Below are 273,104 nucleotides of genomic sequence, written 5' to 3'. Positions count from 1 at the left end.
CTTGCGACACACGTCCGTGGCTGTATAGCCTAATTCGAGATAGGATGCCTCGTCGACACACACGGCAGGTGTATGCTCCCCTACGAGTAGATGGGCGGAGGTTAGAGGCTTGCTCGTGACGCCTCATGCGTTTATTCAAAGAGGCGAACCAGGCATTGTCGTGCTTGGATTGACCTTCATGGGCAACACGACGCCACGTGGTTCGGTCTTCGGCCAGATCGACCACCGAATAATATATTTTTAGCACCTTGACCGCTCAGATATATGTGATGGCGGCGACAACACATGGTCTAAATCCAAGTGTCAGAGAGAATGTGAGAGTAAAGAAAAATTTAAAAGTGGTACCAAATATTTTGACTTGAGTCGAGGGGTGTGCGCTGAGTGCGGCGCCAGGTTCTTTTAGGCACTTGAACTTGGTTCGATGGATCTCAAATTGGACCTCACCTTTTTCCGGTAATATAAGGGATTCGGTCTTTTCCAAATCGCCCAGTAAAGAAGGCGCTGAAGAATTCTGTAACAGTACAAACATTACTGTACCGACTCGTACAACAATCAAGGTCTAACCTAAACCAGGATTTCTCAAAGTGTAAGTCGGTTTGTGGACCTCTTAGGGGTCGGTCCTTAGCATATTTCGCATTGGTCCGCAGTGGAAATTGAGGCTAGCATCCATTTATACCGAATCGAGCCTTCCATACATTTACTATGAGCGGTGAATTCGATTTGTATTTGACGCGTCGCCAATGGGCGCGGTTTCATAGTAAATGCAGAAGGTTATATAATGAGATTCAACTCAGCCTACAAGGCGACAGAAAGGACTACCGTTCTACAATCTAAGTAAGACTAAGTAAATTTACTTACTCTTGAGTGACTTGTTAGACTGGCACATTTTAAAGCAGCTTTCGTTCGATGAGGCTTAGTGTCCTAAAAACACAATTAGTTTGAAGGACCTTCTCTTATATAAAATAGTTATTTGTTTTACAAGGGGGCAAAGTAGTTGTTTAACCGCACGTGCTAATATTGATACCCGAGCAAGCGAAAGATTCCAATATTGAACCGCGAGCGTAGCGAGAATCTTGAGCGTTGCGAGGGTTGCAAGGCACGAAGGTTAAACAAACTTTGCTACCGAGTGAAACACAAACTTTTTCACCACACCAACACGAACAAAATACTGACTATAAAACAAGAAACTAAAACAAATCCATCAAATAATTCAATATTTATAATTACAAAAATTACAAATCATCATTTATAAGTAAAATCTACCAGCGCGCTTAAGACACGAAGTTAAAATTTGTATGAAATTCCATTGCACTCTTGTGTATAAAATGCAATTTTGCTATCTGTATTCGAATAGCAAAGAAAACCTTTACCAGTTGGTGTGGTGAAATAATATTTTCAGTACATATTTTGTGTTTTTTTAGCATTGATTCGCAAAGTAGTATATTTCATGTGAGGTTGAAACTTTTAAATGCCATAATTATGTACTGAAAAACGTCTTACGGTACACGTGCGAAAAGGGAATTCGTAACTCGAGTCGAATTTCCTCTTTCCCGCACTTGTTTCGTAATGAACCCACAGCTTAGAAAGCCTCTCGTTATTCTTTAAATCTAAAACTGCCATTATTCATAACATTTCGCGATCGCAACGTTGTAGTCAACTGTCGATTAACATTTTTTTTATACATTTTTGCTTATATTGGGAAGAAAATATAATAATATAAAACAATAATATATTACTAATATACATACGGGAAGGCTGGCTGGACTCTGTATGCCGGATTTGTCAGCACCGGTTTTACCCCTTGCAGTGTTTACCGGGTTAAAACCTTCAAAAAGAAATACACATACTTAAGTACCTATTACAAGATGTAATAATTCATGCATTTAAAACCCAATTTTCAGGATACATTGTGATTAGTTATTTTTAAAGTATTTTGTTACACTTAAAATTATTTGGCATATCCCCACACAAGTTCAAAAAACGTACCTATGCATAGAAGGTTCCTATTCAAACTTGATTCAAGATTGCTGGGTTATAACATCCATACTAATATTATAAATGGGAAAGTGTGTGTGTCTGTTTGTTTGTCCGTCTTTCACGGCCAAACGGAGCGACGAATTGACGTGATTTTTTAAGTGGAGATGTTTGAAGGGAAGGAGAGTGACATAGGCTACTTTTGTCTCTTTCTAACGCGTGCAAAGCCGCGGGAAAAGCTAGTAACTTATAAATATATTTAATACATATAAGAGCTCGGAAATAGACAGTAGAATAATACATATAGTTCGGGAAATACAATTCGAACGTTTACTAATATACAGTAAGGCACTGGTCCCACCGCGAGCTAGTAAGCTATGAGCGAACTATAAAAACGAACAAAAGATAAGCACCCCCGTGCAAATAAAAGAGACACGGCGATTTTGATAGCTCACCGCTGGGCGAGTAACTATAAACATCGCTGTGTCTCTTTTATTTACACGGGAGTGATTATCTTTTGTTCGTTTTTATAGCCGATAGCTCATAGCTTACTAGCTCGCGATGGGACCAGTGCCTAAACGTTCAAATTGTATTTCCCGAACTTTATCTAACTCGTCAACAAATCAAATCATTTTATTAAAATTTCTTTTTAACCCCCGACGCAAAAACGAAGGGGTGTTATAAGTTTGACGTGTCTGTCTGTCTGTCTGTCTGTCCGTCTGTCTGTCTGTCTGTCTGTCTGTCTGTTTGTCTGTCTGTGTGTGTGTCTGTCTGTGGCATCGTAGCTCCCGAACGGATGAACCGATTTTGATTTAGTTTTTTTTGTCTGAAAGCTGAGTTAGTCGGGAGTGTTCTTAGCCATGTTTCATGAAAATCGGTCCACTATGTCACGGTCGGGGGTTTTTTCAAAATTTTAATTTTGTGGTTAGGTTATGATTTGTTGATTTTCAAGTAGTCACACTGTACTACAATTATATAAATTATAAACTGATATAGATGTCATGCACGAAAGATTCCCGGCTCAGCCACAAGTAGGCTTTGTCGTTTTTTTTTTCGTGTATGATGATATAGATTTCAGAATCTTCCAGTCTTTCACTCTCTCCAATAGGATGTCTGTCTTTCTATCGCTTGAATTGAATATGCAGGGGGGATTTCGTGGAGAAGGCTCTGCAGGTGCTCAGTTGCTCGCCTAACACCACACCTCGGACAATAGCGGTCAAATACGAGTATATTATAAAGAGGCGCGTTCTTACGCACACACTCTAAGCTCATGTAGGTGAACGCATACCATGCGTGTGTGAGTGAGATATGACAGCTCGACTGGTCGCGTTTTTGACAGGCGATAACAGGCGGTAACCGAGAGCATGTGGTTGTGGGCCATTTTTTTCAAAGTTGTCCAACCTAAATTTTGAACAATAGTGTCCCAAGGCTTTTTCCCATTCCGTTACCATTTTTCATTCATTTTGTATGGCGGAAATGGAAGACGGAATGGATGACGGAATGGAAGGTTTGAGAAATGTATGGAAATCTTGGGACATTTTTTTTCTCCTATCAGGATCGAAAGACCTCGCGATTCTGAGTATGATAAGCGTAAAAAAAACCCATGTTACAAAAAAAGTGGGGTGGATAACTATGAAAAAAATGGCCCAGGTGGGCGGCACTTTCAGCGGGGAGCGGGAGTGGCCATACTGTAAGATAGCAGGCCCCGTAGCCGAATGGCATTTCTGCGGCGTTCAACGTTGCAATCTATCTCTATCGCTCTTGCGTATCGGCGCGACAGAGCCAGACTGCATTTCTGCGGCGTTAGGCGTCTGACGGGCCTGGTACCTACTCTTTATTATAGTGATCCAACACTATCAACCAACCTGGAAGCTGTGTTCGCCGGCCGCAATTTGCCGAAGATATCCTGGACACCGCATTGCACACAGATATTGTAGACGTCTGGGCCGGCGGAGTGATATCTCCGGAGCTTAGGCGGCTTAGTTCAAACGATACTGTAGGGATTACTTCTCCTGAAAATGTTTAGTAGTGGGTAGTTTACATCTGCATGCTATTACACGACTGCCACGAACTCTGAAGACATGTCAGATATGTAATACATACAGTCACGTCAGATATGTAATAATAGTACCTCTATATTAAAGTCCGTGAGTGTCACAGGCCGGGAAAATGAGGATTTCTGGCCAAGTGGGAATACGAGGCTGGGAAACCATTTTCACGCCGAGGCATGTATACTTAATGTTTTATTCAAACATGCAATGAAATAAAAAAAAGTTCCAAAGGAGAATGGTACCTATTTTCTAAACGTTTTGGATTTTTGTGTTCGTAGCCGAATGCACAAACGCTCACGATAATATCTCTTTCGTAGCTATCTATCTCTATCGCTCGAGCGTATTGGCGCGACAGAGCCAGACTACATTTCTTCGGCGTTTCGGTGGCGTTTTGCGTCGCAGAAATGCCATTTGGCTACGGGGCCTGGTATTAAGTATAAGTATACAATATTCATAACAATCATACCGTATCGAGTTAACTTCGTAACATCATAGAGATGCAGACTCTTTATTTTCAGTTCGTGTGTAACAGCCTTTGCTCCCGATATTTTAGCCTGACAACGTGACAACCAACCTTTAAAAACAAAACCTGCATGTCAAACCAGCCAGCTGTATAAATGACAATGTTGTCAAAAAAAAATAAAAAGTTACTTTGTACGGCATAAGCCTGAAAAGTAATATTATGATATCTATTTTCAGACCTCTCGAGTTGTTGCGCCCAAAAAGCGACACTTCCGAGTTCATTATAAGGAACGTAAAGACAATTTCATTGCATGTTTGAGATAAAGTTTTTGAACATAAAGAGAACAATATGGTCCTATCGGCCTAGCCGACGTTACAATTGTTGACGCTACGCGATGATCGAAACGCAGTTGGGCTCTGTCGCAAATTCCAAAAAGCGATAGGGATAGCTAGCTAGGTACGATACGCTTACGAAACGGTAAGGGATTGTGACGTTGGCTAAGTGCATTACATCTATGATCTACTACTGTTGATGTGGGCAATAGTTTTCAAATTAAATAAAAAACCGGAAAATGCCATCCATTTTCAAGTTGTATGTTTAATTATTACTGATTATTTTCTTGAAGAAGGTTAAAAGATTATGAGACAAAAAAGTGAAATAAGGTATCTGAAGTTTGGATATTAATGGTAGAAACTCGAATAATTATACCTTGAACGCGACTCGGTTTCATTTTTTCCTTTTTTTGTTTTTTATAATTATGGGGTTTTTCTAAAATACAATAATTTTTATTTTTAGAGTAAACTTTGTTTACTCTATCAAGATTGTCAAATAAATATATCTGTCATCTGTCAGTCAGATCAGGAGTAGTTTTTTTTATTTGAAGCAAAAAGGCCATAATTATAACAATCTTTTGGTCCTGGATAGGAACAAAGAGGATCCAGTATACAAGGTGTATTTCAATAGCGGATTAGTAAAGGCAAAGAGCATTGAATCACTACGTTAGTAAAGGCAGCTATCATCCCGTGCTGCCACTCAAAAATGGTCTTAGCAGGGTCTTAGACCTACCTTCGATTTTTAATTTACGAAAATTGGCGTTTACAGATTTTGGAAAAAACATACGTGGAAAAAACATAGGTGCGAGAAAAAAAATTTAATTTTCACCACATCAACTGATAAAGGCTTACTTTGCTATTCGAAAACAGATAGCAAAATTGCATTTTATCCACAAGAGTGCAAAGTAGTTTCATACAAATTTTAACTTGATATCTTGAGCTGGCTGGTAGAAATTACCTATAAATGTAGATTTTGAATTATAAATATTGAACAAATTGATAGATTTGATTTAGTTTGATTTTTTATAGTCAGTATTTTGTTCGTGTTGGTGTGGTGAATATTTTGTGTTTCACTCGGCGGCAAAGTTTGTTTAAATAACCTTCGTGCCTTGAAACTCTCGCAACGCTCAAGATTCCACTTTTTGGAATCTTTCGCTTTCTCGGGCTTCAATATTGGCACGTGCGGTTAAACAACAACTTTGCCCCCTTGTAAAACAAATAACTATTTTCACAAAATTTTTTTGTCGCCTATTGATCCCATTCCTATCAAGGATCAAAAGCTTGTATGGGACATCCACAAATCGAGAAAAACGTTTCCCATACAATTTCAGTAGGCACCCATAGGCATCCTACTTTACGTTATCCTTCACTGAAAACAACGATTTTTATTTGTTTCTTGCTACCACAAATATTTAATTAAAAAACGTATTTTAATCTTAAAAATAATTTATTTATTTAAAATATACACTTACATTAATTTTGACTCTACTTGTGGGACCATAATTTACAGTTTTAAACAACACGGACTCTACGTATTTACATTTTATGAAACGGACAAAAAGCGAAAACGACTGACTACACAGTTTTCAATTTTATAACTACACGAACGAAAATAAAATAATGTTATCGAAAAGGTCGCATTATGTCACTATGCTGCATCAAAACTGGGCTTGGTTTCTGTCTAATGTGTCTTAAATACGTGTCATGGAATCTGAGGCAGAATCTGAATCCAGAGTAGACAAGGTATCCTTATTACACAAATTCAAGCTTCTTTCAAGGTCTGCTGCATCCAGATCAGTCATATCAATATTGCACGCTTGTAAGGAATCTGAGGTTACGGTCCCGGTGTCTTTGGTGGGGTTACGATATCGCTGTTGCAGCAGTGTTAGATCCAGCGCAGGTGCAGTGTCCTTCTTGCACAGGTGTAAGGAGTCTGTGGTCAGGGTCTCGGCTTCCCTGAAGGGGTTTCTTGGGCGAGAGCCGGGGTTCGCGCTGGCCCAGGTCCGAAGGAGCTCGCGCTCGAGCTGCGCGCGCTTGCGGTCCTAAGAGACAAGGTGAAAGTAAATCAATTTGTTAGTACTGTGAATACTATGAATTCTACTGGTGAAAAATTAAAAACACTCCAGGGTACGTATCCGAAAGGCACAAAAAACGCTCACGAAACGAAACTCTTCTAGATATCTATCTCTATCGCTCTTGCGTATTGGCGCGACAGAGCCAGACTACCTTTCGCTGCGTTTCGTTTTCGTTTCGCGTCGCAGAAATGCCATTCGGCTACGGCACCTGGGCCCATAGACAATGGCCCAATGGCTCGTGCATTTCTGCCTCCTCGACACACGTGAGCGTACCCTCTGCGCACTCTAGAAGCTCCAAACGGGCTTCCTCACACGAAGCCCTTCCACCACAAGCGGACCAGGTGCTCGCGCTGATTAGACAGGTCCCAGCACTAGATACACTCGTCTCACCAGGGCCCCTCACCTGCTTGATGCGCACGAGGCTCTCGCGCTCCAGCTGCTGCGCCTGCGCGTGCACGACGCCCTCGAGCCGCAGCACGCGCTCGCGCTCGGTGCGCAGCGCGGACCACGTGCTGGCGCTGGTCAGATATGTCTTCGACATCAGATCTGACATCTGAAAACAGCAAAATAAACTTCTATAGAAATGAACAAAGTAACCTATTATAGTTACTAAAATTACATCAGGGTTTGAACGGGCGGTCTTCGGATTGAAAGCCTCATGCTCTTACCACTAAGCCACCTGTACACCAGGGTTTGCGCTTTCTAAAATAGGTATAAATTTCGTAAAAACTAGTGCCTACGCCAAATCTTGGGATTAGTTGTCAAAGCGGACCCCAGGCTCCCATGAGCCGTGGCACCAATGCCGGGATAACGCAAGGAGGATGATGATGAGTTAGTCTTATCAAATTACCTCGCTATCGCTATTACCCTCTCCGCAGGGCACCGAGGGGGTAGATTTAAAATTGTTGGCGGCGTCAGCGAGTTGCGCGGCGAGGTCGTGCTTGGCGCGCGTCACTCGCGCGAACAGCTCCGCGCAGCGCTCGTGACGCTCCAGCAGCAGAGCGCGCGTCATCGCTTCTGACGCCAGCGCCTCGCGCTCGCGCGTCAGACGCTCCACTTGCAGGCACAGATCGAAAACCTATCAAGTCATAGGTACTTAATAAGGACCAATAATAAGTACTTTCAGTCATCTCGGCCATCTCCAAACATCTCTATTTTTATTCTTATTTACCAAATACGTGTAGGCCACAGACACCATACGAATCATCAGGTGTCGTCGCCGAATGGCATTTCTGCGACGCGAAACGAAAACGAAACGCCGCGAAAGGTAGTCTGGCTCTGTCGCGCCAATACACACGAGCGATAGAGATAGATATCTACGAGCGTTTCGTTTCGTGAGCGTTTATGCCATTCGGCTAGTACCCTGGTCTAAGAAAGGCCGATCAAACTTACGAGTAATAAAAGCAACAAGCTCACATGGATTAAAACATTTAAAACAGTATCACATATGTACACTCAACGTTATTGACACTTTCAGCAGGATTGGACTATGGACTATAAGAATCATAAAAGGTAGCTCCAGTATGACACGGACACTAGGCGAATTTATTTCTAACAGTTACTGAAACATAACATGAACACGGTCGGTGTAAGTAGATACTGGTATAAAACTACTTACTTGACTTTCCATCACTGCATGAGGAATATCGACAGAGCAGGATTTGTAATCGTTAAAACTACGTAGCAGACATACTTCTGCCCGAAGAGTGGAGATCTGATTCTCATAATATGTCAAGTTTTCTTCCCTAGAATTACATAGCAGTATATTAATTTAGCGTTTAGGAAATGCAAATATAAAATTAAATTATTTATTTATAGGAAAATAATAACATTCTTTTCTTATTTCTCGTAAGTTCTTCTATTTTTTGATGCAAGTTTGCGATTGTTTGTTCTTCACTTTGCAACTTGTCAGCCACCCCTTTTTCAAGTCGATGGTGCTGAAATGACATGCGAGATGACACAGTATACTTAGGTAGTTGTATAGTTTACCTCGAAAATTGGTGAATATAATCAGCTATAAGGCATTTATAGATAGGTATATAGAGAAATAAGAACAATAAGGAATCGATCCACATAGCCCTACGAGGATTCCCGAAAAAAAAAATGGGTACTCGAATATACATTATAAACTCAAAACTCCAATCGAATATGAACCTCAAATCAGGATCTTATTTAAGTTGACATTCATATGTGAATGCCGAATGTGTGTGCCGAATGGCATATCTACAACGCGAAACGAAAACGAAACGCCGCGACAGGTAGTCTGGCTCTGTCGCGCCAATACGCAAGAGCGATAGAGATATAGCTACGAAAGAGATATTATCGTGAGCGTTTCGTGAGCGTTTGTGCCTTCGGCTACCCACACAGCTACCAATTAGGAAAAAAATATATGAAGGCATGGAAAGTCACATAAAAAGTTGTCGAAACTAATAATATAGATGGCGCTGCATTTGAATATCTTGACTGATAACTCTAATACTAAATTGAATATACTCTAAGGTAGAGCAGAGTCTAACTGGGGAAGTACCTACCTCCGCTTTACAAAAGACCGCGGTCAAATAGGACTAGACCTTACTCATTGTTGTGTTCCTGCCGGTGAGTAAGGCAGCCAGAACTCAACGAGGGTGCGGTATGCTGACGACGGGAGAACCTACGGAACTAATTAGGACAATAGATTGTCCTTTGAGTCGTCGGCACTCAGGCCCCTTCTAAGTACAGGTTTGTACAAGTTTCTAATGAGTCGAGTCGGCAACGCACATGTGCCACTCCTTGAGTGGCAGGCGTCCATAGGTTACAATGACCGCTTTCCATCAGGCGGTCCGTGTGCCTGTTTGCCACCTACGTGGTACAAGAAAAAAACTCTCGACGAATTCACCTTAAACATTAAAATCTATATCAAAATCGATTGATTCGTTCGGGAGCTACGATGCCACAGACAGACAGACATGTCAATAATACTCCGTCGTTTTTGCGTCGGTGGTTAAAAACAAGAAACCTCCTTTAAAACTATAATAAAACACAACTTTCTATGAAAATTGGTCAAGTGCGAGTCGGATTTCGACATTTCCATACAAAAAGGTCATGAGCGCCTGACGATATGTAATGGCAACGTACACTAAATTTGAGTTATAAGATTTTACGTATATTTTGAAAACTATAAGAGATAGAGCAGATAGACTTCAGATTTTAGTTGTCGGTGGCACAATTTTTTTGTTTTCGTATATATACACCTTTTTTTGGACCTATGTGGGCAATATTATGGTCAGTGAAGTTCTAAACGGTCTTAAGCGCCTCCTTTTTAGTACAAACTTAAGTCATTTTGCAAATGAAATTTTTTTTTAACAATTTCTAAAACAAAACGAAACAGAAATGAATTTCTTTATACCTGTCCAACGCGCTTACACAATTTAAGACGTTTAGTAACTACTTGCAGCGGCAGTGAGTGAAATTCGTAATTGGAGTTTTTTTCTCTTAAGTCCGACTTACGCTTGACTGTAGATTTCTAATAGGTTTTCCTGTAATCTACAGGTAGAGGGCTATCTCGTGTATTTTTTTGAAATTTTTTTTCTAAGTAGTTTCGGAGATAAGGGGGGGGAATTAATTTTTTGCTTATTTTCTTAAATTACTTCTAAATTACCAAAATAAAAAAATATAAAAAAAAATAAATTCCAGATGCTGATAAAATGCTCTTTCATTTGATATATAACACAATATAGTTTTAATAACTTTGATTTTTAATTTTCAATTTTACCCCCCAAAAGTGACCCCTGTGATTAAATTTCATTTAATTAAATTACATGTCCGTCTTTGGGCCACAGGTTTACATACGTGTGCCAAATTTCAAGTAAATCGGTGAAGTAGTTTCGGAGAAATCGGCTTTGACAGAGGGACAGACAGACACGCGAGTGATCCTATAAGGGTTCCGTTTTTCCTCTTTGAGGTACGGAACCCTAAAAAAAGAAACATTTTTCCTAGACAATAAAAATGGACTTTTCTTCCCTAGTAGCAGGGGAGAAAGTGGCATTTTCATTCCTCTTAGCGGTAAAGAAAAGCCTCCTTCCCGGATGGATGATGTCTAAATAATGATAATATACCATGACTTTCTTTCCCACGCGACTAAGCTCCAGGTTGATACTCATGCGGCCTAGTTCGTCCTTTGTTGCTTGCAGGTCATATAGGATGTCTAATTCGCCACATGAACATGGAACTATTGCAAAAAAAAACAAATTTAGTACCTAATAATTATTTTGACTAATAGAGTCGATATTCCTTTTTTTGTATGGTTAAAAAAGAAACAGAAAATGATAACCATTTTCAATGATCAATTTTTTTTAAGGGTCGATTCACGAAAGCTGGCACGAATGAAATGAACGAAACTTTGATTGTGTGAGTGACACCTGTATTGGTATACAGTCGTAACTGTCAAGAGCCACCATTTTATTGGTTAATCTGTCACACACATGCATATTTTCATTCATTCAAACATTCGTTCCATTCGTGCCAGCTATAATAACGGGCAGGCTATAGCTATACATACACCGGGCGTTCCTAAAACCAACGCCAAAACGAAGAGGGTGATTTAGAGAGGACGATTACTTAATTAGCTCGAAAACCAAGACATTAGCTTAATGTGATAGCTAATGAAATATCCTATCACCCCTTTTCGCTTTGGCGTTGGTTTTAGGGACATCGAATAAATCTCAAATTAATAATCAAGTAAACAATCACTTGTCTTTGAATATTCTATTGATTATAATCGAGTCAGGACACCTTTTCGAGGTAAGTATTCCAGACACTTCTTATGTTGTGCTTCAATTAAAGCCCGGGAACGTTCTTGCAATACATTATATTGGTCCTGTAGATCTTTCAAACGTTTCGCTGTCTCGTGGGCCTGCGTTTCAAATCCATCCTTTCTTTTTTCCTGTTAAAAAACGGATCGAGATGTTGTTAAGTCGCTCAAAATGTTATTTAATCGCACGATGCCAATATTGATACCCGAGCAATCGAAAGATTCGCACATTGAACCGAGAGCGTGGCGTAAAGTAAGTTTTTTTAAATTTCGCGTTTGTGTCACGCCCTCGCGAAGGATTTGTTACCTGATCCGCTAACTTCAACAGTAGAGTCGACAGCTGAGTTTCACGCTGCTCAGCTTCTTGCGTTAATACTGTGTTGCGTTCTTGAAGTTCTTTGACTCTGTAAATGTTTACTTAGTTTAACTTCCTAAAAGCAATTGAATGCACATCTCAACCACTATTAAAAAGCTCAGAGAACATTCAATCTAGAATTGGACAGGAAATTATAATTCATCAAAGAGGATCGAGTACATAGAGAGTTACTGTCAGATTCATCTCTCGATCAGCCCCTCTAGCAGCACAACTTGCCTTGTCGCGCGCGAGTCCATACTTGAAGTCGCGCTTGATGTATGGACTCGGGCGCGACAAGGCAAGTTGTGCAGTTTTGATAATTTAGCCCATATTAATAATTAGATAATTATGTCTTTATTACAAATATTCACATTAGCGCCATCTAGATGAGAGTCAACAACAGGTGTAGCACCATCTAGTCGACACACTTTTCAAAATGCATCTTGTGCTCGATAGTTCCATTAATATCCATTAAAATTTTAAAAAGTGTGAAAATCTCGAAAAGCAGGAGACTTTTACTAAACCTTAAAGTCGATTTTCTGGGCCAGTATAAGAGGCACGTTTTAATATGTATAAGATATATCATATTCTGCTTACTTGAACTGCAACGTATCGCGTTGCCGAGATAACACTTCAACAGTTACTTCATTTTTTAGCTCCGATTTGTTTAAATGAAGATCGTGGCTTGTCCCATGACAATTACTATGCTGTAAAAGAGAATTAAGGTACAGAGGGCCTATTTCGACTGGCGGGTAGGTACATAATTTCAACTAATCGAAATAATGTTCCATGTACTTGAGTGTCATATTTGTCCCCTGGACACGTGCCATGTGTGACCAGTGGACACTCAATTTAGTAATGTCAGCATTGTAAAACATGGAAATAAATTCAATTAGTCAAAATTTATTTTAAGTTAATTACCCACCAGTCAAAATTAAATCCAGTCAAGTTAAATTATTTTCATAGAAAATATTTTAACTTGTATTTTTAGTAGTAACACTACTATTATGTTATAAACATTAAATAAATGTCATATACAAAGAAAAAGTGACCAAGGCCTCCAGTGCGGAGTACGCTGGTTCGTTTCCAGCTCGGAACACTGGAGGCCTTGGTCACTTTTTCTTTGTATATGACATTTATTTAATGTTTACCTATACACTCATATAATTTCGTTAGATTATTCAAAATGAGTACACATAATGGATTTATAGTTCATCGCTCGGCGACAAACTATACATATAACTCGTTCGCGCTATCATGGCGTTTCTTTTATAGTTCATCGCTCGGCGACAAACTATACATATAACTCGTTCGCGCTATCATGGCGTGACGCCAAACGCCCCACGCAAGACACGAAAGTGCATTTTGTTCGTTTCTATGGTCGATAGCTCATCGTTTACTCGCCAATACCTGCAAGAGCCGTAGCGAATGGCATTTCTGCGACGCGAAACGAAAAAACGCCGCGAAAGGTATGGCTATAGCAAGAGCGATGAGCGTTTACCAGTTTGTGCCATTATTCGGCTACGAATGGCATTTCTACGACGCCAAACGCCGCAGAAATGCCTCAGGTCAAAATCGTGAGATAGCTTAATGAGCAGTATCACCCTCAGTTGAGTTTGAGTTAATGGCAGTATCACCGTTAGTTTAGGGGGAGTCGCCCACTTGGGGCGGCTCGTGGTGTTGCTGAGCTGCCGCTCGAGCTCGTTGCAGCGCGCGCGCGACGCCGACGCCCTCTCTTCCGTAACTAACAATATCTCTTTCAGTCTAGCGTTCGAAGCTCGCTCTCGGTGTAAATCCTCTAGGATTTTCTGCAGCAGAAATATACAATCTTAGAGAGACTTGTGAAATATGTGGGCTCCCATCCTCCCTTATTTACCCGACTACGGCAACGCAAAAGGAGGGTTATGATTCACCAATGTATGCAGATGTATGGTTCATCTGTTCCCTCATAATTTAATTTTAGCATCACCAATGGCAGATAAGGCAGATACACTTTAGGGCGATCTTCACTCCTCAACTAAGTAAATCGACGACTTGAAGAGACTGGTGGGAAGAAGAGCTGAGGATCGTGTAGGTACGGTGGCACGAAAAGCCTATTTTCAGCAGCGACTACTGGAGATGATGATGAAAAAATAATATTACGGAAACCAGGTCAAAATTATTTGATTTATTTATTTTAGGGACCAGTTGCATCAATCGAATTTGACAGACACATCATCGTCACGCAGCAGACGGTCCTATGAAACTTCCCATACAATAAAATTTAACAAACGCTTTAACGATGACAGACGGTTTGATGCAACCCTTACATTACCTTCTTTTCACCTGAGTCTTGCGTTAGCTTATTCCGCTTAAGTGTGGAAATCTCTCTTTGCAAGCGTTCTATTTTTTTTAACATGTTGTCGCGATCTGACCATGGCATTCTGAAGTATACAATTTAATTAGTTATTCATTGTCCACTAAACAGAATTCCGAAGCAACAAACTATTAAGTAGACGGAATACCAGAATATGCATGATACCTACTTAGCAACGTCTAAGCTATGAGTTAGTTTTGCTTCTAAAGTTTTAACCGTAGTTAAAACTAGCTCTCGTAACTTTGTTGTTTCTTCGTCCAATTCGGCGTTCTTAGTTTGCCACTCCACACACTGAAATATAAATCAATATAATGTAATAAACATTTTTGCCGCCACACTGAGGAGTCTAGCCAATTGCACATATCGAGGGTTTACTGGTGAAACCCGATAAATCGAGATGATTTTGTCCTTGAAATACATTTGAAATAACAACATTGTGGAAATTACATAGTTCGAATTTTAAAAACCAGTTTGCTCAACTTATCGAGTTTCACCAGTAAACCCTCGATATGTGCAAAGGTTTCCATATTCCCAAATAAGTAATACATAGATATACCTACTGTTATTAAATTATTATTTAACTTTCGATTGGTGTTTTCTATTGACGAATTCCATCTTGGCTAGTATCTGCTCGTAAAGGCTGTCTCTCTTAATTGTACGTATTAGTCAATAAGTATGAGGCAGAGATGTTAACTATTTGAAATAAAAGCATTTCAAATAGAAATACAAAATACTTATTTTGTATTTGGTATTTTAAATACTTTTATCGAAAACTATTTTGTATTTTATTTGAAATACTTTTTAGTACAAGTATTTTGCATTTTCTACCACTTCAAAATACAAAATGCTTTTTGTCACTTTTTGACGTAAGATAGATGGTACCGAGCGCGTATTATATTTTTTCTTTGTCTGCCTAAGTTATGTACTGACCGGGACAACACGTTCGGAAGCGCTTAATTTAATGTTTTACAAAAACACTTATTTTCAGTGCTGCCAACATAGTGGTTCCTATAATAATTAAGGTTCTTTCAATAAATAGTAAGCGATTTGTTGCAAGATCCCAAAGCACCCTGACCGTGAACATCGAAAAATCGGGGAAAATCCATACCGATTCGTATACCTAATGAATGACTGTAGGCATTTCTATTTAGTACAGCTGTAATGTATGCTTAATTAATATTACTATTATTTTTTTCATACGAGGGACGTTCAAAAAGTAATGACCATTCTCATGGTCATCATATGTTCCTGTATCTTGATTTAATTTTTCTTAACTTGTCCATGTAGCAGTTACTCATTAAAGTGAAATTGCATAATTCAAATTTTTACTACTTTCATTTGTTTTTCTTTGATATGTAAATAATTGACACAAGGTGGGGGATGAAAATTTTCAGTAAAATAAGAGCATGTTTTCATGAATATTTGACATGTCGTGAGTTCATTTCTGACATGAATATCAAAAATAATCATACTTTAAATTAAAGCTGGGTTTATCCTTTGTTAGTAACAGCAATAAAAAAAGTTCGTATAGATACATTTTCAAACGGTATGGTATCCAAAAAAAATCTAGGTGCTGTTTTGGGTCATGTTCACGATTTTACAGATTATCACGAAAATTGAGAATATAGATTGGAAACAAAATTACGTTAGTATAAAGAAGAACATACAATCATTTTAATATTAAAAAAAAAATATTAGTTACAATAAGAACATTTTAAACAAACAAATAATAATGTTTTTAACCTTCAAAATGACAGTCGACAGGGCCGAACCCTCAAATTGCCGAGGGTGCTGCTCAAGTTAGTGTATTTAAAGCTACTAGTGACATACCTAATATTGAAGGTAATATAAGGATCATTAATATTTTATACCCGACCTTTAAATAAAATTGTAATATAATCGCTACTCTGAAGTATAATGAAGTGAAGTGCTTACTGACATGGTATTTAGACTATCGTTAAGATTTTAATATTTAAAGGGGGCAAAAAATAATAATTGAAAAAAATAAATATGTAAATAAATAACAAAAGAGTTACTTTTAATAATAAAAATATAAGGATACTTACATTCTTATATTTTAATACTCATTATCATTACTTATTGAACGCCCCTCGTATTTCATACATATTGTAATATAACTCTTTCATTCGATTTTTGTAATATTAGGTAAAAGACATGGAGACAGTCCATTTTTGGCTTCACTTTTTAACGTGTTAATTTTATAGAGCCAGGTTTCTGGGCTCTCTGGTGATTCTGTGTTTTTATACACATCTATAAAATAAAAGTTTTACCTTATGTCAAAAGAGTATTTTATTTGAATAAAGGTATTTTGAAAATACCTATTTTGCATTTTGTATTTCAAATACCTTTTTGTAAAACTTTGAAATAGGTAAAAAACCAAAGTATTTGCATTTTGTGTTTAAATACATTGCACTACCTATTTTTTAACATCTCTGGTATGAGGATTGTAATTCGCCGTGAGAATTGACACTTTAAAATGTAGATTTTCAAGAGTACTTAAATGGATTTTCGGAGGAAAGAAACGACGTTGGAACCGGGGTTTCAATACCAGTCTGGTAAACCTTTAATACCTATAACAATGTTGAAAGGAATATGTGCAGAGCACTGACCAGAAATAGGTATATGACTTTTGTCAGAGGGCTGTTACTCTGATGTATGGTGACTGTTCTGAAATAGTTCTATAAATGAAATTCCGCAACATGGCGCGTAGCCATACCAGCCATATATTTCTGGTCAGGCTTTAATATGTAAGCCTCGAAGTTGTCTTTTTATTGTGCTTACTTCGCCTTCATATACAAGCGCCCTGTTCTCGTTACGCGGTACAGCACGTATAAATTTCAATAAGTCCATACGGCTCCTCATCAGCTCGGACCCCATGGCGAGGACGTCATCGCGTATGTCGCTGACCTGTGTAGACAGCTGCTGGAGTATCTTCGGCCCTGTTGAAGAGGGATGAAATTGGAACGAGCATTTAAGATTATTACCTACTACGCATATGTACCTAGCATATATTTATACACTGATGGAAATTCGATGGCGCTGCATCGAATGGCAGACCGCAGCATACTAAGCTTACCTAGAACTCCTTTAATGTCGTGGTGTTGCTTCGTGGTCGTAGTCGCGACACGCACTTCGCCGATGGGTCGCGCGTTCAGCAGGCCAGCTGGCGTAGCCCAATGGCAATCGTCGACGCCAGACACCGACAGAAATTCAGTCTACTAGCTCTGTCGCGCCAATATGCAAGAGGGATAAAGATAGCTGGCTACGAAACAGAATTATTATCGTGAGCGTTTGTGCATTTGGTTGCGTACCATACCTGTGGCGCGCTAACCTACGACGAACGGCAGACCGGCTTAGTGTACCAAGCTTACCTAGAACTCCCTTAATGTCGTGGTGCTGCTTCATCAGGTCGTGCGCCGGTCAGTATTTGTAACGGACACGACACGCACCTCGCCGCTGGGCTGCGCGTTCAGCATGCCAGCCAGACCCGTAGCGCGCAACCCTACATCGAACGGCAGACCGGCTTAGTTTACCAAGTTTACCTAGAACTCCTTTAAAGTCGCGGTGCTGTTTCGTGTTCGTGGTCGCGGTCTCATTCAGCATGCCAGACCTGTGTCGCTGTAGGTAACCTGCACCGGATGGCAGACCGGATTAGTGTACCAAGTTTACCTAGAACTCCCTTAATGTCGTGGTGCTGCTTCGTGTTCGTGGTCGCGGTCTCAGTCACGAACATCAGGTCGTGCGCCGGCCAGTCTGTGACAGACACGACGCGCACCTCGCCGACGGGCTGCGCGTCCGTCATGCCCGACCGTGTCGCCATCTCGCGCAGTTCGGCGTATCGATCAATGTATTCATTCTGTGGCAAAAATGTGATGTAACTTACATCACATTTTCATCATGTAAGGTGATGGACCCAATCATGGACAGTTTAAGGATTTGAGTTTTTTTGTCCATAATGGCATCAAAGCCACCATCACTATAGGGTACTTTATATTACTTAATTCAACTTGACGTATGATTTAACAAAAGTAAGTGACTTTTTTTTAATCCTTACGAACGTGGTCTAGTAGAAATATCTTTTTTAGTTGAAACCCCACACCATAAAGTAGTAGCGAAGCAAATATCATCCATATTTTTTACCTTATCTGTAAATTTTCACCAGATGATTATTGTACTTTTTTTACCACTTTGTCGATATGATTGACTTCTTGCATAGTTCTAGGACCGCACTTAATAATCACAGTGCAATGCTTTAATAGACAAACAGACATAAGAGTAGCTGACTGAAAATACCTGTTTTTGAATAAATTCCGTTCTAAATTTCATAAACTCTTGCCGTTTATCTTCAAGTCCCCCTTCTGATATGACAGGTTGAGGTAGTGCCGATGCTGTTTTTGAACCTATAACAAATTATAATGTGTATCAGTACAGTACAGTTGACTACAAAGAGATGTATCCATTTTTTCATCTTATTACAATGCAATGACGTGAAAAAGTTGATACATCTCTTTGTAGTCGACTGTACCATAACACGTATCATTGCTTAGAAGATATTTATGTAAGTAACTAAATTTTAGAAGGGTAAGTAAATATAATTAGAAAGTTAATTAAAAACAAATGATTATCTGAAATGTGGGTGAAACAACTTTTTGTTGTCTGTTATTGCCATAGTTACGGTCTCCTGAGTCACGCTGGTTTTATGCAAAAATATACTACCTAATAGAGGTGTGCGCCGACCGGCGTGGCGTACGCCGCCGGTCATTTTTGCCACGCCGACGCCGCCGATCATTTCACCGGCGTGAGATCGACGTGAAAATAATTCCTAACTTTTGGCTTGTTCTGTGTTATTAGACGTGTGTGCCGATTAAAAACTGATCAGCAACGGCGTTTGCCAAAAATCGGCGGGTGGCGGCGTGTTTCCGGCGCGAATTTGGCGTGACCTTGAATTGAACCTCGTAAGTCCCAGACCATTTTTTTCGATTTTGAATTTGGAACTTTCTTTCATATAAGAGTTCAAACTCGAATTTAATTTGTACCTACTTGTACAAGTACGCGGGGACTTAGGAGGTGTTTCTTATATAAAAATCATACGTATACTTTGATATAAACAGTGAGTTAAATAACACACGTAAATGAACACGGGATAGGAAAAAACACTGATTACCCTAATAATTATCCTTTGATAGCTCAAAATATTTTTTTATCATTGTTGGCTTTCATTAAATAATTTATTTTCTAAATTACCATGAATCTGCAAGGAAGATTCTTTATGAGGAGCTTTGGAATAAGCTGGTAAAGAGGCCTTAGAATCGGAGGAGCACTGCAACCCTATGAGGTACAAGACCTTACAGTCCAAAAAATCTGGAACTTCCTGGATTCAACGGGCATGAGTAAGGTTATTTAATCACAAAGAGCAGTCACAATAGATCACTGCTGGTCGGCGTGACGCGGAAAGGCCCACCATACCCCCCAATAATAATCGGAGGAACACACATCATCAGCACAACCACAGGGATTCCATTGTGCGCAGTCAATTGACGAGTGTCGAGAAAAAAAAAGAGGTTTACACACAACTATGGTGGAAACGAATGTCCGGCATATAGCTCTCGGCATACAAATTTGAGTTGGATCAGATAGTTAATCCAGAAAACTGATTTAGTTTTTTGCGTCGTGCAGCAATGTCAGCACCGGATCGGTAGTCCAAAGTAGCAACGAATGGTTACCGTGCTACCGCAGCCAGGCAGGGAAAGACCAAAAAAGAGATAAAAGATAAAAGGACGACCTCGATGCCTTTTCATAATGACTGGCGGGAGCGGACAGCTGTAATGAGTGGGGATGAAAAGGACAGGCCTTTGCCCAGCAGTGGGCCACATATAAACAAACTACATAAAAAACAAGATACCTACGATTAACTGAAGGTTGGCACTTGCCGATGGTTGTAACCACACAGAATTATAATGAAAAGCTTCAATTCCTGCAAAACCAGATCAGCAACGAAATTAAGATCACGCAAAGTGAAGCCAACCTGGGTAGTATACCTCTATGAGTAACTAGGACGGAAAAAACCATCGCGTCCCCTTCCAAACAATAGTTCTACACACAGATGGGCACATAGGTATTTTTCGAGGAGCCCTGAAATCTTGAATAATACGTGGTACTCAATGTAGTCATCCAGATGGAAAAATAGCTGAAGATGCAACAGGGAGAGTCTTGACTCTCCAGATCTGGTATTTTCGTAGGCGCTGTAACCATTTGGTTATAGTCAAGACGTAAGCCAAAGCAAAATCGCACACAGATCTCCCCGCATGCCCAGTTTTTTGCATGCCATTAAGAACTGAAGTCCCTCATCTGTCTTACTGCTGAATAACAAATATTTTATTCATAGTAAAGTTTATTGGGAAATTGTAACAAATATTGCATAAAAAAGTCCAAACATATATCCAAATAGTGCAAATACAAATACCAAGTTTGAGCAGTTTAGTAACCATCAAGGTCACGCCGTTTAATAATCGGCGGCGGCGGCGTGGCAAAAATGTCGGGATGGGGTTCATATCATTATCAAGTTAGTGACAAATTTCGAGTCAAAAACGAAATAATTTGCTATTAATATTGCTAAAATCTTCATTAGAACATGAAATTGTGTCACAGGACTCATGATAAAAAGTTTATTACATGTACTTTGTAACGCCGGTTATAGAAGTGCCGTTTTTTTAAATATTACATGTTTTTAATTATTACGCCGATCACGCCGATTACGCCGACGCCGCCGGTCATTTTTGGCCCGGACGCCGCCGCCGACGATTTAGCCACCGGCGCACACCTCTTACCTAAACTATGCAAACATGCATTTTTCTGGTGTTAACAAGCCCTTTATTTAATTTGCCACCGACAAAAATGGACTACATGCATGCTTGCATAATTTCAGTAGCATAATTTTGAATAAAACCAGCGTGACTCAGGGGACCGTAACCTTAGCAACAACAGACAAGAGAAAGTTGGTTTACCCATGTACACTTACCCAGCTTATTATTTTTTTTCAAGGTCTTAGTTTTCAAAATGCCAGAGGGTACAGTTTCTTTCGGGGCCATGATGTCTTCTGCTGAAGCCGAAGCAACCTATAAAATAAAATCAAGGTTTAATACCTGCCGAAATTGTTTAAGATTTGGTAGTCCATATTCAAGAACAATAGTCGTAGCAATAGTTGCGCAAATTTTACGTACACTCATATCAAGTAAAGTTTATCAGATCACTACTGTGTTGCCCTTGCCATTATGGCCCCGAAATAATCGCAAGGTTTTTATATTTGCAACGTGTAAATAAAGTGATAAGTCTAGTTTTATCATCAGGGCCGACCTTGACAAAACGTGGGGATATTATTATCTTAAACTTAATTAGCAAATATTTTTCCAGGCTTCTGTGTATGTTTTTTTGCCAAATTTTCCCGGCAGGACTTGGAGATCCGGGGATTTCTGGCACAAAACTAAATATATCTAAATTTTAACTAGTATCAACTATAGGTACAGTCACAATACTATTCGCTTAGCACCTTTCCATACAATGTTCTACGCAGGGGATCCACATTTTTCTGCAGCTGACATATGAGCTCTACATATGTCGACTTTATTATGTAGGTAGTAGCACAGGTAGTAAAACAAAACCAACGCACAGCTTGTACAGTGGAGCACGTGGGATCATCGTTATAAAACTTTCTTCTTGGCGCCGGCACGCTGTGGGAGCTAAACTTTTTCTTAACTTGTACCGCAACCGGAAGCCCTGTGTTATTTAACAGTATAGTATGGTATAACAGGCGAGACGACTAAAAAAAAGTAATTAGTCCGTCAGTTAGATTATCAAAGAATTTTGGACGCGTATTATTTCCTTGTAATCGTAAACGAAAAATCACGACGGTTGAAGATTCGCGTGACGTCACGCCTAGGTACAATTTTTACTTAGAAGTGACATCACAAGCCCCCACTCCGGAACTTTTATGGTTTATATCTTTGTATTTTTTAATTAATTAGAAAAAGCGAAAAATATGTGTTCAGTATTTTTGGACGATCTAATCTAACTGACGGACTAAACAGAATGCCATTTTTTATGTAGGTACCTAGTCGTCATCCCTATTATACTATGTATAGCTCTAGTTTCTTAGGATAACGGTGCCGTCGTATATAGCGCTCGTTTCTATACAAAATATTATGGATGCAGTATGGAGGTGGCCGCAGCGCTCAGAGCATAAAAATGATAGAAAAGGTGTTTGTGTGGTGAAAAATTTTGGTGGACATGCCGCCGGCGGACGTGTCGCAACTGTTACCTCATTGAGCAATTTGAGCATAAAGTCGCCGTCAATAGAACTTGTGAACAATGTAAACAAACCTTGTAGTCAAAATGTCTTTAATTTAAATTCGAACTCATCAGATACTGGCTAAATCCATGTGTTATTTAATCAATTTATATCACATTATGTTCCTCAACCTTTAAAGCAATAAAATTGTGCTAGAATATTGATATTTTATAGAATGGTTTGTTTACATTGTTGACAATTTCTATTGACGGCGATTTTACAGTTGTCGTTGTGACTCGTTGCCTCGCTGGTCGTTCGCATGTACGCAGACATACCGAGGGTTTACTGGTGAAACCCGATAAGACGAGATAATTTGCCCTTGAAATAACAACATTGTGAAAATGACACATAGTTTGAATTTCAAAAACCAGTTTGCTGGACTTGTCGGGTTTCACCATTAAACCCTCATTACTCGTAGAAATGATGCGCGTGTATTGCTCAATAGGAACGTCCATCTACAAGTGTGTGTATGCTTAGTACTGGGTTCAAGGACTAGCGACAGGCGTATTCAATACAAATCGCCCGGCAAGTCCGATCTCCTTCCTTCCTGTATCTGTGCCCCAGCGGCTATGTAACGACACTGCTATCCTAGGAAACCTGGCAGACAAGCATGGTCGCGCGATATATGATAAAATATCAGGCCGTCCCTATCGCACTTACGAATAGTCGCCTATTATACGCCTGAGCTTATTTAGTCCCTATCTAATTTAAAATGGTCTCGATTTAATTATCAATGTTCTTCAGTCTGGTCTAGCAAAATTAAAAGTAGGGAGGTAAAACATGTCACTATGACTTCCATTATACCTACACAGTAGGTACCTGTTGCTACCTAATACCTACTTCTTTTTTGGGGCCTTATGAGACTGTTCATATGTAAGTTAGTTTGCCACCGACGTGGTATAAAAAAATCCACCGTGGACCCTTTGTCTAAATCCGACCATTATTTCGAGGTCAAACTATGTTTACAGTACTTTCTGGTCATTTTAATTAATCAGTAATATAACAGCCAGCAACCGATCAGACGCCGCCTGACGGGAAGCAGTCATACCCGTAAAATTTGACGGTTTGCATAGGTATATTTTGACGACCTCCGTATCAACTAGTCTTCAAAATACGTCTAAACTACCTTTCAGGTTAAATATTACGTTCATTAGGTACTCACTACCTGTACTAATACTTCGTGGTGAAGGTTTCCGTTTGTCTGTCGTGCGCCACGGAGGTTGCTGGACATGATGGGGCGTACCTATCCTGCGTGTCGCAGGGATACTGATCGGGTTCTGGATGTGTTTCTCACAATGCGACATGATTACTCGTGTAATTTACAAAATTTTCATTATTTTATCACAAATTTACATTGTACTTAAACCTATGGTAGGTACTATGACAAATGACAATAGGTGACATTAGTTACGCTTATTATTTGGTGTAAATGAAAAAGGTGTTGTTAAGAAGGCAGAAACAGTCATGGAGCAGGCAAAATATTAACTTAATAAGAGTGAAACTAATAGCTAATTTAGCGGCAAGGTCTGTCTCCTCGTTACCCATTAGGCCAACATGTGAAGGTACCCACTGTATCACAACTTTTTTGTTAGCAGCTCGAATCTTACAGATGGTTTCCAGGATATGATAGGCTATCGGTAGACCTCGATTTCTCGAGGTTAACCGAGCCAGATGTAGCAATGCACTTTTAGAGTCAGATAAGATGACATAGTCACTGTAGTCTACTGATAAGATATACGCTAACGATTCGGAAATAGCAATTAGTTCGGTATGCATTATTGATATGCCGGCATTGATTTTGAATTTCGCGCTCATGTCTATCTGTGGGTCATAGAAAGCCGCACCAGAACCGGCTTCTTCCCTGGAACCATCTGTAAAAATCTTATAACAGGTGGTATACTTCTTGTTTATTAACATACTACATTTATTTTTCAGAGTGACAGCACATACCTGTTTTTTAGAAACATCAATCCCTTCAACATTCTGTCTTATATATTGCGAAAGATCGTAAAAGGTGATCCATTTACTCAAATAATACATAGGTAATTTACTCGCCGACTGGATAGGGTATAGTTCGTAAGATCTAAGTGCACTGGCCCCGTAGCCGAATGGCATTTCTCCGACGCCAAACGAAAGCGATACGCCGCTGGCTCTGTCGCGCCAATACGCAAGCGCGATAGAGATAGATATCTACTAGCGCTTCGTTTCGTGAGCGTTTCGTGAGCGATTGTGCCATTCGGCTAGCCACCCTGACCAGAAGTGGGATTTTCTTTGTGTTCCAGTACCTATGGTTGCACAAATTGTCCAAGTGAGGTCCAAGTCTTTGACAACCTCACTAGTTATTTATATTGTTTTCAAAGGATTGGGCTTTCAGCCAAAATTTTGCCGCTAAATATGCGCCAGTGCACAATGAAATTCTAAGAATAGCAAAACAACAATGCCATATACAGTGGAAAGAACACTACGATGAGCGGTCTTTAGCCAAAGGGATTTGGTATAAAACCTTTCAGCATGAACTTCCTCGCTACCCGTGGTTTGAAAACATGAAAATAAAACGTAATTACATTGTATCACTGCTTCGACTGCGTACTGGACACATACCTACTAATAAATTCAAACATCTTATGAAGTTGTCAGATTCACCTAATTGTACGGATTGCAACATGGTGTAAGATGTTGTACAATGTACTGACGGAATGTGTCCGGAGCGCTGCACAGCGGCGCGGGCGTCTTACGTGTAATGGCAGTAACGTGGGCTGGTGTAACAGTGCCTTGGCCTCACCGTCATCCGATGATGCCAAGGAACTGCTAAGTATTTATTTCTCCTCACTAAATAACGTTCCTGCGAGTGTCTAATTTAAGTGTTATTTACTTGTAACTTTTGTATTACGGGGGTGGCTTAGCAAATTGCTAAAACTCCCAGGTTAAATAAATGAAAAAAAAAAGAGTGAAACTCCTCAAAAAACTGTTTAAGGCACGATCACTAATATTTAAGTTACTCCAAAGAGTAAAGGGCAAGTATAATATGTATTATTTGTATATAAGGTAAATACACAGTGCGCTCCAGCAGCAGAAACTTTCAGTTAGAAGTGTTGGAACCTACATAAATTTGTTGGGCAACCATATTGTGGTCTCCTGTTGTACTTTTGGACTACTTGGTCAAAGACTCCGTTCTCCAGCTTCTCCAGAATTAGCGCCCTGGTGAGATTTCTTAAGCTCTTACTAGAGTCTGTTCGGAAAGTGAAGAGTCGAGAAATGTATGAGGTTCAATACATTCCACGTCTCTTCACTTTCCGAACAGACTCTAGATTGTTCTAAGAATGAGTGTACATACATGTACAGACATAGCTGGGCATTAACTCGTTAATCCGTTAATCGTTAATTAACGAAGTTAACATTTTGGTTAACGGATTAACTTTTAAGTTAACTTTAAAAAATGTTAACGGATTCGTTAACTTCCGTTAAATTTTTTCGAGTCCGTTAATCGTTAATCCAGTTCCGCGCGTGCCGTGTAAAACTTGCTGTGACCGCTACTGTAAAAGGCCGGAGTACTTACGGCGAAACCTAGGATTTTCCCGTAAATTCACAGTCTACAGAGTCCAGACCAATTGGTGCCTTTTGGATCACTTGTTGGAGACCTGCTAAAGTTTATTAGTCCTACTGCACCCATCACTAACTGGGAAATAGAATGTAAATCATCAAGGCGTACACAAATCGCGCAACCGACGCATCAAGCCAGGGTTCGGCGGGCCGCGCTATCTAACAAGTTACCGTGGATCACAACTTCGATTAGAGGTGTCTCAATCCGAGGAACCTACGCACCATGACTACGACCGCATGAATGACCCAATATCTACAGGTCACCAATTTAAAACCTAGGATTTACCGAACCAACGTCGGTGTAAGTCCATAGAGAACATTTATTTTATTAACATTTCGCTTTTACCAATTGGCAGCTGGGATCTTTTAAGAGATTTTGGCGAACTTCGGGCTTTTACAGTAACATATAAACTTACGCACACTACAGTAAAAATATTTTTTTATCACGATTAACGGATTATCGATTAACTTTAACTTCCGTTAAATTTGTTGAAATGTATCGCTTTAACGATTAACGAAGTTAACTTTTATAGTAACGGATTAGCGATTATCGAAGTTAACTATTTGATTAACGATGCCCAGCTATGTGTACAGGGTACCTAGTGGTAACTTGCCAACGTCGCAATCGCTAGCTAGCTCTCCCTATCGCTCCTTTGTATTGACGTGACAGAGCCACACTGCATTTTGATCTCCACATGCGTAGCATCAATATATTCTGTCAAACAAGTTTGTCAGTAAATAAGAACAAAGAAAACTATATGCATCCTTTTCTTTAGGGTGCTAGAGAAAAGGTTACCTATAGTTTTCTTAGTTCTTATTTACTGACAGACTTGGTTGACAGAGTAATATAATTGTTACTTCGGCTAGGCCGGGCCGGCGGGTTTTTATAGGGCTAACAACGCTTATATAACACCCCAGGGTACGTCGCCGAATGGCACAAACGCTCACGAAACGAAACGCTCGTAGATATCTATCGCTTTTGCGTATTGGCGCGACAGAGCGACTACCTTTCGCGGCGTTTCGTTTTCGTTTCGAGTCGCAGAAATGCCATTCGTTTTCGTTGGCTCTGTCGCGCCAATTAGAGATAGATATCGAATCGCAGAAATGCCATTCGGCTACGGCACCTGGAGTTTCTGGTGTCCTTAAGATAACGTATACATACATAATACACCTACATAGTCTAAAAGTACCTTACCTATTATAGATATACTTACCAAAGAAATTCAGGTCAAGACACAAGTAACTGATAATGTTAATACTTATATCTTGTTGTTAAAATACAAGTAACCTAATCAAAACATTTGTAAATACTATTCAAGGGCTCTTGTAACTGAATTGATAAAGAAGAATTAGGTGATTACACATTGTCTTCGCTGATAGTGATATTCATGTACCTATGTACCTGTTCGTCACCTTTATTTAGTAATTACTGTGTTCTATTTAGTTACATTGACTAAAGTAAAAGTACCGAAAACGAATAAACACACGTTACAATAAAGAATCGAGTTCAAATAATTTTTAAGAAAAAAAAACCGCCGCCTTTGGGGTTCTGGTGAAAGCTACTTGCGAATGTTGGATTAAGTATGTGTAGGTATTTTTTAAAACGGCTTAACTTTAATTTAATTATTTACTTTAATTATTTGATGGCAACACAAATGAATATACGTATACCGTTAAGGTTTGAGGAGTTTCCTCAATTCCTCATGAATCCGATTATAAGAAATCGAAGCTTGACAAAATTTGACTTGAAAACTCAATATTCTTAACAAACATAACTAAATAAATGTCACTGTTCTGAACTTAAATGCGTGCTATTCTTATAAAAATACCAAAGTTACTATAAGTGTGCCGTTTAGATTTAAGGAGTTCCGTTCTGTTCTTCATCAGCAGTTCCACTGCACCAAATCACTGTTCTGGACGTAAGTGCATGCTGTTCTTATAAAAATACCAAAGTCACTAAAAGTGTGCCGTTCAGATTTGAGGAGTTCGGTTCTGACCATCATCAGCAGTTCCACTGCACCAAATGTCACTGTTCTGGACGTAAGTGCATGCCGTTCTTATAAAAATATCAAAGTCACTAAACGTGTGCCGTTCATATTTGAGGAGTTCGGTTCTGGCCATCATCAGCAGTTCCACTGCACCAAATGTCACTCTTTTGGACGTAAGTGCATGCTGTTCTTATAAAAATACCAAAGTTACCATAAGCGTGCCGTTCAGATTTGATGAGTTCTGTTCTGACCATCATCAGCAGTTCCACTGCACCAAATGTCACTGTTCCGTACGTAAATGCATGCTGTTCCTTAAAAAACACAAAAATCACCATATGTGTGCCTTTCAGAATTGAGGAGTTCCCTCGATTTCTCCAGGATACCATCATCAGAACTGGGTTCTGAGAAAAATGGGACCAATCTGTATGCATATACATTCGATCAAAAAAAAATATTTCAAAATCCGTCCAGTAACGACGGAGATATCGTGGAACAAACATTTAAAAAAAAAAAAAAAAAATACAGACGAATTGAGAACCACCTTCCTTTGAGATATTTGAGGCGGCGGTGAAAAACATGAGACTTGGAAGCTCCTATTATAGTGAGTATTACATGCTTTGCTTGGAAGTCGGTTAATAACTGGATTCCATGGCTGTTCCATTTACCTGAAGCAGGTTTTTGAGCATACTTAAGTATTGTACTTTGTTGTAGATTTTCTGCTTCAAGCAACACAGCAGGAAAGCCTTGTCAGAAGCCGGTGTTTTTGGAATATCCTCTACGCATCCTCTATGATCCTCTACGTATGATTTGATCAATAGTTATTTGTTTTACAAGGGGGCAAAGTACCTAGTTGTTTAACCGCACGTGCCAATATTGATACCCGAGCAAGGGAAAGATTCCAATATTGAACTCCAGATTCCAATAGTGGAATCTTGAGCGTTGCGAGGGTTTCAAGGCACGAAGGTTAAACAAACGTTGCCACCGAGTGGAACGCAAAATTTTTCACCACACCAACACGACCAAAATACTAACTATAAAGCATCAAATTAAATCAAATACATCAATTTATTTAATATTTATGATTCAAAATCATCATTTATAGGTAAATTCTACCAGCCAGCTTAAGACATCAAGTTAAAATTTGTATGAAATTACTTTGCACTCTTGTGGATAAAATGCACTTTTGCTAACTGTTTTCGAATAGCAAAATAAGCCTTTAACAGTGGTGTGGTGAAAAGAGATTTTACACATATAATAAGTACCTAATTACTGTACTGAAAAGTTTGTAGCTGTCAAAGAGAAATGACCAAAGATATGCCAAAGATAATATTATGTATCTATGAAATAACTTGGTACGTTTGTCAGTTTGATGTAAATCCACTTGTAAATCATATTATAAAATTATGAATAAAATGTAGACAGACAGTAGGTACATTTACACTTTAATTCTCATAAAAATGTGCACAAAATTTTATAATAATCTTTGTATATAAAGTTGCTGAAACATCATACGGTACTTCAGTTCCATGGTCCCTAAACATGTAAGTAAGCAAGCTATGTAGACATTTGAATTTTCCCGTTTGCTAGGTAATTAATTTTCAAAATTAACTAGTTATTATTTGTAATTCATATTCCAACATACGTACAACATATGCACATGTTTTCGTGAGAGCCCGTTGTTGAGGCTAAACTCAACATGAGACTAGATTATAGTCTGTCACATCCTTGTTATTACACTACAATAGACTCGAGTAACAGCGCTGTGTAATATATTGCGTCAGAGTTCAGTAAATGGTCCCACTAAGTTTATTCTAGTTTATAAGAGCCAACATCGGTAGGCTTTTCTAAGGGTAGATGTCGCTATAAATAGGTCGAAGTTTTGGCTTGGTTGAAGTTTTAGCGGCCGTGATTTCGAGTCCCATCTAAGGCAGTAATTTTCCTTTGTAAGTGTTGTCACCATTTATAAGAATAGAATAGAATACTTATTAATCATAAACAAACAAAACAAATAAAACATAGTTAAGTGCCACAAAATGGTCTCATTTTAACATGTTGCTGGTGACTTCCAGCGCTGATCTAAGCAAGTTACCTATTTCTCGTACGTAATATTTACCGCGAAATTATTTTACTTCAGAATGATAAACTATTGATAGACAAACATAGGCTACAGTTATTTTTACTTTATTAATCGTTGAGAACTATTAATAGTTCTTTTTTATGAATTTATAAATACTTAAGGTAGTTTCGCATACATAAGTAGGACGACCGCGCATTGGCAGAATAGAAACTACCTATTGTATTTTATTTTTATCGTTTTTGCAAACAGCGAAATTACAATAAGATTGCTCTGTGGAAATGTTGTTGGAAATAGATTCGCTTTGCTCCACCGCGGTGTGGTGAATCAATGCAATTACACTTTCATGCAATCGTTAATACCGTAAAATGGTGGAGTTGGCTCTTTCGATAAAAGATATATTTTTACGGGAGGCACGTTAATGTTTTGTCCTTTTCTGTACTTATACTAATTATTTTTCGGTCGCATACATTATATGTAGTAAATTTAGGAGGTGACCATGAATATCGCAAATAAATTAAAACTTTATTTTTTAATAAATAAAAAATAAACTAACGCAAATTTCACAGATACCAGTACGAATGGATTAATTATACTCGTTTACCTACTGAATGTGCCGGATCCTGCTACGTCTCCTGAATCAACCTGTATCTTAGGTAGGTACTTGACTATGACTTAAATTGATGAATGATGATTAGATAGAAAGAAGGACATAAGAGGTACCTATCTACCTATATATTTACTTTAAATATAAACGAACAAGTAAGCTTAGAGTGCTTACACCATCGTCAACCGATAAGCAGATAATACATTGAACTATAGCTACTGACTAATATACAATAGATACCATTATGTATTTACAAGACAGCGAATAAATATTTAAATCTACTCAACGAACATATTAGAAGCGTACCTAAATTCTCTGGACTCTCAGAATATCCCAAGCATAAAACATGTTGTTCTCTTTATCACTTCGTCTGCCGGTTAGAATAGAATACAAGAGAAATGAGAGTGAGAGATATATTTCGGGACGCCACGGACATCGACCGACCGTGACCTCTTGCTCATTTCACTGCGAACTGCGCGCTAAATTCTAAACGTTACTTTATTTCTGCTCCCGATAAATAATAATGCCACCGAAGGTTAGTAAATAAGATATGTCAAACAATTGATCCTTTGTTAACAAGATCTTTATCTTTCAGATTCGGATGTGGGTGATTCTCAGGAAAATGGAACGTTTCAACCACTGTTTGTTACCCATTTCAACTCCGATAGCGGCCTGGGTGAGTTGAATGCCCGATGTTTTTGGAAGTTATATTTTAAGTTTAATGTTTCGATCTAAATTCCGATTAAAATTATTTCTTCATTATAGAATGAACATGCTTTGTGTCATAAACGAGCGTTTAAGAAGTTAAGAATGACCTAAGCCTCAATGGGTACGGCTTCGAGTGCCTCGTGAACATTGGCGGATTTCGCTAACACTGGCTGGACATCATGTTATCGGGTATCGTCGATAAGGCGACGGCGCGCGCGCACGCGACAGTGCCGCGGTACCCTCCGGCGCAAGAGCCGCCTCGCCAGCCAGTCTCCCTCACAAATATTATACATCTGATACCATTACCGGCGATTGTTTTGTAAACTGCGGTGTTGTGACAAGGATTGCTTTTACTTTGACTTGTGCGGTTGAACAGAAGCAAAGTACGCGTTGTTTATGTAAGTACCTAAATTATGTTTATATCAAATTTACAGGTGACTTACCTATGTCAGAAATCGTAATCTTATTTCCTTTAATAACAATAATAACGTACCTTTTTGTCAGTTACAATAATCATGAAAAGTGAATGCGTTCTTAAAATTCCCAAAACAAAGCATCAATTTACATTTCATACGACGATCGATGTTGTGTTAACTGAAAATAAACTTAGCTTTCTCTCAAGAAGGTTACAAATAGTTTAATTTGACGCCTAAATGTACGCAGTGTTTATTTTTGTTTGACAACATGAAATCGCAGCGTGACCTATCCATGCGGCGGCGCCGCCGCTGCGTGCACCCAGCCGAAGCAATCTCTGACTACATTTTCTCCTAACCTTTCTAATTTCTCTCACTCAATATATCATTATCTGCCACGAAAAGAAAATATAAAACACACCGTTGTTTACTTATACAATGCCATTGTGACATTGTTTATATTCCCGCTCGAACACTGTTGCAGTTGATTAATTCATATTAGCAAAACAGCTGTACAGTCTTCGTAAAATACCGTGACGGTCGATTCACCATCCTTTGTGACTTATGAGTAGAACAGCCATGCGAACCCTTACGCCCTTAAAAATAATTAATATATAAATTAATTAGATGCGTTTACTTAGAGGTGTTTACCTGAAGAAGAACGCATTTATTGGTTTTTAAAAGTGACGGCTAGGAATGTTACATTTTTATTAGTGAGCTGCAGAAGTGCTAGGCGAATTGATCTAGATCAAATATGTATATGTTCGCCTTGTCTTCCTTAATTCATTAATTCTTTGCTTGGTATTGAAATAACACCGACATCTGTCACCATAACAATCGAGTTTAAAAAATATTATAGGTAATAATCTAATAATATACGGTTTTTATTGCCCAATGGTCACGTAGCATTATCATAATGACAGGGCAATGTGATAAAAAATGGCGTCTAGACAATGATTAATCACTTTGCCCAATATGGCTAGGCATTATTCATAATGCCCGGGCATTATACATAATGCCCTTATTAATCACTTGGTCCATAACATATATACTTAAATACACAGGTACTTATTAGATTGCGTAGTAATTTTCTGATAAGCATTATTCGGACATTGACCTTTTATTTATGCAAGTTATCACTTACACTTTTTACCTGAAATTATTCTGCACTAAAACAAAAATGTTTTCTTTGTAAAGTTTTCATATAATTATGATATTGTTAATAATTCGTCATTCGTCAACATACCTACCTTCCTACCTTCACGGACACTGCTGTTAGCAAACACTCGGAGAGGCTGATTCCAACAAAAAAATTGATGTCATTTTATCATCACATCTCGTACTCGAACAGGGGGCCGATTTTTTGATCCGTGCCATTCGATTTCGTGAAATTCGTTCAATAATATCTCCACTGCTAGCGATTTAAATTCTACTAACTAACAAAATCGAAAACGAGTGGTCATTACCACTAGTTTCAAAATTACTAGTTTTTCAAAAATAGCATTACGTCGTTTTCCACAGACTTTCGAACGGCGAATTCGAGCGCTCGAAATTCAAAAATCGATCCCCAGGGGCCCGTTTCTCGAAAGGTACAAGCCTTGTATTACAAGTGTGTTTCCATGACAACCCATACGATTTGACAGTTCGCGCACTTGTAATACAAGGCTTGTACCTTTCGAGAAACGGGCCCCAGGTCGTTCGCGCCAAATCACAGTGCTACAAGTACGAGAGATATGCATGCGTGTGTATATCAAACTTACATATATATATTTTTTTTGTGTTACCTATTTCATAAACTTGGTTTTACTTATATATCCAAAGTTAAAATAAGTAGTAAAATACACATGTAGACTACGCACTCCAAAAACATTAAGTACCCTTCGTACTTCACTCTTCCTGCCCAAGTAGCCCGGGAATATAGAGCTCGCGACCTATTTGAGCTCAATATATAAATATCTAATACCTACTCAAAAACATTACCCTCCTTTTTTCGCTTGTCGGGTAAAAATAGATGCCAGCGAGAGCGAGAAGAGTTTAATACGACCTCTCTCGACTCTCTCGGGACTCATATCACGTCATTCAATTTCAGATGTAGAGACAGTCTTTATTTTTTTAATTTAACTCTACTTTTTTCATATTATCTCTGAATTTGACTTTAATTTTTTTCACGACTTAGTTTACAGACATAGAATAATGATTTAATTATATACACCGTGTTTTTACTGAATTCCGTTAACTTTAAAGGAAGGTTGTTTAGATCAAATGCAATTAATTTATCTAAGAAACTAGTGTCTTAACTCTTACGGTTATCGAGTTATTAAAAAATAAGATAATAATTACTGAACACGTGTGTGACAGCCTTTACCAATTTCTAATGTTATTTGTTTTGACATGTGCCGTCAATCACTTGACACTAACTTGAATGTTATTCTTAAGGGTCTCTCACACTAATAAATTCATTTATTATGTATGAAAATGTTGTTTTGGGAATTTAACTAAAAATGATATACAGGCCGGTTCCTGATAATAAACCTAATGACGTGTCGAATTTAACGGAAAACAAAAAACCGGCTAATAGCGTGTCGGGCCCTGCTCAGTGTAGGGTTCCATATTTTTCTCAAAAACTACTAAACCTATCAAGTTGAAAACAATTTTCCTAGAATTTCTTTATAAAGTTCTACTTTTGTGATTTTTTCATATTTTTTAAACATATGGTTCAAAAGTTAGAGGGGAGGGGACACACTTTTTTTCCTTTAGGAGCGATTATTTCCGAAAATATTAATATTATCAAAAAACGATTTTAGTAAACCCTTATTCATTTTTAAATACCTACCCAACAATATATCACACGTTGGGGTTGGAATGAAAAAAAAAATCAGTCCCCACTTTACATGTAGGGGGGGTACCCTAACAAAACATTTTTTTCACTTTTTATTTTACCACTTTGTCGGCGTGCTTGATATACATATTGGTACTAAATTTCAGCTTTCTAGTGCTAACGGTCACTGAGATTATCCGCGGACGGACGGACAGACAGACATGGCGAAACTATAAGGGTTCCTAGTTGACTACGGAACCCTAAAAACACGGTGTATAGGCTACGTACACTGGATTCACACTATCTCCATACCAATCGAATTCCATCTAACGGTGTAATTCATATTTAATATACTCGTATTAAGTTTAATAACTTCAGATAAAGTAAGTATGGAAAAAGCAGTGAAAACAAACATTTTTGTTTGAAGAAACTGCTGTAAATTGAATCAGCGGTTTAAACTTGGAGTGATCAGAAAGTTACTTTTGTAATAATTATATTCGTTCAAAATGAACGATTACCTAGATTTAAAATATACCTAATACTACTGAGAGTACTGAGTAACTTTTTATAAGACTTTAAGTCCAAAATTCGTGGGCTATTCTAAAAACTATTGTTAAACGTAAGTTGTTTTAATAACATAATTACTTTAGGTTTATGTTTATGTTGTATGCAGTTTAATTTTCTTGTATTACGTTACGTTATGTTGTTTTCTCATATATTCATTTAGTGAACTTTATTTGGTTTACAATTATGAACCTCCAGGTCTTTTGCTATTGTTTTTCTTTTTTTGCAGTACATTTTTGTATTGGCAATATGTAATGTGTTTATGTGACTGTTTGGTTTCTGAATAAACTAAAAAAAAAAAAAAAAAAAAGTTCACAGTTTCCATGACTCTGTCTGCTAATGCAAAACATCATCATCCTCCTTGCGTTATCCCGGCATTTGCCGCGGCTCATGGGAGCCTGGGGTCCGCTTTGACAACTAATCCCAAGATTTGGCGCAGGCACTAGTTTTACGAAAGCGATTGCCATCTGACCTTTCAACCCAAAGGGTAACCTACTAGGCCTTACTGGAATTAGTCCGGTTTCCTCACGATGTTTTCCTTCACCGAAAAGCGACTGGCAAATATCAAATGACATTTCGCACATAAGTTCCGAAAAACTCATTGGTACGAGCCGGGGTTCGAACTCGCGACCTCCGGATTGAAAGTCGCACGCTCTTACCGCTAGGCTACCAGCGCTTCTGCTAATGCAAAACATGACATTACAATAAATGGAGCATGACGATTCGTCCACCATTAGAGATTAAGGGTCGGTTGCACCACACCGTCTGTCACCGTTACAGCGGTGGCTAAATTTTATTGCAGAATAATAAAGCAATCATTACTCACAAGAGACAAGATCAAATTAAAATTACATATTTTTGTCATTAACGTAGGGCACTTTGAAACTAGAAAAAGAAGCGAAACAATTTACATTATAATGGGTTCTTGAGCCTAGAAGATGTTGACGAGCTACAACGTAGACGACATTTTGGGACTTTTGGGATTCTGGGACTTTGGTAGTCAGTCGAACACCCATAGTGAAAATAATTTTGCCGCTATGTGACACATATTGCTTTTCACGCCATCTATAAGGAAATTTGTGAAATTATCATATACTACTTTCTAAAAATATTAGTAGGCGGAAAGAAAAAACCGGCCAAGTGCGAGTTCTACTCGCGTTGTAAGGGTTCCGTACACTACAAGAAGGGCTTAAGCGCCTCCTTTTTAGTAGGAACTTAAGTCATTTTTGCGAATAATCAATATTTTGAACAAAACGAAACAGAAATGAGTTTATATGTAATATTCAAACGCGCTCACACAATTTCAAGAGATTTGGTAACTCCTTGCAGCGGCAGTGAGTGAATTTCGTAATTTGAGTTTTTTGTTTTAAGTCCGACTTACGCTTTACTGTAGATTTCTAATAGGTTTTCCTGTAATCTATACATAGATTGAAAACTATCTCGTGTATTTTTTTGACAATTTTACGCATAGTAGTTTCGGAGATAAGGGGGGAATGGTCATTCTTTGCCTATTTTCTTAAATAACTTGAAATTTACCTTACTAAAAGTTATTAAAAAAAATATTTTTGAAATACAGTGGAAACTGGATAAGTGGAACCTGGGTAAGTGGAAAACCTCTTTAAGTGGACCCAAATTCTCGGTCCCAGTCCCTCAGGACCGAATTACCTCTATAAGAGGAATTTTGGGACCTCTATAAGCGGAATCCATTTTTTCGTAAATTTCTTATTTTTACCTCTGCAACTGGAAGCAGTCGTCTCCGAAACCTCTATGAGTGGAAAAGCTTGGCGTTATAAAATTTGTATTTTTAATAAACCACCACAAGGAGGGTAGTTTATTTCGTTAACATTATGGTTTGTGTTTAAACTATATATTTTGTATGAGATTACACATCGTTCAGTTTAGTTTTATCTGCGGTGCGGTGCCGTGCTGTTAGATAAGCAATGCCTAAGCACACAATCAAGTATTTATCTCTTCGGGATAAATTAAAAAAAATCGGATTTTTTCATTAAAGTACAATCGGTATACAGGGTGTAACAAAAATGGTGGTGATCCGTTTAAGGGCGTATTCAGTATCGTATTCTCATCAGGAAAAAGTAGGATAAACATTATTTTTCGCAAAAATTTTTTTTATCTTTGTATGGAGATTCGACCGATTCGCGCGGATAAGAATACGATACTGAGTCGCCCTTAAACGGATCACCACCATTTTTGTTACACTCTGTATTGATTTATTTAACCATACTGGTTTCGTTTGCATAAATATTGGGTTGGTAAGAAAGTAATGAGCGATCGATTGAATTCCACATAAAATTTTTGAGAGAGTTCTAGAATCTTCTATGATCGAAAGTATATAAAGGGCGAGTCGCACAGTTTCTCGTCAGTCATTCACTAGCTGTCGCCGAGCTAATATAAGGAAGAAAATGGACGAATTAAAAGTGCATGTAAGGCATTGCTTACTATATGAATTTCAGTCTGGCCATTCAGCCGCCGAAGCAGTGCGTAATATATGTCAGCGTGTTGCTCCTGAAGTTGTGTCTGAGGCCACGGCGAAACGATGGTTCCAGCGGTTTCGTAGTGGCGACTTTTCATTATCAGATCAACCTAAGTCTGGTCGACCGGTGAAGATTGATGTAGCCAAATTAAAAACCTTAATTGAAGGAGATCCGAGGCTAACGAGTCGTACTCTTGCTACCGAGTTAGGCTGCTCTCATGTCACCATAGAAACACATTTACACGAGTTGGGAAAAAACTACAAATACAGTGTTCGGATACCGCACGAACTTGATGATCAACTAAACCGCCGTGCCGATATCTGCATACAACTTCTGTCTTTTCGCCGCACATTCAACTGGTTGAACCATCTTATCACTGGAGATGAAAAATGGGTCTTATATATAAATCACACACGCAAACGTCAGTGGCTAGCTCCAAACGAAAAAGGAATAGAGGCACCAAAAACAGAGCCTCACCCGAAAAAAGTTATGCTGTCCGTTTGGTGGGATATTCATGGTATTATTCACTAGGAACTCCTACCAAGTGGAATGACTGTTACCGCATCAGTATACTGTAATCAGCTTGAAAATTTAAACCAAAAAATCTGTCAGAATCGTCCACAGCATGCTAAAGTTTTTCTCTTACACGACAATGCTCGCCCACACATTGCAAAAGTGACTCGGCTAAAGCTATTGGAGCTAGGTTGGAAAGTGATACCTCATCCACCGTACTCTCCAGACTTGGCACCTACGGATTACGCATTGTTCAGATCGCTAAGCAATGCCTTGAATGAAAAAAAGTTCGATGATCAAGCCCATCTACGACAGTACATAGCTGAGTTTTTTGAATCTAAACCTAAGAACTTCTTCGCCGATGCTATTCATTCTTTACCAGAACGATGGAGATAAGTAGTAGATAACGAAGGCCGTTATATTTTTGATAAATGATTAAAATAATAAATTAAATAAAAATTACAATATTGGTTATGATTCGCTCATTACTTTCTTACCAACCCAATAAATATTAGGAGTGATTTTGTGTATAAGTTACTTCAAAACAGGAAAAATATTGTTTTGTATAACAGTATTGTAGGTTATTTACAGTATTGCTTTTTGAAGTCAGGGTCACAAACCTATGTTTTGTTTATTTATATCTACATGCATATTAAATAAAATATACATATTCATTTGACCTCTATAAGCGACATTACTAGCACCGACAACCTCTATAAGCGAGAGCCTCTATAAGTGAGAAAACGTTTTATTTGAACCTGGTTAAGTGGAAAACTGGATAAATGGAAAACCTGGATAAGCGAAACTAAACAGCCGGTCCCTTGCGATTCCACTTATCCAGTTTCCACTGTACTTATAAAAACCTCTTCCATTTGATATGTGACACAATATAGTTCTAGAAACTTTGATTTTTAATTTTCACTTTTACCCCCAAAAGTGGCCCCTATAATTAAATTTTCTTAATTTAGATTACATGTCCGTCTTTGGGTCACAGGTTTGCATATGCGTGCCAAGTTTCAAGTTAATCGGTTCAGTAGTTCCGGAGAAAATTGGCTGTAACGACGGACAGACAGACGCACGAGTGATCCTATAAGGGTTCCGTTTTTCCTTTTTGAGGTACGGAACCCTAAAAATGTGCTCTACAAAAGAAAAGTACCAATTGATATCTCCTATCGGGAAAGTGAATGCCCTTTTCTGAATAGGTGATGAGAAAAAATATTTCATTCATAAAATGCATCAAAATAAAACAATCTTAATGAATGGACGTATTGGACGTGCGTTTTATTTGTGATGTTCCAATCGCTATCCAACCGTAAGCTGTTCAAGCGAACCAATTAGTGGCGATTATGCCCGAACTAGCAAAACAACTATCAAGTGTTAACAAGCAAGCATACAAAACCAGATTATTTCCAGGCTAGTAAGCTAGACTAGCTCGTAGCAATAGCATGGGTCCAAGCGATAAAAGTAAGAGGTTCTAGCTTTAGCAAGGTATCTAGCGTGCTATCCTGCCTTGAAAAACTCTCTTCTTCTTCCTATCCCCTTATCCTTATCCCTTTTACACCTAATCTCATAGCTGGGCATTAACTCGTTAATCCGTTAATCGTTAATTAACGAAGTTAACATTTCGGTTAACGGATTAACTTTTAAGTTAACTTTAAAAAATGTTAACGGATTCGTTAACTTCCGTTAAATTTCATCGAGTCCGTTAATCGTTAATCCAGCACCCCAAGCGGCTCGCTGCGTCGCGAATACCACGGTACAGAGCAGCAGATATATCCGTCGGTTATAAACAGTCTAAAGACCAATTGGCGACTTTGGATCACTTATTCGAGATCTTCTAAATCTATTAGACGTGCTAGATCGATCACTAACCTGGGAATAGAGTGCAATCATTAGGCATGACAGACAAATCGCGCAACCGACGCATCGAGTCCGGCGGGCCTAAGATTACTCTACCAAGTTATCGTGGCCCACAGCATCGAATTGTCGTCTCAAATCTCAATCTGAAGAACCGACGCACTACGATCGCGACCGCATGAATGACCCAATAATTACCAATCCGAAGTAAAACCAAGGATTTAGCCAACCAATGGCGGTAAAAGCCCGAAGAGACCGTAATTATTACATTTCGGTTTTTTACCGATTGGCGTCACAGGTTTTAATGGTTTTTGGTGGATACTAAGTAAATACAAATACATAATACCTACAGTGCAGTCCTATTTTTATGACGTGTTAACGAATTATCGATTAACTTTAACTTCCGTTAAATCTACCGACATGTATCGCTTTAACGATTAACGAAGTTAACTTTTTAAGTAACGGATTAACGATTAACGAAGTTAACTATTTGATTAACGGTGCCCAGCTATGCCTAATCTAATATTCCGTTATCCCACTTTATGTGGGGGCGGTACAATTTGTCTTCCTTTTCGATTCTCCTTTTTCTTTCGTCATCTCCACACGCATTTCTTTGTTTCTCAAATCCTCTTTCGCGCAATACATTCATTTTTGTATGGGTTTATAAAAAACAAAAACTATCCATGTGTATTTCGGATTCCGGAGTCATGGAGCCATGGTAACAGTACACTTGCTTACTGAGCGTTTGACTCGCCTCCCCTGAACAAGCGATAGGAACACACGGTCAGAGGTCGAGCACAATTGCCGGAGGCAGCCCATTATTTAATCTCACCGTCTTCCTTGGGTTTTAATAAAAAATATATGACATGTAGTTATTGATTGATTATTTCGTTAGACTATATCAAGTACCATTAGACAGTACCAATAAACTTCACAATTCACAACTAACCGATTAGACCCAATTGGAATCCCTTATCTGAGAGCGCCTTACCTTAGCTAACATTATTGCCGTACTGCAGCATTCGAGAAATGCTTCTAAGATTTGAGTTGAGTAAGATACCACTGCGATATGATGCCGTGACAGTTTACAGTGTTATCACTTTTTGACACTGACATATCCGATTCATATATTAGCGAGATCTAATATTTAACGTATTAGACAGATTTAATATATTACAGTTCGAATCAGGCCGTCATTGGGATTCTGGATTATAATTATTTTGCAGTGCTGACGAAGCGCGAAGAAAACATCCAAAGTCCAAATTATATTGATTTTTCTCGAATTCAATTTAGAGCGTGTTGATTTCACGATGATGACTCGGCGCGGCGAGGCAAAATAATAATTAAGTATGTAATAAAATATAGAATAACACAAATAAGCCCATAATTTAATACTTAACAAGTTTTATGGTTTATTTTGGAGACGGGCAAATAACATCTAATCTAATGTAATGTATTCAAAATTTGTTTGTCATTTGTTAAATAGGATCTAATGACGCATGTTGTTGCCCTTCTTCCTACTATGGTTAGTTGTCTACTGTCTAGTCATTTTGTTTACAGGATTAGAATCCGGTTCAATGCTTACATTGCTTCATTTCTTTCTGATTAACTACCTATATGTAGGTGTGTCTATTCTTCTCCCTTCGGTCGTCTTTTCATTTATCGCCACTCGTTTCGAATTTCCTATTTTCCGCACAACTTAAATTTGACGTTTCTTAAAGTTCGAATCGAGCCCTAAGTCAGGCCATACCATGTTACTGATGTTACAGCAGTGAGTCTCATTGATAGGAAGATAGCATAGAGTATAAAATGTTATCATAAACGCCAAATTTATATAAAATTTGCCTAAGAAATCATGAGTAGGTACTATCACTTCGGTATGGCTCACACTCCCTGTACTATCAAATATGAAGTTAGCTTAGCCTGGCTATTTTACTGATCCAGTCTCACCGTCGGCGCCGCCTCTCCCGCTTTTTATGGCAAATAACCGTTAGCAGTGCCATAACCAGACCAACTTTCGTTGATAACTGGAACAGCGTGCACTACCGATAGATTTGACTTATAAGCACTCTACTTTTAACCGGTTTCGATGTCGCTTTGACCCACAATTTCAATAGAACATTTAACGTTGTCAAGTTCAATACATGCTGTATTTGCACTTTCCCATGCTCTTGTGTGTTTCTATCTTCATTTGGAGTTTTGTCAGAACTTAATAAATTAACTTCTTGATATAAATAATATCGGAACTTTAAGACAATAATTGGTATTACTTATTGATGAAATATTGTAAACCTAGCTTTTGCCCGCGGCTGTGCTCGCGATAAATTCGAAAATTGTGGAATGCTTCATATAAAAATTTACCCCCCCCCCCCCCATTTTTAGGGAAGTGTGAGGTTGGTTAAAAAGAGACAAAAAGTAGCCTGTGTCACTCTCCATCCCTTCAACTTTCTCCACTTAAAATATCACGTCAATTCGTCGCTCCGTTTTGCCGACGGACAAACAAACAGACACACACACTTTAACATTTATAATATTAGTATGGATGGGTCTTTTTATAAAATAAATATTACTCACTTGAGCTTGTGTCATAAGACTCATAAGATTTCTATTTATTTCCATTTTTACGATTTACTATTTCAAACATTCATAAAAGACGCTTGCCTCCATTTTATGACATTTATGTAATTAATCTATTAGGTATAAAGCAAAAGTATCTAATTCTGTACGTGTTGTATGATATAATGATCATTTGATGATGTTTGAGGTCTTGAAGAGGCCATTTGATATATTTTATGAATCATTTTCCACCATCGTGACATCTTGAGGAGAATACGAACAGAATTTAAGTACTTAAGTAGTATGATCATAACATAATATGGGTACTCGTAGTTTGATAGTCACCGATATTACTAAGTCAAATTTTAATATACTTACTTACAATATAACGAAACTATGCAGAGACTTAACGATTATTCTCTTTCACAGAAAATTAACAACTTCACTTCAGTACAATGGCGATGAAAGAATGGCTACAACGGCTACCGCCGCCACGGTCGCTGCTCGCGCTGTTGCTGGCCACGGCCGGCTTCAGCGGGCGGCTGTTCGCCTCGCACGTGACCAACTCGCCCACGCTGGTGGTCGACACCTGCCACGCGCTGTGCCGCCTCGTGGGGCTCATCACCACGCTCATCGCCTACAAGGTACGTTTCTGTAGGGTTGCGCCTCGCACGTGACCAACTCGCCCACGCTGGTGGTCGACACCTGCCACGCGCTGTGCCGCCTCGTGGGGCTCATCACCACGCTCATCGCCTACAAGGTACGTGTCTGTAGGGTTGCGCCTCGCACGTGACCAACTCGCCCACGCTAGTGGTCGACACCTGCCACGCGCTGTGCCACCTCGTGGGCGTCATCACCACGCTCATCGCCTACAAGGTACGTGTATGTAGGGTTGCGCCTCGCACGTGACCAACTCGCCCACGCTAGTGGTCGACACCTGCCACGCGCTGTGCCACCTCGTGGGCGTCATCACCACGCTCATCGCCTACAAGGTACGTGTCTGTAGGGTTGCGCCTCGCACGTGACCAACTCGCCCACGCTGGTGGTCGACACCTGCCACGCGCTGTGCCGCCTCGTGGGGCTCATCACCACGCTCATCGCCTACAAGGTACGTGTCTGTAGGGTTGCGCCTCGCACGTGACCAACTCGCCCACGCTGGTGGTCGACACCTGCCACGCGCTGTGCCGCCTCGTGGGGCTCATCACCACGCTCATCGCCTACAAGGTACGTGTCTGTAGGGTTGCGCCTCGCACGTGACCAACTCGCCCACGCTAGTGGTCGACACCTGCCACGCGCTGTGCCACCTCGTGGGCGTCATCACCACGCTCATCGCCTACAAGGTACGTGTCTGTAGGGTTGCGCCTCGCACGTGACCAACTCGCCCACACTGGTGGTCGACACCTGCCACGCGCTGTGCCGCCTCGTGGGGCTCATCACCACGCTCATCGCCTACAAGGTACGTGTCTGTAGGGTTGCGCCTCGCACGTGACCAACTCGCCCACGCTAGTGGTCGACACCTGCCACGCGCTGTGCCACCTCGTGGGCGTCATCACCACGCTCATCGCCTACAAGGTACGTGTATGTAGGGTTGCGCCTCGCACGTGACCAACTCGCGCCACGCGCTACGCTATCGCCTGGTACGTGTCTGTAGGGTTGCGCCTCCACGTGACCACTCGCCCACGCTGGTGGTCGACACCTGCCACGCGCTGTGCCGCCTCGTGGGGCTCATCACCACGCTCATCGCCTACAAGGTACGTGTCTGTAGGGTTGCGCCTCGCACGTGACCAACTCGCCCACGCTGGTGGTCGACACCTGCCACGCGCTGTGCCGCCTCGTGGGCTCATCACCACGCTCATCGCCTACAAGGTACGTGTCTGTAGGGTTGCGCCTCGCACGTGACCAACTCGCCCACGCTGGTGGTCGACACCTGCCACGCGCTGTGCCGCCTCGTGGGGCTCATCACCACGCTCATCGCCTACAAGGTACGTGTCTGTAGGGTTGCGCCTCGCACGTGACCAACTCGCCCACGCTGGTGGTCGACACCTGCCACGCGCTGTGCCGCCTCGTGGGGCTCATCACCACGCTCATCGCCTACAAGGTAGGTGTCTGTAGGGTTGCGCCTCGCACGTGACCAACTCGCCCACGCTAGTGGTCGACACCTGCCACGCGCTGTGCCACCTCGTGGGCGTCATCACCACGCTCATCGCCTACAAGGTACGTGTCTGTAGGGTTGCGCCTCGCACGTGACCAACTCGCCCACGCTGGTGGTCGACACCTGCCACGCGCTGTGCCGCCTCGTGGGGCTCATCACCTACAAGGTACGTATTTGCCGATCCAGCGGACGGCTGTCCACAACTCACCCACGTCGGTCATCAAGTTCTTATAAGATTCGTCTGTTGACTCTTCTGAACCATTATGTTTTAAATAGTATGCAAAAAATGGAATTAAGTACCTATTACAAAACTGCATTAGCATTTAACATTTTATTGCCATAATTACATTCCCTAATGCCGTTTTCAATACCTACTTATCTACTTCTCTATCGCAGATGCAAACAAAATACCTTGAGGCATTCAAGCGAAAGAGACATACAAGATAACAAACATTTATAGCGATTACTCGATTAGATTTAAATTAAATTAAAAAGTGAATGCATACAAAGCTTGTCTAACGCCTATCGCTATAAATTACTGTACCTAATATGTTTAAATGTTTGACATTTACAATTCTATTTCACGCGCAATTTTATAATACTTACTCGTGCTGATAACTCAGGTACTTTAGAATTCTTCATATTTAGGTACTTTTTTATCGTTAGCCAAGTTAAGAACGCACTTAACTCCCGTGTAATAAGTTAATGAGTATTCGTTATATGGTTTAAAATATCCACAATAATCAAAAATGGCATAACGGTGTGACATAATTGTTCATATTAAGTAACAAAGCAGAAAGTATTGAATAAGCCATTGTTTCAATCCAAGCGCCCGATTGGCCCTGGTCAGTGCGTTGAAGGTACGCAGTTGGGACAACATACGTAGGTACTAGGTAGACACGGAACTTCTATGCGCAAGTTTGTAAATCTTGCAAAATATTTGGCCGAATTTTCCGACAAGCGCATTTTCCGTTATTAAATGAAAACAATTTACTTTATATTTACATCAAAAAATATTAACCGACCCCAGTCCGTACATGCCTGTTATCGCTATGTACGGGCAGTAGGCAGCAATTTGCCAAGACAAGAGCACGCACCATAGCGGCGCGCAAGTTGGTGTGGAAACAAAACATTCCCGACAAAAATAACGCGTTATTATACTGGACGCGGAAGCATTGTACGCCTTCTGCGTCCGCCCACAGGCCGCACGTGTACAGCGAAGTACGCTTTAAAAAGCGTTATTCTCTCTGATCTTAAACATAGTGTGCCGTATCGCTGGATAGGCCTTTTAAAACACATAGAAGTTTTCAACAACAAAAATAGCTTTGAAAAAAATTCCCCCTCCCCTCTACCGAAGAGAATCTTCCTTCTGTAACGTTAGAGCCATAGGCACAAAAACATGAAACAAATCGTGATGACAACGCTTTATTCAATAGGTAAATAAATTAAATAATACTGTCAAGGAAACATGACTAAGTATGATTGTTTTAGCCGTTCATGAAAAAATCTATTTTAAGACGGATGGGTATTACGGAACCCTGCACTAAACATAACTGTGCTCTTGAACGGTTCTGAATACCCTTCATCAGCTGTGTATGTATGGTGAAACTTTTTGTGGTAGCGGAGTGCCCAGGCCCCAATTTCATATAGGTGACAGGTGCGACAATTGTCACAAAATATTACATATGTAGAATTATTGGTTTCACCACGCTGACAGGTGCGACAATTGTAGAATACAATTGTCACGACTAACCATAGGGATAAATGTATCAAATTTTTAATAGTAGTTGACTCAAATGGCAATAAGTAAATTTATTTAATGGATATTTTTATGTTTATTGGCTGACTATAAATATAAATGCCTTTGTTAACTTCGATAAAACTTATTAAAACTATTCATTACCTAAATCCTCTCCCACCATTATATAATTTTCTTCGGTAACATTATTTATGTGTATCAAATAGGCATTGGTTATGTGTTAGTATTTTGTTTCAAAAACAATATTGCAGTATGGATATAAAAAGAAAGATGACTATCTTAAAATTGATTTCCGACCGCAAATTCGTGTTATTTGATAAATTTGATAACAAACTAACATCCGCAATGAAAGTTAATACTTAAATATAAAGGAATAGCTCAGCGTTTGATTGAAACGGGTGTATGGCAAAGAAATAGAAATATCTAAGACATATACCTAACTTAGCACTATACTAAGTATTTAATAAGTTTGAATTATTAATTGTTAAGATATATAAAATTTATTTCTTATAAACGTGAATAAAAGAAGAAAAAGTAAAAACATTGACCATTACTACAATAAAAATATACAAATAACAAGTAAAACAAATTAAAACTATTCTAAACTAATAGTTAAAATGCTTAACTAAACTAAAAATATTTGAATTTGGAATTCGGTGTACCTAAATACGAAGGTAACTTGTTCATTTAAAAACGCTCAAATTAATTTGAGGGTATTTGTTCAAAATAATATTAATGATAGCTATTTAGGTACATAGGTATGTAGTATTTTTTATGATACATAAGATTAAAAACACAATTTAGTATAATAATACATATAACGCAGAGAAATCTCAAAAATATACCTAAGTACTAATAATGTTACGAAGGGGCCAATAGCGTTTACTAACAGCAACACTCTTAACTAATCATCGGTAGGCTTTATGCCCTTGTAATAAGGTACTAACATTGCTGCCGATGGTACAATGATAAAAATAAATTGAGATATCCGTAGTTTGCTACAAATTTAATTTCATATTTACATAGCATTATTGAAACTTATATCGACGGCGAAGTAACAGGAACTCCTAACTAAGTACGAAAACCTAAGTAGGTAGGAATTACTGTCACTATCATTCACTAATAGTGTCACTATACTACTCGCATGGGCAGCCATTTTGAACAACGCGTATGTCAACCACAAATTACTACAATTGTCACACAATTCGACACATCTTAATCCTCCTGTCGAGATTCACCGACAATTCTACAAATATGTCGCCTAGAAATAATAATTATTGTTTCACAACATAATTGTAATACATACAATTGTAGCAAAATGCCTGTCATGTTTGTAAGCAATTCTATAGAAAATATTTTATAAAATTGTAATTTGTCACCTGTCATCGACAATTGTCGCTGGACATATGTCACTGACAATTGTAGCCTTTTTGAAACAGGGGCCTGGTCTCGCGAGTCAAGACCTCGCTAAGGATACGGGTGAGCCTTGCTCATTTGCATTATTTATTGATTAAGAACAAGAAATACACCAAAACTTAGTTTGCCACGGTTCGAGATGGGGTGGTATTATGTATTATTTTCTGCCACCACACAGCTGACACAGCACGGTGTAGTGAAACTAACGTTGACTTCTTTGCCAGTTCTCCCGCGCGGACGAGAACGCCGGGCGCGAGGGTAAGCTGCGCAACACATTCGGCTGGGCGCGCATCGAGGTGGTGGGCCGGCTGTCCGTGCACGTGCTGTTCGCGTCTTTTGCGTTCGCGCTCGTCGTCAACGCGCTGCAGCTCGGCGTGCACTCCTCGCACGTGCAGCCCCCGAGGTACGTTCACGAATTGCTTATCGTGTAGGTCGTTGACCGAACGGAAAATCCGACAGATCGTAAAGTTCCTGTGTAAGTTTTTGACGATAGTCACATCAAAGTCATCAAACCAATAGATAGGCACTTTGGTTAGTGCAGTATAGATTCGTTATTTTCAAGTTGCTTCAAATACCCCAAGGGCAATGAAGCCATTGGGGCCCCGCGATGCGTGTCACCATTACATATACATATTAGCCAACGCGAATACCATGATTTTGGCATTAAACGATATGCATATGAAATTCACGATCTGCCGGGCCTTCATGAAATCGGGATCGGCATCAAATGTCTTATTATTTATTATGATTTTATATAGTTAAATTAATGTGAGACCGTCCGTCCGTTGTTCACTAGAACGACATTTTTGTTGCATGCACTTTCTCGTGGGCTACTGACATAAGATAAAAACATTAGTATGATGTTTTATTTACAAAATAATGTATTTTACATAGGTTTCCGCGTGTCATCGTTGCAACTGCTGTTATAGGGCTGCTACTACATGCACTGAACTACATGCTACTTGCCGGTGAGTTTTCCAGCATTACTTTTCACGTTAACCCAACCCAAAGTACCGGTTGATCTCGGATTACTGTTTTGATAACTACCTATGGCATGGCAAAGAGAATCCGTGGGAGAATCTGCATGTCCGAAAAGAATTTCAAAGATGTTTTAAATTCCCCAATCTGTTTTGCATCAACGTGGGGTCTACAGTATAAGTACCTAATATTTTAATATTGGTAAGTCCGTCTGTACCTATAGAGTAACGAGCAATATTAAGGTCATATGGACTAATAATATTGGATAATATTGACGGTTATCGGAGTAATACCAACACCGACGGATTATTGACTTACGCTGGAGATAAGTCTGATGCCGATATCTTGTCACTTGCCAACAATGATAAGCGTTGTCTCGAGAGCAGCTCAAATGTTTGTTCATTGTACAACTATTACTACCTATAAGTGGTAGTTGAAGAGTAAAGAGATGGCTATTATGGCTAATGGTTTAGTCAAAGATCATCCATACATATATATAATCACGCCTGTATCCCATAAAGGGGTAGGCAGAGCACATGAACTACTCGAGTTTCAGTGCCACTGATAGCTAGCGGGGTTGTGGATTGTAATTACTAACGTACAATAATGAAAACACGTAATAAAAGCACTAATTTTAATTATTGATATTGGTAAACAAACATAAGCTTATTTATACTTTCGTGACAGAAGGCAGACTGAAGACAAATCAATCATATTTCATAACATGAGAACAGTTTTTGAAAGTGACATAATTTTAAACTATTAAAGAGGTCGCGCACCAGCTAGTCGCCAACAGCCACTCTTGGCAAAAAGGGCTTGAAAGAAATCGAAATTGTGACATTGCAGTGACAGGTTGCTAGCTTCTCACCTACCCATAGGTATCCTACAGACCTCACAGTCGACTTGTACGACTCCCACGGAAAGAAAGGGGGTGGTGAAATTCTTAACCCGTCACCACACGGTTAAACCAAACCAAAGACCATCCCAAAGACCAATGATCATTCGTCGAATATATATAGGCTAGACTAACACTGCTATCAAAATACCTAATACAAGTAGGTATATTGAAAAACATTAGTATATTGTGCAACAAGGGAAGTAAGGGGAATTTTGTCAACGAGTGTTAAAACTCGCGACAGCCGCAGGCTGGAGAGAGTTATAGACACGAGTTTACAAAATCCTTACCTCCTGAGTTACACACAATGTTTTTCATCACTTTTGAGAGGAAAACACAGAGAAAAAATCCTTGGCTGATTGAAACATCCTTTGCCTGAAATTTTGTACGGATTGTATTAATTTTTAAAACTAAATCCATTACTCCCTTGGGAATAAAATAGTACATTATTCTTCAGTACACGTAGACGCAATGAGACCTTTAAACAGCAAATGTGATGAAATAGTATTTTATACAATCGTGATATAATACAAAGCTTTTCAGTCGCGTACCATGTTTAGGCCACGAAGCTTGCTGAATGGCCTAATAGTACGGTACGAGAGTGAAAAGCTTAATTATATACAATACCTACTTTTTCTATGAGTCATCATTTTCATCATCAATGGACGAAAAATGTCATCATTCAAGTTAAAATTAATGTTAATAGCGTCGTTCACCGCTGTATCAACATCGAATTACCTAGCAACCAATTGTTTATAATAACCGTGTCTGATTGGTCGATAACGCAATAGATTAAAAAAAAAATGTGTTTCAGATGCAGGATAATTTGCCAGGTATCGCAAATTAGTATAGAAATTGTATGAAGTTCTATTTTTGAAATTATTACAGTTAACTAAAGTCAACTATAATGAGATATTATAGTTGAGTCGGAACTGCCATAGAGTATCCAACACTGAAAAGTTAACACATAGTTTAGCCTGTGGTGTCCTAATTGACAGATTAAAGTCGACGAGTAGAAAAAAGTAATTAGGTACCTATCTGCTGTGTTGGACATTAGGTAAACCTTCGCACGTCATTAATTTGATATTTACTTAATATATTGGCCTTGGCCCATAGGTATCAAAACAAATTTTAGACTTTGATCGCGTTATTATTTTTGTGCCTAATTAGCCTATTAATAGGTAGGTATATGTCCAACAAATATATTTTTAGATTAATGGAACTGGTTTGGTTATTTATACCTACTGAGGTATGGTGTGACGTATGTATGTATATATTGTCCCGAGAAATCTTCCATAAAAACAAATAAGTATTATAGATACGGAAACGGTAGCAATACGGAAATTTACCCGACTCATCACACACAGAGAGTGAAATTCGAGCCTACTTTTTTTTTTAATTTCCCACCTTTTTCTAGTGACAAGACTGCTGTGCACATAAGATAACCAACCCCAAAAAAGGGGGAGGTTATCGATTCGACCTTAAACCCTTTACAGGTTACTGGTTCCAAATGAGACCACCCGTAATCTTTTTATCTTTTTGTATTTTTTTCTTGCACATATAATTTTTAGGACTACAGGATGGCGATGAGGCTGGAATTCACGATTTTTTTGAGTCTTGTCCGTTAAAGGGTTAATTTTTTTGCATATTACCTCGGAGGTCATAACTGCGTCATAACTCCGAAGAGATTAACTGACATGAGCTATTGTCGTCGGAGATGAGAATTTGAATAAAGTACGTTTGGCCCAGGTCGCGAGTTGAGCTACAGCCGGCGCCTGAGCATGACGGAGAGCGGCGGCGTGGTGCTGAAGCAGGGCGTCGGTGAGCCGGTCCTCGCGCATGCGCCCACTGACATCGCTAGTAAGTACCGATACTTTTGATATTAATAATTGTATTCAATTTGTGACATACATCAAAGTCGGTCATACATTTGCCATTTATACCTACATTTAAAGTCAGCAATACTATTGGCTAATAAGAGCTTTGCAAACATTATACACCCTGTTTTTATTGAATTCCGTTAACTTTAAGGGAAGGTTCTTTAGTTCAAATACTATTAATTTCTCTAAGAAACAAGCGTCTTAACCTTACCTCGGTGGTGATCAGAAACATCTGGCGACTGTACTAATGTACCTACTTTTTCGTTAGATAAGTACTATCAGCTGCAAAAGTGCATGGAGAAATTATGAATGAATTCATTGATTAATTCGCCATGCACTTTTGCAGCTGATAGTACATAAATTAGCGTCAGCGAGACGAATGCCTGCCTCACAACACCTAGTCTTCCCATCTAATCATGTAATTTTGCAGGCAGTTTGTTCGTGATGAGCGCAGGGCTCACGCTGGAGTGGGAGGGTCATGCGGCCGGCATCGTTGACCCCGCACTCTCTGCTATCGCCGCCATCGTGCTTGTTTGCTTCAACTATCCTTTCAGTAAGACATAAGTGGTTGTACCTATATACTATTCGCTAGATGCGCGACTGGTGCTTGCTACCCTCGTTTTGTAGACATCTCTGTTTTAAAGTTTATTGAGACAATTTATTCCAATGGCCGCCGTTACTTTGACATTCCATAAGATTAAGTGTACTTAATAAGCATGCCAATCAATGTCGCACCTTATAGAATAGAAAACGTTTATTTGGTGAAAATATACAAGTAAAAAACCCTTCACGCACGTTGCCAATAATCTAGGCGTCTAAGTACCTAATCTACGTAATTTATAGTAATTAGGTATTATAGTGTTTTACACACGATCGTATCCATCCCATTACTCACACAGTTTTAGCAGATTTATTGAGATAAATTTGTTTTCATCAGTTTTGCAATGACGAATACCTTCTAAAATCGGGACTTAATTAATCGCGCATAGCTAAATTAAAGGAGGTAGTTAGTTTTAAAGTTATTATGATGTGCAACAATCGTGACAGTTTGAACCAGTGCAAAATGTTCCTTGTTATTTTAGTGCGTTCAGCGGGCATGATCCTGTTGCAAACCGTGCCCGAGGGTCTGGGCGCGTGCGAGCTGAAGGCGGCGGCGCTGCGCGTCCCAGGCGTGCTCGCCATCCACGAGCTGCACGTGTGGCAGCTGCACCGCGACCACGTGGTGGCCACCGCGCACGTCGCCTACTCCTCCACGGAGGTATGGTACATCTACCTCTTTAGGTATCGTCACAGAATATAAAAAACCGGCCAAGAGCGTGTCGGGCCACGCTCAGTGTAGGGTTCCGAATTTTTCCATATTTTTCTCAAAAACTACTGAACCTATCAAGTTCAAAATAATTTTCCTAGAAAGTCTTTACAAAGTTCTACTTTTGTGATTTTTTTCATATTTTTTAAACTTATGGTTCAAAAGTTAGAGGGGGGGACGCACTTTTTTTTCCTTTAGGAGCGATTATTTCCGGAAATATTAATATTATCAAAAAACAATTTTGGTAAACCCTCGTTGGGGTTGGAATGAAAAAAAATTATCAGTCCCCACTTTACATGGGTCCGTATCATTTTTACCATATCGCTAAACGACAATGTAGCTGAAACGTCTGGATTGTATTATGTCGTTGTGACCACATAGACATGAATGCTAAATGCCTATTTAGCAAAACGTCTGGAACTCATAATGTTACAATTTAAAATGAGCTAGCAGCAAAACCTCTTTATCTTCGAATATCTTTATGGCTTAATTGACATTAACGCTAAATGGTCTGGTAGCAAAACATTTGCAACGCAAAATACCCATGAAGCAAAACGTCTGGATTGTGTGACGTCTTCATAATTAAATATGACAAACAAATTCTAATTCACACGTATACTAATTATTTTACTTCAGACATTTCATGACGTTATGCTACTAACTCGTTCTGTGTTCATGTCAATCAACTTGTATCACTTTCGGCTTATTGGATATTCTAATCATAAGGGCTATTTATATTTCCAGACGTTTAACTACTTGTCCATTCTAATTCTTAGTCATTCAGCTAAATTGACGCTTTGCTGAGTGTGTATTATACTTTTATGTCGTCGCGGTTGAATTGACTCTATGCTGACCGTATATTTAACTTTTATGTCATCTAACTGAAATGGTCGTTTAGCGATAAGGTACATTCGATAGTGACCCCTTTACATGTAGGGGGGGTACCCTAATAAAATATTTTTTTCCATTTTTAGGGTTCCGTACCAAAAAGGTACAACAGGAACCCTTATGGTGCGACTCTGTCCGTCTGTCTGTCCGTCTGTCACATTCCTAAATATCTCGAGAACTACTAATGCTATCAACTTGAAATTTGGAATAGTTGTGAACATTGTAAACCTCTACAAATAGAAAGTATAATTTTTTTAAATATATTAATTTTAATTGTAGAAAATGGCCAAAATGAAAGGGGGGCAAACTGTAAATTTCAAGTTACTAGGTCAAGTTGAATTGTTGTTGGTTGAGTTGTTGGTTGGTAGGTTGAATCTTGAATCAAGTGGGGTATCGTTGGAAAGAGCTCAAATTTAACGTAAATAAACTATTTTTTATAATTTTTTTGTTGTGGAAAAAAAAAGAATTTTGAAGGAAAATGTAAAAAAAAATACCGTTCCCCCCCCCCCTTATCTCCGAAGTTTACCAACGAAAAATTATGAAAATTTTAGTAAACATTGGTTTTATGCTATATATTACAGGAAAAATATAATCGTGTTTGAATTTTGAATACTTTTTTTTTAATTCACAAAAAACTTTTCAGATTTTTACTTTCAATTTACCCACCCTTGCGGATGTATATCGTACTTAAAATTAATACGAGATGTTACGTAAACCATCTTCTGTCCAATAAAGTAAAAACTGTTTAAATCGGTTAACATTATAAAGAATTATCCCTAAAAACCAGGTCGCGCAAATTAGCAAATTGACCGGGAGATGGCGCTATACACTATAATACTCATTAGTGCCTATACTTTTGTCTTCTAGTCAAACCCTAAAAGGACAAGTCAGAAGGCTCACTCGCAACAACCTGTCAACGGACTGCACGCGACATTGAGTTCTATTCTATTGTCAAACTTTATGGGCCGCGAACTCGTGGCCGTCGAAATGTACGGAAAAAACGCGGAGTGAGCCGCCCCTGGTATCGTTACATTCGAATGCAAGAGCGCTTTACGATAAATCGCAGTGTTGGTAATGAGGCCTCTAATCTAATTCGAACGGAATATGCTGCAAATTGATTTTCAACGCTTTTCTTAAATAGCTCAGGTCTACAGAATAACGCGTTATTTATGCCTTCACGGGTGTAGAAATTACTTTGCTCAATCTCAATATTTTGCGGTGAAAATCAATTTTCATACCTGCTTCCAATACTTGATACATTGATATGAAATAAGTAGGTATAATTTTCTCTCGTGTCTTCTCGACATTAAGCCGTACCAAATTTGTAATAATGTCGCGTATACAATTATTTGAGCCCCCTCAGCCTTCAACACTTCAATAGCGTAAAAAATTGTAATGCAAAACAAAAATTCTTTAGTGTCCAAAATTAAGCGTGCAAAGATCTCATTATTTCACGTGTATTACGGATAATTGAACAGAGTTGTGAATTGACTCGCCTCAAACCGAAACGAATGCAATTTTTACGCCTTATGAAGACCACCAACCTGGCAAAATTTCTCATTATCGTTATTAAACAGTGTTTAGGTCTATTATTGCTTGAGAACATTCATATTAATAATACAACCCTCAATCTCCGCTATTGGTGGTGTTTCCAGTAAATTACAGGTAACACCTACACATGTAGGTACTTAAATAGGTACAAAATTAAAATATTATTAAATATTATAGGACATTCTTACACAGATTGACTCCGAGTCCCACGGTAAGCTCATGAAGGCTTCTGTTGCAGGTACTCAGACAACGATATATATAATATACAAATACTTATATACATAGAAAACATCCATGACTCAGGAACAAATATCTGTGGGAATCAGGAATAATGCCCTTACCGGGATTTGAACCCGGTACCGCGGCGTAGCAGGCAGGGTCACTACGCGCTAGGCCAGACCGGTCGTCAAATTACGCAGACAATTCCATAAATGTAGGCATTTTAAAGACAGTAGATAATTATGTTTGGTTTGTTTTGTTTTCAGGACTATCTGAAGACGTCAGCACTCGTGTGCGACGTGTTCAAACGCCACGGCATCGGTCTGGTCACGCTACAGCCAGAGTTCATGCTGACCCAACTTGTCGGTAAGTCATACGTCATACAACATTATTTTTAATTGAATGGAGATTACTTGTAAGGTACGAGTATAAGAGAAAGGGTATAACTTTCATGCTGCAAGATAACGAGTAAGCTTGTATTTCCATGAAATTATTTATTATTATACATTTTCAGGCACAGACGAGGAGAAGAAAGCACTAATACAGTTGGCGAATGAGTCGTGCGCCAACCCCTGCGCGAAGGAGTGCATCGGGCCTCGGTGCTGCGAACCGCCCCCCAAGCCTAAAGTTGCGCGGGTGTGAGCTACAGATATCGCAGCTATATGATTCTTGCCATAGGTTCACGCCGAGGATCAAGGCACTAGTGTGTAATTTCCCCTTTTAGTTGAAAGGTCAGAGAGCAACATTTGTTGCCATAGACACGAATTTAATATTGAAAAGGGATTGCAGAAATAAGTTTATTTTACTAATTTACTTTAAATCTGTTATTTTCCATTTTACGCTTACTCCCCCTCTTACCCTGGGTCTGTTTCTACTCCCAATCATTGCGAAATTCACTGATGTCTTGATTCTTGGTGTAGAATAGGTAGATTATTTTACTAGATTAAGTTATTTTGCTATAAATTGTACATAGTAATTAAATTAAGTATAAGTATCGTATTAGTAGATAAGTAAACTATAACTTCAGTCAAAAGTGTTTATAATCTAAACGATTTGAAAACACGACATAGGCATAACCAAAGAAAGTCCATTGAACTGCCGTTGAAAACGAAGTTTCTACACTGGGCCTGCATTCTGCCAGTAGTACCAGTGCGGGTGAAAGTGAGTGATGAATGAAATGAAAACATAGTTTGCGCCGGGGCATTATATCTTTACGGTTTACTGCGCACGCGCTACGGCACAAATGACAGCCGGGTTGGCAATTAGGTTTATGGCGTCAGCATGATTATTCCGTGTTCATTTTTATAAAGACAGTTTAAAGTTAGCGAGTTGCTAGTCATTTAGGTAATTAGCGTCAACTCTTTGCAAGCTTCTAAATAAATATTCAAACCTTACTAAAGACAACTCCCAAATCAAACTGAGACTACTTTACGAACAATGAAAGTTTAGCGGGGCCGATTTTTGAAAATCGGCCATTCGATTTCGTGAAATTTGTTCAATAATATCTCCACTACTAGCGATTTAAATTCTGCTAACAGAATCGAAAACGAGTGGTCATTACCACTAGTTTTAAAATTACTAGCCGTCCTTTTCCAAAAATAGCATTACTTCGTTTTCCACAGACTTTCGAACGGCGAATTCATGCGTTCGAAATTCAAAAATCAACCATGTCGGGGTAATTCCGATTCCGATCATAGTAACAGAGCGCACAATTACCTACGTTCAGTGGCAAAAACTTTTTGCTTCCCAGTCTTCGCACCAAAAAGTCGGTCACGGTGGAAGCGCTTCTGAACCAAAATAAAAGACCCGATAAGAGAGATTTAGTGTCATCATTTTACAATATTGCTTAGGTACTTGCTCATCACTACATAGTATAAAACAAAGTCGCTTTCTCTGTCCCTATGTCCCTATGTATGCTTAAATCTTTGAAACTACGCAACGGATTTTGATGCGGTTTTTTTAATAGATAGAGTGATTTTAGAGGAAGGTTTACATGTAGGTATAATACCCGTGCGAAGCCGGAGCGGGTCGCTAGTAAATTTATAAATTGAAGGAATAAACATATATAATTATTAATTAATACCGTTCAAGCAAAGCTATGTAAAACATTCAATGATAACAATTAAATCTACCTATATGCGTGTTTGTCTGTTTGTCATGCACCGACGTGCAGTATTTAAAAAATGTATGTAAGTACGTTTAATTATTCATTCAGACAACTGTATGTTTTGAATGCCTATTATGATAGACACCTGTGAAAGAAGCACTTTGTTCACTGTCAAGACAGTTGGTAGGTACTGTCTTAATGTAGCCCGCACAATTTATCACAGATAAGTAAGTAGGTACCTGGGATACTTTCAAAAATGTAATTAGGCTAATTACCAATATTAGGTAAGGTTTCTGCACTCAACTCGTCAATTTATATTTTCAAACAAGTAATGAATTTGTCAAAATACGTAACTAAAAAAATACCTCAAAGTCACATTGCAAAATGGTAGAATATTATTAACCAAGGGAATAGTCAAACATTTTCATTCATCAATTATCAATTTATACTTCAAATGAAATGTATAAAGGTATACAAATATGCCTACCAACTGTAATATATAGAAATTTTCTAGGGCCAAAACGTATTTGTCACTTTCAACCCGTTGCATAAATAATCATAATGATCCATTTTAAGCACGCTTAAAATGCGCGCATGAATAAATAAGAAATAGATAAAACAAATGAGCCGCGGGAGATTTACAAAATAAGCTGTGATGTTCCTCGACATTATTAGGACAAGTAATTAGTAAAGAAGGTAAGTGACTTACCCGGCTACGAGGCTAGGGTAATTAGAGTAACTACCGGACGTAAGTAAGCTAGTTTGTAAGGATTTTGTGTACAAAGTTTGTTGACAAATTGTTATATAAATACATTTAAGTGAGTTTTAATGATGCTGTTTATTATTTATGTTCCTACTCTATTCGAGAGGCAAAAATGGCCAGTAACCTGAAAAGTTTAGATAAGGTACAGAGGGACAATTTCGACTGGTACAATTTCCCATATTTTACTATTTTTGCAGTATGCAATAGTGGGCCATTTTTTTCAAAGTTGTCCACCCCACTTTTTTTGGATTTGGAATTTTTTATGTGGTTTCCACTCAGATTCACGAGCTCTTTCAATCCTAATAGGAGAAAAAAAAGTGTCCCAAGGTTTTTTTCCCATTCCGTTACCATGATTTCATACATTTTGTATGGCGGTAACGGAATGGAAGGTTTGAAAAATGTATGGAAATCTTGAGACATTTTTTTCTCCTATCAGGATCGAAAGACCTCGCGTTACTGAGTATGAGTCGCGTAAAAATACCCTTGTTACAAAAAAGTGGGGTGAACAACTTTGACAAAAAATGGCCCTTGTGTCCACTGGTCACATATATGGCACGCGTGTTCAGTGGATAGAATACATATGGAACTCAAGTTAATAGTGTGAAACATGGGAAAAAATCGATCAGCTGAAATTGCCGTCTTATTTGCCCCCTTGTACCTTAAGTAGGAACTTACGGAAGATAGTCGCCTGTCGTACGCGATGAAGCATGAACTATTGTATATGTCAGAAACACCATTCTTCCTACTTCTATGAAAAGTGTAGAAGAAATGGAATATCACTGTTCTCTATGGCTGACAGTAAATCTGGTAAACTGGGTTACTTCCATCCAAATCTAATCATTACTCGATAATCAATTGAGCGGAAAGACTGAAAAATCTTCAACTTAAACCTGATTGCCAATACCTACCCATTATCTTCTAACCTAAAAACTAGCTACAGGAAATAAATACAAAAATCTGTTTTCAGTTGAATTTAATGCAGTAAGTTATAACATATTTTTGATATTTATTGTGCCTATTGATTCTATATAAACCAATAGGCACAATTACATGGTTTTACTATTTTTTGGTTTGTGACAGATAGTTCTTTTTTTTTGTTTTTCTATTTGCTTATGACTTTCAATAACAGGTATCTGTAAGTAATAGTAACGTAGTTGTAGTTAATATTTAGATATCTGTTTGATAAAGAAACATTATGCTAGCTTAATGAATATTATCCGTAATAAGTAGATCAGACGTCAGATTTATCCATTATTATCGGCCAGGTCGCTTGATACTTACAAGTGAACCTTTTCTTAGAATTGGAGGGGGACTCCGCTTGTGGTTGTAGGTGTGGTACTTCGACCTTTTGCGGCACTGGTTCAACTTGCAAGGGCGACTCTTCACTAAGCTGGGGCACGGTTTGCCGGAGCCAGAGGCGGCCATCTGAAATGTAGAATAGACTAGCATTTAGTGTAAATATTACTTGGCCTGCGCATTGCCGTGTGCTTTGATTACCTACCCTGTCTATTAACATTATTAAAAGCTTGGTTGGTTTCAATATAATTTTTCGACCCTTTTAAGATTAAGACGCAACGGAGCCACGCTGTTACGTCGTCACCCAAATCCATAATGTTTAATTTGTTTTTTTTTTGCATTATTTATCGTTTGTGTCTTGTTTTGTATTTTGTAGTTTCACAGTGCCTTAGAGTAAACTGTAATTCTTTGTTACTTATTGATTAAATAAATAAATAAAATTAGTGCGTTTTCACATTATCTGATCCAATATCCGATGTCCGAAGGATTTCAAAAAATCAAAGATGGCGTCCATAGGATATCAGTCCTACATCCGACATCGGATCGAATAATGTAAAAACGCATTTACACCTGCGACTGGAACTCAGACATCTGCGTATCGTTCGCCAGGGAGCACTATCAATTGTCTTGTAACGGGTATTTACTCAGCTGCGGTTAGAACTCGCTGCAGCTGTGAGGACTGACCTGCACCAGCCTATAGTTGAGCTTGAGCGCGTGCTCGCAGTCTCCGAAGCAACTGCTCCAGCCCAGCCAAGCGCCCACCTCACAATTCACGTCCTCTAGTGACAAATGGAAGTTAATTAAATGGAAATTGGAACCAGTTTCTTTCAAATGCGCTTACTCCGTCTACGTGCTTTTATCCAAACTACTTACACGTTTAATAATTTCTTCAACAAACCAGCGATTGTTTTTAGTTTCTGCAATCAAAGGCACACGAGATTTTTCACCTACAGTTGAAAATAAAAGAAATATACGCCCTTGGCATAGTCTCTATGATGATAATTAGCCACATTGAAGAATCCACAATCGGATTCAAAACTTTTCATTTATGTAGCTGGGTTTGAAACATGTAGGTAAATATAACAATGGATCGCCAGAAAAGAAAAACCATTAGATTACTAATAATCCGAAACTACCTTGAAGAGGCGCATCGTTTTGAATCACCTCGTTGTCCGCGCTCGATTGAGTCGGTTTCTTCACGCTCGAGTCAGTGGTAGTAGCCGGTGTGGCTGTAACTGAACAATAAGTTTTTGAGTAATTTTATCTTATACCTACACATAGGACTTAAGTACCTACATAAATATATAAGTAGTACTCAAACAAGGATATCAAAAAATAAACTTTGTATAAAACCAAAGTTTGACTGCGCAAAGACGTCAAATTGTATAAACCCTAACAACTGCTGGTGCTCAGCAAAACGGTAGGTCTAAGCGTCTTTCTTCTATTTTTGGAACCGGAAAAGTCTCAAGTATAAAATTAATCCCTTAATTTTGCATAAGTACTAAACTAAACATGAGTGCCACGCGGCTTTCAACGACTTAACATTTGTAATGGTTGTACAATAAACAAACGCCACTCACCATCGGTAGCGTTTCCGCAGCGTTTGATGCATTCGTCGTGCGTGGGGAAGTTGTTTGCGTTGCCGCCGCAGCCGGAGTACCCGAACGGCTCGCAGCGCCCGCTGGCCGCGTCGAAGAACCAGCACTCCTTGTAGCTGCGGCAGTGCCCCACCGACGACGGCAGCGTGCACGTTTCGAAGAACCAGCGCAGCGTTTGATGCATTCCTTTGTAGCTGCGGCAGTGCCCCACCGACGACGGCAGCGTGCAAGTTTCTGCGTAGCAAAATGAGTTAGCAACATTTACGGGTTCTATAAGATAGACGGCGCCAGTAAATAAGCATGATGGCATGATTATTGTATTTTAATATTTGTGAGGTCCCCAAATCCAAATTTTCCCAACAAGGTAGAAAAGTTGTTAAGCGCTCCAAAGCTGTGCTAATTTGGAAGTACACTCTTTTCTTCAAGGTCATATTGGTCCAGAAATACAGCAGGCAACAGATTCATTCACAGTTCTTTTTATTAGCTGTAACAACTAAGTACTTAACTAAATGTTCAAATATAGAAACGGAAGAAATAATAACCTTTGGTAATAGAGTCGAGACAGCCGGTGTCTTCACCATCGCACAGCGCTTCTTGTTGCGACATGGTGAACTGACAGCGGTCCATCTGCTCCTGGACCTCCTTCTCCAGCTCAGGGTCATCTAGCGTCGTGTTCTCCATTGGGATATCCTGTTCACCAGAAAAATAAGGTGTAATGATATAACCTAACCACAAAATTAAAATTTTGAAAAAACCCCTGACCGCGACATAGTAGACCGATTTTCATAAAACATGGCTAAGAACACTCCCGACTACCTCAGCTTTCAGACAAAAAAAACTAAATCTAAATCGGTTCATCCGTTCGGGAGCTAAGATGCCACAGACAGACACACACACAGACAGACAAACAGACAGACAGACAGACACGACGTCAAACTTATAACACCCCGTCGTTTTTGCGTCGGGGGTTAAAAATTAAACATGATCTAAGAAGGAAGGTGTCATCCATGCTTCACATCAGATTTGGAGTTATTAGACCCGTAACCAGATGATTAGCTACGCGAAACACTGGTTCCAGTAAGCGAACATCGACCGAACAGCGACCGTCGCGAAATTTCGCGCTGCACACGGCTGTCGCGCGCCAGTTACAAACAGCAACACTTAACTAACCATCGGTAGACTTTATGTCCTTGTAATAAGGATTACAAATGTACAGCTAACAGTAAGAGTTTTGAATGATTCACGGTTACTTTCATTACACTCATATTGACCGGGATATAGACCGTGATTACCTTTTTGATTTTAGTCGAGCTCCCGATCAATATAAGTCAAAATATCAATATATCCCGGTCAATATAAGTCTACAGCTAACAGAGTTGCCGATGGTACAGACGAATACGAGAAACAGCGAACGGGCTATGACTTACCAGGTTCTGCAGCTCAGCAAAGCGCTGATTCCATGAAGCGAGCAGGCGGCGCGAGATCTCGCGCTGCACGCGGCTGTCACGAGCCAGGTACAGACGAGCCCGCAGCCGCCGCCCGCGCCCGCAGCGCGCGGAGCACGGTGACCAGTCGCCCCACGCAGTCACTTTGCACGCCTCCGTGCCCACGTCCTGCACACAACCCGAAAAGCATGCTCAAGAATTCAAAATAGAAATACTATCAATAGTCAATTTTTGTGATGCACTTAGCAGAAAGTAAAATATACAAATCTTATCAAAAATGTTGTACCTTCGTTAGCAAAATCAAAATATCATAACATATAACAGAAATTACATAGGTACATATTGTTAAATTAAAACAAATTGTTTCATACCATAAAGAACCAGTCGTAATTCGAGATTGTTGATGAATTAGAACCATCCTTTGTAGGAGGTCTGTAACAAAAAGCAAATTGTTAGTCAACTGTGGGATATGGGTTCCATTGTGGTATGGGCGATGGGCTGGCAAAATTTTAGCCCTATAGTTGCCATGAATGACTGAAACTTGAGCAGTAGCAGCAGCAGACCGAGGCCTACCCCGTTTGGGAATACCGCATGATTTTAGGGGATGGATGGATGGAGGGAATACCGTAGTCCTGTATGTATGATTATCAAAATTTTAAACCTGTGACAAGGGCCAAAATCGTAGGACAGCGCCTGGCTGAGTATGGTGCGCGCCTTGAACCAGACGTGGCAACGCTTGTGCGCGCGCGGCGCGACGTAGTGGCGCGTGCGAGCTCGCACCCCGCAGCCCTCGCACCTACAATATCACAATCCCATGACTCCACTTCGTTAGTACAAACCTGTTACAAGGTCCAGCATCACACGGCAGCGCCTGGCTAAGTATGGTGCGCGCCTTGAACCCGACGTGGCAGCGCTTGAGCGCGCGCGGCGCGACGTAGTGGCGCGTGCGAGCTCGCACCCCGCAGCCCTCGCACGGGGACCACTCCGACCACTGCGTCACCGCGCACGGCCCGGACGACTCCGCTGGGTCCGGCTCGTAGTCGCTTATTGCCCTACAATATTTTTACAGCACATTTAAATATTCGACATGGACATTACTCGAAATTAAAGTTTTTATAGTCATAGCCTATGAATGGCAATCAAATATATGAAAGAGGCGCGTTCCTATCACACAGTCTAAGCTCGTGTAGGTGAACTCGTACTATGCTTGTATGACTGAAATATGACAGGTCGACTGTTAGCGTTTTTGACAGGCGGTAACTGTGAGGTAACCGAGAGGGGGTGGGTGGCTCTTTCAGCGGGGAGCGGGAGTGGCCATACTGTACGATAGTACTCTTTATTATAAGTATACTGTGCTTAAGGAGTATATTTCCCAACCTACTATGAACTTTATCTATCGTTGACAGGTTTCAAAATTGACAAAAAAAATTACACTCTCATGCCCAATTAAGGGTTAACACATGCAGTGCTAGCGCGGGCCACATGCTACGAACCCGATATCGGTTTTTTAAGTCACACTGAATGTATCAAAGGTCGAATTAAGACTTAGTACGCCAGGCAAGTATAATCTCCTAGGTATTTACCTCGCTGCTTTTTAGTATGGGCAAGGACGATTATAAAGGACCAGCAGAGTCCATACTAAATACCGTACCCCGTTGGCAGCCGTAAATCTATGTCACTAGATGTCACTAAGAGTGTCATTTGAATAAAAATGTCGTTTTTTTTTTAAAATACGTACGCGGTAGTTCAACGGCATTACAAGTGATACAGTGAAAAGTATATAGATGACGCTAGGGGCCCGTGTCATGTTTCAGTCCCTGTTTACAACGCAAACCATCGTTCTTATTTTGAATTATGACAATCATGCAAAAGAGTACCATACTGTCAAATTTTCTATCTCTTTCATTTTGAGCGTGACGTCAATGATTAGTAATATTACTTTCAATATATTTAAAATTTAGATTTTAATGAGGCCATTTCGAACGGTGTTTATGATAGATATCATGTTGACAATCAATCTCCTGACCGTCTCGCTCATACCAATCCTATCCTATATTTGAACGAGTGCGACCGAAACAGTTGAGTATTATTGAAGATTTTTGAATGTCTAAAATCTTATTGGTACTTAGTTGTCGAAAACCCGCTTTTTCCATAAAGTGTTGGCGCGACGTCAAGTGGGTGATAGGCGTACGAGCAAGTACGCGTTGGATGGTCGACTACTATGCGCAGCGGTTTTTACGCGTACTTACGGTGACACACAATCGAAAAAGGTCGTCGAGCCATAAGTACGCATACCTGCTCGTATCGTACGTTTATCACCCACTTCAGACTGCGTTTCGATCGGCGTTTAGCGTCAATGATTATCAGCTCGGCTTCATGGCTTTACGAACCTTAGCTCGGACCATCGAATATGAAACTTATAAACTTCTTTATACACAAGGGTATAAAGAAGTTTATAACCAGGTGCTCCATGACACCATTGCACCAATCTGTCGCCAGCACCGCTACACTTCAACGGCCAAGTCACACAACATCCATACTAATATTATAAATGGGAAAGTGTGTGTGTCTGTTTGTTTGTCCATCTTTCACGGCAAAACGGAGCGACGTATTGACGTTATTTTTTAAGTGGAGATAGTTGACTGGATGGAAAGTGACATAGGCTACTTTTTGTCTCTTTTTATATCCCCCCAATTCCTTAGAATGGAGGATGGAAGTTTGTGGAGAGATTTTCGAATTTAACGCGAGCGAAGCCGCGGGCAAAGGCTAGTTAACTATAATAATAAAGAAATCGCAGTAAGGAACTTTATGTAGATTTCATTACTTTTTAGAGATAAACAAGCAGCTCCATCGAGACGGCTATTTTTTACAGAATGTTTTTGGTGGGATATACATAGGCATAGGTATATAACACTAACAAGGTATCTATTGTCTTAGTCCGTTTTCACATTATCCGATCCGATATCGGATGTCGGAAGGATTTAAATGGAAAAAATCCAAGATAGCGCCTGTAATGTAATGGGGTATCAGTCCTACATCCGATATCGGATCGGATAATGTGAAAACGCATTTAGTCTCATTAATTATTACTTATATCAGAGTTTCACTAATTATTTCCTTTTATTCATTTATTATCTCAGTTTAGGTTTATACGAGTACCAAACGAGTATAGTATACGAGTAGAAAATATATTACCAAAACAATACAAACTATCATTAATTTATTATAAAAACGTAATCCAAAGTGCCACACCTGGCGGCCTAACTATCGGCGTTGTGTCCAAGACGAAGCCTGACCGACGAAGCTAGCAAGTCTCTTTACATGTTAGCTGAAATACTGTCAAACCATTCACTGTGATTACTCAGATTATTATAAGCAAAATGATCTTCGAATGAACTTTCTGGACAATTGAGATGCATGGGCGCAGTCGAAACCAGCTCGCCCCTTCAGCCGTGTCCCGTTGAAAATCGGAAAGATTCTTTTCCTTAGCACATTCAATTTAATGTTTACAAATTGGATTCGCTTTCTGTCACCTAAACTGGTAATTTTATGTATGAGGTCATTGGTCATACAATAATTAATTTATACAGTTATTAATTCTGTATCTCTACTCGCATTGCTGCTGCGATTCTAAAATATTTAATATCCATATATTATGAATATTCAATAAATCATACAATGACATTTGTGATGTGACATGGATGTCAGATGTCACTGGATGTCACATCTGTTGGCACAATGATTGCGTTTTGTTGAACGTATTTGAGCTCAACATATAGGTTTATTATCACTAAGTATATTATATTAATGAACAACGAAACGGATGTGACATTTTCCTAGTCCACCAACGTCATCTAGTCATTTTATTTGGCAATAGTTAGACAACATGCGAACAAACTTAGCCAGCGAAGCGATCACAACTACGTCGAGGCCGACCAAAAAATATAATTTGTAAAATTATGTTTTGAGCCAATATTTTGACATTAAAATAAAGTTTTTTGATAGTTATTCATAGTATAATATAAAAACAAGTAAACATATGTGTGAAAATATGTTTTTTTCCACTCCCGGGTTACGAAACAACGCCATCTAGTTTTAAAGCAAAAACTAAGCTTTTTTCAGGGGTACGCTTTTTTGTATGGGCTATATCAGTCTAGTATTAAATGGTCCTTGGTATGGGCATCCAATTAAACTAAGATGAGTTTACGAAATATTCATAGGCAATCTAAGATCATTCACTGTACTCGTAACAAATGAGTCCAATCCAATTACGTTTAGCCACCAAGAGAACACAGAACAATACAATAAAAGACATCAACGACTGATAGAATGCAGAGATAGCATAGTTCGCGGAGTTAAAGTACCTACGTTCCTCAGAAAAGCCGCAGGCAATACTAATGTCATGTACAAATACAATCCGAAACACAATTTACATACTTAATAACAAATGACTTCGACTACACCGGATAAAAAAAAAGCAAATATTTGCGAACCGAGTTATTGATTTGTCATTCCGTAAATGTTCATCCGAACTTCTGAAGAAACCAAATATTTGAAGAAGAGGTGCTATGATCATAGATTTAGAAATTATAAAAGATGTGTAAATCCTAAGAATTTTTATAACCTCGCCATTTTCACTGTCAAATTTAACACCAGATTTTTTTATTCACAGGTGGACTATTGGATTGGTAGTCCTGGTGGACAATTTCGGCCTTCGAACATTAATAAGACTATTACTAATTTAATGTTACCACCACAGAATAAGTCAGTATATGATCGTACAAGTACAAAGATATAGGCAACTTGCCTCTTAGTCAAATCAGCTTCTTTTTAAGAACTGTCAAAACGAATTTGAACGACTTGCTAATCTTATACTATTAAACGAGCAATTCTTGTATATTTATTTATTTATTTATTTATTTATTTATATATACCGACGATCTCGGAAACCGCTCTAACGATTTCGCTGAAATTTGTTTTGTGGGGGTTTTCGGGGGTGAAAAATCGATCTAGCGTAGCCTTAGATCCCGGAAAACGCGAATTTTCGAGTTTTCTTGAGTTTTTCTTTCGCATTTGTAAACGTAAAATATGGTCCTTAATTTCGCCGCGCGCGCATCGATTCCGCGTAGCTCAGTCGCACGAGGTCGGTCTAATGTACGCAGATAGATCGTAGGTGTCAGGGTTTCGAATCCCGGCCAGAAATTAAGTTTTTGTTTTTTGTCTTTTTTTTTGTTTTTGTATTTATAAGAGTTTTTTTTTTTTATCTAAAGACGTGATATATTAAAATAGAACCGAGCGAAGCTCGGTCGCCCAGATATTATGGAATTTATATGAAATCGAATTGAGTGATGACGTCACGGTCAACTCAGTTATATATTTATATATTTCTACCTGACTTATTAAATAGAAACTGGATTTAAAAATAACTTCTGTCCATGTTTTTCTTATAATTATCCGATGCTTTATTTCGTGCATGGTATACAATATTTTATTTTAACTACAGTCAAGTTCCCTATTGCTTCACCGTGGCTGTACGTGCTAGTGCTAGACCATCTTCTCCAAATGTCAAACTCGGTAGTAGGTACAATGTTTTCTGAGATAGGTTTACCGTCTCATACTTGTCTCATAGAATAAACTATTCTTTGACTAGAAAAAGGATGCCTATCGTGTAAAAGGTAAATTACCACTTGGTGTTAATATACTTACTTATAAGTACATAAAAAATAACCTGACTAACAAACCAAGACAAGCCATTTTCAGCTTTATTTCTGCCAAAATAAAATTACGTTTTCGATGGAATATCGCATCTTGACCTTTCCGTAGATTCTCCCAATTGGAATAAGCTCGGTATAAATATGGCTTGTTGGATGGAATTAGTCAACAGTGCTGAATTAAACACAATGGCGATGGCTCGAGTTGCAGTTATTTGCATGATTCTCATGCTGGTCTGTTTGGTGGCAGTCAATTCAGGTTAGTACAAAATATAATTAGGTACCTATAATATATATCAGCATAAACAGCCGTACCGTACAACTCCCCAACTATACATAGTCCAAAGCTCCAAACTATGGTGCAAAATTAACCGCAAATATTTCCTTCAGACGTGCCTTTTATTATATTTTTGTAGTTCTAAGGCTGACTTATTATATAAATGGATGAAAATACTCGGACTAAACCAAAAACACCTTTGGTAATAATACGTACCTACATACCTACTTAAATTATTTTGGAATTTGTGAACCATTCTAGTTGCAGTAGGTATTGGACTATAGTTGGGAAGTTGTACGGTACCCAATTTAAACGCGACAGATAGAGTCTTGGCAGACAGACAGATAGACAACAAAGTGTGTACTTATAAGGTGAGAAGTACTTATAAGTAGGTACTAAGTTATCGTTGTTTCCTAAATATAACACGTTTACATTCCCAGCTCCGCAGCGAGGAGGGGCATTCAGCCAAGCGTCGGCTAAAGCCGGCTCCTTCGGGTCCAGGGGTCCCGCGAACGGTCCCCGCGGCTTCGGGCCCGGTCGCGGATCCAACAGAGGAGGTGGCATCAACATCAGCGTAGCCAAGAGTGTTAGCATCAGCAGAGGGGGCGCCGGTGGGGCACAGTCGAGCGCACAGGCGGGCGCGCGTGGATAATGTATAATGATTGAGAAGAGAACGATTAAAAGAGTTGGCATTCTGGTAGCATGTGAAAATAAAGTGAAAAGAAAACCCGTGATGAAAGAGGGTTTCATTGACTACAATTGGACCCACTTTAGCCCGTCTCCATAGCAGTTAGTTTGATCATAGCATACTCGAATGGAGACAAGTATTAGACGCGATTGCATTGACATTACGCTGTCCCTAGCACACAATGTTATATAACATTTATAACAACCAGTGTGGGGAGCACCATTAGATTTTGCATAAAAAAAATAAAAACATTAAAAACTCAAGAAGATTCGCATCCATCAAACGTATCAACACACTAAGCCACGGCCAGGTTCAAACCAGGGCTCACGGTCGCGTCAGGTGTTCTTGTACCAGGCGCCGGGACCTCTTTCCCATGTTACAAATTACTAATCCGGGTTTGTGGTTTGTTCAACACAGGTAATTAATTAGGGTCCGAGTAATTAAGGAAGTTTTAAAGAAAAATATTTCGTAGCTGTACGCAGATCCACATCACTACACGGGCACTTGGACCGTTGGACGTGTTCGTGTAGTTCAGGCGCTTAGAACCGCATAGTCGTTTGGAACTGATATCGGAAGCCCTAATTCAAACCCTGAACTTTTCTTTTCGCACTTCAAAAGTTTAGCTATCAAGTACCTGCAGTGCATCCTCGGTCCACGGCACTTGCGATGGTCGGTGAGTTGCGCGCGGCACGCGTCCTTGCGCGCGCGCGCCGGCCACAGGTAGTAGCGCTGGCGCGACGCGCGGCCCTCGCCGCACGTCACGCTGCACGGCGACCACGGGCCCCAAGTGTGTGTCGTGCACGCGCCTGACGCGCCCAGGTCCGATTTGTGCTCCGGACTCGGTACACCTGATACACCACGTTATGATTACACGTTATTAAATAAAAGCGCGTTCAAGAATAGCAACTCGGCTCCAAATTGCACGCTTGATGCTGAGGCATGCGCAGCGTATTGCATTCCTGTAGGTACTTAGCAAATGTAGGATCTGAAATAAAATGGGTGACAACAAAGTTCAGCTGAAAATTGGTGCATTAAACTAGATCCAATAAATAATTAAATATTGGGGACACCTTACACAGATCAACTTAGCCCCAAACTAAGCAAAGCTTGTACTATGGATATGGGTACTAACTGCTAAGCGACGATATACATACTTAAATAGATAAATACATACTTATATACATAGAAAACATCCATGACTCAGGAATCAATATCTGTGCTCATCACACAAATATGTAAATGCCCTTACCGGGATTCGAACCCAGGACCGCGGCTTAGCAGGCAGGGTCACTACCGACTGAGCCAGACCGGTCGTCAAATGACCTATAACCACACTGATTTATAATTTTATACTAACCAGTACCATCGCAGTTCTTCTCATAGAGCCGAAGTCGGTTGAGCCGCAGACGCGCGTAGGGCCGCATCTCTCCCGAGGCGCTAAAGAACGGCGAGCGGACATCGCGAGGCCAATCCGGCCGCAACGCTCGCACCGGCGCCGCTGGCACTGATGGCTGCCGACGGGACTAACGAACACATTTTATTTTTAACACGATTATTCTCAATTCGACTGAATGTTTTTTTTTGTATGTATGTTACTCGATATCTCCGAGAATCGTGGACCGATTTTCAAAATTTTTACTAAAATATAAACTCCAATATAAGGTCCAAAGTTCCACAAAGAACGCAATTGATAGGATCGATCACAATGACCTGTATCAATGTTTAACTGCACGAAAGAACAACTTTTCCTGTTTTATTGAAAGCGGATCTACTTCCGTCTGTGGAATTTGGTTGCAACTTGACGTACGAGTATATGTGCAATTGGTGTTTCATCCATGGTCACACCAAATTTCAGGGATATTCACGCTTTTTTGTATCCCTTTCAGGGATTGTCAATAGTATGACCCCCCCCTTACACTGTGACGTAATATATGGATGACGCCAATATGACAAAGTTACATCCAGTAGAATCTCACCGTATATGCAATGCCACTGTCAGTCCCAGCGTCATACGGGTAAAGCGGCAACGTAGCAGACGTGCTCCAAGTACAGTTCGCATTACAGAGTTCCAGAGCTGATACGCCAACTATCCAGTCCGGGGACGGCGCGAGTTTCGCGGCCAGAGACACCAGGTGGTGCTTCGCGTCCACGCGGAACACGGCGAAGGTGCTAGGCGCTCCTGTGCCGGCCACCTGCTGCCACGATATGCCGCGGGCTTTGATTATTGTGCGGATGTGGTCGCTCTGCCAACAATAAGAAAAAGGACATCAGCGGAAATGTTGTTAAAGTTGCGTTCCATGGATACATCTTGCTATTGCCATTCGGTACTCAGACTGAAAGAGACTATTTATGATGATGATGTTATCAACGCCTTCAGCACTTTGTCCAAAGCCGTAGTGGGCCGCTGTGTGGTGACGGGTTAAGAATTTCACCACCCCCTTTCTTCCCGTGGGTGTCGTAAAAGGCGACTATGGGATATGGGTTAAATTGTGGCGTAGGCGAGAGGCTGGCAACCTGTCACTGCAATGTCACAGTTTCGTTTTCTTTCAACCCCTTATTTGCCAAAAGTGGCACTGAAGCTTTAGTAGTTTCATGTGTTCTGCCTACCCCTTTATGGGATACAGGCGTTATTGTATGTATGTATGGGACACTTTCCTCGGGTAAAAGAGACCAAGATGACATGAACACCGGGCACCGTTCGCAGTCTTCGGAGTTCGGTCAGATGCCTGAACCCACTCTGGCTACACTTCTCTCCTGCTTCATGCCGATTAACGATAAGAGAAACTACGATGATAGGTATGTATTTCTCACCTCAGCTTTCAGTTCCTTCTCCAATGCCGTAGTGGCTCCATCTTCTGCCAGCCGCCTGAACCCCGCGCTGGCCACACGGCCCTCCTGCCACACGCGATATTGCGTGGTGTGAGAGGCACCGATGACGTCACTGAAGTGCGCGCGCGCGCTCTCGGTGGAAACTCGCGCGGGTGCGTGTTGCGGGACCAAAGCCCTTCAAAGGTTACCTAGGAGAAAAAAAACATGCCAGAGCATCATGAAGAAATTATATTAGTAAATAGCTATAAAATACGAAAACTTCAAAAAGCAAAGAACCACAAGATACCTTTGCATTCAATTAGTAGCCTAGCCTCGTCATCGCCGCTTTATTAGTTACTTGGTTTTAAGTAGCGAAGTAACCATTAGCCACAAATTACAAAGGTTTTACTTACAAGGCCAAAATCATGTTTTAGAATTTTGTGTAACCCTAAGATGTAATTACAGACTTCAAACAAGACAGTTCACTTTTAGACGAGCATCCATGCTGACACAAGCAAGTGGTCTTTTCATGAAAATGTCGATTTGAATTCAATTTCAATAATGTCGTGTCGTGGTATAATATGTGTATAATATGGTGGTGGTTTTGATCAAGTTCAGATCTCTAGTAATACCGGGCATACCGGGCATAACGTCAAAGGTGTACCTCGTATTTAGCCTCATCGCAGGCACAGCACGGCTCCAGTATCGGCGGCTGGCGCGTGAAGCTGGCGGGCGCCGCGTACGCCGCGCAGATCTTGCGCGTGAGCACCGACCACTCGCCCTTGTCGTTCGCCGGCTCGATGCGCGCGCACAACCGCAGGCACAGATCCACGGCGCGCAACGGGGCGCTCCAGATTACCTGCCATTGAAGACATGGCAATGAAGCGATGAAAAAAATACACACTATGTTGCATCCTGCAAAAAGCGTATGCAATGGTCCGTCGATAGGACGTAAAACCAGCTCCACACTGACACAGTTCACACCTTTGGTCCTACAAACACCAAACATCACGGAACAGGGTCATTTCATTTCATTTCATTTCATTTATTTCATGCGAAACCATGGTTACAAGAGGTGTTACATAGCATAAATTAGGTACATGGTCACCCTGCAAGGGCGTAGCACTGTCTTATAGAAAACTAGCTTAAAACTAAAAACTTTACATGTACAATAAATAAAAGAATATTATCAAGCTGTGAAAGTATTACATTACGCGTACATTGTTATTTTCCGTCAATAATTTATAATATTAGTTTACAATTTTCCACTTTCAGATTAAAATTATGACTATAAAAAAACAATAATAGAAATAAGTTAAAAATAAGTTAAATGTCAATATTTATATAAAAAAAAAAGTCAATTAATTAGTGCTAGAGCGAGGAAGTTAGATTGTCATCAAAGAACTCAGTAATTGTATAATAGCATTTTGAAATAAGTAATTCTTTTAAGAGCCTTATGAAAGTAGAGTCTAGTTCTTCATTTCTAAGATCGTCTGGAAGTTTGTTAAAATTTTTTATTGCCATAACATATGTACTTTTTGAATGTATTTTTAATTTTGATGATGGCAGCATAAGCATATTTCTAAGTCTTACTGAGTGGGCCCTAGATAAAACTTCTTCCCGTTTTTTAAACATGCCAATATTTTTCCTGATGAATTTACATATTTCTAGAATGTACAATCCCGATAGAGTAAGTAAATTATGTTTTTGGAAATGTGGTTTGCATGTCTCTGGTTCATAAATATTTGCTAGTATACGAACGAGCTTTTTTTGTAGTATGAAGAGATCTGGTGCATCCGTACTATTTCCCCACAGGATGATGCCGTAGCTTAGCCATGCATAGGCGTAAGCGTAATACATCATAAGTGCGGTTTGTAAATCTGTGGTTCGTTTGATTTCTCCAAGCGCATACACAAAACTTGACATTTTTCCTCTGATTTTGTTTATGTGCGCTTTCCAATTTAAATTCGTGTCTAAAACTATACCTAGCAATGAAAATTCCTGTACTGACTCTATCTGTATGTCGTTATATCGGAAATCAATTTCTAAAGGTTGCTTTTGGTGTGGTTGGAAAGTCATGATTTTTGTTTTACTAAGATTAAGTTCTAAATTGTGATCGTTCATCCAGTTCGTGATATTATCAAATGCATATTTAATTTGTTCATTTATATTTGTAGTAGAGTCACATGTTATTAAAAGGGATATGTCGTCTGCAAATAAAGTACAAGGTATGTCCATAATTTTTGGCAGGTCATTAATATAAATTATAAATAGGAGACACCCTATGACGCTTCCTTGTGGAATTGACGCGTAAATGTTTTTTTTGGTTGATCTAATGTTGCAGATTTCGTTAGTATTTGGGTCAATATACTCTATTGCTACGTATTGCTCTCGGTTTTCTAGGTACGATGAAAACCATTTATGGGCTTGTCCGCGTATTCCAATGCTGTATAACTTATCGAGTAGTATTTTGTAGTTGACTTTGTCGTACGCCTTAGTCATGTCTAATAAAATCCCGATCGCATGTTTCTTTGAATTTATTGCGTTTAAGGCTTCCTGGACAAATTTGTAAACGGCGAGAGTGGTAGATTTGTTTTTCCTAAAACCGTTTTGACTATCATCAAAAATTTTATATTTTTCACAAAAATTGTACACACGGTCGCACATTGCTTTTTCGAACAATTTAGATGCAGTGGGGAGAAGAGCTATGGGTCGGTAGTTGCTTGGGTCCGTTTTTGAGTTTTTTTTATGTACAGGTTTAATAATAGCTTTTTTTAGTAAGTCTGGAAATGACCCCTCATGGAATGATTGGTTTATTAAACTACAGAAAGGCGGTGTAAGTTCGTTCGCACATTGTCTTATTAATGCAGGAGGTATTTCATCGATACCGCAGCTAAATTTGTCCTTAAGATTTTTTATAAGTTTGAAAACTTCACGATAATCGGTGGGCTTTAGGAACATTGTGTTTTCTAAGAAGTTTTTCACGGGTCTGGTTTGTTTATTTTGTCTCGATTCGCCAATTGATGCAAAAAAATTGTTAAATTCATTTGCTATTATATTGGGATCTGAAATTAAGCTGTTATCTATTTGTAGCTGTATGTTATTTTTACCAGTTTTCCTGGTTTTATTGTTTCGTTCATTTATAACGTTCCACATTGCTTTCACTTTATTTGTAGACTTTTTTATTTTGTCTCTATAGTGTAATTTTTTTGCAGTAGCTACGGCTTTTTTAAGTGTTTTTACGTATTTCCCGTAGTATTGCGTTAAAACTGGGCTTTTTGCTTGGGTTGTAAGTATTTTCAGCATACGCTTATTTTTACACGCTTGCTTTATTCCTACCGTTAGCCATGTCTTCCTACTCGTGTCTTTAATTTTGATATTCTGTTTCGGAATAGTCTCATTTAATATATTTAATAGGGTGATATGGAACGCTTCATAGTTCTCGTTTACAGTTCTGTTTGGCAATAGAATATCGCTCCAATTTATGGTTTCAAGTTTCATTTTAAAATTTGTGATGTTCGCTTCATTGTAGAGTCGCTTTTTTATATGCCACGAGTTAGTCTTTCTATGATCAGTTTGAAGTAATTTTAATGTTATTGAGGTACCTGCGTGATCTGAAAAACCAAGTTCATCGACTGATGTGGACATATCTTTATCATAAAAATTTGTGAATATGAGGTCTAGGCATGTTGATACGGTTGGGGTGGTACGAGTTGGTTTTTTTATGTATTGTATAAAGTTATGCTCTAACATGCATCCCAAGAGCTTGCTTGTTTTTTTGTTTAAATTGAGTATGTTAACGTTGAAATCCCCGCCAATTATTACCTTATAATTATAATATTTATTTTTAATGTAAAATAAAATTGTGTCTAGCTGTTTATAAAAATATTCTTCATCTCTTCTGTTCCAGTACATAACTACAAGCAGAATATTATATTGCGGTAATATAATTGCACACGTTTCCAAAACGTAATCTATTGACATTTTTGTGATATCAGATTCATCAATGAACTCTATGTCATTTCGTAATAGGATACATACTCCTCCGCCGCTCCGGGTTTGACGACAATATGAAGAAGCAATTTTATATCCACTGATTGACACGACATCGATCTTATCCTGTGTTAGCCATGATTCCGAGACGCATATAGCTTGATAGTCTTTATTTTCTTCTACGAATGCTTCCAGTATATGTTGCTTATTGAATATACTTTGAAAATTTTGAAATAATGCAGAAAATAGGAAACATTTAGGAACGAAAAAGATCACGTTTTTCTGGTTTGTTCTGTTCCTCTTTTTCTTGTGGTGATTTTAAGTCTGGTTGTTTACTGTAGCCGTCTATGTTGTCCTCTAATTCGGTGTGTTGGTCGAGAGCTGTATGTTTCTGTGGTGTAGGCGGTGCTTGCAGTATCGGAGATTGTTTCTTTCCGTCTATGTATAAAATATTATTTCTGATGACTGCGTGCTTGCCTTGCTTTCGCGCGCTACGTAGGCATTCTCTAAGCTGCTGTCTATTTTTTAGTCCCTCGTTGTCCAAAACTTCAGAAACCGCGTATCCTGTGCCGTTGAAGCAGTGTGCGTGCTGTAGCACATATTTTTTCATTCGCATACTAAGGAGCTGAATTATAAGTGGGCGACGATTTCCTTTTTTTCCTACTCTCTTCACTGCTTCAATAAATCCGTTTATATGGATATTTAAAATGTCATAGAACATATGGTTTATGCGTGGGTACAGGTCATATTCGGTTTCGCCGTAATATTCATCCAGTCCATATAGAATAAAGGTTTTTTGGTTTTCGTTGTCGCTGTTTGTACACTGTTTTGTATTATTTAAGCCTGATTTCAAAGCAAGAATTTCGTTGTTTAGTTTCCGGTTTTCATTTTCTAAATCTTCAATTTTTTTGTTCGTATGTTGTATTTGTAATGAGATTTGTTTTTGTTCTGTAATAATTTCCTCATTTTTGTGTGTGAACTCTAGCTGAATTTTTTTTATAGCTGTATCAATTTCTTGTTGAATCAAACTTCTCATGTCTGCTAAGATAATAGTGTTGTTGCGCTTTAGTTTTGTCTCCAATATGTTAGCAATTAGGTCTATAGTCAAGGTTTGTTCGCATTTATTTTGTACTTGGGAATTTAAAGTATTTCCCAGGATGCTGAGGTTTGAGTCACTGTTTGTCGGGCTAGTCGGACTGCCCAATAGGTCGTCAACCGACATACAGGTTTCGTTGAGCATGGGGCCCTCAAATGCTTTCCTTACAGGGGTATTGTCGTTTTTTCGACGCGTTGTTACGTTTGCACATGATGGGCAACGCCAGGTCTTCTGTAGTTCCAAAATATTTTCAATATAATACGCTGTGGGCATACCTAGACACTTATAATGGTAGGTGTCTGCGCATCCGGTGCATTTTAATAAGTGAAGACTGCTTTCAATTGGATTTGGGCACGCACTGCAGTTCATTTTGGGATATTATGTAAAAATAATCCAATTTCAAGTTTTACGCCCTCTCGCGGTAAGTAGGGTAAATTATTAGTTCACGCCTGTATTGATCTTCGACCGAGCAAGTGTATCCGTTTCACGTGGTTCGCGCGTGCGTCGGCAGATGGCGCTGTTTTCAATTATGATTTTGTTTTCTTTTATTTTAAATTGCTTGAAAAAAGAAAAAGTCTCTTGTTTTGTTAACATGTACCTTAGAATTAACTCAGTTTGTCATTTGCATGCACGTGCTTAAAAATAAAAATACAAAAAGTTTCACAGTTCATGAGAATCGAACCCGGTCACGAAGATTGATAGTAGCGTCTTTGCACGCAGAGCCACTCATCCATAGAGACCTCTGGCGAATTTACGGATCGCAAGGTGTGTGTGTATTGGTTTAATGTAGATAAGAATGCGAGCTCTGGCGGGTGCAACTGAGATCGAAGGTCAAAGCAGTTTTAAACATCCGTAACGGTCACTTTTTTTGTTTATAATGTTGTTATTGTTCACTTTCACTGGGTTCACTTCACCGTTCTTGATTATTTCACAGTATTGGGTATTTTTATAAGTTCTGGTTGTTTATTTACACTTTGAAATTGTCATTTGAGAGACTACGGATATTTATTTAAATTTATATCACTTATTGTTCGTCTCACACTTGGATAACATTTTCACAGTTCACAGGATCATTTATTTACATATTGAGCACATTTTTTCTACATATTCGCGATATTTACTATTTTTAAGATTCAAAAAATCGTCAGAGCACTTCTTTGCGTGACAGCTAGCGCCTAATCTACCTGGGTCACGGTATCCTCACCTTTGATGAACATGCCAGTTACGTAGTAGTCAAACATTTTTAATTTGTGAAAAAAACCGACGCCGATGTCGATGACTGATAAACACCAGACAGATCAGGCAAACACCTCTCCATTGCCCACCTTTGTATTTGTTATTTGTGTTCGCTGTTTACCATGGTTTGTCAGATCAGAAGTGTACCTTTAGGGTTTATAGACCAATTTGCTGACAAAAACCATACTGCTAGGTACTAACTTGTATCTCTGTCTTCGGGTGCGCAGTAGCGTTATCCACCGCGGGGTAGCACAATTCATGCTGTTTTGTCTGGGCATCGTACGCCTGGAAGGATCCTAACGACTGTAAGAAAGAAAAAATATGAGATTTGGATCGAAGAGCTGACAGGGTAAAGCCAAGCTATGTTGGCACCTTCTCGAAAGTATGCAGCCAACTGCATTGTGAGTTCTTCTTGGCTATGTATGAGCTGTTAATTACGTCAATAATAACTGATCAAGTCATCAAATACTGACGGAGCGGTTGGTGGCCGCCAGCGCCGGCGACGCCGTGCCGTCGGAGCCCTTGTCAGTGTCCAGCTCTACCCACATCGTGAACCCGATGAACGGCGATAGCCCCGTACCGCTATCCACGCCTAGCAGAGATACTGTAACCAACCCATGCATGCATTTATCTATATGAATCTTAGGGAAATATAACCATTTCGTTAGAATCAATTTATTTTCTGAAACTCTGAAAATAACTGTAGGTACATGGAGCATACAGTCTCAGAGGCGCCCTATAATGTAAAAGCGCGCAAACGATCATCGCGCCATTGAGTTTCTAAGACCAACAACCTATTGAGTTTCAATGACGAAAACAAAATAAACCCGTTCTCCAGCAAGAATATGACAAATAGGTTACTTACCGGTGTATAGTTCTCCAGGCAAGAACAAATCCGGTTCACCAGCGACGCGCAGCGCGTATCTCGCGTCCTGCGGCTGCGCGTCAGGCGGCGCGCGCGGGCACGTCACGGTCACCGCCGTCGTGCCCGGCGTGCCCGTCGTGCCCGACGTGCGCGTCGTGCCCGCCACGTGTATCGCGCTCAGCACGCCGTGCGCAACCCAGCCCACCAACATAGCACACATCACCAGCGCTGAGCGGCTCATTTTTACTTCGATCAATATCGATAACACGGGTTTGAAACTAAGACGTTTTATGACGGCGAAATCCATAAGTCTGCAAGTTTTTCAGTGACAAATATATAGTTTGGCAACAGTAGATTGATAACCAAGGAACGAAAGGCTCTTATTTCTATCGATGTGGCTTAGCGCTCAATCTCTGTGTGACCACCAGACGTCCAAGACTGAAGAGGCACCACTTCAGTCTTGGACGTTCACTCGAGTTGAACACTATTTTTCACTACAGAATACAAAGTAAATACATGTGTATTTACAAAAAAAACATAACTGAGTAAACTTTGTAACTTAAGGAACCATTTGATAAGTAACAATGCTAGTTAAAGTATCGTTATTTATGAAAAGTAGGATAAATATCTGAATGGAGTTAATTTATAGTTGCTCAATACCTATACTGTGGGTGGGGTAAATAAATAGGTCATTCTAGGTATGACCTATTTATTCACCTCATACGTTTTTTTTGGTCATGCGTAGATTTTTGCAGGTGACTTAATAAGCACTATGTATTGTGTTGATAACAATTTCTATTCTTAGGATCGACATCTTTCGAATTTTGATTAGGTTAATTAATCTTTATTTGAATTAGGCGCGAAAAACCGTTTTCAGACATTTTTTTTAATGTTTCAAACATAGATCGATGCATAGCTATTGATCGATGTACGTCTAATAGTTACAAACATCAGCAATATTGTTAATACAGGGGGGAAATGAGGCCAACGTTCATATGAAAAGGAGATTTTGCCCCTTCTAGTTTTAATGAATTCTCGGCCGAAGTTATCAAAGTCGCGGAAATTAGTTCCAACTAACGCGGCCGGGCCGAGGTAATTGCTTTAAAGTGCAAAAGCTTACTTTGCTGTTAGGCTCCTGCCTCGGATAATTGAATAGAATGCACCGATGCTGAAAACAGAGTCGGGAACTAAAACATTAATGCACGGGAATTGACTGAGAGCAGTGAGAGCTCTGGTACGGTTACATTTAAAATATCTTGCTGGTAAAATGTGTCTAACAATATTATAGGGTAACTCTTGTTTAAGAACTCACATACGGCGAAACAGTTTGTGATAAATATTTTATCCACAACGGCTAGTAAGAGCTCTCTTTGTTACGTTAAAAAGGATGAGAAATACTATCATCTAGTACTTAATATATGTACACCGTGTAACACGAAGATAACAACAGTTGAGAAAAGTACGCGGAAGAAGAAGGAATAGGTATAAGAAAATTTAGTTAAATTGAAAAGTAATTTGATGCAAATTCCTTTTTATGTTGTCTGTGAGTATTAACTTTTAAAAGATGATTTTTAATGACAAATATTTAATAGCGTTAATTTAAAGCACAAAGGGAACGCATAAATCCGAAACATTTTTAAAAGTTTTAAAATAAGTACATCGGACTATCCGCCAATTCAATAACCCCCCCCCTCCGGCTTACATCCGTCCGCCCGGCCCCTGTCCACCCGAGATAAACAAAGGAAAATCATTAACATACAAACATTCAATTAATAACAACTGGACAGTTAACCAGAGTCGATAGATCCTGTTTTGTTTTAGTTATATACCTACGTGGATAAATGATAATGTTTATGTAAACTAATTGAATAAACAAACGTTTGAACGTGCGATAGGGCCTGGCGCGTCCGCCCGCCCTGCCACGTAGCGGGTACTGACGCGCCGGAAAGCTGTGTTTTCGGAACCAAGTACCCAAGTACATTTGCGCACACAGGGGTATCACACGTACCTACTACAGCCTAGCAGGGATTCCCAAACTTTTTCAGTTCGCGGCATACTTGTAAGTTTAACACAGCGTTATACGGGCGATAAAATTATACCAGACATAGAATTCATTAGTGATATCATTACATGTTTTTTGAGTGAGTGTTAATTTACACCCCATAATTAAATCCTGTCAATTTTCTCTGAAGTAATGTACTGTATAAACATGGTTGCATATTAGCTTTGACACACTGTATGGACAGTGCTCAAATCAAATGCTGCTCAAATATAGTGAATAAGATTGCATCACGGCACCCTTCTTGCTGTCTACAGCAGCACAGTTTGGGAACCCATGGCTATCGCATTTGCATCAGTTATCTACGTAACTCGTCAGAAACATTTGAACATGAGGGGGGCGTGGTATTTTCTGGCAAAATTTTACATCATAGTTTAACATTTTTAAAATGTCCATTGTATTTCATTTAGGCTTCCGTATTCAACTGAGAAGGAAATGAAATGAAATGAATTTTTTTATTCGTAACATATAGTTATAAGTCAGGAAATGTGTTTAATTATTTTATATTTGTTGTGTTGAATTTGCTAATCTTGTACTTTTAAACGAGCAATTCTTGTATATTTATTTATTTATTTATTTATTTATTTATATATATATTTATTTACACTGACGATCTCGGAAACCGCTCTAACGATTTCGCAGAAATTTGTTAAGGTTTTTGGGGGTGAAAAATCGGTCTAACTTATCCTTAGGTCCCGGAAAACGCGAATTTTCGAGTTTTCATGCGTTTTTCTTCGCGCGCCATCTCGTGTGCAGTAGTTGTACTGTTAAGACAGAATTCTTTCGGTTGATGTTACTATTTATTGCAAATACTAGATGGCGACACAGGTCAAGGCTAAAACGAATAGAAAAATACACTATTTGAGTTTTTGTGGCGAAATGCGCGCCATCTCGTGTGGAGTAGTTGTGTTGTTAAGGCTGAGAATTCTTTCGCTCGATGTAGGTACTATTCATTTTTGAACGAAGGATACTCGAAGCTCGGTTGCCCAGCACATTAGCGGTAAATTGAAAAAATCTTGATAATTATAAAAAATATTTTCTTCGAGCCACGACTCTAGCCTATTTTTAAAAATTTGGGCGGATGCCGCATTTCTCACTGTGCCTGGCAATCGATTGTACACGGAAGGCCTTATGTAATATATTGATCTTTCCGTCTTCCGAAGGTAGTTTCGCCACACAAAAAAAATACGAATTTGGCGCCCCTTGGTTTTCACGAAGTTCTAATCTGCACGGGAAGCATGGTCGCGCGATAAATGATAAAACATTTGGCCGTCCCTATCGCACTTACTAATAGTGCGATAGGGACGGCCTGATATTTTATCGTCTATCGCGCGACCATGCTTCCCGTGCTAGTGTCCATGCCCCGGGCATCAGGCCTCCCCCGGCTTTGAGCGCATCGATACAACCGGAGCATATAATTAACTTTTTAACAAAAAATAAAACCGCCTTCAAAAAAAAAGCGTGTTACAAAACACGGAGAAACTAAAAAGCCAAAAATAATAAACCTTCGAATTCAGATTTCTTATCGGATTGCAATAATCTAAACATCCAAATTATAAACAAATCAATTATTTTTGTAGTCGGTACCAGACCTGTTCGTCGCCTTGCTATTTCCTGTTTGCCCTACCCAACCATACGCAGGCTGGTCCCGACTCCAAAAATAATTGATTTGTTTATAATTTGGATGTTTAGATTATTGCAATCCGATAAGAAATCTGAATTCGAAGGTTTATTATTTTTGGCTTTTAAGTTTCTCCGTGTTTTGTAACACGCTTTTTTTTGAAGGCGGTTTTATTTTTTGTTAAAAAGTTAATTTATTTGTTGATATTTAGTGGTTCCTAGTGATATTATATCTATCAGTCCGAATATATGTACAGTAGTGAAAGAATTGTCCTTTAACTCCTAACCATTGAGGAGTTGACCTTCCATCATCAGCTCAGCCACATAAAATTATTACCATCAGGCGCAAATACTGGTGCACCTTTGAAAAATACACAAAAAACATTACATGTGCCTATAACATTTGAAGAGTTCCCTCGATTTCTCCAAGATCCCATCATCAGACCACGACTTGGTGCCAATGGGACCATCTCGGGGTTATACCCGTTCGATCAAAAAAAAAATTTTGAAAATCGGTCTACGATTCTCGGAGATATCGAGTAACATACATACAAAAAAAAAAAACATTCAGTCGAATTGAGAACCTCCTCCTTTTTTGAAGTCGGTTAACAACTTATGGAGTGGCTCTTTTCATTAGTCAGAAAACTAGGGATATGTGTTGGCATGGATGTGTTGGTGTGTTTTAAAACACTATATTTTTTCTAGTTTTTTATTTCTTAAGACCATTGTCCATTACAGAATGTAAAATATAAATAATTTACACATAAATTGTAAATTTGTTATAAATCGGTGTATACATTTAGTCATAGTGATATCGTTCACTTAGGTACACGCAAATTTATGAGAACCACGATTACCCTTTTGTTAATTTGTTGTTTATATTTTATTCGTGTATATAGGGAGTACCCACATGAATTTTGCTTACATCTATAACTACTGAAATAGCTATACTATATGCAAATGGAATGATAATATGACACTCAATGTAAACTACATATACTATATTATTTATGTAGATGTATAAAAAAACAGCGTATGTACTTTAAAATATCCAAAATATTCAACGAAGACAATGATTTAGGGCTTGTGAAATAAAATTTGTAAATGTTACAAAACTTATACATAACTTCATTTATATTTTAAATATTTATGACTAGGCATTTAAAAGTATTACTTACACACTCTAATCATTAGGAAGTAAATTAGGAAGTTACCACACCACTCCACTAGATGTCGTACTTACGAAGTCATATGAGCTATTTTTGAAAGGAGTATGTTTTTAACTTTGGTTGAATTTTTACCATTACCAAGAATTATTTATATAGGATTTACAATCTTCATACTTACTAAGAATCGTGCCTCGATTTTTTAGCGTCACCTATCATGATATTAAAATAAAGAAATTGTCATTTGTTTAAAAAAAAACACGCAAAAATATTTGGGGAAAATATTATTTTGGCCACTTCCAGGCTGCGAAACAGCGCCATCTAGTATTAAGCCTAAAAGGCCCGTGCATTTCAGGGGTACGGTTTTTGTATGGGCTTTGTCAGTTCCGTATTAAATAGTTATTGCCATTACGAATGCCGCAGTGAAGCACGGGCACGGAAAGACAGCGAAGTTCGATGCGGGCCACACCTCGGACGACGGCGCTCAAATGTTATAAAAGAGGCGCGTTCATACGCACACAGTCTAAGCTCGTGTAGGTAAACGCGTACCATGCTTATACAAGCATGGTACGCGTTCACCTACACGAGCCTACACTCATACGAGTGAGATATGACAGGTCGACTGGTCGCGTTTTTGACAGGCGGTAACTGTGAGCGGGTGGGCGGCAGTTTCAGCGGGGAGGGACCGCACGGTCAGCCGGATCACGTCACAATGGGTTGATTTTGCCAAGTAGAATATGCATTCCTTACGATAGTTACGATACCGTGTCGTCAACTGTAAGCTAGAATAGTAGGTATGGTGTAATATCTACCAATTTACAATTAAGATCTAATCTATAGTCTGTTCTTTTAAGTACGTAGGAGAATTTAAACAATCAAAACTACTGAACTATATATTATGAATATGTATGTTATTTGTTTATATTTGATTAAACTCTCTTAATTTCCTTAAAGCAACAGACTATTACACTACACAATACTTTGGATTGTACAAAAATAGTGCATGATAAAGATACTTACGTGCAAGAAACTTTGCCACTTGCGAATAATTATTTCGAATATTTGGTTCCCTATACGTCTCAATTTACAAGACCTATAATTAATACAAACCTTATATGGCGTGTAAACATTTTCATTTGATAAGCTACGGAACAAGAACGTAGGGAGCAACCTATAATATTGGCACAAATTTGTAATGCTAATAGTTATTAATGTTAAAACATGAATTAGATACGTTATTAATTTATTTTAGAATCGTAAATGCACATTAATATTATGCTTCTTGAGAATTTTAATCTTATTTTTTCTACTCCCGAACTGTTATTTACAGGGTCGTGCATAGATCTTTAAAACCCTACATAAAAGTCTATTCCCCAAAGCCAGCCCCCGCTGACTTCCCGCGCACGCACGCAGTAACGAAAAAATTGAAAACGCATTGTTTGGCTCTGTAACCATGGCAACGCATTGTAAAGTAACTGCGCGGCGTGCGCGGGAAATCGGCGGGGGATGGCCTTGGGCAGCTGGCGCAAGCGCTGGCAGAGCAAAGCTCTGCGTCAAAATACAGGAAACAGTGTAAATTTCACGAAAGTTATTCTATAAAACTATTAAAAACAAAGTGCATAGTCGTAGAAAAATATTGTATGCAACGGTGTTTAACTGAGTAAAATAATACTCGTGAAGTCTTCGTTAACAATTCTCGGCTTTGCCTCAAATTGTTACCCACGCCACTCGCCTTTTTTGACCTCCTTTAAACGCCGGTTGCATAAAATACTACTTCCTAATATTTAATGATACTGAAGTAATTTTTCACTAAACAGTTAGGTAATATCCGAGGATAATATGGTTAGGTAAAACATGCAGTGTAGTAGGTAATCTTTTGGCAGTAAAACAGCGTCTAACTCATTTTACCACAAATGGCCGATACCTACGTGTTACTTTGGCATTAAGCAAATAACCATATTAACCTCGAAAACCTTGAAGTCTTCATAAAGACACGATTTTCTTATTATCTACTTTCTTATGTCTATTTTTACTATTCATAATGCAAAAAAAAACTATTTTTTACGTTATACGCGTGATGAAATGTATCAACCACCTAAACTGGTATTTTAGTTGGCATGGGCAACAACCATTTTGGAACTTGTGGTTTTACTAAGAGCCGGTTGCATCAAACCGCCCGTCACAGTTAAAGCGTATTAAATATTGGGGACACCTTACACAGATCAACTTAGCCCCAAACTAAGCAAAGCTTGTACTATGGGTGCTAAGCGACGATATACATACTTAAATAGATAAATACATAATTATATACATAGAAAACATCCATGACTCAGGAACAAATATCTGTGCTCATCACACAAATAAATGCCCTTACCGGGATTCGAACCCAGGACCGCGGCTTAGCAGGCAGGGTCACTACCGACTGAGCCAGTTGTATGTGAAGTTACGTCTGCTGCGTGCCGATGATGTGTCTGTCAAATTTGGTTGATGCAACTGGCCCTAAGCTAGTGTTTTGAGTAGCTGTAGGTAATTCAAGTAAAGGCCGTGAAACATAATGGAAATTTTTAGCGTACCAATGATGAGATAGTCGAGTGTAACGATCCATTTGGTCGGAATTCCGCGGCACCAGCACAGCGCACTAGTCTTTGACTGATATTAATTTAAATGAATAAATAACCAAAGTTGGACGTCCAAGTTGGTATTCCCGATGAACTACAGTATGGGGTTCTTCAAAAAAGGAGTGTAGACGTTCCTAATGGGTCGGCAACGCGCATGTGACACCCCTTGCGTTGCAGGCGTCCATAGGTTGCGGTGACCGCTTTCTATCAGGCGGGCCGTATACCAGTTTGCCACCAACGTGGTATTAAAAAAAAAGGTGCATTCTGCAGCAGAGTTGTTAAAGTATCCTAGTCACGGCACCAAAATGTAACAGATACCCATGCTTACTAGTACATATTTAGCAAAACGAGACTTAATGGCGTATAATTTATTCTTAAATTTACTTCCGTCGGTTCAAGGACGACGTTGTCCCGTTTGTCTCGGAGTGTTTTCTGATTAAGCCCTATTTTGCTAAATAATAATGAGTGATAATCATGAAGGTTTAGATCCCTTACTTAATTTCTTAATACACACAGGTGTCTGAATCCGGACTGCAGTCGATCTAGGACTGCGGACGGTTGGGCGGGTCCCGCAGTTCCAGCACGTGTTGGACCGGCTCGGGGCGGCCGTCGGCGCCGACTCGCGCCGGCACCACGACGCCCTCTGACACCATCTTGTCGAACAAGTTCACCAGCTTCATCGCTTCGTACTCTTTCTGCAAGAACAGATTAGGTTATGGATACTGTAACTAAAAACGCTTGGAATGCTATTCAAATGGCCTGTGGAATTGTTAAAAATCTAAGTTTTATGACATTATGAAACACACACATTATGATGTATTATGTTCACAGCCTGCTGTCAAAATCGCAACTGATATAGCTTGATCTGATTTAATAACGTTAGTTTTAGTATTTTTCTCAGTTATTTACGTCTTATATTACTGAGGCTCGTTAATGTCAGCCTGCGGTTAGAGCAACCGCACTTATCCAGATTGAATTGCGCTCGTATTTATAGCTTTATGCGTTTATCTTTACAACATTTAATGAGAATTTAGAATGATAATTATATCAGACACCGAACACGATATAGATTTTTGTTATACGTTGTACAGGTAGATCACTTACTTACACCGAGACTAATTCCGTTGAGATATTACCTACGTAGAGTGATGTCACATTATCACGTGTATTATACCTCATACCTATTCATCGGTCAACCCCTCGGCGATGACCGTCGCGGCAGCGCGATAATAGAGTATGCAATCTCGCGCTAAGTTTGGCAAATCCATATCTCGCGCAAAAAATACGATAGTTCTCGGCCTGTCGGTATTTGGGGCTCTCGCAGAGTATGTAGAGAATAGTTATACATATACGGTTACACTACCTGCTCATCGGTCATCCCCTCGAACGGGTTAGGTCGCGGCGGTCTCGTGCAGCCGACCACGGGGTCGATGGCGGGCGCGGCGGCGCGGTACTCCTCGGTATCGCTGTCGTCGCTGGAGGACGAGTAGCGGCCCGAGGCGCCGCGAGCTCCAAGAAGCCCCTTTTGCGCCAGGTGCCCCGCGGCGTTGCCGAAACCGGTGTACTTCACCATGCGGCCCACTGTACGGAAAACGACAAGTCAATTTAGATGTTGATCTCGCTATTCGGGAAATATAGCAATGGATTCTTGACCCTACAGTGACAGTAATAGTCAAGTAGAACGTGAATACAGACACATGCTTCGCCTTATGGATATGTAGTTCCCTGCCCCTCTCGGGAGGGCGGGACATTTCGCAGTTCGCAAGTAACCCTTACCTTTCTCCTTGCACATGATGAAGATGAACTCAGCCACCAAGTCTCTTATAGTGCCGACGGGTGTCGTAAGCAGCCTGCACAGTTGGTTACGAAGTTCGCTGCCCCTCTCGGGAGGCCGGGACACGTCCCGCAGCGGGGGCAGCACTCGCGCCCGGAGCCACTTGCGCGCCGCGCGCGTCCTCACCGCTTTGTTCATCACGGTTAGTATTGGGGATAGATTCTCGCATTGGCTCTTTGTGTTCTGAAATGAGTTCAGGATTTAACATATTTAAAACCTGACTACCCTGGTCACCAATTAATTTCTTAAGAAATCTGGTGTTTTATGTCTATTCCAGATGGCAGCACAACAAATAAGTCCGCATTGAATAGGCCGGCGATCCGCACTCGGTCCGCCATTTAGCGACCCCTGACTTAACGGTTGAAGTAGAAATAGAGTTGGTTGCACCACCCCGTCTGTCACCGAATTTAGCTTTTGCAATTTTTTTTGTATTAGAATTTCCATAGACTTCTGCTGAGTAACGTTGATGTTCATGTGTCTGTTAACTGCTCGGAGGAAATATAGACTGGAGTAGCCTTTCAGTTACTTACCCCTCTGCCAAAAAACTTGAACAAATGTTCATAAAGTCACGTAAATACAATTTCACAATCGATTCATGCTCATTCACAGAATCGCCACGACACATATCACTGGTAATTAAAAATGCCCGCGTGTGCTGTGAACACTTGTAATAAGCGCTCAAATACCTCAAGTTTGCAAAAAGATGGCATAATATTCCATTTGTAAGTAATTTTAATATTGTTGTATTACTGTTTTTATTATCTAAATGATAATATTTTTGTCATACGTCATCGAATATCGATTTATGTGATCGAATGCAATCGATTTGAAATTTGTTGGTGGGTAGAAATTACGTCACGAACACTCCCCACGAGACTTCGATTTTTTGCTGTTTAAGAAGTTACCTAATGTGGTTTAAAATAGGGTCGATATTTATATATCAATTTATTCATAAAAAGACGCACTCCCCACGAGACTTCATTTATATATTTTGTAAGAATTAACCTCATTGCAATTAGAATAGAGCATATAATAATATTGACAAGGATAATTGAAAATTAGAAAAATCATTTGACCGAGACTTGTCTTAGAGATGTGGGCATGGTCGATAAAATATCAAATATCGATAAAAAAGTATGATTTGCAAACCTTGATCACACAATTCATTTGAAATATATTTGCAATTTTCCGAAAGAGAATGATTTGAGTTTTATTACATGTACTTAATAAACTTTTCACTTTGAACCAGTATTGATAACAGTTAATGAAGACTAAACCATTTCTAGTTTATTTATTTAACCAAGTTTGTTTATAATGATTTAGTACCACCAACCGCAGTAAACGTTGTTGATTAGTTAGTCTGGAAAAATAAATTAATGTTTTGTCAAAATGTCAAATATTTCTTTACCTACTAATCGTATTATCCATCGCTAGTCCACCCGCGTGATACCTACTACCCAGGGTTGTCATTAGTGAATCTTAATATGATTATAATAGTGCCAAACATTAAACAGATCTAGAAAAAACAACGACATCATTAAAATTATAATTTGCTTGATTAATTATTATCGACTTCTGTTATCGATGCCTGCCTCATCCCTATAGTTTGAGACACACACGTGCGCATTTAGTGTCCGTACACACTGTGTTTCTACGAAGTATTTCCATGTGTGATATGTCTGTGTGCATCATAATGAGCATGTGTTATTTTTTTATCATAATGTGCGTGTGTATTGACAATAATATTTTTTGCATTTGTGAGTACTCCTTTACATGTGTTATTTCCTCACCTCCCGCGAATCTTGGCAGAATTATTTGTACGTAGACGCAACATGAAGGCTACTCCAGTCTATATTTCCTCCGAGGTTAACTGTGGTTGATGCAACTGGCCCTAAGTACCCCAAATAACCCAAAATCAGCATGAACTTACCGTGGTGTTGGACAGCCTGTACTGTAAGAGCTGCACAAGGGCCTGCAAGGCGTCCATGTTTTTGCCCTCAAATGTGCATTCTGCAGTCTCCCCCGCGTTCAGTTCTGGGGTCAGATATGCGTAATATGGAGGTGGCACGCTGAAAAAGTTTTAGATATTAAAAATAATTTTGCAGGGAATCTTAAATAAACAGTTTTTTTTTTCCCTATCATGATTCATGGCTTTTACTCCTTGCTATTTTGAGCCAGGTGGATTCTGCCAATGTCGTGGTGACTTTTGACTTTATTTTTTTTAACGAAAGTGTTTGCAAATGTTTATTTGCAAACTGTTTAGTTATTGTAGCTTGTATTATTGCATTTGTTTTTACAATTACAAAAAAAAAGAGAATGTAAAAATTACAAAAAAAAAACAGTGTTTATTTCTAAAAAACATACATGCATGTATATAACTTAACTGCTAATTTTAAATTAAAAAGATTTAAAAGCCTAGTCCTATAATTTATTTATGTTAAACAAACACTATACCCACTGTTTATTTATAAGGTCCTTTAAACTTAAAATGATGATTCATTCCATGACATAACTTTCATAATAAACTGACCTGACCTGACTTGGTCATGAATCACTTGATTCAGGTAGTGAGTAGTGAGCCAAAGACTTCTTCTTGTATTTAGGCAATTTGTTCACTATAAGTTATTATTATATTTCATTTCATTTCATTTATTAACCATAATGTAATATGATCATTACATGGTAAGTCAGCATTTTACAATATTTTATAACATTTTACTATGTAAGTAAGTAAGCTTAGTATTAATCATAATCTTATACTTTTAAACGAGCAATTCTTGTATATTTATTTATTTATTTATTTATTTATTTATATATATATTTATTTACACTGACGATCTCGGAAACCGCTCTAACGATTTCGCAGAAATTTGTTATGTGGGGGTTTTTGGGGGTGAAAAATCGGTCTAACTTATCCTTAGGTCCCGGAAAACGCGAATTTTCGAGTTTTCATGCGTTTTTCTTCGCGCGCCATCTCGTGTGCAGTAGTTGTACTGTTAAGACAGAATTCTTTCGGTCGATGTAAGTACTATTTATTGCAAACACTAGATGGCGACACAGGTCAAGGCTAAAACGAATAGAAAATACACTATTTGAGTTTTTGTGGCGAAATGCGCGCCATCTCGTGTGCAGTAGTTGTGTTGTTAAGGCTGAGAATTCTTTCGCTCGATGTAGGTACTATTAATTTTTGAACTAGATGGCGACACATGTCAAGGATACGAAACAGAACCGAGCGAAGCTCGGTTGCCCAGATATTAAATAATAATCTATTTACAAATTTCGTCAATTACATTATTATTCAATGATAAGTATTCATTTATCGAATAGAAGGCATGGTTTTGGAAAAAAATTTTTACTGTGTTTTTAAATAAATTAAAAGGTAAATCTGTGACATTTGTGGGCAATTTATTAAAAAGCTTTATTTTTATGAAAATTCCCTGTTTTTGGCATTTTTTCAATTTAAGAAAGGGAAGTATTAGCTTGCTATTGTTCCTCGTATTATAATTGTGACAATCCGAACGCTTAAGTAAGGTATTTGATTTGTTATGAATTTCTAACACAGAGTTGTATATGTACAGTGATACGACCGTCATTATTTTAAGCTTCAAAAAGTAAGACCTCGCCGACATGCGCCAATTTACCCCACATATTATTCTGATTGAGCGTTTTTGTAGGATCAGTACCCGATTTATATCTACAGCATTTCCCCATATTGTAATTGCATAAGCAAGTAGACTTTGTACATGAGCATAGTAAACAGTTTTTAAGGTTCTTAAGTTAACTAGGGGCTTTAGTTTCAACAATGCGTAATTGGCTGATGCTAGTTTATTACAGACTTTATCAATATGTATGCTATGTGTTAGTTTGCTGTCAATTTCATATCCTAAGAAACATGTATTGTGAGTATACTCAAAAGTGGTTGTTATATTCGTATTTCTTGAAATCGTTTTGTAGTTTACAAATGTGCTTTTATTTTCATTTAGTACAATGCCATTACATTCAAACCATTTGTGTAAAATGTCGGTAATGCATCGTAGGTGTCTTTCCATTGATGATTGGTCTTTGTGTCTGACCCCAATATGCGTATCATCTGCAAAGAGAGTGATCTGCGCCCAATCCGGCATATTCGAAGGCAAGTCGTTGACATAAATCAAGAATAGTACTGGGCCAAAATGGAACCTTGGGGTACGCCAATTTCATTCAGTTCGGGGGATGACATATTTTTTCGAACTTCAACCACTTGCGTTCGATTTCGCATGTAACTGGTCATCATTTTTAATGCTATGTCGTCAAAACCATAGTGGTGCAGTTTACAAAGAAGAATATCATGCCGTATACAGTCAAATGCCTTAGATAGGTCGCAAAACATGCTAGCGCATTTCTGCGACCCATCCATAGACTCTAGTGCAAAATCCACGACTCTTCTTATAACCATGGCTGTCGACCTGCCTTTTCTGAAGTACTTAACCAAATAAACTGAATCATAGCTTGTCATTTTATACTAAATCAATTTACCTTGTCAACAAATTAGCAACATTGCTTCTCAACTCCATCAGTTTCTCTTCGTTAGTAGTCTGAGTGTACAGCAGGGAGGTCAGAACGGGCATCAGCTTTAGGTACATGGCCTCATCCGCCTCCGAGTCACCATCCTCTCCGCCCGGCCGAATGATTAGGTTGAACATTGACTTGAGGATCTCACAGGCTATGGCTTGCTGGTTGTCCTGTTTCAAATAGTAGTTATGTTAGTGATCAATGGCTAATTTCTGTTTCAAATTTTAATCTGACATTGACAAATTCCCCATTGTACAAAACCCAATGATTTTGTGATCCAATGAGTTTCGTAACAGTTATAACTATACTCTTGTCCTATCAAACATCAGGTTTTTAGAAAGAGTTAAAAGAAAGAAAAAAGAGTTGATGCTGAATCAAGAACTCACACTAAAGAAAAGGTGTTGATCCTGATCCATAGCCTCCGTAGCAGGAGAGGCTTCCTTGAGCAGCTCATTGAGACAGCACACCAAATAATCCAGCCCATGCAGCTCATCTCTTATCTTAGTCTTTATATCCGACCTCAGTGCAGTCAAGATAAACAGCAACTTAATGTCAAACAGCATTATTTCATCTTTAAAGGGAATGTCTTTATAAATCCTGAGTCTAGCCACTAAACTTTGTGCTATGCTAGTATGTGCACAGAGCGCACGAGCGACCTCACTGTTATAAGCAATGTTGCACAGACACTTCAAAGACTCAATGGCAATATCCTTCTGTGGCAACTCCAAAGGCGCCATGTTTTCTTCGTTGATACCGATGAAATTGTACAGACCTCCATGCTCTATTAAGGTTGTTATCCATTTTTCACAAATCAAATTTTCAATTTCTGATTTGTCTCTGCTACAAAGTTATGAAGAACTGTTAAATATTCATAGTAAATAAACAAGAATAAAATAAGAATGCACATTAGTGTTATTGTAAGATTTTTAGTCATTTAAGTAAAAAGAACAGGAAAAATACATTAGCAACTTAAGAGGTTTTAATATTTTCTTTATTCACTATGATAGAGTTACCCAATTAATAAAAGTAGTAAGATTATGAACATTATTTAATTGTAAAGGGCTTGAAATGATTGTATCAATATTATAATATATTTCTGTTCTTTTACTTCATGAGAAAAATAAAATAACAAGTAGAAGTAGATGTTTGTTCAAACCTCAGCACTCTAATGGCAGCTAAACAGAGAGTATGAATCGGTGCAGATGCCTTATTTTGAAGATGTTGGAACAATGCAGCCCACAATATCACTCGTTTGTTATTTTCAGCTAGATTTGGAAATAGAAATGTACTCTCGTTCTGAAAACATAATTTCATTTTAGTAACTGAAGCACTAATAAATAATATAATGGATAAGAACAGTAATAAAAAATATTTACGTTTTTGATGAATTTCTGTAAGACTCGTGCTACCTCTTGCAAATTATCACCGCTGCTAATTAGTTCAATCTCATCATCTTCCATGTTATTGTTTGTTTATATCACTTTGGCTCAATACCAATCAGAATTACGGCAGGTATCCGTATAGGTAGTTCGTATTCCAAAGTCACTGTAACGCTCTTGTTCGCAGCTAATTATTCATTATATGTATATATTATGGCACACCTAATAAATTTCCTAGAACTTACACATACAAATTAAATACAAGGCCCGTCGTCAATATAGCTAGATGGCCTAGATTATCTTGCTTTAGCTAGGCTGGAGGAGGTCAGGAGCTCAGTAGGTGGGGGGTTGGGTTTTGTTTTTGACAATTCTGCTGTCACTCTGTCAGCTGTCAACATTAGGGAAGTGGTAAAATGGTAAAATATCGATGTTGTAGCAAATTGCAAATGATGATAAATTATTCAAAAAAATTGGTTGTCTGTAAAGTCGGTTTACGGACGGTAGTTAAACCGTAGTTTAACGTGATAACGTCAAACATTACAGTAGTATAGACAGGGGCGGTCAGAGTATAGCAAAAGGGGCCCGATTCTGGGACTTTTTTCACGTTTATTTATTTATTTATTAAAAATACACAAAAGTTAACAGTATTTCACCAAAGCACTTATGTGGTAATATAATTATGTACATGTTAAATTGACATAAATAAAAGCAAACACACTTAAAAGTTAAACTATGGTTATTACATTAATCACCTAAGGAGTGTAGAGTCTATGAACCTTAAGAGTTTTCTGTAAAACACACCAACACTATCAGCAAATATGTCAATATCGTCTGTCTCCAACATGATGCGGTTAAGAGCAGCTCGGGCTCGAGCGGTGCGCCGGCCGCCGCGAACAGGCGCCGCCGCCGCCGCGCCGGCACCGCGCCCGGCATGCCAACCACCACATTCGCTCTTGGCACTTGCAGCCCCATTCTCTCAAGCACGGATGCGTCATCTACTCTATGGTGAAACAGTTGGCGGTAATGCATAATATGCAGCAGTTTCCGTCTGGTTTCTAGAGTTTGAAGACCAACCATTCCTGTTACGAATAGAGATGGATACATATATGGGTAATATCCGTACAGTCGTTTGTAAATGTGCCTACAGAACTTCCTCTGCACTCTTTCTAGCATAGTGTTTTGTTCTTATTAGAAAGAATGCATTAAAATAAGCATCTTTTATAAATTAAAGTTTTTTTTTAAACCTACTAATTTAGGAGTTAGAGTGGTGCAAAGTTGCAAAATTTTCCCGTAGCATTACTAAGGCGCCAGAGACAGAAAGCGATATCGACGGAGCCCCGCTTATTACAGAAACTGCACAGAATAGGAGCCTTCGGCCGTTTGAAGATACCTAACGAACCTAACCTATACCTATATAAAAGTCGTCATTTTGTATCCTAGACCGTTTGCGAGACACGCGTTAATTTTATTAAAGTGCTAGTGCCATTTACTAATCTTAGAACCCTAATATCTCAGTAAATATTAATGGAGAAGAAAAAGTTTATATAACAAAACATCCTTATTTAAACGTGTTCTATATGTAATTATTTTTTAAAACCGGGACTTAATCGCGTATAACTACATATTAAACTGACCTCCAACGTTTCAAGGACGGCGTTGTCCCCGTGGTCTCGGAGAAGACCACGACCACCACGACCACGGGGACAACGCCGTCCTTGAAACGTTGGAGGTCAGTTTAATATGTAGTTATACGCGATTAAGTCCCGGTTTTTAAAAATAATTATGTGTAATAATCGTGAAAGTTTAAATCAGTGTTCTATATGATTTATCAATATTAACATACGTTATATTGGTAAAAAAAATCATCGTAAATTTATTAAGTCTCTGGCGCCTTAGTAAATACTATGGGAAAATTCGCAACTTCGTACTGCTCTAACTCCTAAATAAGTAGGTTTTTCAAACAACTTCATTCTATAAAAGATGCTTATTTTAATGCAATCTTTCATGATTTTAAATTACAAACACTCAAAAATAATAAACACGGGCGCGCCATCTGTCGCAGCTGTGGTGCTTTACTCACACAGAGAACCTCCTATAGAGTGGCAGTCTTGTATATTTGGTTCGCGATACGAGTCACCAGTGTTTGGGGTGCGAGGAGCGGGCGGGGAATGTGTTAAGCGCGCTGTGATTGGCCGTTTCAAGGACGGCGGGCAGTCGCGCCAGATGAAAAGGGACAGAAGTATGACTGTCCCTCTACTGACGCGTAAGTGGCCAATGTAAGTTGACCTATGCCGGCTCTGAATAAATTATAAATATGACTTATTTGTGGAATGTAATGCCGTCTGTTTTTAAATTTGAGCTTCTTGTTACCTTTCCACACCATTTCACACTACAGGTGGACATCTTTAAGGCATCAAAATACCCTTTTCCAATTTTTTTGTACGAAAAACACGCGCTGCTTTCGGGTCTGTTACTTGGTCGATACTGATCGGGCACGGCGAGTGCCCGCGCTTATATCAGTGCAAATACTAGGAAGGCTGGCCACCGCGAGTCGTCTTGTAATAGATGTCTATAGGGGTCTATACCGAGCGCATCGATCAGCCGCTTAGTTCCAACGCGCGCCAATAGATGGCGCTTAAGCTATATTGGAAAACGGGACAATGACGTCATCTTTTTCGTGCATGCTGCCCGTAGTAACGAGTTATTAGACGTTATCACGTCAAAAACGTAGTGTTCGCCGATGACATTGTTCTTGTTGGGGAAAATGCACTTGAGATCCAGAGCAGACTGGGAAAATGGCAAGAAAGACTGGAAAGTGTGGGACTGAAAATCAGTAGAACCAGGGCCGGATTAAGGGTAGAGCGAGTGGAGCGGCCGCTCTAGGCGCCAAATGGTAAGGGGGCGCCAAAATCGAGACTGGAAAAATCCATACAAAAAATTATACGTTGCGTGGGCGCGCACATATCACAAAATGGCGAGAGGAGTCGGAAATGAATCCACCTATTGAAAATGTAGATTTGTAATCAGATTAAGTGAAAAGTTGCACCACATTTCAATTTATAATTCGTATACGAGGTGCGGTCCAAAAGTTTCCGGCCTAACAAAGAAAGGGCTCACAATCTTTACAATTTTATTTTTATTTTTTAATATAGTCTTCCTCTGTCACAACGCACTTTTCAAATCTCTTTATAAGCTTCTCCATCACCTAATAAAAATAATAAAGATTTTTGTCCTCAAAATCGCCTTAAACCGCTCGGGTCACTTCGTCAAACGAAGATTTTTTTTTTTCTACTTCAGTCTACCTTAAGTTTTTAGAACAAATAATAATCACTTGGGGTCACGTCTCGAATATAAGGTAGGTGCCGAATATTTTTGAAAACACATTTCGTCATAGCAACCTTGTAAAATGAAGCAGCGTGAACGGGGAAATTGTCGCGGAGATGCCCTTGTGCCTCTGCTAAGTTTTTAAAGACTATTCTGCATAATCTGCTATCGTAATTGGACAAAAAATATTGCGTAGCATCTGCTATTTACCGTAGTCTACCCTTCTTTTATGTAAATCGTTAGAATTTCGTGACAACCCTAGAATACCGTAGCCTTTATCTTTTTTCGTGCATTTTGTGACAGAGGTTGTTCTAGGCGCCTTTTCACCATGACGTTGTCACTCCATTAATTTTCTTTTGTACAGAGTATCGTCTTACATAACCATGGTTTCATCTACAGTAGCAATTGCATTCAAAAAACTCGCTACGCGGTGTCTATGCTGGTCTCAAGTTTCATGAACTCACGGTTTTTCACTCATCTCGCTGTAAGCACGATAAAAGTTTGGGCACTAACCTAGCACTAAACACCGTAAAAAAACCTATAGCCAACAGACATCTAAAGAAACTATACACCAAAAAAGTGGAATAAATGACGAACACAATGAATTCCATACTTTTTTTAAACTCTTCCGCCATATTTGTCGGGCCGGAGACATTTGGACCGCACCTCCTACATATAGTAGTGTGACTGCTTGAAAAAAGAACAAATCAAAAATATTCAATAAAATAATTTGATTTGTTCCCTAGTTGTACCCCAAAATATATCAAGGACCGCAGCTCTGCACACGATAAAAGGGAATAATTAATTGAGTCAATAGGAAAAAAAATCGCGCTCGCTTCACTCGCGCTTACTATTTATAATTATCTTCTCTTTTACTTAAATTCCGAATCTGCTTTCCTGACTTGGCCACTATAGTGCACCATTTTGCTTGTTATTTCACACGTAACTATACTAGGGTGCGACTACGAAAGTTCAACCATTTGTCCCTTTCGCACTCTGTATGATGAAATCCATAAATTCTGTATTGCGTTAATCTTCAGAATACAAGTTTTTTTTAAGATTATGAATTTTTAAGACTGTCTGTGGGAAGCCTTAATCTTCAAATTACGGCATTACTATGAAAAAATTTTCGCGCTCGCTGCGCTCGCGATTTTTTTTCCTGCGTAGTGAAACTTCTTTCCAAGGGCGCCGAAACTCAAACTCGCTCTACCCTGATCGAGTGCACGGGCCGGCGCTGTACAAGACGATTGTGAGGCCTGTTGTATTGTATGGATCTGAATGCTGGGCGACAAAGGTGGAGGATGAAAGGAGAGTGCACGTAGCGGAAATGAAAATGTTGAGATGGATGTGTGGAGTGACCAGAATGGATCGGATCAGGAATGAGTATATTAGGGGAAGTCTGAAAGTTGCGCCTATAACGGAAAAGATGAGGAGTGGCAGGTTGGCGTGGTTCGGTCATGTAATGAGGAGGGATGAATGTCATATAGGCAAAAGAATGTTGGAGATGAAGGTTGATGGATGGAGAGGGAGGGGTAAACCCAAACAACGCTGGATGGATTGTGTGAAAGAGGATATGAGGAAGAAAGATGTGAGTGTTGAAATGACGAAAGATAGAGGAGAATGGAAGAGGAAGACGTGTTGTACCGACCCCACATAACGTGGGATAAGGGTAGGAGGAAGAAGAAGAGCAATAGTGCAGCAAATCAAAAGTATCAAAACCAAACATCATCCATCGATACTTCTACTTAGTGATTATATTCTCTTTGCTTCTAGCGATTAAAAATTAACCTCGAACGATTTTACAACAGCTGTCATTGAGGTTGACATTTGAAGAGAGGGGCTGCTTTTTATGAAAATCGACGAAATTAGTATTTAATTAACAAATTTTGGCCTTAAAATGGCTTCTGTAGCTTTAACAGGCCACTTTGCAAATAAACTCATACGTAAGTTGATTTCATATATTTTAAAACCATCAAAACAAGCTACTGAACTCTTACATAATTCCTGCTTTTTGATGGATGTAATCAATGGGAACATACAATAAACAAGTAATATTTGCTAGCTTTGTTTACTGACTGTCGATGTTAATTTAACATTTTCAGCCAAAAGCGGGTCCCTGAGTGTTGTTTACATCAAGGCATCGGCGTACAGTACGGACGGGAGGCCTAACCTTGCGGCGTACAAGCGCGGCACAGGCGGCCGCAGCAGCTTCAATGGCATCGTCGCTACCGTCTTCGGCTGCACGGGTTTTGTGGGTCGCTATGTCGTCAATAAATTAGGAAAAATTGGCACACAGGTACTCTTAAAACTAAAGAATCACAAATCATTAAAAACATTAGTTAATGTTATTGCTTAATCAGAGGCATGATTCTCTTAAATTATATTAAAAAGATGGATATGATTTCTGGACAAGAAGTGGACACTAATTATTGTATATTACAGTAATTAATTCAAATTATTCATTTTCTGCTTCTGGATCCTCAATTTTTATGTTTCATTTTCATACATAAAAATTTTTGGCATGGGTGTGTATGGTCTGTGGACTATAATATGTACTGTCTCTTTAAGACTAAAGACTATTTCTACGAGTGAAAGCATGAAGCTAAAAATTAAAAAAAAAAGTAATAACCTAACCACAAAATTCAAATTAAAAAAAAACCCCCGACCGCAACATAGTAGTAGACATTTTCATGAAACATGGCTAAGAACACTCCCAAGTAACTCAGCTTTCAGACAAAAAAAAAACGAAATCTAAATCGGTTCATCCATTTGGGAGCTATGATGCCACAGACAGACACACACACAGACAGACACGTCAAACTTATAATACCACGTCGTTTTTGCGTCGGGGGTTAAAAAGAAGCATTTGTGTTTTCACAACCTCAAATACATTTTAAGAAAATTTCAATGTAAATTTGCACAAAATTAAATCAAAAAAATCACATACAGGATGTAACATTAATGCTGGTGATCCATTTAAGAGCATAACTGGTATCGAATAGCGGTTACGAATACCACTTCCTTTTTTTAAAATAAACACCATGAAAATTAAAGGTACTATAGAAGGTAATGTATAAGCCGTAGGATTTATCTTCGGCAATTATGTTACATAGTGTATATGTATGTAATAATTGATTCTAGCTCAGTCTTAATTTTTGTAATTTCAGATGATCCTACCCTATCGCAGCGATTTCTATGATGCTCAACGTCTCAAAGTTGCTGGTGACCTGGGACAAGTGCTGTTCACCCCCTTTGACATTCGCGATGAAGAGTCCATTGCTAAGGCAGTGCGTCATTCCAATGTTGTTATCAACTTAGTGGGCCGAGACTATGAAACTAAAAACTTCAAATTTAAGGATGTGCATGTAGATGGTGTTCGCCGTTTGGCAAGGTAAGCTTGACACTTTTTATTTAATTACCTTGTGTGTTCATAAGTTTTGAGATGAGAAAAAAACTGACACTATAAAAACTGAAACAATTTATTGTAATATGTCAAACATTAAGGACTATCGATATACAATAAATAATTAATAAATACGTCAATAGCGGCATGCACCTTTCCTATGGGGATTCGTTTCGATTCTCTCACTAGAGTGCGTTTTAGGGACTGAAGGTTCGGATGTGTTTTTCGGCATGCTCTTAGCTCCAACTCTGTCCACAAAGCATAATCCAACGGGTTTAAATCGGGGCTTGACAAAGGCCATTCGTCAGTCCTAATAAAGCTGGGTAAATTGTAGGCTTGTGCCGTTTCGTTCGTTGATCGGAGCGCTCCGATCTCGTTCAGTCGCTCCCACGAACTAGTTCGCTCTTTTAGGTCTTTTGCTCATTTAGTTCAGCCAGACCAGCGACCGTTGCGGTCGGAAAGATCAGAACGAATGGGACCGAGTAGTGTCAAAATGATACGAATAGTCTACAGATAGTAACATTCCGGGCCGAAAGGTTGTAAGTAACCGAAGTTTAATATGAAAACTTGACTTTTTTTGTTGCTCTGCTCTCACTCTCGGTCGGCGCAGTCACACATTCGTTCTCGATCCAAACCGCTCGTGTTCGCCGATCCTGTACTGAACTAAATGAGCAAAGACCGATTCTCAGAGCACGGAAAGATTCAGTTCATTTCGGTCATTGATGGGATTTTATTCCTAACAGTTCATAGTTCGTGAACGACACAAGCCTAGTAAATTGTCTTTTAGCCACTTCTGGGTAGATTTCGCTTTATGAAACGGGGCATAATCTTGTTGGAAAATCCAGTCTTTTCCAGTGAATAAGGTGGTAGATAAGGGTTTTACAACTTTCTCTAGTATGTCATTCAGATAATTTTGTGCCTTGACTTTGACCCCCTGTTGACAGAAATGTAGTGGAGTAACACCTTCATACGAAACGCCCCACCACACCATGACGCTAGCAGGGTGATGGGCACGTTGGACGTTTCGCACGTTAGCCGGGATGTCCTTCGAGCTTTTTGCATAGATTTTGTTATTTTGTCTGTTAAATTTTTCTTCAACTGTAAATAAATAAAAATAGGCCACTCTACAACCATGTTAAAATGACAAGCAGTAAGAGATTTCTTACAATCTGATTTATAACATCACTACGACAGTTTTACAGTGGCCTAGGGTTCCAATTGGTTGACTGTACCTACGTACCGTTCTCCTAGTGTAGCTGGAGACGACTAAATAATATTAATCGACATTGCCCCTTACGATTACGACTGACGTTAGATTTCTATTTGTAGGTTCATTACAATATTACCTATCTAATGCTTTTATGACTTATGACGATAGTAAACGACCGCCTCGAAACCGCATTTCCATACAAATTAAATCTCTTTTCGCCTCTATGTGACATATACAAAGAGGTCGAAGTAAAATGTGTAATCACAGTGCATAGACTGCCATCTCTTGACACAGGCTTAAAACTTTTGAACCTCAGTTTTGACAATTTGGCCCATATTCTTAGCTTGATATGTGTTAAAATATCAAATATTAATATTAGCAGTTAGCACCATCTAGCTGAGTGTACCCCAAAGGTGTAATGCCATCTAGGTATGCCAGTATGGTACTGAGGTACGTTTTTTTCTTAGACTTTATCTGTCTATACGGACTTATATATGTCTTTGCTTATATACATCCACAGCCAATGGATCACAATCGGATCGTTTTTAGAATTGGCTCTGTAAGTATTCGTAGCCTTTATAAAAAGCTATACCTACTGAGCGATGGCAAGCGTAATACTCAGGGTAACGCACCCATGAGATGGCCGGATGCTGTAAGAGGGTGGCTGGAGGCGGCATGTAGCGCGCACCACACATGGCGCATGTCCACACGCTGTGGAAAAGCGACCATGTGCGATCCTCAGCAATGAGGCTCCGAGGAAGAAGTGTAAGGCCGGAGTCATATTGGAGCGTTTTTTATTTCGCCATTTTTATGAAATGACTGTGATATTTTTGAAAAAAAAATGCTATTTCTACTCAGATTCACTAGCTTTTTCAATCATAGTAGTTAGAAATGATCCCATACGATTTTTTCTTGTTTTGTTACCATTTTCCGTACATGTTGTATGGGGTAACAAAAGAGGAAAGTAACAAAAATGTATGGAAATCTGGGACACTTTTTGTCTCCCGGTGAGATTGAAAGTACTCGTGATTCTGACGACAATTGGCCTAAAATTCCCTAAAAAAATCAAAATAAAAAAAATGGCAAAAAAATAAGAAATGCTGATTGGGCTTACAGCGGGGCGGGGCGTGCGGCGTGCATGTCAAACAATTGAAGCTCATACAAGTGTCCTGAGTTGACGCTGCATAGAATGGATGCCTCGTTCTGCCGAACCGAACGCTCCGAGCGCCCACTCAGGCCTTACACGAAGACTGCGATAAAATCTTATTCCAAAAATACAATTTTTATATTCCAGAATCTGCCGCGAGACAGGCGTGGAGCGCTTCATCCACCTGTCGTACCTGAACGCGGCGGAGAACCCGAAGCCGCTGGTGCTCCGCAAGCCGTCCATGTACAAGGTCACCAAGTTCCTGGGCGAGTGCGCCGTGCGCGAGGAGTTCCCCACCGCCACCATCCTCCGCGCCTCCGACATCTACGGCTCCGAGGATAGGTTCATTAGGTAACTTATTTTCACATACTCCGTTTATTTATTTTTTCTACTCCCGAACTGTTATTCGTCATTTACAGGGTCGTGTATAGATTTTTAAAACCCTACATAAAAGTCTATTCCCAGAGCCAGCGCCAGCCGGCTTCCCGCGCAAAATTGAGAACGCATTTTTGGCTCTGTAACCGTGTCAACGCATTGTTACTGCGCGCGTGCGTCGTAAGCCGGTGGGAGATGGCTTTGGGAAGCTGCGCTGGCAGTGCAGAATACAGAAATCAGTGTGAATTTCACGAAAAATTAAACGCCTGTTACATAAAATACTATATCGTAAGATTCATAAGGCTTACATTTCTACTTAGGGTCGGTTGCACCAAACCGTCTGTCTCCGTTAAAGCGTTCGTTAAATTTTATTGTATGGGAAGTTTCATAGACATCTGCTGCATGACGATGATGTGTCTGACAATTAATGTGGTTGATGCGACTGGCCCTTAAATATTTAAAATGGCGGACTTACATTCAATGATGCTTCTAGTGCAATAAACTTCAATTCTTACAGAAATTATGATAAAATCGTACTTAGGAATACAATTTTCTTTCTTGTTTAACGTAAGTCGGTCGCAGGTACTTCGCGGGCCCATGGCGCATCCACGGCACCTTCCTGACACTGTACCGCGCGGGAACGGAGACAGTGAAGGCGCCAGTGTTCGTGTCGGACGTGGCGCAGGGCATCGTCAACGCGGCGCGCGATCCCGACACGCGCTGTCAGGTCTACCAGGCCGTCGGGTGAGCGACTGACTCCTGTTATAGATGGCTTGTTCCTGGCGCTGTACCTCGCTGGTCCACAGCCGGTGAAGGCGCTAGTAATATATACCAGTGGGCAAACCACGAATACTCGTGTCGGACATTGATACGCGTTGCCAGAACTACCAGGCCGTCGGGTGAGCGACTGACTCCTGTCCTACATGGCTTGTTCCTGACGCTATACCGCGCTGGTCCACAGCAGGTGAAGGCGCCAGTAATACCAGTGGCGCAACCCACGAATACTCGTGTCGGACCTTGACACACGTTGCCAGAACTACCAGGCCGTCGGGTGAGCGACTGACTCCTGTCCTACATGGCTTGTTCCTGGCGCTGTACCGCGCTGGTCCACAGCCGGTGAAGGCGCCAGTAATACCAGTGGCGCAACCCACGAATACTTGAGTCGGATCTTGACACGCGTTGCCAGAACTACCAGGCGGTCGGATGAGTGAAATGATTTTTTCCATTGATGCGAATCTATAAATGTTAATCTTTATTAGGACACTAAGTCCTGAGTCGACGCTGCATTGAGTCTACACACGCTCGCCCGCCGAACGATCCGTTTCCACTCAGGCCTCAAACTAACAGCTGTGATAGAGGTGGAAGTTACCACCTTATTACAACGTTTATTTTTCTTAGGCAGATTTTTTGAAAGTGTTGAATGACTACGACATTTCAGTTGAAGAATTGTGTAAATCAGGAATATGCCATATTCCTATAAATAATTTAAGCCAAACAAGCTGAAAGGAATATGAAAGATAGTTTCTTATAATATGACATGATGCGATAACTTTTTAAAAGCATCGATTACATTTTTTAAACTGTTTCAGACCAAAACGCTACCGGCTATCGGACCTCGTGGACTGGTTCTACGGGCTGATGCGTAAAGACGAGAAGTGGGGCTACCGCCGCCTCGACATGAAGTTCGACCCCGTGCTCGGCGTCAAGGTGGCGCTCATCAACCTGCTGTCGCCCGGGTACCCCTTCGGCAACGTCACCTGGGAGGCGATTGAGAAGGTGAGCGAATAAACCATGTTCTAGAACAAACGCACCTACTACTAGGTACTGGGATCATCCACATATTACGTCACACTAAATTTCAGGTTTTTGGACCCCCCCCCCCCCCCCCCCTATGTCACGCTTTTTTGTATCCCTTTAACAGGGATTGTCACATTTAGTATGACCCCCTCCCCCCCCTTACACTGTGACGTAATATATGGATGACGCCCATTACTATAGCGGTAAGTCACAAAAACAACAACGCATCGCGCGCGAGGCATGCCACGACTCTTGCCGCTGTTTGAAATCGCGCGCGGGTTTTACGGGCCTACCCGCGGGAGCGGCGCGCAAACTGTAGCGGGCACCGCCACGACATCACAGCGGCGCGACCGGCCTAGGCGGCTAGGTGGCTCTAGCGATTCCGCGTGAAACAAAAATTTTGTATTTATTATGAGCGTCTTGAAACCGAAACGTTTTTTACTAAAATTGAAATGTACTTTCGCGTATGTAGTATGTAATGCTATCAAACATATTTTTGTATGGTATTTATTCGTATTTACATTAAGTATCATTTAACCTCCTGAGTCCCCACGTACTTGTACAAGTACAAATTAAGGATAGCAGTAAAGGCCTGACATTTCAATGACATATATGAAGTAAAGGCCTAATGTACTTACCAAAGTACAAACTTTTGTTTCCCCATTTACCGGGTAGTTTTTTTACAACGGCAACACTGACACAGACATTCTGTTTCTCTACTCTATGGTCGATTCCGCCATGTTGCCCAGGTAACTGTCAACTGTCAGTGTCACTTTTTCGCAAGATGGCCACACGGTCGGGTCGCCGGGCGGCACGAGGTAAGTTAATCTGTTTATATTAAAGTAATCACTTGTTATTTCTTTTGTTTTTTATATTAATTAGTATATACAAATTGTGAATATTGTACATTAAACAAAATTTTAACGAAAACTGTATGCTTAAGTTGGTTTATGATCAGTCAAAATAATTTGTACTTGACGTCGTACGTTAGGCGTTTGTTACACAAATAACTGTTTAGAATTTATTCTTGTGGTTGTACGTTAGGTCTATAATACAAATGTTTTTTTTTCAGCCTTCAATGAACAACAGATATCGCAACTTAGATAATTCAAATGGTAATATATAAGTATGTTCGTAATTTTGATACATTTTTACTGTTTTTAATTGTGTAATTTTTATACATTGTTACTGTTTTATTAAGAGTTGATAGAAGACTTCTATAATTGTTTAATTGTTTCAAGAGAAGAAGACTGTATATAGTGTAATTCAATAATGTTTTTTACTTAAATGTTGCTTAGAGGAAAAATGTGATTTATTTTTGATACTAATATAAAATTTTCAAACTTTTATGTTGTTTTCATTATACTTTGTATAGGCCTAATGTACTCACAAAAGTACAAAATATTTTCAATAATTTTCTCGTTAGACTGTTGCTGTACACAATAAACATACCATAAAAAATACCAAAAAATATATCACTTTAAAAAATGCCTAAAATCAACAATTGTTTGTCTCGGTCTTAAGCACTATTCTTAGTTTGTACTTGGTACAGTACATTCGGCAGTTATGACTACCAACGTTGGAAAAACACAGGACTCAGGAGGTTAACTAGCCATAAAATAAATGTCCATATTTTCTTGTACAACACGTAATTGACAAATTAAAACATTCTATACACTTTAGAGTCATATTCAACAGTAAAATACATGTTTTTAAATATGACAACGTCCTGGCCGCTCCTAGTCCCTGCCGCCGATTCTAAAAGTACGTGGCGTGACTGGCGTGGCTAGCGCCCGCGCGCGTTTCCCGCGCCGCGCGCCGCCCCGCTGGTCGCCCTAGACCATTGTCGTGGCAAGGCCGTAAAGACGAGAAGCCGCCGCTTCGACATGAATTTCTACCACGTCCTCGGGATCAAGGTGGCGCTCATCAACCTGCTGTCGGGTACCCCTACGGCAACGTCACCTGGGAGACCATTGAGAAGGCGAGCTAATAAAACAACTGTACAATATTCGAGTATACCTGGTTCCTCTGGTATTCAGTGCCCTCTCGCTTATTGAACTGAAGTTTTTGTTTTATAATAGCACTGTACCCAAAAGGGCCTATACCGCGAAAGTATAAACGTTGTATCTCTCTATATTCGCGAGATACAGACGCAGATTTCGATTTCGCGGTAGACAAAATGACGCTACACGCCGCTTCACCACAAACTTACCATAACCTAACCTACCATTAAATGTGTTGCTTAACTTCAAACTCGGGTAAATCCATTCTGCTATAAGGTTGATTATCTTCCAGATAATAAAGTTTATTTTATTTTATACTAGCTTTTGAGCGCGGCTTCGCTCAAGTTAGAAAGAGACAAGTAGCCTATGTCACACTCCATCTTTTCAACTATCTCCACTTAAAAAATCACGACAATTCCTCGCTCCGTTTGGCCGTGAAAGACGGACAAAAACAGACACATACTTTCCCATAATTTATTAGTATGGATAATCAACCATAAGGAAGGATGGATTTACCCAGATTTGAAGTTAATTCTTAGAACAAATTAATTTATCCTCATAGAAAATAATTTTGTGTCCGAATGGCCGAGTGGTTTAGGCATCCATCGCGATAACGGAGGACGCTGGTTCAAATCCAGCTTTGAACACTTGGAGGCCTTAGTCACTTTTTCTTTGTAATATTTATGACATTTATTTCAGTTTATTGTAACTAGCATTTAATTTGCAACAGGAATCCACCACCGACGTTATCGACCCGAACATGCCAACGCTCCTGGACCTCGGAGTGAACCTGACCGAGATGGAAAACCAGGCCCCCTGGGAACTGAAACCTTTCCGCGCCTACCAGTACTACGACGATAAGATCGGAGAGTTCATCAAACCGCCGAACCCGAAAGTATACCAACAATGCTAGGTAATTCCAATAGATCCTACAAATAAATCAAGCCAGGACATCATATTCTTTGTAGTTATATGTTCAAACTTTTAATAAATTATGTTTGTTTTTATTTGACTTTTATTACACTTGTTCACAGGGCCACTTGCAACAACGAAAATGGAGGGTTAACCCACCATTTTATATGGAATTTGACAGATGACAGCCCACTAACCCTGAGTTAAGTGGTTGGTGCAAGTGGGCCTAAACAAGATACCTAATACCAAACATCGAGTATTGTAGAGTTACTGTCAAAGTCAAATGTTACAAAACGGGATATTTTTTCCCGTTTGAAAGCTGGTTACCAACCATGGCTACGAATCGGTATATCGGTAATGATTTAGTGCCATTTTGTAACCAGTTACAACACGGGATTCTTTTTCCCGTTTTGATGCCGGTTACCAAAATGTGGTTACAAATCGGTAATGGGAAAGACCCAATTTGAAGCTAGTTAAGGTGGTTTTCCACCGGGAGAGCGTGATTGGTCAGAGCGGAGGGATTTGAAATTTGTGTGGCGAATTTTAAATTCTCGCCCAGCGCATCTTTGGTGGAAATAGTAAAGATTGACTTGGATGTGCGGGACTTTAATTGAGATGTTTGTTAGTGTAAAAATGAACTGTATTGCTTCCGACTTAAAGTATAAATTAACTCTGATATTAGTTTCCCACGAAAAGTGGCTTAGAGTGGAGAGAAGTGGATTGACGTGGATGTGCGGGACGTGAATTGAAATATTAGTTAGTGTAAAAATTAACCGTATTGCTTTCTATTTAGAGTATAAATTAACTCGAAGGTGGTATTCTACCGGCAGAGCGCGACGAGACATGGCGAGGCGCGGATTGAAGATGTGCGAGACTTGAATTGAGATATTTATTAGTGTAAAAATGTACTGTATTGCTTTCGACATAGAGTATAGAGTATCGTATGAAACCTACAATCTGCGGCAGGCACGCGCGGGCTCGCGATGGCTATTAATGGCAATTTTTAGTGGAAAGGGTCCGGGCGATTTCAATTCCCCGCTCTGCCCATTCACGCCCTGCCGGTGGAAAATCACCTTTTCTCAAACATGCAATGAAATATTGTCTTTACGGTATATACCCACTTGGCCGGAAATCCTCATTTTCCCGGCCTCTGATGTAATGTACTATTACGAATGGGTTAGGACAAAAACAAATTATTTCACAATGTACTATGTGACATGTATTGGCGAATTTTGCCCGTCAGTCGCAAGTAGAATTTGGCCGTGTGGGTTTCATCACCGCTTACGGCTCTCACTGATCAATGCGGGCCTGGTTTCGAGCCCGGGCAGTGGGATATCTTTTTGTTTTTTTTTTTTCAAAAACGATTAGTTTCTACATTATAAAGGTTTTAATATCTCCCGGTTACAATATTTATGGCAAAATTCATTGTTTCGTATTTTCTCGCTGATGAAAATTATTTGAAGCTTCATATATATGTAAAAGTTTATACAAACGTTGAATTTTATTACAAATATTATACAGGAAGCCTGTATAGTTTACATGTGCTGGCTGTGTAAAAAAAAGCAATAAATAAATATGAAAATGAATACATAATTATTTTATATAAAATACACACAAGCTAAAATGCATGTGCCTTGTAAACGAGCGCGCAGGCATGGTTAGATTTGGTTAGGTACCCACAGTACCTACTGCGAGCCGGCGCGCGCGCTCGGGTGGGGTCGTTGACCTTGCAACCCCTGCAGGTAGGTTTTAGTTCGCGGCTTCGCGCACATAGCACGAAATGATATAGGTAACAAGGAAAGGTGATATATAAATAAATTTGAACTATTCTTTATATTATAACGTGACCATAATACGTACCGTATGCCGCAACTAACAAAAATCTAAATTTGTAGATAGGTGTTCGTAGTTTCCGTTAGAATAACGAAATATTTTAAAATTATATAATTATTACGATCAAAGATACGGTACCTACCATAGAATTTTATCACAAATATTATTCATTTTTAGTTAAAAATACTGTGCCAAATTGTACAGGCTGTAATTTTTATAACAAGTAATATGTTAAAAAAAAATGGAACCTGAAAATGTAATATTATATTTCGTTAAATTTTATATAGTTTCAGTTTCAGTTTATTTATTCAAGAACAATTTTTACATCGTGTTTGTTTATACACTTTAATCCTTCCATTCTGTATCCAAAACACTCTTCTCTCACGAGACTATTCAGATGGTACGCGACTGAACTTTGTGCTTCGTCCGCCTCGCCTGTGCGCGTTGTGTGTGTAGGGTGAAGTGGTCGACAGTGGTTCGTTTTTTTTTCAAAGGCCATATCTCCGGAACTATTGCCGATAGGGAGTGAGTATAAAGAACAAAATTACAGTAAATGTAATATAGTTTTAGTATGTATTATTGATTTTAAAAAAAATAATACTTTCAAACCCAAAGAAACCTAATATGTATTGCACTATGTTATTTTTTTGTTTACCGTTATCCCATGATTAAATATATTGTACATTGATTCGGTTCGGAGGTGGTGTCACCCCTTTTCCAGGCATTGGATACTGCGAATAATTACCCATTTTGATAATTTTAAGCAATATAAATCATCAATAGAATCAAATAAAAGTAGGGCGTAGATAAAAGCTAATAAGTAATAGTTATTTGTTATACAAGGGTGCAAAGTTGAACTTGGCGAGTTTTTCAACACACGAAAAGTAAAATACATTTGCACCCGTTTGTAACACGAAACTTTTCCCCTCCACTATTTATAGCGAGGAAAGTACAACGCAAAAAACGTATGTAGAATAGTATAATCCTTTTTTATAAAAGCAAACGTAAAGATATGCAAACAGGTATACGGTCCGCCTGATGGAAAGCGATCACCGTAACCCTGTATACATGTATTCGTCATTATGCTAGATACAATTCCTTGAGAAATCTCTTTCAAAACCTTCTATGTTTGGTGCGCGAGCGTTATTATGGATACTCGCAAGCATCCTATCAGTCATTCTGTGAAATATCCAGTACTGGTGTTAGTCGTCGCTCAAATGGTGTACACCGCTTGTTTGTCTTCTAAAAGCTAAAATATAAATAAGATAAAATGTGAAATTCATGGAATGGGCAGATACATAGCGCGCGCAGGCGGACTAAGCACACATGTCAGTGGCGGGATCCCTTTCTTTCCCATAAACTTATTGTTCATAATTTCGTTAGTCAGAAGTTGTTATTCACATATTTTGTGGTCATAAACATCACTAGTCATAATTTTTGTTACGAATAACGTTTCATGGTTCTAACAATAACAAACCATAATATTGGATATCATAATCTCAAAAGTCATAAAGTTGATGAGTATAAAATTGAAAAGTATAACAATAATTATTCAGAAATATTATTAGGCATATATTTTGAAGCCCTACTGATTTTTCTGCATATAGATTTAATGTCTAAAATTCCTAAAGTATATTATATTTCAGACATACATATATTTATTATTACACAGAAAAAAAATATAGTAACCCTATTCCTCGGGTAGGTTGTTAGTTTCCTTTGATTCCTTAGAGCGGAAATAGGAGCCCCGAGTAGTGGGCTCCGTCTACTCATTGGTGGAACTAAATTGTTTTAAAAATAACCCTTTTCCTCATGTAGGTTCGTTAGTTACCTTAGAGCGGAAATAGGAGGCCCGCATAGCGGGGCTCCGTCGGTTTATTGGCGGAACAAAATTGTTTCAAAAAGTAACCCTTTACCTCGTGTAGTTAGTTTCCTTTTGCTAGTTATCTTTTGTCCTTAAAAGCGGATATAGAAATTGTCAACGTCGGCTCCTTGGCGAGACCAAATGGTTTAATAAGTGCCATGAAAATTTAATAAACACTGAGGAAGTTAGTAAGCCAAATTACAAGTTTCGAAAATGCAGACGAAAAAAACATTGCAACATTTTTTATGGGAAACAATAGAGAACCATTTAATGCTATTAGTGAAGAAACACATGGTTATTAAGGTTCACTATTATCTGGCAGAAACTTTTTACGCATATATTTGATTCGTATAATAGTTCTTGGCAGAAGTATTACGCAGAATATGCTTTGGCATAAATCATTTCGCAGATTTTTGTAATACCGAATCATCTGTTGTCATAATGTTGATGACCATAATAGTCTTTTAGTCGAACATTTGCTTTTGCAGATAATATTTGTGCATAATATTTAGGTGGCATAAAGTTGCGATTTGCTATTTGATAGCGAGTTGGATGTGTTAGGGATGCAAGATACCTAACACTCCTCCTCGCTTCGCTCGTCGTCGTACCTAACGGTGACTCTGGGGCAGTTTTTCTCTTATGATAGCGTGTAATAATTCTGCTAATGTAATATTATGCGATTAGATTATTATGGTACATACAATTATGCTAAATCAAAGTCGACCAAAGTAATGTTTCTGCCAAATGTGTCTTATGCATGGTAGTAATAATGCCAACTAAATTTTCTGCAAAATTACCATTCGACTGAAAGTGTTTCTGCGAAACATGTTATGCGAAGTGTGTTTCGGACTAAAATTATTCTACCAGATGAGGGTAACCCGGTTATTAATCGTTATGACTTGTGATAAATCCTTAGATCAATTATTCCGAATAAGTTTATTTCCTTCAACATTATGGATTTGTACATCTATGGACTTTGATTATTATGGCTAATAAATTTTATGACTAACAATACTTATGACTTTCAAAAATCAGAACTACAATTTCTGACGTTTAATTTTATGACTAGTGATAATATGACTAAGAAAAATTATGACGGAAAACGTTATGGATAGTAAAAATCGGACTTAAAAAATTATGGGAACCAATAGAGACCCGTCAGTGGCGCTTCATTTGAATAGCCTCGTGATAGAGGAGCGTTAGAGAGAGAAGAGTGTTTTGAAGACAGAATCGAAGATTTAAAATGTACATAAGTAATAAACAAAATTGATGATGAATTTTGATGTTCTATTCTTTTTTTCACACAGCCAGCCGGCAGCCCATGTGCAGAAAATATTGCTTGTTATAAAAATTACTGCCTGTATAGTTTGGTTCCCTGTATGATATTTGTAACAAAATTCAACGTTTCTATGGTAGGTCGAATCTTTGATCGTAATAATTATCATATAATTTTAAAATGTCTCGTTATTCAAAATGTAACTTATAGGTACTTGAGTTGTACTGTGCGTGCTAAATATGCAGTCTGCCTGTATGCAGTCTTTCGCCGGCTCGGCGCTGCGGACTACCTACCTCGCAACTCGCAAGTCGCAACGCAACCCCAAACACAAGGCACATGCATTAGCTTAAGTGAATATTTATAATAGGTACCTATATTTATTGCTACGCGTTCTGTTTTATTGCAAAAAAAACCGGCCAAGTGCGAGTCGGACTCGCCCACCGAGGGTTCCGTACAAACTGTCAATGGTTAAAATAATCATACTACTCATACTCATATTCATTTATTCATTCAACGCCATTTTACACGCCAAGATTTGATTTAAAAAAATAATATTCATACAACAATAATACTTAGAGAATAAATAGACAGAAGATTGAAATTACAAAAAGTTAGGCAATATTCACATAAAAAATGCACAAAAATATTTTTCTAATTAGGTAATAAAAAAATTGTCATAAGTGTAGAACGGGTGCTCGACCAGCCAATTTTTTAAGCGATAGGTACTTAAAGTTCGACACACTAGGCGCTTCAACCACATATTGCGGCAATTTATTATAGACGGCAGGGTCCATCACATGTGTTAATTTGACCGTAAATTGGATTTCGCCAATTTACGGTCGATACCTACTAACTTTCCGGCATTTCGAATGTTGTACTTGGAACACATGTTGTTAGTTTTGTCACAGAATATATGTATAATAGTACAAGTACAGAACTCCCTCACTCCTTTGATGTTCACAAAATGACGCTATTATAAATTCTTACCTACATTAACAAACGGACCGCACGCGAGCAGCCAACATTGAATTTTCCCCTCACTAGCTCGGAAACACGTGTTTTGTCCTTTAATACCAGCGGGTAAAAACGCATTTTATCCACTAGTACTTTAAAATTGATAAAAGTAGGTGAATCTATCATTTTCCACCTGTGGAACTACTGGAAGCAGTGATAAAAGAAAATCTTGCAGTACAAAAGGCGGACTTATGCTTTAAGGCATTCTCTACTGTGTTGATCTTTCTTTTATGCGGGGGGCTTCGCCCCCCGAGCCCTCCTTTATATGCTCTTAAGGGTCTCAAGAAAACCCTATCCCAACTTATTTTAAATACTACGTTGATTTTTCTTTTATGCGGGGGGGCTTCGCCCCCGAGCCCCCCTTATTCATGCTTTTCAGGGTCACAAGAAAACCCTAACCCAACTTATTTTAAATACTACGTTGATCTTTCTTTTTTGCGGGGGCTTCGCCCCCCTAGCCCCCCCTTTATTTCCTCTGGAGGGTCACAAGAAAACCTTAACCCAACTTATTTTAAATACTACGTTGATCTGTCTTTTTTGTGGGGGGCTTCGATCGCCCCTGAGCCCCCCTTTATTTGCTCTTAAGGGTCTCAAGAAAACCCTATCCCAACTTATTTTAAATACTACGTTGATCTTTTTAGTAGTTCCAGTTCATATCTTCCGGCTCCATCATCAGACCTTGAAACCTAATCGTAGTCAAAGTTCATTTCAAGACTTTTCTAAGAAACCCAAAAACTGCTATGATACGATGTTCCATCATGTAGTTCCAGTTCATATCTTCCGGCTCCATCATCAGACCTTGAAACCTAATCGTAGTCAAAGTTCATTACAAGACTTTTCTAAGAAACCCAAAAACAGCTATGATACGATGTTCCATCATGTAGTTCCAGTTCATATCTTCCGGCTCCATCATCAGACCTTGAAACCTAATCTATGTCAAAGTTCATTACAAGACTTTTCTAAGAAACCCAAAAACAGCTATGATACGATGTTCCATCATGTAGTTCCAGTTCATATCTTCCGGCTCCATCATCAGATCAGTTCAACAGTACCATATTATTGTACTGTCATCAGAACTACATACAGCTGCAAATTATCATTACGCTACGATCCTTGGAAGATGGTTAAATTAGCCTCCGTAGATTCCATTACATAGTTAGTTACATACACGACGACCTAATAAAAGCGTGTTAATATTAATATTAGCGCCATCTAGCTGAGCCCTTCTTCTGTGTGGTACTGAGGTAAGTACGTTTTATTCTTAGACTTTATCTGTCTATACGGAGTTATATATGTCTTTGACTAGAAGTATAGGTACTCTAATGAGTATTATTGTATTTAGCGCCGTCTCACCGGCAAAATTTTACTAGCATGTCGTGATTTACTAGCATGTCGTGAACTCTTTATCTTTATATCATCGTATCATTTAGTTATTCAGTTTTTTTTTTTGTAGAAATCTCACCGACCTCATTTTACTAATATCTCACCTACCTTATCTAATTAAATATTTTATATCTGCACTCAATGTACACCTCTCATGTTACTCGTAACTTATAATTTTTCCATTATAAAAAAAAAAAAAAAGTCCGTTTGATGTTGTCTATACAATACAAGTTATAAAGGAAATCCTGTAAGTGGCCATACTACTGTACACTAGCATAAGAAAAAATTACTTTGTATCGCTGTTGGTTTTCTCAATAAAATAAACAAATAAATAAAAAAAATTTACTAAGTAATTTACGCGACTTGAGACTTGTGCGAACCTTTAGGCATGGAAAGTCACATGAAAAGTTGTCGAAACTAATAATAAATGGCGCTGCATTTAAATTTCTTGACTGATAACTCTAATACTAAATTGAATATACTCTAAGGTAGAGCAGAGTCTAATACCTCCGCTTTACAAAAGACCGCAATCAAGTAGCACTAGACTTTACTCATTGTTTTGTTCCTGCCGGTGAGTAAGGCAGCCAGAGCTCAACGAGGGTGCGGTACTCCTTCCTTCCTTCCCCCTCCTTCCTTCGGTCCTTTGAGTCGTCGGCACCCAGGCCCCTTCTAAGTACAGGTTTGTACAAGTTTCTAATGAGTCGAGTCGGCAACGCACATGTGCCACTCCTTGAGTGGCAGGCGTCCATATGTAAAAGTCACCGCTTTCCATCAGGCGGACCGTATGCATGTTTGCCACCTACGTGGTACAAAAAAAATCTCTCGACGAATTCACCTTAAACATTAAAAACTAAATCAAAATCGATTGATTCGTTCGGGAGCTATGATGCCAGACAGACATGTCAAGCGTCAAACCTATTATTATTATAATGTTTTTGCGTTGGTGGTTAAAAACAAGAAACCTCCTTCAAAACTATAATAAAACACAACTTTCTATGAAAATCGGTAAAGTGCGAGTCGGATTTCGACATTTCCATACAAAAAGGTCATGAGCGCCTGACAACATGTGATGATGGCAACGTAAACTAGATTTGTACTTTAAAGATTTTGCGTATATTTTGGAAACTATAAGAGATAGAGCAAATAGACTTCAGATTTTGGTTGTCGGTGGCACAATTTTTTTGTTTTCGTATATATACACCATTTTTTGGACCTATTAGGGCAATATTATGGTCAGTGCAGTTCTAAACAGTCGTAAGCGCCTCTTTTTTAGTAGGAACTTAAGTCATTTTGGCAAATGCTTAAAATTTTTAACAATTTCTAAACAGAAATGAATTTCTTTCTACCTGTCCATGGCGCTCACAAAATTTCAAAACATTTAGTAAGTACTTGCAGCGGCAGTGAGTGAAAAATCTCAATTTGAGTTTTTTTCTCTTAAGTCCGACTTACGCTTGACTGTAGATTTCTAATAGGTTTTCCTGTAATCTACAGGTAGAGGGCTATCTCGTGTATTTTTTTGAAAATTTTACGCTAAGTAATTTCGGAGATAAGGGGGGGGGAATGGTCATTTTTTGCTTATTTTCTTAAATTACTTCTAAATTACCAAAATAAATACTATAAAAAAAATATATTTGAGATGCTTATAAAATGCTCTTTCATTTGATATGTAGCACAATATAGTTCTAATAACTTTGATTTTTAATTTTCAATTTTACCCCCCAAAAGTGGCCCCTATGATTAAATTTCGTTTAATTTCATTTAATTACATTACATGTCCGTCTTTGGGCCACTTGTTTACATACGTGTGCCAAATTTCAAGTAAATCGGTTTAGTAGTTTCGGAGAAATCGGCTGTGACAGAGGGACAGACAGACACGCGAGTGATCCTATAAGGGTTCCGTTTTTCCTCTTTGAGGTACGGAACCCTAAAAAAGATACTTTTTATGAACCTAAAATTAATTTACATCAGGAAAAACATACAAAACAATGAATCTTGCCATAAATATTGTAAACGGGAGATATAAACCTTTATAATGTAGAAACTTATCGGTTTTGAAAAAAAATAAAAACCAAAAAAATATTCCTCAGGCCAGAATCGAACCCAGACCATACTAGTACTAGACTCAGTCAGTAAGCGGCGTTACAAACCACAGTGCCAAACTCTGCTTATGACTACTGGCCAAAATGCGCTAGTACTTTTCACATTGTACATTGTGAAATAAACAATTTGTTTTAGTACTAAAACAGGAATTATCTAATGATAATTTAGATACATTTTGTTCCGGTTATCGATACGGTCATTGATGATGCCACAGGGCCCTCTGGTTCGAGTTTAAAGGTAATTTTATGATACGTCAATACAACAACATTCTTATTGATTATTGACAAAAAAATCTTCCATAATACGACAGCATTCCAGCCGCGGGTAACTGAAGGCCTTGCTTAAATAAATTTTTCAGTACAGATGGTCGATTTTTTACGCACTAGTTCGAGAAGTGGTTCATTATATCATATATGCCAGGTCGAAACTTCGGAGGCTCATCTGCACTGAAAAACGTCGTACGATACACGTGCGAAAAGGAACTTCCTTTTTTACACACTTGTATCGTAATGTACTATATTTTCCTCCGTGCTATTCTATATGGTATAGGTGTGGACTGGTGGATATCCACATCCACTTAGCAATAGCATATACTTGGTAGAAAGGTATGTCAGCTCAATAAGAACAAGTTAATATGTTAGATTTTTTTTATTTAAACTTATTTAAGGTGCAGGCCTGCCTCTGCCAAATCCTCCTCGCTGTAACAAAACAATATTGATTAGAATAATGTTATGATGATTAATAAAAGTCATCTCGAGATGGGCAAGAACCTAAAATAGTACATTAAAAAAGGAAGTTTATCGTACGACGTATTGTACGTGTATCGTACGACGTTTTTCAGTATAGATGGCCCTAAAAAGTTTCACCCGGCATATAATGAACCACTTCTCGCACTTGTATCGTAATGTACTATTTCACCACACCAACTGGTAAACTCTCTTGATAAGTACTACAAAATCGAATGTCACCATTTTATACACAAGAGTGCAAAGTTATTTCATACAAATTTTAACCTGATGCCCCCTGAAAGCTGGCTGGTAGAACTGACTTTTAAATGATGATTTTTAATCATAAATAAAGTTTTATTTTCGAATTTCTTCCGGCCAAAGAGTGGCCAATGAGATGTGGTACAAAGAGAATAGAACTTGTATAGTATGAAATGTGTAAAGACTGCACCTATAGAAAACTAAAGGACTGTTGACTCTCTAACATTGTTTTAGATGCAAACTTATCAACAGTGATTGTAACTATGAGAGCAAAACATTAACAAAACTTGCTAAGTGGACATTATAGAGTGCTTACAGTAATGAAAATATTAATATCCTTGTAGTAATGTATTGGAAATCTTAGATTCCGATATATAATTAAATTTATCACCGATCTCAAAATAATAATCTTGGTTTTCTTTTTAATTTATGTCAGCTCTAAGATTTTGTTAAAGTATTGCTCCCATAGTTCTGATCACTGCTTATCAGGGACATCCACAAAGATATGTATAGTCACAGTTTAATAATAATTCTATATAATTATGTATCGCATATTATAATAGGTATCCCTAGCAAAAGGTAAATAGAGCAATAATTGGTCAGTTTTCATTTCAATAATGTGGGGGTTTAGAGCAAGTGTAAGATTAGTCTTAAAGGTAAAAATGTTTTCTTGGTAAATACTGTTTAAAAATATCATGTTTAAAGTTTTTGAATTTACACTATAATCTCAATGAGCCTCATAAATGTATACATAAGGAACTTACGAATTCGACATCAGCGGAGCCAGGGCCGACATCAGCTTTCTTGTCGTGAGGGGCGCCACCGGGTGCGGTGGGCGCGCGGCGGTAGGCCGAGCGGTCCTCGGCGGCGCGCGCGGGCGCGTCGGGGCGGCCCACGGCGCCGCGGCGCACCGTCTCCGTGCGCACGGACCGCTTCAGGGTGGCGGGCACGATCTCGGGAGGCAGGTGCAGGAATATCCGCAGGTACTCGATACCCTCGTTGGTGAGGTACCTGAAATTCACGATTGGAGATTGGATATTTTGAGTCACGCTAGTGCTGTCTCCCATTGAATCGGATAGTTAGTAAATCTGTCTATAGAATTTTAACTTTTTGTCTAAAATACATTTTATGATATTATTTAGAGTATAGTTGCTTCTTACTAGACTTTGTAACAGACAACTGGACTGGACTGTGTGATCATACAGACAATTAATTTACAAATCAGGGTCTTTATTATTTCTAGAAACAAATTCACTAGCTGCCCTATATACTTATCTCAAAGCAAGTAATTGCAGCTGAGACGAAAAAAACTCATCTTTTATACAAAATCAAAATAATTTATTCAGCAAATAGGCCACAAACAGTACAAATATTTAGAAAATATTTAAAATCTGAAAATTATGGTTGTATTATGTAACTATTCGTAATTCCTGTTTTTCTATCAAAATAACAAATATCTGTAAATGTCGAATTATCAACAAGAAATAAATATCCTAAGGATTATCAACTTCATAAAGGATCACTTACCCAGAAGTGCAAATGACTCTAAATGTCAAACTAATGGAAAATGTATATCTACTTAATCTAATTCTCCTTAGAATGTATATGAACTCCATGAGTCAAAATCATTCATATTTAAAATATTCACTAAAAGAAAGGAAACAAACGACAACCGAAAATCAAAGTGTCCCCTAATTTATACAAATTAGAATTAAAGTTACTAAGTTATAACAGCCCTGGAGTACTGCATACAGAAATTTATTTACAGAATCAGGTCTTCACAGCGCCACTTATTCACGAAGTATGACGAGACGAAAAAAAACTCAGCCATACCGTAAAATAGTGGGCAGTTGAGTAGAATTTTCATTATTACAATGATGAATTAAAATAGGTATTTACAATAAATAAAATAAAATTGATACCTGTATAAAGTTTATACCTAATATGAATTGTCACAGTTCACAAAAAGGAAATATGAAATGATTGTCAAAAGAAAACCTCGTCAACAATAATTACATATGAAATATTTCAAGTATAACATTCTTACCAATAAAAGTGCCTCCACGCAAACTGTTCCTTGACATAACCTCTGGATTTGAGGGACTGCATAGCCTTGATCACTTGCAGGTTAGGGATCTTCTCCAGATCGGGGTGTTTAGGAGCATGGTAGTCCTTCTTGGCTACCATAACACCCTCTTTGAATAAGTATTCATAGATCGCGACACGGTTTGTTTTTGGCATCAACATCTTGACGGCCTACCTGTAAAACAAGGGTGGGATAGGGTTTAGAGGTTATAAACACAGATCACGGATATTATGGTTTTATCACAAAATCACTGAATAGTGTCACAATTACGGGAATAAAAACTTATTTTACGAAACATAATCCATAAGTATTCATTGATTATATAAATAAAATCGGATTTATATTCCGGATTTGTACCTTTCGCCAACTTTGACAAACAGAAAAGAGTTCACAGATAATCGAAACAATACAATCAGGATGACAGTAGAAAATTGATTTATAAAGTATGCTTTAATTTTACGAAATCATGTAAAAATTAGTAATTCAGTATATTTACCAAAAAATATATATATTCTACTGAAATATAAAAAAAAATCGTAATATTTCTTGATATTTTTTAGTAAGATTATTTTAAGTTTTTGTAATTTTAAATCATTACCATATTAGCTTGGTTTGACTCTAGCTACACTCGTAAACATAAACCTCAAGCGAGCTGTCAGTGTCATCATCGACGACATCGACAATCTGCATCGCTTTGCTGTGTTCGCTGTTCGCTTAAAATTTTATTTGATAATATCGTACTACTTCTGAATACAACTAAGCAAGTATAATTTTAAGCCGAAATGGATTTCCAAAATAGACCTGGTGGAAAAACTGGCGGCGGTGGCGTAGCATCATGGTCGGAAAGCAACAGGGACCGACGCGAGAGACTCCGGCAGCTTGCCTTGGAGACTATCGATTTAAATAAAGATCCCTATTTTATGAAAAATCACTTGGGTAAGAAATTAAAATAACTTTTTTCAATACTTCTTGGTCTCATGATATTATCAAATTAGTCAGTTGGATTAATTTTCGTACCGATTTTACTTAAAAATAAATTTCTTCACAGGATCATATGAGTGCAAACTTTGTCTGACGTTGCACAACAATGAAGGGAGCTACTTAGCTCATACTCAAGGGAAAAAGCATCAGGCAAATTTAGCTCGGAGAGCAGCCAAGGAGGCTAAAGAAGCGCCTCAGCAACTGGCGCCAGAAAAGCCCAGGATAGAGCCAAAAAAGTTTGTGAAGATTGGGCGGCCTGGTTACAGGGTGACCAAGCAGAAGGATCCAGAAAATGGCCAGCAGAGCTTGTTGTTCCAAGTAGATTACCCAGGTGTTTGTCAAACTTTGTTATAAGTAAACCTGGTAATAGGTTATACAGATATTAAAAATTCAAACACCCTACCTAACCTATTTCATGGTTTTCTTTTGCATATTTCAGAGATTGCTGAAGGTGTCCAGCCCAGACATCGCTTCATGTCCGCCTATGAACAAAAAATTGAACCTCCAGACCGCAGGTGGCAATACTTGCTGTTTGCAGCAGAACCATATGAGACCATTGCCTTCAAGGTTCCGAGCCGTGAAGTGGAGAAGCATGACTCCAAGTTCTGGACCCATTGGAACAAGGATACCAAGCAATTCTTCTTACAATTTGCATTCAAGATGGAAGCTTTACGCATGCCACCTCCTCCTCCTAAAATGTGGGAGAATCATGGGATGCGTCTACCCCCTCCACCAGGAGCACCAATGATGGGAGTGCCCCCACCTCCACCGCTTTTGCCAGTACCACCACCACCACCTTCCATGTAAAATATGTATTTGTGCTAACAATAAATATTTTGAATATCACATTGCCAATTTTGCTTACTTGATCATTAAATATTATAGTCGTTACCTTCCTTACAATTGTTACTATTAATTTTATATTTTACTAAAATTTCGATTGTCCATGAAACCTTTAGATGTTTGAATTGAGTTGCGAAAAATGGAAATGAATCACAGCAGCCTGTAGCGGACAAAAAAAAAAGACCAAAAATATGTATGAACAAAATGGACCATAAGTCTTTTTCATCAGCTTAAGAATCTCAGATAATTTCTCTATCTATTTAAATCATCCGCTACCCCACATTGACTTAGGTGGGCTGAGTCGAGTCAAAAAAAAGCCTAGCTGCAGAAATTCGCCTGACGAGCAATGCAAGTGATTTGTAGGAATTTTCTTAGGAAATATGAAAGGCGATTCATTTTGATTTAATCTCATACAATTTTTAGGGTTCCGTACCAAAAAGGTACAAAAGGAACCCTTATGGTGCGACTCTGTCCGTCTGTCACATTTCTAAATATCACGAGAACTACTTTATGCTATCGACTTCAAAATTGGAATAGTTATGAACATTGTTAACCTCTACAAAATTAAAGGACTAATTTTTTTATTTATTAACTATACAAAATGGCCAATATGAAAGGGGGGCAAATTGTAAATATCAAGTAACTAGGTCAAGTGGGGTATCGTTAGAAAAAGCTCAAATTGTACATATCAAAACTATTTTTAATATTTTTTTTGTTCTGGAAAAAAAAAGTATTATGAAGGAAAATATAAAAAAAATAAGCCCCCCCCCCCCCCCCTATCTTCGAAGTTTATCAACATAAATTTATGAAATTTTCACCAAATATGGCTATTGTAATGAATATTACAGGAAAAATAAATCGTACACGTATCTTGAAAACTTTTTTTTAATTTTTAAAAACCTTTCAGATTTACATTTTCAATTTCAACACCCTTGCGGGTGTTTATTGTACCTGTTTTTTTAACAAAATAACAATAAAATTACCTGCTTTCAAATAGATGCCTCTATATCTAAATGGTTAAAATCGGTTCACGCAATAATCAATTATTCCATAAAAATCATCTTCCATACTAGCTAGCGCACATTAGTTTACTCAATTTGCCGATAGATGTCGCTGTACGTTGAACGCTTTTTAGGGTTCATTTCCCATGTCTGTCTGTCCGTCCGTCCGTCCGCGGATAATCTCAGTAACCGTAAGCAGTAGAAAGCTGAAATTTAGTACCAATATGTATATCAATCACGCCATTTAAGTGCAAAAATAAAAAATGGAAAAAAATGTTTTATTAGGGGGTCCCCTACATGTAAAGTGGGGGCTGATATTTTTTTTCATTCCAACCCCAACGTGTGATATATTGTTGGATAGGTATTTAAAAATGAATAAGGGTTTACTAAGATCGTTTTTTGATAATATGTATCAATATTTTCGGAAATAATCGCTCCTAAAGGAAAAAAAGTGCGTCCCCCCCCCTCTAACTTTTGAACCATATGTTTAAAAAATATGAAAAAAATCACAAATGTAGAACTTTATAAAGACTTTCTAGGAAAATTATTTAGAACTTGATAGGTTCCGTAGTTTTTGAGAAAAATACGGAAAACTACGGAACCCTACACTGAGCGTGGCCCGACACGCTCTTGGCCGGTTTTATTCCTGATATAATGAGGTCGGTTCAGGAGCGTCCTTGCGACATGTCGTAAGTCGTAAACTGTTGAAGTCGAATAGTATTGATTTTATTTGGGCGTTGTGTATATTAAATTATTACTTGTTATGTGGGAAATTGAGTCTTGAGGGATTTAAACAAATCTGTAGAGTTCTATGAATAACATTTTGATGATTCAACTATTGAAAGTTTGTACGGAACCCTCGTCGGTGAGCGAGTCCGACTCGCACTTGACCAGTTTTTTGTGTGAAGTCTTTTGCTGCTAAGTGGCTGCTAACAATATGAGCGTGCCAGACTATTTACAGTTCACGTTTATAAACTCAAAATGAAACGTAACAAACATGTTACTGGGGACGCTATTGCACAACACCCTGCATTTTATGATTAAGCACTGAGACTTGGCACAGGTTGTTCCTTGGATGGCCCTGAGTAGATAAAGATCGGGAGGCATTGAGAGCCCCCCTTAATTTAGGAGGGAAGAGGGGGGGAAGGCTGGCGCCGCCGCGCTTCCTTTGAAACCATATTTCTCTAAAACTATACAAAATAGGGCATGCGATATATCATTTTCGGATAAATGAAGGACGAGGAATTCATTTTTGGAACAAAAAAATGTATTTTAGAACAAAAATACAAAATAAAATGGGAAAATCTGAAAACGAGATTTTTTTTTATACATATTATTGCACATTTTATGAAAACTGTAATGGTTTTTTCTAAATAAAAAATATTATTTGATAGCTACATTTATCTAGTTTTAGAAAATGTATAATTTGTTATAGAAATATATTATAGGACGAGTGATAAAAAATAATTTACATCGCCCGATAGGGTGATTTGAATGCTCATTTCAATAAGTTTTGTCAATGATTTCAGGTATAATCACTATTTTTAACACACGAAAGCCGTAATCATTGTAGTTTATGGCTATTTTAGTGATTAATGTACTTAAAATTAAAAAAAAATACAAAATTTTTAAAAAATATTAAAAATGTGATATTTTTTTTAACATTATCCTATTTTGTTCTTTCTACACAATATATATCTAAAAGCAATAAATATCAATAAAAAGCCACATTTATACAGTTTATAAAAATATATAGTTTGTTATATAAATATATTACGAAACGCGAGATAAAAAATAATGAAAATGAAAATTTTAATGTACATCTTACGTTGCATTATTCGATGAGGTGAGGTAAAGGTACTACCCGCTATGCAGTGGAGTTCGTCTAGTAATACAGAAATATACTTATTCTAATAACGTTTACACAAGTAGGTATATCACGACCCAGTACAGAAAATTGTAAAAGTCCTATAATATAGTTTATTTTGATTGTAAAATAAAATTGCATGTGACTTATATTGCAAAAAAATGTCTTAATCACGTTCTCCTCTCCTAAAGCAGTTCTGCATGCATAGGCTTGAAGATTTTTTAGTTTACTAGCAGAATTTAGTTACTTCCTTTGGGCCCCTTTAAATTGGTTTTACCCATCCATAAAAGATAAAATAAAAATCGTCATATTCTTCCTTTCAGTATCAATGATAGTTAGTTATTGCGCAATAGTGCCATAAAAAATAAACTAGATTCGTATTAGCATTAAACATTAATGATTTTTGAACTAAGACATTGCTTTTGTACAAAGGAGAACCTCAAAAAATGGTCTGACTAGACGAAAACATGTGTATCGGGGCTAGTACTCAAGGCTCTCAAAAAGTGTAGCTATTTTGAGTTATTCAAATAAAACAACATGAATAGTCTGAATTTAATTATGTATATATCACAACATCCACTGCATAAGCACATCAGCTCCGAACATTTAATTTAAAAAGTATTCTTTTACGGTTGCACCTTACGCGGCACTGTTTTTTATTACACCTGCATCCGACAATTTCGAGGCATGTTTCTGCAGCAACAGGCAACGTTGCGGGCAAGTAGGCTCCCAAATCCCAATTGTTACAGACTTTCGTCCAGCCACAAGTAGAAAATAATGGCAAATTTTGAATTGGGTTTAGTTGACCCCATACATGGACACCTTGATATACCTATAACCCTTACAAAAATGGTGCAAGGCAGCTTTTGTCGGTGAAATGCTGTTAATTTGGCGGTCTTTTTTGGTTAATAACTATTTTCGGCACTCGTTAACCAAAGTACAGGACGCAGATCTGGAATAATAAATATGTCAAGTAAGAATTATCCATAAATTATGCAAATCATATAGATAACTACTATTTCACAAGATGTATGTATTAGGATCAGATGTATATATCTGACCTATCATATCAATCGATCATTTCATGTAATATAAATAGTTAAATTCAGACTATATAGGAGTATGTTGTTTAATTTGAAGTACTCTAAATAACTACACTTTTTGAGAGCTTTGAGTACCTTTACCTCACCTCATCGAATCATACAAGCTGACCCGTACATCAAGATCGCCCTGCCACGTCACTTTCATTATTTTTTATCTCGCGTTTCGTAATATATTTATATAACAAACTATATATTTTTATAAACTGTATAAATGTGGCTTTTTATTGATATTTATTGCTTTTAGATATATATTGTGTAGAAAGAACAAAATAGGATAATGTTAAAAAAAATTATCACATTTTTAATATTTTTTAAAATTTTTGTATTTTTTTTTATTTTAAGTACATTAATCACTAAAATAGCCATAAACTACAATGATTACGGCTTTCGTGTGTTAAAAATAGTGATTATACCTGAAATCATTGACAAAACTTATTGAAATGAGCATTCAAATCACCCTATCGGGCGATGTAAATTATTTTTTATCACTCATCCTATAATATATTTCTGTAACAAATTATACATTTTCTAAAACTAGATAAATGTAGCTATTAAATAATATTTTTTATTTAGAAAAAAACCATTACAGTTTTCATAAAATGTGCAATAATATGTATAAAAAAAAATCTCGTTTTCAGATTTTCCCATTTTATTTTGTATTTTTGTTCTAAAATACATTTTTTTTGTTCAAAAACTGAATTCCTCGTCCTTCATTTATCCGAAAATGATATATTGATAGTTTTAGAGAAATATGGTTTCAAAGGAAGCGCGGATGCGCCAGCCTTCCCCCCCTCCTCCCTCCTAAATTAAGGGGGGCTCTCGATGCCTCCCGATCTTTATCTACTCAGGGCCACCCAATGAACAACTGTGCCAAGTCTCAGTGCTTAATCATAAAATGCAGGGTTCCCATACAAGACATAGCAATAGCGTCCCCAGTATGTAACGAAACGTAATTTAACGGTTTCTGCCGAAATAATAATAGTCTGTCTACTCTGTCTAGTACTTGTCTGCAATTTGGCGCGCGTTCGCTCAACGGACGGACGGAGCGTTGAACGAAAGCCGTTGAGTATTGTATTTCGAGACTGTTTTTGCATTTCGCATAGTTTATTTATTTATTTGAGTGTTTTATATTAAAAATAATGTTCTCCAAAGCCAAAAGATTTGAACCATTATGTGAGTATACTTTATAAAAATAGTTTTTGAAAACAATTGTTTCTGTAGTACCTATGTGTAATTTCTTAATTTTACAACCACTTGCATGTTTAAGTTAAACATATCATGAGTTAAATTAATTACCTTTCCAATAAATATGTCGAAATAAACCATTTATTATAGGTACGTTAATTGCGTAGTAATAATATGTGTAGCATAAATTTAACGCTAACCGTCAACTTTAACACAAACAAAAAAACGTACCTTTTGTTTTACCTATACACTCGACCTTATAAGTAACTATCAACTTTAGAAATAGGGAAAGAGACCTTAATTTTATACAGGTCTGATTCATTAGTTGCGCCCTACAAATTAATAATATTTATCTCCATTACTTGAGATCCCCACTTGTCTAAGCAGATGCAACTTGGAATTCATTCAATCCTATATGTTCCCAAATGGGTTTTCTTAATTTAAGTTTTGAGTACTTAACTACTTACCTATCCACTTATTTGGCTTCATGGGATGGAGACATGAGAATACAAGTATGGTATGGAAGTTGTAAAATCTCAGCTAAATAAATATTTCCTATTGTTATCCAGCTCTGAAAAACCAGACAAAAGAAACAAAGCAGCCAGATTCCGAGAAAGTGAAGCCAACCAGTCAACCGGAACCCGAGAAAGTAAAGCTAACAAACCTGCCAGAGTCTGAAAAAGTGAAGCCAACTAAGAATCTAGATCTTGAGAAAAAGCAAATTAAACAGGCAGACTCTGAAAAAGGGAAGCAAACAAAACAGCTAGAGTCTGAAAAACCAAAGCCAAATGTGAAAGCCCCAGTTTTGAGCAAGCCAAAGTCTATTGTCACACCAGCAAAGGCAAAAACCAGCAGCGATGTGCAGTCCCAGTGCAGCTCCATTCCCAGCGTCAAATCTTTCCTCACTGTATGATCTTTTTTTACTTATAAAAAATTTACACAGTACATACCACTGGGAACTGAGAAAACAACTGAGATTTCTTTTCTCAGTTACCACTTGTGAAATATACAAAAGTGTTAAAAAGATTTACTTAACAATAGGCTAGTTTCCTACTATTAAATCAGCTTCTTTTTAAGAACTGTCAAAACAATTTGCTAATATGGAATTACTATGAGTGACGTCATGGTCAATTAATTTACTTTATATCTTTCTTTTTGACTTATTAAATAGAAATTATGTTTATACATAACTACTGTCCATATATTTCTTCTAATTATGTGGTGCTTTATGTCGTGCACTGCATAAAATATTTTATTTCAAGTATAGGAAACTAGCCTATTGCAACATACCCTTGACTTTTTCAATGATTTGTAGAAACAGAAATTCCAAAGCAAATAATATTCATTGAATGAAAGTTAAATCATGATTCACTAGTTGATTTAATCACACTCAATAATTTTAAACATTCTTTTCAGCCTAAACCAATTACCAATAAAAAAATTATTAAGCCACCGTCTAGTCTCAAAAAGCCTGTACACTCAAGTCAAAAACCGAGTGGCAACAAAATTCAAAGCTGTAAGGTAGCCACTGAAGATGTCATCAAAGCCCAAGAAGCTGAAATAAGGTATTGTTTTTTTAATCAGTTAAAGTAAAGTTCTGTGTATTAATTATGTATTGGTTTGTTCAATTGATCAATAATTAAATAATAAACTACCATCTATTGAATGACTTCATTAATTGTTAATCTACTTTTAGGAACAAGGACTACACTATTAATGAATATAACAAGCAAATTGAACAACTCAAAAATGAAATTGCTAATTTACAAAAACAAATGAAGGAAACTACCAAAAATGTTAACACTACTGACAGTATAAATAAACAGCTATCACAGATATCTCTAAAAGATGATTCAGAAGAATCTAAAGCCAAAGACAGTGCTAATAAAAATATGGACAAAGATAATACAGAAATGATTGCAATATATGAACTTAAAATTGCTGAAATTGAACTTCTCTGTGAGAAATTAGAACAAGAAGTGAGCAGTAAACAAGTAGAGCTGACTTCTCTTGAAGAAGTTATAACGATTAGAGATAGTCTGTGTCAGGATCTTCAAGAGAAACTGAGCAATATGGAATCTGTATTAGAAGAAACTAGGTCTAGACTTGAAATGGTTAAGGGACATCATGCCTTAGCTCTAGAAGCCAATGAGAGCATTCGGCGGGAGTACAAGGCTGAGCTTGAAAGCTTGAAGTCTAAATTTGAAGAAGAAAAGCAAGCTATTATAAGTAGATCAAAAACAGAACAGGATAGCATTAGAGAACATTACAGCATTATCATTGAATCCATTAAGAATCAGTTGACTAAAGAAAAAGATGACTTGGTAAATGATTTACAACAACAATTGGCAAATAAGGACAATGAAATGAAAGCAAAACTTGAACAGATTGATGAGGCTACTCATGAAAAGGTGAGACTCTGTGAGATTCAGTTTGAAGAGCGTAGTCGCTCAATCCAAGAACACTGGACCCAACAACAAGAAAAAATATTCTCTCTTGAAAAAGAAACCAAGGATCTTAAATATAGCATTAGCATGGCAGAACAGAAAAATCAGTATTTACAAAGGGACTTTGATGCTCTAAAGAAGGAATGTGAAATTCTAAAATCTGAAAAAGAAAGCATCTTTAAAGAGACTACTGAACTGAAAGATGAAACAAAGAAGAAATTTATAGATTTTGAAAATGAAATCAATAAACTCACAGTAGAGGTGGACAAGACGAGCAAGGAGAAACGTCAGTTTGAAATGTCCCTCTCTGTAACTAGAGATATTGTTCAAGTTCTCACAATGAGGCTGCGGGAATCTGATAGTGAATTGGAACATTTGGAAGAAAAAGTTAAATCCTTGACTGATGCCAAAGAGGCTCTTGAGAATGAAGTTAGTACCTACAAAAGCTCTTTAAATAACGCTCTTCTAGAATGCAACGAGTATAAGGAAGCTTTGGTCAATATTCTGAAGTCGAAAGCGGCGCTGGCGAAAGAGCACACGCGTATAATGGAGCACAACGTCACGCTCATCGAGAGCCTGCAAAACGTCGAAAAAGAGGCGTATCGTGAACTCGGCACTATACAGAGTGAACTTATTGAAGATGTGGAGATGATAAAAAAGGAGTCAAAATCTCAAATTAAAGTTTTGCAAGATGAGGTGAGTAATTTAGATAAGCTTAGTTTCTTTCGTAAATACATACCTACATGTTTAACACGCACAGAGAAATCGGATTAACTAGGAGCAGATCAGAAACCTCTGCCACTTCTAAATTACGTTAAAATCCAAATTTAGCGCCAGATGAACTTGTGAGAAAACTTCGCTATTTTTAAATGTGTACTTAGGAATCGCCCTTTCCACTTATAAGTAATGTAATCAATGATTTAACGACGGTGCGAATGTGCAGACTCAGACTGCATCGTACATCACATGTAACATATCTGCGTCTACAGGCTACGGATACTGCTTTCCTTGTCAGGCTGGCAGTATGCTCGTTTGCCACTATAGTATAAAAAAACAGGCATTTTTCATATTGTTATTTTGCATAATAGCAAATGATGTGTGTCAGGTGGAGAAAAGCGCGCGCTGTGCTCGCTGGCCACGGAGCAGGCGGCGGCGGCGGCGGCGGGCGCGGAGGCGGCGCGCGCGCTGCTGGCGCACGCGGCCGCCGAGCTGGCGCGCTGCGACAACGACAACCGGCGTCTGCACGCACAGGTACCTACACTCGCAGTACACTTCATAAATATGTGTACATTTCTTCACCTTAGGGACCGTTATGCATTTCCTCAATACATTTTGTATAGGAAAGACGTAAGACGCGCCCCCAGGCGACGCGTCGCTTGGCGCGCGCCGCGCCGCCTGGAGCGCGCCAAGAGACGTCTCTTGCGCGTCCTTCCTATACAAAATGTACTGAAAAGACGTTTTTTAAATTACATTCAGGCGGCGTGGCGCGGACGTCCGTTCCGCGCCTCAAGACATGCGTCTCTTGAGTGGGGACGGTCCCTTAACTCGTTGCAATAAGGTGAAAAAATGTACACATATTTATGAACTCGACTGTACCCTTTATACAATCTTACGGGCCTGTTTTCCTATCTTTTATTATTTTTTCACAAATGTAGATGGTCAACCAAATCTTGGCACTAAAAAAATGGCGGTCAACATTTTTATGGGAATTAAACTTTCGACCGTACATTTTCAATCCGTCACCGTCCACGCCACCGTCCTAGTTCAGAACCGTACTAATCACGCGAGAAAAATGGTTGTAATAAAGATCTTATGTTTATGCACCAGGGACTAATCTAATTACAAGTATTACAACATCATCATTTTTGCCGTAATTAGTACAACTGTAAACTACGGTAACGATTATAAATGTTTAAGTGTTATGACTCGTCGATAATTTTCTATTTTAGCACTTGATACGAAATCATTAAACATATATTTAAAGTCACATACAGGTCGAACGCGATTAATTAACATTATTTTTACCTTTAAAATAAACATGGTGGGAAATAAACATTAACTAAAAGCGGGTAGATTATATTTATTTGTCTACCCCGAACATTTATATAAATTAAGATCGGGTAGTTTTGTGTTGTTTACATCTCCGGTGACATTTTGCTGGGACGTCAGTCTTCCGCGACCACGGCCAGTGCAACCTGGCCGAAACGTTGGGAAAAAAGGTAAAAATAATGTTAATTAATCGCGTTCGACCTGTATGTGACTTTAAATATGTGTACAAAGCGCGAGAACTTAAAGTGTTATATCATTAAACATCTTGATAAGGGATAGGGATAGGGATAGCGATAGGGATAGCGATAGGGAAAGCGATAGGGATAGCGATAGGGATAGCGATAGCGTTAGCGATAGCGATACGGATACGGATAATATGGGTATCGTTAGCGTAGTCTATAAATGTCCAAAACTTCCACTAACTATATTTTCTTACACAGATACAAGACCAGCAATCGCTGGTAGTGGAGCTGTCCCTGCTGCGACAGGAGAACGAGGAACTGACCATGACCGTGGCAAAGCAGTCATCTCTTATCGACAAGCTGAAGAAGGACGCGGAGACTCACGTCGCGCCCAAATCCCCCTCCGTCATGCGCAAGGCCCATAAAATCGGCAAAGAAAACTTGCCCGCTGTCATCAGCCCCCTTAGAGAACGCAATCACTGAATGTGATATGTACGATTTCCGAACTTCCATCAACAACGTACCCAAAGTAGGCAGCCACTGGTCTAAAACGCAAAATGTCCACAATATTTTATCCATTTTATCGTAACTTTAAAGCAATATCGACATCCTGTGTAGTTTGGCCATTTAAAGATACCTAGCGAACCTAACCTACCTATACCTGGACATTTTGCATTTTAGACCAGACTATATTTACGCCCAAATTATCGGACTTACAGGTATTTTTTTTATATTTACCTGTATTTTTTATCAATTGTTAAAACTGTTTGCCCTCATGACATAATCTCATTAAATAATATCAAATGAATGATACGAGCAAGGCTTAATTCATACTAATTAGAACACCAATTATAATCTTCATAAAACCTACAAGGGGTATCCTTAATAAGCCTGTTGATATTATTGTAAATACCTAAGAGATTCTTTTCGGCATCTTAGGTTAATTTTAGGATTAGGACCCACCAGACCTGTGTTATTTCCGTTAGTGTTTGTTTTGGATTTGTAAAGACTGTTATAATAAATCATGTGTTGTTATAATATTTGGAAACATTATGTTTACTTGTTCGATATAGTAATATAAATACCAAAAATCTGTATTTAAAAGACTGTTTGTTAAGAAATCTGAAAATCCATTATCATTAGGTATTCCTATGTTTACTGAGTTAGGATTCGTTTGTATGTTAATTTATTACAAAATTTAAATTATCTTATTTAAGATATTGTCTGATAGGTACTCGTGAAATATGCGTGTGCACAATAAATTTATGAGAATTGTAATGCTTGTGAGTTTTTTTAATCCTTCAAAAGCATACCGAATATGTTAGGAAGTTAAGTAGATGATAATATTGATAAGTGCTGTAAGTTTTAAATATTTTCATTGCCGCAATGTCAGCAGCGAAGCTTTGCGCGGCGCACTATCATGCGCGTGTTAAGCACTACACCACACAGCACACCTCCAGTGCACAGTGTGACGAAGTCTTTAGTTCTTGGCTTGTGCCGTTATCGACGACGTTATCTGGATGTGGAGCGATTCTCGAACTCTAAAGAATTAAATTTTATTTAATCAGTACAAAATGTTCGGTTCGAAGGACCAAAACAAATGGTCGCAAATATAAATTTAACTAATATTTAAAATCGAAGGTACCTACAATGAAATAGTACAATTTGCCCTAACTGCGGTAAAATGACATTAGGTACATACATATTAGGAAAAAATTGCTGTTTTTAATGTGTTACTTAATTGCAGTGTAAAACAAGGGTGGATCTATCTTCGTGCCCAGAGGGGAGTCACGTGTCACGTGGTCATTGCCCAGGCTCCAGGGGGCTCACTTGGTGTATTTGTAAAGCCAACCTAGGCTCATTACCCCTCCCTCCCTCTCTGGATCTGCGAATGGAATAAAATTACTGTTATTTCAGATATAGGTCCTAACCATAACACAATTCATAACTTCCGGAGAACTATGGTTCTGTACAACCGCATGAAATATTTTATTTAGCTTTGCACTGGCTGGTTTTTGCCAAAACTAATAGTTTAAATGACGCAATCAGATATCTATCTATGAACGGTGCGTTACGCATTGATAAATAGCTTTCACGCTTCTATGTGGTAACAACTACGTATGATGTGGATGGCCCTGAGACCCTGACACGCGATGGCCATCTACTTTAAGCCTTAGACGCGACGCGAGGGAAGTAGGTATATTGTTTGTTTGAAATAGTAATATATTTGTTCTGCTAGCAGTCGGACGACATTAAACGACTAAGCCGCTCTATAATAAGTAAACCGTCCTAAGTTGAAATTATGGAAGAAAGAGTTGACTTAGTTGTGTTGGGTGCCACAGGTTTTACAGGAAGATACGTTGTTAAACATTTAGCTTCAATTAATAACGAAAGTGATTATTCGGATGTGACTTGGGGTGTAGCCGGACGTTCGAAAGAAAAGCTTAATAATTTGCTGGCGGAGCTGGTGGGTAAAGGTAAGGTTTTTTGTACTTCTCACTCTTAACGAATCTACTTTTCATGTAAAAAGACCAGGAAAAACAGATCTGATTCAATTTATTGTTATTTTTTTTAGTAGCTTTTTGTAAATTTTTCTAACTCCATATTTAAAGGGGATACCTTTTTTAGGGTTCCGTAGTCAACTAGGAACCTTTATAGTTTCGCCATGTCTGTCTGTCCGTCCGTCCGTCCGTCCGCGGATAATCTCAGTAACCGTAAGCACTAGAAAGCTGAAATTTGGTACCAATATGTATATCAATCACGCCAACAAAGTGCAAAAATAAAAAATGGAAAAAAATGTTTTATTAGGGTACCCCCCCTACATGTAAAGTGGGGGCTGATATTTTTTTTCATTCCAACCCCAACGTGTGATATATTGTTGGGTAGGTATTTAAAAATGAATAAGGGTTTACTAAGATCGTTTTTTGATAAAATTAATATTTTCGAAAATAATCGCTCCTAAAGGAAAAAAAAGTGCGTCCCCCCCCCTCTAACTTTTGAACCATATGTTTAAAAAATATGAAAAAAATCACAAAAGTAGAACTTTATAAATACTTTCTAGGAAAATTATTTTGAACTTGATAGGTTCAGTAGTTTTTGAGAAAAATACGGAAAACTACGGAACCCTACACTGAGCGTGGCCCGACACGCTCTTGGCCGGTTTTTACTATTAATAGGTACCTATAGCAAAGTATATGTAGAAAAAAATCTATAATTTAATATAAAGGTACAGCGGCGGCGAAAATTGTCCCTCAGTCGTAATTGCTCCTCTGTACCTTACTGGTATTTATAATATCAATAAGATGTGACTATCTCATCTACAAAATGGGTAGGTAATTTACTCAACTGGGAACATTTATCATCTACGTGATCTCCGTTGTTCTAAATTAATCCATATCCATACTAATATTATAAAAGGGAAAGTGCATGTGTGTCTGTTTGTTTGTCCGTCCTTCACGGCAAAACGGAGCGACGAATTGTCGTGATTTTTGAAGTGGAGTTAGTTGAAGAGATGGAGAGTGACATAGGCTACTTTTGGTCTCTTTCTAATGCGAGCGAAGCCGCGGGCAAAAGCTATAGTTCCTAATAATTACAACAAACAAATTAAAAGAGTGACGGTCTCAATTCTTAATTTTAAAATTAGGTACATACCTATTTAAAAAAGTAGAAGGACCTGTGAAGGATAACATCGTGAGGAAACCGGACTAACACGGTTGAGTCGTTCTAGGTTAATTAAGTCATTAGGTCAAATCATACACGCTACCTACTAACTGCAGTCGCATTCGTAAAAACAATTGCCTACTTGCGCCAATTCTCGGGGTTAGTTGCTAATCGGAGCACAGGCACCCATAAGCAGTAAGCATAATAGTTATTTGTTATACAAGGGGGCAAAGTTGTATTTTAATGCCGAGTGTGGAATTTAAAAACGAGCAAGTGAAAGGATTCTATAGTTGAACCACGAGCGAAGCGAGTGGTTCGAGAATAGAATCCTGAACTTGCGAGTTATTTAACACACGAGAAGTAAAATACATTTGCACCCGAGTGTAACACAAAACTTTTCCCCTCACTATAGCGAGGAAACTATAACGCAAAAAATGCGTTTATCACTGCTTCCAGTAGTTCCACAGGTGGTAAATCATCTTTATTACTAGATTCACCTACTTTTATCAATTTTAAAGCAGTTAATTTGACTTTATTCAAGGTCAAATTACTTTACCCACTAGTGGATAAAATGCGTTTTTACCCGCTGGTATTAAAGGACAAAACACGTGTTTCTGAGCTAGTGAGGGGAAAAAAGTTATATCGCGGAAGGTTATGTGAACGTGAACGACTTGTACATCGTACGGACGATATAACCACAAATCAAATTAACTGTCTCTCTGTCCGAATTCCGAATAAATTCGACCTTAAAACGTTCAATAACAAAAGAGTCTCAAAGGCCTCCAACGCACTTATGGGGTGTCCATTCAGGGTGTCCATGGACAACATAGCGACGGTCAACTCACCACTTTGCGTCAGGTTATTTATCTGACTCTTATGTCAACACAAAAATAATAGTATGTTCGGTAAGTTCCTTTGTGACCTCATGGCTCACCGAGAGTCGGCAACGCGCATGTAACAAAGTTGAGTTACAGGCGTCCATTAGGCTACGGAGATTGCTTAGCATCGGACAGGCTATATGTCAGTTTGCTACCGATGTAACAAAAATTTTGTGTTTTATCCTATTTAATTCAGAGTTTATTAAGTGTAGAAATAAACACTGTTTTTTAAATGACTTCAAAATCTCAAAAATAGGTAATACATAGTAGGTACTAGGTAAGTAGGTAGAAGCATGTAGTATAGAGGTAATAGATTGCATGTTTTTTACTCCATAAGTAGTATCTCTAAAATAATTTTTTTGATAATACGACCGTGATAGTTATAATTTTTGCATTTAAGGTGTGAACGTGAAGAATATTCCAGTAATAGAATGCGACATAAAAAACGCCGCCATGGTGCAAGAAGTGTGTCGTCGAGCAAAAGTAGTAGTAAACTCAACTGGCCCTTATACGACCCTAAGCGAGCTGGTGATTAAGACCTGCATACAAACTAGAACGCATTACGTGGATATTTCTGCTGAGCTACACGTGAGTAGTTATCGTAACTACTTAAATAATAGAGTCCAGTATATTTTGCGACACTCGACTTCGAGTCTTCAAATCGCTGCGGCTAGCCCTTGCGATTTTACTATAGGTACACTCGTTTGCATGCAATATTTGACTTACGGCCCATGTTGCACAATATAATAAGTAGGTATTACTATTTGTTTCAGCAAATGCTCAGTATATACAAACGTTACAATAGAGCTGCAGAAGAAGCCAATGTTCTAATTATTGGTGCTTGCGGGTATGGCTCCATCCCAGGGGTAATGGGTTTCGTGCACCTGCTAAATCATTTTAAAGGTCAGTGGAGCCAAGGTTTTTATCATCAAAAAAATAAAATTGCCACTTTTCACTGGTTTTGACTTTATCTATCATCAGATAAAGTCAAAACCAGTGAACAGTGGCAATTTTACCCCTAAATAAGAAGGGTTTCTAATAGAGAGTCGTACCTCTTTTTTTATGGCGATCGGTGTAGGTCTTGTCTTTACCCGTGGACGACAATTATGTTAATACAAGGGCGGATGGATCCAGCTTCAAACTCAGGGTGGAAGTCACGTGGTCAATTTGTATGGCCAACCTAGGCTGCATGGGATGGGGGAGGGGATATGCAATGTTAATTACCTGCTACTAATTAAGTTTCTAAAAATTTGGTCAATTATAGTATCAAAGACCCATAGAGGGTGTAACAAAAATGGTGGTGATCCGTTTAAGGGCGTATTCAGTATCGTATTCTCATCAGGAAAAAGTAGGATAAAATTTTTTTTTCGCAAAAAAATTTTTTATCTAGTATGGAGATTCGACCGATTCGCGCGGCCCGGCTCATACAGAACTGAAAATTTTTTTAGCGAAAAAAAATTTTCTTCTACTTTTTCCTGATAAGAATACGATACTGAGTACGCCCTTAAACGGATCACCACCATTTTTGTTACACTCTGTATACTTATAAAGCTAATCAATTACAATTATTTATATTTTTAGGCACATTGCAAACAGTTGAATGCTACACAGAAATAGAAATGCCAAAAAGGGTATATAAATTGGGCAACATCCTATGTGGCGGGGACAACTGTCTCGTACATTTCGGGACATGGGATTCCCTCGTGTACGAATTGGGAAACTTTCCAGAGTACTTCCGGATGAAGGAAGAAATATTTCCTAATGATGTCTACGGGCCAGAGCCAGAGGAAATGAAAAAGTAGGTAAATGAAAGAGCATTTTGAAATAGCTGACGAGAGCCGTCAAGAGCATAGATGCACGGCACTAGCTAAAATAAAACCTTGCTTGAAAAACAAAATCATTAGGTTGCTTGCGTATGTGATGGTTGACCGTCTTTTATTTATGTCTCTGATAAAGGCTAAGTAATATAGGTATTTGTCGTGCACTAAAAAGTTTTTCGTAATTTCCAGGTCATTTTTTCACCGAAAGAACGCAAAAGTTTGGTTTCCTTACCCAGGCCCTGACAGTAACATTGTGGACATGACACAACGTTACGTATATGAAAAAGAAGGGAAAAAGCCAGTTCATTATAAGATGTACACAACGATGCCACAACTGATACACTTGATTTTAATAATACCGATATTCTATTGTTATTACTGGCTGTCTTATTTTAAGTGCTTTAGAACATTGTTACGGAAGCATCCCAGATTCTTTACGGCCGGGTTTATGAGCCATGAAGGACCAAGTGAAGAAAATATGCGAGATACTAAATATAGCTTCATACTATCGGGGAACGGCAGTGTAAATAACAAGAATAAAACAATGCATTTAAAGGTATACCGATTGACATATTTTTAAGCTCGATATAGACTATGACAACACCATGTTCAAAGCGTCTTTTTATTTTTGCAGGTTTCTGGGGCGCACCCTTATGAAGCCACTGCTATAGCTTTTATGTTTTCGGCGATTACAATATTAAAAGAGTATTCGTCTATGCCGAAGTAAGTATTATAGTAACAATATACAGCGTGTTTATTAAATTACCGGCAATGTTATAGGCCATACTGCGATTACTGAGCCACAGTAACAGCCACTAAAACTGTGAGACCAAAAATCGTGAATTCTGTATTAGATACGTTAACTTATATAATATTTTCTTTGATTGCAGGGGTGGTGTGCTTACAACTGGAGCAGCTTATTACCAAACCAAATTAATTGACCGACTAAATAGTCATGGCATCAATTTCGAGTTTCTTTCCAATAACGTAGAAGAAATATTAACTGAAGGGAATACAACAAAGAGCAAAATTGAAACTATGACGTGAAGTTTAAGGCAGCTCTTATGTGAAGCGCTCTAAATTGTTTAAATAAATTGGGTCCAGACAATAAATGGTGATTTGTGTAAGGCTAAAATAAAAATACATCTCAGTCTTAAAAATTTCATTTATTAAATACTTTACAAAATTACGAAAGCTGTCAACAAGCTGCCTAGTGCAACCAAATGATTTGGCAAGAAAGAGAGTAACAGCTGTAACAGACATCGTGTCTTTGAGCTAGCAAAGAAAGAAACGTGTCTTAATGTTATGTCAAATCAGTGAATTCCTGAAGGCTTGCAGAAATGAACTCATTTCAGTTCTTGCGAGCACAACGACGCCAATGACTTTACACGAGTACAAATTCTTACAAATAGTCTATCTAAGCATGAACTAAAACATAAGTTACCTACAGTGTACAAAAAAAATCACTCTTTGGAATTATCAGACTTAAATCACATTCATTATGTGTAGACATGGACACGGACATACAAATATACATGTTTAACCAAGGACACCCTTCAACACTAGCGCCAATCGTCAATTTGTACGTATTTTTTGGTAATGAGAAAAAACTGAATGAGTGTTTAATTACTAATTTGACTAGTAATTTGCACGTTCAGTGTAGTTAAATGAAAGTCTGGAAAACTAAACTGTACCAACCTACCAACTATGACAACAGGTGACTAGCTACTACTTATTGGTCATATATCAACCATAAAAAAATACGATAAATACATCTTATATGACAAATTATTCAACATACTTTGGTTTCATACAAGATTAGAGGGCGTCCTCGGACCTTACAATGTTGTACCTATCTTAGAGCTAATTACATTACATGTAGATTCGTTAAGATCTTTTGATAATTATGCGAAAGTTAACACTTAAAACTTAAAAATACTGGTGAAAAAGTACAAATCACATAAGAATTGGTAAATTATGGAGATCAATATTTTTTTTTCTTGAGTATTTTAATGAAAATCATGATATCAGTCTCATTGGGGCTTTGACTTTTATATTGTATTTTCATACTATATGAGATAAAATGCTGTGTTATTGGTCTATAACGTATGCCCGTTATCAGTATCGTATTAAGTACTAAAACAACATTCAACAATACATCATGAACCTTCCTGCTTATTATTTTTATGTAGAAGTTGAACGATAGTATTGTATTATACAATCGTGATATAATGTGGAGAGCTTTACAGTCAATTTCGAGATTTTTCGGCAAATTAGAAGGACTTTATAAAAATGTAATCTACATTCAAAGTTGACTTGTGATTTTTTTCAGAAACCATATTAATAAACCTTTTTTTAAAGAAGATCGGACTAAAAACTAATTTCAACTCTTAAGTAAAGAGCATACGGTTGAAAAAATATCCGGTCTCATGAGGTTACCTTACCATGTTACGGCTAGGAAGCTCGCCATATCACTATTGTATACAATCCTCAAGTCAACTAAAATTATACCTTTTATTATAAAATGAATATTAGGTATAACAAAATACATAAATGCGATCGTGATTATCATGAAATAGTAGTCGTTTATGCCCTTGGGTAATTTTCGTTTATCTGAACGTGCCGGCACGGTACTAGTCAAAGTGGACTAACGATAAAAAAAAGTTGATGAGTCGGGAGCCCACACACGAAGAGTAGGCAATTACAGTTTGGTGTACGAAATCTCAATTCAGCCATTAGTTGCTATATACTCGACGGCTGGAAAATGCTGCATAATTTCATATGAACATATTAAAATAAAGGTTTTTTTTTAAAGCAATGCGTGATTAGTTAGCTAGTCTAGGACAACTCAACAAACATAAGGATGATAATCGATCAGGTTCTTTAGACTCGGAAATTGGGAGCTTTTTTAAGAGAGACTAATCGACGCGAGCGTACCTCGGCACTATATCCTCCCGGATGAGCAGGTCGCAGAGCGGCAGCCCGTGCAGCGGCAGCACGTCCTGGCCCACCTCCATGAGGCCCGCCTCCGGGCCGGGCAGGCGGCCGTTCCACACGAAGTAGTAGAAGAGCTGCTGCATGGCCGCCATGAAGCGGCGCTGCTCCACCACCTCCGAGTCGAAGGTGCCGAGGATGGCCTCCAGGTCCGCGTCCACGCCCGCCAGCCCCGAGCCCGCGGTGCCGCCGCCGGCGCCCGAGCCCGCCACCACGTACAGCGCCGCGCCCAGCCGCAGCCGCGCCAGGCTCACCAGCGGGCACAGCGTGCGCACCGACGAGATCAGCGTCACCAACCCCGAGTACGTCTTGTTCACGTGCGCGTACACCGCGCCGGTCAGGTTCTTGTCGCCGAGCACGCTGTCGTTGACGACCCTCTCCACGTTCTCGGCGGTCCAGTTGAGGTGTTTCATGCGGAGCAGGTCCGAGTGGCCCGAGTGCGCGGTCGTCCCGAACACCATCGGCTTGAAGGCTCGCTCCTTGCCGGTCTCCCTCGACTCCTTCTGGGCGTCCCAGGCCTCGAAGGCGTGGCTCGTGAGGAGCGCGCCGTCGAGGACTAGCCAGGAGTGTTTCATCTCGTTCGTCTTGGGAAGGGAGCCGACGTCGGACCCGAGCCACGTGGCCGGCACGGCCGTCATCACCGCCTCCGGCTTCATGCGACGTAGACAGGCGGCGTCGTTGCATTTGCTGTTCTGCTTGAATTCCTCGTTCGACGCGTACGAATCTGCCAGGGGTTTGCCGGGGAATATGACGGAGCCGGACGACAGGAAAGCTCGGGAGTACAACTTTTGAGCTTTGGGCACGGTGGTGAGCGCGGCGGCCAGCGTGGCGCCGGCTCGGTGGCCGAGCAGCGTCACGGAGTCGGGGTCGCCACCGAAGTGTTGAATATTCAGCTTCACCCAACGTAACGCGACTAGCAGATCGCTCAGACCGTAATTGCCCGAGGTTTCTGGATATTTGGTTTTAGAAAGAATATCGAGAGCCAAAAATCCGAATGGTCCGAGTCTGAAATTGGGTCGCACGAAGACCACCTCTTTGGTTCGAGCGTACAGAGCGGACGGCTGAGCGGGGCTGATGCCGCCGGCCAGAGTATCGGCTCCGATCAGAACGACCACTGGCAGGCGAGAATCGTACCTCACGTGTGGAGTGACCACGTCCAGCGTTAAGCAGTCTTCTTCGCCTATAATAGTTCGTTCGTTTTCTTTAAACTGCATGCAGAGCGGCCCAGGCTTGTGGGTTTGAAGAGTGCCGTTCCAGCACATCGATATGTTGTTAAGTGGCTGAGCATACGTGAACCTCAAGTCTCCGATGGGCGGCACGGCGTAGGGAATGCTGTAGAACTTATACACGCCTTCATCCAGGATACTAAAAGAAAAACAAGAAAACTTTAATTTTTTTGTGGTTGGTGTTAGTTGTGTGTACTAATTTAATCGTATCAGTTGGCTAAAAAACCATCTCAGACTTGTTAAAATGTATAAATAGTAAGTACTTAGTCAATTTATGAGCATACAGATATAGGTACATGGTAGTATGGTAGTAAATACCTTGCGTTAGTGGAATAACTTGTACAACTTTCATCCTGGAATTCGCCGAATACCATCCGCGAACAAATTATTGATTACTACTAAACTAAGTTATTGCGAGTCAAGCACATGGAAATAAATTGTCTAAGGGAGAGATTGAACACTTTACATTATAATTAATTAAAATACGGTTGTACTCACATTATTATCGCTATTGCTGCGACATGTTTCGGGCCAATACATATATGTTAACCTTAATGAGTTTAATGACCTTACTACTGGGATGTCTTTTCCACCTTTTGATGGTAGCAACTGGGGATTCTTTTTTCCAGCAAATTGCCTGTAGGCCTAGCACATGATTGCCGCGGGAGTATGTCGCCGCGAGATAGATCACACGTCTTCTTTTAACTGTATTAATGACATAAGGACGGGTAGTCTATCTCGTGGCGACATACTCTCGCAGCAATCATGTGCTAACCCTGCTGGACACATTATGTATTCGTTTAATAATGAAATATCTGGGCGACCGAGCTTCGCTCGGTTCTATTTTAATATATCACGTCTTTAGATAAAAAAAAACTCTTATAAATACAAAAACAAAAAAAAAGACAAAAAACAAAAACTTAATTTCTGACCGGATTCGAAACCCTGACACCTACGATCTATCTGCGTACATTAGACCGACCTCGTGCGACTGAGCTAAGCGGAATCGATGCGCGCGCGGCGAAATTAAGGACCATATTTTACGTTTACAAATGCGAAAGAAAAACTCATGAAAACTCGAAAATTCGCGTTTTCCGGGATCTAAGGCTACGCTAGATCGATTTTTCACCCCCGAAAACCCCCACAAAACAAATTTCAGCGAAATCGTTAGAGCGGTTTCGAGATCGTCGGTATATATAAATAAATAAATAAATAAATAAATAAATAAATAAATAAATATACAAGAATTGCTCGTTTAATAGTATAAGATAGAAGCACCAACCCCTCGACGGGCCCGCAGGAGGAGAGCGTGGTCATGAAGCGGCCGAGGCGCAGCGGGCGCTCCTTGGGCGGGCCGGCGCTGGCGCCCACGACCACGCCGATCACCACGGCCAGCAGCACCAGCAGCACCACCGCGCCCACGATCAGGTCGTCTGCATAGCAAGTGTACTGTCAGCATCAGTCGCCCGAGGTGCTCACATATCCTGTGAGCACCTTGGCCGCTCCGAATTAACTGATAGCGACTGTACCACGCTAACATTACTTACAAGTCCGTCCCACGAGCAAAGTACCTTATGACGATAGGCGCTTAAGCTATTATTAACAACGCTCAAATACTATTGCGCAGCGTAAGGTACCATTTCCCGTGGATTGACACAACCCTTATTCGGCTCTTTGACGTCACTATTTTTATTTGACATTGTTATTGTAATAACTGGTGTTAAGAAAGTAAATAGGCAATCTAGGCGGGTATAATCACGGTCGTGTGATAACGCGTATCACGTCAGTCTGACCTTTTCGCACGATCATTATTAATTGTGTTATTTATAACTGCAATAAAGTTAATATTACTTTAAGTTGTTTAAAAAAAAAAAAAAAAATAGGGTCGCACCGACGCAATAGGGTTTATCACACTCACTGCTTCGCTGTTAGAACTATGATAATGAATTAAATAATGCGAGGTCAGTGCAGCCAATACTGTCATATGGACAAATTCCGTCCGCTTTTTGAATGTGTCCAATTGATATCTACAATCTACAATGATATATCAAACAAAGCAGCAATTGCTTTTAGCTAACAGCTATGAAAAAATATATATAAACTTAATATTGTTGAATATGTTTTCGAACGAAATTTTCTTTGACTATTCTTAACGGAATTAACTGCAGTATGTGATGCTTAGGGGATACCCCCATTTGCCAGAATTTCATTTGCCATAATTTTATTTGCCATCCTATTCAACAATCATAATATTGTTTCTCATAACATCTTATGCCATAATCATTGTTTACTATATTAATCTAGTGCCAGAAACTTTGTTTCCCATAAAGTCAGTTTCCATAATGTCATTTGTCAGAATCATCGAAATCCGTAATTACCACATTCCATACTATCATTTGTCATACAAATTAGCGTCCAGAAAAGTCAATTTCCAGAATGTGCTTTGGCAGAATCGAAAACAACTATAATAGGTACTAGAAGGACTAGAGAATGAAACTGCTATCAGAAAGTAGGTTAGGTTAGAACTGTGACGCCCTGGAAAATGAAACTGCTATCAGAAAGTAGGTTAGGTTAGGTTAGAACTGTGAACCTCTGCAAAGGAAACTGCTTGAAAAGTAGGTTAGGTTAGGTTAGAACTGTGACCCCCGGAAAATGAAAATACTATCAGACAGTAGGTTAGGTTAGGTTAGAACTGCGACCCCTGGAAAATGAAACTGCTATCAGAAAGTAGGTTAGGTTAGGTTAGAACTGTGACCCCCTGGAGAATGAAACTGCTGGAAAAGTAGGTTAGGTGAGGTTAGAACTGTGACCCCTGGAAAATGAAACTGCTATCAGAAAGTAGGTTAGGTTAGGTAATAATATGGGCAACAATTAATATGGCAATAATTGCTTATGGCGTTTGAATATTCTATGAAACCATATTATTGCACTTAATAATATGGCTAACAAATAGTATGGCATTGTATGATTATGGAAGGTAATATTCGGATAAACAACGAGTATGTCATATGATTTTTATAGTAAACAAATCATTCGGGCAAATGAAATTCAGGCAAGTTAGATTCGGGCAAATGAATATTATGTTAAATGATTGTCGGGCAAACAATAGACAACCGATGCTTAGTTCAATGTTATTTGGGCGCACTGCGCTCAAAGCTTATATATACAACATCAAACAAATTTTGTATCAAATACTTGCCAATTATAAACTTCCTCTGTCGAATTCTTTCTTTGAAAGGCAATTTCGTGGCCACTTTGCCATCAACAGCTTCCTAAAATGGAAAATGTTTTTTTTAATAACCATGTATGGCAGCAAACAAATTACTCATTTTGACTAAAAGACATTGTTTATTTTAATTTCTCATGTTACACTCGAACAAGTGAAAGATGCCAAAAAATGCAAAATTTCTCATCTTTTGTCAAAGAATAAAAAGCTCATATAAGCTGGTTCAATGAAAAAGCATTTAAAATAGGAATATTTACTTACTTCTGGATCTAATTTAACATTTTCCATTCCATCATTGGGTGTGTCTAGCTTGTCTTCCAATGTCTCCATGGAAGCAAGCGTTGCCTCAGGGTCTTTGTTAGACCTCTTTTGGAAGAATTTTTGGTAATCCACATTAATTTTTGGTAAACGAATACCTTTTTTCTCTTCTATAATGTTACCATCTGAAATACGATTTTAAATAGGGTTTAGTTGATCCCCTGAGCGTAGTGCGCCTATGTGGAAATAAGGGCACCCAAAATACTTTCACTAAAACTAGGTACCTATTTCGATTAGAATTATGTTTTCTTTTAACCTTATATTGACAAGAGTGGCACTGAAAGTTGAGCAGTTTCATGTGCTCTGCATAGTTGCATACCCATTTTGGGATGTGAGTTTGGGTCTCTGTGTGAAGCTGATGATACTTTTGAGATAATAATAACTAATGTACTTAACATGAATATACTACTGTCATGGGTACTGATGTGCCGACGGAAAGTTTCCAAAGTTCTGAAATTTTCACATAGGAAAACTTCAGAAACTTTCCATACTTTGTATGGACAATTGTATGGACCGAAACTTTCCATTTCATAAATTTATATTCCCATTATTTTTCGTGAATTTTTCAAGAAATTTGAGATTTTTTTGGTAAGTTTCCGCAACTTGCACATCACTAGTCATGGGGCATCACGGCACAGCAAACACTGAAGAGAAGTAGACTTAAAAATATTGGTAGCAAGTTGGAATTAATTTGGTTTCCTTTCTTTATCACCCTTTTCTCAGATGCCAAATGACTGTGCAGCATCCTTTTTTTTGTGATATAGGCAGCAGGTAAGCCACCTGATGGGATGCAGTCATCGCCACCCATAGACGCAAGCAACATCAGGGAAAAATATCTACAACTATGTTACTTCACGTTCACTAACCTTTATCATGCTGTGTAGGGTGGTGCAGAAACGTGGTGAAGGGGCATGTGTGCAGGAACTGGAAGTGGTTGCGTTTGGGCTTGCTTTCTGTCTCCGTCTTTTCATTCTCGGCATCCTTCTCAATGACTTCATCATCCTGTTACGAACATTTGCATTTAGTAGATTTGATTCAATAAAGTCACATTTAATCCTAGATCATTCTTATTAATCTTATAGATCCTAGGCTATACTGGTGTTTAAAAACTTGGCAAACAATAACATTACAAATTTTCACAAGTTACAATTTATAAACATATTGGACATATATTGTAATTATTGAATTATATTTGAAGAGGTTCATAGTATGAATGATGATAATATCATTAAATTATTCGCGAACACTACCTTTACAACTAGAAAAAAATATATCAAACTGCTTATTCAAGCCTCTGAATTATGTAAAATGTACAAACCTTAGGTTTATCCGAGTTTCTGGTGAAAAACCCGGGCATTTTAATGGCACCTATGGGAATAAACTTGGGTTTCACCTCCCGCCCCTGCTCAATCACCTCCTGTGACAGCGCGGCCTTCACCGGCCCTTCGCCCTCTGCCTTTATTTCAGTATTAATTTCGTTGTTTTCACTCTCAGTCTTCAGCATTACCTCCTTTTCTTCCGCTTCGATTTGTTTCTTATCGGGTGTTTTATTTTCTTCCTCGCCCTCCATTTTATTTATATCCAATGTACTCATGACTGAAAATAAGTGCATTTTATACGTTTGATCACGATTTTCACACTTTAAGACAAATACAATTAATATTTTTTGGAAGTGCAGTGCACGATTTAAAAGTCACCAAAGCTTGCAATAACAAATGAATTTAATTATTTACAACTCAAAATTAAAAATAATACTGAATGAAACAATACACACAGACTGCTTTAACACCTCTCTAGTACGTAAAGTCCTTCGTAAAACGCAATATAAGAGAATATTAACGAAATACCTATCCAACAAACATCGTTACGGTACAAAGCTTTGCTATTTAAACGCACTGTACTATGAAAATTGAAAATGAAGCGGCGCTTAACGACAGATCTCACAGAGAGGAACCGGAATTCATAAATAATAATACTCACCGCGTTCATATAATCACTACATTCACTACAGTTGATATAAACAGCGTAATTCTTTAGGTTTCAAACAAAAGAACTCTGCATTAAATTGCGCTAAACTAACGCCATGTCGCGTTCAGCCGGTCGATTTCGTTTCGCGTTCGCGTTGCGCCGTTTGCGCGGCGAATAAAAAAAAACAAAAGGTGCGTGCGCGGTGCGATCGAATGAATGAACGAAACAAAATGCTACAAATAAGGGCTCGACAGACCTTAGGACCGGCCAACATGTAGAGGGCTACTTGGCCTTATGTTGGCAGTAGTCGCCTACTCTGGGTATTCTAGACTTTTATTTGCTTGAAAAGCTGGAAAAGTAGGGGGTGTTGGGGGATCCTTTAGGCACCGTCCCTTAACGACGCCAGGCTTAATTGTGTCCTCATATAATAATAAAAGAATGCCAAAACGCAAAATGGGGTTGCTGGAGACAAAAAATTGTGCACTACGTATGGCGAGAACCCGCTCAGCGGGTTCTCCGGCATCTGAGCAATGTTCACGAGTGCCCACCAGGCGAGATCTTGGTTGCGAAATATTAAGATAATTTCTTTGCGCTATGATGCACCGTTTAGGAGATACAGCCAGACAGACTGGTGCTGTTTGTCATCTTATGGGTATGTCTAACATGAATGCTAGCGGCGGCCGTTGGAACTAATTTACACCATACAAATGGAATTTAATATGGAAAAGCCACAGACCTATCATTTCGCTTCCGCTTAAAGACTGCTGAAGTGTGCAAAAGAGAAGCTGTCACGTATATGATCATCCTATAAGTGGAAAAGAGGCAGACTACAAATGAAAAAACGTGACCATTTTTGATGACAGGCAGCGGCCGCTAGCGGCCTACTGCATTTAAGTTAACGGATTAATCAGACCTTTCAGTACAAATAGTTGTATTTAGAGGATACAGTGGATGATTTCCGTTTCGATTAAACAGTAAGAAAAGCAAATTATTCACGTTACATAATTTCTGAATTTAATACTCCCAATGACACTTGACATTGGTCCAGTTTTGGTCTCACTTTTGATATTCGACAGTTCTTCTTTGCTACTTCTATGGGAAAAGCCGACACAATGAGGGCAGCGGCCGTGCACGTAGCGAATAGATGGGTAATAGAAAGGGGTTGCAAGATAGAAATAATTAACCACATTTAGCAAATATGAATAATTGAATATAATTTAAATATCTACTATTAGACTAGAATAACGTAATTAATGTTTCTCTAAAGCTTTAATCAGGAGCTCGTTGATGTGCGTGATCAAGTTCCTGGGGTCCATGACGAGGCCAGCAGTTACCATGGCGTTCGAGAAGAGCTGGTTGGCTACCATCTCAGCTAGCTCCTTGTCGGATGAGAGAAGCTTGTGCAACTTCTCGATTATTGGATGCCTGCAAAATATACATATAAATTATTGACAAATGTTCTAATATAAATCAAATGTTAATAGGGTAAATGAGCAGTAACTAGCCACCCTATAATAAAAATGATATCTCTTGGCCTGTAAACAGAGCTAATAATAATAATAAAACAGAGTGGCGGCACCCTAGGTTAGGTTTTTTATAATATGTTTATATTTTTCTATTGTTTTGTAAGTGGTTTTGTATTTTACTTTTATATTCGTATTATAAATAGTCTAGCCTAAGATTTTAAAGAAATAAAGAGAAAACAAAGTTACTTAAACTAAATATTTATTACTGGCCAGTGGCCACGGTCGTTATGCGAAAATGAATTCAAGAGTTTTTTTTTAAAGTTGAAAGCGGCCAGTTATTTGCCCTATTTTAGTGAAATGTTTTTTCTATGTAATTAAAATATAGGCAGGTATTACTTACTTAGCATTGATTTCAAGTTGGGGCCTCAGCAAAGCGTATCTGTTCTCCTCACTCAGGCTCTGAGCTTGAGTCCTGATGAAGTGCCGCGCCGCCGCCATTTCTTGCACGATGATCACGCACGGATGCGAATCCAGCTTTTGTGTAGTTCTCACGTCAAATACTTTCCCGTCTAATTTGGACTTAAGGAATTGTATTAGCTCATCAACCTGAGCTTGCTGGAGCCCTTGTGATCCTATGAAAGACAAATAATTATTTATGTACCTATTTATTTCGAAAACAGTCACTATGAAATTTTTTAGTAAAAACTCGATTTTTTTATTAGACTAAATTGTGTCCCACTGCTGGGCAAAGGCGTCGAATTATGATTTCATATTAGAGAAGGGCCAAACTCCATTCATTTTCCAAAAACAAATACGTATGCGACTAATGTAAAGTTCAGCATATGATGATGATGTCCTCCCAGACGTATCCGTCGACGGCGACACCTGGACAATTCAGCTATTTTATAATTTCTGACGTGCATGGGCTCGAACGTGACTTGCGAAGCCGAGTTTTGTTTTAAACTTCCGGTCGCAAGTCATGCAGTAAAGCTCACCATTTGCGTCATAGGTGTATGTGTAAGAGGGCTTGGGCCGAGATTTTCGGATCTGGCGTTTAGCGTCAAGATCTTCGAGGCGTGCACTTTCGAAGTCGTTGAGACCAGTGTTGATCGCAGTTCGCCAGTCCGATCTCTGAGTTGCAAACTCCTCCCATGATTCACACGATATACCGATGGCCGACAGGTGGCGCTTTAGGACATCCTTGTATCTCAGATATTGTCCACCAGCCTTGCGTTTACCCGAAGCTAGTTCAGAGTAAAACACAATTTTGGGCAATCTTGATGGTGGCATGCGCACAAGGTGTCCACACCAACGCAGTTGACCTTTGACGAGTAGGCATTCCATACCCGTCATACCAGTACGACGCAGAACCTCCGAGTTTGGAACACGATCCTGCCATCTCACCCGAAGAATTGCTCGGAGACACTTTAGGTGGAAGGTGTCGAGACGTTTGATGTCTTCCTTGTACAGACACCAGGTCTCCGAAGCATAAAGCAACACAGGCAGAACTATTGCTTTGTAAACGGCGAGTTTAGTGTGAAGCCTGAGATCGTGTGATTTCCAAACTCGTTGGTTGAGTCCGCCAAAGGCTGCTGCAGCTTTTGCTATCCTGGAGGATATCTCAGACTCGAGGCGATTGTCTCTCCGCAATAGACTCCCAAGGTAACGAAAAGTTCCTACTTCCTCTAAAGCATTGCCTCTAAGGAGAACAACAGCATCGTTCGCAGATTTCCCCCGTGCAGGTTGTTTAAGAATCTGGGTTTTCGACGCGCTGATCACCAAGCCGAACGTACGACACGAGTCGTCTAAATTGTCTAGATAACTTTGCAGGCCCTCCAAGCTGTCCGCCATAAGGCAAACGTCGTCAGCATAGAGAACTTCTGTGATTACAGTGGAGGTTACTTTTCGTTTAGCTCTGAGGCGCGCAAGATCGAATATACTTTTGTCCGTTCTAGAATTCACCATGATTTGATGGTTACATTTTCGAAGAGCATCGTTCATTACGGCGGAAAAGTAAATAGCAAATAGGGTCGGGGCCATAACACAGCCCTGCTTAACGCCACTAGTGACCGGGAATTGTTCTGTGTATGTACTTTCGTGACGCACGCGGGCACTCATGCCTTGGTGAAATTGGCACACCAAGTTGACAAATTTCACAGGACACCCACATTTCTCCAGGACGATCCACAGGGCTGACCTAGGTACAAGTTCAGCATATAAGCAACTAAGCGCCCAAGCCACCTAGAAATGTTTTTTAGATGTCTAATAAAACCAAATATTCGGTTGTATTACTTGTATCTGTTTCTAAAAGATTTAGAAGTAACGGGACCGGCACCGTAGCTTATTATACCAATCTGAAGTTCCGACTGAACGGAACCGATGTTAGTAACATCCTAGTATTTACCTATGACTGAATCCTGTTTGGTGTCGGGTTCTTTCTGCATGTCGCTCTCGACGGAGACAAGCTGCCTGCCACCGAACTCTTTAAGCTCGAGCAACACCAACTCATCATACGTGTCGTAGCAGAACAACACTTCGATGTCACGCTTCTTCAGAGATTCGAAGTATGGGGACGTTTCAGCCAACTCGCGACTGTAACGTTTATTACATGTTTAAGTTAGTTAGTTTAAATTTTATGTTACTCGATAAAAACATAATAATTATTGCATTCCACATTTACTTTTATTATAGGAAACATACGAAGTTTGCAGTCGAGAAAATAATTCGATTTTGCTCAACGAAATTCTGGACTAGAATAATTTGTGAGTGTGAAGGGAAAAACGTCCCACTTTGTCCATTGCTAAAAAGTCACTTTGTCAGTTTATTCATAATATCTGGGCGACCGAGCTTCGCTCGGTTCTATTTTAATATATCACATCTTTAGATAAAAAAAAAACTTTTATAAATACAAAAACAAAAAAAAAGACAAAAACCGGCCAAGTGCGAGTCGGGCTCGCGCACAAAGGGTTCCGTAGCAGCAAATATAATAAACTTATTATGTCAATTATCTCAAAAACTATAAGAGATACTTTGATCAAACCAAAAATCGTTGAAAGAGTTAATTAGCATGCATCACCTCTATTTTTTTTAGAATTTTATACCCCGTAGTTATAAAAATAGAGGGGGGGGGACATACTTTTTACGACTTTGAGAGCTGATATCTCAAAAACCGTTCACTTTAAGAAAAATGTTTTTTAGAAAACTTTATATCATTTTAAAAGACCTTTCCATTGATACCCCACACGGGTATGTACATCGAAAAAAAAATTTTCATCCCTCAGTTACATGTATGGGGGCCCCACCCCAATTCTTTTTTTTTACTATTTAGTGTCATAATTTTGTAGCGGTTCATACAACACATATTCCCATCAAATTTCATCACTGTAGTACTTATAGTTTCCGAGTAAATCGGCTGTGACAGACGGACAGACGGACAGACGGACAGACGGACAGACGGACATGACGAAACTATAAGGGTTCCGTTTTTGCCATTTTGGCTACGGAACCCTAAAAACAAAAACTTAATTTCTGGCCGGGATTCGAAACCCCGACACCTACGATCTATCTGCGTACATTAGACCGACCTCGTACGACTGAGCTAAGCGGAATCGATGCGCGCGCGGCGAAATTAAGGACCATATTTTACGTTTACAAACGCGAAAGAAAAATTCATGAAAACTCGAAAATTCGCGTTTTCCGGGATCTAAGGCTACGCTAGATCGATTTGTCACCCCCGAAAACCCCCACATAACAAATTTCAGCGAAATCGTTAGAGCGGTTTCCGAGATCGTCGGTATATATAAATAAATAAATAAATAAATAAATAAATAAATAAATAAATATACAAGAATTGCTCGTTTAATAGTATAAGATAAAGATACAACTAAATCTCGCCTTTATGGTAAACGACAAAGTGGGACGTTTTACTAAGCACACTCTCATTTTATAATTTCTAGAACCACAAATAGATTTGTATAAAATCAAAATGTTGTGTATTTACCTTGGAGCGGCTAAATAGTAGATAGTTCTAGATTCATTCTTCTGACGTGAATTATATTCTGTCATTGATGTTCTGATTCCCTTTTCTAGCTTTGATGATTCAAATCGAAGCAGCTTTGCTACTTCTTCCTATAAAAAAATATAATTATGCAAGTAGTGTTTTATTTGTCCTCATGGTTCATTTCATGTATAATAATGTACAGGACGAATAAATTTCCAGTTGGGATTTCGAGTGAAAATGTTTTAATTCGAAATCCCCTTATTATAGCATAGACCTTTCTGTGCTTGAAAGCCACATATGTATATTGTATCGTAACGTAAGCATACCTATTATGAACATTTAACGTACCTTCTCCATCGCACTCTGACTAGTAACAATTCCTTCCTTCAGGAATATAGCATAATCCTTATAAAACGCATCATACCCCACTGGATCCTTTTGGGCACTGTCACACATGAATTTGAGGAATCTGTTGGTCAAGACTGTTCGGAGTTTCCTGAAAAAATAATTCTTTATAACTAATATTCTACATATATTATAATAAAAGGACAGAAATCCAATTATTCTTATCTTTGATGTATGATTTATTTTAGGCTTCCAAATGCAGAATTTCTACAAGCTTCATCAAGAGTATGTAAAGAAAATATAATAGTCTATACAGTCATATAAGGGCTTATTTAACATAAATACTGCAGGACATAAGACATACTTACACAATCAAACTACTGTTTTGAAGTAATTCTCTACTTAAATTTAAAGGAATGTCTTCAGAGTCCACCACACCTAAAAAAATATCATGAATCATGATTATTGTTTGTCTTTAAAAAATATAGATTGGTATAAAAGATTTATATTACAGTAGAAGGTCATCGACATATTACGTCAGTGTAAGGAAGGGGCAGGAGAGAGGCATAGTAAATGTGACAGTGACAATCCATGTAAGGTATAAAAAAGCGTGACAAGAGGGATACATAAATCGAAACTTTGCATGACGTAATATGTGGATGGCCCAGTTACAGTACATACCTTTAACAAATCTCATCCATTTAGGTAATATATTCTCTGCCTTGTTTTTAATCAAAATTTTTCTGCAATACAATGCCACTCCCACATCTGAGTCTCGGGACAGTTCAAAGAGGCCCGGTTTGCCTTCGGGAACATAAAGAATGGAGCGTATGCTGACCGGTACATCAGTCTTGTAGTGGAGTGTAAAACGCGGTTTGTCATAGGAGTTGCTGATGAATCTGTAGAACTCAATGTGTTGCTCCTGTGTCACTTCCTTGGGCTCCATCAACCAAAGAGGCTGCAATATCCATACTAATATTATAAATGGGAAAGTGTGTGTGTCTGTTTGTTTGTCCGTCTTTCACGGCAAATCTTTTCTATTAATGTCTGTAACTTGTTTTGTGAGCCAAATAAAAAAAAAAGGAGCGAATAAATGACTTGATTTTTTAAGTGGAGATAGTTGAAGGTATGGAGAGTGATATAGGCAACTCTTTGTCTCTTTCTAACGCGAGCGAAGCCGCGGGCAAAGGCTAGTAATAAATAAATAAAAATATTAAATGGACCTAGAGGCCTGGAGGATTACCATGAAGTGCTAAAGCAGTTCAGTTTACGCTGAGAGAGAGGGACGGAGCTATGTAATCGTTATAGCTGTATCCCTTTCTCTCGACCGAAACTGAATGTCTTTAATACTTCGTGGTAACCCCCCTGAGCTCAGGAAAAATGAATATTTCCTATTATATATTCCAATAAGAAATACATACCTTGATAGAATTGACTTGCTCATTGTTCAATAAAATGGGGCTGCTGATAAAATTACTGTACTTTTTGATGATTTCTGCAAAAAAAAAATATGTTCATGATGTGATATGAGTATGATGAGGCAGAAAGTCTTGAATGATTTCAATAATATTGATTATTTTTTCAAATGTGTCATCTACTTATCATACTAGCAAAGTAAACTGCAACTAGTATTAGAATAAATTTAAAAGTGGAAAATAATTGCTTTGGGTGAAATCTGAACTAACAGCCTCTGGACTTGGACTCTGTGACCAGCTGATTTCAAATATTGAAATTTAATTATATTTTTAGCTTTAAAGAGGACTTCTACTCATTGTTAGTTAATTTAAGTAGTAAAGTATTATCAGTGATACAGTTTTGGTGAAATTGACAACGTTACACCGAGTATTTATTGGACTTTGAGGCAGGACTACCCAACTGTCAACGAGTGATCGCAGCCGTTGGAATCTGCGTTTGAAACGGGGAGAGTATTCCGTTTTATTTATCATTTATTTCTACACTCAAACAAAGCTCATTGCTGCGGCCGTGAGCAACGTCAAACAAACAACATTGGCACCGTGCAGTTTCCCTTTGCTTGACGAACTAGTGGAAGCACAAGACGAGACAAGACACATTCGCCACAGACACTGCCGACTACTGACACACTGCACACTATTCATTCCTACAGCTCACATCTCTGTCGTCATCTTGGCAAATCTTTCAATCTCTGTTGAGATAAGTACTCATCCTTTTTTATTACATCTTTCAGAAAGCCAGACGAGTGACAATGAACACCGAAATTGCGACCGAAACTCGCAAGGCAACGGCACGACAACTAGAGATGCAGCTAAAAACAACAGCACAGGACCTACACGAGTCGAGGGCCTTGTCGAAGCAGTTGTTGGAGGAAAGGGAGGAAAGCGAAGTGGAGCTCCAGAAAGTAATCAACAAAAACTCAGAATTGAAAAGGGAGCTGGCGGACAATGATGTGCAGCTGACTGATGCCCGCGGAGAAGTGGACCGTTTGCAAGGCACAATAGACACCTTCAACCAGTGCGCTTCGACACATGAAGTGGCCTTGGCCCGCATCACACAGTTAGAAGAAGAACTGGGTGCGGCTAATGAGGAACTTAATTTGTTTAGGAAAGAGCGGGAGCACTATGATGCTTCGCAGTTACAGAATGTGTACCAAGAGTTGGTAAGCGGTGAAACACAATTGAGTAGGGACTCCAAACACATAGTATTCTTTAATAGTAGTAATAAGTTAAAAAAGTACATTAAGATTAATAGGTATATTAGGAGAACCCAAAAGCTGATCAAAGGCCAGGCATGTATTAAAAAATATAGTAAATTAAAACATACATTAACAGTTATGAAAAATAGGGTTCAAGACTGTCATTCAGAGCTGGAAGTCAAGGAATCAAATTTTCTGAAATTAAATGCCGACATTAACAGGCTGAAAGATGAGCTTTTGGCAGTATCCACCATGTATGAGACTACTAAAAAACAAGTTGAGGAGCACATACAGGCTTTTAATACATTGCTGCTAGAAAATAGAGATTTGGAGGAGCGGTGTAAGGCATTATTAAATGGAAAACATTGTAATTGTGGCCAAATGCCACCAGCAAAGATTATTCAAGCCGATGTGGCCCACGACACAACTAGGCATGCGGCAGTAGTTAAACAGCCCCCTAGAGCAGTCAGTAAGACTGTTGTTTTTTCAGATCAGATTGGGTTAGGAATGGGCCCATTATTAAGCTACCAGTTAGAGCAACAAGTGACAAATTACTGTTATCAAAACATTACTTTGTCTCATTTATGTGACCTTATTTCAAAGGGATGTTATGATAGCAGTACTACATTAGTAATTTTATTAGGAAATAGTCTTAATGTAGATAAGCTTAGCATAGATAAATTGATGTCCACACTAAATGTTATTGAAAAATCTGGTGTGGGGAAAATTATATTATGTGCACTACCTTATGCAGAAAATGTATCATATGACTATAATTGTAAGATAGCTTACTATAATTCTTTAATGTACCATGCCATAGCTGTTAATAAAAAGTACCATTTCTTTGACTTAAATAAATTCATTGAGCGCTTCATGCTAGCTCCACGGAAGGTATTTTTGCCAAAGAAATTATTTGTATATTTAGTGGAGTTATTGGCTTTCAATATTGAGCCAAATAGATGTAATAGTGTTATATATAAGTCTCAGTCAGCTGACAAAGCCAAGGACCCCATGCCTCATTTAAACTAGATTGTAAGACAGCGGAAAAACACCTGAATATGAACGTTGTTCACCAGAATATTCAGGGTTTTTCCAGCAAAGAATTAGAAGTAGGATTATTTTTAGATAGTAATAATGTTGAAGTTATGTGTATTACTGAACATTGGTTGAAACAAGAACAGTTGATATTTGATTATGTTAATTTTAAATTAGCTAGTTTTTTTGCCAGAAAATCTGCTGCTCATGGTGGCTCCCTTATTATTGTTAAAAATTGTATGAAGTGTAAAGAGCGCAAAGATGTTGTAAAATATTCCATAGAAAGAACTATAGAAATTTCATGTGTTGAATTAGACAGATATATTATTGTATGTGTTTATAGACCACCATCAGCTGACTTCAGCATATTTGAATCTACAATGGAAAATGTTCTGAATTTAGTATGCAAGGGCCAAAAACATGTTATTGTATGTGGAGATTTTAATGTTAACTTGCTCGAGTCATCTAGTAATACTGTTAAAATGTTCTGTTTGTTTAAATCATTTAATTTATTTAATTTATTTCTTGAACCTACCCGGGTAGGTGTGACTAGTGCAACATGCCTAGATAATATTTTTTGTAACTGTGAATGTATAGATAAGAAATTATTTAACTGTTTTCATTCCGATCACAGCGGCCAAAGGGCAGCTTTCTTAAACGTTATTCATGATACTCCACAAACAATAACATATAGACCCATTACTGGATCTCGCTTGGAATCATTCAAAAATGAAATTCTACATAGTTTGTCTATAATACCATTTTCGCATTATGACTGTAATCATTTGTATCAAGATGTTTTCAATGTAATTCTTAATCAATTTAATAACAATTTCAAAGTGAAATCTATTAGTGGGTCAAAAGTTAAAACAAAGTTTAGTGAATGGGCTACTGTAGGTATTCACAAAAGTAGAAAAAGACTTTATGAACTTTATGGTGAGAGAGAGCTGAACAAGAATTCAGAATTCCTGGACTATGTAAGAAACTACTCAAGAATCTTCAAGAAAGTGTGTTTAACTGCCAAGAAAAACTTTATTAGTTCTAAATTGAAAGTGTCGGACAACAAAGTGAAAACAACTTGGAGTATTATAAATAAAGAAGCTGGTAAATGTAAATCACGCGATTGTCAAGTCAACATTGTATCAGATAATCAACAAATAGTGTCGAACAGCGATGTTGCCTCGGCATTCGAAGATTATTTCTCAAATATAGCCGTTAACACCACAAAATGTTTACATTCTTCTGCGGCTCAAGCCCATTCATTACTTTGTGCTAATGTTAAGAAATGTAATAATTCATTTGAATTTAGTCAAGTAGACTCTGTAAATATTGTTAAAACATTCAAGTCACTCAATTTAAAGAAAACGGAAGACTTATGGGGAACATCAGTTAAAGTAATTAGTCATGTCATAGATATAATAGCACCTTACTTGGCCGTAATATATAATATTTCAATTTCACAAGGCACCTTTCCAGATCTTATGAAATGTAGCAAAGTCATACCGCTTTTTAAATCGGGTGATTCGAGTGATATAACCAATTTCCGTCCCATATCAATACTTCCTGTACTAAGTAAAGTCTTTGAGAAGCTAATGTTAAATGATCTACTGGGACACTTCAACAGACATAGATTACTTACAAGCAAACAGTTCGGTTTCACAAGGGGCCGTTCCACGACCGATGCTGCTTCGGTACTCATTAAACATATATATAATTTTTGGGAAAATTCTTGTGATGCAATTGGCATATTTTGTGATCTTTCAAAAGCCTTTGATTGTGTGGATCATGGAACGCTCATTTTGAAATTAGAACACTATGGTTTGTCTATAAATGCCCTAAACTTTATGTCTTCTTACCTTAGCAATAGAACACAAACAGTAGTTGTTAACAAAACTCGCTCTAGCGGGACTGTAGTCCAATTAGGAGTGCCACAAGGCTCAATTTTAGGTCCATTCCTGTTTTTGGTTTATATAAATGATTTGCCATGTATAGTGAAAAACTTTTGTGAAATAGTACTTTTTGCTGATGATACATCACTGCTTTTTAATGTTGACCGAAAATCTACGGATTACAATGTAATTAATAGCACGTTAGCTGATGTACTGCAGTGGTTTACTGTCAACAATTTACTTCTTAATTCTAAGAAAACCAAATGTATTCGATTTTCTCTGCCGAATGTTAAACCAATCGATACAAAAATACTTTTGAATGATGAATGCTTAGAGATGGTAGATACAACACTGTTTCTTGGTTTAACATTGGACAAAAATCTACAATGGAGTCCTCATATAAAGAAACTAGCAAGCAAATTAAGTTCAGCCGCATACGCCGTTAGGAGAATCAGGCAACTGACTAATGTTGAGACAGCTCGCCTAGTGTATCATAGTTATTTTCACAGTGTAATGTCATACGGTATTCTGGTTTGGGGCAAAGCAGCTGACATACAGACTATCTTTGTATTACAAAAGAGAGCCATTCGTTCTATTTACAACTTAGGAACACGTGAATCAGTAAGAGAACTCTTCAAAGAAATTAATATCTTAACTGTAGCTTCCCAATACATTTATGATAGTATAATTTATGTTGTTAAGAATTTAGACTGTTTCACTAAGAATTCTGATATCCATAATTATAACACTAGAAACAAAAATAAGCTTGCCATAAAGAAGTTTCGTGTCCGTAAAGTACAGAAGTCATTTGTTGGGCAATGCATTCATTTTTATAATAAGTTACCTGACACTGCTTTGAGATTACCCCTCCCAGCTCTTAAGAACTACTTAAAAAAATCATTGATGTTAAAGGCTTATTACAGAGTCGAGGACTATTTGACAGACAAACATGCATGGCCCGAACCAGAAACTACAAAAAACGAATAGCAATTAAAATAATTGTATTATGTATAGAGGACACAGTTCAGATAAGAAAGCACATCAAATATTTTATGTTGTGTAGGTAAATTACATATTTAATGATATTGAGATTCATATTATCTTTTTCTTCTATGACAATTTGATATGTTTTCTCTGAAGAAGAACGACGTATTATTAAGCAATAATATAATTTATTGAAATTGATTTCCATAGAGTACCTAGTCTGTTCATATTCTTTGATGAATACTTTTGCATGTTAAATTGTATGTTGTTATTTAATGCATGTTAATTATAAGATGTAATGTTTTGAAAAGAAGTTGCCCGCCGAGTTTCTTGCCGGTCCCATAGTGGATACCCCCCTCCCAACTGAGGGGGGACTGAAATCTTCTCGAGGCTGAGGCGTAGGGTTAGAGCCGGCGTAGCTTTATTTGACGTTCATATGCGCATTGTAATATGCCTACTTGAAAAATAAATATTTCATTTTCATTTTCATTTGGATATCCTAGTGGCATTGATTGCAGATGTTCCTGCTTGTCAAAAACTTAAATTTATGTTAGTATTGTTACCTGGTCCACGTCACCAGGCAGCAAAAAAAAGTTGATCAAATAATATGCACTTCAGGCAGCTGCATTGCATTTTATTTTATTCCTGATGTGTAATACTCACCCTTAACTGTATCATTGTCCGAAAACTCTCTACAATCTGTCTTTAGATAGACTACAATCTTAGTTCCAATTGGGACCCCATCAGCTTCTTGAATCTCATATATCCCAGACCTGAAATAATAAAACAGCATTCTAATGATTGCATACAAATAAAAACAAGATAATATTTTATTATTGTTTACATGTGATGACAATTTAGCACATCATTTTTTATTAGGTCAAGGAAAACCCTGCAAGGAAACTGGACTAATCCTATTAGATTAGAGCTTTGTTTATACCCCGGGGTGGGCCGGATGGAGGCTGATTTGTCAAAACTAAAACCTACGACCTACACCAATCCCTGGGATAATAGAGAAGACAGGACCTCAGGCTCTTGGCAAATATTCAATTAATTCTGATCATACACCAAACTTAACTTACCCATCAGAACTCCATTTAAATCCTGGTGAACCTGCAATGCTGCTTCTAGTGAAAACTTCAATTTTTTCAGCAACCATGAATGCTGAGTAGAAGCCCACTCCAAACTGGCCAATAATTGAGCTTGCCTGTTCAGCACCTTGCTTTTTTACTTCCTCAATGAAGGATTTGGAGCCGGAGCGGGCTATAGTTCCCAAATTCTCTGTTAGCTCTTCTTTGGTCATTCCAATACCAGAATCCTAACAGGAAAATTAGTCAATCAATGTCTAAAAAAGTATGAAGCTTATACCAACTGTAAATATGACGATTTCTATATCTACAGTGCAAGAGTGATATTGGAAGGAATCCAATATTAGAAGAGTTAAATATAAATTATATCCTGATTAGCAGAAACATCTGCAATCGATGCCACTAGGCTTGAGTTCAAGTCTCACCCAAGGCAGAAATTTTCCACTTTTAAATTTATAAATAATCTCCTTCTTTAAGTAATTTTTCCAAACCTGGAAAGTGATGGTTCTATTCTGCTTGTCTGTGGAAAGTTTGATTTCGAGTGGCCTGTCAACATGTTCCAACTGCTGGCCCTCTGGTGCAGCACTGACAGTGAGGTATCGAATTTTTCCAATGCATCACTTGCATTTGAAATTAGTTCTCTAATAAAGACCTGAAAAGATGCATTTAAAAATTATTATTATCAATCAAGAAAATACTATTTGAACATAGGAGTACTGTTAGTATATAGGGCAGCTTGCCTACACATAGCCAGTTGTGAGATAAATAATTACCTAATCAAGAAAATTAATATCACAGACACTTAATTAAATATCAATATGAGAAAATATTTTAACACTACACTGTACTTACTTCCTTATCAGAATAAAGTGATCTGGCAACAATATCCAAAAGCATTCGTGTTTCTGCTTGAAACTCTTTTTTTTCTGAGGGTCCCTTCAATACCTCTTGGTCCGTTTTATTTTCTGTTGCTGTACTGTATGGTCTTTGCGAATATGGCCGCAGGAAAAAGGATTCTAAAAATAAGATTAAAATGAATATTTACGATTAAGTCTTAAAGCGTTTAAAAAACACAATAAGCAAACCAATAAGTTACCCATTACTTTGGAAAATCATTTGCCAGTGGACTACGAGCAGAGATAATCATGTTATATCTTATTTAGTATTAACTCCGAAAAGGAGGAATCAGTTTTCTACTGAAACCGAAAGATCTAAAACTGATTAATATTGTAACTATCATATCGTCATAAAACATACCATTTTCAGTTTTACAAGTTATAACCCTTGCCGCGAAATGTTTTGTATTATTTGCAGACTGTAGCAGAAGTTTTCGTGCACATAACGTAGATGATCCCAGTCTAGCACGCAAAGCCGACATATTTATTAAATTAGTTTAATATTTTTGCAAATTTTACTTAATAAAATAACCTTAATTTTCACAAATCTGAAATCCGCAATTGTTTTAAAAATGAATGAAATGAACGATAAGTGAACGTAGCTGTCATTTCATGTTATATGTCAGAATTACGTCCGCGTCCGTCGACCGATAGTTTGCACGGTTATGTGTAATGTCATTGTCCAGATTCCCGTCCGCGGTCGATTCACGACGGACGTCCGCGTAGTGTGTCCCTAGCTTTAAGCTAGGAACACACTAAGCGAGGGGAATGTGTTTAGCGCGCTGCGTTTGGTCGTTTCAAGGACGGCAGGCAGTCGTGCCAGATGAAAAGGGAGTCGCGTAAGTAGCCAGTGTAAGTTGACCTTCTTGTTACCTTTCCACATCATTTCACACTACAGGTGGACATCTTTAAGGCATCAAAATACCCTTTTTCAATTTTTTTATTGCGAAAAACACGAGCTGCTTTCGGGTCTGTTACTTGGTCGTTACTGATCGGGCACGGCGAGCGCCCGCGCTTATAGACGGAGAGCTGGCAGCATTTTGGAGTAGGTCCTTGAGGCAACCTGGAAAGGTGCTCAGATGCTTCTCTGATCATAGCCAACATCAGGTCTGCAAGTCTGGCAGCTGGAGAGCGGGGCTTTATCGAGCTATGAATTTTTAAAGATTTAATTTTTTGAGGCCCAAAAAAGGTGTTTGAGGCAACCTGGAATTATTAAAAAGTGAAAATAGAGTTCCTCAGAAGTCGCATAGTATTTATGCCAGATCATTTGGCCGGGTCCTTCACCGTGCCAGAACGGTACAAAGTGGTAAAAAAAAATTCCAAAAAGGTTCTTGAGGCAGTCTGTCATTTTTACCAGTGAAAGATGAGGGTCTAAATAGCCATGGAAAAATAATGCCATGACATGAGGTGGGGTCCGTACCCTGCCATTCGATCTTGAAAGTCATTTTTTTAGTTTTTCGTAAATAACTCGTAAACGGTGGCCCACAGCAAAAAAATATGTTAAACAGAAAATATCTACATAAAATTTCCTACAAGAAAGGTTATGTACGTTTTTTCGATAGGATCAATATATAAACGGATAATTTAGTAAGAAAGTTTTTTTTAATCGATTACATGCTCCGTTTTTCGTCAATACCTCGTAAACGGTGGCCCACAGCAAAAAATTATGTTAAACAGAAAATATCTACATAAAATTTCCTATAAGAAAGGTTATATAACTTTTTTCGCTAGGATCAATTTTTTAGTTGGTAAGTATTTTTAAATAGATATTTGGGCCGTTTTTTGTTGATAACTCAAAAACGGTGGCTCACAGTCAAAAATAATGTTAGACAGAATTAATCTACATAATATTTTCTACAAGAAAGGTTCTATAAGATTTTTCGCTAGGATCAATATTTTAGTTGGAAAGTATTTTTGAATAGATTTCATGGGCCGTTTTTTGTTAATAACTCGAAATCGGTGGCTCACAGCCAAAACTAATGTTTCACAGAATTAATCTTCATAATATTTCCTACAAGAAAGATTCTATAATATTTTTCGCTAGGATCAATATTTTAGTTGGAAAGTATTTTTCCAACTTCCCGGACCGCCGGCGAGTCGATCAGGGACGCTCCGGGCCTTAGGCCCTACGCGGAGCTCGGTTTTCGGCCTTCGCTCGGCTCCGAAGCTCCACCGTCGGGCCTTTGGCCCGCCGGTTACGCTTGTTTAAGACACTTTTGTAAGGAAATTGTATGGGAGCACTTTATGCCCGCAGTGAAATTACTTAGATTTGGCCCGGGTGGGACCCTAAAGGTGAGCTCCGTTCCTGCGGCCCTCCGCGGGGTCGGCCTTCGGCCTCCCACCCTGAAGCTTCGGCCTCCCACCTTCGGGCTCGCGAAAATACTTGAAAAATTTATTTTGCGATAACGGCGGCCATCTTGGATTTTCGATAAAAATTTTTTGACATTTGTATTCTAGGGGCCCATACAGCCGCATGCAAAATTTCAGCGCGCTCGGACCAACTTGAAAAAAAAAGTCGGCCATTTTGAATTTTTTTGATGCAACTTTTTTCTACTCGGGCTCCTGTATGACATTTGATCGAGCACCCCCCGGCTATCTCTTACGGTTTAAAAGTTGCCATACAAAAAAAGTGGAATTTTTTTTTCACATTTGTAGCATTTTTCAAAAAAAATTTATATCATTCTAATCTAGACCCTAGAGAGATTCTATGACCAAAATCTGAGCACTCTAGGATAAACTTGAAAAATCGACAAAAAAAAAGTCGGCCATTTGAAAAAAAAAATGACGGCTTCAAAAACTACCCAGGGTCCTCTATGACATTTGGTCGAGCACCCCCCCAATATCTCCCCCCGTTTAGCCAGGCCGTCCAACATTTTTTGACCCAAGAGTCGCAGACCAGATTCCATATTTTTTCCACACATCTCCCCGCTCCCTCTATACAAAGACACTTCGACCGTCGAAATCGGTTTAGCCGTTCTCCAGATATAGGGAGAGGTTAGAAATCAGTGGGGTTGCAGCTATATATAAGACCGTATGCCTGTTTGCCACCCACGGGATCAAGATTTGTTAAGTCGCAGTATACAGCATTTCTCGGAACTATCTAGCTACTTACGAAAGCAAGGAGCGCCGGATGATCGAACGCAAGTCCGTAAGTCCGTTGTCTACGAGCGCTCGGCGCAGACTGAGCGGGCCCGTATCAACAGTGTATTTTATTCGAATTTTAGGTGCTTTAAAAAAATGTCTGTCGACAGAATGGTATGTCCTATATGTATAATTTTTTTCTTATATGTCAACAAAAAGTTCTAGTTTAGGATAATATTATTTAAGAGTTACAATAAATGCAGGAATCGCAGGAAAAATACATAATGTAAACCTCTTATTATCGAAAAAATGGGGAAGATACGGAAGGTTATTTATCCACCATTTCAAATAAATCTTAAAATGTCAAACTATGATTACCTCGTACAGCACGGGGAGCATGGTCGCGCGATAGACGATAAAATAGCAGGCCGTCCATCGCACTATTTGTAAGTGCGATGGACGGATCCGGACGGCCTGATATTTTTTCGTCTATCGCGCGACCATGCTTCCCGTGCTGGATATAACAAATATGCTCAGACCACTCGTGTGCTTCTTGTAGGGCCCCAGTAGACCGGCTGGGCCACCACGGCCTCTCCTGCTCCTCGGGCGCGGGCCGCCTTTCTCGCCATGCCGCCCTCAACGACATCCTCAGAAGGGCTCTCGTCAGCGCCAACGTCCCCGCAGCTCTGGAGCCCCAGATCGCACGGGACGATGGCAGTCGCCCGGACGGGATGTCGTTAATCCCTTGGCGAAAGGGCCGCGCGCTGGTGTGGGACGCTACCTGCGCTGACACGTTGGCAGCGTCCTACATCCAAGTGACCAGCAAAAAGGGTGGGGCGGCAGCTGACGCCCGGGAGCGGTTTAAGGCCAACAAATACAGCTGTCTTGGCGCCAACTACGAGTTCGTAGCGTTTGGCGTCGAGACACTCGGACTGTGGGGTAAGGGAGCGCGTGGGCTTGTAAGGGATTTGGGGAAACGGTTAAGGGAGGCAACAGGTGACCCTCGCGCCGGCAGCTTTCTCGCGCAAAGAATTGCTATTGCAATACAGCGCGGGAATGCTGCTTGCGTGATGGGTACCCTGCCGAGGGGCCAGGGCCTGGAGGGTAGTTTTTAGGTTTATTTATTTTTTATATAAGTTATAGTTTGAGTTTTTTTTGTCCACTATCTGTACTAATATACCGGGTGGAACAGAAAAAAAAAATTTAATGATTTTGGTTATTAAATGTGTGATCTCTCAATAGGATTGTGATTTGTGATCATTTAATACCCCAAATAACATATTTAACAGCACAATCACGATTCTAAACGAGTGATCCCACTACGAAATTTGAAAACGTCTACCGAAAAAACTGATTTGTTTTAAGTATAAAAAGACATATTTTAAAATATTATATTATTTTTTACTTAATTATTAACTAGCTTAAGATATGTTCTTTTAGAAACATTATCAGTTTTTTAATAATCACTTAAGTATAGTTTCATTATAGTTTTGAATGAAAAATGTTACATTTTGCAAAAAACGCTCTTCTTTAGGAATAAGGCCTCTTAACCTTGGTTGATTCCGTTTCGCGCTACTTAGATAGAGGGATGCAGGTGGACGTGCTGTACTTTGATTTCAAAAAAGCCTTTGATCGCGTAGATAACGACGTACTCTTAAGCAAATTATGCAGCATTGGTTTCTCGCCTAAACTGCTTTGCCTTTTTGCTAGTTATCTACGTGATAGACGGCAATATGTGCAGCACGGATGCTTTGTGTCGAGTGCCTACCCCACCCGTTCCGGGGTCAGTCAGGGCTTTATTCTGGGTCCTCTGCTCTTTGGTGTTATGGTCAATGATCTGGCCTTGGTGCCTAAGCATGCGCAATGCCTACTCTATGCTGACGACCTGAAACTAATTTACAGGGTCCAGGAAGATTCTGACTTACAATTCTTACAAAGTGATATTGATCGGGTTTATGAATTGAGTCTTGTAAACAAACTTCTGAAACTTCAGTTCAATGTTGACAACTGTGCGGTTATGTTTTAGATTCCCACCTTAACTTTCATGAGCACATGACAATGCTTGCTGCAGACTGTTACCGCAGGCTTGTGTTTGTTGTCCGCAACGCCAAAGAATTTGACAATCCCAGGGACATAAAGCTTCTTTATACTGCCCTGGTGAGAAGTAAGCTTGAGACAGCCTCAGCCGTTTGGAATCCCCATGAAGCGCCCTACATCCTGCTGCTCGAAAAGGTCCAAAAAACATTTTTGCGTTTCTTTTATAAAAAAAATGTACGGGTATTACCGATTCTTGTACCCAACAAAATTCCTTTTGGGGACGTTGGGTTTCTTTTCTCGTTAGAAGTTAGGCGTAATGTCGTGCTGATGTCTGTTGCATGTGGTATTTTGAAGGGGGAGTCAGATTGCCCGGTTTTAGTATCCCAGCTGGTCCGTCTATTTGTTCTCTCTGTGACGAAATATGCTTTTCGTGAATGTAGGCACCCCTACTGGCGGTGCCGGCCGCTCGAACCGTGTTTTGCCGCAAGTAACCGCTAGTTCGTGCACTGCAAATAGTGAATGAGTTTTTAGACGTGACACCTAATGTTGATATTCTTGCGAGAAGATGGGCGTTTATACGCGTTTATATCGCATTATACTCTAATTTGCTTCTGACATACGCATTATACAATAGTAGGGCAATTTTCACGTCACTGAATTGTGCGGCTGTTCTCATGATAAAATCTAACGTCTTGTTAGCCTTCTTGCAAATGCTTATGATGTGATCGTGCATGTTGAGCTTAGTATCCAACCCAATACCAAGATCTTGGATGGCGGAAACGTGCTCCAGCGGAACTCCAGAAAGATGGTAGCTCGCTGTGATCGGGTTTTTTGACCTAGTAAATGTGATGGCTTTACATTTCTTAGCGTTAAGCTCCAGCTTGTTCTTAGCGCTCCACCGTGACACTGTATCCACCATCTGCTGGAGAAAGTCGCAGTCCAAGGAACTATCTATTGGCAACATTAACTTGAGATCGTCAGCAAACAGGAGAAAATGCGCCCCAACAATACTACTGCAAAGGTCGTTTACCATAATAAGAAACTGTGTCGGACCCAAGTTGCTCCCTTGGCTAACTCCCGAACGCGTATAATATTCTCTAGACCGGAAGTTCGACATTTGCACGTATTGGCTACGATCTTTCAAGTAATTAGCAAAAAACGACAAGAGCTTTGGGGTGAAACCGAGTGCTGCAAATTTCTGCAGTAGTACGTCATTGTCGACCAAGTCGAATGCCTTTTTGAAATCGAAGTATATCGCATCTACTTGGTGGTGCGAGTCCATCTTTTCCAACATGTAATCAAAAAAACAGATATGGTTCGTGGCAGTAGACCGGGCTATACGAGCGTCATGTTTTGATTTTGCTGTTTATTTAATATTTAATTTTGTGTTACTTGTAATGTTTATTTAAAATTTACGGTGCTTTAGTTTTGTATACTGTCATACTGTGTAATTTTCTTTGTGTAAATAAATAAATAAATCTATTTAAATATTATTGATCCTAGCGAAAAAACGTACAAAACTTTTACTGTAGCAAATTTTATGTTTGTTATTCCCGTTGAAGATTGATTTAGCTGTGGACCACCATTTTCGAGTTATTTGCAAAAAACGGCTCGTGTAATCTATTTAAAATACTGTCCTACTAAAATATTGATCCTAACGAAAAATCTTACATAACGTTTCTTGTAGCAAATATTATATAGATTATTTCTGTTTAATATTATTTCTGGTAATGGGGCACCGTTTTTGATGTTATTAACAAAAAGCGGCCCATGTAATCTATTTCAAAATACTTTCCAACTAAAATATTGATCCTAGCGAAAAAACGTATAGAATCTTTCTTATAGGAAATTTTATGTAGATTTTATTCTCGTGAACATTTTATTTAGCTGTGGGCCACCGTTTACGAGGTATTTACAAAAAACGGCTAATGAAATCTATTTAAAAATATTTTCCAACTAAAATATTGATCCTAGCGAAAAATCTTATAGAACCTTTCTTGTAGGAAATATTATGACGATTAATTCTGTATATCGTTATTTTTTGCTGTGAGCCACCGTTTTTGAGTTATCAACAAAAAGCGGCCCATTTTAAAATACTTTCCAACTAAACTATTGATTCTAGCGAAAAAACGTATACTTAGAACCTTTCTTGTAGGAAATCTTATATAGATTTTTTTCTCGTGAACATTTTATTTAGCTGTAGGCCACCTTTTACGAGGTATTTACAAAAAACGGCCCATGAAATCTATTTAAAAATACTTCCCAACTAAAATATTGATCCTAGCGAAAAATATTATAGAACCTTTCTTGTAGGAAATATTATGGAGATTAATTCTGTGTAACATTAGTTTTGGCTGTGAGCCACCGATTTCGAGTTATTAACAAAAAACGGCCCATGAAATTTATTTAAAAATAATTTCCAACTAAAATATTGATTCTAGCGAAAAATGTTATAGAACCCTTCTTGTATGACATATTATGTAGATTAATTTTGTGTAACATTAGTTTTGGCTGTGAGCCACCGATTTCGAGTTATTAACAAAAAACGGCCCATGTAATCTATTTAAAAATACTTTCCAACTAAAATATTGATTCTAGCGAAAAATGTTATAGAACCTTTCTTGTGGGAAATATTATGTAGATTAATTCTGTATAACATTATTTTTAAGAGTTTTGAATGATTCACGGTTATTTTCATTAGACTTATATTGACCGGGAAAAAGGTAATCACGGTCTATATCCCGGTCAATATAAGTCTAACATTATTTTTGGCTGTGAGCCACCGATTTCGAGTTATTAACAAAAAACTAAGATATTAACAATTATAGGCCCATCAGTTTACTGCCAACTACATACAAACTTTTCTCCACAATCATTAATCAAAGAATAAAAGTAACTCTGGATAAGAAGCAACCAATAGAACAAGCCGGCTTCAGAAAGGGCTTCTCGACCATAGATCACATTCACAGCCTAGAACAAATCATTGAGAAATATCAAGAATTTCGACGACCACTTTACATCGTGTTCATTGATTATCAAAAGGCTTTTGATACTGTTTCTCATGACTGCATATGGAATACCTTAAATGCTCAGGAGGTAGAGCCAGAATACATAAGTATAATAAGAAATTTATATTCCAAGAGCACCAGCAAAATAAAGTTAGATAATATTGGTCCAAGTTTTCCAGTAGAAAGAGGAGTACGTCAGGGAGACCCCCTGTCCCCAACTATCTTCATAGCCATATTAGAAAACATTATTTGCAAACTAGAATGGAAAAACAAAGGTTTATTTATCCAAGGCAAGTATCTAAGCCATCTCAGGTTTGCAGATGATCTGGTGTTACTAGCAGAATCAGCATGTAGTCTTCAATCTATGATAGCAACTCTACACAATGCTAGTAAACAAGTAGGCCTTGAGATAAATATAAACAAAACCAAAACCATGTCAAACTTTAAAAAAATTGATATAATTTTAGACAGCAGACCATTAGAATATGTAGACCATTATACAGGGTGTTTGGCACATGGACCGACAAAATTTTTTGGGGGGTTTGTGGTGTCATTTCCTTTCTTTTCTTCCTTGGAACCTTGGTCCTACGACCCACGGATCTGGAAATACGATTTTTTATTTATCAAATCATAATCTGTTTTTCGAAGCCCCATAACTTTTTTTTCGTGTGGTCTTAAATGCATAATTTGTTTGTTAGTCTTACATTAGGCCTGTCTGCTTCTAAAATACTAGATTTTTATTACAAATTTCAGCATAAAACGAACCATGAGCTTTTTTTATTACAAATAAACTGAATGTAAATTAAACTAATTTTAATTTATTGCTGATACTGGTACCTTCGTCGTGTACCTAATTGTGTTTCGTTAAAAATTCGATTATCCGCTTTGTAATCGTTTAGTCGTTGCTCTAAAAAGTTACGCACACATGGAAACGCTCCAAGTCGCATACTCCATGTATGCGATTTGGAGCGTTTCAATAAGTCTAAGTTTAGTGTGAAATCTGAGGGTAGTCTAATTTTATTAAAGTGGCGTCAATAAAACGTCAGTTAGTTTTCAACGAGGCTTCCATTCCTTGCACGCAAAAGAATTATTTAGTGACCGATAACTTAGCTTTCTTTGCTATTGCTAACTAGTACGTAACGTTGTGTTTGTTACGTTGCTATTTATTGAATTTTGTTACCGTTGTTTTAAGTTTGATATTGTCATGCCTGAATACACTAACGAAGAGTACGCTGATATGCTGATGGAATATGGCAAAGCCGATGGTGTTGCTCGGAAAGCTCAAAGGGTCTAACAAGCGAAATTTCCAAATCGAAGATTACCCCACCACACCACATTTTCGGTGACTTATCGACGTTTGAGGGAGACTGGAAACTTAAATTTTTAAAAACCTCGAGTTAATGTGAGACAACATAATGTAGTAGTCGACGAAGAAATACTTCAAGCTTTTGAAGATAATCCAACTACAAGCATTCGCGTCGCTGCTCGTGCACTTAACGTAACGATTTGGAAAGTGTGGTCAGTTCTTCGGGCTAATGACAAACATGCTTTTCATTACACTCCGGTCCAAGGTAAGGAATGTTTGAATCTAACCGCTTTGTACTTTAAATAATAAGTGACATAATGGAGAGGCAATGGAATAAAAGTTCGTTATTAAATGAAATTGTCACAGTCTTAAATTTTAGTTTTTTTTTTGTTAAAGGTCTCCAAGAAGGTGATCCCGCTAGACGGTTCGAATTCTGCAATTGATGCACACCGACGTCGATGACATCCAGTTTTTACAACGAATTTTATGGAAGGATGAATCCTGTTTTAATCGAGAAGGATCGATCGATCGATTTAATCTGCATAATTTGCATCATTGGGCATCTAAAGATCAAAATCCTCACGTAAAAAGACCGACTAGTTTTCAACAAAAATTTAGTGTCAATGTTTGGGCTGGCGTGATAGGGAGACGTCTCATCGGACCACACTACTTACCAGCTCGACTAAGTGGGCCTGTTTACTTAGAATTCTTAGAATCTGTATTGCCGGAGCTATTAGACGATGAAGTTGAAGATGTGCCCATTGTCTTCCAGCATGACGGTTGCCCGGCACATTTCCAGAGAGATGTTCGGGAGCACCTCGACAACTCCTTTCCAAATTCATGGATAGGCAGAGGCGGCCCCATCCCTTGGCCTGCTCGATCTCCAGACCTAACTCCGTTGGATTTTTACGTCTGGGGAAGAGCTAAGGAATTAGTTTATTCCACGGAGGTTCCAACAAGAGAAGTGTTGGTAGAAAGAATAAACGCCGCATTTTAAACCATGAAAGAAGAAATGGTGCTAGCAACGACAACTGATGAAATTAGAAAAAGGTGTCAGGCGTGTATGCGGGAGAGAGGAGAACAGTTCGAACAAAATTTACGTTGAATTGATTTACTAACCTACGAATCTTAATTTCCATGTCAGACTTTTTTATCCTCTTGATTCAAATCTGATTTGCAAAGCCTTTTTTACTGAAGTGCATACCATAAACGTCATCAACCAAAGACCTTTCAATAAAAAGAGCTCTCCAATTGAAGTTAGTTTTTTTTTTCATTTCATTTAGAAGTGCAGATGTTTACAACATTCAGTTTATTTTTATTGAAAAAGGTCCATGTGTCCATTTGTAATAAAGATCTATTTTAGAAGCAGACAGGCCTAATGTAAGACTAACAAACAAATTATGCATTTAAGACCACACGAAAAAAAGTTATGGGGCTTCGAAAAACAGATTATGATTTGATAAATAAAAAATCGTATCTCCAGATCCGTGGGTCCTAGGACCAAGGTTCCAAGGAAGAAAAGGAAGGAAATGATACCACAAACCCCCCAAAAAATTTTGTCGGTCCATGTGCCAAACACCCTGTATATATTTGGGAAAAATGATTGGCTTCAACCATAACAACAATGAACTGGAAATAGAGAGGAGAGTCAAAAGCACATGGGGCAAGTACTGGAACTATAAAGAAATATTTAAAAGTGAAATGCCTATATCGTTAAAAAAGAAAGTTATGGACACTTGCCTAATCCCCAGTTTAATATACGGATGCCAAACTTGGAATTTCAGCGATAAGGCCAAAAACAAGATAATTACATGTCAGAGAGGCATGGAACGCAGCATGCTAAATCTGAAAAAGATATACAAAATAAGACACAGCATAATAAGAGCTAAAACAAAAACAATGGATGCTCTCAGCCAGGCAAGGAAATTAAAATGGAGATGGGCTGGACACGTAGCGCGCCTAAAGGACCACAGATGGACGAAATCAGTTACGACATGGAAAGGTCCTGCTGGAAAGCGCCGACAAGGAAAACCAAATGCACGCTGGGATGAGGACATCAAAAAAATCGCCGGACCAAACTGGCAAAAAATTGCTCAAGACCGACAAAAATGGCTAGCTTTGGAAGAGGCCTTCACCTAAGGGGTTCCTGTTTGTAAAAAAAAAAAAAAAAAAAAAAAAAAAAAAAAAAAAATTTAATTGTAAACTTACTTAAAATATAAATGTAATCACTAACAAAAAACTAAATTAGAACTAGAGAAAAAAAAACTAACAATTACTAACAAATAGCAAAGATTTCATTGTATATAATAACAGGAAATAAAAGGCTTTTTATTTTATTTTATTTATTATTTATAACAAAAAACTGCCCATGAAATGTATTTAAAAATACTTTTCAACTAAAATATTGATTCTAGCGAAAAAACGTATAGAACCTTTCTTGTAGGAAATATTATGTAGATTAATTCTGTCTAACATTATTTTTGGTTTTGAGCCAACGTTTTTGAGTTATCAACAAAAAACGGCCCAAATATCTATTTAAAAATACTTACCAACTAAAAAATTGATCCTAGCGAAAAAAGTTATATAACCTTTCTTATAGGAAATTTTATGTAGATATTTTCTGTTTAACATATTTTTTTGCTGTGGGCCACCGTTTACGAGATATTGACGAAAAACGGAGCATGTAATCGATTAAAAGAAACTTTCTTACTAAATTATCCATTTATATATTGATCCTATCGAAAAAACGTACATAACCTTTCTTGTAGGAAATTTTATGTAGATATTTTCTGTTTAACATATTTTTTTGCTGTGGGCCACCGTTTACGAGTTATTTACGAAAAACTAAAAAATTGACTTTCAAGATCGAATGGCAGGGTACGGACCCCACCTCATGGCATGGCATTATTTTTCCATGGCTATTTAGACCCTCATCTTTCACTGGTAAAAATGACAGACTGCCTCAAGAACCTTTTTTGGAATTTTTTTTTTACCACTTTGTACCGTTCTGGCACGGTGAAGGACCCGGCCAAATGATCTGGCATAAATACTATGCGACTTCTGAGGAACTCTATTTTCACTTTTTAATAATTCCAGGTTGCCTCAAACACCTTTTTTGGGCCTCAAAAAATTAAATCTTTAAAAATTCATAGCTCGATAAAGCCCCGCTCCTCAGCTGCCAGACTTGCAGACCTGATGTTGGCTATGATCAGAGAAGCATCTGAGCACCTTTCCAGGTTGCCTCAAGGACCTACTCCAAAATCCTGCCAGCTCTTGGACCATTATATCATGGCAAATACAAGTAAGGCTGGTGACCGCGAGTCGTCTTGTAATGGATGTCTATAGGGGTTTGGTCTGTACGTGACATATTCAATTGAACTATAAAATTATACTTCAAACTAGCTAGATCCTTAATCCATCTGTTCAAGTTATTAATAAAATAATATTCTTTTAATAAAATTTATAAGTTTTATATTATTATGGTTTTATGCATTAAAAAATAAGTCTGATATATTATAAACGATTTGTTATAGAAAATATGTTTTAAGAAGTGTTTTTACATATAACTCAAACAACTTGAATGAACTATAAATTTTATTGAATGCAAGGAATGTAATTTCAAAAATGGCTTCTTGAAGCGTCAGTTCAATTAGTTCACTCAGTTCAGTTCAGTTGATGTTTGGCAAAAGGATCGTTGAAGCGGACGCAAACAGTGTCAAATGTATAAATTGTGAAATTTTGATGTTTTCAACATATTTTTGGACTAAATATAAGATATTGAAAAGTTTATAGCTAGCTAATGAACTCATTATAATTTGTGACCCATATAAACTCGATCGTAGCGTAAAATAGTGATTACGACGACTTCGTAAATCGTTTCAAAACATTTTATCATTTTGACATGTTTTTCTATTTGTACGATTGTACACTTACACAGTGTTATATGCAATAACGTTTAAAACAAGTGCAACAAGTGAACCATTCGATGTTATATCGTTAGAATTGTGAGAATCAAGAAAGGTGGAAGTGCTTTGGGATTGTTTGTGGCATCATGAAAGACGTGTTCAGGGATTTAAGGACGAACTATAGTTACTTTTTGATAGTGTTAGCGCATTTGCGTTGTAGTACTTGAGCCTTGAGTATCGAAAGAAGGAGGAAGGTGCTGGCGGTGAGGATGAAGCAGAGGTAAAGAGAGAGTCGCCATCACCGTGGAGCACCTGGTGGGCGGCGGCGGCGCCGGCGGGCTGCTGCCCGGCGCCTCGCCCCAGCACCCGCCCAACATGCTCCAGCCCATGGAGGACATGATCCTGCCACCCAAGCGCCAAGCTGTAGTAGACAGGCTGAGGTGTGTATTGTAGGTTTTGTAATTGATATGTAATTATATTCATTATTGAAATTACATATATAAGTGTATCAATTAGCCCTTAGTTGCATTGGTTACTTTTTCCCTGGGCATTCTTTAAATTTAGGTTTTATGACATTAAAAAGAAACTAAAAGCAATAGGCAATTTCTATAATAGCCACAGTGGTAAAATCTACATTTATACAATCATTCTGTTACTAATACTTTGTAACACACTACTTTGTTTTGGTTCTAGTAGGTTCATTGCACTCTCCATCTCTCTTTTTTTCTCAAGTGACCCATAAATACAGATTGAATAGGGTCCAAGCAGGAAATTCGGTAATAGGATAAATACAGGCATTTTTTTCAACCATACTAAAAAGAACCCATCTGCTTTTGATTGCCAAAAACTTAGCAATTTTATTGCTGCTTTGTCAATGAAATGAAAAACAAATGCTTTACATACAATTCCGGTTAGTTTCTCAGGGTATCAGTAATCTATCCTTTTAAGTAATCAGGATTTTACTATTCATACTGTTACACAGACAAAATTGGTATTTTGCAGAATGTACGTAAATTACCCGACTATTGGCTACGTGCACGACAATTACGCCCACTACCATGTGAACTTGAAGTGGAAAATGTCAAAAAATGACATGTAAACAAACATTATATTTTAACGATTTTTCGTTAATTTTAAATAAATCGAATAACAAGAGCTACTATTTCAAGTGTAATTTAGGTAGATAGATTATAAAGACATGGATCCTAGCATTTAAGTACTTAGAGTATGATTTGTAACTATATTTGCATGTATTTATACTTGTAATGGCAAATAAATCATCTGAATCTGAATCTGAATCTGATATAATACCAAAAAATCAGTTTTCAAAGCATTACTCACGGTATAAACTTCCAATCCCAGACTACAGAAAGAGTCAATAAATTGGTGCTGGCAGGGCATATAAGGAATCTTGAAGAACATAGGAGTAATGGTACAAGTTCTTCGAGCTAGTGATATGGTATTCGCTAAACCTCTGTCCCGTTAATGCCATATAAAACAAATCTAAACGTAAGTACCTAGTCATGTCCGCGGCCGCAGAAATATCCGACACGGGCCTATTCCCAGGCTAGGCCTGAATCTTTAAGCATAATCTTTTACAGTAGGAAAAATACTAACAGCGTATTGAACAATATTAGGTAAACAAAGCTTAAATATAATTTATTATAATGGTTTGTTTTGACATGTCACTTACGTTTTCTTTTCACCGTAGCTATCCATTTAGTTCTTTGATCCAATTTCCAGTGTTCTCTAAGAAACGCATAGAACGTGCAACGACTATTTATGCCATTATTTTTACAATTTTAACAACGAAACAACATTTATGCCCCATATCAAACATTACACATTGTATTATATTTCATGAGTTTTGATTGATGACAACCACAATGAGTGTCGATTTTGACCACCGCAAGCACTGCGATCGCTTTGCTTACCCCCTCCATGCACTTCGAACGAAGCCAATAGGGTTCCTATTAGATATAATATCAAATATGAGAATTTCTTTTTTTTTTTTTTTTTTGCCACTTTTATGAAGTGTGATATTTTTGGAAAAAAATACGCTATTTCTACTCAGAATTACTAGCTTTTTCAATCCTAGTGGTTAAAAAAATTGTCCCATACGATTTTTTTTTATTTTGTTACCATTTTCCGTACATGTTGTATGGGGTAACAAAAGAGGGAAGTAACAAAAATGTATGGAAATTCTGGGACACTTTTTATCTCCCAGTGAGATTGAAAGTACTCGTGATTCTGAGTACAATTGACCTAAAATTCCCTAAAACAATCAAAATTTTTTTATTGGCAAAAAAAAAAAGAAATGCTCATATATATATTATGACATGTAATTTATGCAAATATCAAAAGGTATTTCATTATTGAAGCGCTGGTAGCCTAGCGGTAAGTATGTGCGACTTTCGTTCCAGAGGTCGCGGGTTCGAACCCTGGCTCGCACCAATGAGTTTTTCGGAATTTATGTGCGAAATGTCATTTGATATTTGCCAGTCGCTTTTCGGTGAAGGAAAACATCGTGAGGAAACCGGACTAATTCCAGTAAGGTCTAGTTTACCCTTCGGGTTGGAAGGTCAGATGGCAGTCGCTTTCGTAAAAACTAGTGCGTACGCCAAATCTTGGGATTAGTTGTCAAAGCGAACCCCAGGCTCCCATGAGCCGTGGCAAATGCCGGGATAACGCAAGATCATTCAAATACTTTCCATTCTTTAAAGTCAACAATCTAAATATATAAAAGAAGAAACTGACTGACTGACTGACATATCAATGCACAGCCTAAACAGCTGGTCCTAGAGATCCCAAATTTGGCACGTAGGTTCCTTAATAAGGTGTAGAGGAGCACTAAGAAAGGATTTTTCAAAATTCACATCTTAAGGGGATGAAATGGGGGTCCGAAGTTCAACATTTAAATAAGATTACAAGCTGCGGGAAAAAGCTAGTAATAAATAAAAGGAGGAGAATTTACTGTGACCTCTTGAAGAGTAGCATATTTTAATAAACATTATTTATTTTTCAAGTAGGCATATTACAAGGGCTTATGAACATCAAATGAACATACACTGGCTTTATCCCTATGCCTCAGGCTTGAGAAGATTTCAGTCCCCCTTAGTCTCCTTCTCAGGGCATCCACTATGACGTTGATCTCCCAAATGTTAACCAGTGAATGTTTTCTGACTTTAACAGGCAATCTACCATTCAGATGCTAAGAGTTTTCTCTTAATCGCATTAAGATTAACTTACAAAAAAAAAAAGTTGTCCTGCTCAATGTCACTAGTGTCTCAACCTATACTTTATGGCAACCCTAATATAGCGGGAAACTCTGTTATTGTCTAAAAAAATATTCATAACTAACAATTTTTTAACCCCCAACGCACAAACCCCCCATGGTTGTTATAAGTTTGACGTGTCTGTCTGTGTGCGTGTCTGTATGTGGCACCGTAGCTCCCAAACGGATGAAACGATTTAGATTTAGTATCTTTTCGCTGAATTTTAAGCTGAATTAGTCGGGAGTGTCTTCAATCTCAATTTTTCCGCCTTTTCAATAAACTCGAAAAAATAACCCTTTTGAGATGTTTATTAACTATCTATGCTATGATACAGAAAACACAAAAAGACTTACTTCGAGTTTTTTCCCAGTGAATACCGCCACTGAAAATTTAAAAATGGTAGAATTTATGGAAAACTTTAATTTGACAACAAATCGATAACCGTGCCGCGTATCAGGCATCTGATGCATGCAGGCATGTATTAAGACGCTACGGAGAGTAAGGAGCGAAAATGGAAAGGAGCCCCCCCTTTCTATTTGAGAATTATAGTTAAATGTACGTATGATGTATGTATGATGATGATGATGATGATGATATCCTGTTATCCCTCATCAGGGACATAGGGCTCTCAGAAGGAATTTCCATTGTTCGCGGTCCAGCGCGGCCTCCTCCGTCTTCAAAAACCAGGGAGGAAATAGTCTCTCGACTATTTCCTCCCTGGTTTTTGAAGACGGACGCTTTCGCGTTTGTACGTATCGTTTAATAACCTAACGAAAAAACGTTAGTGGACCGATTTTCATGGAGAAACTTTTCAAACAAAAAAACTAAATCGAAATCGGTTCACCCGGGAGCTGTACAAACAGACAGACGTCTTAAACACCCCGTCGTTTTTGCGTCGGGGGTTAAAAAGGGTTTCTAAAACAGGATGATAATAGTCGGATATTAAATGAGTTGCTGAGACCTGATCAAACGGGTTACGTATGTTTCATATCCGGTCAATATTAACGTTCTTTCATTGAGATAAACCAAGAATGCGCGGGCTAGTACCGAAAAAATCCGTAATATTAAAACCAAAATCGACTTAGCAGCAGACCAATTAGGGATGATAGATGGGCACCAAATATCGTAACTTAATATTATAACAGAACAACAAATAATAAGTAATTCTTTGGAACAAAGTATAAGTACTTCTTCTTGAAATAATAAAGCTCGAGTTTTCCAAATAACTAGGTAATCAAGTCAGTGCTGAAAATTAGAGGCCATAAAATAAGGTACAGCGGGGCCAATCTCGACTGGGGGGCAATTGTAACTAATCCATTATTACATGTTGAGTTCTACATGTTTCCACTGAACGCGCCTACCATATATAACCGGTGGACACTCTATCACAGAATATATAATAGTACAAGTACAGAAGGCTCACTGCTTTGATGTTTACGAAATGCCGCCTTTTTAAATACCTACAAAATTCTTACAAAGAAACGAGCCGCACGTGCGCGGCGTCCGGCGATAGGGTTACCTATGGATTAAAACGAATTAATACTCACATAAAATGTTATACTATTATATTCAAGTCTTGGGTACTTTCTAAGTATATATACTGTATTTATATATTTTTGTTCAAGTTCCAACATTACAAGCCTTATTGAACTTTTTCGTGGGACTTAATTAGTAGTAGATCTGTGTAAGAATGTCCTATGGTATTTATTTTATTCATGATGTCTATTTAACTAAGTATTATTAGCCATTCGACACGCGGACATCGCATATGAACCTTAAAAAAACTCGCGACGTAAAGTAACAATAGAAAGTGCGAACGTGCATTCCGTGAGAACGCGCGCCACCCCTGAGTAGGCCGCGAACTCGCGGCCGCCAGGATGTACTTGTAGCGCGGCGATAGAATCGCGGAGTGAGCCGCCCCTGACTCTATTTAATAATGCAAAAATTGTAAAACATAAAAATAATGGACTAGTTACATTTGCCTCCCAGTCGACATTTGCCCCGCTGTACCTTATAGTATAATATAAAAAGGGACATCTGGCTGTTGTTTATGTCATAGTATCTATACTACCTATATATTACCGACAGGTATTCTTACACAAAATTGACGCTTAATATGTCGTGTTGCAAGTCATATCTCACCAATCGGCACATGTCTATTTTAAAATATATATGTATTTTCTAGTTGTCTACATTAAAGTCCTATAACAGGTCATTGGTGCTATAGTAGATAAATAAGGAAAGTAATAGGTATAGAGTAATCCGCATTCGCAGTTTCGCACCTGCCAAGTTGCCAACCTATCGTAAGCGGGCACACTTGTCACGACATTGACCGTTCGTCTGGCGCTATTGCTTTTACCCGTTCCGTACTGTACGCCACTGTAACGGCAGTTTATGTAACTTACCTATTGAAATGAGAACCATTGTTGTATGGTCGTTGCGCAACTTTTAGTAACAACAACCTATATTAAAATAATTAACTGTAGTACTTATTATAACTTATAACCATACTTCTTTTGACACATTCGACAGCTTTTTAGGGTTCCGTACCTCAAAAAGGAAAAACGGAACCCTTATAGGATCACTCCTGTCCGTCTGTCACAGCCATTTTCTCCGAAACTACTGGACCGATTTACTTGAAATTTGGTACACATATGTAAACCTGTGACCCAAAGACGACATGTTATTTAATTAAATGAAATTTAATTATAGGGGCCACTTTTGGGGAGTAAAATTGAAAATTAAAAATTAAAGTTATTAAAACTATATTGTGTTACGTATCAAATGAAAGAGCATTTTATGAGTATCTCAAATATTTTTTTTTATATTTTTTATTTTGGTAATTTTTTAACAAATATGGTGGTCTTGATCCTTTAAATCAGTTTGCAGGTTGCAGGACAATTTAATATTAACTCCATCGCCGCCCAAAACGGATTGTGAAATTCAGTTCAGTTGTGCCAGTTGTGCCGTTTCTGGTCTGCCGGCCCCCTAGCCAAAATCACAATCGTACACGCTAGACGCCGATCGAAACGCAGTCTGGCTCTGTCGTGCCAATACGGAAGAGCGATAGAGATAGATAGCTGCTACGATAACGATATTATCGTAAGCGTTTGTTCATTTGGCTATAGCGCGTATACGCACCTGGCAACCCAATGCCACGGGCCTTTATCGCTTTTCGCCTTAGGGTAAATGAAATACGGTCTTAAACTCGATGCTGCTGTAATCGCCGAAATTAAATAACAATTTCTCATCACATCACCTTCCTATTCGAAAAAGGTCTTATAGTTCTCTACTAAAAGGGATCAAAGTATGGCTTCATGTGTTCTAGGACTTGATAATGTTTTGCAGTATGAAGTATGTATTTAATTAGCTTAAATATAATTCTGAAAAAAAAAAAAAGAAAATATAAAAAAATATGTTTCCTTCCACTTAAGCGTTTAGCACTTAAATTCCTCATCCCTCACTAAGATCAGGATTGTATTTGAGAATAATTCGCTATGCTCGATATTCATATAGTATTAGGGACCGGCCACATCAGAGCGTCGCGTGTCTCGGGGCGCGCAACGGACGTCTGCGCCACGCCGCTTCAGTGTAATTCAAAAAACGTCTCCTCAGTACATTTTGTATAGGAAGGACGTCCGCCGCCAGTACACGCCACCGTCTTACGTCCTTCCTATACAAAATGTACTAGGAAGTCAACTAGAACCCTTATAGTTTCGCCATGTCTGTCTGTCCGTCCGTCCGTCCGTCCGTCCGTCCGTCCGTCCGTCCGTCCGTCCGTCCGCGGATAATCTCAGTAACCGTAAGCACTAGAAAGCTGAAATTTGGTACCGATATGTATATCAATCACGCCAACAAAGTGCAAAAATAAAAAATGGAAAAAAATGTTTTATTAGGGTACCCCCCCTACATGTAAAGTGGGGGCGGATATTTTTTTTCATTCCAACCCCAACGTGTGACATATTGTTGGATAGGTATTTAAAAATGAAGAAGGGTTTACTAAGATCGTTTTTTAATAATATTAATATTTTCGGAAATAATCGCTTCAAAGGAAAAAAAAAGTGCGTCCCCCCCCCCTCTAACTTTTGAACCCTATGTTCAAAAAATATGAAAAAAATCACAATAGTAGATCTTTATAAAAACTTTCTAGGAAAATTGTTTTGAACTTGATAGGTTCAGTAGTTTTTGACGGAAAACTACGAACCCTACACTGAGCGTGGCCCGACACGCTCTTGGCCGGTTTTTTGAATTACACTCAGGTGGCGTGGCGCGGATAGACACGCAACGCTTAAGTGGGAACGCTGGCTTAGATTCCTTTTAGCTCACGAAACGAAACGCTCGTAGATATCTATCTCTATCGCTCTTGCGTATTGGCGTGACAGAGCCAGACTACCTTTCGCGGCGTTTCGTTTTCGTTTCGCGCCGCAGAAATGCCATTCGGCTACGGCACCAGGATTCAATTTCAATGTACTCCAACACTTAAACTTGCTCATGAGACCTCATATCTTGAGAAAAGTAATTTTATACACACCCTGGCTTTAGCCTTAATATTTTCAATTTAATAAAAAAAAAAAGCTTTTTATTTTTTGCAGACTTAAATAATAAAAATAACATGGTACAATTTATTTGGTCAATATAATTAATTAACAATTCAAAATAATATTATTCAATTTCGGCCCATTCAAATAATTTAATAATTCAAATAATTCTATCATTCACTAATTTACGTTAATACAAATATTATAATTTAAACTAGTTAATTTTAGATGATACAGTTTTGGGAATTCAGCTAACAAAGATATTGCATAGTATATTAACATAGGTAATGCATTTCTTATTTGGAAGAAAGTAGTCATCAATTATTATATGTAGTAATTTATGCAGTACAAACATGTCATAGTAAAAACAATGTATATACCTTTGATTAAGTATTCATTAGCGTAAAATCTACTGCGGCGGACTAATATATTCACATACCGATACGCCACTGCGAATGCGAGGTTTATTTATTCATTAACTAATTTTATAATTATGTATTTTCCATTTAAATGAAGATTGTATATCTTCATTTGAGAATAATTCTATAATCTGAGGTCATTAGTACCTATAATTTAACTGCTAAGTTTAAATTCCTTTTAATTATTAAACACACAGTACGTGGTCTTGAGAATGTTCACGTACAGTCAACCAATTGGAACCCTAGGGTACTCTACACTACAACCATGTCAAAATGACAATATATTTCTTACAATCTGATTTATAACGTCACTATGGCATAGTTCTACAGTGTCCTAGGGTTTCATGTGGTTGACTGTACGTATGCTCTGGAATCGGATTTTATTAAGACGATACGGTAGGAGTCAATTCTCCATACAAACGCTCTCGACTATTTCCTCCCTTCGTTGTTGAATACAGAGCAATGATTTTTTCAAAACAGATTGTTATTATTTTTATGTGTCGGACAGTTTTGATTTTTTTGATATTCTGCTTTTCAAAAGACTAGAGCCAATCAAAATTTACAAAAACGGCCTTTTTCATTGTGGCGCAAAAAAAGGTGTGATACTCAAGATTGGTAACAATTAACCAAAAAAGCTAAACGGTCCGACATAGATTATTTCCTTGTTATTCAGATTCTCAAATTTCGTTCCGATTGATTAAGTTTTGAAGGAGGAAAGAGTCGAGAGCGGAACCTCGATTTTAAAGATTTTTTTGAAATATCTTTTGATCGAGTTGTTCTTAATGGACAATTTTTTTTCGATAAATCTAGTTATTAACACGTATATTTAACTAAAATTCCCAAGTTGAAAGGGGCGCCTCCTTTCCATTTTAGCATTTTCGCTACCGTATCCTCTTAACAGTCGCCCTGGAACAAGTATTTTAACGCCGAGTGTGGAATTGAAAAACGAGCAAGTGAAAGGATTCTATAGTTGAACCACGAGCGAAGCGAGTGGTTCGAGAATAGAATCCTGAACTTGCGAGTTTTTTAACACACGAGAAGTAAAATACATTTGCACCCGAGTGTAACACAAAACTTTTCCCCTCACTATAGCGAGGAAACTACAACGCAAAAAATGCGTTTATCACTGTATCACAGGGTGCCTTACTGTTAAATAAACTTAAAGCTCCGGCTGTACAAAATTAAGGACACAAGTGATAATAATAGAAAAAAATACTAAAACTGAAAATAATAAAAAACGGTGTCGAAATAAGCTTGCTAGGGGAAGTATATGGTGGAGATAAATAATTTAAGATTTTGTATATTTTATAACATTTATTTATAAAGAAAATTCTTGCCAAAATGTGTTTGTTCAGTTGGTTCTTAATTTAGTTACTTACTGCGCTAACCGTGTGAAAACTGACCTATAATTCTCTTGTTCGACACCAATGCAATGTACAGAGCTCAGCGGGAAGCTAGGTCGCTTAAAAGGGTTCTAAGTAAATTTTCACACAAGTTATCTTAATTTTTAACTAGAAATTATACTATTAAAATACCCTAGGTACCAGTTCTCAAAAATATTTGCTTGCTCTAAATTACTGACTCTATGAATTTAATCTACCTAAATTGCAGCTGACGCAGTTGCCCTGACCATTAGAAGGATAAATTGGACCGACCTCTAAGATGGTGGACCTTCGGGAAAGCTGTGGAAGGTGGCACGGGACCTCCCGGGGAATGTTGGCTGCACTGCGGAGACTTTTCAACCCGGAGCGCGTGCCACGTGGACACCGAGACAAATGCGGCAGAGGCAGGCCGTCTTCCAGCAAACAGGACTCAGAACTTGCGCCGGTCACAAGGATTTCCAGAGTTAATAATATATATATCTATAAATATTTTTAATATCCCGGCTCCTGAAAGCGACATAAAAATACATTAGTCTAATGCTCTCAAGACCAGCATGACAAAATAAAAGACAATCTGATAAATTAGCTCACCGCTAAAGGTCAAAGAAATTTCCTAGCGGAGCGCTCCCAATCCCACAGCAGAAGACAGATCATCCCTGTGAATAACCAAGCACATGGTCAGGAACAAACCCACAACGTTTCACGCCATTATGGAGTTGATCAGAACAATTCAGATACTTACTCAATCCGAGGATTATTGCAGGCCTTCTGCTTCCACCGTTTTGACCACCATGCGGTATGGTCTTGTGGAGAAAGTGCGTGTGCACCCAAAAGGGTCAAAAAAGGAAATGGACCACCCAAGATCATTAACCTATTTGCATATGGAGCAATCAAGGACATAGGGTGACAAACCCAGGAAGACATAATATATCGAATTAATATATTATATTTATTTGAGACTCCATCAGAGTCATGAAAGATTTACTATGATGTACATAGCAAGATTGTCACTCCAGACAGGCCTCTTATTTAGAGTATTAATATTACAGTATTTTGTTATGTATTTAAGATAAATTTCTGCATTATTTCTATATAATTATATTAATTTAATTTATCAAAATGTACTGGAGTAACAATTTAAAATCTCATAAAATGGGTTATTTTTAGCTATCTGGCAACCCATGCACAGATTATGCAGAAAAGTGCATACATGTGTGGATGCAAGTATTTTTGCACTAATTGAGGATTTGAAACAAAATAAAATTAAAGAAATTTCGATTTTAGATTTATAAAAAAATATTAATTACGACCAAGAAAATATACTACGTTACAATACCTCCCTCCCCGATTTAAAGGTTCAACGTAGGTGAACCGCCCGCTGTCCCCAGCGGCTTTCATCACATTGAACTGTGAGGAACCAAGGCAACAAACAACCCTAAGGCAAGAAAACTAAACTATAATACTAAAAGAAATAGTATCCCAGAAGGACAATGAAAAAGGGAAAAACAAAACGAGGCTTCGAGATTTTATTTCAAAAAAATGTCTACACAAACCCATCAAAGCTTCCTAACTTTTAAACAATTCTACCATTTTCAACAACTTGCCTGAAAGGCCATATCCACAAAACTCAAAACTAAAAAAATCTCGAACCCACGTAATCAATAACGGCAGGTAAAAAAAACTATGAGGCCAACCGCGCAACACATAGAAAAAACCTCCGTAATACCTAACAACCAGTGAACGAACCGTTGGCGTTCTCAGCACAACGCGATGTAGCACCTTGTGCTAAGAAAGCCAATATCCAACGCCAGGACCGCTGATCAGCATTCCTCAAAATATACTCTGCTTGTCCGGGCAAAATGAAAATGTCTAGTCCATAAACTATGGGCCGACTCCGAAATTCAAAGAACCTAAAGTTCAAAACAAAACAAAATCGTCAAAATCTAAGTTTTAATCCCTCTTAGTTAAACTCCTAAATATTCCAAAAGCGTGTCCCCGACTAACTTGTCGGAGGAAACGAAACATCCAAAATCATGTTGCACAACACCCACAAAACATGGTATACCGTAAACAAAAACTAGGCGTGGCAACATGCGAAATAGTACCTAAACTAAAACGTTAGGTATTTAGCCTAACGACGCGTTACCTAAAGGATACGCTAACAAAATACAAAAAAAACGTACTATTTCTGTGTTTGTCCGGTATGGTAGTACCTGACAAAATTTTTGCAACAAATGTTGCTATTTGGTCATATTAAAGACGGCTCTGACCTTGAGGTTGAGAGGCACAGTAGCTGGTGAGTGGTTTGTCGTCCTTGGCGGCACGACGACAGGTACAAGAAGACGAGGGATCGTGCGTCCAAGGATAACTCTTCCAAACTCTTAACCAAACTATAAGTACCTACAGCCCAATTCGATTTAAGACTGAGCACAGTATCGATCGCGCCTAACATACTTCACGCATTCATAATACCTACTATACATCACACAATGCAAACATAGTAACGAAGCAGCTTTTCTGTTCGCCACGTTTCGAACAAAATTCGTGCATTAAATATTTACCGAATATTTAACACTACTAACGATTTCAACCGCATATGTTATGTTACGAGAGCTAGGTGATAGCAGTTGTCAACCCTGGCGGCAAAGCGACAAGCCCTATAGGCTCGAGGCTTTGCGTCCAGAGATGACTTCCACCTCAAAACCTGACTCCCGTTAATACCTACTTAAAGTCTTTAATATGCCACGACCCGATTTGTTGACCGTCCAACCTTTCGAGCTCATAAACTAATGGGGACAAAACCTTCTTAACTCTGCACGGTTCATACTTAGGTGCGAGCTTCGACATAAAAAACTTAGAAGCGTCACTTTGCGTGTACGTACGCTTCTGAACAATATCCCCAACCGAAAATCTCGCCTCTCGGCGTCTCATATTATAATACTTGGCATTTGTTTCATGTGCTTGCAACATACGTACCCTAACCTGTTCAAAAATATCTTTCAAACAACCAAATTCGCCCGCATACTCCTCTCTAGGTATACCTACACAATATTGTTTATCGGTATCTTTATAAAAGGAGCCGTTAATGACCGGTTCCCTAGCGTGCACTAAAAAGAAAGGAGAATACCCGGTGGTTTCGCTGACTGCACTGTTTATGGCAAACCTAATCTGGTGCAGTTTTTCGTCCCATGTACGGTGATTTTCCTTTACGTAAGACGCTACGGCGGTCATTACAATTTTGTTATAACGTTCCACTAGATTCACGTGCGGCGAATAGCGCGGACTGTAAAAAATGTTAGGTACGTTGTAGCGTTTCAATAGCTGCTTAAACTCTGATCCCGTGAATTGCGCTCCGTTGTCCGAAATCACGGTTTCAGGTACGCCATGTTCCAAAATGACATGGTTTTCAAAATGCTTCGCCACCAAAGCGCTAGTAGCGCGGCGAAGTGGAAACAGCAGTGTATGTTTCGAAAAGCAACATGTAACAACCAACAAAAATGTATAACCTGCCCGAGAGCGCGGAAGCGGACCGACGAGGTCGATACTAACTACCAACCATGGTCGATGACATACCTTTGGTTGTCCCATGAGGCCTGCAGTCGGTTTCTGCGAGTGCTTGTACGCTGCACAGACATCGCAAGCCTTTACGAACTCGACTACATCCTTGTACATACCGGGCCAAAAGTATGTCAACGCCAACCGGCGATGAGTTTTAAAAACACCTAAATGAGCTGCAGTTGCTTCGCAATGGTTTTGCTGCAAAACTCTCTTTCGATCACTCTTCTTCACCACTTCTTTCCAATCAAACTCTCGCAACAAATTATACTTGGCCTTCGAAAGTCTAAAAAGTTTCCCGTCCTTTAAACAAAAATTCGGAAAATTTGCGGGAAATGACCTACAGCCATTTACAATCTTGTCATACCATTCGTCTGGCTCAGCGTCATCATTCGTAACATTTATAGCGTCAACTTTCATAAGTCTCGAAAGTGCGTCAGGCACAACGTTAAGCGATCCCTTTCTGTGCTCAATCTCAAAATCGAATTGAGACAGTCTGCAACCCCAACGAGCTAACCTCCCTGACGGGTTTTCAAGGTTCATGAACCATTTGAGTGACGCGTGATCAGTGATCACTTTAAATTTACGCGAGCCTAAATATGCCTGAAATTTCTCCACTGAAAATAAAACCGCGAGAGCCTCCCTTTCTGTGGCGCTGTAATTTCGCTCACATTTATTTAAGGCGCGGCTAACGTATGCAACAGGATGCTCAACACCGTCGATGGTCTGAGAAAGCATTCCGCCAATCCCGTAGGACGACGCATCACAATGTACTGTAAATTGTTTATTAAAATCAGGTACCGCCAAAATGGGTGCCGTAACTAAAGCGTTTTTTAAAGTTTTTATGCTTCCTCTGCTTCTACAGACCATTCGAAAGGTGGCGCTTTCTTGCCCTGTGACGTAAGTTTATTCAGAGGAGCGGCTATCGATGCAAAATTTCGGATAAACCGTCGATACCATGAGCACGTTCCTAAGAATGCCCTTACGTCACGCGCGCTCGTTGGTGTGGGGAAGTTGAGAACGGCAGAGATCTTGTCAGGATCAGTACGCAACCCGAACTCGTCTACGACGTAACCAAGGTATTTTATAGACTGCCTGAAGAACTTAGACTTCTCAAAGTTGATGGTTAAGTTCGCCTTTTCCAACTTCGCCAACACACGATTGAGCAACCGTATGTGCGTCTGAAAATCTGATGAACAAATAACGATGTCATCGATATAACAAAAAACTAAACCGTTTTCGATGTCGCTCGTTATATTATGGTCAATAAGGCTGTCCATTAGCCTCTGCTGACGCGCAGGCGCTCCGCAGAGGCCAAAGGGCATGACCTTGAACATAAACATACCTCGACCGGGAACGCAAAAACTGGTTTTCTCCTGTGAGGCCTTTGCTAACGGGATTTGCCAGAAAGAGGAACTTAAATCGATCGTGGTCAGGTATTTCGCTTCCTTCAAACTGTCCAAAATCTGGGGAATATACGGAATGGAATACGAATCTCCTTTCGTGATCGAATTTAACTTCCTGCAATCTAAACAGAATCGCCAATCACCGTTAGATTTTTTAACTAAAAGAGCCGGATTATTCCACGGACTCTCACAGGGCGTAACTACGTCCAACTTCAACATACGGTCTAACTCGGAGGATAAAGCAGCACGTTTTTCCGGAGACAAAGGATATTGTTTCGTTTTGATGGGCATGGCGTCGCCAGTGTCAATGGTGTGCTCCATTAGGCTGGTTCTGCCAAGCCCCTTCTCCTCGAACGAAATGTTTTTAAATTTGCCTACAACGGTATCCGCGAGTTCCCTCTCGGCCGCAGTTAAGTGTTCGTAAGACCGGATCGTGTTTACTTGTTCCGCACTTAAACCGTTACACATAAAATAATTTTCAGGTGGAGTCATACGTTTCGCATTTTTTAAAACGTCAGGCAATAAATCGAATGCTTTCCAAAAATCTACCCCCAAAACAACATGATTAACAATAGAGGGTACAACTACAAATTTAATAACCTTGGTAGCATTCAAAAAAGTAACCGGGACAAAAATATGCCCGATTGTCTCACAATCGACTCCATTCGCAACACTACACGACTTGGAGTGTGCCTCTTGAAGTACAAAACCGAATTTCAAAAAGTCCAAATGTGCATTGTTACCTAAAACCGACAATGCTGAGCCGCTATCGGCTAAACCGTAAACCTCAAAATTATTTACACCTATTTTTAAATATGGCCTGATATCATTTTTATTTGGTGTAAACAGAATCGTAGCAATCGAACTTAAATTATTGTTTTGTGCAATCGATTCTAAATTTAATCGATTCACTTGGCCATTTAACTTGCTGCGATTCTGCCTTAGGCGTTTTTTGACTGTTGTGGTATCGGTTTCTGAACGTTACCCTTTTGACAACAAATGTCACACTGCGACCGTACAGTGTCAGGCTTGCCACAACCGTAACATTTAAACGAACTATTTTTAGGCCTTTGTTTACAAAGCCTGAAATTGTGATTAGTTTTGTTGCATTTGTAACACACCGGCCGCTGTGGCTTTGAAATATTAAAGTCATTAGTTTTAAAATGTTGCTTTCTCTGTTGCAAAGTGTTACACTGTGGCACCGAACCGTCAGACTTCCTCGCGAAGCTTTGTTTTTCAGCAATAGCGTTTACTTGTTGATGTTTGGAACTGGAGGCCTTATACACATGATCGCGACAAAGTGTATGTTCACTAACCTTCGGCGGTTCTACAAATAACTTCGCCCTTTGCTGTGAAAACTCAACCTTTCGACAATAAGTCTTCAGTTCGGCGACAGAATGGATGTCTACCAATGCTAACTGCTGTGTAAAATGTGGTCGAATGTTGTGCAACAAGATGTCAAGCTTCGCTTCCTCCGGTAAGTCTGACTTTAATCTAGCAAACATTCCTGACATTACTGCAAAATACAAATGAATGGGCTCGTTCTCGCCCTGTGTCCTAGCCTGAATTTCCTGTTTCAACCTAAAATCATAATCACCAGGGACAAACTCATCTAGCAAGAGTGACTTTAACTCTTGCCAGCTTGAAACCGAACTCTTAATACCACGGAACCATAATAAAGCACCATCAATAAACAAGTGAGGCGCTGCCTTAAATAATTTGGAATCTGACACACCATTTGCCTCCTTTAATTCTTCCACACGCTCCAAAAATGAGCGCGGGTCTGTCAATCCATTAAACTTGACTTGCCATTTAGAAATGTTCAAGTCACTTGAGCATTGTACACGCATTTCTCTAAAACTATCTGTTGGCATTTCAGAACTACCGGCCGAAGCTGAAGCACTTGGGTTCGAACCCTCAGCGGCACAAACTGGTGCTGTAGTTCCCGCAAGTGGACCTTCAATTTCCGCCAGCAGACTCTCCAACCTGGACTGCAAACTGCACTTCGTAACCAACAATGCCTGGTCATCCTCTTCGGGCTGGATCCTAGCAAGACGATGATAAATATGGTACCCTAATGCCTTCGCTCGGCTCAAGGCATACCTCTCCTTGGACTCACTATACTTCGCGACAAGGGACGGCAAATCATCAATCTTCCTAGCCACAATATCTAATTCCGTGTCAGCCTCTAGCGAAGTTTCCAAAATGTCTTCGCTTGGAGCCTCGACAACAAGAGCCCGAAGCTGTTTCCTCAGAGCATCTACTGTACTGGCGGGAGTTTCAGAACGAATTTTCACCTCATAAGTCAGCTCATCTTTCAACAATGCGTGAAACTGAATATTTCTCTCCATTTTGCTAAATGTGAATCTAATTCTTGAGAATACTGGTATTACAATGCTCTATTATGTAAAAGTGTGTACTTTAAACTATAAATTTTCTTTTAAAAAATTCAAACCTTGTTTTATTTGAGTTACCTTTTAAAACAGTCAGCTGACTGACAAAATCTAATATTCTTTCTAAACTTGCCAAAGTCCAAACACAAAACAAAAAAAATATGTGTCCTAAACAGTCTTAGAGTTACAAGCCACAAAAAAAAAACAAAAACCAAATTCTTGCTGGCTCTAAGCTAAATATAAAATCTAGTAACACAATGATAAAGCTCTGGCAAATTTGAAAGTCAGTGCAACTACTTTTAATCAAAACCCTGGTAAACTTTTGCTTACAAGTGCAGGCAACTTTTAGTTTTCCAAAAAATATTGTAAAACGTTCAAAATAATAATAAAAGTTTCAAGGCGACACAAATTATAGAAAATGCACACAAAATTATTCAAATTTCCAACTATGGAAGTCAATGCACACTAACACGTGTTCAACTTTCTTTTTGACACTTGAATAACCTCAAAATGATTACGTAATCACTAAACTTTCTCCTTTCAAAATATATAAAAAAATGTGCAGGAAATCAACAGAAATGCACTTCAATAATAACACAAAAGGAATATTTCATAGTCTAAGAGCAAGCAGCAAAAACAAAAGGTGAGTCATACAAAAAATTTCTAAATATTTCTCTGGTACCAAAATTCCACAAATTCCTTCAGCAAGCTTTTAAATTCAAAACTTTGGGCGCCAATTATCACAGGGTGCCTTACTGTTAAATAAACTTAAAGCTCCGGCTGTACAAAATTAAGGACACAAGTGATAATAATAGAAAAAAATACTAAAACTGAAAATAATAAAAAACGGTGTCGAAATAAGCTTGCTAGGGGAAGTATATGGTGGAGATAAATAATTTAAGATTTTGTATATTTTATAACATTTATTTATAAAGAAAATTCTTGCCAAAATGTGTTTGTTCAGTTGGTTCTTAATTTAGTTACTTACTGCGCTAACCGTGTGAAAACTGACCTATAATTCTCTTGTTCGACACCAATGCAATGTACAGAGCTCAGCGGGAAGCTAGGTCGCTTAAAAGGGTTCTAAGTAAATTTTCACACAAGTTATCTTAATTTTTAACTAGAAATTATACTATTAAAATACCCTAGGTACCAGTTCTCAAAAATATTTGCTTGCTCTAAATTACTGACTCTATGAATTTAATCTACCTAAATTGCAGCTGACGCAGTTGCCCTGACCATTAGAAGGATAAATTGGACCGACCTCTAAGATGGTGGACCTTCGGGAAAGCTGTGGAAGGTGGCACGGGACCTCCCGGGGAATGTTGGCTGCACTGCGGAGACTTTTCAACCCGGAGCGCGTGCCACGTGGACACCGAGACAAATGCGGCAGAGGCAGGCCGTCTTCCAGCAAACAGGACTCAGAACTTGCGCCGGTCACAAGGATTTCCAGAGTTAATAATATATATATCTATAAATATTTTTAATATCCCGGCTCCTGAAAGCGACATAAAAATACATTAGTCTAATGCTCTCAAGACCAGCATGACAAAATAAAAGACAATCTGATAAATTAGCTCACCGCTAAAGGTCAAAGAAATTTCCTAGCGGAGCGCTCCCAATCCCACAGCAGAAGACAGATCATCCCTGTGAATAACCAAGCACATGGTCAGGAACAAACCCACAACGTTTCACGCCATTATGGAGTTGATCAGAACAATTCAGATACTTACTCAATCCGAGGATTATTGCAGGCCTTCTGCTTCCACCGTTTTGACCACCATGCGGTATGGTCTTGTGGAGAAAGTGCGTGTGCACCCAAAAGGGTCAAAAAGGAAATGGACCACCCAAGATCATTAACCTATTTGCATATGGAGCAATCAAGGACATAGGGTGACAAACCCAGGAAGACATAATATATCGAATTAATATATTATATTTATTTGAGACTCCATCAGAGTCATGAAAGATTTACTATGATGTACATAGCAAGATTGTCACTCCAGACAGGCCTCTTATTTAGAGTATTAATATTACAGTATTTTGTTATGTATTTAAGATAAATTTCTGCATTATTTCTATATAATTATATTAATTTAATTTATCAAAATGTACTGGAGTAACAATTTAAAATCTCATAAAATGGGTTATTTTTAGCTATCTGGCAACCCATGCACAGATTATGCAGAAAAGTGCATACATGTGTGGATGCAAGTATTTTTGCACTAATTGAGGATTTGAAACAAAATAAAATTAAAGAAATTTCGATTTTAGATTTATAAAAAAATATTAATTACGACCAAGAAAATATACTACGTTACAACTGCTTCCAGTAGTTCCACAGGTGGTAAATCATCTTTATTACCCGATTCACCTACTTTTATCAATTTTAAAGCAGTTAATTTGATTTTATTCAAGGTCAAATTACTTTACCCACTAGTGGATAAAATGCGTTTTTACCCGCTGGTAGTAAAGGGCAAAACACGTGTTTCCGAGCTAGTGAGGGGAAAATACACTTACCTATTCGTATAGGAAGATAGGAACCAAGGAATAGCCTATTCATAACTATTAGAACTCTTATTCTATTAGTTACCTACATTTCGTGAGTTACGTTACTGGTACGTTAAGGTCTCCCCAAACATATTTGAAAATACTCAATAACCTCGAAATCGCATATACATTATACAACGCAATGGGCGAACGTGAGGGAGGGCATAGTGGTTTTCGCACCGAGCGAAATTATGTAGAGTCTCGCTCGGTGCAGCAACGTAACGGTACTCTAAACGGCCATAGGCGGTGCATTAGCGTTCGCCAGCTCTACATTTCCTATTTGCATTACGATGCAGTTTGAATTTCTTTATATGTATTACAAGTAGAATTTTCTTTTGACCTTATGGTTGGCTTGTAGAGAATACCTTAAGGCATTCAGTCCGCCATTTTTATAATTTTATGTTCTACAATAAAGTTTAAGTAAATAAATATTATATAATATTATACTCTATATTATGAACTCGAAATAGTTGTGTTCTATTTAATTTGCTAAAGAAGGGGGATAATCATAAAGGGTAGGGTATAATATAATATAACATCGCCATTTTGTAGACCAGTAATATATTTTGAGCAGCGTATTCGATTGTAGCTCTCCGCGTTATTTTTTCCGACTTGATTAGCTAATATTGTCACATAACACATAAGTCATATTTTGCCTCCTATTTATAAAAATATGTATAGACTAGCCATTTGTTAGATGTAGATTAAAATACAAAATAAATATGGGACAAATATCTTTATTTACATGAACATATTTACATAATTATATGAGAAAGTAAACAAATATTAATAAATTACAAAACCACATACATAAAATAGTTCCTAGTTACATTAAAAATAATACATAAAATAAAAATAACATTAATATTTAGTACATTAGGTATAAAACATAGCGTACACCGGCAGCGGAATGTATCCTAAGGAAACATAACATTAGTAGCATTACAGCAGATAATTTTACTGGTATTACATAAGTACGTACGTGGAATACATGTTTAAAATACTGACTCCAACCTGCCCAATACATGCATAGCGATGTTTATTCCGACCGTTTTCTGTGATAAGCATTTTATGGCGAAGCTGACGACCATATTGCGTAACAACTACGTTAGATATCTACTGCACTTGTCGCATCACTTCGAACATGATAAGGATCGATAAATCCATTTCCATAATCCAGTTTGTTCATAATAAGTATTGAATATGTTGTTTAAAATCCATCACAGACGTAAGGTCCATAAATTACTGTTTACTTGTAATACGAATAATCTCATAATATCTGGGCGACCGAGCTTCGCTCGGTTCTATTTTAATATATCACGTCTTTAGATAAAAAAAAACTCTTACAAATACAAAAACAAAAAAAAAGATAAAAAACAAAAACTTAATTTCTGGCCGGGATTCGAAACCTTGACACCTACGATCTATCTGCGTACATTAGACCGACCTCGTACGACTGAGCTAAGCGGAATCGATGCGCGCGCGGCGAAATTAACGACCATATTTTACGTTTACTAACGCGAAAGAAAAAAACAAAAACTTAATTTCTGACCGGGATTCGAAACCCTGACTCATGAAAACTCGAAAATTCGCGTTTTCCGGGATCTAAGGCTACGCTAGATCGATTTTTCACCCCCGAAAACCCCCACATAACAAATTTCAGCGAAATCGTTAGAGCGGTTTCCGAGATCGTCGGTATATATAAATAAATAAATAAATAAATATGCAAGAATTGCTCGTTTAAAAGTATATTTAAAAGTATAAGATATGGCGTTCTTATGGCTCAAGCGACAATGTGGTACCTTTTGGTTAAGAACGGCGCATATATTATAAAGATATTGTTGCTTACCATAATTAAAAACTGATTTATGTTGCTATCCTATATAAACGAGACAGATATTTGTACAGTACCTCACTTTTACGAAATAAACTCAGTAACGTTTAATCATAATCCCTCTCTAGAAAAGGAGACAGATATATAATTTACTAAACTAGTAATATGCCAAAATATATCTGTTGTTTCACTGCGGGTTTGAGATAATTGACTCAATATAATATGTAAAAACAGCAAACATGGCAGAAACAAACGTAGGCACTGAATCTAATGACGTGTGGAATACTTATGTGGTTTACCTTTTTTAGCGTCTTTTATTATGACATAGCGTAACGTAACGGGCAAGTGTTATCGAATGTGTTGTTTGCTAAGCGCGACAGCCCGGCCGACTGGTCAATGAACCAAACAAAAACACAGGCGACAAGTTTTTAGTGTACCGGGACCGCGCGGGCCCTACGCTAGAGACCGAGATAAGTTGACACTTGATAGGGATTTTAGGGAAGCCTTTGCACGTGTTGTTATACTTAAAGTAATAGAAGTTTGACGGTTAAGATAAACTTCGCAATCTGTGTTATCAAAATCGTTGTCTGTTTTAGCTTGATCAGATTCTAGCCCCGCGCGTGCCCTATTACGCTAAACAGTCTGTGTGAGAGCGACGGATATTTTATCTGGAACTGGATTAAACTTTACTTTCAGGTTACTACCGAATGAAGGAAACAATGAATATAATGAAACAAAAACTCATCAGAAATATGTAAAGATGAGTAATAGCGAGCCAAGAACCAATACCTATTGGTTCATTCATCATTTACCTGTCCTCGCATAAAGCAACTCGAGTCGACACTGTTCTATTGGTCCTGAACAAATACTCTCATTCTCATAATCGAAAACCTGATGGAAACTCTGTTTTAGTAGCTTAGCTTTCGTGACGCCACTGCGGTCGTTGCATAAATATGTAACTTGCGGGTGCAGCAGGGAAAGTGGTCCAGACGCGTGCAACTCGCGAGACTCTCGAGCGACTCGGCGCGACGTTAACTATCTAATAGTTAGGCAGCCCAAGAGGGATTTTTTGAGTTAGTCGCTTCATTAGGATAGCGTGAAGTAATCACAGCCTATGGGCTGCAGCTGCAACACCCAGAGAACGGAAATGCAAGCAGCCTGTTCTGTATACATAATAATCCGACGTAATCGGGTACACTTGCCAAAAAAACTGATACCTGGGTCTCTTATGACATTTTAAATACAAAATCATTACTGTTCGACTGCATTAAGTTAGAACGCATGTTCCCACTTAATGAGGAACTAAAAAGTCGCACAAAATGTTTACATGACAAGTATAATTTTGAATTGCAACAGTGTAAAAAGAATTACTATGTAAAACAAATGGCTAATGCGCAAAATACATGTAGGGCGATGTGGAATGTAGTTAATAAAGAAAGAGGAAAATCCTCCAAAGCTCCCGTCGATTTTACACACAGATCAATACAACAAGATGGCCCTTACAGGGCGACTCGCGGTCACCAAGCATACGACAAATCAGGTTTATAAAAGTTTGAACGCGTGCGACACCGATCAGTAGCGCCCAAGTAAATATACGACCCGCTAACAGTGTCCGTGTCCGCTCGGGAAAAAATCTTAAATAATCAATTTTGGTTGCAAACAATGGTCTCTTACAGCATAAAGTGGTGTGGCAAGTCTTCTAACACTTCTACATGTAAAAAAGATGGAACAACATTCCACAGTTAAGTCAAATTAATTATTTTGTTGAATATTGTTTATTGTCCGCGGAGTTCATTTATACTGGTCAATATGGTTGTGCTGAGCGGCGCCGAGGCGCGTCCGTCCCTCTTTACCGAGTTAACAATGTGATATGCTATCCCTTTCACGTAAACGACTAGGCATGGGGCCATGTTAGTTTATGTCTGTTGCGGGAACTTCGTACTGCCGTTCGTACCATGTGCTACCATTTTATGAAATATAAAAGAAAGCAGATTTGTAATAGTGAATAATTATCTAGAATCTGTAGAGTCTGTAGTGGTATTTAGTTCATTGATTAGTTTAGAATATTTAGTTGGTTATTTAACTTAGTAAACGTAAGTAAAAATGCACAGTTTAGTTATTAGTTACTAGAATGATTTTTATTGAGATGCTATCACAATTATCATCCTCCTTGCGTTATCCCGGCATCGGCATTCCCCACGGCTCATGGGAGCCTGGGGTCCGCTTTGGAAACTACTACCAAGATTTGGCGTAGGCACTAGTTTTATGAAAGCGACTGCCATTCGACCTTCCAACCCGAAGGGTAACTAGGCCTTATTATAATTTAATTATAATATTATAATTTGTTGCAAAACAAATTCACCACAGTACTGGTACCGGTACCATTGTCTATAATAGACATGTCCCATTCCCATCCCTACTGCTAATCATAAAGGCGCGCCATTATTTGAAACGACCAATGGCAGCACCGTGCGCGCCCGCCTCACCCCGCAAGGATTGGTGATTTGCGTCTCGAACAATATCGCTTGCATTTGGCTTCTAGTGGGGTGTTCTGTGATTTTACAGAAATAATTGAAAGCACAGATGGTGTAAAATTTACCTCGAAAAGGGATGCAGTCGATGCCATGAATGGAAGGTTTGTATGTGCTGCGCTGGCGTGCGGGGCGCCGCGCGCTGACCTTGACCTAGTGCGCGCCCAGCTGAGCGAGAGCCGCGCGCCCGCAGACCGTTCCATGAGGCTCGCTCCCTTCACTGCGGCCGAAGTCCATGCCATCATTTCAACCCGAATTCCACACAAAACGTCTAAAGACGTTTACGGGCTATCCATGGACTTGCTTAATACGATAGGTTACGTCATATCACCTGTGTTAGCTTGCCTCTTCAATACTTGCCTAAGGGAGAGATCGTACCCTGCGCCATTGAAGGTAAGTAAGATTTCCCCCTTTTCAAAGGAAAAGGAAAAAGGGAAAACATCGACAACTACAGGCCAGTATCTATAATACCCTGTATTGCTAAGGTATTGGAAAACGGGCTCTGTCAACGACTAACCTCATTCCTAACCTCAACGAATGCCTTTTCTGAACGTCAGTACGCATACAGAGCCGGGCGCTGCACTGCCGATCTGGTGCGTGAGGTCGTGCGAAGAGTTACGGACGCTCTGGAGAGGAAGCAACAGGTTGCAATGCTCTGTTGCGACCTCTCCAAAGCCTTCGACGTCGCGGACCATAACGTCATAGCCGCAAAGCTGTTACATTATGGCATACGAGGCTCAGCGCACGGCATCTTTACTAGCCTACTGCATGACATCAGGTCTCAGGTTGTGGTAGGAGACGGGGGGCAGGCCAAATCGGATCCGCTTACAACGTCAATGGGCGTAGCACAGGGATCTTCAGTCTCAAACATCCTGTTCTCCTTGCTGTTGAACGATCTACCGGAGGCGATCACGGATGCGGAGGTATTAATGTATGCAGACGATGTCGCCGGCATTGTAACCGCACCGAGTATCGACAGCCTGGAGATCAGTTTGAACAACGCAGCAAATCAGTTGTCGCAGTGGTTTCGCCGTAATGGTCTAGCACTAAATCTGACCAAAACACACTTCCTCCATTTCTACCTAGGAAGCCGCGAACCCAGACGCCTGACAGTTAAGGCCGGCGGAGTGAGCCTGGACCAAATGGAAGCCACCACCTTTCTGGGTTTTAAGATAGACAGGAAACTGACTTGGGAGCCCCATATTGACCAGCTGTCCGGTAGGCTGGGCGCCGCCTGCTTCGCGCTTAGCCGCCTGGCTCGAGTCGTGCCGCAGCACACCGTGCGGACAAGCTATTTCGCGACCGTTCATTCCCTGCTGCAGTACGGTGCTGAAATCTGGGGACGCGCCGCAGAATGGCAGCGCGCGTTCCGATTACAAAAAAAAACCATACGGTCTGTGGTCCGAGTAACACAAGAAACCTCCGTAAGACCCTATTTTAAAGAGCTACGAATATTAACTCTGCCGTCGGTAGTAATCTACCAGATAGCGATTTATACCTACACCAAGTTGGGCGAGTATAAAAAACGCGCAGACTCGGCGCGCTCCTTACGACACCCAGATAGGCTTCTCCCGGTGAAGCGACGACTGGCGAAATCCGAGAACGTCACGCACGTGGCGGGCCCGACCGTCTATAATAGGTTACCTAAAGAAATCACCTCAGCTACATCCCTGAAATGCTTTAAGACTAGACTAAAAACATGGCTTCTTGAGCACACATTTTATAGTTTTAATGAATTTTTAAATGTACAGATATTGTAGTATACTACCTATACATAGTATACTAAATATGTGATAACTATAAGCATAATAATAATTATAAATTATAATACTACTGAATAATGAATGACATGTAATATGAATGATATTATTAATAAATGAATATGAATATAATATGAATATGAATATTCAAGATCGATTTTTTCGAAGTTTTGTGATCCTTTCTTCCTATTTTACTATCTGAGTGCAGTCAGTGAGTAGTTGATTACCTAGCTAACGTTAGAATCGTGTAAGCTATACCTGTCGCTATCGTAGCTAGCGTAAGCGATTGTGACGTTGGCTAGGTACCCTGAATCCTGATCTTTCGATTCTTTCGGATCCAATAAAGGTCTCTGCAACCCATTTAGGATCGCCGCCTCCCCAACTGTAAGGATAGAAATAAGACGATTCATTCGTCTATTAATTAACAGTATTAACACGTAGGAACTGTTATAATATTTTGCAAATTTGATTTTTATACGTGTTACGATGTCAAGGTCATCGCCATCAGCAAATTCGTAATGTGGGCCGGTTTACATGACGCATAAAATACGATTTGCGTTTTATTATTTTTATTAAATACATGTCTACTAATATTCAGCAAATAAAATATTATCCACTGTGGGAACGTGATTGTTAGTATTGTCTGTCTGTATAATGAATAGATGTTACTACTTAGGTATGTTTGCTCTTCGCTGTAGATGCCTAGGCCTCCCATTCCGATTAGCTGTAGTACGAGTACGACCACTTCACGGAATGCTGATGTTGTGTGAAGTTGTCGTTTCCAACACCAATTTTCTAAAGATTTGCGCGCCTAGAAGTTTCATTTTCTATAAAAAAGAAATAATAATTGTCTTTAAACTCCGAAAGAAATGCTTTATAGTTGTAGTGTACCATAAGTCGATCCTTGTTCGTCGATATTTACTTTTAAAACTGAAAACTGTCATTATTGGTGCGATTGAGATGAAATGCGGTCGGGGTTTACGTGGACACTGCCGAAAATGTGGAGTGATAACTCGTGGTAGCCGTGCTTGTACCTATCCATACTAATGTTATAAATGGGAAAGTGTGTGTGTCTGTTTGTTTCTCCGTCTTTCACGGCAAAACGGAGCGACGAATCGTCGTGATTTTTTAAGTGGAGATACTTGAAGGGACGGAGAGTGACATAGGCTACCTTTTGTCTCTTACTAACGCGAGCGAAGCCGCGGGCAAAAGCTAGTACGAAATAAAATGCGTTTTTATACAGCACAGTCCGTGAATGCATCAGCTCAGCAATGCAATAGGTGCATGTTACAAGTGAAGATGCATAGGTATAGGTGGTGTTGCTAGTAACTTATTGTGATCAGTATAGGTGTAACATATCGCATTCGCACGAGGCCCGCCGCACATTCTAATCGTTATGTAACTAGGTACCTCTAAAACGGTTACCTAATCATTACTAGATTATCGCCATATGTATCACCCTATGCGGGCACTGATCAGATAGAGTACTATAAGACTTATAAGAGTAATGTACTTTAGTTATACTGCTGTATTTCGCGTCTCTTTCGTACTGAGCAGACTTTTACAGACTCTTCACGTCCGGGCAGCACTTCTAAAATATTTTCATTACACTAACTCGAATCAAAACTGATCTTATCTCATGCAGGTGTTATACTGAAGGACAACGGCCTGTATGTATTGTTCCCGTGGGAGTTATGAATTGTAAAAAAAAAAAACTATAACTTCTGTTTAATTTAATATCAGTTTAAATTATTACTATATTAACACAATTTTTAATCGTGGCTGAATGCCGGATCTGTTTGTGCATTCGGTGCCTACTGCCTAACAGCAGTAGCACCGCCGTTTGAAATATATATATATATATATAAAGAAGAAACTGACTGACTAACTGACTTAAATATCAACGCACAGCCGAAACCGCTGGTCCTTGTAGGCGCCCGTGAAGGAGTAAAATCCAAATTTGGCACGTAGGTTCCTTATTGTATAGGAGCACTAAGAAAGGATTTTTCAAAATTAAGGGGGACCCCCGGGAAAACAAGATTAAATTAGAACGCGGTCAAAGCCGCGGAAAAAGCTATTTTTGTAATATTTCACTTAACCCCCTCGTTGCCCAATGTACTTGTACTATTTTTGAAACCTTTAAAAGATCTCTTATTTTTTAGCTTTTTGGGTCGTTAAATTTTTTCCATGAAGTTACTGAAAGCGAAAGTTAAGACAATACCTCATAATTTCAGTATTGTAAGGATTCTGGATGGAGTTTCAATTGTTTACCGGCTGGCTCGCCTAGCTCGTCCTTATATCTGGGGGCTCGGTAATGCCCCCGCCAAGACTACAAGCTACCGTTGCTCGGAGCGTTGCGTCGGTTTTATGGTCTGTCCATAAGTTTCAGATCCTCATGTAGCTACATAGAGCCAAGCTTTTAACTCTACAGACACTAATTTCACAAATTATATTAAAATTTGTCGCTTGTTCTTATTGTCGGTTGTCAATAAGGCGCTATTTCCGACAACCGATGTGTACCTTTTGATTTAAACGAATGTGACGTTATCAATTTGTCAAGGTTTTTTGGTAAATTCGTTGTAATACGACGATATTTGGTATTCAAGTAAGATAAAACGTAGAACTATGTTTTACGAAGAACAACCGACCAAATGCAAGTCTCCTTGCACGGCTCCGTATAGAAATTGAACATAGGTATTGTTTAATATTTTTAATTGCTACAAAATAAACAATTTTTTTTCTTGTGTTGCCTCATGTTACTCCAAGTATAAACATAAACGATGGAGCTATTAGTTTAGAATACGATGGCTGAATAAACGGATTAGTTAGTAATGATTTTTACGAAGCAGGCGTAGTTCGCAATAACATTTGCTCAAGGTGACCGCTCTGTCGCGGCTGACTGAGCATCGGTTAGAAATTACAGCCATTTATGCACAGCGACATACTGGGGTTTTGGATTTGCTATAGCTACTACACCAGTACAACTTGTAGAAACATATGTAGGCAATATTACCTACTACCTTATTCTGTAGTGTCAGACGGAACTAAGGTCCGACCGAGAACGATTTTTTTGTCTCGGCCGAGAACGAGACCGAGACCGAGAATGAATGGCATTCTCGGCCGAGACCGAGACCGAGACCGAGAATTAGTGAAATAGAAGATAAAACACGTATTTTACGCAAAAATAAAAAAATACCGACTAGACTTTTATAAAAAACACATAAACCGCTCAATCAATCATGTTTGCTAAAGTTTTCCTTGAAAACCTTTACTAAACATTCACGATTTCTAGGTAGGTTCAAAAGTTGGTGTTACATTACACCTATTGGTGTTCAGAGTAGAGATGACATATAAGATATTATTTTCAAAATTTTATAGTTTTAGGCGAACAAAAAATACACCCACTTAAAGTGTAGCAATATTTTTTACGATTTTTGCATATGCCTCCAAAGGACTGTAGTCACGAGTATTTATGATTTTAATTCCAATTCGCCACACGTTCCATTATAGATGAAAACATATTTTTTTCACATTGTGTTTTTTTTATGCCAATCGATTCCATTCTCCTATTTTTTTCTTTTCTAATTTTTTTCATATATGAATTTTATGGGAAAAGTTTTTCGCGATTTGTAACTTTTCTAGCCGGAATTTTTTTAGTCCCATACAAGCTTTTGATCCTGGATAGGAATGGGATCGATTGGAGTAAAAAAAAGTTTCATTAATTTGAAATCGAGGGAAGGTCTCCTTAGACCATTTTCGCGTAGGACCACGAGATCTCATAGCTGACCTTACTGACCCGCTATCAAAATACACCCTTTTATTTGATTGTTACAGCCTTAAAAAATCTTAAAATATGGATACGTAATTAATCGAAATCACGAAAAATGTCACGCCACCTAGGCAATGCGACCATTGGTGACTAAGAAGAGAAGCTAACAGTTCACTATGTAAAATAAAAATCAGTCTCGGTCTGGCCGAGAATCTCGGCCGATTTTGGCCGAGAACCGAGACCGAGATCTCGGCCCGATTTTCGGCCGAGAATGCCGAGACAGAGACCGAGACCGAGATCTCGGTCGGACCTTAGACGGAACTAAGTTTTCATTCAACCATTTGATGCCACATTTTAACGTCGAATTTCTATCAGTTATGTCGTTCACTTAACATCTGGAAAGTCTGCGCTTAGTTAAGTTTGATTTGAACCTATAATAAAACAAGTTAAATGAAGTGTAAATATTTCCTGATACATTAAACAATATGAACTTAATAGTGTAGAAAGTTCTAAAGAAGTATTCTAATCTTGTGATTGTTTTCAGACGAAGAATCGATGCGTATCGTCGGAGACAGAACGAGTGCGTCCCTCGCTTCGACCAGTCGTTCACGGGCGCCTGCGAGCAGCAGAACCTCGAGACCAGCGCGCTGCAGAAGCGGTTCCTCGAGGGCAAGGCCAAGCGACAGGCCAAGAAGAGCGACCGCAAGCCCGACCTGCCCGCCATCAGCGGGAATCTGCACAGTAGCGTGCATGTGGTGAGTCTATTGCAACTTTTGCACCTTCACAGGCGCCTGCAAGCAGCAAAATCTTAAGACTAGCGCGCTGCAGAAGCGGTTCCTTGAAGGTAAGGCCAAGCGACAGGCCAAGAAGAGCGACCGCAAGCCCGACCAGCCCGCCATCAGCAGGAACCTGCACAGTAGCGTGCATGTGGTGAGCTGGTGAGTCAATTGTTATTTTGCTCCTTTACGGGCTGCCTACAAGCAGCAGAATCGTAAGACTAGCGTGCTGCAGAATCGGTTCCTCGAGGGCAAGGCCAAGCGACAGGCCCAGAAGACTGACCGCAAGCCCGACCAGCCCGCCATCAGCGGGAACCTGCACAGTAGTATGCATGTGGTGAGCTGGTGAGTCTATTATAATTTTGATAATTCACGGGCGCCTCCAGGCAGCAGAATATTAAGACTATCGCGCTGCGGTAGCGGGTCCTCGAAGGTAAGGCCAAAAGGCAGGCCAAGAAAAGCGACCGCAAGCCCGACCTGCCCGCCATCAGCGGGATCTGCATACATAGTAGCGTGCATGTGGTGAATTAATTGTTATTTTGCTCTTTCACGGCCGAACTTTATCAAATCTAAATAAGATAAAAATATGTACCTATATGCTTGGTTCCCCATGTAATTACTTATTCTCGAACTTTGTTCCCGGACATCATTTGCTTTGAATGTACTTTTAGCCTGACGTGATTCTTGTTTTGCATTGTACAAATATAATTGCGAGCTTAACCCTGCGCAGCGCTACCTGGCTGTGTCATTATCTCTGACATGACGTTCCGAGAATCTTTACTCGTAAACAACTTTGCTTATAGCGTTACTGAAAAGGCTTATGAGCAGTGAACGGAAAACATACGCCCGTTCTTTTGGTTGAGGAGTTTGATCTGCGTTCACACATAAAGCTACCCTGCAAGAACCTTATGGCTTACGGATTAAGGTATGTCAATAGTGAGTTAGGTGTTTGTATTGTTTAAGTAGACGCGCGACACGTGTGCGGGCTACCTTAGTAATTAACAATGGCGCAGTAGCACGTGCCGCGGCCGCGGACCCGCCGCCCGCCCGGATGCGACAACGTCAATTGACTTGACCCCATGAGGCCAGCCGTCCTGTTCGCGTTCGATTCCTACTGCTAATGTAATTACATTTGCGTTAACGCGATAAAAAATGTATTGCGATTGAAATTATTTCATTAGAACCTTAAAGAAGATATTTAAATTAAGAATAGTGCATATGATAGAAGAATTAGCGTAGCGTCTGATTTAATCACGTTGATTCACGATTTTTGTTGTTCTAGCAAAAATTGTGTGCATAAAGCAGATTACGGCTATAATTTCAAAGCATCTAGCCAAACGTACAAACTTCAACGCTCTGGGGCGAAGACTGTACTTTCATTAGGGGGTGAGTCCATTGACGACGGTAATTTCTTATATGATCTGCAGACGATTCGTCTGCTCGTTCGTTCGTTACCCCAACACGCTTTAACCGACTTTCTAAATACTGCTCGCTGTTACCCAATCATCACTACAATTTACTGTTAATATTTCTACGTTTTTTGTTAAATCTACTGATCAATTACCTAATTGATAGACTAGATAATATTATGAAATATAACTAGTCATCGGGACCAGGAAGTGGTGTAAATCGAAGTAGATACCCCGCTAAATCTTCCAAAGTCGTTAATCAGTGAAGCACCAAACGAAATGAAATGGAGTAACTTTAATAACGTCACTTAATGAAATACGCACTCCCAGCCAGTACGCAATTTATCCAGAGTAATGGGCGATTAAGCGCGTCTAGTATTTTATTTATACGGGTACAGGATCTAGTCAACGTATCGATTACACTCGCTAGGTAGGACCAAGGACTTGTGCGCAGTACTTTCAGATGAGTACCCAACATGTCAATAGCTGTACTCGTGTGCATGCACAATCCATCTAATCTATAGCCAAAATGGAACAGAAAGCAGTGTTTGCCTTACGCAAACCTACTACGCCTATAATAATAATCCGATTCTCACCGTTTTGAACCCGTGTGGTGACAGGGGGCCGATTTTTGAGTCTCACTTTCACTAAAATACCGGTTGAAAACGGTGAATTGCCTATTATTTTCAGTGACAATTTTCTGAATTCGAACGCCGTGAGACTCAAAAATCGGCCCCCAGGTTAAGAATTTCACCATTCCCTTTCTTCCCGTGAGTGTCGTAGAAGTCGACTATGGAATACAATGTTAAATTGCAACGTAGGCGAGTGGCTGGCAACCTGTCACTGCAATGTCACAATTTTCGTTTTTTTGCAGCCCCTTATTTTTTGCCAAGACTGGCACTTAAACTTGAGTAGTTTCATAGCCTCTGCCTACCCCTTTATGGGATATAGGCCTGATTGTATGTACTTATGTATGTATTTTACTTTGTTCAAGGAACATCGCCGCTGCCGCTGATTGATTGTATTATTAAGTATGCATCTCGCAGCAACTGCGACTTTACCTGGCGAAGGTCGAAATGTTTTTTCTTGCCGCATGACTCGTCTAGTCCAATCAGTCGTCGCTCCACGATTTCTTCTACTAAACAATACTCATTCAATATTTCAATCCCTATCATCTATCATTTGCATGAAGTGAGTCAAAGAAGGTTTAATATTCACATTTCGTTAAAGGGACACTTCTAGTTAGCGCTGGATGGAAACTAACGCAGTAACAGTATCCTCAGTATGCGTCGCGCTCTCGACATGTAAAGGCGGGGTCGCTACTCTTGAGAAAGGTCCTCGAAATTGGATCGAAACATGTCGAACGCTATATCGACTTAATACGTCAGTAGATAACCCGCTTAAAATATTTTTAAATAGTATCCTCATGTTAGGATATCGGAAATCGGTACATCTTAACCCACTTATTCGTAAACGTACACTAAAGTTATCAAGCCGATAAAGTTCGTTTGTCCCTTTCCGACGTATTGGTGTGATAGAAAGGGACAAACGAACTTTATCGGCTTGATAACTTTAGTGTAGGTACGTTTATGAATAAGGGGGTAATAATATATACGATACCACAGCCAAACAGACTGACATTAGTTTCAAATTCATAAAACTCATCTTTTTGGGTCGTTGGACTCGTCGGAGGTAACCCGGGTGTCTTCCGTCGCAAGAATCGCGCGGCGGAAACAAAAGTTCCTTCTAATTTTTTGGTTTTACGCCCCAACATATTTAAGACTGATGGTGTTGTCAATAGACAGACTTAGTAGTTGCTTGCGTACTTAGGGCCGGTCCGCGGGTTGTGCAAACGTGAGCTGCGCGAGTTTCACAACCGAACGCCTCGCATTGTCTCGCGCCGCTCACCGCGACGACCTCCGCGCCATTTTCTGAATCTGCTCTCTGACACCATTTTATATATTAATTTTATATTGCACAGAAAAGTTACCAAACGATGGCTAAGCATAGAAACATTCTAAATTTACTGTATTGGGAGGACTTGATCCCACGACACGACCTCTGGATCGGTAGCCCAGTTCTCTTCCATCTGAGCTACCAAGTCGCCACCCGCCGGCAAAAATGTCCTCCATAAAACCACTATTTTGTTTCGTGTTTGCTCTAGGTATTGAACTACGGAATGAGTAAAAAATAGACTATGCCTTGAGTGTAAGATGCTTATCCTTACCTTAAAGCCTTACTACACTAATATACCACAGATCCGCGTTCGGTTTTTCTAACTTCCTTTTCCGTTCGTCCCAAGTCGTATAATTTGCTAACCTTTGTCATTAGCAGTTAAGTAGATACGCATTAACACTCGATACGACACAATTAGTAATGATTTGATAAAGATAAATTATTCACGCTGGCAGCAAACTACATCTTGCATTAATTTTATTACTAATATAAATTTGTAAGTACTTGATAACAATGTCCGGCAACGTAACGTAAACATAATTGTTATCGGCGCGGTACCTCCGTAACGTTCATAACCCAATTGCGTATGCAATCTATGGCAGGCTTCAAACTAAGTTAGTACGCTTACTTACATTACATAATTCTTATACATATGTAGCATACGCAAGTACAGTATGCGCTAGGGGAGCTACCGGGGATGAGTTCGATTTCCTACTCTCTCTTCAACCAGGGGATCGATTTTTAAATTTCGAACGCACGAATTCGCCGTTCGAAAGTCTGTAGAAAACGACGTAATGCTATTTTAGAAAAAGGACGGCTAGTAATTTTAAAACTAGTGGTAATGACCACTCGGTTTTGATTCTGTTAGTAGAATTTAAATCGCTAGTAGTGGAGATATTATTTAACGAATTTCACGAAATCGAATGGCCGAGATTCAAAAATCGGCCCCCTGTACGGAATTTCCTGTCAGGAATGGGTCGCTTATATAAATTATTGCCTGCTGCTTGGCATTGGCCATTTAATCATACCATGAGCATACTGGACAGGATGCGGTAAGATCCTGCATCTTATCGTGATTGTACGAAATGACCTCTGCTGGAGGTGCCATTTTCTTTTCTTTAATTGGATTGTCATAGAACTGATGTGGCTGATACTAGGGACGCTGATACTCTATTTTATGGCTGATACTTCACTAAAAAGAAGAGCTCTGCCTCCAGTAGTGGAGTATGTAGGTATAAAAAACCGGCCAAGAGCGTGTCGGGCCACGCTCAGTGTAGGGTTCCGTAGTTTTTCGTATTTTTCTCAAAAACTACTGAAGCTATCAAGTTCAAAACAATTTTCCTAGAAAGTCTTTATAAAGTTCTACTTTTGTGATTTTTTTCATATTTTTGAAACATATGGTTCAAAAGTTAGAGGGGGGGGGACGCACTTTTTTTTCCTTTAGGAGCGATTATTTCCGAAAATATTAATATTATCAAAAAACGATCTTAGTAAACCCTTATTCATTTTTAAATACCTATCCAACAATATATCACACGTTGGGGTTGGAATGAAAAAAAATATCAGCCCCCACTTTACATGTAGGGGGGGTACCCTAATAAAACATTTTTTTCCATTTTTTATTTTTGCACTTTGTTGGCGTGATTGAAATACATATTGGTACCAAATTTCAGCTTTCTAGTGCTTACGGTTACTGAGATTATCCGCGGACGGACGGACGGACGGACGGACGGACGGACGGACGGACGGACGGACGGACGGACGGACGGACGGACAGACAGACATGGCGAAACTATAAGGGTTCCTAGTTGACTACGGAACCCTAAAAAAGCAAGAGTTTGTATATGCTCGGCCCCTGACATCGCTATTCAGAAGTTCTTAGATTAGACGTCATTGTGTTTTTAAAAATAAAGCGTCATCAGCTTGTTGCGGCAGAAACTAATTGGTGTAAACATTAAAAAATAGCATAAGTAGTTCTTGAGATATTTAATAATGTGACAGACAGACAGACAGACGGAGAGAGCGGCACCATAAGGGTTCCTTTTGTACCTTTTTGGTACGGAACGCTAAAAATGACCCCTTTTTGATACATATTTCTAATCGCGGAGCTAAAGCTAAGTTCATTATAATAAACTCTTTAAGTATACAGCGACAATACTCTGCCAAATCATACAATATCATATTTTATACACATGTTGAGTTTGAGTGCATTATTAGAATCGTCTGCAAGAGTCTGACAATTGTCGAGTTGATGTCCCAATAATATAGTTACGTTATAATATATGAATGTTTTGTTGTGAACGCAGTGTTTACAGTTGCAGATGCGGTGCGGCTAGATATTTTACATTGTGCACGAGTATAGGTATGGAGTACTGCGATGTGTGCGCACGTGATTAATCCGCCAAGGTCCCGCTGCACATTGTTTGCGGTTGCTTAGGCCCACATGTAGCGCAGAGATTGAAAGTACCTTCCAGCACAACGACTCTCTACGTATTACTCATTTCGTTGTGAACATAAGTAGATATCTACCTATTTATGTACCTATGATGTAAAATACCGTGCTAAAGAGAAAAATTCTGGTGGTATGTATAGGGCCCTATATTCTTCTCACTCCGCACAATTGATTTTAATGTATGTGTTCCGAGTTGCGTTTATAAGACGGATAGTACGGATATGCGCCTGGTGATATAGTAAAAAGCAAATCGCTTTGAAGTCTTATTTACGAGTAAGATCAGACCGCCTCCCATGAGATGAGCTGCGTTCTCGCGTGTGAGTCCATTCTTAAATTCGAACTAGAGGTACGCACGAGAATGCAGCTCATGCTAGCAGGTCTGATATCTGATATACATATTGATATTGCTTGCACTCAAGACTGTGCGCTTGTTTATTATTACCACCATTTGAGCATATAAATAAAGTGAATGAAAAAATAATACATTATCTAGTTTTCTCTTATAGGAATCGTCATTCCCGCGTCAATGTATTACTACGACACTGAATTGTGAAATCCAACATTCGTAGTCTGAAAGCGTAAAGTTTGATAGTGAGGACAGAAATCATTAAATCATGCAATTATGTTCACTACCATTTTATCTTTTGCTTTAGTTACCTACAGAACCCATTAAAAAAAAAACAATATGTATGTCTTTATTGATGTTTTTAAATGTTTATTGGGATCTAAGGATAACCCGCGAAAATTTCTTTTGACAAGTTTCACACAGTTGACCCAACGACCGCTGGTCGGATTCTAATTATAGTATTCAATATTGTGTTTTAATAGGTGGCACAAGTTTATCTATTAACACAGTGTCTTTTGTTACAGCAACAAAAATTTGGTTGCGGCGATTACGAACCGCCGGCGAAGCTGCAATGCGGGGGCATCGGCGGCGCCGGCGAGGCGCTCACCAAGTTCTCGGTGGAGATCGTACAGCAGCTCGAGTTCACCACCTCCGCCGCCGACTCGCAGCCGCAGCAGATCTCCACCAACGTGACGGTCAAGGCTCTCGCCAACGCCGTCAAGACGTCCAACTCGCCGCCCCCGCAAGCCCCGCCGCGCGTGCCCACGCCGCTCGACTGCGACCGCGAGTGCAAGGCCGAGTGCAAGTCTGAAGTCGCCGAGGACGAATTCGTCGGCCTGGACGAATGCGCTGCTGCCCTGGAGCGCGACGCCGCCTCCGCGTTCCCCGGGCTGGCCGAGCTGATCGGCGAAGACGACGGCGACGATACTTTCGAAGATCTCATTACCGAAATAGCGGAGTACCCAGAGTTTATGAAAGATTTCGATCTGGACGGAAGCAGGTTCAACGGGCTAGGCGGCATGGAGCCTCCGGAGGGCGAGCCCGCGCCGCGGTACGGCGGCACGAGTGGCGAGATGTCGCCCGCCGCGCAGACGCTGAAGCACATGGCGGAGCAGCACCAGCAGGCGGCGGGCGGCGACTGGCGCTACCGCGGCTACGGCCCGGCCGGCGGCCCCAGCGCCGGGCCCGGCACCGGCCCCTACCGTCCCAGGCCTTCGCTCGAACACCTGCACATGTCGCAGCATCAGCAGCTGCATCTCTCGCAGCCTCATCATAATCTTCAGGTACGTCACAAATTCTACTTCGTTATATTTAAACGGATAGCAAAATGACAGTGGGTTGTACAACTTTCCCGATTTCTACACGGAAGCCGCGTACAAATAGAGTTAACTCCGCTGCAGTGTGTTTAGTACCTAGCACAGAACGTGGAACAGTTATTTGCAATGTCATTGCATATAACATTTGACTTTTCTAATACATCCTGCTCTGATTTCGCTGCAGAATTAACTAGGACCAACATAAACTATTATTTCTTCCAATTTATTAAATGTGACAATGTTTGGTTGCTTATGCTCCCAGATCTCCCAGAAGATTGGCTACTCAACGGTATCCTAATAATGTTCAATTCATCAACTATTTTTAAAATTTACAACATACATTCAGTATACAACCAAGCCAATAGGTATACGTCTTTTCCACAGACAAGCACAATGGCTTTCGTTTCAATTTGAAATGCAGATTAGCAATATGCACATTATGCACAATGACCGAGGAGTAAACGGCGAGAGCGGCCAATTGAAGCCAAATCGCTCGGTGCCACAATATTATCGAACTAAATAGCATTCCAGTACTTATGAGCCCATTATGCTGTGTGCGAGACGAGAGAATTACCCCAATTGTTTAAAATACACCGGAAAATGTTAAAAGCGTGCCGTTTACGCGCCAAAATTTTTATCCCTTTTTTGCAGTAGTAATTTGGCTGGACGTCGTTAATTTAGTATTAAATGGCCAGTAAGAGTAATTTTCTATATGAAACAGGTCCCTAGGTGGTTAAAGTAATTTGAAGTCTTCTTTATTGGGTATTTCGTGACGTGAAAGGACATAAAAAACATGGGAGTCTGGTGTGGTATCGACCGGGCAGGCGTGCGCGCGCCGGGCGCGGCGCGAGGCATCGGGCTCCCGCCGTGCCGCCGCCCTAACCTCTGTTTCTCTGATAACTTCAACTTAAAAAAAAACTTTAATATATTGATTTAAATTCGATGATCACCGATTTGTATAAACGTTATGTTCGACTTCGCATTAAAATTAAAGCGCACAATATAATTAACATTAACGATAGCTATATATATTATTGATATTTCAAATGAATCTAAATTGGACACTAAATTTAGCGCGATAAGGATCAAATTAATATTAAGTAGGCCGCAACAGCTGAAGCCAATGCGATTAGAAATCAATTTGTTTGTTACTGTTAATGCATCGCGCTCTTCTTAGACAGCGTCCTAATTGGGCTACAATTCTACGCGATCTTCCGATTCCATCACGTGACTATGGCTAGGCTACACAATGTCCTCATATAAGGCACTGGTCCCACCGGGAGCTAGTAAGCTATGAGCTATCGGCTATAAAAACGAACAAAAGATAAGCACCCCCGTGCGAATAAAAGAGACACAGCGATATTGATAGCTCACCGCTGGGCGAGTAACTATAAACATCGCCGTGTCTCTTTTATTTACACGGGAGTGATTATCTTTTGTTCGTTTTTATAGCCGATAGCTCATAGCTTACTAGCTCGCAGTGGGACCAGTGCCTATAATGTCGTCGGCCGATTGCAAGTTCCGGAAGATCGTTATGAAATTTGTATGAAAATTATTTTCTCGTTCCCTGAGTTAACAGAGCCTATTAAGGTATTTACTGAGCAGTTTGTCTTTCGGGCATCTGAAGCAACGTCAGAAACCTAGGATAATAAAATAACCTAATGGTTTAATATATGACTACCGTCAAAACATTAGACAGGAACATTAGAAATGTGATCTGCCGGCCTAGCCGAATGAATGACAATCGTTGACGCTAGACGCCGATCGAAGCGCAGTCTGGCTCTGTCGCGCCAATAAGGCGATAGAAATAGCGATGTTATCATAAGCGTTTGTGCAATTGGCTACGTACTCTGCTAGATTTACGATAGGCGACTAACATATAGGTACTCCTATAGTCGCTATACATATACAATTGATACGTTTGTTCCCGCGATGCTGTGCATTAATTAGGACTACTACAAAGATTAGGGCACCGATTTAATCTCGACGTAGTCGTCATGACTCATGTCATGAGATGAATGTATAACTGCGACAGCTGAGTAACATTCCGCTTAACATAAGCGCATCTGATACCATTTCCAATGTGTATAGTAAAAAGTATTAATTAATTTAATTTTCATATTTAGGTACTTACTTTGCTTCGATAATTTCGAAAATGACGGGTAAAAAAAACATCTCATAAAAGCAATATTGGTCTGAAAATGTAAAATTTTTCAATGTAATTTTTCTGTAATAACTCGTAGTACATACCAAAATAAAGAAAACAAATATATGATTAAAATTGCAAAACTACTGATATAACAATTGGCAACATTGTCGTCGAAATGCGATGAGCGCGATAAAGCAGCAGGTGTAATTGTTATTGTATAGTTGCGATGTGCTGCGCGCAGATGTGTGGTGCCCACATGTTTGTCTTCCGAGCGAGCCCCTTCAGAGTTCAAGTTCCATTACCATTGTCCTATTTACGGCCAACACCACTTCGGAAAGCAGTTCATAGTGACCAACAGATTAGACGAGTGCCTCATTAACTCATTATAACAATAAAAACATGTTAGAAATTGAGTACTTACATAGAAAGTATAGAGATAGACACAGTATTTCTTACAGAAGTTCGTGAATAGCTTAATGGTTTAAAAAAAAACTGTTTTCGAGTGCACAATGCAATCAGCACAAAAACTAATAATTTCGAATCTGTTACTTTCAATCTGTTGCCCGTGTGGTGACGGGTTAAGAATTTCACCACCCCCTTTCTTCCCGTGGGTGTCGTAGAAGTCGACTGTGGGATACGGGTTAAACTGTGGCGTAGGCGAGAGGCTGGCAACCTGTCACTGCAATGTCACAATTTTCGTTTTCTTTCAACCCTTTTTTGCCAAGAGTGGCACTGAAACTTGAGTAGTTCATGTGCTCTGCCTACCCCTTTATGGGATACAGGCGTGATTGTATGTGTGTTACTCTCAATATCAAGTTCACAATCTATAAAGATGTATATAAGTAAAGTAGTAATAGAGTCACCAGTACAGTATACCACATGAAACATAAAACACATTTCCCATATTGATCTTACCGACTACTTGCAATACATTACAAAATATAAATAAATCAAATTCTTGATCCCGATGAATCATATTTTGTAGTCTAATAAGTTGATTTTAAGTTTTTTTGCGCTGCCGCCAACTGAGAAGTCTGAATAGTAAGTTAAAGTATAATTTTATTAATACATAGTTGTTACGCGGCCTTGGTGATAGACTTGTAGCGGCATATCGGAATAATGTTCCGTCGTGTCGCTCTCGGCATGTGTGGAGTGAACACGTGTGCAATGCAGGAAGCAATTGGGACGGGAGTACGCACGCACTTTTTGTTCTAACTCGCCTCCTAGTGTCATCGCGCGCCGCCGCCCCCGCTCTTATCTCCGCTCCTGACGGCTTTACAGGGTTATTGACTTTACATTACACTTTTATTTAAGTAATAACTTGAATTTAACATCTTTAACTATTAAGGATGATCCTGTAATTCATCTCTTATTCGTTGGCACTTTATACATATACCTAACTGTTGGATCGTAGCCTAGTTCTAGGATCTTATTTGAAAATCATATCTTAGAAACATTTTTCTGCGAAACAAATATTTTGGGTTCTTCTATTAACACAAAGTTAAAAACCCTTTAGTTGTTTGGTTTCAGGCGTTGACCTTTTTTTACAAACAACTTTTTAAAAAGAAGTCGTAATAAACATTTTTTTTTTCTTATCTTCATAAATTTTGTTCGCGAAATAGAAGGACAATCTTTTACCGTAAAACCATTACAGAAAATGACGATTGGTTGAGAAAGAAGAGCAAACCTTTGCTTACCGCAAGCAAAGGTTTGCTCTTCTTTCTTTACCGTTGATATTCAACATAATATGCTCAGTCAATCTGTGTAAAAATAAAAAGGTCTATAATATTTATTTATACAGGTATATACAGGGTGAAATAAAAACCGTTAAAACTTTGCATAGTGACTTTTGAGGTCATAATGAACAACTTTTATTATGAGACCAATGCTGAAATCGCGAAAAAAATTTGGCCGTTCCATAGAAATGAGCGGCATCATGACAGTCGAAATGTATGAAACAGGCATTTTTTTGCGTTTTCAGCATTGGTCTCATTAGTCTCATAATAGGCATTGGTCCCACCGCGAGCTAGTAAGCTATGAGCTATCGGCTATAAAAACGAACAAAAGATATTGATAGTTCACCGCTGGGCGAGTAACTATAAACATTGCCGTGTCTCTTTTATTTACACAGGAGTGTCATCTTTGTTCGTTTTTATAGCCGATAGCTCGTACTAGCTCGCGGTGGGACCAGTGCCTTAATATAAGTCTTGTTCATTGTGACCTCAAAAGTCATGCAAATTCTGAACGGTCCTTTTTATTTCACCGTGTATATTAGTATTAGTACTATTAGCACACGAGAAAAGTTCAATATGAAGGGTTGGCCACGCATTGACTCGGGGTCTACCGGGCGGGCGGGTGCGTTGGCGTTCTCGGTCCTGGCGTGGGCGTAGCTCGATACACGTAGGCAGCCGGGGTTGTTGCCATCTAAGTATTCAAAAATTAATTAAATTTAATTAAGTCCTACTTCTAACTCTACAAGGAAAATCTAGTTGTTACACGAATGAAGCATATACCTAGCATGCACTGCAATATTATCAGCAGGGCAGAATATCGTGCGAGCCGTCCTAACGTAGCCTGGTCGATACTTCCGTGGTCTTGCTATACTAGATATCGACGCTCTCTAAAACTATTCAATTTTAAGTACTCCAATATTACACTTTTTCTGAGTATAGCTACAGATGTAGTGCGAAAAGGTTTTCCATATTTTCCGGAAACGTTCGTATTTGTCATGCTAATTCAGACACTTCGTTTTACGTTTTGTACTGACACTGTCTGAAATAGCATGACACGTCGCGTCGTTCGTTCGTTTCCGCAAAGACATAATCATATGTAACTCCGTCACATATCAAGCTAAGCATATGTGCCAAATTGTCAAAACTGTGGTGTCGAGAGATGGCAGTCTATGTTTTACACCAGTGTCGAGAACAAAAGATGGCAGTCTATGCACTGTGATTATTAAAATCGCCGTATTTTTTATTCTTTTTTGACAGTAACTCTCTATAATACTCGATCCTCCTTGGTTTCCGTAAACATACGAAGGAAAAGCTTTTCGCACTACATCTTGTATTTTTATTTTAGAGTCATTCCCTTAGGCCTTGACAGAATATTAGCGGTGCACACATTGCTGCCATTGTTGGACATAAGTAGCTCGTCTGTTGTTTTTGTATTGACTTTCTTATTTCATAAAATACCTCGCTACCTATAGATTCAGTAAAACATGAACAGGTAATGAAATCTGCTCCAATCGTCGCGTTTAAATGTCGTACGTGGGCGAAGTCTTGGTGGCGGTCGATATCACACAATAGAAATTGCAATTGTTTTACAGTGTTCTTCAAAAAATGTTAACTTTATGGTCAACTTCAGACCTGAAGGTCGTTAATGTAACGCAAAAGCCCGTTATTAATATAAGTTCAGTACCAAAATGAACAAATAATTTGTTAATAAGAACTTCATCGGTTTGCGTTCAAAATTGAAATGTCATGCGATTTCCATATAATACCTATAAAATAAATTGTGACCAAATTCTCCTGAAATAACCTTGCAGACCAATCGGAACTGTTATCATCGGGCCATCTAACAGTTATTGTATTTATCGCCTTATTTGTCCGTACATGTATTGGCGCAATCGAGAGTTGATTGAGATTTGAGACACACTAGATCATTCTCATATGTCACCAGTGTAAGTTGAAATTACCGTAAATGTCAGTAAATAACAGCTATCTAGTAAATGAGATCTGCATCGCTGCGCGTTCAAATGTCATGGGCGGGCGGCTCCCGAGGGCGGTCGATTTCCTGCGAGACCCCTACCCTACCGACCTTACAACACAACACTCATGGCTATTTTTATTTCACACTATATCGGTAAGTACCGATTACACATTAATAGTAATAGATTTTTATTGCGATGGATTCTAGACACACAAAAAAGACAAGTACTAGGTACCTACTTACACTTAGGTACTACTTTTTGTACAACGTTATTGTTATAAACTAAAATCGTAATCGTAAGAACGGCACAGAGCTGCCGGCGTATCACGCTGCCAATTTTATCACTTATCCACGTGGATAAAGCATCCGTCACGCTTCAGCAAGTATGTCAGTGTGAGAGTGACAGATGTCTTATCCACGTGGATAAGTGATAAAATTGGCAGCATGATACGCCGGCTGGTTCATGTCATCTTATATCTCTATTAGGCATCCATGCTGGCATTTTTATTTCACTATATCGATTTCTTTGTCATACCGGTTCGTGAAAAACACTATGTGCCTTCGATATTACTATGTATACTCATAACAAAACCTATACCTACTACCCCAACCTTATAAATATGGTAATAATGTGAAGTAAACAAACTTATTTACATTCAATATTTCGTAATCACGCACTTTTGAATGGCAATCATGATCTTATCAAAAATTTATATAATTTATATCAAATAATAATTAATAAAATGTCAGTGAAAAATCCCTTAAGAAACATTCATGCAGGTTATTATAACATAATCTAATCTATCTTACTTGTTTGACATTATTTTACTTCCATATTGACATTAAATATACCTACTAATTATTCAAACATTAAACATGCAAATGTAACCAATACTAGATCCTGATAGAGCCTCACACAGAATTCATTGCTTTGTTTTTTTTTTTACATTTAATATCAATTAAACATATAAATTCGAGAGCGCTGTATCGTACTCAACTCAAGTCATTCAATAAAATAATCGTATGTATTTGAAACCGGTCTCTTTCGTTTCACACGGGAGCGATCCTTACCTGCCGAGTGATTGCAATCCTCGGGTCATTTCAAGCGATGTGTGATCAGATAAGGTGCCGTTAGGTTGTCTGGCTTCACAATGCTCCGCTTCTACCTCGGCCGGCGTAGAGTAACAAAAATCGCGGGTGCTGGGGAGCGGGGAGACAGAACAGGTTTCCCGTGTCGCTGGGCGCATCACCGCCTGTCGACGCACAGCCAATCTGTCACACCTGTGATCTACAATCCATAGTCCATCTACATTTTAATGCGTCATTCAATTACTCCGACATAAATGTTTACTGTATAACAAGCCGAACGTTTAAGATTATTTATTTATTGTTTTGAGTAGATCCAACCGCTGATTAAATTACAATATTATAATCTTAACTAGTTCAATAACTAGTTTACAGCAAGTCGCACACACAATTCAATATGGAATAAAACAGCAAGCTCAGTGTAGGGTTCCGTAGTTTTCCGTATTTTTCTCAAAAACTATGAACCTATCAAAAAACAATTTTCCTAGAAAGTCTTTATAAAGTTCTACTTTTGTGATTTTTTTCATATTTTTTAAACATATGGTTCAAAAGTTAGAGGGGGGGGACGCACTTTTTTTTTCTTTAGGAGCGATTATTTCCGTATTAATATTATCAAAAAACGATCTTAGTAAACCCTATTCATTTTAAAATACCTATCCAACAATATATCACACGTTGGGTTTAGAATGAAAAAAAATATCAGCCCCCACTTTACATGTAGGGGGTAAATAAAACATTTTTTTCCATTTTTTATTTTTGCACTTTGTCGGCGTGATTTAAATACATATTGGTACCAAATTTCAGCTTTCTAGTGCTAACGGTTACTGAGATTATCCGCGGACGGACGGACGGACGGACGGACAGACAGACATGGCGAAACATAAGTAAGTTGACTACGGAACCCTAAAAAGTATGGTAAGTAAGTAAGTACCTAAGTAAGTAAATATTCTTTATTGCACCATTTTACATGTAAAAAATATACAGAATAACTAACTAACTCTGATCGGTATAAAACCCAAACTAAACTTTCGGCACTCGAAGACGAAAATCTGTAGAAAAAAGCCGAAATATTATTTTTGTATTACGAGCGCTATAACTTTAATCTAATGGTATCAATCAATATACCGGGTGCCCGGTAATTAATGGACATAACCACCAAGAGGGCATACCTTATACTGGTCCAGAAAATCGACTTTTAGGTTTAGTAAAAGTCGCCTGGTTTTCGAGATTTTCACACTTTTTAAAATTTTAGGTAGTATTAAAATTTTAAAAATTGTGAAAATCTCGAAAACCAGGCGACTTTTACTAAACCTTAAAGTCGATTTTCTGGACCAGTATAAGGTGCCCTCTTGGTGGATAAAAGGTTGTCCATTAATTACCGGGCACCCTGTATAGTATGGAATGTAATTGTATACCTATATTATACTACGTATATATTTACATATTACGTCACTGTGGCGGAATTTATTTGCCGATTCATCGTTATCTCCTACGTCTGTTATCTATATTCTAGGTAAAGATACTGGTAAAGTTTGGAATTCTTATCCGTGTCCGTTTAAGTGTTAAGTTTGTAGAGAGAAGGTTAAATTTGTGATAGGACATTTCGTAAATATGTTAAATCTTTATGTACTTCTATGTATAACGTAATCAACTAATCAACCTCATATTCCAGCGGTTTGTTAAAAAGAAAACACTTTGAGTAATATTGAAACAATAGTAAAGCGTAAATCAATTATTAGTTGTTTTTAATACACACACATACGCGACGAATGGTCATAGTCGAAAACCGGCTATTGTTGGAAACTTAATTGAAGCACGGAGTATTTTTATGTGCGTGTTAATTAGTAGCTGGGCAAGATTCTAACTTTACACCAGAAATTAGCTTTAGATAGGTGAAATGTAAAATGGTAAAATGAAGTGAATTACATATAGTGACATCCGCTTGATAGTGATCATATCTAGCGCTTATTATTTCACATATCGAACGTTAGCATCTTGCTGTAATCCGAATGTCTCAACTCTCAATCAATGTTGTATAATTATAAATGACGAAATATTCCCAGCCCTTACTGCCGTGCAATATTCAATATTACTCGTAAGCGTAACATCAGATTTTTGCCAAAGTTGTACAAAGCAATAAAATGCTAAATATTAACCGGGGATTGACACAAAATGACCTGATTGATTTCGGTGAAAACATTAAATGTCCAATACTTACTTACCTACGCAATTGATACCTACATGTATAGGTTGTGCTCTTTGTCTCAATTCAAATGAGGTTACTGATTGTTAATTTTGTTTTGAGAGTATTGTGTTGTGTGTGCTGTCAGTGCTGTCTGAATTTAATGTTTTTAAATACGCGTAACATCCTTTAATCCAATGGTCAATCTTTCTCGACATAAGGTGATAGAATCATCTTATCTTCTATGTGTTTAAGTATTGTATTTTAACTTTATCAAATTTTTTGTAATTTTACGGGCAAATAATATAGGCAATTAGGCACCATGGTTGTTGACTTGCGGAATACGAAATGCTCAATACAAGTGCAAATATATCTCTATTTATGGAAGCCAAAAGCCAATTCTACATATATTGATACAGGTAGAATGTTACGTATCATTAGCTGATTTTTGTAGTTGTATTTCCGAGTAATTTAAGGTTAAATATAAACCTAATTAGCCGATTAATGAATATTGTCATGAAATAAAAGTATGGAAACAGAATTATATCACCTATGATGAATTTACAATACATCCCGACCCGACGCTTCGAACACTTTACATCGTAGCCAACGGGTCACCCGTTATAATTTATAATCCGTTTCCATAGTTTTATTTGATGAGTGACTATCGCGCTAATATAAATGAAAGCGTATAACATGCTGATTAAGATTTATTATATGTGAAAAGTATAGTTTTGTTAGTTATTTTTTAATTAATAATAATGCAAAAAATACTTTTTTTTTACTCTCTTTTTTGATTTTTGTGACTCAAAAAGGCAATAAAAACGGCCACTTAGCTAAAAAATATGTTATATAAATCATTTAACTACATTATTAAGCTATCTGTTGCTTTTTAAATTTCTACGATCGGATAATAAATAAGCAAACTACAACCACATACCTGTAGGCGGGGAGTACCGCTTGACACGCGTTCCCATACATTCGGCGTCTACCAAATTACACCTCGCGCAAAATTCGTTTCAAGCAGATATACCTCTAATCTTATTCATCGTAACCTATCAATATTGGTATCTTTTGAAAGTACAATTAAAGTACTTTAAGAAACAATGTCAATCATTTTCTTAAAATCAATAATCGCCAGTCTGCGGTGGTTACAAAGGAAAAAAGTGGGTATGCAATTTGACTGGTTTCCTAGGTTTGATACCCTAGACGAGTTTAAAAGGGGAGGTAAAGGTGACATATGGGTTGTTCTCTGGCCTAAAAGCTATACAGAGGGTCAGGGGAGAAAAAAACTAGGGTTTAAGTTTAGTTTTAAGTTATTTTTTCTTTTATTTGTTGATTTTATTGTGTTTAATTTTTTTGTAATTTTATCAAGGATACACATTGGTTTCTTTTGCTGAAAATTCCCTTTTTTATGAGAAATGTTATGAATTTCATGGCATTTTCCGATAGAGACTAAAATTAACTTTCAAATAAGGCCACATAGTCATACTGATACATAGTCATACCCTTAATAATTATTATATCTTATACTTTTAAACGAGCAATTCTTGTATATTTATTTATTTATTTATTTATTTATTTATTTATTTATTTATTTATTTATTTATTTATTTATATATATATTTATTTACACTGACGATCTCGGAAACCGCTCTAACGATTTCGCAGAAATTTGTTATGTGGGGGTTTTTGGGGTGAAAAATCGGTCTAACTTATCCTTAGGTCCCGGAAAACGCGAATTTTCGAGTTTTCATGCGTTTTTCTTCGCGCGCCATCTCGTGTGCAGTAGTTGTACTGTTAAGACAGAATTCTTTCGGTCGATGTAAGTACTATTTATTGCAAACACTAGATGGCGACACAGGTCAAGGCTAAAACGTATAGAAAATACACTATTTGAGTTTTTGTGGCGAAATGCGCGCCATCTCGTGTGGAGTAGTTGTGTTGTTAAGGCTGAGAATTCTTACGCTCGATGTAGGTACTATTCATTTTTGAACTAGATGGCGACACATGTCAAGGATACGAAACAGAACCGAGCGAAGCTCGGTTGCCCAGATATTAAGTAAAAGTATGACTATGTGGCCTACTGATACATAGTCATACCCTTAATATTATATAAGTAAAACTATGACTATGTGGCCTTATTTGAAAGTTAATTTTAGTCTCTATCGGAAAAAGCCATAAAATTCATAACATTTCTCATAAAAAAGGCAACTTTTAGCAAAAGAAACCAACGTGTATTCTTGATAAAATTACAAAAAAATTAAACACAATAAAATCAACAAATAAAGGAAAAAATAACTTAAAACTAAACTTAAACCCTAGTTTTTTCTCCCCTGACCCTCTGTGTAGCTTTTAGGCCAGAGAAAAACCCATATGTCACCTTTACCTCCCCTTTTAAACTCGTCTAGGGTATCAAACCTAGGAAACCTTTTCCTTTGTAACCACCACAGACTGGCGATTATTGATTTAAAAAAAATTATTGACATTGTTTTTTAAAGTACTTTAATTGTGCTTTCAAATGATATCAATATTGATAGGTTACGATGAATAAGATTAGAGGTATATCTGCTTGAAACGAATTTTGCGCGAGGTGTAATTTGGTAGACGCCGAATGTATGGGAACGCGTGTCAAGCGGTACTCCCCGCCTACAGGTATGTGGTTGTAGTTTGCTCATTTATTATCTTCTAGACAAATTGGCAAAAAATTGAAACCCGGGACCGCGATCTTTGTGACGTCATAGTTAACCCCCCCACAGTCTGAGAATGCGACAAGTCATTATTTCGTATTCAGTAAAGTCTACCGATCACAACGATACCACTTGTCAGCAGTATACTCTCCAGTCACTTCAACTTTTTCCGAGACCCTCTCGCCGCTCTACTAAAATGAATATTTCTTTTTTTTTGCCACTTTTATGAAGTGTGATATTTTTGAAAAAAAAATGCTATTTCTACTAAGAATTATGTACATAAAATGCTATTATATGTACATAATATAATATCCTAGTAGTTAAAAAAATTGTCCCATACGATTTTTTCTTATTTTGTTACCATTTTCGGTACATGTTGTACGGGGTAACAAAAGAGGAAGGTAACAAAAATGCATGGAAATTCTGAGACGCTTTTTGTCTCCCAGTGAGATTGAAAGTACTCGTGATTCTGAGTACAATTGACCTAAAATTCCCTAAAACAATCAAATTTTTTTATGGCAAAAAAAAAAAGAAATGCTCAAATGTAGTGTGTTCTGTGGCAGGTGTCCGCGGCTCAGCACATGCAGGTGAGCGGGTCCGGCAGCGGGCACGTGTCCGTGGCGGCGCAGCAGGGCATGTACGCCAGCTTCCAGCACCAGCAGCCCACCTCGCAGCACCATCAAGGTAACCCAGTCTAACCACCACATACTCCACAATCCACATCCTGTAGGAGGTAGGGCATAGCGAATGATATTCCGCTTTGTGCGGTAGGGCATTGCACAGCGGATATCATCTCGCTCGAATCTAGAGCAGTGCCCAACTGGGGAAGTACCTCCGCCTTACAGAAGACCGGAGCCAAATAGCACTAGACCCTACTCATAGTGTTGTGTTCCAGCCGGTGAGTAAGGCTGCCAGAGCTCAACGAGGGTGCGGTGTGCTGGTGACGGAAGGACCTACGGAACTAATTTGTTCCGTCTATTGTCCTTTGATTTGAGTCGTCGGCAACCCGAACCCTCCTTGGAACTTGTACACTCCTTTTTACTGCATGTGTACTTAACACTGATTTGAGTCGTCGGCAACCCGAACCCTCCTTGGAACTTGTACACTCCTTTTTACTGCATGTGTACTTAACACAGCAGTGTACAAGTTTCTAATGGGTTGGCAATGCGCATGTGACACTTCTTGAGTTTCAGGCGTCCATAGGTTACGGTGATCGCTTTTTCTTTTTCAGGCGGACCGTATGCTTGTTTGCCACCGACGTAGTATAAAAAAAAAACATCTTAGCTTTTGGCTTATCTCAAACACCGATGTTCGCAAATTCCTGAGTGCTTAGACAATTTGCCAATCGATCAAGCTTCGTAGCGTATACTGTAGTTATCTGTCTCTCTCGCTATCGCCCTTCCGTATTGGCGTGACAGAGCCAGTAGCGAAGCATTTTAAGAACTTTGATGTGTTAAGGTGTTGGTACCCGTTACAAAAAAATTTGTACCGCTCGCATGTTACGCCGTAACTAGAGGTATTAGAATGACCAGCTTTCCATATTGATAATGTGTGTGCACACACTTTAGCACGAATGCCTTTGTTAAAAATCGAAAATCATCCACGAATGTCCCGCATCTCATTCAATGCAATAATGTACCATTTCCATGTATGCGATTCTCTGTGATTTACCTTTCAAGCGCACTTTAGGTCATTGCTCGGGATAATTAATATATGAACCTGAGTAATTATGTACTTATGTATGACACACAAAATGCCATAGAAAGTAATCATCGGTATTGGCTTGGCACTGAGCGCGGCCACTTCGCTCTCACTGCGGCTTTGTTAGGTTAATAATATAAAAATTTTACCTTCCAATAAAATACAAAGTGTGGAAATTAACTGTAAAAGTAGTGTAACTATCTGTACTGTAGCAGGGTAACGTAATTGATACTGCTTTTGTCAACCCTTCGTAAAAATTATCTAAATCAATATTAGCTTTGATATGACTATTTAAAGTCCAACGTCTTACGTCCATATCAAACACAGAAAAGGGTCATCACTCACGCGCCCAAGGGCTATTTGTTACAATACTGGTATTTTCGATCAGACTATTTCGCGTCAAGCGAGCGCGGTTGCAAGCGAGACTCCTGAACTCTGAACTCTTTTTAGTGAGGGCATTTGAGGATACCGATCGCTCGGTAAAACTAGCCTAGAAGATGAAAAGTACGAGCGCTGTCGATTGCTACTACACTGAACGGAGGTATCAGTCGATTTCTTTAAGTCAGTCATTGACTCTTAGGGTAATCCATTACCTAATCCAAAACCCGATGCGACGGATTTCTACTTCGTGCAATGAAGGTCGACAGAGTAGACTGAGAGGTGGAGACGTCCGTGTCGCATCGCTGGTGGTTGCTGAACACGTCGTGGTAGCAGGTCAAGGGGTGAATTTAACACCGCCACACATGCGCGCTTTAAGAGCGTAGGCGGAGCGCAATAATGGCGGTGCACCGCACTAACGCTGGCGTTGCGCCCAGTGGGCGCTAGCGGGAACGAACGAGCGCTGATAGCGAGCGCAACGCGCGCGGGACGCGAGCGGAATGCACGCGCATTCAGCGCGCTGATAGCGTAGCGTTAGCGAAGCGGAATGCGCTTTATGTGTGGCGGAGGCTTAATACGTACCGTTGTACGGCGTAATGCAGGGCTCTCGCAGACGAAGAGGTACGATGACGGGCGAAGCAGAAGAAGGCGAGGTCACCGAAGGTCACTTACTTGGCTCCCAGGGGGTGCATACTGACCTCGTACGACAGTCTGTTGGAGTCAGCAGTTACTGTCGTAGTCACTCGTAACAGAAGAGATGTAGTCCTGCCATCGTACAGCATAACATAACATACAACTGAACTGTGCATAGCATATAGTGCTATGCGAACCTTAATCCGACTGCATGTCACTTCAGTCGCCAGCGCCACCGCCTGTTGAAGACTATTCTCCATCGGAAGAGCTTTAGTTCGTACAATGTTCCGATTATTGAAGGTCTTATCGGGCTGCAGATGCAAGCAAAACAGGGGCGATTGGCCTACAGCTATCGGCAGCTGTACGAGGTAATGCTGGAAACTACAGCGGTGCAACCTTCCTCTGTAGACCACGAAAGTTGTGAGATTTATGAAATCGGGTTCTACGATCGAATCAAGCACTATATCAATTGAGTATAGTCGAGCCAGATGATAACTACTGAAGTACTCCTGAGTTCCTGGCCCCTCTCGCTTTGAGCTGGAATCTGAAGTTCACTAAGGCGAAGCAGGTCTATTCTTCCCAATTTGTTTATTAGAGGCTCGGCGAATAAGTTAATCTCTCGAATGGACAGGGGGCGCCACAAGCCTCCGGGAAATCATCGTGTACTTGGAACCCCCGCGGCCAGATTGCCGATCGGTTTTGGTGTCCGCCCGGTAAACAGACGCACGCTCAGGATGCAGGACGCTGGCTCGAATTCAGATCTGGACATTCTGAAAGGGATTTTTTTTTTTTTTTTTCTCGCAAACCTTTACGATGTCTTTGACCTACACAATGAGCGATGTACAGGAATCACAGGGTCTTCTCGCGAGGCGCCTCTCCGATTAGATAGCTCGCGAACATCGTCAGGACACCCTCGCAGCAGTGCGGCTCCTCGTCCGGTTATTGACGTCTTACCTCGTTCAACTATGGGTGTCCAAACCACGTTAGGACGTAGCATCTTTAGAATTTATCTGTTCTCACTTCGGCGACGGAGGAGTCCTTGGTCAAAATAGAGTGTAAATACAGTCGTACTTCACGGGAACTGGAAAGAGAAGAGTGGATACCATAGTGTACGGGATGTCAGCTGATAGCGGCGCCCGGCGTCACATTGGAGGGTAGTATCAGCCTGGTCAGCAACAGAGTCTGCAACGATACCGTAGCAGACGGAGCCTGGATAGTCGTGGTCGTGGTACCATTGTAGGGGAAGACAGTGTTCGCGGTGAGCGTGACATCTTAGGCGCGACGGGCGTTATCAGCGTGGCGGCTAGCAAGGGCCCACATCAGCAATCTTACCAGCTTGTCACTGCAGCAGACGCTGTTATGTTCGGCGGTGAGATTGAGACGGCCGTCGTCAGCTCGAAAGGCGTCTCGATGCCCTGTCGCGTCACGCAGTATCGTGCTCGGTGGCCTTCTCGAGGTGGCCGCCGTCAGCGCGGGAGGCACCGGCGCAAGCGTGGCAGTCAGCTACATCGGTGAACAGCATCAACAGAGTTCGCGGCGTCGTCACGGCAAACGCGGCAGGAAAATTAGCGACGCCTTCGTGGTAGCCGCAGTATTGCGCTCGGTGGCGCGATGAAGGTCGCCGCGTCTACAATCTTACCTCGTGCGATCGAGGCGACATCAAGGCGCCAGCATGAGCGTGTCGGCCGACGACACCGGTGGAAAACTTCAAGTAGCTTGCGGCGTTGTCACGGCAGACGCAGCAGAAGGATTGCGACGCCTGTGCAGCGGTTAACAGTATTACGCTCCGCATCACCACTGAGGCGCCAGCATAAGCGTGGCGGCCAGCAATACTGGTGGACAGCTTCGGCAGGGTCGCGTCTCGCGTCGTTGTCACGGCATATGAACGCTCTACATCACCATCGAGGCGCCAGCATAAGCGTGGCGGCCAGCGATACTGGTGGACAGCTTCAGCAGGATCGCGGCGTTGTCACGGCAGATGAGCTCGCTGCATCACCATCGAGGCGCCAGCATAAGCGTGGCGGCCAGCGATACTGGTGGACAGCTACAGCAGGTCAGCAGGATCGCGGCGTTGTCACGGCAGACGAACGCTCTGTATCACCATCGAGGCGCCAGCAAAAGCGTGGCGGCCAGCGATATTGGTGGACAGCTTCAGCAGGCTCGCGGCGTTGTCAAGGCAGACGCACGCTCTGCATCACCATCGAGGCGCCAGCATAAGCGTGGCGGCCAGCGATACTGGTGGACAGCTTCAGCAGGATCGCGGTGTTGTCACGGCAGACGAACGCTCTGCATCGTCACCATCGAGGCGCCAGCATAAGCGTGGCGGCCAGCGATACTGGTGGACAGCTTCAGCAGGATCGCGGCGTTGTCACGGCAGACGAACGCTCTGCATCGTCACCATCGAGGCGCCAGCATAAGCGTGGCGGCCAGCGATACTGGTGGACAGCTTCAGCAGGATCGCGGCGTTGTCACGGCAGACGAACGCTCTGCATCACCATCGAGGCGCCAGCATAAGCGTGGCGGCCATCGATACTGGTGGACAGCTTCAGCAGGCTCGCGGCGTTGTGGCGGGGGCAGAAGGTGGCCGCGCTGGTAGCCTGCGTATTGACGACTGATCACTAACGGCACGGCGCTCGCGTCGGGGCAGCAGCAGACATACTTACAGCGTCGCACGCGACGCCTATGCGGCGGCCACAACGTTGTTCGGCGGCACCGCAGAGATGGCCACCGTTAACGAGGAGGCAACTTCTACGTAACCTTGGCGGCGCCGACGCGCGGACAACACTGCCGCGGTCAGCGGCGCTATCGCAGCGCTACAGTAAGTTTCGGCGTCGACACGTGGCTTGGGGCCTCCGCACCGAATCGGAATTCTTTCTAAAATAATATGAATCCGCTCACCCATTCGTCGGAGAAATTCAAACCTCCTTGGAGCGCGGTATTCCTCCACCGCGCCCGCCGCCGCCGCCGCCGCAGCCCGCAGGTCGCGCAGCCCGCGGTCGCGAAGCACGTGGTCCCCGGAGCACGTGGTCCCCGGCGGAGCAACTTACCTACGTTACCGCTTATATTCTCGCGCGAAACTTTTAATACGCGGATAACACTTCCTACTTTAGTCTCGGAAATGCGAATAGTTTAAAAAGAAAACTGATTAACGGTAACGATTTTTGCAGCATGGAACTTTCTTACAAAAAAGTGGGTAGAATCATAAAGCACCGCTCGTTCATTTCTATAGTGAGAACCCCGAAAGACGAATAATGATCGCTAGCGAGGCATAATATATCTCATTATTCAAGACGAACGAGCGCAAATTAAAAGGGAAGAAAGAATTGACGGATGAAATTGAAAAATTTCATAATTCCGAAACGTTATAAGCCACTTTTTAAATAAAAACACGAATAACTCTGGTTTGACCAGAAATAACAAGGAAATAGAAACTAAAAGATTAATTTCGAGACACCATGCTGTAAAAATGTTCGAACGGAATACGCGACAACCGGTCACTTCGGCGTTCGACGAAACAATGTGGGTGGCTGGTGGCGAGTCGGGGCGCGGGGGGCCTTGTGTTGCAGGTGGGGGAAAACGGGACTACCAACATCGCGGCGGTGAGACGCCGGAGCGACTTACAACGAACGATGGCGCCATCTATCGGTCCGATGCGACGTCTGCGACGTACTCTCTATAAAGACCTCGGATATACAAACGGCACAAATAATAAAAGTAATATTCATTTCAATGAAATGCTAAACTGATGACTCAATTCCGGACCGAGGAATGGAATGTATTACGCTTACACACCTACCAAGAAATAGTTAAGTCGCGAAGGAACTCATCTAACTACTTTGTAACCGTCTCATCTTTCTTGTTAAAAACAAAAATATGCAAAAACTCAAACGTGTGGTCGGTTTAATTTTTAACACACACTTTGGCAGTGTGGATAATGCTCGATGCGTCGCGGGTGTTCGAGTACGGACCTTACAGATGAGAAGTTAAGAGCGAACGTTAAATATTACCAGTGTGTACAATTATCCGTTTCATAAATAATCCACTGTAACCGAGGACTCCAGATCTTTAACAATGACGTGCTAAAATGATATTATTATAGTGGTTCACACGCGACTGCCGCAAGCTTAGCAATGGTTGTAACAGGGCAGGCCCCGTAGCCGAATGGCATTTCTGCTACCCCAAACGCCGCAGAAATGCAATCTATCTCTATCGCTCTTGCGTATTGGCGCGACAGAGCCAGACATGCATTTGTGCGGCGTTTGGCGTCGCAGAACTGCTACGGGGCCAGGAGTCGTTTAGCGCAACTTATACGTAGTAGAGTGCAGAGTGTGCGCCCGAGGTTGACGATCGGCGAGAATGCGCCAACCGCCGCGCCGCATCGCACCCGCGAGCGGTGACATAGATTGACGCATCTGCTGCATTCGATAAGTGCACTTCAGATTGAGAACGAACGAATCGTAGCTTTAGTTTATGATTCATGGGAATTATTTTTATTTAACTGCTTATTTTTTGTCAGTTACTTTATATTTTTGACTTTAAGGAAAAATATACTATATGTATAGGAGTATCATGCGCTATTACTCGTATAGGCTAGTTTTCTATACTTAAAATAAAATATTTTATGCAGTGCTCGAAATAAAGCACCACAAAATTAGAAGAATAACATGGACAGTAGTTATGTTTAAACATAATTTATATTTAATAAGTCAAAGAGAAAGACAAAGTAAATTAATTGACCGTGACGTCACTCCTCAGTATTTCATAGTAATTCCATATTAGCAAATCCTTTTGACGAAAACGATTTGCTAATAGGGAATTATGTACTATTCCTGACAATCCTGACGGTTTCGCTACAAGGACGTGCCGCTTAATTAATTAGGTCTATATTAATCTAGTTAGTTAGACTCTAACTTGTCAAGGCACGCGCATCGTGCGTCACCTCGCGATCGCGCTCGGAATGATGGAATGAACAATATTTCGAATGAGGTGTTTACAAAAACGTCGAACCGTAACAAACAAATACGCTAGCTAGTAAACATCAATGAGATGCCCTGGGGTACGATAATTCATGTAAAGCGGGCCAAATCCTAACAATCAAAACCTTAACTTAAGTACTTTTACTAAATGTTCCATACATATTATGACTCATGTATGTTTCAATCACCATCCGATGGTGACGGTCATAGTAGGAAACTTACCCATTTCTGGTTATTGTCACTAGTCAACAACTCACCACAGAGATAGGTATGGTCTTCTAATAAAACATGTCAACTATGGGGAAAAACCTTAAATTTTAATTTACTTTAGCCTTTGTACCTATTACATACATAGGTACTCGTATTACTCATTGTAGTTTTATGTAGAATTGCGAAAGAACAATGATGTGTTTCAACTGAAATCGAATTTAAAGTATATTGGTTACTAATTGCGAATTATATTTAATTGTAGAATTACTTATTAATAAAACAGTAACTTTTAATCAACACTTCCCTGGGTAAACGCATAATCTCTTTACTCTATTAAGTGTATGTCGAAGCCGTGCTTTCATTTCGTGTGACCTAAATTAAACCTAGAACTCCGGAATACTCGCGATATAGAGAGGATATACTACACGGATGGTATGTACATGGAATTACCCCGGGGAAATGCATGGAATTCTGCCTAAGTTTTCCTTGTTGCTTTGTTTGGATAGTTTCAGCAAGATAATGATGACTTAACATATAAAACGACGTCACCATTGTGACTAATTACGCTCACATGCTGTAAAAAGCTTGTTATAGGTTATTTTATTGCCTCAGTTTCTATAATTTTCTGCCGGACTGTTCAAAAATATTTTAAATTATATGTGACGTTCCATAGGTACCTTAAGACGTAGCATTTTTTCCCGTGGCAAGTTACATTTTACATATCTATTATAAAGTACTCGTTAACTTCGGCTTCACTTGCCACAAGATCTCATTTTACCTATTGGGCAAGCCCGTGTTGTGTTAATCTCATTAATGTTGCCTATTAAGGGTCATAAAATGGTAACTTGCAATTGCTACGCTGACCTGTGGAGGCACGACAGACTTAGCCAACTCAAATTGGACCTGCATTTACCTCTGTACCTGCACGATAGGATATGGTGCTCAGTTCATTAAATTTTAATATAAAACTAATATTGGTAACCTGTCCTGCAGGTGCGACGCTTGTCCCAAATACAGTCGAGTTCATAAATATGTGTACATTTCTTTACCGTAACTAGTGGCAATAAGGTGAAAAAATGTACATATATTTACCTATATGAATTTGACTGTACAAGTAATCTTATGGCATGTCGAACATTAATGCATTTCGGCGGCCGTCGGTACTAAATTACTAATTTGACTCCATGATAATTAACATAGAAAAACGTACAAAATGAGGGCAGTTCCAGTCGTGCACTTAGTGAATCTGTGCCGATCGTGTTCTATGCTGGACGCTGTCACTGGCTAAGTGTAAGTCCTGAGTGGACGCTCAGAGCGGAGTGTGCAGCGGGACGGGCGAGCGTGCGTCCAACGTATGCAGCGTCGATTTAGGACACTCGTATGAGCTTCAATTGTTTGACTTGCACGCCGCTCGCCCCGCCCCGCTGTATGCCTAACATGCCTAACATGAAATGATATGACAATCCTATTTTTCAAGCTAGTCCAGTGGTGTTGGACTCAATTTCTGTGTGGTCAGATCTGAAGTGTGACATTGTTGATTACAGGCGGCGGGAACGATTCGTACTCGATGTCGCAGTCGCAGAGCATGAACTTCTCGCATGCGATGCGGCCGCGGCCCGCGCACCCCGCGCACGCCGCGCACGCCGCGCAGGCCGCCGCGCAGCCGCAGCAGGGGCCGCAGGCGCCTATGGGTCTGTACACTATTTTATACTACATACATCTAATATTTTTAAACGAGCAATTCTTGTATATTTGACAGTGACCCTGCCTGCTAAACTGCGGTCCTGGGTTCGAATCCCGGTAAGGGCATTTATTTGTGTGATGAGCACAGATATTTGTTCCTGAGTCATGGATGTTTTCTATGTAGGTATATAAGTATGTATTTATCTATTTAAGTATGTATATCGTCGCTTAGCACCCATAGTACAAGATTTGCTTAGTTTGGGGCTAAGTCGATCTGTGTAAGGTGTCCCCAATATATATATATAAAAAATTAGGGCCGGTTGCATGAAACTGTCTGTCACCGTTAAAGCGTTCGTTAAATTTTATTTTATGGGAAGTTCCATAGTCGTCTGCTGCGTGACGATAATGTGTCTGTCAAATGTGGTTGATGCAACTGGTCCTTATTCATATATAACGGCTATGTAGGAAACAGCTCTGACGATTTCGCTGAAGTTTGTTATAAAATCGATCTAGCTTAGTGTTAGGTCCCGGGAAACGCGAATTTTCGAGTTTTCACGTGTTTTTCTTTCGCATTATTAAATGCAAAATACGGTAGGTATATTATTGTGTGTGTCTTTTTAATTTTTGCTCTAACGATTTCGCTGAAATTTGTTATGTGAGGGTTTTCGGGGGTGAAAAATCGATCTAGCTTAGCCTTAGATCCCGGAAAACGCGAATTTTCGAGTTTTCATGCGTTTTTTGTTTCAAAATATGGTCGTTAATTTCGTCGACAGCGCATCGGCTGGGTGTAGCTCAGTCGTAAGAGGTCGGTCTAGTAATGTTCGCAAGCACATCGCAGGTGTTAGGGTTTCGAATCCCGGCCAGATATGAAGTTTTTTTTGTATTTATAAAGAGTTTTTTTTTTCATCTAAAGACGTGATATAATAAAATAGAACCGAGCGAAGCTCAGTCGCCCAGATATGTCGTCTAATACACGATAATTATAATAAAATAGAATTCCGAGCGAATCTCCGGACATCATTGACGATGTTATAACGACAAATCTTTATTATCAATCGGTCCATTCGCAGGGGTCGCCGCGGCGGGCATCTCCCGCGAGCAGCAAGCGAAGATGTTGCAGCAACAGCAGCAGCACATGCTGCGCGCGCAGCAGCAACAGCAGCAGCAGCAGCAGCAGATGCGGCCGCCGCCGCCCGAGTACAAGGCGCGCTTCGTGGGCGGGGGCGCGCCCGGGCCGGGGACGGGTGGCCCGCGCCGCGCCGCGCCGGCGCGCACGTACGCGCCGCAGCTGCCGCGCCAGTACTCGCCCGAGTGGCGCCACGCCATGCTGCAGCAGCAGGCGCGGCAGCAGCTCCATCACCATCAAGGTCGGTTCCGTTTCAACTATCTATGCTTATTGTCGATATTTGTAACCTTCTCAAATAAACGATATTGCATTGAAAAATGCCGTAATCACGAAATTCTATTGTATGTTTATACAAATAGCCTGTTAGAGGACTGCTGTAGTGCTTGAGGATGGTACAGTTTTAGGTGTTATTATAAATGACGGATTTTTCACGCGAAATCTATAAGTGCTAAACCAAAGTAGAACGTTCAAAAAGTTTTGTCAGAAATCGAGAAAAACCGCATTTTCGTATAGTGAGTTTTGAAAAATAACTTCAATACGTTACTCGTTACATTTATTGTATGGAAAAACTGAACATTGGACCCGAACTATCTACTAAAACCAAAAATTACGTACATTTGTCACGATATTTACGCTATCGAAACGCACTCGAGTTCTAAAACGTCCCAAACTCATATTAAAGGCTCTATCAACTAACGGTCGCCAAACGCCAATAGCACCAGTAAGTAATTATATTAATTATTGCTTACGCTGGAACGATATCTAAAACTAAATGAGTTAGCGCGCTCTTGACCGCTTATCGTTTTCCTCATTGCTTACATTACAATTTATATTATTAGATAAATCGATAATGCTGTAATTCTCCTCAGATTTGAATACGTCAAGAAATTACGTAGTAGCATTTAATTTATATTTATCTTTTGCAATGTTTCTATTTTAGAACGACATTTCATGCGTACTGGAATTTATATACATAAGATACAGCGGGGCAGTTGCCCCCCAGTCGAAATTGTCCCGCTATACCGTACATACTTTACTGTAAAAAAATTAAATATGCATAACGAGGCGATTTATCGCTTTAACTTTGTGTTGTACTACTTATGTACACTTGTACAGGATGATTCACGAAAGCTGGCGCGAATGGAATGAATGAAACTTTTATTGTGTGAGTGACACCTGCACTGCATCGGTATATAGTCGTAACTGTCAAAAGCCAGTATTTTATTGGTTGATCTGTCACACACGTAGATATTTCCATTCACCATTCGTTCCATTCGTGAACTGACGAGCACCGATAGCATGGTCGCGCGATAAACGATAAAACATCCGTCCCTATGGCACTTGCAAATAGTGCGTAATGGACGGCCTGCTGTTATATCATTTATCGCGCGAGCATGCGTGCCTGCCTGTAGTGATGTTATTGTTGTTGTGATGTTCAGGCGGAGGATTCGGCATGGGCGGCATGGGCGGGCTGGGCGGCGCGGGCGCGGGCGCGGGCAGCGCGGCGCAGCAGCAGATGCAGCTGCAGCACTCGCGCATGCAGCAGCAACTACTGCAGCAACAGCAGCAGCAGAGGTATGCATACGCATCGCGTACGTTTTAGGAGTATCAAAAAACTATTACCAAGATTTTTTTTTTACTTGGTAACTCGGATCATAGGAAGACTACTACTGGACGGATAATTCGACTACCTGTACCCTCTATCGATATTGAAATTAAGCAATATTACCTTTCGTGCGAGTGCGCTAATGCCAATGCCGAAATAAGTCGAGGGCGAATAAAAGACAAGGAAAGTGTAAATGTTGTTGGGGCAGACTATATCAATGTAGAAAGAGGAATTAGCATTCACTAGTCTGCAAACAATTATCAGAATGCTATCCGAAAGAGGAAATTCGTATGTTTAGAACATAAAGTTTTATTCGGAAATGTCTTATTTTTTTTTCAATCATTTGACGAAGTGTTTTAATTACAGAGCGTCGAATCAGCAGGCTCCGATGTCACATCTCATCATGCAGCAAAATCAGATGATGAACGTGCAAGGACAGGTAAGATTTATTCACGTTAAAAATATTATGTCGTTATCAATACATACTGAAGTATAAATACTATCGAATGAATCGGAACAGTCGACGTCACCATGAAACAGACAGTAAAGTGTTACGTTAATTTCAGATGTCGAATATTCATATGAACCAGAGCCAGAGCATGTCGATGCAGGGCGGCGGCATGGGCGGCATGGCGCACGGTGCGCACGGCTCGCACGGGCACGGCGCGCACGCGCACGGCGCGCACGGCGGCATGCTGGCGGGCGCGCTGCAGCAGTTCCCGGCGCTGCACGGCGCGGGCGCGTTCTCGGCCGCCGCCGCCGCCGCCGACTTCAACCTCGACTTCCTCGACAACATGCCGTCCAGCGACGCCGGCAACCTCACCGCGCAGGAGCTGCTCAACTCGCTCGACAACTCGCTCTTCAACGACATCCTCTAAGGTCTGCGAGCCGACCCCTTCCGCTAGTTAAACGAGTTCGATGAACCTAGTGTATTGTGCCAAGAAAAGAATGTAGACGAGCCGAAGGCGAAAGAAAATATGGCTATAGTAGAATTTGGAGCGTAGCGAAAGATTCTTAAAACGCGGCGTGGGAATGGAGAGATAACGTAGAATTGAAATTTTATATCGGAGTGACGCAAAAGAAATTTTAGAATCTTATCCCCGCCGGCGTGGCACGAACGATGATGACCAAAGTTTTTAAACAAGAATTTTAATACGATTTCCAGCGGCCGAAGTAATATTTAGAATGTTCTTTTGCCGCGTAAAACGGTGTGTTCCAAGATTCTCCCGTACTTTTATATGAACTTTCGGCGTTGTTTTAGACTATTTATATTCAAAGATATCGATTTCATAGTATTTTATAGTTTTTACGGTTGTTAATACTTCTTTTGTAAATATTTTATCGTACTTCCAGGATGTAGTAAATATTCCGATCCGCGTTAAGCGCGCCCGGTTCCCGCCGGGCGACACTTCCAGTTGTCTTGTAAAATAATAGGTCCCCTCCTACACTCGGAGTAGGTAAAGTGAAATTGATAGGTATTATATTTATTTGGAATGTGTTGTAGATACGAGAAGAGCACAAAAGACATTATATCAGTTGTAGAATGAGTTTACTTCCTTAGTGATTGTGTAGTCGCCGAGCCCGCAGTCCGCCTGGGGAGACACCCCACCTACTTTATATCATAGTGCAAATGTAAATTTATGTAATTACGGCTAAAGTAAGATCATTCCTGTACCTAAGATAATTATTTAGTAGATTATACTGTGATGACGGTCTCAATGGTCAATAGGTAACATTATAGTATCAATTATTATAGATAGATAGCTACTGTTGATTTAAGTATTGTCAGGTCTAGAATCGTTATTGTTAAGGATCTCATGTATTATTTAGGATGGTTTTGTGGAAATCTGGAATTTACAAAATGTTGGTTTTTATAATAATTTAAAGAACTCATGACATTCTTATTATTCCATATATTTTTATTTATATAATTTTGTCACTCGTGAAACTATCATAATATTTTAATGTTATGAGACATCAAAGTATCGATATAAGTTAAATAGATAAGAATCGACTCCGCTCTCATAGGGAGTGGGTCGCCTGCTCTCTGCTCGACAAACGACTACAGCTATAGAACCAATTGTGAATGATAACAACATTCCAGAGCCATTGTTAACAATGTTTTAAATTTAGGACCAATTTTTGAATGTTCTTTTGAAAATAATATTGCATATTGATACAAGATTTTTATTTTTCTCCGAGAACTATATACCTATAACCTACTTATTACGCTTAATGCTTTTATAAAAATTATAACTTAAAGTGTCAACCTTTATGAATTATGCTGAGCACGGAGAAAATGCTTTAAGAATGGAGTCCATATCACTATATTAGTTTGTTTGTCAAAAATATCTTCCAAATGTAACAATACAAATACAATCTATGGCACTTTGTGTTTGTCGGTATTAATATTAAATACAAAATGGCTTAAAACTATTTCAAAATTACGACGATAAAAACAGTCTTCTATTAAAAAATCAAACTTTAAAGCGTATATCGCTTTTCTAGTAAACTAAAATAAAACAAGTATGTACTTGGGCACGAGTTACCACATAATTGAATCTGCTTCGTGCTTGTACAGATAATCTGAGAACTTCTCTAGTTTCCTCTCTAAAGCATTTATCTCCGCGGCTAATTCTCATACCATCTCATTAGGCTTGCTGTGGAAAATCCTCGGGTTCCGTACGCGGGGGCTGTAGAAGTTATTAGGCTGGATGTACTTCGCCATTATAGGCTCGTCGCGCATCGAACCCATCTTCGTATCGTAAATATTCTCGTTAGTCTTATTGTCTATGGACTTCATGATGAATGCGTGCATCTCCTGCCGGTGCTTGCGCAGGCGGATGCAGGAGAATATGGTGACGAGCAGGATGGCCAGCTTGAGGAGAGCTACGACGAACAGGCTCAGCATGAATATGATGAACTGCTGCTGATACCAATCTTCTATTTTGCCGAGACATCCCTGCAATTAAAAGTGCTGCCATGTAAAGACGATAGTGGGGAGTGGAGTAGTGGTGGACTATAGCTCGTCGCATTGTATAAGGGGTGAGTGATCCTATCTGGAACTTATTGCTTCCTGTCACCCAAAAATCAATAATTATATCAGGGTGTCCACTACTAAACCCAAAAAAAATTCCCTGACTTTTCCCTGACTTTCCATGACCATTTAAGAAAATTTCCCTGACCAAATGTTCATTTTATGATGACATTTTTACCACTTTTGCTCAGGGTTGTGAAACGGTTTTTTTCTGTCTTGAAAAAAAGAACCTGAAAAAAGCAGTTTTTTTTAGAAAAACGGAACCCTTATAGGATCACTCGTGCGCCTGTCTGTCCGTCTGTCACAGCTAATTTTTTTCTGGAATATGTTTGTACACGTACGTAAAGTACGAAATTTTAACATTTTCAAGGCAATTCATACTTATATACCTACGGTTTTTTTTACCTTTATGTTAACTATTAAACTTTAATTTCTCATACCAGCGAGTTTGAGTTTTGGTACCCTTGGATATAGTGCGGCAGAAAAAAATATCGCGAGCGCAGCGAGCGCGAAAAATGTTCCACTTTTATACGTCCCTGGGGCTGATAGTAGTTATCACATACAGTGAGCTGCAAAATTGCATGGAGAAAGTATAAATGAACTCATTGACAAATTCGTCATGCATTTTTGCAGCTGATAGCACATAACATAGCAAACAAAATGGAGTACCAGAGCGAGCAGGAGAGCAAGAAAGCAGGCTTTTGAAATGAAAACGAGATATCGAGTGTAGTGAGCGCGAAGTATTGACCAAGAACAAAAATATGAACTATGTAAAAGTAGTAATCGCGAGCGAAGCGAGCGCGAAATTTTTTGTCTGTTGTCAGAGTCGGGATGCTCATTTAGGTGTTTTGCCACGACATGCCTTTAGGTTTCAAAGTGATTCTTATCGTCAGGCTCATTATCCTCCTATGCTCCTTTGACTCATACAAGATTGCGCCTTTATGTGACGTTTTGCACCATTGGCTTTATAGTAGGGGGAAATTAGCTAAAATTACCGCATAATTAATGGAAGGTTTTTTTTAATTGAAATATGTACGTTATAGACCGAAGTTATTTTTCATCAACCCTCCCCACTCCTCCCTCCTCTGCGTCACCCCTCTACCCTCCCTTAAAGTGCCGAAAATGCGGTTTTTCTCGATTTCTGACAAAACTGTTGAAGATACAGAAAAAGCGCGTATGAACGAAGTAATCCTTAATAAATTTACTACAAATCATTCATTAACACTTTGGTTCTAGCACTTATAGTTGACGCGTGATCCGTCACGAAAGTTGGTCCTTTGCTGCAATTTTCTTTAGTGAATGTTAAGTTTTCGCCCAAAATGCATACGAAATCGTCGAAATTTGTTTGATATAACTAAAATATTGTAACTCATGACTAAAATAAAATTAAGGGGGAAAAATCACTACCATGGGTGGAATTTCCAATATGTCTTGGACTTCCAGTAACTATTTAAGACGTAATATTTTCACGGTAGTAGTCACTAGGAGTACCATTGATCTATATAGTATATCTATGACTGGGGATGAGCTTTTGGTAGCTGTTGGTAGAGCCCTGGAGTATCAATCCAGGAGCCGTGAGTTCAAGTCCCACCCATGGTAGTGATTTTTCCCCCTGAAATTCATTTTCAGTTTATAATATTTTAGTAATATCAAACAGATTTCGTAAGCAATTTGGGAGAAAACTTAACATTAACTAAAGAAAATTGCATCAAAGGACCAACTTTCGTGATGGATCACGCGAAACCTATAAGTGCTAGAACCAAAGTGTTAATGAACGATTTGTAGTAAATTTATCAAGGATTACTTTTTTCCTACACGTTTTTTCTGTATCTACAACGGTTTTGTCAGAAATCGCGAAAAACCGCATTTTCGGCTATTTAAGGGGGGGAAGAGGGGTGACGCAGAGGGGGGAGGGATGGGGAGGGTTGATGAAAAATAACTTCGGCCTGTAATGTACATATCCCAATTAAAAAAAATCTTCCATTAATTATGCCAACATTTTCATACATAACTTTCCAGAAGCAACGGACTATTATGAGGAACTCCGCTTTGGAACGTCGGATAGATACTTAGAATTCTGACAGCGACGTAACTTTGTCGTTTTCACGTCGCCCTTTATGAATGTTGCACAAATATATATAGATAAATTAAGCTAGAGCATGAAGATATCCCTTATTAGTAATCACTGGCATGGAGGCCAGGCACTATACTTGTCATAAAAGTCTAAAGAGACAATTCTAAGTTGCCTTAAAATCACAATCACAATCGGGATCCATCTTTGCTGTCATGGATGTGGCCAAACCCAAGAAATAGTATACATTTTTCAATACTTTTTTTTTTTTTTTCTTGGTGCCAAATTTTTCCCTTACCTCCAAATCATTTCCCTGACTTTCCCTGACTTTCCATGACCACTATGAGCTTCCCTGACTTTTCCCTGACTTTCCCTGACTTTCCAGAAAGTGGACACCCTGTTATATAGTCGAGTAAACCTACAGAATTCACGTACTCGTGAGAACTTAGCCTTAATGCGTTTTTCTGAATGTGGTAGTGTAACATGGTTGCACTCTTCCGAAGAGCGTTTATCCGATTCGATATCGGATGTAGGAAGGATGTCGAAATGGCACCTTTATATGGGACATGGGTCCTACTGGACTCCTACATCGAAACGATATCGGATAATGTAAAAACGTTCTAAGGTGTGACCTGACGTCGCAAGTCGTTGGGTTGAATAGGGACACGCTACTATGTGCTACGGTAGGTCCGCTGATGGCAATCATGCACTGTCGCACTAACACTACCTCCATAAAGTACAGTACAGTAGGTTTTCATGTAACACCACGTGTCTGAACTCTGGGTTAGGCGTGACCTGGCATCGTGAGGCGTTGCGGGGCGTAGGGTTGAGGTAGGACGCAGGCGGTGCTTGCACGCAGCTGCTCTGTGAGCAACGAGTATTGCCACCAATACTACATTATACAGAATTCACTTACCACCACGTGTCTGAACTCTGGGTTAGGCGTGACCTCCTGGCATCGCGAGGCGTTACGCGGCGTAGGGTTGAGGTAGGAAGCGGGCGGTGCTTGCACGCAGCAGCTCGGCGGCACCGCCATGCCTCGCGGCCCGAGCCGCCGCAGCTGCCACACCGACAGGTCGTAGTTATGCGCGTCCGTCATGCCGCAACACTGCAGCTGGGGATACAAACTTGAGTATTAAACATTTGAGATATTTATAAATAACCAATACGGGCAGGCACGCATAGTTGCGTAATAAAGAATAAAACGTCAGGGCGTCCTTTTCGCACTATTTTTAGTGCGATAGGGACGCACCGATGTGACAAAGTTTATCTAGCTACAGGCGCTGCAAAGTTGACATATGTAGCATCCTCAGCAGATAGATAGAACGAAGACTAAGGCCTGATTTAGACGGCGCGCGAACTCGCATGCGATTTTAGTTACATTGCGAGCTGTATTTTGCGCAGCCAGTTAATAAAACTCGTATGCGAGTTCTCGTATCGTACCGTCTAAATGGGCCCTAATGATAGAGGAACTTAACGGCCCGGCCATGACATTGTGATCGACGGCGGCGAGTTGGGAGCGACCTAACGACTGATCTAACTCTGTCCAAGCAATGATTGCCGCCATCACTCGTCGAGCAACGTCATGCCTGAGTCGTAAATCTGTGGTACAGCTACCATTGGTCTCCTACCTAGTAACTTTATGACTTATTTCTAAATAGCACTATAAAGAAAGACTTACCTCTGTCTGAGCGAGATCTAGTGCCGCAGTGAAGTGCTCGTAGTCGGGCACGGCGTAGTAGGTCTGCAGCGCGCCGACGGCGCCGCCGCGCGCGCTTTGCAGCCCGGCGCAGCGCGGCCACGCGGCCGCCGCCACGCCGCCCAGGCACGAGCATACTAACAGTGCTAGCACCATCAGAAAATACTGCAAAAGGAAATTACGTTTTCTATTGGCGTTAAAATAAACTGACTATTAAAACCTATTTTTCTTAAACGTTAGATACTTTTATGAAGAAAGTATAACTTTTTTTTTATTAGCGTGTAATGTATTTACACGCAATGTCAGTGTTACGCAATACAGGGTGAAATTTTAACCACCAGGAATACTTTGCGCATCATAAGGCCTCGTACATCTTGACAGATGATTTAAACAGCGTCTGAATGTGAGAGACAACTCCTCTCGTGACTATAAAGACCTATCCGGGAGCGGCATGAACGTGCGCATTAACTTTACAATTAACATTAGTTGAAATATGTACAGATTAACATTAGTTGGCCCAAAATTCCCAATCCAAATGCTAGCTAGGATTGTACAAAAAAAATTGTTACATAAAAAATAATGTCACTATCCAAAGTAAGATTTGTTGGTTGCATAAACAAAAACACCTGTAAGCGCCTACCCATATGGATCATAGATGCCAATACATCAATAAAGTCACTTACAAAGGTGAGTATGACATAGGAAGGCATGTAGGTGGCCCAGCAGCCGAGCGCCGCGGCGGCGCACACGACCAGGCCGGCGGCCAGCAGCGCCAGCGCCGCGTAGTGCAGCGGCGCCTCCTCCAGCGGCCCGTCCGGCGCCGCCAGCAGCCGCGACAGCAGCACGCGCCGCGAGTCCACCAGCACCAGGAACCCGCATACTACTTCCACGAACCCGCACGCCTGGATATTCAATTATACCAACGTAACTCGATAATGTCTAACCTTAATTAAGTAAGTATTACTAATTAGCTATAAGATAACTTGTACAACATAATTTGTAATTTACCTACTATTAAGTAGTTGTAAGGTTGCTGCGCCCTTGCAGGGTCATATTACTCCCACATGTTAAATATATGTTTGTAATATGTTTGCAATAAATGCTATGTAGGTTATGGGCCGCACACTGTATAGATACGTTTTACAGGGTGTATTTTCTGTTTGGGTCAGTGAGCGCATCTACCATTAAGCATTACATCACTACATTTTATCCCAATAAAAACCAAGATTGGCCTATACAGATTTTTGATTGAAAACACATACCTACAGTAGGATGCGAGAAATAGGTCATCAGTAGTGATGGGTATACATATAATTTTTTCAAACAATTAAGTCTGCCAATAATTTAGTGTACCTACTTACATAAATAAATAGGTGTGCAGTAATCTATCCCAAATCCTTGTACATGATAACAATAGATGCATCATATATTGATACCTATCTATATGCAAAAGGTTTCGTTTTATTTGAACGCAGTTAATGACTTCGAAAATATTTGTTCAGTTGCGTGGTAGTCTAGGTAGGTACGTACGTACTTAATGTAATACATACCTTACTGTTAACATTTTGGCTAGTAAGAATAGCTAGATGATTATCAGATAAATAGGTACTTAGTGCAGTTAGTGACGGACGGTATCACCAATCGCCCATCTCGTAAACAATGAGTGTCGTAATAACGGCCAAACAATCACTGCATTCCATTCCAGCAGAGAATAGATACAATTGTTTATACGCTCGCACAGCACATGGGTAACGGCGAGCGTCATTGTATAGGTAAATTATATCTGCATAACTCTGACCATCACATAGTGGTTTAAGTTAAAAATAAGTACTACTACTAACTATAGGGGAAAAACATTATGTTGGTACCTATATGTACATATGTCTGTTTTTATAATAAAAACAAGAGACTAAGAAGGGGATAAGTAGCTTTTTAATTAGTGATGTAAGGATGTAACGCTTCGCTTAATTAATGAAATGCCTGTTAAGTCACATGAGTAATTTTTTAAATTATACTTACGAAGAATAAGGTGTTGAAGCAACCAAAGAGAACTTTTGCACTCGCCACTTTTCTGCACTTCATTCTAGATTTTATTGGTAAAATGTAGAATCCATTCAAAATATAAGTTTAATAACGACGCGGAAAAAGCGGACGGGCCGGCGAACATGCGAGCAAACAATAACACAGTGAATAGTTTCGCCGGTTTTAGGGAGATACGCTCTGCTGGGCAGGTGGGGTGACTAATAATTAAGGCAGTTTTGTTTAAAGTTAATGCATGAGTTCCTCTCCAATGTGTGAATCTGGTGGCTCAATTCTATTCCAGTTAGTATTACAATGGCAACGCGTATTTCGGTAAACTTATAAAAGATACTCCTTAAAATTAATATTACGATGTGAACTTTATAGTGTATTTATTTAGGTTCAAAATACAAGTTCGTTTTTATACGACCCTTTGTAAATAAATGTAACGAGTATTATTAAAAATATATTTCAAGTAATATAATAATTTTCATAATAATGTGTACTTAAAACTCTATATCTTTTTTCTTGAATCCTCCACATGCGATTTGAGGATTAGCAGTGATGTCGTCCTGTTCTCTTTCACTGGTTTCTTCCAATTCTGTAAAATTAAAAGCATTACTTGCACTTTACTTCATTCCTACAGACTGGCTAATTCAACAATTGTGTTCTTAAAATGTTCATCATCATCATCATCATAAGGCCTCGTACATCTTGACAGATGATTTAAACAGCGTCTGAATGCGACAGACAACTTCTTTCGTGACTATATAGACTATAGACCTATCCGGGAGAGTCGGGAGAGACATGGACGTCCGCATTTTTTACATTTGAATTGAGACCCAATCGCTAAGGAGACAGTATCGCGATTCACACGATTGTGTCTTTTTACACGTTTTACGGCTGTCTTGAAACCAGGTGATATTGTGGGTTTCTTTACCTTTTGCGACAATACTTCTCCACTCATTGCGGTTTGATGCAAGTTCCTCCCACATATTAAAATTTTACACAACTCATATTAACATACCTGGCGGCAAGTGGAGTTTCTCAATGTTAAACTTTTTCCTTCTCAATTTGAATGCCAAGTCCAGGCTTGGAGGCACAAATGGTGTAATTGAATAGACGGTACTCAGCTTCGTCAAGTGGAACAAGCCTTGGTAATCTTTATATACAGGATTAGTCTCTTTGGAGGATCCGGCAAACGATTCAATTCTTACTGCATTATCCACTAAATAGAGCAGCCTTTTTGTTAGAGATTCACTCTGTAAAAGTTTATGTAGATTAATAAAATTATAGCAGCGCTGATTAAATCAACAATATCTTTATATTAAATAACAGGATATATGTATAAGAACTACCTGTTCTAAGGTATTTACTACTAATGATAAACTTACATCAAAAAGATGTGCTGGAATAGTGATAAAGGCAACTGCAGTAGTACCTCGAAGCAACACTCTGAGGCAGTAGACAAACTTAAGGAGATCCTGCCCAAACATATGTGAGTCTTCCTCTTCACAATCCAGACTCATCCACGGTGGTGAGCCTAGAGACTGGATGTTGATCCTTAAAATATTGTTATTCTCCTTGCTTGATACCTTGTATGTGTCTTTAGATAAAACCTCTTTTATACTGGTCAGAAGTTTGAAGTAGATATCATTCTTGAACCCTAAAATAAATTTCAAAAATTGTTTTATTAAAATACCTTTAGCTTTCAACTAAAAAAATTGCAATTATTTTCAGATAAACATACCTTTTACACCAGCACAGCTGTCCTTGACATTCCAATAAGTTATATTATTATTCTTAATAGTTTCAGAATCTAAGTGTCGACTCAGATCAAAGTGATGTCCAAAGTTAGTTTTGTCCCCAAATGATGATTCAACCTCCTTGAGGCCCTCATACCTCCAGGCTATCTTCATTTTGTTGACATCACTTGCTGCTATGTTTATTTCATCCTCCGGAGGAGCTGTACATGGTTGTGGCAATTCCTTTACCTGAAGGGTTTAAGGAATTGACAATAGATATTATTAACACTTTTATTTTAACTCATGACCATACATCATCCTTTATTTATAAAAAGAAACTGCCATTCAACCAAAAATGTATTAATTAATCATTAACAATCACATATGTAGGTATAAAAAAACTAGGAAGGTATCTAAAACTGTATACTCTAATAGGTACTCACAAATTCTCTGGGGTCATCATCTGCAGATGCAATAAACAGGTCATGCTTGCATACAACACCTTCTGATAGGAAATATTTGCTCAAGACTCTGCTATAATTACCAAGCACATCTTCCTCTGTAAGTAAATTAAAGTATATTTTACACACGAAATCAGAAGTCATACAATGTATGTCTAATGTAATAATACATTTATACATACCTACAACAAAAACTGCTCCAGTTGGTAAACCACCACCTGAAAATAAAGAAATAATAAACAATAAGACACCATTGTTGTTCCGGATCATTTCTGGTGTTATGAAACATACCTATAACATGGTCCAGAGATGGAATTCCAGATGATACATATGGTAAATTATTTTTTAACTTTGTTCCATTTATACTGGAGCGGGAATCGACTGTTTTGTAAAAGCTTGCCATTGTTGCAAGATTTCGCGAGAAAACTTTTTGTTACGAGTTACTAATATGATAACTTCATTTTGGAGGCATTTATCAGCCGCCAAAACAAACAAAATTAAGTTTACTTTCTTCACGTCTCAAAATTGAGGTTATAAGCAAGTGCACTTCAGCAGCTGAAATGGTACGTCAATGTCACACACGTATTGACAGTAGACAGATGTATTTTTTTGTATTTCTAAAAAAAATCTATATTCATTCATTCATTCGTTTGTTTGAGCTACTGATATTACCGCCAGAAATGTATGATAAGTAGTACTTCCCCTTAAGTTTTGAGATGACGTTTTCAGCTCTTTACGGTACACGGTTTTTGACGTACCGTTTGTATCTCCTTGATGCACATGTATTTCCACATAATTTGTGTAAATAATCAAGGTTTTGGTTTTAAAATTGATTTACGCTGACTCTAAAATAATACAAGATGCAAGGGCCCGCAGTGTTTATGGAAATATCATTGGAGGATCAGGTTTGTTGCAACATAACCTAAGCCAACTCAGCGTATTAGTTTAACTATGGGATTATTGCAGATATTACATTACTTGTTTTATTTTTAGGCTCAAGAACTTCGTAAATACTTCAAGAGCCTCGGCGCTGAGATCTCCGAAGAGAAGTCCCCTAAAGGCATTGAAGATGATTTACACAAAATTGTTGGAGTATGTGATGTTTGTTTCAAGGAACCCAATGAAGCTGATATTGAAGCCATTCTAAACAGTATTGTCTCCATTATGGTCTCGGTTAGTACTGAACATTTGATTGTTTTTTTTTTACTAAATGTACTGGATATGTCTTGCATACAACTATAAATAAAAATCTAAACAGGTTTGGTTTAAAAGGAAGCAATCAAAACTATGTAACTGTATAGTTAATAACCCCAACAGATACAGTGAATGGCTATTATCAAGTGTAATATATATTTACAGATCCCATTGGAGAGGGGCGAAAACCTCATTCTGGCATTCAGTCAAAGACTCACAAAGGCACCCGGTCCAAAACTGGGAATGGTTGCTCTACAATCGTAAGTTTATTTATCTTTAGTAATAGGACTTTGGGTGCAAAACTGTAACAAAACTTACCAATATTTAAATCCTTAAAGTCAAGTAAATCAGAGATTCCAATTTAAATCTGAATTGAACAGCCATTTTTTGAAATTATATTAGCTGTCTCATAGATTTTGGTGAATCATTGTTTTATATGGACATCAGTTTTGCTTTGTGATTTTAGCTTTGGTCCAGTAGATAGAGCTGCTTCACAAGGCAATTTACTCACACAGCCTTGCCTTGGTTGAGGGAAGTCGACACATTGTTGCATCACAACATTGTTTGCACTGTGTGGACCGAACTATTGACAAACAATAAAACATTGGTCGTCCAGATGGCCAGATATTTTATCATTTATCGAGCGACCATGTTATTGGCGCAGATATAAGAGTGATATAACAAAATCACCTAAATGTATCTTAAAAAATAAAGACTTCATGTATTTGCATCATTCACATACTTTATTGCTCTATATTTTTACAAAATGTACTGTAACATAGAATACATAAAACACTGATTTTAATAATAATACATGTGTCATTAGTATTAAAACAAAACTTAGAATAAAAATTAACCTAGAACGAAGTACAAAACTAAAACTAATACTTACCTAAAAATACAATTATTTAAAAATAAAAATAAATTTAAACCAACTAGGCAAGGTCACAGAGGTCTGAACCCGCCGGTAGGGTTCCCATAAGGCTAGCTGCGTTCCCCCTTTGGATCGCAATGCCAATTCGTTGGGCGAGGAACGAGCCAGCCCTATGGTCCCCGGTGACATCACAGATTTTTCTTGAAAGCTCCTTAATTAATTTTTGAGCGCTTGGGCACCACGGTCCTAGAGTTTCGACTGCAAATGCCGCAAATATATGATGGTCCGTGAGGGCTATATATTTGCGACATTTTGCCGCTTCAGCAGCAGCGGCTGCCCCGCCCGCTCTCATTGACGTTGAGCTGAGGTGAGACGTCGCCAGGGTGTCCACACACGTTGCGTCCCAAATAAGGGGCCGTCCGACACTCCAGGGCACAAGAGTCATTCCGTCGGGCCTTTTGCCGTCGTCACGCGTAAGGCCTGGTGGTTCGAGAACAGCTGGAACGTTTGCGCTGACGAAAGCCTGACGGAGGATATCATTTAAGGAGGCGTGGCGTGACAGTCGACCGGCGCTTTTAGTGCACGATAAACCGTGGTGTCCAAGGCTGTCCACAGAAGCTCCGCAGAGGCAACGATGGGGTGAAACAATATTGAAACACTGTGATTTAAATTTTCAGTCTATGGCGGCTATACAACAACCTAGAAGCCAACTCTCCCCTGCGCTACCACGTGTACTACCACGTGATCGAGCTGGCGGCGCGCGTGGGCTCCGTGCAGGAGGTGTTCACGGGCGTGGAGCAGCTGCGCAAGGAGTTCGCCACCTGCCCGCCCTCTAACGAGCAGATGCAGAAGCTCTACCGACTGCTGCACTCTGTGCTTAAGGATACTAACAGGTACGTGAAACACAATGAATAATTAATAGCATTAATACTGTTAATTAAAAATTAATCTACATTTTGGTCTTGCTTTATTTCCCAAGTGGGAAGGTTTGGGAGGGTTTTGCTTAAGGCTAACCTTGCCAAAAACCAATCCTTCATGACCTAATAACTTGCTTTTAAAACCTTCACATAAATGCATTTCATTTGTTCATTACTTTTTCTTATACTATCTAGCACTTGGCTTGTCATAACTCAAGGGACAGCACGGGCTAATCTATGTGTAATTAAACTAATTAGGGTAATTCCGAACGTCGCATAAAAATCACCATTATTTCCATCATATCAAGATTCCCATTTCGAAATTACCCGAGGATTTCTGTCATTCGGAATTACTCTAATGCACCTTATACAATCATTAGAAGGTTTTAAGTATCAGCGACTAGTGATGCCCTTACATTCGCCCATTCTGACCTTGACCTTTCGTCCCGAAGGTCTCTGCTATCCATGCTGCTACTGATGACTGCCGCAGTCAACGCAGCCGAAGCAGGCCGCGCCTCCAACTGGTGGCGGTAGACTTCATCTGTTCATTTATTCTTTTCTTTTCTGCAAAGTGAACAAGAACTTTGTATACTCCAGCTATACACTCAGGCCCTGGTCCTTTGAAGTGATTAACTCGAGAACCGTTGGAAACGGCCGGTGTAGTTTAAGACTAACTTACACCAAGATATGTAATTGGCCTCATTTTATAGTCGAATCATAGTAATGACATAACTAAACTCAAGATTGCATGACCAGACTAGCCTAGTACAAGTAAGTCAGGTCATTATTTAACAAATCCACAGCCAGTAAGGCTTTAAAACTATTAAGGTGCGATGGTACGAAAAGTACATGTTTTACCGCCATGATCGATACTATATATTAGTCAAATTAATTATGTAAAATAGATGACATCTAGCGGCGGGCAGGTAATTACTGGTGTACAAAACACCATCTAATATTTGCTTGTAAATAACTTCACCCATCAATACATTTCATTTATTTTCAGGCAAGCATTATGCCATTTATGCCTTAAGTTAAGACTTACGTGAGCGGTGCATTCCAAACTAACCAACCGCTCAATATAATAATGATGATTGGCGTCGTTTAAATAGCAAATACATGGAACAAACTCACAGTTGGCTTCGTCACTGTAGGCTGTGAAGCTCCCCACATGCGCAAGAAGGCGTACAACTCGTGAGAGGTTAACATGACACACCCTATGCGTGATCATAGCCACCTTCCAACACAGCACAAGCTCTTGTTAAGAAGCTCTGTAACATACATGGGAAATACTAAGTTCCTTAATGTAACGAGAACGTGATAATTTTTCCTTGGAACTAAGCCAGTAGGTGATAGAATCAGTACAACACAACTGTCGTTCAAGTAACATGATAAGGTTACGAGAAATTAATTTACAATTGGCATAGTAGGTGCTCTCAATTACAGATCCGGCTTACATAGCCGTTAAATAATTTAGTAATAAACAATGACAATCAAGACATTACAAAATATTGTTTTTTTTTTCATGAATATATATTAAGCAGAATACATGGCTGTTCCTTGGCAGGACCTTTAACAACCGCTGATTATTTTTTTTTCTATCAACATGATAAAATTAATAAATGGTAATAATCAATGTGTACTAGCCACCAATTTTGCTATAAGACAACACACATTACCATATCAAATCTTCATACGAAAGCCACGGTGATACGGCTTCTTTCGTGGCTGTCAGCGCAACGACCGCAGAAGTTGGCCCTTCATGACAAGGTTGTCGCGCAGCCTGTAGCATGCATTCGTTCAGCTAGGCATTCCGAACAGTTGCTCTCTCCGCTCTATTGGAAACCGTAATTTCACCAGCGACCTCTGGAAAGTATGCATGTAAGTGACCCTTTCAAGGTAACCTTGAGATCATTACTCTTTAAGGTCATAAAACATGCTTTTGACAAACAAGGTCTCAAGCTAACCTCTTAAGGATATACCTCTTAAGGACTATATAACACATGATGGCATCTCTGAAGACCTTCATCACAAATAACAGAAGCAGAACAATCCTCTTAAGGATAGACTATATAGCACATGATGGCGTCTGTAAGACCTACATCACAAATAACAGAAGCAGACCAATCCTCTTAAGGATAGTCTATATAACACATGATGGCGTCTGTAAAGACCTACATCACAAATAACAAAAACAGACCAATCCTCTTAAGGATAGTCTATATAACACATGATGGCGTCTGTAAAGACCTACATCACAAATAACAAAAACAGACCAATCCTCTTAGGGATAGTCTATGTAACACATGATGGCGTCTGTAAAGACCTACACCACAAATAACAAAAACAGACCAATCCTCTTAAGGATAGTCTATATAACACATGATGGCGTCTGTAAAGACCTACATCACAAATAACAAAAACAGACCAATCCTCTTAAGGATAGTCTATATAACACATGATGGCGTCTGTAAAGACCTACATCACAAATAACAGAAACAGACCAATCCTCTTAAGGATAGTCTATATAACACATGATGGCGTCTCTAAAGACCTACACCACAAATAACAAAAACAGACCAATCCTCTTAAGGATAGTCTATATAACACATGATGGCGTCTGTAAAGACCTACATCACAAATAACAGAAACAGACTAATCCTCTTAAGGATAGTCTATATAACACATGATGGCGTCTCTAAAGACCTACATCACAAATAACAGAAACAGACTAATCCTCTTAAGGATAGTCTATATAACACATGATGGCGTCTGTAAAGACCTACATCACAAATAACAAAAACAGACCAATCCTCTTAAGGATAGTCTATATAACACATGATGGCGTCTGTAAAGACCTACATCACAAATAACAAAAACAGACCAATCCTCTTAAGGATAGTCTATATAACACATGATGGCCCGTCTCCAAAGACCTGCACCACAAATACCAGAACAGAACTAACCTCGCAAGGATAGTCTATATAACACATGATGGCCCGTCTCCAAAGACCTGCATCACAAATACCAGAAACAGAACTAACCTCGCAAGGATAGTCTATATAACACATGATGGCCCGTCTCCAAAGACCTGCACCACAAATACCAGAACAGAACTAACCTCGCAAGGATAGTCTACAGAACACATGATGGTCCGTCTCCAAAGACCTGCATCACAAATACCAGAAACAGAACTAGCCTATTAAGGATAGTCTACAGAACACATGATGGTCCGTCTCCAAAGACCTGCATCACAAATACCAGAAACAGAACTAACCTATTAAGGATAGTCTACAGAACACATGATGGTCCGTCTCCAAAGACCTGCATCACAAATACCAGAAACAGAACTAACCTCGCAAGGATAGTCTATATAACACATGATGGCCCGTCTCCAAAGACCTGCACCACAAATACCAGAACAGAACTAACCTCGCAAGGATAGTCTATATAACACATGATGGTCCGTCTCCAAAGACCTGCATCACAAATACCAGAAACAAAACTAACCTCGCAAGGATAGTCTATATAACACATGATGGCCCGTCTCCAAAGACCTGCACCACAAATACCAGAACAGAACTAACCTCACAAGGATAGTCTATAGAACACATGATGGCCCGTCTCCAAAGACCTGCATCACAAATACCAGAAATAGAACTAATCTCACAAGGATAGTCTATAGAACACATGATGGTCCGTCTCCAAAGACCTGCATCACAAATACCAGAAATAGAACTAACCTCACAAGGATAGCCTATAGAACACATGATGGTCCGTCTCCAAAGACCTGCATCACAATAATAGGTCTTATGCACATGGTCCGCCTCCTAAGGCCAACATTGCATAAACAGAACTACTTAAGAAACAATAATCAAAGTAACAAATGTATAGCAGACATTAAAGTAATCATTATAATTATGATTCACACTTTAAGTGACGGAAATCACTTCATTTTTACTTGTGGATATCACATTAGTTACACTACCGTGGATACCACAAGATTCAGGTACAATGTGCTTATCAGGAAACCCTGTGAACAGAATATATTATTAACATCATGTATAGGCAACACAACTCGGTTCTTAATCCGGCGTGTATATATGCAATGACAACTCAGTTCTTAATCTGAGACTAATAAGGCAAAACACAACTCGGTTCTTAATCCGGCGTGCAACTTGTCTTATTTTTCCCGTGCCCCTAAGGTAACACGCTTACTATATATATACCATTATTGAAATACATTCCAGTCAACCAAGAATAATCTTATGGCACTTGGCTTGACTTATCGAGGTTTCACTACATTCAAATAATGTAATATTTTATCTATCATTGTTCACTTACCAAATGGTTCTTGACAAAGGTATTTATCATCATCAGGCATGGTGCATAAGCTTAATAATTAAACCATCAAGCTTGCCAGACACACTAGAGAGGTGCTCCAGCTGTAGGTATATGTGCAATTTAAAGCACAACATTATCCATATAGCTGCCACCTGCACAACTACATAATTTTGTTAGTTGTGTTAATACTATGCATATGCAAGAATACTTAGTACAGGTGCTGAGTTTTTATAACAAAATATCATTATTTTTGATTCTTGCAAAAGTCACAAAACATGTAAAATATATATATTCTTGTGAAATCAAGAAGCAATAGAAGTGTACAGTTATTTTTTTTTATATTTCAAGGAACAGAACATATTAAAAGTAGACAATACTTGTCAACTTCAAACGTTACCTGTTTGTCATGCTTCGGTTCAGAAACATTCCTTCGCAGTGAAGGGTTAAAATTATTAGAAGCTCCAATTAAGTTATTTACCTCAGATTATTGCACATCTGTTAAAAACTTAACTGATTGGCATGTTTCAAGCCCAATTCCAAATCAAACTGATTTGTTGTAACAGACAAGTATAGCATGTAGACCGTTAAAGTCCATCAGGTCTATAAATATCAAAATCTCTTACCATTAGCTATGACAAATTTTACCAGTGTCATAAATAGTTCAATAGATATCCAGTTTGGTGTTTCCAGCTTTTAGCAAGATTTAACCTCAGGAACTTCTGGAATCATGCCTTATCAATGCAAGTATTTTCAACTTATGGTCAATATTCACCAGGTTACCGGCAGGCAACTACTGTAATCAATAAATTAATCTGGAAAGGAATGTAATTAAGGAACAAATTATATCACTGATAATGCATTAAATGGACACTGGACTATGTCATGATAATAAATGTTCCAAGTGTCTGTCTAGGGAATATATATGTCTTTGGTTCAATTTAGAACATGATTACATTTCTTGTCAAAAATGTTTGCAATGCTAAACCAACATTATTATACACAAAACAGCATCAACAATACACTATACTTCAGTGCTATGCCCTTAATTTTGACACACATTATGGTTTTAACAAGATGCATAATTAACCTCATCAAAATATTATTATGTTAATATTATTATTATTTTCTCAACATTTTTGATAAATTTGTGCCATGTAATATAGCAACATGTTTCCTCATTTAGAAAAATGCAAGATCATACAGAGTTTATATGCATAAGAATGTCACTAAGACAGATTTCAAAATACAGTCCCCGGTACAGGCCCCGGAGAAGTGTTAGTGAACTTATAGTCAACAGTTGTCAAAGTTTCTTATGCTTATTTACTCATCCCTTTATACCAACCTGTAGTGAATTTAAAATGTACTTACTGTCAGTATACTTGTAGATGTAGATGTAGATGTAGTGTAGGGACGCCTGGCCGGATACAGGCGGGCTGTCGATCGCTGGTGCGTTCATTCAGCCCAATTCCCTGGAGTTGGAGCTGCAGGTTACTGTCCCGGCTGCTCTCCCACACTTCTCTCCTCAAATCTTCTTGTTTTCCTGCAGAACAGAAGGACATCTTTAAGTTTGACATCCTTGAGTTCATCTTCTCCCAAATTGTCTCTACCGAATGTTTCATGTCGCGGTGCCGCATACATGATACATTCTGCTAGTAGGTGCAAACTAGTCTCCTCCTTACCACAGTGTGGACAGGATTCGTCACTACTGATACCTATTATCTTCATATGTCTGTTAAGAGTGTTGTGTCCCGTTATGATACCGGTCAACATTCTTAGACTGTTCTTACCTAGTTTCAGAAGATACCTAGCTCTCCTTTGGTCTCTACCTTCTATCATCATCTTCGTTTGTCTGCAACTGGTCTCTCTTTCCCAGGCTCTTTGTGCTTCCATCTCTTTTATCCTCTCAATGACTCCTTTCGTGACGTCAGCTGACATAGGCAGAGCCGGTTCCGGACCCAAGAATTCCGTCTCCGCCCCCGCCCTTGCCAGCTCGTCCGCTTTCTCATTACCTGTGACTCCCTGGTGTCCCGGTACCCACGCAACCGTTACACTTCTATGCTTGCCTATCGAGTTGAGCTCTTCCCTGCATTCTCTCACCAGGGACGAGGTCACCGATGTTCTCTTCAGAGCCTTTAGTGCCGCTTGACTGTCGGTGTATATGACCACGGCTCCATCTTGTTTATCGCTTTCTTTTAATATACGTGCACAGCGCGCTATTGCACATACCTCTGCTTGGAACACGCTAGTGTATCTCCCTAGTGGTATCGACACCTTTTCTCCTAGTTTCGGGATTACTATTCCCGCCCCTGCTAGCTTTGTAGAGCTTCTCCTAGAGCCATCTGTGAAGCATATAGTCGTTGGGTGCCCGACCTCTACCTTCCAGTTGTCTCTTTCTCCTATATGTACTCTATACTTCTTATCGAAAATCTCCTCCCTCTTTATGAGGTCATTATTGACCATCAGCATTTCTAGCTTCGATAGTGCCTCTCTTTGTATCAGTGCGTGTCTCTTGTCCACGCAACTTCCTCTCCATTCCTTGCATGCTTTTATTCTGTACCACTGTTCCATGGCTCTCTTCTCTGCCTCAATCCAGAGGGGCTTTAAGCCTAACAGCACCTCCATAGCATGTGTCGGGGTGGTTCTCATAGCCCCCGTCATCATGAGGCAGGCTAGTCTTTGTACTTTTGTCAGATTCTTCCGATATTCTCCAATATGGGTCCTGTGCCACCAGATCACCGCCCCATATAGCACCCTGGGTGTGATAATGGCTTTGTAAATCCAGTGGATCATACTCGGCTTTAGTCCCCAGTTCTTCCCTACTGCCCTTTTACATTGGTACAGCGTTCTTATGGCCTTAGCCGTCTGCTCTCTGATATGAGTCTTGTATCTGAGTGAACTGTCAAGAGTAATGCCCAGATATTTGAACTCGTCTACCATTTCTAGTTCTACGCCCTCTATTTTTATGGGTTCCAGCTCTTTTTCCTCTTATTAGTGAATAACACCAGCTTAGTTTTCGACGGATTGAGATCCAGTCCTCTCCCTCTGCACCATCCCAGTACCTGTCTGAGACCTCTTACCATTATGTTCCTCATGACACTGAGGACCATACCTCTCACCAGTAGTACTCCGTCATCAGAGTAGGCCTGCATGTACAAGCCTCCCTGTTGAGTTCTCTTACCATAGAGTCCAGAAGTAGACACCACATCAAGGGTGACAAGCAGCCTCCCTGCGGGAACCCCTCCTGGGACTAATCGTCTTTGTTATTCCTCCCAACTCCGCCGTTATAGACCTGCACCTAAGCATACTGCCTATCCACTGCGCTAATGTCGGTCGGATGCCTTCTCTCTCCAGACTCTCTTCAACGGCCTGGAAGGTAGCCCTGTCAAAGGCCCCCTCCACGTCGAAGAAGCAGCCTAGAGCGTACTGTTTCGATTCTAGTGCCCTTTCTACCCTCACAGCTAGGTTGTGAAGGGCCGTCTCCGTTGACTTCCCAGCCATATACGCATGCTGATTCCCGTGAAGCGGGTCTCCACTGCAGTTGACCTTCTCTCTTATATGCTTGTCTATCACCTTCTCTAGGGTCTTTAGGACAAAAGACGATAGACTTATGCTTCTAAATGATTTTACCTCTTGATATGATTTCTTGGTCAGTATACTTACATAAGCCAGATGCAATGGTACAATATTATTGAGTAGGATAAATACCTTATTCCATGTCATTCCGGACAAACTTATATTTAATATGACAAATAGGGCAAGATAATGATCATCTCTCTTTGTAGATCATAAAACTCATAAAGTCACCTGTTATAAGGAATCATTTAGGTGCCATTTAGATCTTACATTTTGTTTCACTGTGACACCGTGACAATTGTCAATATATCACAAGTAGGTACAATATGTATTATGTATTCTGAAACATATCTGGAAGCACAAAAACACAACACACAAGGTGAGCTAATGATTATTCACTACAGCAGCCTCTCTATACATTTATACTCTGCCCGGAGCATTGTTGTGAATGACAACTTGGATGTGTTTTTAACGTCTCACCGTCCATGACTTACTGTGGTACTTATTGTGATACATTTTGTGAGCACATCCAAGTATTAGTATCTTCAACATATACATAATTAAGTTGATCTGAAATAAAGAAACACAACACAGTATTCTGGATGTTGATCACTTCTGCCCCAGAGCACTGTGTTTGGATCACATTTACTTCCTGTTACACACTCATTATGATCAAATACTACTCCAAAGTGTGAATATCTCTTAAACTGCAATGAATCTGAAAGAAAACACAAGACACGCCAGCACACTAGGCATGTTCTATCTCTTTGTTGGCACAATTACGGACAGGTATTTGATCACAGCCTTTGCCTTTTACACTTTTAACTGTAGTATATGGTGCTAGTGTCTTTACTCGTCGAATCAGATCGACTGGTGTTAATTAAATACTGTTGGATGACAATGAATGGTTACGAGCGCGGCGCGAGAATGATGACATTGTCAATTTCGGACAAATTTCATAGTACGGGCGTATATGGGTTAACGTTTAATGCTGCATTATTTTTAGCATTAGAAATTTGTTGTAACTGGAAATTGCCCCCTGAAGCTGTGGTGATGTAGGCTTGCCTTTCACAAGCTTAGAAGAATAGAATAGAATAATTTATTTACCAAGAAAAGGAATAGCTTCAATTTTATTATTTACTGTGACTTCCACACTAGGCAAAGCTGTGGCAACTAGGCAAAGTTTATCGCGGAAGTCCGGTTACTTAAGACAGTTAAAATAAATAAACTTTAATTATTTTTTTAATGATTTTAGTGAGCTGGCCTCAAAAGTGATGATCGAGCTGCTAGGCACGTACACCGACGAGAACGCGTCATCAGCGCGCGACGACGCCATCAAATGCATCGTGACGGCGCTGGCTGACCCCACGTCCTTCCTGCTAGACCCGCTGCTCGCGCTCAAGCCTGTGCGCTTCCTCGAGAAGGACCCCATACACGACCTGCTTACCATCTTTGTGTCTGAGAAGCTCGCCAAGTACCAGGAGTTCTATAACAACCATAAGGAATTTGTGCACTCACAAGGTTAATTTACAATTAACATTTCTAGAGTGTAAATTTAACACTATTTGCCCCTCATTGTGACTGCGCTGGCCGATTCTGCTAGACCCGCTGCTCGCGCTCAAGCCTGTGCGCTTCCTCGAGAAGGACCCCGTTCATGACCTGCTATCTTTGTGTCTGAGAAGCTCGCCAAGTACCAGCAGGCCTAGCACATGATGGCCGAGAGAGTATGTCGCCGCGAGATAGACTACCTGTCCTTATGTCATTAATACAATTAGACAAAGACGTGTCATCTATCTCGCGGCGACATACTCCCGCGGCCATCATGTGCTAAGCCTACAGGAGTTCTAAAACAACCATAAAGAATTTGTGCATTTGTTGCCTAGTCCGCAGCACGTTTACATTGGCCGTAATAAGCGGCGCAATGACACCTAATGGTACTAAATACAGATCATTTCATAACAAATAATAATGTGACCGTTACCTTTCAGGTCTGAACCACGAACAAAACATCAAGAAGATGCGGATACTGTCCTTCATGCAGATGGCAGAGACCAACCCTGTGATCACGTTCGATGAGATTGTCTCCGAACTGCAGATTGAAGAGAAAGATGTTGAGGCTTTCATCATTCAAGGTAGGATTTTTTATTTTGAAATCTGTAGCTGATCCTTATTTATTGAAAATTGCATTGTTAATCTTGCAAGTTATAGACATAGCTTTTTGATCAGACCGGCAACCGGCAACCATGGTCGCACGATCAATGATAAAACATCAGGCCGTACCTATCGTACAATTTGTAAGTAGGAGCATTTACAGTTCCTTTGATAATAAGGGAAAAAACCAAAAGGTAAAAATTGTTTCGAAATAACGCCCGTTCAGTAAATGACGCCGTGGAAGTCTCACCCGTGCCCTTAGTGGTAAACGCGTGGCAAAATTAATGAAAAAATGAGCTTAAGGTATAGCGGGACAAATCTCGACTGGGGGGGCAAATGTAACTGGTCCATTTTTCCCATGTTTTACAATGTTTGCATTATTAAATAGTGTCCACCGGTTATATATTATAGGCGTGTTCAGTGGATACATGTAGAACTCAACATCATAGTGTAATAATGGAAAAAATAGTTTGCCCCCAGTCGAGATTTGCCCCGCTGTACCTTACTTTATTGCTGCAGCTTGCTGTGTTACCATTTGGCTATTAGTCTTAATATTGACGATGCTATGACATGGTCGGTCTTCTTATATTATTGGTCCATCACGGTAAATGACGGTATCTGATGTTTCCTTCAAGATTTTATTTTCTGGTACAGTGCTGAAGACGAAGCTAGTCCGCGCGCGCATGGACCAAGCAGCGCGCACGGTGCGCGTGACGTCGACCATGCACCGCACGTTCGGGCCGGCGCAGTGGCAGCAGCTGCGCGCCGTGCTGACGGCGTGGCGCGTCAACGTGCACGCCGCGCACGACTCCATGAAGAGCGTCGCCACGGCGCAGCAGGAGCTCGCGCAGCAGCAGAAGGCTTAGCTGATATCTTCCGATGTGACCACTAAATAAATTTGTAACCGTCAACTTTTTTTTTTTCCTTTTTTCACCGCGCACCGCTTAAATAAGATGGTACCCTCAGACCACGCATGTCTACTTATTAGATTTATATTTTGTTGGAAATGTTCTTATTGGTCTTAGCACGATTGACTTTTACTTACCTATTCGTTTATTGCATTAGGAGAGGCATTGTGCTTAAAATAGTACATTGCGTTACTAGTGCGGAAAATCACTTTTATCACTACGTGTTTTAGTACAGTCAGCTGCAGAGAAAAGTAGACCCCCTTGCATACAAATTTGTATGCAGGGGGGTCTACTTTTCTCTGCAGCTGACTGTAGATATCGCCCTTTGAAGTTTCGACCTGAAATAGTTATTTGTTTTACAAGGGGGCAAGCGAAAGATTCCAATATTGAATCGCGAGTGGTTCAAAAAGTGAAATCTTGAGCGTTGCGAGGGTTTCAAGGCAAAAAGCATCGGTTAAACAAACTTTGCCACCGAGTGAATCACAAAATTTTTCAGCACACGAACAAGTTACTGGCAATAAAACATCAAACTAAGGCCTGATTTAGACGGCGTGCGAACTCGCATGCGATTTTAGTTACATTGCGGGCTGTGAGGTTACATACAATTTTGCACATCCATCAAATACCGCAATGTAATAAAACTCGTATGCGAGTACTCGTACCGTCTAAATGGGCTCTAATTCAAATCCATCGATTTATTCAATATTTATGATTCAAAATCATCATTTATAGGTAAATTCTACCGGCCAGCTTAAGACAACAAGTTAAAATTTGTATAAAATTACTTTGCTCTCTTGTGATAAAAAATTTTGCTATCTGTCTTCGAACAGCAAAGTAAACCTTTACCCGTTGGTGTGGTGAAAAGTACCTGTACCTATTGAAAAAGTGAATGCTACTGATACCACATTATGCAACGCACTACCGCAGGTGTACTTATCAGACTTATAACTAGTTGGAAATGGTCTTATTGGTTTTAAATATGAACTGATTTTTAGTTATTACATTATTGCAAGTGTTGCAAGTAAACGGCCATAAAGAATGCACATAGGTTTTTCGTGTTCGTAGAGCGTTGTCTCTTTCTTGCTTATGTGACGTTAATTGTCTCTTTCCAAAGACCGATGTCCATTCTTTATGGCCGTTTACTGTATGTACCTAATAACGTGAAAAGCGAAAATAAAAATGTTGTATTCTGCTTCAAAATATTAGTGGCGGTCTCTATACGTAACGTAGGTACGCAGTTTTGCGTAATGTCATCTCTTACATCTCGTTTCAAAACATTTCAACCGTAGAGTTTTGGACTATTTCTAAGAGATGGCGTTAGTAGGTAGAGTTTTATGTTTGATATATTCGCCGATAGAGGCCACTAACCGCATATGAAGTTATAAGTACCAAAGACATATGTAACTCCGTATAGACGGATAAAGTCTAAGAAAAAAACGTACCTCCAAGCCCTAAAGAAAAAGGTATGGTGGCCTAGATGTCGTTACACCTTTGGGGAACGCTCGGCTAGGTGGCGCTAATATTAATATTTGACATTTTAACATATATCAAGCTAACAATATGGGCCAAATTGTCAAAACTGAGGTTCAAAAGTTTTAAGCTTGTGTCGAGAGATGGCAGTCTATGCACTGTGATTAGTTGATTACACATTTTACTTTGATAGTAACTCTCTATAATACTCTATCCTCTTTGTAAGTACATACTTAATATTATAAATGAGAAAGTGTGTGTGTCTGTTTGTTTGTCCGTCTTACACGGCACGGCAAAACGGAGCGACGGATTGACGTGATTTTTTAAAGTGGAGATAGTTTAAGGGATGGAGAGTGACAAAGGCAAATTTATGTCTCTTTTTAACCCCTAAGGGGTGGAAATTTGAATGGATCATTCCGTAACTTTCGAATTTAACGCGAGCGAAGCCGCCGGCTAAATCTAGTATTCTGATATATGAACGTGAATGTAGGTTGGTATCTACCTTATGTCAAAATATTGGTAGTGTCATTAATGTGTCAGGTGCTGTCAGTGACAACAGCATATTAGAGTGATTATGTATAAGAAAAATCATAATATTTTTTCTTAATCTTAGCCTGTAGTGGGCTAACTTTCGGTGGTTTCAGAGTTTTCAGACACCTAGTTTTAGCATGAATGGCCACGACGACCGTCTATACCCCGGCAGGGCCGGGCGGGCCCAGCCAGCCAGCACTGTCACACCGTTCGGCGTGTTTGTGTGCGTTAGCCTGGCGCTGCTGATCGCCCTCCACGCGTACGCGTACCTGTGGGGGCCGCAAGATATCGCCACCAGCATCTCGGACGTCAAGTACTTCGTGATGCAACTCTCTCGAGAGATAGCACAGGTTGGTTGTAATTAGAAATGGGCCGAATATGGACTTTGCCGAATACGAATATTCGGCCGAACATTCGGTTCAGCCGTTACCGAACCGAACATTCGGCCGAATATTCGGTTCCACCATATTTTAAATCCTGGCTTAGAGTTAAAAACTTTTCAATGATTGCTAATGGGTACTAAGTAACCGAACTATTCGGCCGAATACGAACATTGGAAAACTTGCCGAATATGCCGAATACCGAATATTTACCGAATATTTACCGAATATTCGGCCCATCTGTAGTTGTAATTGTGACAACGGCGCGTTAATTATTAGAAATTTGATAGTTTGTTGATATGAGTATATCTATAATTAATATTTATAACGCTTTGGCATGTTGTTAGCTGTAAGTTGCATATGCAAACTTGTAATAAATAAATAACGGCGTTCGGCGTGTTTCGTGTGTGACCCCAGCGCTGCAGATCACGCTGCACGCTGTACGCTGTACTGTACCTGTGGGGTCCATCAGTACTTAGCATCAACTAGTTCGTGCTGCAACTTTGGCCTTATAGGCAGCGCCGGCCCGTGCACTCGATCAGGGTAGAACGAGTTTGAGTTTCGGCGCTCTTGGGAAGAAGTTTCACTTCTTAGGAAAATAAATTGCGAGCGCGAAATTTTTTTTCATAGTAATACCGTAATTTGAAGATTAACGCAATACAGAATTTATGGATTTCATCAGAGTGCGAAAGGGACAAATGGTTGAACTTAATTTCGTAGTCGCACCCTAGTATAGTTACGTGTGGCTGAACGTGGATATCATGTACATAAAAAAACAAACAAAATGGAGCACTATAGTGGCCAAGTCAGAAAAGCAGATTCGGAATTTGTCCTAATTAAAAGAGAAGATAATTATAAATAGTAAGCGCGAGCGAAGCGAGCGCGATTTTTTTTCCTATTGACTCGATTAATTAAGACAACCCTCCAGCGGGGAATCCGCGAACTTTCAAGCTTTTATCGTCTGCAGAGCTGCGGTCTTTGACATATTTTGGGGTATTTTGACCACGGCGCCTATGTTCCCGACTTTTAGGCCTTATATTTCGCCATCAGTGCCATCACTATTATTTTTATAATACTAAGAGTTAATTAACAGATTAACTGCGGAATCGATCGTCACCGTCTGGATGCCCATTTCGGTATTTTGCCACTAAGTGATCTGAGTGCTTTGAAATTCGCTCACCATCTGCTGTGACTCACAAAATTGCGCCTCTCTGAGACGTTTTGCGCCTTTGGCTTTATGAGGAACTCCGCTTTTGGAATACTAAACGCTTTGAGCTAGATTGAATAATCATTCCCTTTATCGTATTTGATGAAGGTACATCGTAAACATGAGCGGCTGCAGTCCGAGGTTGAGCGCGTGTCTGCAGCGCTGCCGGCCGTGGCGGCGGCGGCGGGGCGCGCCAAGGAGGCGCTGCGGCCGGTTCGCGATAGCCAGCACAGCGTCGCTGACTACGACCGTCAGGTAAGTGATGACTTGGTTCCATCGGATGCAGCGAAGTATTGATGTGAAGGATTACTATTTTTAAAACATATACTAAAACAAAGGATTATTTATATAGGACTAGCTTTTGCCTGCAGCTTCGCACGCGTTAGAAAGACAAAAAGTAGCCTATGTCACTCTCCATCCCTTCAACTATCTCCACTTAAAACATCACGTCAATTCGTCGCTCCGTTTTGCCGTGAAAGACGGACAAACAAACAGACACACACACTTTCCCATTTATAATATTAGTATGGATTTACACACTTCATACTAAGAACCGTACCTCCACTTTTTAGCGCCACCTATTAAGTTTTCCAATTGGGTACTTGTAGAATAAATGCGGTGAATTTATATAAAATATCTGGGCAACCGAGCTTCGCTCGGTTCTGTTTCGTATCCTTGACATGTGTCGCCATCTAGTTCAAAAATGAATAGTACCTACATCGAGCGAAAGAATTCTCAGCCTTAACAACACAACTACTCCACACGAGATGGCGCGCATTTCGCCACAAAAACTCAAATAGTGTATTTTCTATTCGTTTTAGCCTTGACCTGTGTCGCCATCTAGTGTTTGCAATAAATAGTACTTACATCGACCGAAGGAATTCTGTCTTAACAGTACAACTACTGCACACGAGATGGCGCGCGAAGAAAAACGCATGAAAACTCGAAAATTCGCGTTTTCCGGGACCTAAGGATAAGTTAGACCGATTTTTCACCCCCAAAAACCCCCACATAACAAATTTCTGCGAAATCGTTAGAGCGGTTTCCGAGATTGTCAGTGTAAATAAATATATATATAAATAAATAAATAAATAAATATACAAGAATTGCTCGTTTAAAAGTATTTATATAAATTAATAAAACGCAATTTTGAGCAACGTTCCGGATTGCCGTAAATTTTTGATGCGAGCAGGATGAGAGAAACAGATAAAAAAATTAGCCATAGGCCAAAGTCTAATTGACATTCATGGTGTTTGAACAGTGCCTAAACCAGATCAATATAAACAGTGTATGATAGTCAAATTCGACATCAAAGTCGGAGTTAGAGTAAGCACCATGCCACATTCTCTAAATGGCCGCCATACACAGATTCTGAACTTTATTTTTTTTGAATAACAGTGGCTAGACTATGTCCAGATATTCTGCTTTGTGGATCATGTGTCGTTGAGGTTCGCACCGTACAATTTTTTTTCGCAATCGTATCGTCTTTTACGCACTTTGTAAATTTTCTAGTAGCATTTGTCCGGAATCGTAATTGGTACTCGGGAGGATTAAGTCAATACTGTCTAAACCATATGCTTTACGTCGAGCTTCTAGGACAAAATGTGTACCTTATTATGTGCCTTATTAAGCCCATGTCTTGTTATAAGAAAAAAATCTAATAGCAAATAAATACGGCTACTCAAAGTTGTCTTCATACTTAACGATACAGTCTTTAAATAATATAACTACCTACACTGATGATGCCTACATTTTTCTTAAATGTGTATTGAAGTGATATCATGATATTAAAATAAAGAAATATATCATTTATTTTGTTCTTATAAAAAAAAATAAAAACACGCAAACATATTTGGGGAAAATATTATTTTGGCCACTTCCAGGCTGCGAAATAGCGCCATCTAGTTTTAAGCCTAAAAAGCCCATACATTTCAGGGGTACGCTTTTTTGTATGGGCTTTGTCAGTCCCGTATTATATCGTTCTTGATAAAACTAATAACTTGCTATGCTAGTTTGATTAGTCTTTGATTTTCTAAGAACTTTCAGTTTGGCCTTTGTATGTCGCTGCGAGATAGACTACCCGTCCTTATTTCATTATTACAATTAGAAAAAGACGTGTGATCTATCTCACGGCCACATACGACTACGACGACGTCTTCGACTACAGCTGGCGGCAAGTGTTGAGCATTTTCAGATAGTTCACTCAATGTAGAGGCGCCTTGTGGAGGCGCTGAAACTTTCTCTGAAGGTTTTCTGTATGAAAATTAGAATGAACATTTGAAATGTTTGTGCTTTTTCTTAAGAGATTATAGATACGAAGACTTAGTAAAGAAATTGTAAGTAATACCTATGGACATTACTTACAACAGTGCCGAAATATTTATAAAACTCACAAATGCACGTGAGTGATACTTATGAGTGTTTTTTGTTTTATGCCACGGTTTCGTTTTCTTCCAACCCCTTATTTTGCCAAGAGTGGCACTGAAGCTTTAGTAGTTTCGTGTGCTCTGCCTACCCCTTTACGGGATACAGGCGTGATTGTATGTATGTATGTATGTTTTTTGTTTTCCGTTAAATTCGACATGTCGTTAGGCTCGTTATCAGGAACCACCCTGTATATCACTTTTAGTTAAATTGACAAAAAAATTTTTTTCATCGTTTTCATACATAATAAATGAATTAATTAGTGTGAGAGACCCTTAAGAATAATATTCAAGTTAGTGTCAAGTGATTGACGGCACGTATCAAAACAAATAACATTGGGAAGTGGTGAAGGCTGTCACACACGTGTTCAGTAATTATTTTATTTTTTTAATAACTCGGTAACCGTAAGAGTTAAGACGCTAGTTTCTTAGAGAAATTAATTGTATTTGGTCTAAAGAACCACTTAAAGTTAACGGAATTCAATAAAAACAGGGTGTATAATTTATATAGGTCTGTCTACCTCCTTTCTTCTTAATTTAACATACTCCCATATTATGATAATAAATAAATAAATAAAAATAAAATATTGGGGACACCTTACACAGATCAACTTAGCCCCAAACTAAGCAAAGCTTGTAACTATGGGTGCTAAGCGACGATATACATACTTAAATAGATAAATACATACTTATACACACAAAAAACATCCATGGCTCAGGAACAAATATCTGTGCTCATCGCACAAATAAATGCCCTTACCGGGATTCGAACCCAGGACCGCGGCTCAGCAGGCAGGGTCACTACCGACTGAGCCATACCGGTCGTCACGATAATTTGTGCACTATAGATGGGTGACTACGCACTGGAGACGGCGGGCGCGCGCGTGCTGGACACGGGAGACACGGTGGGCTACTTCCACTACGACGGGCCCGTCAGCTGGGCGTTGCATGAACTGACAACCTGGGCGTGCCACGAGTGCCAGGTAATTTACTTGCCTTACCCCTCTATAGCACACTCGCTGCGAGCTTCGCTCGCAACTTGCCACATGTGATAGCGTATATTAGGTTTACATGTATGCATCTGACCATCTGCTGAATAACTCTAGCATTATTATAAACTGTGCTGCTATGTTAGAGTAGCGTTGAAAAAACCGGAAAAAATCAAATGTTTTTTCCGATTTTTTTCGGGTTTTTTAAGAAAAAAACGAATAAATTATTAAAATTAGTATTCTTTTAATAACTCTCTCTCTCATCATATACTGATGGTCAACTGACCTTGGCAGTAAATTTATAAAATATAGGGCTCACCGGCTAATTGTCTTCTTAAACCTTGACGTTGGCGGAATCATCGACGAGCCTTAACACTTAAAAATGTATTGAAAATGTAAGGGCAAAGTATTAATTCCTATAGAAAATTTGGTTTTCGCGCCATATTTTAGTGCCAATATTTGGTTGACCGTCTGTACTTCAGTCATTTCTGCTACCATGTCGTCCGTGTAGCGCGTTTGTAGGTGCAAATTCGCCCGAAAAAGATTAATTTAAAACTACCTCTGGCAAATCGATTTCTATTTCTCGATCTCGACACATACCGTCCGTCCAATCAATGACCAATTTCTTTTATATTTAATAGTTTTTTTTAAATAAGAGCCGAAAGTTTCGTGGTTTTTTTTTATAAATTTCTGAAAAAAAAAACTAAAGGAAATGGAAAAAAACGGGAATTTTCCGGCTTTTTTCATCTCTGTTGAGTGCCTTGGACAGCAACAACAGGACGGGATGCCTAGCTGACAATCGCTTGTCACATAGTGAACAGCGTTCTCTCTTTAATCTCTCTAATTATTACTTATCAAGTTCACATTACCTACTGAGAGTAGCGTTTCGTATTATTCCGTAAAAGATTGGCACGTTGACTACGCCGGGTGCATGATAAAACAAATAAATCGTCAAACCTTCATAATATAAGTAGTATACGCACCCACTAGTGCATCACCACGGCACCACGCCACTGCGTGGTGTGAAAATTTTCGTTGATAAAGCCGGAGGTGTTTTCGGGATCTATTTTGTATGAACTTCTACAGATACTGGAGAATTTTAGGGAACCCGTTGGGGATCGAGTTGTATCGACGCCCTATAGGTATTTTTAGATACTTATGTCTATTGTTACAGGCGGCGCGGACAGTCATCCAGCCAGGCACGTTGCCGGGCCAGTGCTGGGCCTTCAAAGGGGAGCGAGGCGAGGTCGTCATCCGCCTGCTCGCCACCGTCTACGTCACCGGCCTCAGCCTCGAGCACATCCCTGCGCATATTGACCCTACCAGGTAAGTGTCTTATTCCAACGGGCCAAGCACGGTAACGCGATAAACGCTATCATCACGTCGGGCCGTTCTTTTCGCATTTCGCACTATTTGTAAGTGCGGTAAGGAAGCATCAACGCGATAAAATTTATCACACTAGTGTGCTACAACCGCAGATTCTGTGCTATTAGTTAGGGACCCTATTAGACCTAGATCGGGCTCGAAAGTGACCAGTACTTCTTGTACCACAGGGAAATACTATCAGCACCGCGCAAATTTCAGCTACAAGGGCTAAAGTCTCGCATGGACGCGTCGCCTCACGACTTCGGTATTTTCGAATACAACAAGAACGGCAATCCCATCCAATACTTCGACGTGACGTGGCCAGCGGCGCGCGGGTTCCACATAGTGCGGTTTAAGGTGCTGTCCAACTGGGGGCACCCGGTGTACACGTGCGTGTATCGCGTCAGGGTGCACGGGGAGCTGCTGCCCGGACAGGCCCCCGAGAGCCGGGCTATTGGCCAGGAGGAAGCTGGGATCGATGATGGGTGATAAGACGTGTATAGGGATTGCAATCCGGTCCGGCGGATCCGGTAATCCGGCCGGATCCGGTGCTTTTTTCATGCCACCGGATCCGGTGAAATTCGCCGGATCCGGTACCGGATCCGGTAATGTAACATGATATGTTAAAATAGTGCAAAAAAAATAATTTTACGGTAACATTTGAACGTCGCTTAA

The 273,104-nt window shown here is 39.3% G+C and overlaps 16 protein-coding genes and 1 long non-coding RNA gene across 22 annotated transcripts; 8 read left to right on the top strand and 9 right to left on the bottom strand.

Annotated features, from left to right (window-relative positions):
* Positions 1–6,302: 6,302 nt before the first annotated feature.
* LOC125228508 lies at positions 6,303–24,103 on the bottom strand. 3 transcript variants are annotated; one of them, XM_048133100.1, is made up of 18 exons: positions 23,923–24,103; positions 22,083–22,189; positions 21,435–21,531; positions 18,710–18,816; positions 18,086–18,272; positions 17,198–17,355; positions 14,565–14,686; positions 14,354–14,462; positions 13,677–13,847; positions 12,637–12,746; positions 11,992–12,088; positions 11,666–11,816; positions 10,990–11,102; positions 8,726–8,832; positions 8,514–8,640; positions 7,746–7,973; positions 7,299–7,448; positions 6,303–6,862 (listed from the first exon to the last, which is right to left on the bottom strand). In XM_048133100.1, exons 1-18 carry the CDS (start codon positions 24,062–24,064, stop codon positions 6,512–6,514), a joined length of 2,634 nt encoding a protein of 877 aa, XP_047989057.1. In that variant the 5' UTR covers positions 24,065–24,103; the 3' UTR covers positions 6,303–6,511. The 3 variants fall into 3 exon arrangements, with proteins under 3 accessions (XP_047989057.1, XP_047989058.1, XP_047989059.1); XM_048133101.1 differs by having other exon boundaries at positions 23,926–24,103; XM_048133102.1 differs by lacking the exon at positions 22,083–22,189 and having other exon boundaries at positions 23,926–24,103.
* Positions 24,104–31,868: 7,765 nt separating this feature from the next.
* On the top strand, positions 31,869–56,814 carry LOC125228512 (zinc transporter 1). Its single transcript, XM_048133105.1, has 9 exons — positions 31,869–32,135; positions 43,380–43,594; positions 48,502–48,680; positions 49,172–49,245; positions 51,900–52,010; positions 52,461–52,583; positions 53,113–53,288; positions 56,261–56,360; positions 56,509–56,814. The coding sequence occupies exons 2-9, from the start codon at positions 43,406–43,408 to the stop codon at positions 56,634–56,636; spliced, it is 1,080 nt and encodes a 359-aa protein (XP_047989062.1). The 5' UTR covers positions 31,869–32,135; positions 43,380–43,405; the 3' UTR covers positions 56,637–56,814.
* A 3,304-nt stretch (positions 56,815–60,118) lies between these two features.
* Positions 60,119–80,532, bottom strand: LOC125228691 (spondin-1-like). Its single transcript, XM_048133349.1, is given in 17 exon segments — positions 60,119–60,289; positions 60,845–60,939; positions 61,297–61,395; positions 61,741–61,914; positions 62,301–62,448; positions 63,186–63,371; positions 63,575–63,635; positions 64,043–64,255; positions 70,514–70,727; positions 71,237–71,402; positions 71,856–72,122; positions 72,691–72,842; positions 72,845–72,896; positions 73,352–73,546; positions 79,214–79,315; positions 79,486–79,616; positions 79,878–80,532. Coding segments are annotated over 17 exon segments (2,733 nt in total). The 5' UTR covers positions 80,185–80,532.
* Positions 69,044–69,925, top strand: LOC125228526 (H/ACA ribonucleoprotein complex subunit GAR1-like). The gene is made up of 2 exons (XM_048133119.1): positions 69,044–69,173; positions 69,632–69,925. The coding sequence occupies exons 1-2, from the start codon at positions 69,059–69,061 to the stop codon at positions 69,841–69,843; spliced, it is 327 nt and encodes a 108-aa protein (XP_047989076.1). The 5' UTR covers positions 69,044–69,058; the 3' UTR covers positions 69,844–69,925.
* A 4,794-nt stretch (positions 80,533–85,326) lies between the features above and the next one.
* On the bottom strand, positions 85,327–95,475 carry LOC125228525 (synembryn-A). The gene is made up of 8 exons (XM_048133118.1): positions 95,102–95,475; positions 94,882–95,021; positions 94,112–94,565; positions 93,690–93,895; positions 91,105–91,243; positions 89,117–89,357; positions 88,704–88,921; positions 85,327–88,035 (listed from the first exon to the last, which is right to left on the bottom strand). Exons 1-8 carry the CDS (start codon positions 95,183–95,185, stop codon positions 87,883–87,885), a joined length of 1,635 nt encoding a protein of 544 aa, XP_047989075.1. The 5' UTR covers positions 95,186–95,475; the 3' UTR covers positions 85,327–87,882.
* Positions 95,476–100,218: 4,743 nt separating this feature from the next.
* On the top strand, positions 100,219–109,368 carry LOC125229201 (NADH dehydrogenase [ubiquinone] 1 alpha subcomplex subunit 9, mitochondrial). Its single transcript, XM_048133995.1, has 7 exons — positions 100,219–100,371; positions 100,531–100,724; positions 101,596–101,819; positions 104,336–104,539; positions 105,146–105,307; positions 106,153–106,339; positions 109,094–109,368. The coding sequence occupies exons 1-7, from the start codon at positions 100,326–100,328 to the stop codon at positions 109,274–109,276; spliced, it is 1,200 nt and encodes a 399-aa protein (XP_047989952.1). The 5' UTR covers positions 100,219–100,325; the 3' UTR covers positions 109,277–109,368.
* Positions 109,369–119,378: 10,010 nt separating this feature from the next.
* Positions 119,379–122,234, bottom strand: LOC125228747 (40S ribosomal protein S10). The gene is made up of 4 exons (XM_048133414.1): positions 122,175–122,234; positions 121,779–121,991; positions 120,496–120,742; positions 119,379–119,443 (listed from the first exon to the last, which is right to left on the bottom strand). The coding sequence occupies exons 2-4, from the start codon at positions 121,976–121,978 to the stop codon at positions 119,408–119,410; spliced, it is 483 nt and encodes a 160-aa protein (XP_047989371.1). The 5' UTR covers positions 121,979–121,991; positions 122,175–122,234; the 3' UTR covers positions 119,379–119,407.
* Positions 122,235–122,497: 263 nt separating this feature from the next.
* On the top strand, positions 122,498–123,644 carry LOC125228936 (splicing factor 3A subunit 2). The gene is made up of 3 exons (XM_048133656.1): positions 122,498–122,753; positions 122,866–123,129; positions 123,238–123,644. Exons 1-3 carry the CDS (start codon positions 122,600–122,602, stop codon positions 123,603–123,605), a joined length of 786 nt encoding a protein of 261 aa, XP_047989613.1. The 5' UTR covers positions 122,498–122,599; the 3' UTR covers positions 123,606–123,644.
* Positions 123,645–128,643: 4,999 nt separating this feature from the next.
* LOC125228770 (myosin heavy chain, clone 203) lies at positions 128,644–134,753 on the top strand. 2 transcript variants are annotated; one of them, XM_048133446.1, is made up of 6 exons: positions 128,644–128,785; positions 129,367–129,704; positions 130,214–130,362; positions 130,494–131,944; positions 132,356–132,495; positions 133,734–134,753. In XM_048133446.1, the coding sequence occupies exons 1-6, from the start codon at positions 128,752–128,754 to the stop codon at positions 133,956–133,958; spliced, it is 2,337 nt and encodes a 778-aa protein (XP_047989403.1). In that variant the 5' UTR covers positions 128,644–128,751; the 3' UTR covers positions 133,959–134,753. The 2 variants fall into 2 exon arrangements, with proteins under 2 accessions (XP_047989403.1, XP_047989402.1); XM_048133445.1 differs by having other exon boundaries at positions 130,494–131,940; positions 132,350–132,495; positions 133,734–133,891.
* A 481-nt stretch (positions 134,754–135,234) lies between these two features.
* Positions 135,235–142,004, top strand: LOC125228585 (saccharopine dehydrogenase-like oxidoreductase). The gene is made up of 7 exons (XM_048133208.1): positions 135,235–135,952; positions 138,414–138,601; positions 138,787–138,916; positions 139,595–139,811; positions 140,023–140,389; positions 140,468–140,556; positions 140,724–142,004. The coding sequence occupies exons 1-7, from the start codon at positions 135,778–135,780 to the stop codon at positions 140,878–140,880; spliced, it is 1,323 nt and encodes a 440-aa protein (XP_047989165.1). The 5' UTR covers positions 135,235–135,777; the 3' UTR covers positions 140,881–142,004.
* Positions 142,005–142,099: 95 nt separating this feature from the next.
* Positions 142,100–150,609, bottom strand: LOC125228583 (neurotactin). Of its 3 annotated transcripts, none has more exons than XM_048133204.1 (7): positions 149,578–150,609; positions 148,916–149,193; positions 148,464–148,599; positions 147,541–147,722; positions 147,253–147,325; positions 145,336–145,486; positions 142,100–144,192 (listed from the first exon to the last, which is right to left on the bottom strand). In XM_048133204.1, exons 2-7 carry the CDS (start codon positions 149,189–149,191, stop codon positions 142,752–142,754), a joined length of 2,259 nt encoding a protein of 752 aa, XP_047989161.1. In that variant the 5' UTR covers positions 149,192–149,193; positions 149,578–150,609; the 3' UTR covers positions 142,100–142,751. The 3 variants fall into 3 exon arrangements, with proteins under 3 accessions (XP_047989161.1, XP_047989162.1, XP_047989163.1); XM_048133205.1 differs by lacking the exon at positions 149,578–150,609 and adding an exon at positions 149,445–149,524; XM_048133206.1 differs by lacking the exons at positions 147,253–147,325; positions 147,541–147,722.
* Positions 150,610–150,753: 144 nt separating this feature from the next.
* On the bottom strand, positions 150,754–164,488 carry LOC125228584 (heat shock protein 75 kDa, mitochondrial). The gene is given in 14 exon segments (XM_048133207.1): positions 150,754–150,990; positions 151,432–151,663; positions 153,436–153,623; positions 155,032–155,159; positions 155,380–155,527; positions 155,745–155,814; positions 156,058–156,334; positions 156,798–156,871; positions 162,619–162,728; positions 163,038–163,273; positions 163,535–163,644; positions 163,647–163,695; positions 163,896–164,059; positions 164,301–164,488. Coding segments are annotated over 14 exon segments (2,082 nt in total). The 5' UTR covers positions 164,422–164,488; the 3' UTR covers positions 150,754–150,815.
* A 12,546-nt stretch (positions 164,489–177,034) lies between these two features.
* LOC125229240 (neurogenic protein mastermind-like) lies at positions 177,035–241,248 on the top strand. The gene is made up of 9 exons (XM_048134048.1): positions 177,035–177,716; positions 207,233–207,443; positions 214,152–214,910; positions 227,322–227,442; positions 236,201–236,347; positions 237,410–237,706; positions 238,905–239,040; positions 239,438–239,510; positions 239,638–241,248. Exons 1-9 carry the CDS (start codon positions 177,652–177,654, stop codon positions 239,947–239,949), a joined length of 2,121 nt encoding a protein of 706 aa, XP_047990005.1. The 5' UTR covers positions 177,035–177,651; the 3' UTR covers positions 239,950–241,248.
* Positions 241,042–248,259, bottom strand: LOC125229242 (CD151 antigen). Its single transcript, XM_048134050.1, has 5 exons — positions 247,898–248,259; positions 246,562–246,780; positions 245,861–246,043; positions 245,096–245,293; positions 241,042–242,033 (listed from the first exon to the last, which is right to left on the bottom strand). The coding sequence occupies exons 1-5, from the start codon at positions 247,958–247,960 to the stop codon at positions 241,710–241,712; spliced, it is 987 nt and encodes a 328-aa protein (XP_047990007.1). The 5' UTR covers positions 247,961–248,259; the 3' UTR covers positions 241,042–241,709.
* A 91-nt stretch (positions 248,260–248,350) lies between these two features.
* Positions 248,351–250,664, bottom strand: LOC125229241 (elongator complex protein 4). The gene is made up of 7 exons (XM_048134049.1): positions 250,395–250,664; positions 250,286–250,321; positions 250,086–250,201; positions 249,648–249,891; positions 249,292–249,563; positions 248,925–249,159; positions 248,351–248,498 (listed from the first exon to the last, which is right to left on the bottom strand). Exons 1-7 carry the CDS (start codon positions 250,504–250,506, stop codon positions 248,404–248,406), a joined length of 1,110 nt encoding a protein of 369 aa, XP_047990006.1. The 5' UTR covers positions 250,507–250,664; the 3' UTR covers positions 248,351–248,403.
* Positions 250,665–250,840: 176 nt separating this feature from the next.
* Positions 250,841–264,067, top strand: LOC125228830 (eukaryotic translation initiation factor 3 subunit M). The gene is made up of 7 exons (XM_048133522.1): positions 250,841–251,008; positions 251,097–251,276; positions 251,463–251,557; positions 252,849–253,064; positions 262,261–262,526; positions 262,994–263,137; positions 263,811–264,067. Exons 1-7 carry the CDS (start codon positions 250,964–250,966, stop codon positions 264,020–264,022), a joined length of 1,158 nt encoding a protein of 385 aa, XP_047989479.1. The 5' UTR covers positions 250,841–250,963; the 3' UTR covers positions 264,023–264,067.
* LOC125228831 lies at positions 254,134–255,206 on the bottom strand. The gene is made up of 2 exons (XR_007177329.1): positions 254,768–255,206; positions 254,134–254,359 (listed from the first exon to the last, which is right to left on the bottom strand). It is a non-coding gene; the product is annotated as an uncharacterized LOC125228831 (long non-coding RNA).
* Positions 264,068–273,104: the final 9,037 nt, after the last annotated feature.

The sequence above is a fragment of the Leguminivora glycinivorella genome, chromosome 8 (assembly GCF_023078275.1).
Source record: "Leguminivora glycinivorella isolate SPB_JAAS2020 chromosome 8, LegGlyc_1.1, whole genome shotgun sequence".
In the NCBI taxonomy this organism is placed as follows: Eukaryota; Metazoa; Arthropoda; class Insecta; order Lepidoptera; family Tortricidae; genus Leguminivora; species Leguminivora glycinivorella.
Note: the sequence above shows the minus strand (reverse complement) of the source record. Positions and strands in the feature narration are given on the sequence as shown.

What these genes read in the sequence shown, in the direction of transcription:
- LOC125228526 (XM_048133119.1), top strand. Translation starts at nt 69,059, where the DNA reads ATGGCTTGTTGGATGGAATTAGTCAACAGTGCTGAATTAAACACAATG. An exon ending in TTTGGTGGCAGTCAATTCAG is followed by an intron (nt 69,174 to 69,631) that starts GTTAGTACAAAA and finishes TTACATTCCCAG; the next exon opens with CTCCGCAGCGAGGAGGGGCA.
- LOC125228525 (XM_048133118.1), bottom strand. Translation starts at nt 95,185, where the DNA reads ATGGAAGATGATGAGATTGAACTAATTAGCAGCGGTGATAATTTGCAA. An exon ending in ACAGGCTGTCCAACACCACG is followed by an intron (nt 89,358 to 91,104) that starts GTAAGTTCATGC and finishes AACTCATTTCAG; the next exon opens with AACACAAAGAGCCAATGCGA. An exon ending in CATCATGTGCAAGGAGAAAG is followed by an intron (nt 88,922 to 89,116) that starts GTAAGGGTTACT and finishes TTTTCCGTACAG; the next exon opens with TGGGCCGCATGGTGAAGTAC.
- LOC125228770 (XM_048133446.1), top strand. Translation starts at nt 128,752, where the DNA reads ATGTTCTCCAAAGCCAAAAGATTTGAACCATTAT. An exon ending in GCGTCAAATCTTTCCTCACT is followed by an intron (nt 129,705 to 130,213) that starts GTATGATCTTTT and finishes CATTCTTTTCAG; the next exon opens with CCTAAACCAATTACCAATAA. An exon ending in ACCGGCGTCTGCACGCACAG is followed by an intron (nt 132,496 to 133,733) that starts GTACCTACACTC and finishes TTTCTTACACAG; the next exon opens with ATACAAGACCAGCAATCGCT.
- LOC125228936 (XM_048133656.1), top strand. Translation starts at nt 122,600, where the DNA reads ATGGATTTCCAAAATAGACCTGGTGGAAAAACTGGCGGCGGTGGCGTA. An exon ending in TTTTATGAAAAATCACTTGG is followed by an intron (nt 122,754 to 122,865) that starts GTAAGAAATTAA and finishes ATTTCTTCACAG; the next exon opens with GATCATATGAGTGCAAACTT. An exon ending in GTTCCAAGTAGATTACCCAG is followed by an intron (nt 123,130 to 123,237) that starts GTGTTTGTCAAA and finishes TGCATATTTCAG; the next exon opens with AGATTGCTGAAGGTGTCCAG.
- LOC125228830 (XM_048133522.1), top strand. Translation starts at nt 250,964, where the DNA reads ATGCAAGGGCCCGCAGTGTTTATGGAAATATCATTGGAGGATCAG. An exon ending in AAATATCATTGGAGGATCAG is followed by an intron (nt 251,009 to 251,096) that starts GTTTGTTGCAAC and finishes TTTTATTTTTAG; the next exon opens with GCTCAAGAACTTCGTAAATA. An exon ending in GTGCTTAAGGATACTAACAG is followed by an intron (nt 253,065 to 262,260) that starts GTACGTGAAACA and finishes TAATGATTTTAG; the next exon opens with TGAGCTGGCCTCAAAAGTGA.
- LOC125229201 (XM_048133995.1), top strand. Translation starts at nt 100,326, where the DNA reads ATGGCTTCTGTAGCTTTAACAGGCCACTTTGCAAATAAACTCATAC. An exon ending in TCCGAGGATAGGTTCATTAG is followed by an intron (nt 104,540 to 105,145) that starts GTAACTTATTTT and finishes AGTCGGTCGCAG; the next exon opens with GTACTTCGCGGGCCCATGGC. An exon ending in CAGGTCTACCAGGCCGTCGG is followed by an intron (nt 105,308 to 106,152) that starts GTGAGCGACTGA and finishes AAACTGTTTCAG; the next exon opens with ACCAAAACGCTACCGGCTAT.
- LOC125228747 (XM_048133414.1), bottom strand. Translation starts at nt 121,978, where the DNA reads ATGTTGATGCCAAAAACAAACCGTGTCGCGATCTATGAATACTTATTC. An exon ending in GCGTGGAGGCACTTTTATTG is followed by an intron (nt 120,743 to 121,778) that starts GTAAGAATGTTA and finishes CGTGAATTTCAG; the next exon opens with GTACCTCACCAACGAGGGTA. An exon ending in GCTCCGCTGATGTCGAATTC is followed by an intron (nt 119,444 to 120,495) that starts GTAAGTTCCTTA and finishes GTTTTGTTACAG; the next exon opens with CGAGGAGGATTTGGCAGAGG.
- LOC125228585 (XM_048133208.1), top strand. Translation starts at nt 135,778, where the DNA reads ATGGAAGAAAGAGTTGACTTAGTTGTGTTGGGTGCCACAGGTTTTACA. An exon ending in CCTGCTAAATCATTTTAAAG is followed by an intron (nt 138,917 to 139,594) that starts GTCAGTGGAGCC and finishes TTATATTTTTAG; the next exon opens with GCACATTGCAAACAGTTGAA. An exon ending in GAGCCAGAGGAAATGAAAAA is followed by an intron (nt 139,812 to 140,022) that starts GTAGGTAAATGA and finishes CGTAATTTCCAG; the next exon opens with GTCATTTTTTCACCGAAAGA.
- LOC125229242 (XM_048134050.1), bottom strand. Translation starts at nt 247,960, where the DNA reads ATGAAGTGCAGAAAAGTGGCGAGTGCAAAAGTTCTCTTTGGTTGCTTC. An exon ending in CCTATGTCATACTCACCTTT is followed by an intron (nt 246,044 to 246,561) that starts GTAAGTGACTTT and finishes TTCCTTTTGCAG; the next exon opens with TATTTTCTGATGGTGCTAGC. An exon ending in TAGATCTCGCTCAGACAGAG is followed by an intron (nt 245,294 to 245,860) that starts GTAAGTCTTTCT and finishes TTGTATCCCCAG; the next exon opens with CTGCAGTGTTGCGGCATGAC.
- LOC125228583 (XM_048133204.1), bottom strand. Translation starts at nt 149,191, where the DNA reads ATGAGTACATTGGATATAAATAAAATGGAGGGCGAGGAAGAAAATAAA. An exon ending in GAAACTCGGATAAACCTAAG is followed by an intron (nt 148,600 to 148,915) that starts GTTTGTACATTT and finishes TGTTCGTAACAG; the next exon opens with GATGATGAAGTCATTGAGAA. An exon ending in TCCTGCGGGCCCGTCGAGGG is followed by an intron (nt 144,193 to 145,335) that starts GTTGGTGCTTCT and finishes TTTTTCTTTTAG; the next exon opens with TATCCTGGATGAAGGCGTGT.
- LOC125228512 (XM_048133105.1), top strand. Translation starts at nt 43,406, where the DNA reads ATGGCGATGAAAGAATGGCTACAACGGCTACCGCCGCCACGGTCGCTG. An exon ending in CCACGCTCATCGCCTACAAG is followed by an intron (nt 43,595 to 48,501) that starts GTACGTTTCTGT and finishes CTTCTTTGCCAG; the next exon opens with TTCTCCCGCGCGGACGAGAA. An exon ending in TCGCACGTGCAGCCCCCGAG is followed by an intron (nt 48,681 to 49,171) that starts GTACGTTCACGA and finishes TATTTTACATAG; the next exon opens with GTTTCCGCGTGTCATCGTTG.
- LOC125228508 (XM_048133100.1), bottom strand. Translation starts at nt 24,064, where the DNA reads ATGTCGCATTGTGAGAAACACATCCAGAACCCGATCAGTATCCCTGCG. An exon ending in CGACATTAAGGGAGTTCTAG is followed by an intron (nt 17,356 to 18,085) that starts GTAAACTTGGTA and finishes CCTCTTCAACAG; the next exon opens with GGCCGAAGATACTCCAGCAG. An exon ending in ACGAGAAATAAGAAAAGAAT is followed by an intron (nt 8,641 to 8,725) that starts GTTATTATTTTC and finishes ATGTAATTCTAG; the next exon opens with GGAAGAAAACTTGACATATT.
- LOC125229241 (XM_048134049.1), bottom strand. Translation starts at nt 250,506, where the DNA reads ATGGCAAGCTTTTACAAAACAGTCGATTCCCGCTCCAGTATAAATGGA. An exon ending in TGGAGCAGTTTTTGTTGTAG is followed by an intron (nt 250,202 to 250,285) that starts GTATGTATAAAT and finishes ATTTACTTACAG; the next exon opens with AGGAAGATGTGCTTGGTAAT. An exon ending in TTCCAGCACATCTTTTTGAT is followed by an intron (nt 249,160 to 249,291) that starts GTAAGTTTATCA and finishes AAACTTTTACAG; the next exon opens with AGTGAATCTCTAACAAAAAG.
- LOC125229240 (XM_048134048.1), top strand. Translation starts at nt 177,652, where the DNA reads ATGCTCCAGCCCATGGAGGACATGATCCTGCCACCCAAGCGCCAAGCT. An exon ending in TGCACAGTAGCGTGCATGTG is followed by an intron (nt 207,444 to 214,151) that starts GTGAGTCTATTG and finishes CTTTTGTTACAG; the next exon opens with CAACAAAAATTTGGTTGCGG. An exon ending in GCAGCTCCATCACCATCAAG is followed by an intron (nt 237,707 to 238,904) that starts GTCGGTTCCGTT and finishes TGTGATGTTCAG; the next exon opens with GCGGAGGATTCGGCATGGGC.